Genomic DNA, 219825 nt, shown 5'->3' on the forward strand with positions numbered 1-219825 from the left:
TTTGCTGTAAATTACACATGCGGCGGGAATCCTGAGGATACCTCCCACCAGAGCAGTTGGGGAAAGACACAGCCCACCTGTTCAAATCCACCTATGACCTTTGCTGTAATGTGGAGACACATTCCTGTGTCCAATGAACAATGAGATTACAAGGTACCATTGTATTGTGAATGTATGTTGTGCTATATAAAGACCACCATTGCCTGGTCAGCCTCACTCTCTCTGAAGGCTTTCTCCCTGAATGCTGAGGACTGGATCCAGGTCGCGCCTGCGAATCATCCCCACGTATGTAGTATTCTCTGTAGCCATTTTGTTTGCCATTTTGTTATCCATTTTGTTCGCCATTTATGTTCTCATTCTGTTCGCTCTTGCAATTGTTCGCCATTGTTCACATTATTTTCTGTTATTCTGTTTAGATTTCTATGTTAGTTTGTAGTGTATAACTTGTATTGTGTTTCCCTTTTTCTCTAAACCATCCACGGCGGTGTTAGAGCTGCTGTGGTTTTTAAATCCAAACCAGGTCTTGTGTTTTCACTGTTTACTGCAAAGGGCTTTTCTTAGCATCTCAATCGCTCAAACAGCATACACATTGTTAAGGTTTTTAAGCGTTACATCATTGTAGTATCTGACTACTAAGGTTTAGAGTATTAGCATATTCTTACTGTGTTTTATTAATAAGGTTTACTGCGTATCATTCTGTGAGCATCTGCACCGCTCGTGTCTCACTCTCACGGTGCAGTGTCCGCTACGCCAATAGCGTAGCAGTACGGTACTCGGTACGCCTATAGCGTGCTTGGTACGAAGCGTGAATCCGTGAGCGTACGTGTCGCTGATGCGTCGCGCCCACGGCCTAGCGTCTGTTACGCTAAGTGCGTACCCCTACGGTACTCAGTACGCAAATAGCGTACTCAGTCTGTAATAGTGTATAGCTTTATGTTTAATGGTAATAATTGACATTATCAATTGAGGGCTCGTCCGGTCCTCCTCATATCCGCAGCCTAGCAGGACAAGGCAGACTTCTATCTATCAGCAAAGGGCGGGAAGTTAGTATCCCCTGTTAGCCGTTTGGTGGTCGGGGATACAGTAGTGCTGATTAGATAAGCGTCTGCTCCGCTTGGTTTGTAGGGATGCTGGTGGGATCCAGATCCGAAAGGTAAGAACGTTAAGCTATTGTCTTTTAAATCTGTTAAATTTCTGTTTAGTGCAAACTGCACACGTAACACACGCACACACCTGTATTTTCATTTGTGTATTTTCGCATATCTACCCTCTTGTTTGCCATTAGCATTGATCACGTGCTGAGAAATGTGTTGCTATTTAGTCAAAAGTAAAGGGTAATACTTAAGGGAGTAATTGTAAAGCACACACGCAGCCTGACCCAGTTATAAAGGTTTATACAGGAGATACTGTGCGGTGCTTGGTAAGCGATTATAGTTAAATATCGTTTACATTTTATAGAAGCGTGTTATTTGTGTTACTGCGGACGTATCCGGCCTGTGCACACGTGTCTCTGACCGCGTGCGAGACTGCGTACGCAACGCAAAGGCCTACACACGTGGCGTATATTACGCAACGTGCGTACGGATACGCCCACTAAATACAAATCACATGATAGCATTGTTTTAGTCTAGTAGATACGGAAGCCATGCGATAATAGCACAAATTTGTTCAGTTTCCAAAATTTTAGTTTAAAAGATCCTTCTCTTATTGCATCACCTCTGGGATTAGCCTGTTCCACCTGAATGAAAGTAATTTTCTGTACAGAAAAATCAAAGTGTATATGAGTGAGCAGGAGTGATTGTGAAAATAAAGGTTTTGTGAACCCATAATTCGGGATCCCGTCGGAGACCACATCAGGTGAGTGGACACTTGGTGGCGTGGGAGTGGCTTTCTCACGTTAACATTGTATAAGGTATAAAGGAGCAATTAGTATTACAGCAGACCAAAAGGTCGGCGAAGTCAGAAATCCGTTTAAGGTAACTAGCGAAGTTCTGAATACCCTGACTTGAGAAAGGTCAGAGGTAGTGAGCGCAGCCCCGGGGGTTTGCGTAGTATCCATATAGGCCCGTTTTAAAAATACGCTCCGGCTGAGGTTTTGCAGCCTAAACAATCGATTCCGTTGGTCGTTCGGCGGATAAGTAATAGTTACTTATACGCAGTGCGACTGGACCACACGCTACTGTGTACATTAGTTAGTTCACCTTGATACCCACTAAATTTGCTGCGGGATCATAGACGCTGATTATACAGGTAAACGTGATTTGTGTAGGTTTTTTTTTTATTTTAAGGGAGTTTCGCTGTTCACTCAGGAAATCTCCAACAACTGATATTTACTGGGAGGGGTAGCATACTCCCACACGCTCTCAGTAAATAGAGGTTACAAAAGATCCCGAGGTTGGGTACTACCGGCACTGGGCACAGGGCTTGGTGTATAGGCCAATAGGGGCGTGAGTGGGTGAAAGCGCTCGGAGAACTTTCACCGTCGCCTTACCACTGAGTAAGTTGGTTTTTGTAAGGGTTCGCTGAGAAGGCAATACCTGCAAAGAATGGGGGCCAGTTGCTCAAGTAGGGGACGATCAACAAGGGTTCACGTTGATATTTGTTGGCCCAAAGGGTCAGCGAGGTACATAATGTGTGAGAAATATGGATCACACGCAGAGGTCTTGTGCAATGAGTGGGAACGTATGACTGTGAACGATGGGGAACAGTTCCCTAGGGTAGGCAGTTTTAATCCTGAGGTGTTTCAAAATCTAAGGAGAAGGATATGTTTTATTAAATCTGCAAAGAGACGGATCAAACATTATGATTGTTTACAGTTATGGCAACGGGAAAGTGAGATACAAGGAGGATTAGCTTACACAGCTGACTCTCACTTTGGTAAGAAAAATATGGCAACAGGAGAGAAAGTGGTTACAGAGAATGGCACACTGGGGTATGATAAACATGCACTTAGTAACTGTATAGATGATAACAATAATTGTAGCAAATGTAACAATGATAAAAGTAAAACTGTTAAATGTACAACTGTTAACCCGTGCAAGTTGCACCCCATGTTAAACTTCCCTCAGGATTACAAGCAAGAAAGTGAGCCCAGCACGATGTCGGCACCTTTTCCAGCAGCCATCATACAAGACATCCAGGTGGACGCGACCAAATCGGTAAAGTCAGTAGTCAAACCCCCTTACGGAGGGTCAGGTGAGGTCGTGTCCACAGGTACGTACAGTGTTATATATCACGCACAAACAAATGTATCTCATATTGTAGAACCAACACAAGATGATGTTATAATTGAATGGAACATCAAAAGACACCTGGAGTCACTGGGCAGTAAGCAAATGACAATCAGTAGACAAGCCCTGACAACGAAGCCACACCAGCTTAAGCCCCAAACCCCTGTGAGAAATTCAAATGTGATAGTTTGTTATCATTGTCACAAAGAGGGACATTTTGCAAGTGATTGTAGATCAAGAAATATACAAAAGTCATATCAACCCCCCAGACAACGACATGACCATGATATCCAAGGAAACAGGGAAGCACAGGGAGGTAAGAAGCCTCAGATCCCTGTGGGTAAGTCAAAGGTGATAAGATGTTATAATTGCCAGAAGGAAGGTCATTTTGCACGAAGTTGTAGGTTTAAAGATCCACATAAAGTCAGACCCCCTAGACAAGAACACGAGCAGAGCTATGACACACGAAATTGTAATCAGGGATCATATAAAAAGAAGTTTGGGCCGCACCTGTAATATGCAGTCAGGAAAGTTGATCATTAGGCCTGGTAGTAAACCTGAGGTTACAGTTAATGATATTGGGAGGTCAGTTCCTTGTAGACACAGGAACGCCGGGTAAACTTTGTAATTTATCTGTAAATGTTTCTTTTTCCCCATCTCTGACGTTCATCGGCAGAACTCAAACATCACATAGCTACTTGGTCTTTGCAGAAGTCTACCTAACCCCAGTGTGACCTACCAACATCGGTGTGTCCTGGCCAGGCACAAAAGGGTGGAGGGTGGAAATACTGGTGGAGGAGACTGAGCAAAGATACCAATGGATGTGATGGTGTGACAGCCTGATGGTGAACGGAAGATCTGACAATGTTTTTTTGTTTGTTGTTTTATGTAACATATATATGAATTGTTCTCTCTCTCGTTTGTTTTTTCCCTCTTCTCTCTCATGTTCTCATGCTTTACAGATGGTATGTCACACATCAGTTAGACAAATGGTAATGCAAGATTTTTGCTCCTTACAGAAAGATCGCAGATTTGGAAGGAATATTGTATCACCAGAATGTTCGTTTGGAAGATTGAGAGACAGCACCTTTGAGATGACGACAGAGCAAGAGGAACAACAAGACTAGAAGACATCGTAACATTTTTCTTTCCCCTCAATTATTTTCTGTACCCCCATTACAAATTTCTCCTTTTCCTCCTGTAAGATGGACTTGTCCCAAGAGACTGTGATCCGGATTTTCCTGTTGACCATGATGTTGACCAGAGCAGACTGTTTCGGTGAGAGTACCATGGAGGTCGAGAAAGGATCTGGAATGGGTTCTGATGACCAGGATGGAGGCGTAGATTTCCAAGAGCAACATAATCACCGAGTAAAGGCGAGTATCAGAAAACGATCAGGTAGCATTGACAATAGAAGGAAGTGTGAAGGATTGTTAGCTGAAGAGAACTGCATCTGTAGGCATTGTGACAATATAGTTGAGGATGGGTGCATCAAGAAATGTCAGTCCAGTTTTAATGTCTACATGGACCGGCATCCATTGAGTGACTATCACTCCCTAGTGGGTAAAGTGTTAAACCAGACAGACTGTTGGGTATGCTCTCAAGTACCTCAAGGTCATAGCAAATCAGGACTAGTACCATTCCCTTTAACTGTAGGAGAGGTACTTGAGTTAAGTGGTGGGAGGCCGGTGGACAAGAGGTTTAATATCTCTAGTCCTCCTAGTTTGAAGCTCCACCAGTATCATGTGGATAAGTCCTTAGTATGCTTTAACATTTCCAATCCCCGAAAGCCGGGAAATTGGGAAGTGTCATGGAGTACTCAAACCATGACATTTTCATATAGAGCCAATAGAATGCCCATAGACACAGAGCTTATACGCCAGATAGCCAACAGTGGAAAATATTTCCGGTATAGGTACACTCTAGGAAGTAGGACCATGCGAGTTGGAGAAGTATCACCAGGATACTGTGCACATATCGTACAATCGGATACGTGTACTAGACAGATGGGAGAATTAGGGTTAGGAGATTTCACATGGAAAGTTTGTAACATGGTTATGTCATACTCCGTCCCATATGTTCTCCCCGATGATGCATATTTCATATGCGGGAGAAAGGCGTATAAGTGGCTTGCCCCAAACTCAGAGGGATTGTGTTACATTGGAAAAGTACTGCCTGAAGTAATGACTGTATCCCATATCAAAATGAAAGACATTCACTGCGGTGCCCAAGCTCCTTATACTCACACTCATTACGAGCACGTCGTTAAACGGCACCTGATAGAGAGGACAGAGCATCCGGCCTCTGATCTGATCCATGAATCCACCGGAATTCAATTCCTACTCGCGTTAGCTATCACTCGTACCGCCAGAGGAGTGATAAATTATAGATATATATCTGCGCTAGCAAACTTGTTAGACAATATCACCGAAATGTATGACGACACGTTCAGGTACACTGGGAGAGAGTTACAAGCCTACAAAACAGAGCTGGTTCAGCATAGGATGATTCTCAATTATCTCACAGCAGTGACAGGCGGGTATTGTGTTACCCTAGCAACTCAATACGGAGTAAAGTGCTGCACGTATATTACAAACAGCACTGAGGACCCGGCCGAGGTCATAGACCAAAAGATGGATGACATTTTACAATTAAAGTGGGAGTTTCGAAGGAAACACAACTCACACTCGCTGCTGTGGGTAATGAGCTGACCAGTTGGGCGTCATGGTTGAACCCACGAAATTGGTTCTCTGGTTTAGGAGAATGGGCCCAATGCATTATAATGGACGTAGGGAAATTTCTCTTGTGTATTCTGGGAGTCGTCATATTGGTTGGTCTGATATTTAGATGTGTTCGGACTTTAACGAAGTGTAAAGGTAGTACCAGAGTGATGAGTCTGAGGAGCGAGGACACTGTAATAACAACAACTAATTTGATTTATGACCCAACGATAGAGACAATGTTGTGATGAAAATGTGATTCCACGGTCCGTTTCTTTCACCCGTTTCTCCTTTGTTTTCCTCCAAGGTACAAAGACATCCGCTTGGAAGAAGAATTTGACAACCTCTTTTATACAGACCATTGATGAACTATGTCACAGACCCCCAATATCCCTAGTGACTTTAACTTTTTACGAATGCCCAATACTTTAGAGACTGTAATTTTATGGACACTGGAACAGCTTTTGCTCGATATTTACAGCAAAAGCACCGAGGGACATCAGACAACATGTACATCAGACAAGACATCAGACAAGACCTCAATCGGCGACTGTTTATTTAAACTCACATAGTTTACGACTGCATTTATAACGATTGTTTCTTATCTTCATCTCTACAACCTCCAGGTAGTATCTCACATAGTCGACAGGTGATTCTCACATATTAGCATTCACATGTTCCCCCCCTTCATGTATCATCAACTAAATGTGCTCCCCCATTTGTTGCAACCAAAAGCCGAAAAGAGCTCGGTAGAGTTTGACAGCCCATCCACAGACCCTTGATACGGGATAAGAAGGATTCAAATGTATACTTCGCAATACCTCGAAGCTTGATTTAGAACACGTACGGCACGATGATACATGACCCCTCAAACATGGATCTCATACACACATGCTTTTACTGTCTCACTAGGTCATACTTTTCCCACCTTCTCCTCTCCTCCCTTTACCCAATCATAAAAAGGTATTTACATGATGACATATATTTTCTGTTTGAACTGTTTAGGAAGTGGCAGTTATTGGTGACTGCCAAAGGGTGGACTGTCAAAGTCGAAAAATATAGCGACCTATGATGCCTTGTACTAACCCCATGCACTTGCCCGCTGCACGTGCACATTCTCTCCCGTGCGTGCGCATATTTGCAGTTGCGTGACGGCGCCTCCACGGTCGTGCGCTCAGGCGCATGATATGCGCATTTACGGTAGAGTTTGTGTGCGTCTGGCGGGTGACTCGATCGTTACATAGTTAATCTAAATAGTGTATTTTATAGGTTATGGTCCCCTTAATAATATCAGTAAGTTTGTTTAGTGTAACTGGTTCATGGACAGAGAGATCCCTCTTTACATGATACGAAGGGTCAGACAGGTTTTGAGCAGTGGTGTTTAGTATGCAACGGAAGAGTATATTATCAGTAACATTCCGGTGTTGGTTTGAAAGAGATTAATCGCTCCTGCTTATAGTTATGTTTATAAGAAGTTTATGGACATTTACTGTATTTGCAGTTCATTATCCATGCGGCGGGAAACCTTAGATTCCCTCCCACCTGAGCAGTTTGAAATAGTCACAGCCCACCTGTTCCAATCAACCTATGACCTTTTGTTATAATGTGAAGACAGATTCCTGTGTCCAATGAACAATGAGATTGTAGGGCCCTTTGTAGTGTACTGTATGTAGTGTATATAAGAACAGCCAGCCAGGGCCAGCTTAGTCTACTCTCCACAATGGTTTTCATCATTGACTAACTAGAGAGCTGGTTCCAGGACTGCGCTAGCGATCATTCCCCAGTGTGTAAGTTTTTCTCTGTAACCAACTTATTCTCTGTTTGTATTTGCCATACTCTCTCTCTCTCTCTGTTATTGTTTAGGATTAAGACGCTGTTGTATATTGTATATTTTCAGTTATTCTGTTTAGGTGTTTTATGTTAGTGCTGTAGTGTATAAGCTGTTAACTGTTTTCCCCTTTTTTACATAGCTAAATCTCGTTAGTAAAGGTGTTGGAACCTCAGCAAGGTGTCTGTGTTTCTCTAGATAGTATAGAGGGTTTCTGAGCGTCTCAATCGCTCAAGCAGCTTTTATGTAATAGAGGTTAATCAACGTTACATTGTGTTAACATTACAAGACCAAGGTTTACAGTATAAGCTTAGCCTTCCAGTGTGTTGCATACAAGGTTTACTGTGTGTCATCCTGTGAGCGTCTGCGCCGCTCGTGTTCCTCTCGTGGGCACAGCGTCCGCTACGCTAGTAGCGTAGCATTACGGTGCTCGGGCCGCCTATAGCGTGCTCGATACCCAGCGTGAGCCGTGAGCGAACGTGCCGCTCGTGCGTCTCGACCACGGCCTAGCGTCTGCTACGCTAAGTGCGTACCATTACGGTACCCCGTACGCCCATTGCGTACTGAGTCTCTTACCAATATATAGTGAATGTTATAAGATAAATAATTAGCTTTATCACCCTGTTGTTGACCAGAGCAGTCTGTTTCGGTGAGAGTACCAGAGAGGTCGAGAAGGGATCTGGAATGGGTTCTGATGACAAGGATGGATTCGTAGAATTCCAAGAGCAACACAATCACCGAGCAAAGGCGAGTATCAGAAAACGATCTGGTAGTCATGACACTAGGAGACATTGTGAAGGATTGTTAGCTGGAGAGAATTGTATCTGTAGGAATTGTGAAAACATAGTTGAGGACGGGTGCATCCAGAGATGTCAGTCCAGCCTTAATATCAACATGGACCGTCATCCATTGAGTGACTATCACTCATTAGTGGGTAAGGTTTTAAACCAAACAGAATGCTGGGTGTGCTCACAAGTACCTCAAGGTCATAGAAAGTCAGGACTAGTGCCATACGCTTTAACGATAGATGAGGTACTTGAATTAAGGGGTGGGAGACCGGTGGACAAGAAATGTAATATTTCTAGGCCTCCTAGTTTGAAGCTCCACCAATATCATGTGGATAGGTCCCTAATATGTTTTTACATTTCCAATCCCCGAAAGCCGGGAAATTGGGAAGTGACATGGAACAACCAAACCATGACCTTCTCACACAGAGCCGATAGAATGCCCATAGACTCAGAGCTTATACGCCAAATAGTCAACGGTGGGACATATTTTCAGTATAGGTACACTCTAGGAAGTAGGACCATGCGGGTTGGAGAAGTATCACCAGGATACTGTGCGCATATCATACAGCCTGATATGTGTACTAGACAAATGAGAGAGTTAGGGATAGGATTTTTCACCTGGAAGGTTTGTAATATGGTGATGTCATATTCTGTCCCATATGTCCTCCCCGATGATGCATATTTCATATGTGGGAGGAAGGCGTATAAGTGGCTTGCCCCAAACTCAGAGGGATTGTGTTACATTGGAAGAGTGTTGCCAGAAGTGATGACCATTACCCATGATAAAATGAAAGACGTTCACCGCAATGCTCAAGCTCCTTACACTCACACTCATTACGAACACATTGTTAAGAGACACCTTATAGATAGGACGGAGCATGCAGCCTCTGATTTGATCCACGAATCCACCGGGATTCTACTCCTACTCGCGCTAGATATCACCGGTACCGCCAGAGGAGTTATAAATTTTAGGTATATAACTGCGCTAGCGAACCTGATAGACAATATCACCGAGATGTATGATGACACCTTCAGGTATACTGGGAGAGAATTGCAAGCTTACAAAACGGAACTGATCCAGCACACGATGGTTCTCAATTACATCACAGCGGTGACAGGCGGGTATTGTGTCACCCTAGCAACTCAGTATGGTGTGAAGTGCTGTACATATATCACAAACAGCACTGATGACCCAACCGAGGTCATAGATCAAAAGATGGACGATATCTTGCAATTGAAGTGGGAGTTCCGAAGGAGGCACAACCTTACCCTTACTTCTGTGAGTAATGAACTGACCGGCTGGGTATCATGGTTGAACCCACGCAATTGGTTCTCAGGTTTAGGAGAATGGGCTCAAAATGTTATCGTTAATGTAGGGAAATTTCTCTTATGTATCCTAGGAGTTGTCATAATGATTGGTTTGATATTTAGATGTGTTCGGATTTTAATGCATTGCAAGCGCAGTACCAAATTGATGAGTTTGAGGAGTGAGGGCATTGTTACAGCAACTGGTTTAATTTATGACCCATCAATCGAGACAATGCTGTGATAAAATGTGATTCCACGGTCCGTTTCTTTCACCCGTTTCTCCTTTGTTTTTCTCCAAGGTAAAAAAGACATTCACTCGGAAGAAGATTTTGATGACCCTTTATACAGACCATTGATGAACTTTTTCACAGACATTTGATGAACTTTTAGAGACTTTAACTTTCTATGGACACTTGAAAAACTTTGCTTGCCACTTACAGCAAAGATACAGCAATCCGGACAAGACATCAACAAGACTTCAACAGACATCCAAGGACAATCACATACGTTATCATAAGAATGCATTTAAAACGCATGTTTCTTATCTTCATCTCTACGATCTTCAGGTAGTGACACACATAGTCGACAGGTAATATAGGTACATATATTAGCACTCACATATTTTCCCCCATCATGTATCATCAACTAATGTGCACCCCATTTGTTGGAACTAAAAGCCGAAAAGAGCTCGGTAGAGTTTGTTAGCCCACTTACAGACCCTTAATACGGGATAAGAAGGATTCAATGTATACTTCGCAATACCTCGAAGCTTATTTTAGAACATGTACGGCACGATGATACATGACCCCTCAGACATGAATTTCATACATACATGCTTTTACTATCCCACTAGGTCATACATTTCCCACCTTCTCCTCTCCTCCCTACACCCAATCATATATAGGTATTTCACGGTATTATATATTTTTCTGCTTAAATTGTTTAGATAGTGGCAGTTATTGTTGACTGCCAAAGGGTGGACTGTCAAAATCGAAAAATATCATGATGCACATGCCTTGTACTAACCCCTCATGCACATGCCCGCTGCGTGTGCACACGCTCTGCCGTGCATGCACATATCCGCAATTTGCGTAAAGATCGCTCCGGCGATCACGCTTGTGGTATGAGCATTTACGGTAGAGTTTGTAAGCATCTAGAGTGCAACTCGATCGTAGCATATTTAACCCATATAGTGTGTTTTGTAGTTAATGTTCCCCTAGACAGTGTCAGCGAGTATGTTTAGTTTAAACTGTTCCTGGACAGAGAGATTCCTCTTTACATGATAGGAAGGGTCAGACAAAGGTTGAAAGGTGGTGTCTAGTATCCAGCTGTAGGGTATTTTAAGGGTAACATTCCGATGCTAGTTAGGAAAGGATCGCTCGCTCCTGCGTATAGTTATGTACAAATGTAGTTTATGAACATTAACTGTATTTGCTGTAAATTACACATGCGGCGGGAATCCTGAGGATACCTCCCACCAGAGCAGTTGGGGAAAGACACAGCCCACCTGTTCAAATCCACCTATGACATTTGCTGTAATGTGGAGACACATTCCTGTGTCCAATGAACAATGAGATTACAAGGTACCATTGTATTGTGAATGTATGTTGTGCTATATAAAGACCACCATTGCCTGGCCAGCCTCACTCTCTCTGAAGGCTTTCTCCCTGAATGCTGAGGACTGGATCCAGGTCGCGCCTGCGAATTATCCCCACGTATGTAGTATTCTCTGTAGCCATTTTGTTATCCATTTTGTTCGCCATTTATGTTCTCATTCTGTTCGCTCTTGCAATTGTTCGCCATTGTTCACATTATTTTCTGTTATTCTGTTTAGATTTCTATGTTAGTTTGTAGTGTATAACCTGTATTGTGTTTCCCTTTTTCTCTAAACCATCCACGGCGGTGTTAGAGCTGCTGTGGTTTTTAAATCCAAACCAGGTCTTGTGTTTTCACTGTTTACTGCAAAGGGCTTTTCTTAGCATCTCAATCGCTCAAACAGCATACACATTGTTAAGGTTTTTAAGCGTTACATCATTGTAGTATCTGACTACTAAGGTTTAGAGTATAAGCATATTCTTACTGTGTTTTATTAATAAGGTTTACTGCGTATCATTCTGTGAGCGTCTGCGCCGCTCGTGTCTCACTCTCACGGCACAGCGTCCGCTACGCCAATAGCGTAGCAGTACGGTACTCGGTACGCTTATAGCGTGCTTGGTACGAAGCGTGAATCCGTGAGCGTACGTGTCGCTCGTGCGTCGCGCCCACGGCCTAGCGTCTGTTACGCTAAGTGCGTACCCCTACGGTACTCAGTACGCAAATAGCGTACTTAGTCTGTAATAGTGTATAGCTTTATGTTTAATGGTAATAATTGACATTATCAAGTATATATATATATATATATATATATATATATGTGTGTGTGTGTGTATATTAGTCCAGTGCAGTTTTATTGTCTGACTAAAATAATTTTCTGCATTGTCACTGTGTGTACCTGTATCTGCTGTGTGGATCTCACTTTCAGTGTATCCCACCTATATCTATTGCTGTATTTTGTACCCTAAGGGACTCTGTGCGTCAGGGTCTCATATAGTGCTTCACAGTATTTACTGATTATAGTGTATTCTACTGTGTACTCAGGGGGTAATTCCAAGTTGATCGCAGCAGGAATTCTGTTAGCAATTGGGCAAAACCATGTGCACTGCAGGGGAGGCAGATATAACATGTGCAGAGAGAGTTAGATTTGGGTGTGATGTGTTCAAACTGATATTCTAATTTGCAGTGTAAAAATAAAGCAGCCAGTATTTACCCTGCACAGAAACAAAATAACCCACCCAAATCTAACTCTCTCTGCAAATGTTATATCTGCCCCCCGTGCAGTGCACATGGTTTTGCCCAACTGCTAAAAAATTTCCTGCTGCGATCAACTTGGAATTACGCCCTCAGTCACATAATACCGGATGTATTTGCTGGTGTTGTGTACTGTGTCCTCAGTCACATATTACCGGTTTTAGTCGCTGGTGTTTGTGTACTGTGTACGTTGTCACATACTAGGGGATTTATCCGCAGGTATTAGTACTGTGTCTGGCTGTATCGTACCAAGGCGCTCTGCGGTTGCATTCACTGTTAAAATGTCTAACACAAAGGGCGGAAAATCCGAGATCGTTCCTGCAGCGCATGCGCGAAGGATTTTTCTGAGGGGGAAGTTTTGTTTGACTGTCTGTGTACTATGTGCCATGCATCTCCCAGTCAGTCCGCTGTTCCTGTTACCAATCAGGAGCCACCTCGGGCAACGTTTTCAACTATGATCAATACGCTTGTGCAACGCCTTACGCCCCCTATAGTACCCCCTGTGCCATTGCAGCCACATATTGTCCCTATGGTAAACCCGCCTTGGGCAGATAATTTTTCTACCCAGTTGCAGCAGTTAAATCAATCCTTGGTTAGAAATAAGACTGCTCCAAGTCATACTCTGGTCACGAGGTCATCGAAGCGGGCTACTTCCTCCTCCCAATCCACTAATATCTCAGAGGACTCCTCCTCTGATGATGAGGTGAATACTGCCCTGTCAGACACTGCCTCAGGTGCTTCTGACGACGAATCTGCAACTCAGGTTGATGTCCCTGACTTAGTGGTTGCTGTTAAGCAAATCCTACAAATCGATGATGTTGTGGATCCCATTACTGTGTCTAAGAAACCTGATAAACTTCAGAAAGTAACTAAAACATTCTTCCCACATTCTGACCATCTTGTGGAAAAAATACGACAAGAACCCTGGGCTTCTCCAGGGAAGAAATTCTCCCCGTCTAAAAGGATGGTAGCTCGCTATCCTCTCCCTACAGAGTTGTGTAACAAGTGGGAAAATTCACCGCCGGTGGATTCCCATGTCACTCGCCTTGTGGTGTCATCTACTCTGCCAGTCACCACTGTCACCTCACTGAAGGAACCAACAGATAAGCGTGTGGAGGGTTGCCTGAAGTCTATTTACTCCCTTACAGGAGCTGTACATAGACCCACTATAGCAGCCTCCTGTGTTACAAAAGGAATTAAAGCATGGGTTCAGGCATTAGAGGAAGAGCTGCCTCAGGATATATCTGACACTGCCAGACGATACCTGTCTCATATTACCACCGCCACCTATTACATTCAGGAGGCGTCCTCTGAGGCAGGTGTGTTGGCGGCTAAGCCATCGACTACGTCCATCCTAGCTCATTGTTTTCTGTGGTTGAGGTAATGGAAGGTGGACCTGGACTCCAAAAAGACCTTGGATGTACTCCCTTTTAAGGGGGACATCCTTTTTGGGGAAGACCTCAATAAAATTGTACTGACTTAGCGGCTGCAAGACTGCTTTTCTCCCAAATACTAATTTTCTGCCCAGAAGGCAAAAGGTACCACTTTTCGTTCCTTTCGACCTCAATGGAAAGCAAAAGGTCAGGCATACCCGAGACATTCTTGTGCTCCCAAAACCACAGCCCAAGGCAAAACTATCCTGGGCAGCCCGTCAGCCTGCTTCTAAACACGACAAGCCTGTTGCATGATGGGGGCGGGCCTCTTCCTGGGGGACCCCAGGGTGGGAGGCTGAATTCTGCAATTCACCCAGGTCTGGTTAAAGACCACTTCAGATGCATGGGTGCGAGAAGTTGTCTCTCACGGGTACGCAGTCTCTTTCAAGCCATGTCCCCATCGCCAGTTCTGCACAACGGTTCTTCCTTCGGATCCGTTGAAGGCGCAAGCTCTACAACTGGTTGTGCGTTCCCTCTTGGATACAGGAGTGATAGTGTAGGTACCACTGTCCCAGAGAGGCAGGGGATACTACTCGACCCTGTTTCTAGTCCCAAAACCCAATGGGACTTTCCGGCATATACCTCAAATCACTGAACAAGTTTGTTAGAGTGTCCAAGTTCCGTATGGAAACACTGCGCTCAATTGTACTGGCCATGGAACTCGGAGACTATATGGTATCCTTGGATATACAAGATGCTTACCTGCATATACCTATTGCAATGCCGCATCAGCAATATCTGCGGTTTGCTATTGGCAACTTTCACTATCAATTCCAGGCTCTGCCGTTTGGATTGGCCACAGCCCCTCGGATCTTCAAGGTTACGGCCGTGATGACTGCTCATCTCCGTCGCCAGGGAGTCAGGATCATGCCGTATCTGGACGACTTGCTGATTCTGGCAAACTCCTATGATGTCCTCCTCAGTCATCTACAACTGACGGTACCCTTCCTACAAGCCCACGTGTGGCTCGTCAACTGGAAGAAGTCCTAGCTGGTCCCTGCTCGGAGCATGGGGCACTGCTGGACACACACAGTCAACGGCTGTTTCTGTCTCCAGAGAAGGTCCTGAATCTTCAGGACAGGATCAGATACTTTCTCTCTCACCCCAGAGTGTCGATACACTCGGCGATGCAAGTACTATGCCTCATGGTGTCTGCTTTCGACATGGTAGAGTACGCTCAATTTAATTCCCGCCCTCCGCAGAGGTTAATCCTTTCCAAGTGGGACGGCCTGCCTCATCGGATCAGGTCTCACATGATCTCCTTGACTCCGGATGTTTGTCTGTCGCTGACCTGGTGGCTACAGGACCAGCAGTAAGGCAGGGACCGTCCCTTCTGGATCCCCAACTGGGTTCTACTGACTACGAACGCCAGTCTGAAGGGTTGGGGCACGGTGTTGGTGCAACACTCTTTCCAGGGTCGTTGGACCATGGAGGAATCACTCCTCCCGATAAACATTCTGGAATTGCAGGCAGTGTTCAATGCTTTGTCTCTCGTCCTGCCTCTGATATGGAACAGGCCTCGATATCAAGGCGACACTCGAAGCGGCATGGCAATGATGGAAGTGTCAAAAATCCTTTGTTGGGCGGAACGGCATTTGCCAGCAAATTGGCAGTGTTCATTCCAGGAGTCCTCAACTGGGAAGCGGATTTCCTCAGTCATCAGGACGTGCACGCCGAAGAGTGGAGTCTTCATCAAGAAGTCTTTCAACTCCTAGTGGACAAGTGGGGTCTACCAGATGTAGACTTGATGGCGTCTCGACACAATCACAAAGTTCTGGTCTTCGAAACAAGAACCAGGGATCCTCAAGCAGCATTCGTGGACGCACTGGCAATTCCATAGAACTTTCGGCTGCCCTACGTGTTCCCTCCAGTGTCACTCCTGCCCAGGTACTGCGAAAGTTCAAACAAGAAGGAGGAATACTACTTCTAGTCGCTCCAGCGTGGCCCAGACGGCATTGGTTCTCAGACCAACAGGGTCTATCGATAGAGCGTCCTCTTCTTCTTCCTCAACGCCCAGACCTCCTTGTTCAGGGCCCTTGTGTCAGACTGGCTTTGACGGCGTTGCTCTTGAAGCTTCACTTCTGAGGGCCAAAGGATTCTCCGAGGCGGTTATCCAAACTATGCTGAAGGCCCGCAAACCGGCTTCTGCGCGTATTTATAGGGTCTGAAATTCTTACTTCACCTGGTGTGCTGCTAAGAATTACGATGCTTTACAAATTCAGTACTTCCAGACTTCTGGCTTTTTTGCAACAAGGCCTCGACATTGGCCTTCGTCTAGCCTCCCTCAAGGTTCATATCTCTGCCTTGTTGGTTTGGTTTCAGAGAAAAATTGCATCTATTCCTGACGTTCATACTTTCACTCAGGGTGTTTTATGGATTCGGTCCCTCCTTTTGTCTCCATGGGATCTGTCTGTTCTGAATGCCCTGCAAGAGTCTCCATTTGAACCTCTTGAGTCAGTGGACTTTAAATGGCTCACGGTCAAGCTCGTTTTCCTACTGGCTTTTGCCTCTGCTAGAAGGGTGTCGGACTTAGGCGCTTTGTCCTGTCGTCCACCCTTTCTGATATTTCACCAGGACCGGGCATTTCTTCGAACTCGCCCTGGTTATTTGCCCAAGGTGGTGTCATCTTTTCACCTTAACCAAGAGATTGTGGTTCCGGCTTTCATCTCTTCTGGTTTGTCATCTAAAGAGCGGTCTTTGGATGTGGTACGGGCTCTCCGTGTTTATGTAGAGAGGACTGCCTCTATTAGGAGGTCAGATACTCTTTTTGTACTTTTTTGGTTTTCACAAACGTGGCTGGCCTATGGACGAGCAAACATTGGCCAGATGGATTAGAATGGTGTTTGCACAAGCATATGCACAGGCTGGTCTTCCAGCTCCTGCTGCTATTAAAGCCAATTCTACTCGGTCTGTTGGACATTCTTGAGCGGCCCGCTGAACAATTGTGCAAGGCGGCTACGTGGTCTTCAGTGAACACGTTCATTAGGTTCTATGCCTTTGATACTTCCGCCTCCCAGGATGCTTACTTTGGACGCCGGGTTCTCATACCCGCTATAGTGCGTCCCCTCCCATGAGGAACTGCTTTTGGACATCCCCGATGTACCCCGCTGCTGGGTTTGTATGGCATTAGCCGCTAGTCCCTTCTCCTGTCGTGAGAACATGGTTCTATGTTACTATAATCTACCTTCTCTTTTACCTGCTCCTGTATTGGACTGGTTAACGAAACTGAGCTCACAGTGCCTGGAGGCGGGGTTATAGAGGAGGCCCCACAATGCATCCTGGGACAGTCTAAAGCTTTAGCCTGTTGGTGCCTGGATCAAGATCCATCTTTACACCCCGATGTTGCCCTGTAGAACCAATGTACCTCGCAGAAAGATTTAACAATGGTAAGTCTACCATAAATCTCCTTTTTTTATTTTTTTATTTAAGTACTTTTGATTGAGATTTGAATAAAGTTAACCATAAACAAATAACGACATAATCGTCATTTATTTACTTAACATAAACCTAAGCAATCCTGCAGGACCGACTTCAAATATATAAATACACGTAGAGTAGACTTAGACAAATTAGAAAGTGTATAAAATGGAAACAAGCATTTAGAAATAACGTACGTATTGAGAACCGGTATAGAGACTCATCAACACCTCACACCTATAGCAGTGAAAATCAGTGAATTTTTGGGATCCACTTGTGCATTATCTCCCCTACCAAGTCTCGCGCAGTTTAAGATTTTCTAAAAAAAATGAATAGCCTTTAGCATGCCTTTTTCGTTAATCTGGGTTGTGTTATTGTGTGTTCCATTCCTTTTACTTGCCATACAAACCCACACAGTAAGTTTCTCTGCTGACTGTACACCTGTGTTGTATACCATTATGACACCTGTATCAGCAACTAGTTAAATGCATTCTCCTTGTATTTCTAGGGTACCATTTTTTGTTCCCTGTGACAACTGTCTGCATGTATACTGTTTCCATCCAAATTATATGGCATTGTCCTACCTTTTAGTCAGGGTAGTTTTTCCTTCATACTTGAGCGTTTTTCATAGATGTTTACAGATCCTGATTCTTATTTCCTTTTCAACCACTAGGACACCGGAGATACATTACACTCTGGTACAGATGGGTGGTCAGTGGGAGCTGGCACTTTAATAAATTTAGAAGTGGGAAGATTACTACCCCTTTATGCCTCTCGGTCTTAGGCTATGTACACACTAGTAGGATATGTGTCCCATGCGATATTGTATACAATTTCCCAACATATGATATCGGGCATACACACCATACCAGTGGCGGAACTAGCGAGCGGTGGGCCCAGGTGCAACAAAATGCTTTGGGCCCCCATCCCATCCAAGTCCACCCCCTCACCCCTGGAGAGGATCTGGTGACGGGGACCTGCTCAGGGCCAGAGAAATGGATACCTAGCAACAGTGCCATAACTAGACATTTTAGCACTGTGTGCAAGAAACGGCATCGGAGCCCCACCCCTGCATGCAAAACAGGGGCAGTGCGCGCCATAGGCGCGCACAAAAATACATAGTGGCGTGGCTTTGTGGGGAAGGGGTGTGGCCACAAAATAATACCAATTCATAAAACAGTGCACAGTAGTCTCCATTATTCAAATTACGCCGCACAGTAGCACCACTACACCAGGTAGAGACCCTTTTACACCTTACGGCGGACAGATTCCTCTTTTTACACATTACAACAGACAGTGTCTTTTTACACATTACGGCAGACAGCGTCCCCCTTTTTACACATAACGGCAGACAGCGTGCCCTTTTTACACATAGCGGCAGACAGCATGCACTTTTTACACATAACGGCAGACAGCGTTCCCTTTTTACACATAACGGCAGACAGCGTCCCCTTGTTACACATAGCGGCAGACAGCGTACACTTTTTACACATAACGGCAGACAGCGTGCCCTTGTTAAACATAGCGGCAGACAGCGTACACTTTTTACACATAACGGCAGACAGCGTGCCCTTTTTACACAACGGCAGACAGCGTCCCCTTTTTACACATTACGGCAGACAGTGTGCCCTTGTTACACATCACGGCAGACAGATTCCCCCTTTTTACACATCACGTCTGGCAGATTCCCCCTTTTTACACATTGCGGCAGGCAGATTCACCCTTTTTACACATTGCGTCAGGCAGATTCCCCCTTTTTACACATTGCGTCAGGCAGATTCCCCCTTTTTACACATTACGTCAGGCAGATTCCCCCTTTTTACACATTGCGTCAGGCAGATTCCGCCTTTTTACACATCACGGCAGACAGATTCCCCCTTTTTACACATCGCGTCAGGCAGATTCCCCCTTTTTACACATTGCGGCAAGCAGATTCCCCCTTTTTACACATTGCGGCAGGCAGATTCCCCTTTTTACACATTCCAGCAAGCAGATTCCCCTTTTTTACACAATGCGGCAAGCAGATTCCCCCTTTTTACACATTGCAGCAGGCAGTCCCCCATTTTTACACATTGCGGCAGGCAGTCCCCCTTTTTCTACATGAGAAAGAAAGAGAAAGAAAGAAAGAAAGAAAGAAAGAAAGAAAGAAAGAAAGAAAGAAAGAAAGAAAGAAAGAAAGAATTATATTTACCCTCTCCGCTGGCTCAGGCTCCTCGGTGCAGCTTCTGGTCACGATTCCCGGGCAGAAGAGAAGGAGGAGGAGGGAGGTGGAGGAGGGAGCCGCAGCAGCGCTGTGTTATTGGTGGAGGCGCTGCTGCTGCTGCCTCTGCTTCACTATAGGCTGTTCTCGGAAGACAGCCTATAGTGAAGCAGAGGGACAGCAGCGCCTCAACCAGTAGTAAAGCGCTGCTGTGGCTCCCTCCTCCACCTCCCTCCTCCTCCTTCTCCCCCGTACCGCTGCGCTCCTCTCCTCTCTGTCCGAGCGGCTGTGTGCTGCGGGCAGCGGTTGCCCGCAGCACACAGCGGCATGTAATGAGTCAGTTTGACTCATTACATGCTTTGGGCCCCTGGACAGTGGCGGGTCCCAGTGCAACGCACTGGTTGCACTGGCGGTAGTTCCGCCTCTGCACCATACGATGAAACAATAAGATAAGATGAACTGATATCTTATGGTGCTGGAGTTGGTTTTTAAGGGAGCACAAGAAGTAGAGAGGCTGTGCATCATATGATAAATCGTGTGAACACACTATGTGATATTGTATGCAATATCTTATAGTGTGTATGCAGCCTTAGAAATGTGCAGGGGGAGCCGAGCCGGGCACAACTATGCTGAGCTACAGTGTTTTTTTGTGTGTGTTTTTTTTGTGATATAAGACAGTTCTCTGCACCTCAGGAGAGTCCCTTCCCCACTTATCATAGAAGTGGGGTGTGGATCTCTGGTGACCTGACAGAGGAAGGATTGTCAATGTCAGGGCATCTTTACAAAAGCGCCGGCCACTGTCTACCGCACACCTGAGGTCCCAAGGAAGGAGGTAAGACTAACAGTGCAGCCTGGGTGCCATCCCCAAAAGCAGATGATCGTTATAATCACTCTATGCATGATCTACGCTGCCACCATCTTCCACTGGCTATGTGCGCCATTCACTGAATAGGCTGGAGCGCTGCATTCGAATCCAGGGGGCGTTTAGCTGTCTTTCATTACAATAGCAGCACTGAGGGGTTATTTATCCGGCCACACTGTCATAGCGCTGAGCGGGTCTTGGGAAGAGGGGATGGACCCTTATTGTAGCACGGATTCCTGACTGGCAATCACAGTAGGAGACCTTGCATGCTGCACGCTGCGTGTGTGATTATATTGTTCCTGTTTAATTACAGGCTTGAAGCAGATGCGGTCTTGAAACTCTCAGCACAGGACGAACAGCGATGTGCCTACAAGGCTGATTTCTACTACACCCTTACTATCCCTACTTCAGATCATGGGTGGTTGTGAGTACACTGGGGTGTTGTCTTATGTGAGTCAGGGGATTTTGACAGGGGAGCTGATATCCATCTCCCTTTAGCCAACATTGCTCTACCTGTCTCTCCTCTGTGAGTTAGGCTGTGTGGTGTCTGTCTAATCAGACCAACTGGCAGGGCAGCCACTAAGGCTTCCCAGAATTTTTTTTGATTGCACCAAGTGTACTGCTAAATTGACACAAACACCCTACTTTATGTGAGTATTGTGCAGCGTTTTGGAGGTTGTACCTTCATCCCAGGCTGTGGATCCTGCCCCCACGCCTCTGTAGGCATCTGCTTTAGTGGGGGTTATGGCGAATTTAACTGCCAAATTGGCTGCTTTCTAGGCAGAGCGGAGGATCCGTTTATGGTGCCCTTCTCTTCTTTTTCCCCAGCACCAGCCTGGGAATCAGGACTGGCCAAGTCAGTGACCGGCCTGGTTAAGATTATGGTTTCCTCTGCCAGGGCTACTGCCGAAGCCTCCCGCTGTCCTCCTACAAAGCATCCCATGTCTTAAATACTTCAGTTGGATGTAGATCTCCTATCACAGGAGAATGAGGAAAAGGTTTGAAGATCCAAGATAGGGCAGTGCCTGATACCCTGAACACTTAACTGTTCGGTAAGCGACAATGGTTTTCGGTATTTTTTCCTTTTTCACAACAGTTGGATGAACTGGCGGTGGCATGGGAGCACCCGGACAAGCGTTTCCAGGTACTGAGATGTTTTCTGTCCTATTACTACTTGTCCTCTGTGACTGAGAAATGGGAGACTCCCCCCTCCAGTGGACTCTTCTATTTCTAGTTAGTCCAAGAAAACTGTTACCCATCCCTGGAGCTACGTCTCTTTAAGGATACGACAGAACGTAAGTTAGAGACCATCTAAAATCCATATATACTGCCGTGGGCATGTTTCTCAGAGCGGCACATGTCTGTTCTTGGGTCAACAAGGTGGTAGAATATTGGGCAGAAGAGTTGGTTAAGGGGCGTGACTCGGGAGTTCCTCGGGCTGACCTAAGGATCCTGGCAGAGCACTTTGGAGAGTGCAGCTTATTTGGGGGACGCCTCCAGAGATATTTGAAAGGTAACCTGCAGATTTTCTGCATCGGCTGTTGTGGGTCACAGAGCTCTTTGGTTGCGTTCCTGGCAGGTGAATGTTGAGTCAAAACGGGCTGTGGAAGCTTTACCATTTTCGGGAGAGATTCTCTTTGGCCCCGAACTGGACAAGTGATCTGTCAGGCCACAAGAGTTAAATCCACTTTTCTACCTTCGATAACTCCTCCGCTCAAAAAGTCCTATATAAGGCCTTCTTTTCGCTCCTTTCAAGCCCCCCCTTTTTTTTCATGGTCGAACCAGAGGTATCGTCACACAAGCTAGAGGGGGTCGAGGTTGACAGCAAGCCTCTGCCCGTCGCCAGGATCACAAACCTGCGATCAAGGTGGTGGCTTTACTGACTCCCTTCCCACCTGGGGTCTCCTTTGGTGGGGGCTCATTTCCGAAATTTTCAGGATAGCTGGTTCCAAACGTCCGACGATGGTTGGGTTTGCAATCTAGTATCCAGAGGGTACAGGACTGACTTTGCAGTTTCTCCTCTGGCTTGATTTTTTTTTCCCCCTCCAACCGTCTGCCTGTGCAAGGAAAAAAGAAGCTAGTCCTTCAGAGGGCAGTTCAGTCCTTGATGGATTCAGTTGTGCTGATGCCGAAACTGGTTCATCAGAGGGGTCAGGGGTTCTACTCCAACCACTTTGTAGTGCGAAAGCTGGATGGTTTGGTCAGACCCATCTTAAACCTGAAATCATTGAATCAGTATCTGATGTTCTATCGCAGGCATTCCCAACCGCAGTCCTCAAGGCACACCAACAGTGCAGGTTTTAGTGATATCCAGGCTTCAGCACAGATGGTTAAATCAAAATAACTGAGGTACTAATTAAGTCACCTGTGTTCAAGCCTGGATATCACTAAAACCAGGACTGTTAGTGTGCCTTGAGGACCGCGGCTGGGAAACACTGTTCTATCGATTCAAGATGGAATCACTATAATCAGTTATTGCGGGCCTGAAGCCAGCAGAGTTTCTAGTTGCTCTGGATATAAAGGACACATCCCCATTTAGGAACCTCGCCAGGTTTTCCTATGGTTCGCAGTACAGCAAGACCATTTTCAGATTTAGCACTGCCGTTTGGTCTGTCTTCGGCACCCCGGGTATTCACCAAGGTCATGTCGGTCATGATCGCGCATCTCTGATCTCTGGGCATGACGATAGTTCCATATCTAGATGACCTACTAATCAAGGCCCCATCAGAAAGGATTCTTCTGAACTAGGTCTCACAAACATACAGGGTCTTGGACAGTCAACTTCTACAAATCCAACCGATTTTTTATGCAAACGTCTCCAGTTGCTGGGACTGATCCTGCATACCAGGAAACAATGAGTTTTCCTGTCAGATGACAAGATCCACAGCATACATTAGATGGTTCGGATAGTCATCTGACCGAAGACTCTGTCCTCGCTCCTGTGTATCCGCCTGTTGGGCAAGATGGTAGCAGCCTTCTAATTGCTCCAATTTGGTCGGTTTTATTCCCGCCCTTTCGAACTGGATCTCCTGGCGCAATGGTCCGCATCTCATCTGCAGCTCCATCGGATGGTACGGCTGTCTCCGAGGCCCAGGATGTCACTCCTCTGGTGGCTTCACTTACATAATCTCACAGCAGGATGGAGGTTCAGCATTTGGGATTGGGTCATTCTGACTACTGATGCAAGCCTCAGAGGTTGAGGCCTGGTGGTCCTACACCGTCAGCTCCAAAGTCGTTGGTCCACTCAGGAGACAATACTGCCCCTAAACGTCTTAGAACTCAGGGCAGTATACAACTAGCAAGACCGCTATTTTTGATCTTCAATGACTCCCTTACATCAGGCATGGTTCCCAAAGACTGGTGTATAGTGGAAGTAGTGCTGATATTCAAAAAGGGAAGTAAATCTGAATCGGGTAACTATAGACCAGTTAGTCTTACATCTATAGTGGGGAAAGTATTGGAAGGTATTTTAAGGGATAGTATAAAGAAGTTCCTTGAAGCCAATAAGGTTATTACAATAATACGAACCAACATGAATTTGTGAAGGATAGATCATGTCAAACAAACTTGCTAGGCTTTTATGAAACAGCGCAAACCTAGATCAGGGTAAGGAGGTGGATACAATCTTTTTAGACTTTGCTAAAGCTTTCGCCACAGTACCGCACATGAGACTTATCTATAAGTTACAGATGGAGCCGCACTCATCTAGTGCGGCTCCATCGCAGACGTGCACTCCTGGCGGGACTAGGCGATCCGGCGCCTAGCCCCGCTACAGGCGTGCACAGAGACGCTCCCATTCTAGTGAATCTGGCACGTGAACGTCATGGACACGTGCGCGGGCCAGACCCTGTGATGGGCGCGCCCAGGCACAGACAGAGCCACGATTATCGTGGCTCCATCTGTACAAGAAATTGGTCTAGGGAGCACAATATGCACTTGGGTTAGAAATTGGTTAGATAATAGGGAGCAGCGAGTTGTGGTAAATGAAACTTTTTCAAATTGAATTGAAATACTAAGTGGTGTGCCAGAAGGGTCTTTACTTGGACCACTATTGTTCCACATTTTCATAAATGATCTAGCAGTAGGGCTAGAGAGCATGGTGTAAATTTTTGCAGACAATACTAAACTGTAAGGTTATAAATTCGGAGGGAGATGCTGAGTCTCTTCAGAACGACTTTCACACAGAGAGACGAAAAGGTTTCTTCACAGTAAGGCCAATCTGTGTTTGGAATTCCCTGCCTGAGAGAGTAGTAATGGCGGACTCGGTCAATACTTTTAAGAATGGGCTACATAAATTCCTAATGGATAAGGATATACAGGGTTATGGTGGGTAGATCACGCACCATAGTTAAAAAAAGAGGAATAAACACAACGGCCGACATTCACAACAGATAAAATTAGTCCTAAAAATAATACAGTGTAGGAGACCGCAAATAGGTTGCACTCGATGGACAAATTGTCTTTTTTGCAACCTCAGAAACTATGTTACTATGTTACAATGCACTGCTGGAGGCCTCCCATCTGCTCCAGTCAAGGGTGGTACACATACAGACATCCAATGCGATGGCAGTGGCTTATGTCAACAGGCATGGCGGGACACAAAGTTGCATGGCCGTGCGAGAGGTTGCCCAAATTCTGAGATGGGAGAAACTCCACCAGACAATACTTTTGGCAGTGTTCATTCCGGGAGTGGACAACTGAGAGGTAGATTATCTCAGTCACTGGGACCTTAATTCGAGAGAATTAGATTACCTCCCGGACTTGTTTCAGTTACTCGTCTGATGTTGGGGGTGTCTGGAAGCAGACCTCATGACTTCCCGACAAAACCATCAGTTACCTCTGCACAGTTCCCAAACTAGAATCTGGTAGCAGAAGTGGTGGTTGCTGTTAACGGACCCCTGGCCCTACAACCTGGTATATCTTTCTGCCCATTCCTCTTCTACCACATGTCCTGAAGCGCAAAACCACTATGGCCATCTTTGTAGCTCTGGATTGGCCTGGTCGGGCTTGGTTCTCTGCTCACCGCATGCTTCTTGCTGACGATTCGTGGCTTCAGCATCTTTGACCGGACCTCCTGCAGCAAGGTCCGTTCGTCCACCACAACTTAGCATAGCTGCGTTTTACAGGATGGCTGTTGACATCACCATCCTGAGTCATAAGGAGATTCTGGAATCTGTTATTCCCACCATGATCCGGTCATGGCTGCTTACTACATCGCATTTGGCGGTCTTATGTGTGTTGGTGTGAAGGTTGGGGATTCCCTACAGCATCCTTCTGCCAAGCGCACCATTTGCCTTTTCTTCAGGCGGGGCTAGATACAGGGATGTGCTTGGGATCTCTTAAGGTACAGGTTTCTGTCCATTTTCTTCCATCGTCGGTTGGCTTTCCTTCTGGAGATTCGTACCTTCCTACAGGGAGTGCTTTGGGTCAAACCCCCTTTTGTACCACCCACTACTCCATGGGACCTGAATTTGGTCATCACCTTCCTCCAGTCTTCCTTCTTTGAACTGTTGGAGGAAGCTGATCTTACGCTTCTCATGTGGAAAGCTGTTCTCCTGTTTGCGCTAGCCTCAGCTCAATAAGTCTCAGAATTGAGTGCTCTATCATGTCTGGCATCATATTTGATTTTTCTCTTACGTCCTAGAGGATGCTGGGGTCCAATTTAGTTCCATGGGGTATAGACGGGTCCCTTGGGAGTCACTGGCACTTTAAGAGTTTAACAGTGTGGGCTGGTCCCTCCCTCTATGCCCCTCCTACCAGACCCAGTTTAGAAAATGTGCCCGGTCACAGCTAGGGGAGCTCTTAGGAGTTTTTCTAGTTTTATTATTTTCTGAGTTTGTTAGGTTACAGGAAGGCTGCTGGCAACAGCGTCCCTGCTTAGTGGGACTTAGGGGGGGGGGAGTAGGAACCAACTCTTGAAGTTAATGGTTCTCTATCTCCGCTGACAGGACACTGAGCTCCTGCGGGTGCTGATCGCAAGCCCACGAGGTGACCGCTCACTCCCGCAGCAAGGCCGCCAATCCCTAACAGAGCCAGAAGAAAGAAGAGTGGTGCGTACAGCGCTGGCGGCCCAGTTAGCAGGTCGCCGGTGGGTATGACGGCACAAGGGTGGGAGCGCAGCTCTGACAGGCTGCACTCCAAGTTGGCTCAGCAACAAGGTTTAAGCACTTGAGGGGCGTCCTGAGCCAGCGCACATGCCCTACACTGGTCACCACTGCTAACAGAGGCTTGTCCCACTGATAGCAAATAAATTCTCAGGCCAGTATAATCACACAGTGCGGGAAGCCACGCGCCATTACAGGGGGCGGGACTTCTCAGAGCGGTTCCAGCTCTCACCAGCGCCATGTTTTCCCTGCAGATCTGCTGAACAGGACTCTGACAGGGAACGCTGCCCTCCACATTTCTCCAGCTATCCTCTGCGGTACCAGGGTGTTATAGACAGGGGGAGAGTGTGTTACTGGTGTTAATTAAGGTTGATTGATTAGCGCTGGGCTTTTATCATAATAACTGCCTATACAGGCGCTGTGTGGCTGGCTCTTTATATTCTGTGACTCTCTGAAGATACTCTGGGGGGAAACTGTGTCTGACATTTTCCTGTATGTGTGTAAGTGTGCATATCCCACATTACCATGTCTAAGAACTCTGTCTCCTGGTTCAACTGCTTTAAAAGAGCCGGCTGACTGCAAGATTGAAACTACGCTTAAATCAATATACACAGCTACTGGTGTAGCTTTATGACCCACCATTGCTTGTGCGTGGATTTCTGAAGACATAGTAAAGTGGTCAGGCACATTACTTGAGGATTTAGATACCATGGATAGGTGTGACATTGACTTGTTTTTGCGTCACATACAGGATTCTGCAGGTTTCATGGTGGAGGCCATGAAGGACCTCGGCATGCTGAATGCGAGGGCTACTTCCATGGTGGTCTCGGCACGCAGAAGACTCTTGTTACGCCAATGGACTACGGATGCAGAATCCAAGAAAAGTGTGGAGAACCTACCTTTCACAGGTCAGGCTCTGTTTGGGGACGCATTGGATGCGTGGATTTCTGCGGCTACTGCGGGTAATTCAACCTTTCTTCCCTCAGCAGCACCACAGGCTAGGAAACCTTATCCTACGTCTACGCAAAGTCTAAGAAGTCCAAACCCCCTGCCACTTTCTTTAGGGGAGGTCGGGGGAAATCCAGAAAACCTGCACCAACAGGATCTCAGGAACAGAAACAGGGTTCTGCTTCCTCAAAATCTTCTGCATGACGGTGGACCTGCCAGCCTGGAAGTCAGGCAGGTGGGAGCGAGACTAAAAGATTTCAGTCACATCTGGGCGTCATCATGTCTGGACCCCTGGGTAACAGATATTGCTGTCCAGGGGTACAGACTGGAGTTTCAAGATCTCCCACCTCACAGATTCTTCAGATCAGGCTTGCCAGTTTCCCTGACAGAAGGGGTTATCCTACAGGATGCCATTCAAAAATTGGTTCAAACAAAGTCATTGTTCCAGTTCCACCTCACCTACACCACAAACTTTATTACTCAAACCTGTTTGTGGTACGGAAACTGGACGGTTCGGTAAGGCCAATATTAAATCTAAAGTTGTTGAACCCTTATTTGAGGGTCTTCAAATTCAAGATGGAGTCTCTGAGAGCGGTGATCTCAGGTCTGGAGGAGGGGGAATTCTTAGTGTCCCTAGATATCAAGGATACATACCTTCACATTCTGATCTGGCCACCTCACTAGGCTTATCTCAGATTTGTGCTGCTGGACTGTCACTAGCAGTTCCAGGCACTGCCATTTGGCCTCTCCACAGCACCGAGGGTGTTCACTAAGGTCATGGCAGAGATGATGCTACTCCTCCGCAGACAGGGAGTGAACATAATTCCATATCTGGACAATCTAATAAAAGCATCTTCCAGGGAGAATTTGTTGCAGAGTATTGCTCTATCAACTCGACTACTCCAGGATCATGGGTGGATCCTGAACCTATCAAAGTCACATTTGGAACCAACAAGGAGACTGCCCTTCCTGGGGATGATACTCAACACAGAGGTGCAGAGGGTGTTTCTACCACTGGAGAAAGCGTTCGAGATCAGATCAATGGTCCGGGATGTCTTGAAGCCAGCCCGGGTATCGGTTCATCAGTGCATTCGCCTTCTTGGAAAGATGGTGGCCTCCTACGAGGCTCTACAGTACGGAAGATTCCATGCACGGTTCTTCCAGCTGGATCTCCTGGACAATTGGTCAGGTTCACATCTTCACATGCACCAGCGGATATGCCTGTCGCCGAAATCAAGGATTTCCCTTCTATGGTGGCTGCAGACTTCTCACCTGCTCGAGGTCTGCAGGTTTGGGGTTCAGAACTGGATTCTTCTAACCACGGATGCAAGCCTCAGAGGTTGAGGAGCAGTCACCAAGGGGGAAACTTCCAAGGAAGGTGGTCAAGTCAGGAATCTGTCCTTACAATAAACGTGCTAGAACTAAGGGCCATATACAACAGCCTTCTACAAGCGGCACATCTTCTGCAAGATCGAGCCATTCAGGTTCAGTCGGACAATGTCACAGCGGTGTCCTACATAAACAGACAGGGTGGAACGAAGAGCAGAGCTGCATTGTCAGAGGTAACGAGAATCCTCCTCTGGGCATAAAGGCACGCGCTGGCGCTGTCGGCAATCTTCATTCCGGGAGTGGGCAACTGGGAAGCGGACTTCCTCAGCAGACACGATCTCCATCCAGGAGAATGGATCCTCCACCCAGAGGTATTCGCAGAGGTAACAAGCCGGTGTGGTGTACCTCACATAGACATGATGGCCTCTCGCCTCAACAAGAAGCTTCGGAGGTACTGTTCCAGGTCACCGAGACCCACAAGCAGTGGCAGTGGATGCCCTGGTAACTCTGTGGGTGTTCCAGTCAGTGTATGTGTTCCCTCCACTTCCACTCATCCCAAGGATTCTCAAGCTAATAAAAAGAACAAGAGTTCAGGCAATCCTCATTGCTCCGGACTGGCCGCGAAGGGCTTGGTACGCGGACCTTCTGGACTTGGTGCTGGAAGATCCGAGGCCTCTTCCTCTCCACGAGGAGCTTCTTTAACAGGGGCCGTTCGCCTATCAAGACTTACCGCGGCTACGTTTGACGGCATGGAGGTTGAATGCCAGATCCTAGCTCGGAAGGGTATTTCGAACAAGGTCATTCCTACCCTGATACAGGCTAGGAAGGGAGTAACGTCTAAACATTACAATCGCATTTGGAAAAAATGTGTCGGTGTGAATCCAAGAAGCTTCATACGGTGGAGTTTCAACTGGGACAGTTTCTCCTTTTTCTGCAAGCAGGTGTGGATGTGGGCCTACGCTTGGGCTCCATAAAAGTCCAGATTTTGGCCGTGTCCATTTTCTTCCAGAAACAATTGGCAGCTTTCCCTGAGGTTCAGACTTTATTGAAAGGGGTTCTACACATCCAACCACCCTTTGTGCCTCCTACAGCACCTTGGGATCTTAATGTGGTGTTGCAATTCCTGCAATCAGATTGGTTCGAGCCTTTACAGGAGGTGGATGTCAAGTTTCTTACTTGGAAGGTGGTCACACTATTGGCATTGGCATCTGCTAGATGTGTGTCTGAATTGGGGGCATTTTCATGCAAGAGCCCCTACTTGGTTTTCCATGAGGATAGAGCTGAGCTCCGTACGCGTCAGCAATTTCTTCCGAAGGTTGTGTCGGCTTTTCATATCAACCAACCTATTGTGGTGCCAGTGGCTACTGATTCCTCAATTACCTCACGGTCCTTGGATGTTGTGAGGGCCTTGAAAATATATGTGAAGAGAACTTCTCGTCACAGGAAGTCAGACACTCTGTTTGTCCTTCATGATCCCAACAAGGTTGGGTCTCCTGCTTCTAAGCAGACAATTTCTCGCCAGATCAGGTTTACTATCCAGCATGCTTATTCTACGGCAGGCCTGCCGTGTCCAAATCCACTCTACTCGTAAGGTGGGTTCTTCCTGGGCAGCTGCCCGGGGTGTCTCGGCTTTGCAACTTTGCCGAGCAGCTACTTGGTCAGTGTCAAACACGTTTGCTAAGTTCGATACTGTGGCCTCTGAGGACATAAAGTTTGGTCAATCTGTTCTGCAGGAACCTCAGCACTCTCCCTCCCGTACTGGGAGCTTTGGTACATCCCCATGGTACTAAATTGGACCCCAGCATCCTCTAGGACGTAAGAGAAAATAGGATTTTAATTACATACTGGTAAATCCTTTTCTCGTAGTCCATAGAGGATGCTGGGTGCCCGCCCAGTGCTTCGTATTCCTGCATTGTTACTTGGTTCAGTATTGTTGTTTCAGCCATTGCTGATTGTTCCAAGTTGGTTAGCTTGGCTTTCCTTTTGTTATGTGTGAGCTGGTGTGAATCTCACCACTATCTGTGTTTTCCTTCTCTCGAAGTATGTCCATCTCCTTGGGCACAGTTTCTAGACTGGGTCTGGTAGGAGGGGCCTAGAGGGAGGGGACAGCCCACACTGCTAAACTCTTAAAGTGCCAGTGGCTCCCAAGGGACCCGTCTATACCCCATGGTACTAAGTTGGACCCCGGCATCCTCTACGGACTATGAGAAAAGGATTTACCGGTAGGTAATTAAAATCCTATTTTCATGGCGATCGGGCAGAGCACAGCACACATTCGTCCTTTTGCCTAAGATGGGTGTTCTCGTTCCACATCAACCAGCCTATTGTGGTTCCTGCTCTGCGGAAGGCCTCCGACGTTCCTTTTTTCTTGAATGTGGTTCAGGCACTACGTATTCATGTGGCCCGAACGGTGTTGCTGCATAAATTGGGTGCATTGTTCGTTCTGTATTATGTGGCTTGCGGAGGTTGGTCAGCCTCCAAGCATACTATGGCTTGGTGGCTACGGTTGGTACTCCATCAGGCTTATTTGAGCTATGCTAGTGGTTGAAAGTGAAAATAGGATTTTGGTACTCGCCAATAAATCCGTTTCTCTGATTCCACAGGGGACACGGGACGCCCTCCCAGTGCTCCTTCATCTGCCTGGTTGTGGGTTTTTCCCCCCCTTGTTGTGGTTGTGTGTTTCTCACCTTTTTTGTCATCCTTTTTGTCTCCTGTCGGCTCATTTCTTGACTGAGGGGTTGATGGGGCATAGAGGGGGAGGAGTTTTCACACTTCTAAATTTATTAACATGCCAGCTCTCACTGACCACCCATCTATAACCCAGTATAATGTATCTCCAGTGTCCCCTATGGAATCAGAGAAATGGATTTATTGGTGAGTACCAAAATCCTATTTGTTTCCTCTCTAGTTTGGACTGCTACACATTAGGTGACTGAGTAAGACTTTCCGCAGATCCAGTCTGCCCTACATCACCCCCTAGGTGTCTGTTGTACTGTTACCTACCTTTGTTGCTGTTTGGTCTTTAGTGGATTCCTTCAACCCTTTCCTTATTCTAGCCATTGACAGATGCTGTAAAATTTGTCAAGGGTGACCGCATTAGGGGTGGAGCGCATGGATTAAAGCCTACATTTGTTCCTTTCTCACCTATAGTTCCCTAAATCCATGGAGTTGATATTCTTAGGAGAAGGGGCCCTGTGTATCTGCCTCTTTCAGTCCCAGGTTTTGGTTTAGTTATCTACCCTTTTGTTGTAGGTGTTCCTAGCTGGTGTAAGTACACACCTATGTCTTTGGTGGCCCTATGGTGGGTATTTATGCTTATACCTGTATGGTTCGAATAATATTACTATAGGATCTTGTGCATTGTTCTTCTTAGTCCTGTTCCCTGACCATGCTTTACTCTCCACTTCTGGTTGGTAGTTGGGTTGCCCTGACCTACTGAGAGTATGGTGTTAACACCTGTTACATAGTTTCTGTCCCTGGCTTTGAGAACCTGCCATTCCCTTCTTCCCTGTATGGTTACAATGTGTGTCTTCAGCTCTCCCCTTATTTCCTTGGCCATCTAGAAGGGGAGGGGGGAGTAAACTGGGCCTTCTGGGTTGCACTCATGGTGCAGGAAAGGTTGCTATGCTCTAAATAATGCTTTTGCCTTCAGTGACGTCTTCCAGTATGTGTCTCCCCACAACCACACACACCCCTTCCACAGTGTTGACCCATCTGTAACTGGTGACGGCATGACTCTGCCTCTTGTGGTTGGACAGTGTCCATGTTTGAGAGATCCTATAGATGTTCCCTATTGTGTCACCTTTTTGCAGAGCCGGCCCTAACCAATATGATGCCCTAGGCAAAATTTTGTCTGGTGCCCCCTAGCACCACCGCTGGTTCCGCCTCTGACCTTGCACCTCTTTCCCACCACCATCACCCCTCACCCATAGCAGTCCTTATTTTGGTGTTTGTACCCCCTATATTTTAAATAGGAACAGTTCGCACATTTGGCACACAGCCCAAAAAGGGGTGTGTTTTTGCTGGCAAGGGGCATGGCCATACAATAGTAACCCCAATTCCAATTACGCCACACAGTACTGCAACTTTATTCACATTTGATCATGCGATAGTGTCCATAATTCATATTACATCCCACAGTAGTATTACTTTACCTTATAAACAGTACTCCTCATAGTAGAGCCCCTTATTCACATTACATCACACTGAATTGCTCCTTATTCACATTACACCACACCCTATTGCTCTTTATTCATATTAGACGACACCGTAGTGCCCTGTCTATACGCAACACCACATAGGAGAGCACCTTATACACATAATGCCACACAGTAATGCATTTATACACATAATTCCACACAGTAATGCCCCTTTATTTATTAATGCTCTTTTACACATAATGTCCCTTACATATATGCTGCACATTATTAATTCCCTTATACACATAATGACACACACAGTGCCCCCTACACATTTTCTGCACATTATTAGTGCCCCTATACACATAATGACACACATACAGTAGTACCCGGTTACACATATGGCGCACATTATTAATACCCTTATACACATAATGACACACATAGTGCCCCTTACACATATGTTGCACATTATTAATGCATTTTTACATGACACACATAATGCTTCTCACACATATTCTGAACACTACTGCACAACCAACCCACTCACATGCACACAGCACTCACACTGCCACTAACACTGTGACCTCTGCCTCTGCTTGGATACAGATGTGTCCTCATAAATCTTGCCTCAATGCTAACGTCGGGCACCTTTTTTTATGAAAATGCATCTTATTTACATTGCTATGTGGCTAGGATGCACAAGCAACTTCTGCTGATTAAAATGATATGTAGCATGCCTATATACTGTGTGAGACTGTGGCTGTATCTGCATAAGAAATGCTACACACAGAATATAGGCATGCCGCATATCATTTTAATCAGCAGAAGCTGCTGATGCCCCTGGGCATATCAAATGCCCTAGGCAATTGCCTAGTTTGCCTATACCTATGGCCGGCTCTGCCTTTTTGTATATTCCATGCTCTCTCTAAAGACTTCACAAACTAAAACGTGCTGGCCTTTGGCTGAGGGCCAAGTATAGGAGAGGAGGGACCAAAGCTTCCTGGGACTTCAAAGTTTTAACTGTTTGGTTCCTGGTCCTCTCAAACCACGTACACCCCATTGTAATCCCTGTGGATCCCTATGGGCCCTAAAGAAGAAATAGGTCCCCTATTATGTTTAAACCTATATTTGTATACAACAGAATCTGGCATATTATAATGACAAAAATGGTCTGTTATCTGTGCCTACTACATGAACTACAAGAAAGGGTTATGCAGAGAAGTAGAAATGCCATATATGTAAAAGAGAAGTCAGGGTTAGGGAGGAAACTAAAGGGGGAAGGATAGAAGGCCAGTGCACAGTATTATCCTACACATCAATGCGCGAGAGTGGAGCAAGGCTGAACACTACAAATAAGAAGTTTTGCAGCAAAAGAGGACCATATATGAAGGCTGTACAAGAGAAAAGAGCAGACTACAGGTAGAATAGTATAATATAGATTGCAAATAAAAAGGGCAAGACAGGTTCAAGAGAGAACTCAGGCAAAAAAAAGCACAAAGTGTAGTAATAAAAAGTATTGTCTACACATCTGGTAGTGATAAAAGGATCGCAGAATAGGAGGGTGGCAGCAAAACAGACATTACAAGCACAATATCCAAAAATTTAGGCTATATTTAAACTAGAAATAGAAGAGGGATAAAAGATAGAGCAAGTGTATAAGACCAGAGTAATTAGTGCCCACAAGAAGAGAGAGAGATAAGTGTGCAGCAAAAGCACAAGGAAACCGAGTAGACCTTTTGAGACAGGAAAGAATACGTTCTCAGAGAAGGGAGGAGACAGCGCACAAAGGGAGCGGTAATGTGTGAGCACACAGCTCTACAGGACCAGAAGATCTGTACATAGAAGTGAAAAAGTTGCAATAAGAAAAGAAATCAACATAAGAACAACACAAAAGAGCAGGTAAGTTCTTTTATTTTAGTGTATGCGTATATGGTAATGCAATGTATCAGCAGTATAGTACAATGGCAGCACAAATTATGCGTTAGGCCCTTCATATTTTTTCATTCTTTCCATATGACAGTCCTGTATTGTTACATTAACAGTATACACAAATTATGTGCAGCCAGCTCTCATTTATTTGGAAGTATTTATATGTGTAAAACTGGAGCCGGATTTAGAATGGAGGTCAGTTTGTAGAAAGGAAGCACATGTTCATTTGTAACAGTTGCACCTGTAACATTACGCCAAGATCTATAAAACTGGCACATGTATACAGGCACAATAATATGTAGTCAAATACAAACATCCCGTCATAGACCAGATCAACATTTCTGGTGGGTTGAAATTCATCTTCCTATACTGATGTTTTCATGACATATCAGGGTCATTCATTTATCTGCTCCACTATGGCCGAAATAAAGCACTTTAAAGCTATTTTGTATGATGATGCAGTAATTGTGTACTGAAGAATCCAGCCGATTTGTACAACGGGACTAGGTAGGTATACAGAAAATTTTTCTGACTTTTTATACTTTCAAGGACACTATCACAGTAGTAGACGTTGTGAAAATATATGGAAAGAACCCCACACTTTAAATATAATTTAGAAGGTTTTTTTGATGTTTTTTAAGTAGTACCTTCATACACTTTTCATCCATTTTGGCTTGTAACAATATAACCAATTGTAGTTGTAGCATTAATGCATGTAAGTTAGTGTGTGCTGTGCCGTAACATTTTAAAACTTATGTTTGTAAGTAAAGTCAAAATTAAGCAACTGGGCAAATCCATGTTGCATTGCAAGTGGGGCAGATGTAACATGTGCAGAGAGATTTAGATTTGGGTGGGGTGTCTTCAAACTGAAATCTAAATTACAGTGTAAAAATAAAGCTGTCTAACATTTGTGGGCTACATGGAAAAGCAGCCAGTATTTACCCCGCACAGAATTTTTTTTAATGTATTTGCAGCATGGTTTGTTCCAGATACAAAGTTACTTGCTTTTTTTTCTGCTTTACTTACAAACATGAATCAGGACCTTTGGGTAAAACATCTTGTGCTCATTTGGAGGACAGAAATAAGAAATGTGGAATTACCTCCCTTCAGATAACACGTTTTTAACCATGGTTACCAGTGTTCCTGGTTGTATACAGGATGACCATTTATCTCTTCTTGGTATCTGATACTCACTCTTCATATATAGTTGCTCATGCTTCCTTTAAACTATACATCTGTAATTTGCATTTTAACCTTTTGCACTTCTCCACAAAACATGTTTACAACGAATAAGTAGCATAGTAAAACGGGTGGATTGCTGCACACTCCATGTCTCATCTGACACCTTGTACTGTATAATGTGTGTACAATGGTCACTAAAGTACATCACATACTGCAGAGAAACGGTAATGCCACACATAAAGGAGAAGTGAAGTTTGGGGAGGAAACTGAAGGAGGAAGAGCAACAGAGCAGGACTCCTCACATAGAATTTTACCTCACTGACAAAATACACGGTCCTACTTGGTGACACAGTGAGCTTCCCTTTGCGCAGGACTACCTTTATTTCCACCAGATGTGTAGGCCAGGGGGAAGTCAAACATTGACACCCCAGCTGCTGCGGAATTACATATCCCAGTATGCCTTGCCACAGTTAGGAAATACTAAAACTATAGCAGGGCATGCTGGGATGTTTAGTTCCACAAGAGCTGGAGTGCCACATGTTGCTTACTCCTAATATAAGCTTTGAAAGCAAGATGGCATTTTGGATAGACTACAAGTTTTCATCTGCATTTTTTTACTTTCTAGAGAAGTACATTTTGTGGACCATTATGTCCAATGTAAAAATAATTATTAACAGTGCAACAGGGATGCCAAATAGATGTCACTGATTTCTCATGTGACCCCTGTGTTTCTGCAGGTTACCTCATCCCCATAGCCTGCTATGGGGACTGTGGTGTCTGTGCACTTTACCAAGTGGAGGAAACCGTATCCTATCCTCGGCAATGGGGGATCTGTGGAGTTGGAAAGGGCATACATGATCTTCTGATTGTAACGAACACTGTGTAACCCACCCAAATCTATCTCTCTCTGCACATGTTATATCTGCCCCCCCCCCCCCCCCACCCCTGCAGTGCACATGGTTTTGCCCATCTGCTAACAAGTTTGCTGCTACGATCAACTCTGAATTACCCCCAATATACTGCGATACCCAGGATTCAAACCTATAATCTGTTGAATTCTAATCTAACACCCTACTCATTGAGCTATTTGATCCTGCAAAAAAACTACGCTTCGCTCGCAATGCTTCGGGCAAGGTTACCTTTCCCAATTGTAGGCCACGTGGATCGTAAAGTATGAAAAAGTAAAATAAATAAATGAATGAAAAACGCATGTCGACCTTTTGTCGTGTCGATCTAGAGTCCCCGTCGACCTACTTACTGTCGGATCCTGTTCAGCACTCCCACAATAGAGAGAGAGACCATTCTCCATACACCACTGGCGTTCGGCTTCAGGGAGCCTGGGTCGCAGGTAACACCGAAATCTCCCTTCACTCCGATCTGATGCAGAAACTTCAGTAGTGAGTGAGCAAGAGTCTAGTCACCTTAGTCTCTGAAACTTGAGAGTAAGCTTTAAAAATGTCCAGAAATCTCCCAAAAATTTCTGGTATAAATTGGGTTATACCAGTAAAAATTTTTTGGAACTGTTCAGTTTTCAAGAACAATATACTAGAGATGAGCGCCTGAAATTTTTCGGGTTTTGTGTTTTGGTTTTGGGTTCGGTTCCGCGGCCGTGTTTTGGGTTCGAACGCGTTTTGGCAAAACCTCACCGAATTTTTTTTGTCGGATTCGGGTGTGTTTTGGATTCGGGTGTTTTTTTCAAAAAACACTAAAAAACAGCTTAAATCATAGAATTTGGGGGTCATTTTGATCCCAAAGTATTATTAACCTCAAAAACCATAATTTACACTCATTTTCAGTCTATTCTGAATACCTCACACCTCACAATATTATTTTTAGTCCTAAAATTTGCACCGAGGTCGCTGTGTGAGTAAGATAAGCGACCCTAGTGGCCGACACAAACACCGGGCCCATCTAGGAGTGGCACTGCAGTGTCACGCAGGATGTCCCTTCCAAAAAACCCTCCCCAAACAGCACATGACGCAAAGAAAAAAAGAGGCGCAATGAGGTAGCTGTGTGAGTAAGATTAGCGACCCTAGTGGCCGACACAAACACCGGGCCCATCTAGGAGTGGCACTGCAGTGTCACGCAGGATGGCCCTTCCAAAAAACCCTCCCCAAACAGCACATGACGCAAAGAAAAAAAGAGGCGCAATGAGGTAGCTGTGTGAGTAAGATTAGCGACCCTAGTGGCCGACACAAACACCGGGCCCATCTAGGAGTGGCACTGCAGTGTCACGCAGGATGTCCCTTCCAAAAAACCCTCCCCAAACAGCACATGACGCAAAGAAAAAAAGAGGCTTTTTACTGATATTTGGTGTTTTGGATTTGACATGCTCTGTACTATGACATTGGGCATCGGCCTTGGCAGACGACGTTGCTGGCATTTCATCGTCTCGGCCATGACTAGTGGCAGCAGCTTCAGCACGAGGTGGAAGTGGATCTTGATCTTTCCCTAATTTTGGAACCTCAACATTTTTGTTCTCCATATTTTAATAGGCACAACTAAAAGGCACCTCAGGTAAACAATGGAGATGGATGGATTGGATACTAGTATACAATTATGGACGGGCTGCCGAGTGCCGACACAGAGGTAGCCACAGCCGTGAACTACCGCACTGTACTGTGTCTGCTGCTAATATATAGACTGGTTGATAAAGAGATAGTATACTCGTAACTAGTATGTATGTATAAAGAAAGAAAAAAAAACCACGGTTAGGTGGTATATACAATTATGGACGGGCTGCCGAGTGCCGACACAGAGGTAGCCACAGCCGTGAACTACCGCACTGTACTGTGTCTGCTGCTAATATATAGACTGGTTGATAAAGAGATAGTATACTCGTAACTAGTATGTATGTATAAAGAAAGAAAAAAAAACCACGGTTAGGTGGTATATACAATTATGGACGGGCTGCCGAGTGCCGACACAGAGGTAGCCACAGCCGTGAACTACCGCACTGTACTGTGTCTGCTGCTAATATATAGACTGGTTGATAAAGAGATAGTATACTCGTAACTAGTATGTATGTATAAAGAAAGAAAAAAAAACCACGGTTAGGTGGTATATACAATTATGGACGGGCTGCCGAGTGCCGACACAGAGGTAGCCACAGCCGTGAACTACCGCACTGTACTGTGTCTGCTGCTAATATATAGACTGGTTGATAAAGAGATAGTATACTCGTAACTAGTATGTATGTATAAAGAAAGAAAAAAAAACCACGGTTAGGTCACTGGTATATACAATTATGGACGGGCTGCCGAGTGCCGACACAGAGGTAGCCACAGCCGTGAACTACCGCACTGTACTGTGTCTGCTGCTAATATAGACTGGTTGATAAAGAGATAGTATACTACTAATATTATATACTGGTGGTCAGGTCACTAGTCACACTGGCAGTGGCACTCCTGCAGCAAAAGTGTGCACTGTTTAATTTTAATATAATATTATGTACTCCTGGCTCCTGCTATAACCTATAACTGGCACTGCAGTAGTGCTCCCCAGTCTCCCCCACAATTATAAGCTGTGTGAGCTGAGCAGTCAGACAGATATATAATATATATAGATGATGCAGCACACTGGCCTGAGCCTGAGCAGTGCACACAGATATGGTATGTGACTGAGTCACTGTGTGCTGTGTATCGCTTTTTTCAGGCAGAGAACGGATTATAAATAAAACTGGTGGTCACTGGTCACTATCAGCAAAACTCTGCACTGTACACTACTGAGTACTCCTAATGCTCCCCAAAATTAGTAAATCAAGTGTCTCTCTAATCTATTCTAATTCTAAACGGAGAGGACGCCAGCCACGTCCTCTCCCTATCAATCTCAATGCACGTGTGAATATGGCGGCGACGCGCGGCTCCTTATATAGAATCCGAGTCTCGCGATAGAATCCGAGCCTCGCGAGAATCCGACAGCGTCATGATGACGTTCGGGCGCGCTCGGGTTAACCGAGCAAGGCGGGAAGATCCGAGTCGCTCGGACCCGTGAAAAAAAACATGAAGTTCTGGCGGGTTCGGATTCAGAGAAACCGAACCCGCTCATCTCTACAATATACTCAGTCGCTCAGGATTCACTCCACTGTGGGACTGAGAGGACCTGGAACAGTTGCAAGAAGATGTACCAACAAAATTGCATACCTCCCAACATGACCCTCTCCAGGAGGGACACAATGCTCTGCTCCTGGACTTCTCTCTTAATGTATGTTTGCCATCACATGCGCTGAAACACCTTCTTATTCATTAACCTGTTAAAATCAGGTGCAGACAATCATAAATTTAGAGAGAAGTGTAGAAGCAGAGCATTGTGTCCCTCCTGGAGAGGGTCATGTTGGGAGGTATGAAATTGTCCTCACTCGGCTGATTATGGCAAGGATTAACTGCATCAAGGACACTTTGGGGTCTATTCATGCAGCAGTGAAAAGCCCTGTTTTGCGTTAAACAGGGCTTTTCTCTGCTTACCGCAATTCACAGAGCCGGTTACCATGGAGAAGTCTCTGACTTCTCCAGCGGTACCCCCGCTCTGTGCCTGAATCGCATCACCATACCTTTGTATGGTGAGTGCAATTCATGAAGGTGCGGAAAGCTCTGCTTTCCGCTTCTCCATGGAGTTCAGGTTCGCCATCTGAGGACGGCGTAACCTGAACTGTAGTGCGGAGACGTCAGGGAAGCTCAATGCTTCCCTGATCGCTGCTCGGCACCTCGTGCTGGCTCCGCCCCCCGACCTCCCAGCAACCACTGCGGCCTGCCGGGAGGTCATCAAGCTGCGCATGCGCAAAGGGACCCGCCGCTGGACTCCGCGCATCGCAGGGAGGGACCGCTGGAGAAGACCTCACCGCAGGAGCCCCAGACATCGCAGCGCATCGTCGGAAGGGTGAGTATACATGAATTGCTACTTATTACAGCTATACATCGCATCGAAGAGATGTGATGTATAGTGATAAGTAGCAATTATGTTTTCGTTTTCTACATGAATAGACCCCTTTGAGAGGTTGGAATAATATGCTGCTGCAGCACATCCACACGATAAGACATTCCTAAAAAGGCCTGTAACAGCAGTGTCTGTATACTCTTAAAGGTCTGCAGCTTGCTCAGAAGACCCAGAACTGGATCTGCGACTTAAGTCTGACCAACAGATCTGAACTGGACTTGACAAGAGAGGGTCCATTCTGAGCATACTACTCCAATAGTTTGTGGCCCGGTTATAATGTTTGGCAGGTGAATTACGAGAAGAGGATAAATGCTGGCGGCGCAGGCAGATGCAGAGTGGCACAGAAATGGTTAACCAGACTTGACTGTGGAATACTGAAGTATCTTGAGCAGAGGTTCTCAAACTCGGTCCTCGGGGGCCCACACAGTGCATGTTTTGCAGGTCTCCTCACAGAATCGCAAGTGAAATAATTAGCTCCACCTGTGGACCTTTTAAAATGTGTCAGTGAGTAATTAATACACCTGTGCACCTGCTGGGTTACCTGCAAAACATGCACTGTGTTGGCTCCCGAGGACAGAGTTTGAGAACCTCTGATCTTGAGTGAGGTATAGCAGGATGTAATGCTTTGCAGACTATGGACTCTACCTTTTAAGACTGGAATGTGCAGCACCATACTTGAACACTGATGAAAAACAGCAGATGAGTAGTTACACAACTATGAGCCAGGGCTTGAATACAGGACCAGAATTGATCACAATCACTGTTGCAAATAATAAATGTCCATAGAAGTGAGGGAATATATTAAGTACTTTATTTAAGCAGTGGTCTGATAATGTATAGCGGAGGAATCACAGTAACAATCCAAAGTACAACATGAGCCGAGTGTAAATTACTGTCCAGTATGAGATTTGCAGCAGAGTAATCAAATAGTTGAACGGGTGTGGTCAGGAGACCGCCGGTCAGCATACCGACACCGGGATCCCGGCAGCATACCGACGCCAGGATCCCAGCAGGGAAGGGCAAGTGCAGCAAGCCCCTTGCGGACTCAGTGGCGACTTGTGATCGCCACAGGTTCTATTTCCAATCTATGGGTGTCATGGACACCCACGAGTGGAAATAGTCCCTGTTGGTCGGCATGCCGACCATCGGGATAGTGAGGGGACAGGTCACATGAATACCACCCAGTTGAACAAGAATCCAGAGTTATAATCCACAGAACTCAGATTGTTGGACTTGCACAATTAATCAGAAATGCATGCAGGCATAGATGAAGTCCACAGTTATATGTAAACACAAGTAATGAATGCTTAGAGAATCCACAAAGCACAGTGAAAGTCCGTAAATACTTAGCTAAGGTAGTCCTGGAAACACAAACTGGCAAAAACAGGAGTTGCTGGATAACATGAACCAGCAGACCAGGCTTTTCGGCATGAACATGAGCTTGGATTAAAGACACCAGACAATTCAGATCGCTCTGGCAGAAAAATAATAATACTATAACCAGTGTGGGATAACTCAGCTGGCTGGTTTATAACAGCCACACTAACCAATGAAAAAAGCCAGGCTGGGAGTGTTAACGCTAATTACAAACCCTGTGCACCTGCAGAGCTGCATGTACACAGAGAGCCTAAGGAACAGAAAACACAGGAACGCCAATGGATTGTTAATGTCAGCTGACACCAGGTGCATACTGAAAAGTTAGTCAGCTGACCACAGGTGCATTCTGAACAGTGGGAATACATGCACCAAGGGAATCATAACTAGGTGTGTGTGGTGCCCCATCCGCACACACCTAGTTCCGGCCCTGGATCACATGCCCTGAGCTGCCCCACTGTCTCCCCCAGACTACTAAATCTAAAGATGAAAAGTTGATCTGGTGCCCATAGCAACCAATCAGATTCTGTGTGACAGAATGTCCATTAGTACGTTTGGTAGTCCATCCAATTAGGGGACCAATAAAGGCATTTCTTGAAATATATATATATATATATATGTGTGTGTGTGTGTGTACTGATGTATTGAGGTAAGTGAACTTACTAAGGTGAGTGCTGGGCTCTCGATACACTATATACATACACATATATATATATATATATATATATATATATATATCTCACTGGGATGCTGTCTGTGTGGCATGACGGTCACTGGGATGCTGTCTGTGCTGCATGTTTGTCATCGAGATGCTGTCTGTGTTGTTTTGCAGATATTGTAATGGGGTCTGTATTTTATGGTGGGTATTGGGATGTTGTCTGTAGCATATGGCAATCACTGGAATGTGCTGAATGTTGAGTGGCAGTCATTGGCATGCTGTCTGTATTGTATGAGGGGCACTGTGATGCTGTCTGTACTACGTGGTGGTCACCGGGACACAGTATGGCAGTAAAATGGATATGGTCTGTACTGTACAATGGTCACATGGATTTTGTGCTGCATGGAAGTCAAATGGATGCTCTATGTACTGTATGGGGGTCACATGCATGCTCTCTGTATTGTACCATGGCTAGGGTTAAAATGTTTCTATCCCTTTCTAATTTTTTTATTAACCACTTGCCTGGCATGGTCGCATCAGATGCGATCATGCCTGCAAGTGCTCTATCTGACGTGGTCGCACAAGATGCGACCAGTCAGATAGAGAGTGTTAGCAGCGGCAGGGAAGAGAAACTTCCCTCCGCTGCTGCTGTCAGAGGCTGTAGACAATGGCAGCCGCTGGGGAGTGTAAATAAACCCCCCCTGGCTGCCCCCAGACCCCCCTGCATACCTCCAGGCTGTCTCGGCTTTCAAAATGAAATCCGCGATGTTCCGATGGTCGCGACGTTCCCGATCGATGTTTCGATGTTTGAGGGAATATTTAAAAAAAAAATATATATATATTTTTTTTTATTTTTTTTTAAACTAAAATCATTTGGGATAGGGTTAAATTCATGTTTTTCACCTAATTCACTCATAAAAAAAACCCTGACAATTTTGGAGTGTTTTTTTGCTAAATAAATCGTCAGTTAAGTGGTTAAGGCCCATCTACTTTTAATTTGATCCAGCTTCCTGAGGGAACTTTAAATTAATGAAAGGGGTGGCTGTAATGTGGTAGGTGGTTGACTTTGTGTCATTTACATATTTACACTAAGCGTTTCTTACGGTTTTTCCACTTTAGTGCAAAACTAAGGTCTTGGAATTGGAAACGAAGGTCCAGAATGATCAAGGAAAAAAACCATACTAAAAACAAATGTATCACGTTTACCATACTAAAGTTACTAATACCCCTTTCAGACATATGACCCGGGAATTTCCCTTCTTCAGACCCGGGAGTTTCTCTTCAGCAAAAACCCGAGTTTTTCTACAGACCCCCTTTCACACTACACCACAGACCCAGGAAATTCCCGGGTTGGCCCCTTTCAGACATAAGCTGGTTTTTCCAGTTTTGAGGGCAGTCTCATTTTAAGGGGACGGTTTGCAGGCACACAATAATGAGGTCATTCAAAGGGGGGGACAGCCAGGCTATAAATGGACTGTCTGGGGTGCCCATAATGCATTGCTGGATACATGGCTGACAAGCATTTGTGTAGCATTGAGAGTTTGTTTGCTGTAGTGGAGTTGCTGTTTTACACAGCAAATGATGCTCACCCTGTTCTTAATTGCACAGAGTGAGCTGAAAAGGAGAAGGGAGATATTTTTGGAGGAGAGGGAGATCAACTGCTGACATTATTTATGCCGGAGGAGGGCCTTGATCATGACCAGCATCTCGTCCATATTGCGGATAACTGGAGTGTCATCTCTCACCCTGTGGGCTCAAGATCGCAGACATGGTGAGGCCTTCTGGGCAATGGCATACTTCTCTGCACAGCTCTGTGTACCTTCTGCACTCTGGCACTGGCACACTTCACAGCAAAGCTCTCTGCTTCCTCTCATGCGGCTGGGGCGTCTGTTCCTCTCCGGCTGCCGCTGATGAGGTCATCAGCAGACATCAGGTGGCAAATTTTTCCAAAACATTTTTCATGCAGTCAGAGAGCAAATTCCCAGGTCGCGCCTTTCAGATATACCAAATTCCCGGGTTGATGCGCGTTCATGTGCAAAATCCCGGGAATTTGGAGCATGTCTGAAAGGGGTATAAGAGAATGATCTACAGAACTGAACAATCTCATTTCAGGAAACAGAATTTACTTGCTTCACATATGGTTTTCCTGTGTATAGGTGTTGCCACAGCAAATCATTATGGCACATATTACTATGATATGACCTGTTTGTCTCAGCAATATTATATCCAAATATGCAATTCTAGCCTATACAAAATACAAAATGAAACAATAGCAGCGCTCATGGGATAAAATAAACCACATGTACATTAATCATATCAACGAGCCGGGAATATAGACAAAATCTTATAAAGGGCATTTAATAAGCATACATTAAAAAACACAGTTTCAACATCTATCAAAAGTCATTTGTATAGAAACCTATTGAAGAAAAAGAGCGCTCTTAATAATTGGATACAGCCAATGTTGTTATTTGGCTTATGGACACTTCGTTTATAAAGTATCAGTCCAAGTATTTATGTATCTATTAGCACAAAAGAGTCTTCATGGAGTAACCAATGTGTCAGTTGCTGGCTTAGTGTAGCAATAGCCAGAAATCACAGAAAGTCTTTCTTCCCAATTGCTTAAGGGAAACCCAAGCGTCCTTGGGTAATGAACAATATACTCACAGGATATCTCCCGGCAGTTCTTTCTGGCAGTGTAGTCGTATTTTGTCCAGTGTGAGCACCGCTCCGTGCAACGGCGGCTATGGGAAGCTGATGTCCCGGTCCCACAGGATGACTGCAGTGGCGGTATTTTTGCTGTCCGGCTGGCAATGGAGACGCTATGCAGAGCAATTGGGAAGACAGACTTTCTGCTATTTATGGCTATTGCTACAATAAGCCAGCAATTCATGGTGATGCTACAACTGCTGTCACCTATATCCTGCGTATGCATGGTCAACCGGAATTGTCGATGGTACTCGATTTCTGTGAATGCCTCTCAATTATTCGAATGTATATGCAAATTTCCGAAAGCATCAGTGGGCGTCTTACTTTTCTAAGCGGCTCTTCACCTGCTTCTGAGAAAATCGCAGTTTCTGTCTCAATAGCGATCCAAGCTGAATAAAGCCTAGTGCTCACTAGTGATCATGCCCTGTATCAAACATCCTTCCTATGTGATGAGATAAATTGGTCTAATAGGCAGTTTGTTTTTATGACATTATTTGTTTTATGCCTTTTCATCATGTTAATTGTCAGAGACCCGATAAGTAAGTATAATTAAGTATACAATTTGCTGCGAGTAGCAGCAGTGGATACAAAATCACCAAAGCAATTCAACATTGCTGCGATGCGGGCACAGCTGATCTGAAGATCAGCTGTCCCTGGCTGCCATTCCTATCACTGCTACACAGCAGTAGTGTGCATGAGTGACCTGGAGTTCGCACATGCGTAGAAGAACCCCATGTTCACTAGAAGGAGTCCAGCATGTGTGGAGGGATCTGATCCCTCTTCCAACCCCAGACCTCCTTTCTATTGGAAGAAGCAGGGGTGCTGGAACAAACTCCATCTTCCGTAGGTTGCCGCGGTCAAGCTTGGAAAATGTAGTATTTTCGGAGCTTGATGAATTTAGGTTCCTATACCTGTGTATGGGGACAGTGGGTCAGATTGGGGCTGAGAGGTAAGCATCTGTGATATCTCCTGCGTTACCTTTGCAATGAATGACCCGATACTTAATTCTTACAATAATTTTAACCTACTTTTGTAGAAATTACAAGATGATTAATAGACCCATTAGGAAGAGCAAGTTATTTGTATGTTAGTCCTTTCTGATGACTGCTGGCATGTAGTAGATCCATTAGCAATACTGCTGAAGACAAATCATTTCTAGCATCCATCCTTTATTGGAATTATTTGTGATTATGGGGTCTCTCTGTGATGTGAAGCAATGATAAACCCTTTCTTTGTTGGGTTTTTTTGTGTGTGTTTTTTTTTTCTTTAGATAAAGGAGATATCACCAGGGATACTGCAGATAAATCCCTGGTTATATTTGTATGTTTATTATGTTTAATGAACCTTTTATTGTTATAAAAATGCGGTCAGGTGAAATTGCTGTCTAAGATTATGGGGCAGGTGTACTAAACTGTGCACACTGTTGTGGTGAACAGCAGCCACGCGGCAGCCAGGGAACAGCTCATGTGATTCAGAGCCTGGCGGAAGTCCCTCCCCAATGCAGCAGGTGACGATGAGGTGGGAATCAGAGCACACAGAGTAGAGACTGCACACTGCTGACCGCTGCAGTATCTATTAGTAGCAGTGTATCTGCTACAGGGGGTCATTCGCTCACTAGCAGTTTTTAGCATCCATGCAGACGCTATGCCGCCTCCCACTGGGAGTGTATTTTAGCTTAGCAGAAGTGCTAACGAAAGGATCACAGAGCGGCTACAAAATAATTTTGTGCAACTTTTGAGTAGCTTCAGACCTACTCAGCGCTTGCGATCACTTCAGACTATTCAGTTCCTGTTTTGACATCACAAACGCGACCTGCGTTCGCCCAGTCATGCCTGCGTTTTTCCTGGCATGCCTGTGTTTTTCCGAACACTCCCTGAAAATGGTCAGTTGACACCCAGAAACGCCCCCTTCCTGTCAATCACTCTGCGGCCAGCAGTGTGACTGAAAAGCTTCGCTAGACCTTGTGTGAAACTACATCGTTTGTTGTAATAGTACGACGTGCGTGCGCATTTCTACGCATACGCATGCGCAGAAGTGCAGATTTTTTGCCTGATTGCTGCGCAGCGAACGAAAGCAGCTAGCGATCAACTCGGAATGACCCCCACTGCCAGGTCGCGGTGGAAGCGTGTGGCGACGGGGGGATCTGCCGGTTCTCCGCCCACAGTGCCTATGCACTGTATCTGCGCTGTGGTTCTAGCTCACTCGGCAAACACCTAGTTAGTTACTACCCTGTCTGCTTTATATGTATACAAAGCACCTTAATGATGGGTAAGCCATAACTAGGGGTGTGTGACCGTACCACCACCCATGGCACAGAGCCTTAGGGGTGGCACTGTTTCTGCCCCATGGCACCTGCATTTGGCTTGTAGAGTGTCTGAAACGAAAACCTGCAGTGACTAGGGGTGGGATGTACTAAACGGAAAATGCAGTAAACTCCCGTTTACCGCATTTTTCTGATGCACTATTCCCCCGCCGCAGGTCTGCAAGTGGGCGTGTACGGCGTACCCGTAAGAATTTTGCCGCGGGTACGCCGTACCCACTCCGCCAGGCCGCGCCGCTCACTGGTCTATGATGCGCTCCCCGGGTCCCGCTGCTTCCGCTGTGCGCCTCCGCATCGCCGCCTCCCCTTCTCAGCCGCTGGGAGCGTGATCATGACGTCATCACGCTCCCGCGGCTGGGGGCTGGCTGGGCGCGGCGGGACTGAGGAGGCTTGAGCAGCGGCGCCGGCGGTGAGTTAGAGACACACTCAGGTCGGGGGAGCCGTTAGGTCAGCGCAGTTTGGTGTGGAGCTGGATATATATAGTGTGTAGGTATGTATATGTATATACTGTTTTAATAGTATATATACATATATACTAGACTAGTACAGACAGTGTACTGTCTGTACTAGTCTAGTATATGTATATATACTATTAAAACAGTCAGCGGCCTGGGGCAGTGTATATAAATATATATATATGTGGGGCAGTAATGTGTGTATATCCACACCGACGGGCCGCCGCACCTCGCCACTCCCCGTCCCTCCCTCTGCTGCTCACCGCCGCACCGCCACTGATGTGAGGGGAGGAGAGCGCAGCATGCGCTTCTCCTGCCCCGTAGTATCTTCGTTTAATTCAGTGACGCCCGTGAGCAAATCGGAGCTCGCGGACCGCGAGCTTTGTTTGGCTCACGGATCGGCGCTGAATTGAACTGAGCCACCCGCACCCGCCAGACCCTGAGGGGCAGGAGAGGCGCAGGCTGTGCTCTCCTCCCCTCACACACACAAGACAGCAGCAGCTGTGAGCAGAAGGGGGGGGGGGCTTCATGTATACCTGGCACCGGGGGCATATCTGGCACTGGGGCATGTCTGGCAAAGGGGGGACATGTGTATCTGGCACTGGGGGCATATGTGGCACTGCGGGGACATGTGTATCTGTCACTGGGGGCATATGTGGCACTGCGGGAATATGTGTATGTGGCACTGGGGGGGCATGAATACCTGGCACTGGGGGCATATCTGGCACTGGGGGATATCTGGCAATGGGAGGACATGTGTATCTGGCACTGGGGGTTATCTGGCACTGGGGGGCATATCTGGCACTGTGGGGCATTTGTATCTGGCACTGGGGGCATTTCTGTATGTGGCACTGGGGGCATATCTGGCACTGTGGGTGCATTTCTGTATCTGGCACTGGGGGGCAATGTATATCTGACACAGTGGGGGCATTTGTGTATCTGGCACTGTGGGGCAATGTGTATCTGGCACTCTGGGGGCATTTTTGTATCTGGCACAGTGAAGCAATATATATCTGGCACTGTGGGGTAATGTATATCTGGCACTGTGGGACAATATATATCTGGCACTGTGGGGCAACGTGTATCTGGCACTATTGGGGTCATATGTGTATCTGCCCCTCCCCCCATATGTGTATCACACCCCCATTTTCATTGGCCATGCCCCATGTGGATTTGGCCACACCCACACAGTACCCGTAAGACATTTTTTTCTACTTGCACCACTGCCCGGCCGGCAGGTCAGAGCCACGGTGGGGTTTGCCAGCTTTAGCCTATGGGCTTCTCTCTGCAACGCTGTGTGAGGGATCCGATCGGATCCCTCCCAGCATGCCCCGCGCCCACCCCTGTCACCCTGCACATGCGCAGCTTGCCCCCTGGGGTCAAATCCCGGAAGTCAGGGTGCCGCTGCACATCGTGGAGGACAGCTCTAATCGGAAGAGCTGTCCTCCGCAATGCTGATCACATATGCAAGTACATATGCGATCAGAATCGTGGCGCTGGGCAGCGATGTGCATTAGTACATTAGAGCTCAGAGCAGTGCTTCTTCCCGGTGGCGGCGGCGGCATGGTGTCCTCAGCGTGGCATCATGATGTCACATGTTCAGGAGGTGGGTCCAGCATAGAGCAGAAAATTACCATAGTCCAGTGCTGTCATCGTATGACTAAAGGAAATATGTCTCTGAATATAGATCTACATAGCTCACCCGTTTCTGTACATCCTAAGATTCTCTAAGATCAGTGTTTCCCAACTCCCCAGGGACCTCTAACAGAGCATGTTTTACAGAACTACTCAGTATCACAAGTGATATAGGGGGTCTGTTTTTCTAACCCAGCCTGTAACATGACAGTTAGGAGCTGATTGACTGATACTTTACCTCTCTCCACTGTAAATGCTGATTTACTTACAGGACTAAAAGCAATACTTAAAAACACTTTATCACTTTAAAATCAAGTCGCTGCGGCCGCTGTATGCAATCCTTAACCTACGTAGTTATTACCCAGTTTGCGTACAAAGTCCCGTACCGTGTACGAACTTTGCGTACTAACGCCGTGACGGACGTACAAAGTATACGTGGTGCATACACACACAACGACACGCTGTGAGCACTATGCAGCTTCACATGTGTCTAAAATACACTTACAAATCTAGCAGGGAAAGGAGACACGACACCAATTGTATTTAGGAAGTTGGGATCCGACCCGCCAACATATAATTGATAACAGGGGTTTAAAACAAAGGTACAATTACAATAAGAGAAATAGGCTACAGTCAATGGTACATACGTTTGTTCGCCTGTGCTTCCCGGTCCGGTCCTCAATCATCAAGGTAGATGATCTTCAGAGATTGTGAGAGTGACTGGGCCGGCAGCTGGCTTTTTATACATTTGTCCAAAACCTAATACAATGGGAACTGTAATCTCTTTGTCCATTGGTCACAGGGATAGTCGTTTACAGTACAGGAGAGGTCATAGGTCAGTTTGAATAGGTGGGGGATGTCTGGTCCAGGTGCACTTGCAGATGTTTTCCTCTGGGTTCCCGCCGAATATCAGGAGTACAGTAAATACAGTTAATATTAATATTCTGCGCCTGCGCATAACTATTCGCATGAGCATGCGATCTTCTGCAAACCAACACTGGAATATTGCTCTTAAAATACCCTACAGCTGGATACCAAACACCACCTTATAACCTAGTTCTGTCCCCTCCTATCCTGTAAAGGTGAATCCCTTTGTTGCTGTACCATTTAAACAAATATAAATCGCTGGTGCGGTGCATGTGGGCTATGTGTACATTGTGCACTATGTGGATTAAATATGTAATGTGTTTTTATGGCTTTTCCATGCGATCACAAATACTACCGTAATTACTCATACCACGCGCTAATATGCAGGACCATGGGAGCGATCATATGCAAATTGCGAATATGTGCATGCACGGTAGAACAAGTACGCGCAAGGAGGCCATCTGTGTATAATTTGTACGTATTGTGTGTACTGAAATATTTTCGACTTCGACAGTCCACCCTTTGGCAGTCATCAATAACTGCCACACTTTACTACTAAACAGAAAATATTATCTACACAATATATACAAGTTTGGATGATCGGGGGAGAGCGGTAGGTGGGAAATGTGTAACCTAGTGTGATAGTAAAAAGCATGTATGTATGAATCAATGTCTGAGGGGCATGTATCATCGTGCCGTATATGTTCTAAATAAGCTTTGAGGTATTGTGAAGTATACATTAAATCCTTCTCATCCCGTATTAAGGGTCTGTACTTGGGCAAACAAACACTACTGAGCTTGAGTGTTAGTATATGTGGATAACACCTGTCGGCTATGTGTGCCATTAACTGGAGGTTGCAGAGATGAGGATAAGTCATATATATATATATATATATATATATATATATATATATATATAAAATCAATACATTCACATAAACATTATGGGTAGGGCTGACATCTTGTTCCGGTTGGATGTATCTGGGCAGAGGGGGAGACAGAGAAAAATGGTGAAAGAAACAGGCCATGAAATTCATTTACAATCCTTATCATAACACTGTCTCTATGGATGGATCATAAATCAAATCTGCTGCTGTAACAGCGCTCTCGCTCCTTAGACTCATCAAATTTGTGCTGTGCTTGCGCCGCGTTAGAATTTGAACACACCTAAATATCAGGCCAATAATTATGATGACTCCCAGGATACAAAGGAGAAACTTCCCCACACTCATAATAACATTCTGTGCCCACTCTCCTAACCCTGAGAACCATTTGCGTGGGTTCAACCATGAGACCCAGCCAGTCAGTTCATTACCCACAGTCGCTAAGGTAAGATTGTGCTTCCTCCTGAACTCCCACTTCAGCTGCAAGATCTCGTCTATCTTCTGATCGATGATCTCCGTGGGGTCATCAGTGCTGTTTGTAATATATGTACAGCACTTCACACCCTATTGAGTTGCAAGGGTAACACAGTACCCACCTGTCATGGCTGTGACATAATTAAGGACCATCCTGTGCTGGATCAGTTCCTTCTTGTAGGCTTGTAACTCCCTTCCCGTATACCTGAAGGTGTCATCATACATCTCGGTGATATTGTCTATCAAGTTCGCTAGCGCATGGATGTACCTATAATTTATAGTTCCTCTGGCAGTACGGGTAATATCTAATGCGAGAAGGAACTGAATCCTGGCGGATTCATGGATCAAATCAGAGGCTGCGTGCTCTGCCCTATCTATGAGGTGTCTCTTGATGATGTGTTCATAGTGGGTATGAGTATAAGGAGTCTGAGCACTGCGGTGAACGTCTTTCATTTTGTCGTGGGTTATGGTCATGACCTCTGGTAATACCCTTCCAATGTAACACAATCCCTCATAGCTCGGAGTAAGCCACTTGTACGCTTTCCTCCCACATATGAAATAGGCATCATCTGGGAGAACATAGGGGACAAAAAGTAACATCACCATATTGCAAACTTTCCATGTAAAGAAACCAATCCCTAGTTCTCTCATTTGCTCAGTACAAGTATCGGGCTGAATGATGTGGGCACAATACCCCTGCGATACCTTTCCAACCCACATGGTTTTGCTTCCACGTGTATATCGGTACCGAAAATACTTTCCACTGTTGGCTATCTTGCGTACAAGTTCAGAGTCAATAGGAATCCTATCAGCTCTGTGTGAAAAAGTCATTGTCTGGTTATTCCACGTCTCTTCCCAATTTCCTGGTTTTCGGTAATTGGAAATATTAAAACACAACAGGGACCTATCTACGTTGTACTGGTGGAGCTTCAAGCTAGGGGGCCTAGATATATTGAATTTCTTGTCCACCGGTCTCCCACCCCATAATTCGAGTACCTCATCTATTGCTGAAGGGTATGGTACTAATCCTGACTTACTCTGTCCTTGAGGTACCTGTGAGCACACCCAACATTCTGTCTGGTTTAAGACCTTACCCACTAATGAGTGGTAATCACTCAACGGATGTCGGTCCATATCGATATTAATGTTGGACTGAGATCTCCGGATGCACCCATCTTCGACTATATTCTCACAATTTCTACAAATACAATATTCGTCAGACAATAACCCCTCACATTGCTTCCGAGCTCCATGACTACCAGAGCGCTTACTGATACCAGCCTTTACTCGAGTGCTGTGCTGCTCCTGAGACCCTACAAATCCGTACTCTCCATCAGAACCCATTCCAGATCCTTGCTGACCTCTCTGGGACCCTCACCAAAACAGATTGTCCTGGTTAAAAACAGAATTACTAGCAGAACCCGAAAAGCAGTCTCTTGGGGTAGATCCATTTCGTTAAGGGGAAAGAAGGGAGATAAGAAGGAGAAAAGAAAGGAAAATGCAGTGGGGAGGTGAAAAAAGAAAAGTGGTGCGACAACCGTCCTTGATCTTGTTGCTCTCCGTGCTCAGGTGCCGCTCAACAGTCCTGCCTCTCAACTTCCCCGGAATAGACTCTCTAGTGATATGAGGTTCTCTTCACCTTGCTCTTTGTCACGAGTTTTCTCCGGGTCAGCGACCTTCTTGCTGTGGGACGAGTGGACCTAAGTCTCTCTTTCGGCGACCTTTAATGCTGTAGTGCTGGTTAACAAGACTTGGTACGGTCCTTCCCACCTGTCAATGAGGCAACCTGAGCGTAGAAAATTTCGTATCATCACATAATCCCCAGGCTCAATGTCATGACAATTACTGTTCGGGAAAGGTCAGGAATCACCAGCTTTAGATTTCTTTGTTGATTTCTCAGCTGCTGGCTCATCCTTTCCAAGTATTGCACAGTTATTTCATTATTGCATTTCATATCATCCTGGGGGTCTATCATTACATGAGGTTGTCGACCAAAAAGAATTTCAAAGGGTGATAAGTTAAGCGGTGACCTGGGAGTGGTTCTGATGCTGTACAACACTAGTGGCAAAGCTTCTGGCCACAGCAATCCAGTTTCAGCCATCACTTTGCTCAGCTTGTTCTTAATAGTGCTGTTCATTCTCTCCACCTTTGCACTCGCCTGTGGTCGTTACGGAGTATGTAGCTTGCTATTAATTCCCATCAGTCTGCACATGACCTGAAAGACTTCACCTGTAAAATGGGTTCCCCTATCACTTTCAATCATTCTAAGGATACCATATCTACATACAAATTCCTGCAAAATTTTCTTTGCAGTGAACGTAGCAGTATTTGTGGCTGCAGGAAACGCTTCTACCCAGTTGGAAAACAAATCAATACAGACTAACACATATTTCAAATTCCTACAGGGTGGTAACTGTAGGAAGTCGATTTGTATTACCTGAAAAGGTCCGTCTGTAGGAGGGATATGGGATGGCTCTGTTGGTATTGTCTTACCAATATTCTTCCTCAAGCAAGGAAAACATGTCATTGCTCTCTTACCTGCATGAGAAGAGAATCCTGGCACACACCAGTAGGCTATTACCAGCTTGCACATACCCTCTTTGCCCAGATGAGTCAGACCGTGTGCCGCCTCAGCTAGACTTGGAAGATATGCTCTGGGGGCCACTGGCTTACCGTGTCCACCTGTCCAAAGTCCTGAGGACTCCTGGCCATACCCGTTCGACTTCCAGACCTCCTTTTCCTGTAGAGAACACAAATTTTCATTGCAATTTTACTGTTGTGTGTTATCAGTTGTGTGAAGTAAACTGTCTCTGGATGAGAGAAGAGAGGGAAATAATAATAATAAAAATAAAAATGTCAGATTTGGCATTCACCAACAGGCTGTCACACCATCATGCATATCGGTGTCTGTACACAGTCTCCCTTCACCAGTATTCTCATTCTCCACCCTTTGTGCATGACCAGGCACACTGCAGTAATACTGGTGTCCTTGTGCTGGTGAGATATACTGTATTTGGGCAGAACTCTGAAGGACAGAGTAGGCATGTGGCGTTTGAACTGTAATCGGATCCATGTATTGTACCCTCCTGTCGGTGAACGTAAGAGATGAGGAGGAAACTTTGAAGAAAAATCACATAGAGGTTAGTAACAGATAAGTTTGTAGAGGCAAAGAGGATTTTATAAAATTTGACAACAGGATTGGGCACTATGAGGAATGACTTTTCTACTTGGTCTACTCCCCTAAAAAAAAAATTCTATGTGTGTGATATCTCTACTGGGACTATCCCAGCCATCAATCCAGTGTCCTGTCCATCCTAAGTTCATAGGGAACCCGGTATCTTTGAGATAATTTCCTCTACCTGTGATGGACATGAATCTAGAACAGTGAAATGTAACATTAGTCTTTGTGGGTGACTAACATACTTTGCACTTCCTGATCGGGAGCACATTTATATGTATTTCATATCTAACAAAGCTCCTGTTCAGTTAATCAGGGGCCATTTCTGCTAGAGAAAGACGCAAAAGTTTAGAGGCCCCATCTTGACCCCAGCAAGTTTTGTCAAAGGGTAATGTTGCATATGTTCCGTTTTTCCCATTAGCCGAATCTGTGTTTTCTATATGGCTTGTGATTCCTTACTATATGTCCCTTGGTCCCGTCTATGTGTTTAATAATGTGGCTTGTGTTTTCTGTCTAGGGGGTCTATATTGACTATGTGTCCTACTACTCCTACAATCTCTGGCAAAATGCCCTTCCTTCCTACAAGTGTAACATAGTCTTGATCTTTTCCAAATATCAGTGGTCTGGGGTTCAGGTAGTAGGGACTTTGCTGTAAGAGCCTGTGTATTTTCAGTCCTCAGCCTCTCCTCCTGTTGTTCCCTGCATATAGTGATATTCCTGTGATGCTCCATAACACACTCTAGAAGATTATCTACTGTGACCCCTCTCCAATTTGGCAAAGAGGTTTGCACCCTGGCCCTCAATGCCTTATTGAGCCCATCCATTAGCACAGAGACAGCCACCTCCCTGTAATTCTCATCGTTCCCTATATCCGATACCCCAGTGTATCTAGCCATTATTTGCAACGCCCTATAGAAATATTCAGATGTTATTTCATTTTCTCATTTTCTTTATGGAGAAAATTTTTCTCCACTTAACAGTAGTGGGGAAATACAATCCTAGTTGCATGTTAATTCGTTCCACATTCTCCTGATTGTGTTCGTCAGTCATAGGAATATCCGACTCTAATTTACAATCCGTTATAAATTTGTGGGTGTCAATATTAGGGGGTAGGCACGCTTTCAAAAGTATCCGCCAATCTTTGTTTGCTGGTTCATGGGCATTACCCAAAGCCTTTATATACTTCTGACATCTGACTAAATGCTTCTGGGGATCGGGGAATTCTGAAATGATTGACCGCAGCTCTGATCTGGTCCACGGGCAATACATTGCATTATTCCAGGTGAGGGTTACTCCCTGACTATCGGTTCTCCTATTAGGAGTTACTATTTCCAAGACAGGATGTAACCCAACCAGGCCCGGCGCTACCCGCTCAGCGAAGGGATGCAATGCAGGGAGGCGCTGGGACGGAGAGGCGCTCCCCATGCTCTGCATCCCTTCCCTGCTGCGCCGTCCTGGCCCCCCTGCTGCTGCTGCTGTGTCTGTCACTGTATGACTGTGACAGTCACTGGCAGCGGAGGCTGCAGCGTGAAAAGCCTCCTCCCTCCCCTCCCCTCACCTGTGTGGCAGCGGCTGTGTACGTGACGGAAGGGGGCGGAGCTAAACGGTCCAAAAAGGGGCGGAGCTACACGGACCAGGCTGCTGTATCGAGGGAGACTGGCTTAGGTAAGTAGAGGGTGAGAGAGAAGTGTGTGTTTGTATATATGGTGTGTGTGTGTATATGGTGGGTGGGTGTGTGTGTGTGTGTGTGTGTGTGTGTGTGTGTGTGTGCATACGGTGTGTGTATGTATATGGTGGGTGTGTATGTGTGTGTGAATTGTGTGTGTGTGAGGTATGTCTGTGTACGCACACTTTATGGATGGTAGTACTGGGGGGGCATTACGTATAATGACGCTATTACGGGGGGGGCATTACATGTAAGGACGCTACTACTACTGGGGGGGCATTTTGTGAAACAACGCTACTACTGGGGGGGCCATTACGTATAAGGACGATACTACTACTAGGGGGGAATTACGTATAAGGACACTTCTACTACTGGGGGTGCACTACGTATAAGGACGCTACTACTACAGGGGGGGCATTACGCGTAACGACGCTACTACTACTGGGGGAGGGGCATTACATATAAGGACGATACTAATACTAGGGGGGATTTACGTATAAGGACGCTTCTACTACTGGGGGTGCACTACGTATAAGGAAGCGTCTACTACTGGGGGCGCACTACATATAAGGATGCTACTACTACTGGGGGGGCATTATGTATAAGGATACTACTACTACTGGGGGGCATTATGTATAAGGATGCTACTACTACTGGGGTGCATTACATATGACGCTACTACTACGGGTGGGGCATTATGTATAAGAGGAATAAGATTGTGCTACATTGTGGTGTAATTTTAAATGGGGGTACTATTGTGTGGCCATGCCCCTTACTTGTGAGCCCACACCCCTTTTCCCGGCGCGAATATGGGAGGGCGCAAATTTATAGTTTGCAGGGGGGCGCCGAACACCCTAGCACCGACCCTGAACCCAACCATTCCATTCTTGATCTGCTCCCTGTGAGGTGTTAATGTCTCTGTGTAATGAACAGTCTCACACTTACCGATGTCTGTGATCTCCAAATTTTTTTTTACTTCAATACTACACAATGCACAATTCCCTATTACGCTCCTCTGCAAATCTCCTCACAATTTGCGTACTTCAATATTTATACTAACATGAGTCAGCCGCCTCACGCCGCCAAGCCTCCACTTACTTGGTGTACCAACGACAGGATTCCGAATTCACGGGGTTCAAATACACTCACTCTTACTTTCAGCTCACACAAATACAGTGTTTTTCTGTACAGAAAATTTCCACTCTTTCTGATCGTCAGCTTTACCCCAGAGGCAGTACAGTTTAAACAAAAGTCTTATACTAATCTGCTTTTGAAATCGGATAGTTATGTGCTATTGTATTTAAAGTATACTACCCCACCTTTTAATTGAACGAACTATTGTGTAATTTGTACTTAGCGTCAGGGCCGGATTAAGAGGGGGGCCCCGGGGATAAGTACCCCGGGCCCCCTTTTTCAAAAGGGCCCCCCGCCACCGCTGCCGCCGCAGATCAGATCTCTGGTCCGAACTGCGGTGCAGCGCTCCTAGCGCAGCCGCTCCACACGCAGGGCAGCGGCTGAGATACATCCCCCGGCGGCTCGCAGCTCACCAAAGCATTAAAATGCTGGAGCCGCACTCAGGGAGTGTAAACAGGAAGGACAGCTGAGCGACGGCTCAGCTGTCCAATAGTCTGTGGAGCAGCAGCCTGTGGCTCAGTCATTGGCTGGGCACACAGGCTGCCAGAATCAAAGAGGACAGTGTGTGGACTGTGGAGCCAGCCTGTGCCCAGCCAGCATCCCTATTGTAAAGTAGAGGCCACCAGCAGCAGAGGGAAAAACAAACAGTAAGGCTAGCTGTATTAGGTTCTAGGTTATCTCATATATATATATATATATATACCCATCCACAGTATGCCGGCACTCACTTTACAATGTCCCAACTGCTCAGGTGCCACTCAGAGAAGTAAATATCCAACAGAAAAGAAGGCACTCAGAGACTGTTTCAAAGCGATAAAGAAAGACATCTGTATTTAAGATGTTATGACATCTAACGTTTTCGGAGCGGTTGCCCCGTCCTCAGAATAACATCTACAGATGTAGATGTTATTCTGAGGACGGGGCAACCGCTCCGAAAACGTTAGATGTCATAACATCTTAAATACAGATGTCTTTCTTTATCGCTTTGAAACAGTCTCTGAGTGCCTTCTTTTCTGTTGGATATATATATATATATATATACATATATATACACACAGTATGTATATATATATATATATATATATATATCTATGTATATATCTATGTGTATATATGTATATATACAGTATACTGTATGTGTATATGTGTATGTATATATATATATATACATATGTGTGTGTGTGTGTGTGTGTGTATATATATATATATATATACATATATATACATACAGTGGTCGAAGTGGGGCGGTATACGGCGGTATGGTATACCGCCACTTCTTCCACTGACCAGGAAATGAGCCCAGAAAGTGCAGCAGGAGGCGAGGGAAGTGGCATCCTGCTGCACATTGTGCTCCCTGTCCCTGCGCGACGGCCGGCAGCTATGTAGAGCGCTGAATTAGCTCACAGCTGTTCACCGCAGCCAGCCACGCGCGCACGGCACTCACCAGCCGCCCCCCGCTCCCCAGCCGCCCCCGCTCACCAGCCGCCCGCTGCTCCCGCTCACCAGCCGCCCGCGGCCAGTTCACTGCTGCCAGCAACATTTAAGGTAATGTTCCCCTGCTGTCACCTCTCTCCCTGCTGTCCCTGTCCTCACTGTCCCTGTCGTCACCCTCCCTGTCGTCACTGTCTCTCCCTGTCATCACTCTCCCTGTCGTCACTTTCCCTGACGTCACTGTCGTCACTCTCCCTGTCATCACTCTCCCTGTCGTCACTCTCCCTGTCGTCACTGTCGTCACTCTCCCTGTCGTCACTCTCCCTGTCGTCACTCTCTCCCTGTCATCACTCTCTCTCTGTCGTCACTCTCTCTCTGTCGTCACTGTCTCTCCCTCTCGTCACTCTCCCTCTCGTCACTCTCCCTGTCGTCACTCTCACTGTCGTCACTCTCTCTCCCTCTGTCGTCACTGTCCCTGTCGTCACTCTCCCTGTCATCACTCTCCCTGTCGTCACTGTCGTCACTCTCCCTGTCATCACTCTCACTGTTGTCACTCTCACTGTCGTCACTCTCTCCCTGTCGTCACTCTCTCCCCCTGTCGTCACTGTCTCTCCGTCGTCACTCTCCCTATCGTCACTGTCTCTCTCTCCCTGTTGTCACTCTCTCTCTTTGTCTCTCTCCCTGTCGTCACTGTCTCTCTCCCTGTCGTTACTGTCTCTCTCCCTGTCGTCACTCTGGCTGTCCCTGCTGTCATAATTTCAGCTCATTCAGTGTGCTACCATGTGAATTTCGGCTCATACCGTGTGCTACAAGGTGAATTTCGGCTCATTCAGTGTGCTATAATGTGAATTTCGGCTCATTCAGTGTGCTATAATGTGAATTTGGGCTCATTCAGTGTGCTACAATGTGAATTTCGGCTCATTCAGTGTGCTACAATGTGAATTCCGGCTCATTCAGTGTGCTACAAGATGAATTTCGTCTCATTCAGTGTACTACAATGTGAATTCCGGCTCATTCAGTGTGCTACAATGTGAATTTCGGCTCATTCAGTGTGCTACAAGATGAATTTCGTCTCATTCAGTGTACTACAATGTGAATTCCGGCTCATACCGTGTGCTACAAGGTGAATTTCGGCTCATTCAGTGTGCTATAATGTGAATTTCGGCTCATTCAGTGTGCTATAATGTGAATTTGGGCTCATTCAGTGTGCTACAATGTGAATTTCGGCTCATTCAGTGTGCTACAATGTGAATTCCGGCTCATTCAGTGTGCTACAAGATGAATTTCGTCTCATTCAGTGTACTACAATGTGAATTCCGGCTCATTCAGTGTGCTACAATGTGAATTCCGGCTCATTCAGTGTGCTACAATGTGAATTTCGGCTCATTCAGTGTGCTACAATGTGTGCTACAATGTGAAAGGGGCACCAGTACTAGATAGTATAAGGGGTTCCACTAAACAGGACACGCCCCTTTTGGGTGACCACGCCACCTTTTGTGGAGCGCGCGCATAATTACATCCTTGACTTTTTTATACCCCCACTTCAAAATTTCCACTTTGACCACTGTATATATATATATATATATATATATATACATACATACAGTGTTCAAAGTGGGCTGGCATACGCTGGTATGGCATACTGCCACTTCGAGCACAGACCCCCGTTGCCACAGTTTTCAAATTCAGTGCAATTGAACTGTAGCCAATCTGATTAGCTGCGGTCCATGGCAGATTTGATATAACCGCGGTTGGGCAGACCAGAGCCGCGCCAAAGGCCACCGCCGCCCGCTGTCTCCTTTGCACCACCACTGCCTCCCACGTGCTGCCACCCACAGCCTCCTGCTCCGCACCGCCGCTTCCACGTGCTGCCGCCCATAGCCTCCTGCACCCACAGCCTCCTGCTCCGCACCGCCGCCTCCTCCGCATCACTGACCACAGCCTCCTCATCCACCGCCGACCACAGCCAACTCTGCATCGCTGCTGACCACAACCTCCTCATCCTCCACGCTGCCAGTCACAGCTTCCTCCACACAGCCGCTGCTGATTAGGTAATTTTACACTGCTGCCTTTCTCTCTCCCTTCTGTATGTCGTTGCTGTCCCTCTCTCTGTCACTCTCCCTGTCCCTATATCCCTCTCTCTGTCACTCTCCCTGCTGTCACTCTCCCTGTCCCTATGTCCCTGCTGTCACTCTCCCTGTCCCTGCTGTCACTCTCCCTGTCCCTATGTCCCTGCTGTCACTCTATCTGTCACTTTGTCCCTGCTGTCACTCTCCCTGTCCCTATGTCTCTGCTGTCACTCTCCCTGTCCCTATGTCCCGCTGTCACTCTCCCTGTCACTACTGTCACTCTCCCTGTCCCCATGTCCTTGCTGTCACTCTCCCTGTACCTGAATTGCGGTTCATACTGTGCGGCATAATGTGAATTTTGGCTCATTCCATGTGAATTTTGTTGCATACTATGTGTAAAAATGTGAATTTCATCTCATTCTGTGTGAATTTTGGCTCATTCCATGTGGCATAGGTGGTCATTCCAAGTTGATCGCTAGCTGCATTCGTTCACTGTGCAGCCATGAGGCAAAAAAATGGCATTTCTGCACATGCATATGCGGCGCAATGCGCACTCGCAACGTACTAATACAACGAACGATGTAGTTTCACACAAGGTCTAGCGAAGCTTTTCAGTCGCACTGCTGGCCGCAGAGTGATTGACATGAAATGGGCGTTTCTGGGTGTGAACTGACCGTTTTCAGGGAGTGTTCGAAAAAAACGCAGGAGTGCCAGGAAAAACGCAGGGCCTGTTTGTGACGTCAAAACAGGAACTTAACAGTCTGAAGTGATCGCAAGCGCTGAATAGGTTTAGAGCTACTCTAAAACTGCACAAAATAACTTTGCCGCCACTCTGCGATCTATTAGTTCGCACTTCTGCTAAGGTTAAATACACTCCCAGTGGGAGGCGGCATAGCGTTTGCACGGCTGCTAAAAATGATAGCCAGCGATCAACTCGGAATGAACACCATAATGTGAATTTTGGCTCATTCCATGTGACAGAATATGAATTTTGGCTCATTCCATGTGGCATAATGTGTAATGTGTAAGGAGCACCATTACTAGATAGTATAAGGGGTCCTACTATTGTGGAGCATAATGTGTATAAGGGGTATATGGTGTGGTACACTACACTTAAGGGCATGCCGCCTTTTGAGTGGCCACACACCCTTTTCCGGAGGGCGGCGCGCGCTTAATAACAGCCTTCACATTTCCATACCCGCACTTCAAAATTTCCACTTCGACCACTGTGTGTGTGTGTGTGTGTGTGTGTGTGTGTGTGTGTGTGTGTGTGTGTATATATATATATATATATATACATGTGTATGCTTCTTATTTGAAAGATTCTTTAAAATTTACCACCTAATTGTAATTTTCTTTGTATTCATTGAAGATGTTGTGATTTTAAATTTAGATTTTAAGGGCCCCACTGTCTTAAGTACCCCGGGCCCCCCGAAGCCTTAATCCAGCTCTGCTTAGCGTCCGCACTCTTACGTAACTTTGCGTAAACACGCGACCGTGCATGCCTTTTACGCTGCGTGCGCGGTCCTGTACTTTGTCCGAGCCATGTGTACAAAACATGCGTCCGCAATAAAACAAATCACACAACCTCTATAAATGTGAGCAATACAAACTATAATCGCTCACAAGCACAACCCACACTTGTTCTGTGTAACCCTTTATGACTGGGCCAGAACTGCGTTTTGTGTTTTTATAATTATTCCCTTAACACACTAATTCAAATTTATCTATATAGCAACAAATGTATCCGATTTCACACAGATCTAAACTGGTCTAGCAATCTATACCTTGTGACAACAATATGTGAGAGGGTATGCAAAATATCGGTGCCCTTTGTGTATGCTTTTGGTGCCAAAACAAATTACTCAGATTTTTTAAATAGCTTTTTTCCTGTTTACCTACGGGTTCTATCAGCACCTCTGCAGACCAAGCAGAGCAGACGCAAATTAAAACAGCACACAAATAGGGTTTTAAAACATCCAGCAACCAGAAAAAGGTTTAACGTAGATATCTTTCCACCCTTTGCTGATAGATTAAAGTCTGCTATGATCTGCTAGCCCTTGAGTGTGTGAAAAACCGGCTCGAGTCCCCAATTGTAAATGCTGATTTACTTTCAGGACAAAAAGCAATACTTAAAAACACACTCTAAACCAGGGGTGGGCAATTATTTCAGCTGGGGGGCCGCTTAACACTTCCAGCGAATATTCGAGGGCCACACACAAAATACTCAAAAAGAGATCCCTTTTTACACATTACGGCAGACAGCGTGCTCTTTTTACACATTACGGCAGACAGCGCCCCCCTTTTTACACATTACGGCAGACAGCGCCCCCGTTTTTACACATTACGGCAAACAGCGCCCCCGTTTTTACACATTACGGCAGACAGCGCCCCCATTTTTATAATTACGGCAGACAGCGCCCCCGTTTTTACACATTACGGCAGACAGCGCCCCCGTTTTTATAATTATGGCAGACAGCGCCCCCGTTTTTATACATTACCCGTTTTTATACACTACGGCAGACAGCGCCCCCGTTTTTACACATTACGGCAGACAGCTCCCACGGTTTTACACATTACGGCAGACAGCGCCCCCGTTTTTACACATTACGACAGACACCGCCCCCGTTTTTACACATTACGGCAGACAGCGCCCCTGTTTTTATACATTACGGCAGACAGCGCCCCTGTTTTTACACATTACGGCAGACAGCGCCCCCGTTTTTACGGCAGACAGCGTGCTCTTTTTACACATTACGGCAGACAGCAGCCCCGTTTTTACACATTACGGCAGACAGCGTCCCCGTTTTTACACGTTACGGCAGACAGCGCCCCCGTTTTTAAACATTACGGCAGACAGCGCCCCTGTTTTTACACATTACGGCAGGCAGCGCCCCTGTTTTTACACATTACGGCAGACAGCGCCCCCGTTTTTACACATTACGGCAGAAAACGCCCCGTTTTTTTATACATTACGGCAGACAGCGCCCCCGTTTTTATACATTACGGCAGACAGCGCCCTCATTTTTATACATTACGGCAGACAGCGCCCCCGTTTTTACACATTACGGTAGACAGGGCCGCCGTTTTTACACATTACGGCAGACAGTCCCTACCCCCCTTCCCCCCTCCCCTAAACCCTTATTGCAGTTTTTAACTCCCCTCCCTCCCCACCCCTAAACCTATATAGCAGCTTAAGCAGTGATCCAGGGGCTGGCTGGACAGGGGGTTTACCTGTTTGTCACAGTGGCAGACAATCCCCGCTGTCCGATGATCTGCGCTGCTGCCGGCCAGAGTCACTGCTGATGTGGCCTCTCCTGCTCCCGCTCGCTACCCGCCGCTTCCTCTCCTCACTGGCCACCGCTTCTCGGCCGCCGCTCCTGCTCACTGCAGTGCCCGCCCCCCGTGCCGCCCAGTGCATGATAACAGAGGAAATCCCGGTCAGCTGACCCTGTGACGTGACCGGGATTTCCTCAGTGGCGCCGCGTCTGAGAGCAGTGCAATGACAAGCGAATGTTGCCCACCCCTACTCTAAACACTTTAAAATCGAGCTGCTGCGGCCACTGTATGCAATCCTTAACCTACGTAGTTATTACTCAGTTTGCGTACAAAGTCCCGTACCGTGTACGCACTTTGCATACTAACGCCGTGACGGACGTACAAAGTACACGCGGTGAGCACTATGCAGTGCTCACGGTGTGTCTAAAATACACTTACAAATCTCGCGGTGAGTACACGCCATGAGCACTATGCAGCTTCACGTGTGTCTAAAATACACTTACAAATCTAGCAGGGAAAGGAGACACGACACCAATTGTAGATCCGACCCCAACATATAATTGATAAAAGGGGCTTACAACAAAGATACAATTACAATAAGAGAAATAGGCTACAGTCAATGGTACATACGTTTGTTCGCCTGCGCTTCCCGGTCCAGTCCTCAATCATCAAGGTAGATGATCTTTAGAGATTGTGAGAGTGACCGGGCCTGCAGCTGGCTTTTTATACATTTGTCCAAAACCTAATACAATGGGAACTGTAATCTCTTTGTCCATTGGTCACAGGGATGGTCGTTTACAGTACAGGAGAGGTCATAGGTCAGTTTGAATAGGTGGGCGATGTCTGGTCCAGGTGCACTTGCAGATGTTCTCCTCTGGGTTCCCGCCGAATATCAGGAGTACAGTAAATACTGTTAATATTAATATTCTGCGCCTGCGCATAACTATACACAGGAGCGTGCGATCTTCTGCAAACCAACACCAGAATATTGCTCTTAAAATACCCTACAGCTGGATACCAAACACCACATTATAACCTAGTTTTGTCACCTCCTATCCTGTAAAGGTGAATCCCTTTGTTGCTGTACCATTTAAACAAATATAAATCGCTGGTGCTGTGCATGTGGGCTATGTGTACATTGTACACTATGTGGATTAAATATGTAATGTGTTTTTCTGGCTTTTCCATGCGATCACAAATACTACCGTAATTACTCATACCACGCGCTAATACGCAGGACCGCGGGAGCGATCATACGCAAATTGCGAATATGTGCACGCACGGCAGAACAAGTACGTGCGCGGAGGCCATCTGTGTGTAGTTTGTACGTGATGTGTGTACTGAAATATTTTCGACTTCAACACCACTTTATCTCTCTCTAAGGTTTAGTACATATACTCCATAATTAGTAACACCTGTAACCTACGAATCTTTTCAAATGTGCCAGCTAGTAATGAATACACCTGTGTACCAACTAGGACATCTGCAAAACATGCACTGTTAGATGTCCCTGAGGACTGGAGTTGGGAATCAAATTTTTTTTTTATTTTTTTTTTTAGTACAGCCAGTACATTATGCGTTAAATAACTCATAACAAAGAAATGCCACTCTACAGATATGAATCCAAAATCACATCCCCATCAGTTACACTGTTCATAGAAAAATTGTACCACATCTGCAGAATAGATTTTCTTAAACTCCTACCTGCACCCTTCTCCCCGAAAATTAACCCAAAGATCTTTGAAGACGTTGAAGAGTTTTATTCATGCACCCTCCCAGGAGCTACAATAACTCAGATTCAGAGAGGCCTACAACATACCACTTTGTACGATATACATAACCAGTCTCGAGACCCCCTATCCAACTGTAATTCTGTAGATACTTGGAGGAATCTCCCATGTAAATGTCTACTTGCCTTAAATGTAGGTAACACATTATTAACCGATAAATGTCTCCTTACTTTATTGGGAACCAAACTAGAACTGAGATGTCAAATATTTAAACACAGCTATTTGATTTTCCATAAATATAATTCTATAACAATGGGCCTAATTCAGACCTGATCGTAGCAGCAAATTTGTTATCAATTGGGCAAAACCACGTGCAGTGCAGGGGAAGGGGGGGGGGGCAGATGTAACATGTGCAGAGAGAGTTAGATTTGGGTGGGGTGTGTTCAAACTGAAATCTAAATTGCAGTGTAAAAATAAAGCAGCCAGTATTTACCCTGCACAGAAACAAAAATATAACCCACCCAAATCTAACTCTCTCTGCACATGTTATATCTGCCCCACCTGCAGTGCACATGGTTTTGCCCATCTGCTAACAAATTTGCTGCTGCGATCAGGTCTGAATTAGGCCCAATATCTGTTATGTACACATCTCAATTATTACAATTAATATTAATAAATTTGTGATCTGTTATGCCATTCATCTTTTAAAGCGATCCTTGGCATAAATAGCATCTATTCCTTATATGTACAGGTGGACTGAAGATGGCTGGGATTCAGACCTCCAGTGGAGAATATATAGATTCCTCGTGGGAGCTGAGAGTCTATGTTGAGGAATTCGGGGAGGAAGCTGACCCTGTAACACTCCGAGTAACTGGGGACACTCATATTGGAGGCGTCATGTTGCAACTCGTGGAAAAAATAGGTAATGTTAGACTTTAGCTACAAGCCATCACATCATCATCATTTCAATTCTCTGTTACCAGTGTCCTCTGTATGCACCGCAGGTCCACGTTTCTGGTATCCGTTCCTTGTAATCAGTCTGTCCCAGGCCTGCCCTGTGGTTGGTGACTTCCTCCTATCCCTATCAGGGCCTGACACTTAAAGACAAAAATAACCTAAGGGGTAGAAAAAGAGGAAGATCTCTTCACTAACAAGTAGTAACAAGTTGAGTGGACTTAGTGACTCAACCAAAGTGACGATTTGCAATGCAGCCACTGGGAACCATACATAAATACAGTACTTTATAATAATTGTCTCTGGGCCTAATTCAGACCTGATCGCTGCTGTGCGTTATCGCACAGCGGGCAATCAGGTCTGAACTGCGCATGCGCCGGCACCGCAGTGCGCTGGTGCATGCCAGGGATGCGATCTGTATCTCTGCCCAGCGATCGCCTCTGATTGACAGGAAGAGACGGTCGCTGGCCGGGAGGGGACGGGCCGGCGGCATTTGTCCGCCGCTTTGGGGGCGCGGTCCGGGCAATGCAAGCGTTCCCGGACCATGCGGGGGCGGGCCGTGGGGGCTGCGTGACATCACACGCAGCTGCTGCGACCCAGGAAGCGACGATTAGCTCCCTGCCAACGCGCAGGAGCTATGCTGGTAGGGAGCTACTCCTCAGGTACAAAAGCATCGCTGCCACCTGTGCGGGGGAGGGGGCCAGAGCCAGACATGCGGGGTGGACTAGCCCTGTGCTGGGCGTGCCCCCGCATGTCTGTGAAACTGATCGTAGATGTGCTACATTTAACACATCTATGATCAGGTCTGAATTAGGCCCACTGAACGTTGGTTGCTTGAACACCACACACTATCATTGACAAAAATAGCACATGATGCATTTATATAGAGACCAGTATCATTTTATCAATGCTATAAAATACAATATTTACCTCTGATATTGAATCGAGGAGTTTACTGATCTACTGTGTCTACACAAACCTTGAGTTGCAGCTAGTTATTTTATGCTGCTATTAATTACATTTCTTATATTCCAATTGGATAGTTAAAATTATCAGCTAAATTATGCTAACTGTTGATATGTCCTATTGGTGTAGAACATCACACAGTTTCACATTCTAAGATGGCACCGGGTAACGCGGTTGCAGTAAAGGTTACAGCGGCCATCTTGGTAAAGGTGGCTGTCTGGCTTCAATATAGGAGCACTCTAGCATTGAAGCACACTCCTCTTTAACACTAATAAGACTGTCTATTACTTGACCCAAGTAATGGAAATATATCCAATTTGGTTCCTGTCACAAATAAGTAGATCGTACTCGGCAAAGTCAGTTTGGTTGGATGGCGACTGCTGTGATTTGTAGTTAATTTGGTCATTAGTACTAGGGCTCTTCTCTACTCTACTGGGTTGAGAGGTAAAAATAAATGAATAGTGTAAATAGTATATACTGGTCCCACCAAGACTGCCAGGACATGATAGCACTTGGAGAACCACAAATGCCAGAATGCCTGAGCATCATAGGTCCGCTGACACCTGTAAAAATGTGAATAAAGACAGGACACGCACACACCATAGAAAAAGTATTCTATTAAATAAACACTCCCCCACACATGCATTTGTTACCCATTTATTACTCTTTCCAATGGATAGGTCTCCTTTGGTCCATGTAGGCATCCAGGGTACTTGGCAAACAAAACACCTCATAGACAAAGCTAATGTGCCTTTCTGGACCTCACCGCTAATGAGAGGACCAATAATAATGAATAGGGCTATGCTGACTGGTCAGAGTTCCTGAGCTCTGACGAGTCAGCATGGCACCAGAATTGCGCCACTTTTGTAAACTCGTACTCTATTACATTTTCCCCCTAGTACCTTATAGGTTTATTTCTTAGCCTCTCTTTAGGTGGAAAAGTTACATGTTCAGAATTGCTCATTATCAATTATTGGTCACAATCTATCATAATAGTATATACAGAGAATATACGTAAATGTGTTCTAGCTCTTCCCAAGCATTTATTCAGCTTGCTGTGTCCAGTGTGCTTATGGCACTGCTTCTGTGGAGGTCTCCATTGTTGTTCCATCTTGCCTAACTGCCCCGGCCTCCAATCAGAAGGGAGAACATGAAGTCGCCCAATCTGTGATTCTCACTCTCAGGACATAGACTGCCAAGATATGAATCACAGTTAAGAGGCACATGGAAAAGAATGTAAGAGCTTTGCTGCTCATGGGAGAAAGAAAGAAGGGATTGAGTTACTCATCTGTTCTCGGGAACCTGTCTGGCTCGACAGTGTCTAAAAATATGCATGGTGTGAATATGGTACCACAAAAATAACCTATATGTGCTTAACAAAAGTACAACAAAATCTAATTTGCTTGTAATAAATGGCTGTGGAATAAAGTTAGAGATTTAACAAATTCAACTATAAAAAGTACAGACCTTGATTATACCTATATAACGGGTGGTACATAGAAACATAGAATTTGACGGCAGATAAGAACCACTTGGCCCATCTAGTCTGCCCCTTTTTTTTTTTTTTATAATTGTTTTTTTCTCTAACCTTGTTTGATCCTTATTTCTTTGTAAGGTTATCCTTATGTCTATCCCATACATGTTTAAATTGCTCCACTGTCGTAGCCTGTACCACCTCTAATGGAGGGCTATTCCACTTGTCCACTACCCTTTCTGTGAAGTAATTTTCCTCAAATTTCCTCTGAACCCCCCCCCCCCCCTCCAGTCTCAGTGCATGTCCTTGTGTCCTATTGCTTCTCTTCATTTGGAGAATGTTTCCCTCCTGGACTTTGTTAAAACCCTTGATATATTTGAAAGTTTCTATCATGTCTCCCCTTTCCCTTCTCCGCTCCAAACTATACATATTGAGATGTCTTAGTCTTTCTGGGTATGTTTTGCGATGTAGGCCATGCACCATTTTAGTTGCCCTTCTTTGTACAGTTTCTAATGTATTAATATCCTTTTGAAGATATGGCCTCCAGAATTGAACAGAGTATTCTAGATTAGGCCGTACCAATGACCTATACAGTGGCATTATTACTTATTTCTTTCTACTGCTGATTAATCTCCCAGTGCAGCCAATCATCTGACTAGCCTTCCTCATTGCTTTGTTACATTGCTTACCTGCCTTTAAGACACCTGAAATAGTGACTCCTAAATCCCTTTCCTCCTCAGTAGTTTCCAGTATAGTGCCATTAATACTATATTTAGCCTTTGGATTTTTGAGACCCAAATGCATGATTTTGCATTTTTTTGGCATTAAACTGTAATTGCCACACTCTTGACTATTCCTCTAGTCTACCTAGATCCTCAATCATTTGTTTTACCCCACCTGGTGTGTCTACCCTGTTGCATACCTTTGTGTCATCTGCAAAAAGGCATACTTTTCCTTTAATGCCATTTGCAATATCACCAATGTAGATATTAAAAAGCACTGGTCCAAGTACAGATCCCTGGGGTACTCCACTGGTAACATTTCCCTCCTGTGAATGCACTCCATTTACCACAACTCTCTGTTTTCTATCCTTCAACCAAGATCTTATCCATTCAATAATCCTAATATCCAATCCCAAACTTTCAAGTTTATTTAGCAGTCTGCAATGTGGAACAGTGTCAAAAGGCTTACTAAAGTCTAAATAAGATATATCCATGGCTCCACCTTTATCCGTCACTTTAGTCACACAGTCAAAAAAGTTAATAAGATTTGTTTGACTTGATCTCCCCCCCAGTGAATCCATACTGTTTGGGATCCTGTAAATTGCCAGATTTGAGATAATCTACAACTCTTTCTTTTAAGAGTGTTTCCATCAATTTCCCTACTACTGATGTAAGACTCACTGGTCTGTAGTAGTTTGCCTCTTCCTTGCTTCCAATTTTGTGCAGTGGGACTACGTTTGCTCATTTCCAGTCCTCTGGAATTACTCCTGTAGCTAATGACTGGTTGAATAATTCTGTCAATGGTGCTACCAGCACCTCTTTAAGTTCTTTTAGTATCCTTGGATGTATCCCATCTGGCCCCATAGATTTGTCCACTTTCAGCTTTGAGAGTTCTGTTAGGACCTTCTCCTCTGTAAATGTACTTATTTCATTTTCCTGAATATACTTGCAACTTAACTGTGGCCCCTTCCCCTCTCTTTCAGTAGTAAATACTGAGCAAAAAGAATTATTAAGATGATCTGCTATTACATTGTCTCCCTCAACAAAACTCCCAGTGTCTATTTTTAGTTTTATTATTCCGCCTTTTGTTTTTCTCCTTTCGCTTATATACCTAAAAAAAAGGTTTGCCTCCTTTACCCACTGACTGGGCCATTTTCTCCTCAGCTTGTGCCTTTGCACATCTGATTACGTTCTTAGTCTCCTTTTGTCTAACAAGATATATCTCTTTGTCTTCATTATTTTGTGCTTATATTTCCTAAAAGCTTTCACAATGGGGGAAATTCCAAGTTGATCGTAGCAGGAATTTTGTTAGCAATTGGGCAAAACCATGTGCACTGCAGGGGAGGCAGATTTAACATGTGCAGAGAGAGTTAGATTTGGGTGGGGTGTGTTCAATCTGCAAGCTAATTTGCAGTGTAAAAATAAAGCAGCCAGGATTTACCCTGCACAGAAACAAAATAACCCACCCAAATCTAACTCTTTGTGCACATGTTATATCTGCCTCCCCTGCAGTGCACATGGTTTTGCCCAACTGCTAACAAAATTCCTGCTGCGATCAACTTGGAATTACCCCCAATATTTGCTACTTCTTTCGCAAACCACACTGGCTTCCTTTTCTTGTGTTTTACTTTTTCCTAACACTTTTGATACAAGGTCTGTTGCCTTTAATATTGCACATTTTAATGTTTCCCACCTTTCCTGCACTGCTTCCAAATTCCTCCAGTCTGCCAAAGAATCGCTTACACATTTTCCCATCTTTACTGGTATCCCATATGCCGGCTGTTGGGATCCCAGCACTCGGTATACCAGCACCGGAATCCCGACACCCGGCATACCGGCAACTATTCTCCCTCTTGTGGGTCCACGACACCCCTGGAGGGAGAATAAATAGTGTGGCACGTGTAGCATGCCACTGTGCCCGCAGCATGGCGAGCACTGCGAGCCTACAAGGGGCTCATTTGCGCTTGGCCAGCTGTCGGTATGCCGGTGGTCGGGATCCCGGCGCCGGTATGCTGGCCGCCGGTATCCTGGCCGCCGGCATACCATACTACACCCCTATATAACAGCAAAAATACACATCTGCTAAATTATATGCACCAACAAAACAGTAGCTTTGCTTCACCTAAATCCTCATAAGTTATACATAATATAATAAAACAATTAAAATGAATAAAAAAATAATTAACATTGGTGTTCTAAAAAGTGTATGAAGACCCGTCTGCCATATACAGTCAGGTCCACAAATATTGTGACATCTACACAATTCTCATATTTTGGGCTCTATACACCACCACAATGGATTTGAAATTAAACAAACACGATGTGCTTTAACTGCAGACTTTCTGCTTTAATTTGAGGGTATTTACATCCAAATCAGGTGAACGGTGTAGGAATTACAACGGTTTCTATATGTGCCTCCCACTTTTTAAGGGACCAAAAGTAATGGGACAATCGACTCAAAAGCTATTTCATGGACAGGAGTGGGCTATTCCCTCATTATTTCCTCATCAATTAAGTAGGTAAAAGGTCTGTAGTAGATTCCAGGTGTGCATTTGCATTTGGAATATGTTGCTGTAGACTCTCAGTATGAGATCCAAGGAGCTGCCACTATCAGTGAAGAAAGCCATCATTAGGGTGAAAAATCAAAACAAACCCATCAGAGAGAAAGCAAAAACATTAGGTGTGGCCAAATCAACTGTTTGGAACATTCTTAAAAAGAAAGAACGCACCGGAGAGCTCAGCAACACCAAAAGACCCGGAAGACCACGGAAAACAACTGTGGTGGATGACAGAAGAATTATTTCCCTGGTGAAGAAAAACCCCTTCACAACAGTTGCCCAGATCAAGAACACTCTCCAGGAGGTAGGTGTATATGTGTCAAAGTCAACAATCAAGAGAAGACTTCACAAGAGTGAATATAGAGGGTACACCACAAGATGTAAACCATTGGTGAGCTACAAAAACAGGAGGACCAGATTAGAGTTTGCCAAACAACATCTAAAAAAGCCTTTACAGTTCTGGAACAACATCCTATGGACAGATGAGACAAAGATCAACTTGTACCAGAGTGATGGGAAGAGAAGAGTATGGAGAAGGAAAGGAACTGCTCATGATCCAAAACATACCACCTCATCAGTGAAGCATGGTGGTGGTAGTGTCATGGCGTGGGCATGTATGGCTGCCAATGGAACTGGTTCCCTTGTATTTATTGATAATGTGACTGCTGACAAAAGCAGCAGGATGAATTCTGAAGTGTTTTGGGCAATATTATCTGCTCATATTCAGTCAAATGCTTCAGAACTCATTGGACGGCGCTTCACAGTGCAGATGGACAATGACCCGAAGCATACTGTGAAAGCAACCAAAGAGTTTTTTAAGGCAAATAAGTGGAATGTTATGCAATGGCCAAGTCAATCACTTGACCTCAGTCCGATTGAGCATGCATTTCACTTGATAAAGACAAAACTGAAGGGAAAATGCCCCAAGAACAAGCAGGAACTGAAGACATTTGCAGTAGAGGCCTGGCAGAGCATCACCAGGGATGAAACCCAGCGTCTGGTGATGTCTATGCGTTCCAGACTTCAGGATGTAATTGACTGCAAAGGATTTGCAACAAAGTATTAAAAAGTTAAAGTCTGAAAAAAATATGTATTCAAAGCAATAAATCAAGTAAGTGGCATATTATGGCCAACGTTTCAGCACCACGCAGGGCGCTTTTTTCAAGGCAATATGCTGTGAAACTGCTGCGTGGCGCTGAAACGTTGGCCATAATATGCCACTTACTTGATTTATTGCTTTAAATACATATTTTTTTCACAAGACCCTTGGAGTGCCGCCTGTTCCTTTATTATTGGGAGTGGTTGTACCCCTCTCTATAAGGACATTGCTTTCTCTCTCTCTCTCTCTCTCTCTCTATATATATATATATATATATATATATATAAAATATTTTTATTTTTATTATTTTTATTCGGTGGCACTCAGGAAATAAATCAGCAAACACAGGTTTCTTCTCCACATCAACGTTTCCATGCCTAAGCATTTTCATCAGGACCTGATGAAAATGCTTCGGCATGGAAACGTTGATGTGGTGAAAAAACCTGTCTTTGCTGTTTTATTTACTGAGTGTCACCGAATAGAATATGTATACAGTTACTACTATGCAGTTTGCAGCGGAGGGCAACGGGGCAAGTAATTGAATTTCTGCAATACTGAGTGCTGGATATTATTGGTTTATTATATACACGATGATTCAAAAGTTGCAGCACACCCTTTTGTTTCAGAAACTGTGCAGGAAATTGGAAAACGGGATACTCCAGTAAAGTATGGGTGAGGTGAGCTATCTTTTAGGGTATGTACCGAACATGGGCGCCATATTGAATTGGCCATCTTGAATCTAAGTCAGTTTTTCAAATGGACAGGGGGTCGTGTAACATCACTGGGGTTTTTTTTGTCCCGGGAAGGAACCACGGAACCAAAGAAGAAAACCTCTTTGTGGGGGCACTCATTTAAAGATTATTGTTTAAAAGTTCATTTAATTAATTTCATTAAAAATGTTTGTACGTGAAAATTCCATATGCTACACCTCTATAAAGGTTAGCAGACAAAAGACATCTAACAAAACAATGTAACAAGTGGCACTTCCTATAGAATTAGAAAATAATTAGAAAATAATAATAATAATTTACCTTCTATTTGTTTAAGAGGACTGTATTTCTTTATGCATCTTTCAGGAAAATCCGTTTTTGTTATAGTTTGTCTTAATACAACGGTATTCCAGCATGTATAGTAATTGGATAGCAATTAGTAATCCACACTATGTTTTTTATGAGGGTGTGTAATTACTTAAAGTTCAATCAAAGAGATCTATAGGAAGTGGATACTCACAGCCCGGTGAATAAATATGTGAATTAAATCAATTGTGTGGTGTTAAGAATTTGCATGAGAGATTGTTAGGCAATAATACCACGTCGGGCATTTGTATAGAGAAATACCGCTATTCCAGTAGTGTACCTTATATAGATCTAAAATAGGTGTAGAAGGTCAGACCAGGGCCGGGGGTCCGCCGACTTCCACTGCCTTCCCATGTGTGGAACTCCACAGTGAATGGGAGGTGAGAGGGTCAGGCGGCCGGCGCTGGTGTGAAGAAAGCAGGGGGTGCTTGCTGCTGTTGATAGCCGCGGGTCACAGAGTCTCTGGTAGCCCGACGGTCATTGCAGAGAGACGAGTCCCGCAGCTTGTCAATGAGAGAGCACCGGAATACCTGTATATGGTGTTCTTGTGTGCGGTCGCCGCTGTAATAGGGCTCGTGTATCTCTTGCCGCCCGTGATCGGAGCTGTGTTCTCTGCACGGAGATTCCGAATGACGTCACCGTGACGTCTGTAAGTTGTACGTACGTTTCACCCAGGGCAGGGCTTGTTCACCAAAAAGTCCTGAGTGGGAGTTCCTTAGATTCCTTTTTATTTGTCTTTAAACCAATCAGATAATTCCATGTGGAGTAATTACTGATGTGCTCAGTTAGAGCCGTGTTTTGTTCTTAATTAAGTTATTAACAGAAATCATTAGGAGAACGGATTTTTAATAGTAGATATAAATGTCAGTTTTTAAAAATATCAGTTTTTGCTGCAGAAGAATTGCTTACGAATTACTGAGTTGATATTATACATATATATGATGTTTGTAGACGTGATTGACCATTATTCCTATAGTAGGCTGGGTTAATTCCTCCTGGGGCCGGACATTAATTAATTACTTACACTTAATGTAGTTTGACCAATATGTGTCATAGGGTTATCCAGCACACCAGTCAGATTTACTATAATAGATGAATGAGAAGAAATCGGCTTAATTAAGGGATATGATACAGGGTTGAAACCTTAAGTTTAATTTGTTAAATAAAATGTTACTGATTGTATTCAATTATTTATTTATTTCAATAGGACAAATTTTTAAAAACTTATATGGTATTTTTAACCTACTATTATATCATAAGCAAGTAGCATTATCATATGTCTGTAGTATCTGTGGTTAGTGGCAGTGAGTAATGCTAATCCATAGCACTTGTTTGTATTTTGGACATATATGGATATTGGGATAAAGTGAAGAGAGAAAGGGGAGGAGTGATAGAAAAACCGTTTTATATATATAATGGAAAAAATTCTTTTAATTAAATGAATATAAATAGAGAAAAGTTGATATAATAGAAAAAATTGAAAAAAATTATTAAATATAATAATAAAGAAGACAGAGGAAAAGTTAATTAAAATTATTGATAAGGTGTATATATATATATATATATATATATATACACACATACATATATATATATATATATATAAATGGCAGAAGAAACATTTTTTTGTGTATGTGTTATTAAACTGACAGGAACGCACCATAACATATGTTTTCGTTAAGGCCCTTGGGGGAGAGGGACCCCAGTGTGAAGATCCATTTGCTCTCCTTTTTTAGGAGTGCATTATTTAGATCCCCACCTCTGATTCCCAATTGTATTTTCTCCAACCCAAAGATTTTCAGTTCTTCAAAGGAACAATGGTGTTTGATGTAAAAGTGTTTGGCAACTGTTGTAAGTGGTTTGAACTTCTTCATGTCTGACTCTGCATTCCTGATATTACCGATATGCTCCAGGGCACGTTGTTTTAGCATCCTGGAGGTCATGCCGACATAAAAGATCTGACAGGGACAAGTTATACAGTACACAACATTTTTGGTTTTACAGTTAAAAAATCCTGGTAGGGGGTGTTCTCGCCCAAACTTGTCTGTTATTGTGTCCCTGTGCTGGATGTGTTTGCAGACTTTGCATGAACCACATGGGAAGCTACCTTTTGCATTTGTAATTCTGGGAGGTCTGGCTGTGAAGTGACTTCTTACTAGTCGATCCTTCAAGTTCGGTGATCTCCTCCAGCTCATTGCTACTTGGTCTTTAAGGAGTTCTTCCAAATCCGGGTCTGTACATAGGATCTGCCAGTGCTTTTGGATGATATGTTTGATATCGCGCCACTCCGCACAGAAATTTCCCACAAATCTCACTTGTGTGGTCTTGGGTGAGGGGTTTCTTATCTTTAAAAATGAGGCTCTCTCTCTTAATTGGTCTCACTTCATTCCTGGCCCTCTTGATGGATCTGTTGCTATATCCTCTGATACGGAGTCTTTGGGCAAGTTCTTGGCTTTTATAATGGAAAATTGTATCATCCGTGCAGTTCCTTTTCAGCCTCAGGAACTCCCCTTTCGGTATATTCCTGACCGTAGGTGGAAAGTGGGAGCTAGAGTGATGAAGCAAGGAATTGGTTGCAGTCGGTTTCCTAAACAGTTCTGTGCCAATGTTGTTGTCTACATCCCGATAAATGGAGAGGTCAAGAAATGAGATCCTCTCCCTGCTCGCTTCATATGTGAATTTAAGATTTAAATCGTTTACATGTAGATCCCGAATGAAATTATCCAATGAGCCTTTGTCTCCGTCCCAGATGAGTAGCACGTCGTCTATATAGCGCATCCATAAAAGAATCCTCTTGGTGTGGTGGTCATTCCTTTCATGGAAAACGTGTTCACGCTCCCACCACCCCAAGAACAAATTAGCATATGTGGGGGCACAGGATGCTCCCATCGCTGTGCCCCTCGTCTGTATGTAGAATTTGTTGTCGAAAGTGAAGTAATTGTTGAACAAGACAAAATGTAGAAGGTCCAATATGAAAAGATGAAAGTTAGTAATGCCTTCCATGTTCAGAAAATATCGAATAGCCTCTATACCTTTTTGATGATCTATAGAGGTATAGAGGGACTCAACATCCATGCTAACTAGCAAGTGTGTTTCCTCTAATTTGATGTCCTGAATTTTTCTAAGGACATCATTTGTATCTTGGACATATGACGGAAGGACAGTTACATTATGTCTTAGATGGACATCGACAAAAGTACTTGCTTGTTCAAGTAAACCACCTATCCCCGAGACAATTGGTCTTCCTGGGGGTTTCGTTAGACTTTTATGCGTTTTGGGCAATAAATAAAAAGTAGGAATTTTGGGATTAATGACCTGTAAAAATTTGAATTCTGGTTTGGTGATTGTACCCTCCCTCAAGGCTTTTTCAATGAGTCTCGTGTACAATGTCAGGTAGTTTTCTGTGGGATTAAACAAGGTTTTCCTATAGCAGTTGGTATCAGTTAGTTGTCTAAGGGCCTCTCTGGTGTAGAGGTCCTTAGACCACAAGACCACATTACCCCCCTTATCCGAAGGTTTCACTTCTATATCATCCCATGACTCAATTTCGCTTAGGGCTGCTCTTTCTTTACTGTTGAGGTTATGATAGAGTGCCCCTTTGTGTTTTTTGTGCAATTTGTCTAGATCTCTGGAGACCATTTGTATGAAAACCCTGACCTCCGGGCAAATGTTATCTTGGGGAAAGAAAAGAGATTTTCTTTTACATATGGTTCTAACTGTTTGTTCCATTGGTGGTTCCTCTATTTCAGCTTGTAATTCCTCCAACATATTAATTGCCATCTGATGGGAATCCCCCCCGCCATCTCACTATCCCATAAGGAACCGCAGGAACTACTAATTCAGGAAGACAGTCTCTCCATCATCAATTTGTCCAAACACACTTTGAATAGTGATCCCCTAACTGTACTCTCTAGAGGTCTCACTTTTTCACCCACAAAGAAATTTGACCGATTTCAATGGGATAAAGACTTACATCTCTTTGGCAGAAAGTTATTGTTAGCCAAATTCCATGCAAACAAAAAACATCAAGTACAATCGCTAGGACAATTAGGCCCTACACAAAGTAGTGATGGCATAAGTAATACACAGCCAGTGGGCCTTACAGATGACGATCAGATGGCAATTAATATGTTGGAGGAATTACAAGCTGAAATAGAGGAACCACCAATGGAACAAACAGTTAGAACCATATGTAAAAGAAAATCTCTTTTCTTTCCCCAAGATAACATTTGCCCGGAGGTCAGGGTTTTCATACAAATGGTCTCCAGAGATCTAGACAAATTGCACAAAAAACACAAAGGGGCACTCTATCATAACCTCAACAGTAAAGAAAGAGCAGCCCTAAGCGAAATTGAGTCATGGGATGATATAGAAGTGAAACCTTCGGATAAGGGGGGTAATGTGGTCTTGTGGTCTAAGGACCTCTACACCAGAGAGGCCCTTAGACAACTAACTGATACCAACTGCTATAGGAAAACCTTGTTTAATCCCACAGAAAACTACCTGACATTGTACACGAGACTCATTGAAAAAGCCTTGAGGGAGGGTACAATCACCAAACCAGAATTCAAATTTTTACAGGTCATTAATCCCAAAATTCCTACTTTTTATTTATTGCCCAAAACGCATAAAAGTCTAACGAAACCCCCAGGAAGACCAATTGTCTCGGGGATAGGTGGTTTACTTGAACAAGCAAGTACTTTTGTCGATGTCCATCTAAGACATAATGTAACTGTCCTTCCGTCATATGTCCAAGATACAAATGATGTCCTTAGAAAAATTCAGGACATCAAATTAGAGGAAACACACTTGCTAGTTAGCATGGATGTTGAGTCCCTCTATACCTCTATAGATCATCAAAAAGGTATAGAGGCTATTCGATATTTTCTGAACATGGAAGGCATTACTAACTTTCATCTTTTCATATTGGACCTTCTACATTTTGTCTTGTTCAACAATTACTTCACTTTCGACAACAAATTCTACATACAGACGAGGGGCACAGCGATGGGAGCATCCTGTGCCCCCACATATGCTAATTTGTTCTTGGGGTGGTGGGAGCGTGAACACGTTTTCCATGAAAGGAATGACCACCACACCAAGAGGATTCTTTTATGGATGCGCTATATAGACGACGTGCTACTCATCTGGGACGGAGACAAAGGCTCATTGGATAATTTCATTCGGGATCTACATGTAAACGATTTAAATCTTAAATTCACATATGAAGCGAGCAGGGAGAGGATCTCATTTCTTGACCTCTCCATTTATCGGGATGTAGACAACAACATTGGCACAGAACTGTTTAGGAAACCGACTGCAACCAATTCCTTGCTTCATCACTCTAGCTCCCACTTTCCACCTACGGTCAGGAATATACCGAAAGGGGAGTTCCTGAGGCTGAAAAGGAACTGCACGGATGATACAATTTTCCATTATAAAAGCCAAGAACTTGCCCAAAGACTCCGTATCAGAGGATATAGCAACAGATCCATCAAGAGGGCCAGGAATGAAGTGAGACCAATTAAGAGAGAGAGCCTCATTTTTAAAGATAAGAAACTCCTCACCCAAGACACACAAGTGAGATTTGTGGGAAATTTCTGTGCGGAGTGGCGCGATATCAAACATATCATCCAAAAGCACTGGCAGATCCTATGTACAGACCCGGATTTGGAAGAACTCCTTAAAGACCAAGTAGCAATGAGCTGGAGGAGATCACCGAACTTGAAGGATCGACTAGTAAGAAGTCACTTCACAGCCAGACCTCCCAGAATTACAAATGCAAAAGGTAGCTTCCCATGTGGTTCATGCAAAGTCTGCAAACACATCCAGCACAGGGACACAATAACAGACAAGTTTGGGCGAGAACACCCCCTACCAGGATTTTTTAACTGTAAAACCAAAAATGTTGTGTACTGTATAACTTGTCCCTGTCAGATCTTTTATGTCGGCATGACCTCCAGGATGCTAAAACAACGTGCCCTGGAGCATATCGGTAATATCAGGAATGCAGAGTCAGACATGAAGAAGTTCAAACCACTTACAACAGTTGCCAAACACTTTTACATCAAACACCATGGTTCCTTTGAAGAACTGAAAATCTTTGGGTTGGAGAAAATACAATTGGGAATCAGAGGTGGGGATCTAAATAATGCACTCCTAAAAAAGGAGAGCAAATGGATCTTCACACTGGGGTCCCTCTCCCCCAAGGGCCTTAACGAAAACATATGTTATGGTGCGTTCCTGTCAGTTTAATAACACATACACAAAAAAATGTTTCTTCTGCCATTTATATATATATATATATATATATATGTATGTGTGTGTATATATATATATATATATATATATACACCTTATCAATAATTTTAATTAACTTTTCCTCTGTCTTCTTTATTATTATATTTAATAATTTTTTTCAATTTTTTCTATTATATCAACTTTTCTCTATTTATATTCATTTAATTAAAAGATTTTTTCCATTATATATATAAAACGGTTTTTCTATCACTCCTCCCCTTTCTCTCTTCACTTTATCCCAATATCCATATATGTCCAAAATACAAACAAGTGCTATGGATTAGCATTACTCACTGCCACTAACCACAGATACTACAGACATATGATAATGCTACTTGCTTATGATATAATAGTAGGTTAAAAATACCATATAAGTTTTTAAAAATTTGTCCTATTGAAATAAATAAATAATTGAATACAATCAGTAACATTCTATTTAACAAATTAAACTTAAGGTTTCAACCCTGTATCATATCCCTTAATTAAGCCGATTTCTTCTCATTCATCTATTATAGTAAATCTGACTGGTGTGCTGGATAACCCTATGACACATATTGGTCAAACTACATTAAGTGTAAGTAATTAATTAATGTCCGGCCCCAGGAGGAATTAACCCAGCCTACTATAGGAATAATGGTCAATCACGTCTACAAACATCATATATATGTATAATATCAACTCAGTAATTCGTAAGCAATTCTTCTGCAGCAAAAACTGATATTTTTAAAAACTGACATTTATATCTACTATTAAAAATCCGTTCTCCTAATGATTTCTGTTAATAACTTAATTAAGAACAAAACACGGCTCTAACTGAGCACATCAGTAATTACTCCACATGGAATTATCTGATTGGTTTAAAGACAAATAAAAAGGAATCTAAGGAACTCCCACTCAGGACTTTTTGGTGAACAAGCCCTGCCCTGGGTGAAACGTACGTACAACTTACAGACGTCACGGTGACGTCATTCGGAATCTCCGTGCAGAGAACACGGCTCCGATCACGGGCGGCAAGAGATACACGAGCCCTATTACAGCGGCGACTGCACACAAGAACACCATATACAGGTATTCCGGTGCTCTCTCATTGACAAGCTGCGGGACTCGTCTCTCTGCAATGACCGTCGGGCTACCAGAGACTCTGTGACCCGCGGCTATCAACAGCAGCAAGCACCCCCTGCTTTCTTCACACCAGCGCCGGCCGCCTGACCCTCTCACCTCCCATTCACTGTGGAGTTCCACACATGGGAAGGCAGTAGAAGTCGGCGGACCCCCGGCCCTGGTCTGACCTTCTACACCTATTTTAGATCTATATAAGGTACACTACTGGAATAGCGGTATTTCTCTATACAAATGCCCGACGTGGTATTATTGCCTAACAATCTCTCATGCAAATTCTTAACACCACACAATTGATTTAATTCACATATTTATTCACCGGGCTGTGAGTATCCACTTCCTATAGATCTCTTTGATTGAACTTTAAGTAATTACACACCCTCATAAAAAACATAGTGTGGATTACTAATTGCTATCCAATTACTATACATGCTGGAATACCGTTGTATTAAGACAAACTATAACAAAAACGGATTTTCCTGAAAGATGCATAAAGAAATACAGTCCTCTTCAACAAATAGAAGGTAAATTATTATTATTATTTTCTAATTATTTTCTAATTCTATAGGAAGTGCCACTTGTTACATTGTTTTGTTAGATGTCTTTTGTCTGCTAACCTTTATAGAGGTGTAGCATATGGAATTTTCACGTACAAACATTTTTAATGAAATTAATTAAATGAACTTTTAAACAATAATCTTTAAATGAGTGCCCCCACAAAGAGGTTTTTTTCTTTGGTTCCGTGGTTCCTTCCCGGGACAAAAAAACCCCCAGTGATTGTATCTGTCATTTCCTCGGGGGAGCACCGCCAACACCACTAATTATTTAAGAAATCATTCCAGGTTATTTACCATATGTTGGTTACATATATACTTTATACATATTTCTCATAGCAGTGCAGGAATACCCCACTTCCATGTCTGGGTCGTGTAACATGTCAAACAACATCCAAATTTTCTGAAAGGATTACTGCTGCAAACAGATTTGAAATAGCAGTTATTGTTCAAAAGTCACAACACTTTTTTTTTTTCATGTAACTGAAGATGGCTTTGACAAAAGAGGAGAGAATTGAGGTCATTTTGATGTCTGGAAAATTAAGTTTCCGTGTCATAGCTGCAGATTTTTGGATGGTTCCATCCAGTGTGGATTCTGGTCACTCCAGTACTTGTGGTTGTGACGGTTAACTTAACCACTGACATAAAAGTTTGCCTCATCACTGAACAAGATGCCTTGTGCAAAAGAGGGATTCTGTTGATGTAGCTCTAAGGCCCACGTGCAAAACTGCATACTTCTGTCTGGGTCATCCTCTGCTAGGTACTGGAGTAGCTGGATCTTGAATGGATGCCATCGATGGCATGATGGATTTGTACAATCAAGGACTGGCTGATTCTACATTCTGCTGACAAACGTTGTGTGCTGCATTGTGGGCTCTTCACATAGGATGCCAAAACCATTGTTGAGGTTGTATCATCAGTAGCACTATGTGGATGACTACTCCGTGACTTGTCAGCCACAGTCCCAGTTTCTTGGAATTTGGATATTAGGCAACTGACAGTGTTATGTGAGGTCTTTCTGGGTGCGGGTTGTTAAAATCTGCAGCTATGACATGAAACGTCGTTCTTCAGACATCAAAATGAACTCAATTCTCTCCTCTTTTGTCAAAGCCATGTTCAGTTACCTGCAACAAAAAAGTGTTGTAACTTTTGAACCATCACTACTATTTCAAATCTGTTTACAGCAATGCACTTTTCAGCAAATTCTAATGTTGTTTAACATGTTACACGACCCCCTTTCCATTTGAAAAAACTGACTTAGATTCAAGATGGACGATTTCAAGATGGCGCTCATGTTCGGTACATACCCTAAAAGATAGCCCACCTCACCCATACTTTACTGGAGTATTCATTTTTCCCATTTCCTGCACAGTTTCTGAAACAAAAGGGTGTACTGTGACTTTTGAAACACCCTGTATATATGTGTGTGTGTGTGTGTGTGTGTGTGTGTGTGTGTGTGTGTGTGTGTGTGTGTGTGTGTGTGTATATATGTATATATTGCATAGAATTTTCATTATTAAAACTCTCAGCTCTACAGGGACTGGAGCCCGCAGGGTGCACCATCGCTTGCTGCAGTGCAGACTGTGCGGTACTAGTTGGAAACTGTCCTGTCCCCTATTACAGGTGTTAGCAGGGCTCCTAGGACAGAGCGGATTAATTCTACAGCAGCAGCGGGTGCTCCTCAGAGCTCTGTTGGAAGAGCAGCTGTCACACCTGGATCCTACTGTGAACCACGCAGTTGCTGCTGTACATACAGAAGCCCCTTCAGGGCTTGGAGCCAGCCCGGAGGCAGGCATCTCCATTGCCTCTGGGAATTCTGTCCCTGCAGAAAATGGCTGCATTTTTATTTATAATATATTGTCATATATGAATATTATGAGACTCAATCCCCATTTTACGCTTCATTATAATGTGTATAATTATAGTTTGTCCTTCCCTGTACCTTGTAGGAAAACAGGAAGGCCTGTTGGTTCTCTGCCAGTTTATCTTTCCTCTATATAGAACTCCTCATTCCTTACACATACATGTGTGATTCTCTGTCCTGTGTCAGGAAGTCTTTTGCTTACTCCTTCATCCTGCAGGAATGTCCAAGGACTGGTCTGACCATGCCTTATGGTGGAAGCAAAAACGCCAATGGCTGCTGAAGACTAACTGGACCTTGGACAAATATGGTGTCCTGGCAGATGCTCTTCTACACTTCATGCCACAACACAAACCGGTCATCTTATCTCTACCAAACCAGTGCTCCCTTAGGATCCGGGTTTGCTTCTCCAGCACCACGTTTAGTGCTTGTGCTGAGGTCTGTAAGGCTCTGGGTAAGTGTTCTAGAATCAAACATTAGAAGTACTCAAGCAGTATTAAGCTGTAGAGAGGTTATTAGGCATAATCATATTCATTTCACCCCCTCTCCTTAAGGTATCCGACACCCAGAGGAGCTTTCTTTCCTGAAGGCACCTGATGAACAAGAAAAAAAAAAGAAGAAAGAGAAAGATCCAGTGACTCAAGAAATCTTTGACTTTACTTCCTTCCAGCATTCATCTGGTCATTAATAAAATATTTTTTTATATCTGCCAAATATCCACAAACACATAGTAAAAGGCCCCATCCATACCCCATACCCCAAATGTGCCCTCCTCCTTCTGCATGAATACAATCACAGGCCTTACACCAAAGTTGCAGCAGGCAATAACACGACACAGGCGGATAGAACATCCTAAGCCTGGCTGTCATGCAGGAGGTCGGACTGCTGAGCAGACTCAGAATTCTGCTATGTTAGAATGGCTAAAAGCAGCTAATAAAGTGGGCTAAAAGCAAGTGGGATAATATCTACTTTTTCCCCTGTGCTTTTTGTCTGACGCCTTTTGGTTTCCATACAGGGGCGTACGTTCATCCCAGGAAGTTGGCGTTCGGTGCCCTCCCCCTTAAAAGAAAAAAAAAAAGAATAGGGAACACAAATATGAGGCGAGATGTAATATCGTTCGAGATTACCGGAGGTGCAGGATGCTGGCTGATTGCTGCTTTAAAAAAAACACATCCGCGTATGTATGTATGTATGTATGTATGTATGTATGTTTGTAAGTGTGAGTGTGTGTGTGTGTATATATATATATATATATATACACATACATACATACATACATACATACATATATATATATATATATATATATATATATATACACACACACACAAAAAATAGGGAAAACAAATATGAGGCGAAATGTAATAGCGTCCGAGATTACCGGAGGTGCAGGATGCCGGCTGATTGCTGCTTTAAAAACACACATCCGTGTATGTATGTATGTATGTATGTATGTATGTATGTATGTATGTTTGTGTGTGTGTATGTGTATATATATATATATATATATATGTATATATACATACACACATATATATATATATATATACACACACACACACACGACTTACACAATTATATAGATATTGCAATCAGCCTGTCTATAGGGACCGCCAGAACCTGCAGTGAATTTTCAGGGCTCCAGTTACACTATGATTACGCTATCTGCAGCATGCAGAATTAGTGTTCACCGGCGGGTCCCATTTCACAGTCCAACAGCAGCGGCAGGCTGAGTGGTAATAGACAGGAGCTATCTTGTCCCCTATTGCAGGTGTCAGCACGGCTTCTGGGACAGAGCCGATTAACTCTGCAGCAGCAGCGGGTTCGCCACAGAGCTCTGTTGGAAGAGCAGCGGTCACACTTGGATTCCACTGTGAACCACACGGGTGCTGCTGTACATGCAGGTGTCCCTTCAGGGCTTGGAGCTACATTGCCTCTGAGAGATCCACCCATGTTTTCATATATTTTGCTTCTTCTAGCAGCTCCCCAAATGTATCCTTTGCTGCCTTTATTTCCTAAGTCTTCTAATTACTCTCTTATTGCCCTCCTGGTTTTCGTGTCTGCACCCTGTTACCTGACCATGCTGGTGTCCATCTTTCCTGTCTGTACTCTTACGGTGCTGTCACCATCACCTTCTGCCTACCCATCCACATCTATTGCTTGTCAGCAGCACTGCAGGGCCGTATTCACGGCCCGATTTGTGGAGAAATGTGTGCTGAGCGAACCGCTCAGCACACATCTCTCCCCCCCGCTCAGCACAGCGCGATGTGTGCTGAGCGTGCGGGGGGAGACAGGGGGGGGACTCTCATTTCACCCAGCTAGACCTCCTAGATTGAGCCTGCATGCAGACCAATCTAGCACCGCTGTGGGGGGTACACACGGAGAGATCATGCTTAAAATCTAAGCAATCTAGTCAGATTGCTTAGATTTTAAGCAGCGATCGCTCCTTGAGTACTCCCCTTAACTTTTACCCTGCCTTATCTCTGTCTCTTTACTAATGACATTTGTTTCCCTTGTGTTCTTGGGTCTGTGTGCCAGGGGATCAGCACAAATCAGATTCTGTGCCATTGTTCTGTTTCATAAAGACCAGATCAGAGCATTCTGTGAATAGCAATGTAGATATAGAAGATTAGGAATCATGATTTCAGACAATTTAAATGCGCTCTCTCTCTCTCTCTCTCTCTCTTGCGATCACATCATTATAAGATCATTCTGACACTTTTTCTCTTTGTCACTTCCTCCCCATCTCTCTAAACTTCTTTCCCCTACTGTTCCCCATTTCTCTCTCCCCACAGCCACTACAGGGCAGGTTTTCCTAGGGGGAATCCCTTCACATTTCACTGCCAGTCCTGAGGGGCAGCAGTGTTACAGAGCTCTGTCCATCAGCCGGACTGGACTGACCCCTGAGGATATACAGAAAAGATACAAACCGACTTCCATTACTAACAAAACACCGGTGCATGGCAGGTATGGACTGTAATCTATATATATAAAAATGGATGTATGTATGTGTGTATGTATGTTCCAGCATAACTCTGGAATGCCTGGAGCAATTTACACCAAACTTGGTACACATATGACTTACAACCTGGAAAAAAAATACTGTGGGGGAAAGACACCCCTAGGGGTGCGGGTGGGAAGGGGTGACATGTAAAAATCCATAGTTTTCGGGGTCGCGGAGATGAATAGTGACACTCCCAAAGCCGTTTAAGTCCAAGTTCAGCTCCCATCAGCATGGGGGGTGAGAAGGGGTGAAAAATAAAATGTCCAAAACGACAACATTAGTGTCGAATTATGCTGGCACTATAAGCATTAAACTGACAAGTATATAGCCCAGAGGCCCATTACATAGTGACCCCTGGAGGAACAGCTCCCGCCAGTGGCGTAACTAGAAATTTTTCTCCCCCAAGCCAAAAAATTCTCCGGCGCCCCCCCCCATCCCCCATAATTGGCACTAGTAAAGGGATAAACCTGCTCGCTTCGCAAAAAAGGGCGTGACTTTGTTGAAATGGGCATGGCTTCGCATAAAGGGGCGTGGCATTGCAGGAAAAGACTACCTTATACCCCAGTTTTGCAACCTGCATGCCCAGACGTTGGCCACCACTGGTAAAAATAATAATCCTGATTCATGCCCCTTACATTATTTGTCACTTTTCCTCCTTATAGTAATGCTCATTATACATTATGCCACATACTGCAATGGCCCTTAGACATTATGCCATACACAATAATGCCCATGACACAATATGCACACACCATAATGCCCCCGACACATTATGCCACACACCGTAATGCCTGTGACACATTATGACAGGAATCTCAATGCCCGTTATACATTATGCTACACACTGCAATGCCCCTGATACATTATAGCACAGGGCTGGCCAAACCGGTCCTCGAGATCTACCAACAGTTCATGTTTTCCAGGCCTCCTGGATATCTGTAGAATTGTCAGTTAGGAATGAATGCAGCACATCTTAATTAGTAATTACTACACCTGTGCACCAGCTAGGAGGTCTGGAAAATGTGAACTGTTGGTAGATCTCGAGGACTGGTTTGGCCAGCTCTGTTATAGCACATACAATGTCTGTGACACATTATGACACACACCGCAATGACCCTGAGACATATACCACATACCACAATGCCCGTGGTATAGTATACCACACACCGTGATGCCTGACACATTATGACACACGCCGCAATGTCCGTGATACATTATGCCACACACTGCAATGACCCTGAGACATTATACCACATACCACAATGCCCGTGATATAGTATACCACACACCGTAATGCCTGTGACACATACTGCAATGCCCGTTATACCCTATGCCACACACCGCAATGCCCGTTATACATTATGCCACACTGCAATGCCCCTGAGACATTATACGACATACCACAATGCCCGTGATATAGTATGCCACACACCGTAATGCCTGTGACACATTATGACACACACCGCAATGTCCGTGATACATTATGCCACACACCGTAATGCCCATTACATATTAAGTCCTACAGTAAGGCTTCTAATTACTTTTAAATTACCTGCTCGTTGCCAGGGGTTTCATGCTCTTGGTTTCATGCACGGTGCCAGGGGTTTTCATGCTCATGGTGTCATGCTCGTTGCCAGGGGTTTCATGCACTGGGTGTCATGCTCGTTGCCAGGGGTTTCATGCACTGGGTGTCATGTTCGTTGCCAGGGGTTTCATGCTCTTGGTTCCATGCACGGTGCCAGAGGTTTTCATGCTCAGGGTGTCATGCTCGTTGCCAGGGGTTTCATGCACTGGGTGTCATGCTCGTTGCCAGGGGTTTCATGCACTGGGTGTCATGCTCGTTGCCAGGGGTTTCATGCACTTGGTGTTATGCTCGTTGCTAGGGGGTAATGCTTGTTGCTAGGGCTGTGCTCCCAGTGCCACATATGCCCCCAGTGCCAGATATTCCCACACAGTGCCAGGGACACACATGCCCCCAATGCCAAATATGCCCCCCCTCCCAAGTGCCATCTGATGTCATCACGTCTCTCCCAAATTGCACGGGGACGGGAGTGATCCGGCATCCAGGGCAGATTCCAGTCAGGCTGAGTGCCAAGACAGAGAGAGGCAGAGACCCGGGAGCTGGCGCCAGCGCTTCAGAGTCCCCTGCAGAGGCGGCGGGAGACAGGCGGTGGCGGGACTCAGAGACCTGAGATTGCGGTAGTGTAGGGGGGAATGCAGCGCCCAGAGTCCCTTCACAGGCGGCGGCTCAGGCGGGCGGCGGGAGACCTAGGGCCTTTTGGAGTAGAGTCAGCCTATCCCTGCAAACCTTACATATGTAACTTACAGCGGGCAAAGCTTGGCCTGTCATCCCAACATTTACAGCACTGAGCAGGGCAGCATGAGGCGGGACGGGGCAGAGAAGGAGGTGGATTATTCACCTCAGCGCCAGCCTTTGGACAGCATCAATCCGAGGAAGGCCCACCCGAAGGTACGGCCTGACAAAGATTGGCAACGGTGGGCGGAGCATGTCCTGTTGTAAGTCTCATTAGTTTACCAGGAAGTCCTTCAAAATTAAAAGTTATACACACGGAAATACTTGAAATTCCGCAGCGAAGCACAGGTATTCAGCTAGTACTATATAAATGTCTGTCAGACTTCCAGTTCATATTAACATGACTTTGCTTTGTTATTTCATGGTAAAATCTATGCTTTAATTGTTAGAGGAGGTAATATGGACTAGGAATTGTAATAAGCTAACTAGGTTACCATCAGCACTCTTCAGTTTTAATAAATATGTTCATTATATCTTCACCAATGTTATTTATATTTTAATTGTAAACTGAAGCTGCTGAAGTAATGGTGTTGGATGCATAGCCAATTACTGCAGTATGATTACTGTAGAAAGTCGGGCATACATACAAAAATCCATGAGTCCGGGGGGAGATCAGGCTGCTAGAGGGACACACATAATAGGAAGGACCCCTATATTTGGAAGCAAATTGGCTATAAGAGAATAACACAGAACACCAAGCATTACTGTCTGTCCTCTGCCAGAACTTACATTGATCACTTTCCCTTATGCAGGTGGCTGAACTCCTCCAAGTCTCTCATGCAGCAGGGAGTGCAGGAAGGAGACAGACTGTGGCTGCAATTTAAATATTACACTTTCCATGACTTAGATCCAAAGGTGAGATACCTGTTATAGGTATGCTGTCATGAAGAGTGAAGTAGATAGAATAGATAGAATGTTGCGATAATGAAAAGCAAAGTGACATAATCATGTGTCTCCCTCAGATGGATGCTGTACGGATTAACCTGCTCTTTGAGCAGGCGCGGTGGGCGGTGCTATTAGAAGAAACTGAATGTACAGAAGAAGAGATGATGACGTTTGGCGCTCTTCAGGTACAACATATATAGCGTTTTGCAGCAGGAAATCTTACAGCACTCCATGAGGGGTTTGTATGTCAGGTTGACAGCTACCACTTAGGCATGCATCAGGGTGACATGAGAATGTCAGCATAGTCACACTGTCAACATGCTTAGCATGTGACCATGTCACCATTCATCATGTCTACACGGATGACCTATCAACATTATAGCATATCCACATAATGTCCCTGGTGGCCCAGTAACTTACATGGTCCTGATGGCTGCAATGTCATGTGACCTTCATTTCGGGTGCAGACCTCTGAGGGAGTGGCAGTTTTAACCATATCTGTAACCCTCCACCTATTGCATAACTCTAACCTTCCCCTCCCTACGGCCTAACCCTAACCTCCCTCCTTCCCCTCCCCGCATCCTAACCCTTACTTCCCCCTTGTGCTCTCACCCTAGCCCTCCTGGTGGTGCCTCATTCTAACCATCTGCATTCGGAGAATGTCAATGTTTCACATGGACAATTTGTGAATTTGAGGATGTCAACATGACTTATATAAGTTATATTAGAGACTTCTTTGACCAAAACCATCTGACTTGTATTAGTCAAAAAGTAGTATTTACACCAAGGGTCCACAGAACCATTCATGTGTCAGTCAACTGACATGGAGATGGTAAAACTAATCAATGTGTGAATTTCCAGTTCTTATATTGAGGAGAACCATTTTGTAAGGGGGAATGTAAAAGGTTAACATTGTGCAAAACAGTTGATATTCCTGCGCATTTTCCGCTGGTTTCAAGTCGCCATATGGAACAGAATGAGATTTACAGCAAATTAGCCAGAAATGTTCCTTAACTAATTTTTTAACAAAGCAGCTTGCCCTCCAGATGTATCTAGTGTTATATATACCATAGGAAGTTCCAAATCATTTGGAAGGTGCACTCGCACAAGTAAATACTCGTAGATACTTCTTCATAAAATCACCAATGCTTTTATTGTCTACGTTTCGGTCTGGTCACAGGCCTTTATCAAGACAGGTGATATATCATGTCATCAATTCACCATTAGAGACAACATGCGTATAATCTGCAAATGAACAATAATATACAGTCACAAGCAATATGCCTCACCGGCCCCTATGGGTACCTAACGGCTACAATAATGGACCCACCACCAAAGATAAACACCTATTGAAACAGTGCCATAAGAATATTCCCATCCAAAGGAAAAATACCAATTACCTGGGATACCTGTAGGTGTCCACACCGGACATCTCTCATATCAGAATATAAGGACATATAAAGTGCTTGGAAAAGTACACTAAAAAGGCGTACTCCATTCTGCCAAAAAGATAATAAAACAATGAACAAATTTACAATCCAACCTCCATTTGTTAAACCCACATCAGGGAAATTAACTCCATACCTCATTGGAGTCGTCATAGAGTAAATGAAGCAGCGCTGCAGGTGGTTTAGCATCTAAGATAGTCCAACCTGCTAAAACCAAATGGGAGATACCCTCAATATATTCTAATATGGATCAAAGGTGCAAGTCATAATATATCCAATAATATAAAAGATCAGTACTCACTTCAGCCAAGGGACAAGACAGGTATCGCTGCATGCTGTCCCTGTGTACAAGTGAGCTATTTAAACTGAAATAACCGGAAGTGACGTCCATTCCGGGAGCCACCCCCGCAACCATACTTCACTCATGGTAGAAACCTGATGTATGCTCTATAACACCCTAGACACGCTGAAAAGCAATGCCACACTTGCTGGTCAGGCCACTCGGCCATATGAGCATCCGCGCTGGCTCCAGCCAGATGCCGTCTCCCGCAGTGTAACGCCACAGGAAACGCGTCATCATGCGTTCCAGCGGCAGCACTTCCGTGCGGTTCAGCAACAGGAAGTGTTCAGACACATATCGCAGCCCTGTTGTTAAGCAACCGCAACACAGTGCTAGGACGTCCCAGCACTGAACTAAACAATGCAGTGTCATCATGCGTTCCAGTGGCTGTACTTCCGTGCGGCTCAGCAACCGGAAGTACACGGAAAACCATCGCATCCCTATTGCTAAGCAACCAGGGCACAATGCTAGAACGTCCCAGCACTAAGCTAGATAATAATTGCAACCTGATCTGGGCGGAAACAGGCCGTTTTATGGGTGTGTGTGAAAAAACGCTACCGTTTCTGGGAAAAACGCGGGAGTGGCTGGAGAAACGGAGGAGTGTCTGGGCGAACGCTGGGTGTGTTTGTGACGTCAAACCAGGAACGACAAACACTGAACTGATCGCAGATGCCGAGTAAGTGTGGAGCTACTCAGAAACTGCTAAGAAGTGTCTATTCGCAATTTTGCTAATCTTTCGTTCGCAATTTTGATAAGCTAAGATTCACTCCCAGTAGGCGGCGGCTTAGCGTGTGCAAAGCTGCTAAAAGCAGCTTGCGAGCGAACAACTCGGAATGACCCCCATTGTTCCAACCAGCCATCTCTGACTCTGTCTCTCTCCTGACTCTGTCTCTGTGTGTCACTCTCCCTCTAAGTTTGTCTCTCTCCCTTTGACTCTACTGTATCTCTTTCCTCCTGACTCTCTCTTCCCTGACTCTGTCTCTCAGTGTCTCCCACCGTCTAATTTTGTCTTTCTAGTAGACTTTATCTCTCTCCCCTGACTATTTCTCTCACTGTCTCTCTCCATCTGACTTTCTCTCTCCCTCTAACTTTATCTCTCTCCTTGACTCTATCTCTCTCCCCTTAACTTTCTCTCTGTGTCTCTGTCCCCTGACTTTGTTGTTCTCTCCTCCTGACTATCGCTCTCCCCCTAACTCTGTCTCTGTGTCTCCCACCCTCTGATTTTCTTTCTCCTAGACTTTATCTACTTCCCCCTGACTCTGTCTCTCTCACATGACTCTGTCTCAGTGTCTCTCGCCATCTGACTGTCTCTTTCCCTCTAACTCTATCGCTCTCTCTCTCCTTTACTCTATCTCTCTCCCCTTAACTATCTCTGTGTCTCTGTCCCCTGAATTTGTCGCTATCTCCTCCTGACTCTATCGCTCTCCCCCTGACTCTGTCTCTCAGTGTCCCCCACCCTTTGATTTTTTTCTTTTAGACTTTATCTCTCTCCCCCTGACTATTTCTCTCTCACATGACTCTGTATCTCCATCAAACTTTGTCTCTCTCCCTATAACTCTATAGCTCTCTCTCCTTTACTCTGTCTCTCTCCCCTTAACTATCTCTCTATGTCTCTGTCCCCTGAATTTGTCACTCTTTCCTCCTAACTCTATCTCTCTCCCCCTGACTCTGTCTCTCAGTGTCTCCCACCCTTTGATTTTCTTTCTCCTAGACTTTATCTCTCTCCCTCGGACTCTCTCACATGACTCTGTCTCACTTTGTCTCTCCCTCAAACTTTGTCTCTCTCCCTCTAACTCTATCGCTCTCTCTCCTTGACTCTATCTCTCTCCCTTTAACTATCTCTCTGTGCCTCTGACCCCTGGATTTGTCGCTCTCTCCTCCTGACTCTATCGCTCTCCCCCTGACTCTGTCTCTCAGTGTCTACCACCCTCTAATTATCTTTCTCCTAGACTTTATCTCTCTCCCTCTGACTCTATCTCTCTCACATGACTCTGTCTCACTTTGTCTCTCCATCAAACTTTGTCTCTCTCCCTCTAACTCTATCCCTCTCTCTCCTTGACTCTATCTCTCTCCCTTTAACTATCTCTGTGTCTCTGACCGCTGAATTTGTCGCTCTCTCCTCCTGACTCTATCGCTCTCCCCCTGACTCTGTCTCTCAGTGTCTACCACCCTCTAATTTTCTTTCTCCTAGACTTAATCTCTCTCCCTCTGACTCTATCTCTCTCACATGACTCTGTCTCACATTGTCTCTCTCCCTCTAACTCTATCGCTCTCTTCTTGACTCTCTCTCCCCTAAACTATCTCTCTGTGTCTCTGTCTCATGACTTTGTCGCTCTCTCCTTCTGACTCTATTGCACTCCCCCTGACTCTGTCTATCAGTGTCTACCACCCTCTAATTTTCTTTCTCCTAGACTTTATATCTCTCACATGACTGTCTCACTTTCTCTCTCCATCTGACTTTGTCTCTCACCATCTAACTCTATCTCTCTCCCCTTAACTCTCTCTGTGTCTCTGTCCCCTGATTTTGTCGCTCTCTCCTCCTGACTCTATCGCTCTCCCCCTAACTCTGTCTCTCAGTGTTTCTCTCCCTTTTACTTTCTCTTTCCATATGACTCTAACCCTCTCCCTCTGACTATCAGTAACAGTTACAAACTTCTCCCTTCCCCCCTACTCCCTTCCTCCCTGTACAGAACCATATGCTTGGGTACTTCAAAAACATGGCTATGGGTGGGTGCTTCAAAATTTTGAAAAAATCTAGCTTCTGTCACAAAGTAAGTCTGTTGCTGACCTACAGCGATCAGTGGGTTTTTACAGCCATTACTGTACAATGACATTGAAAACGTGGTTTACTATTACAATGATAGTTTATTGTAATGTTAGCAGTCACACAGCAAAACACAAGCTAAAAAACATTCTCCATAAAGGAGCTGAACAGTAAAGAGCATATTACCCTATATTAATAAAGATCTGTTTACAGACTACAGTGAGTGGCCAATTAAACACATGAAAGTAGCAATCATGCCATAGCTTTAGAGTCCAATTCCTAATTGTGTACAGTAGGTGTGAAAATCTCAGTGTGTGAGGCCTTTGAAGTAGATTTCTTGGAAGGTATAGATAGCATATATCCTGTCTGGGGGGATGGCCTGAGATTTGAAATGAATAATTCAATTCCAATTTATTTATTTATTTATTAACAGTTTCTTATATAGCGCAGCAAATTCCGTTGCGCTTTACAATTTGAAATAACAATAACAAAATGGGTGATAACAAACAGTCATAGAGGTAGGAGAAAACCTGAAGTGTTTTCAGCTTCTAACTTTAGTCTATACAGCTACAATATCAAAAGTATTTTTTATACATTTCTTGTTCCTTGCAATAAACAAATATGGTATGTATTTAAAAATATAATTGATTCAGCTTCCTTCATAACTGGTCAAATAATGTAAAATGCTCAGGAAATACACTCTTGGCTGTGAGGGGAGCCTGTGCCATGCTTTAGAGGAGAGTAGGGAGTGGGCATCACAGCATCTACTGTATAAAAGGGCCTACACAGTACACACGGGGTGACTGTGCTGAGCGATCTGAGCGATGCTAGATCGCTCAGCAAGATCGCTCAGCACACAGCGCTTCATAGCAATGTGTCAACGATGTGTGCTGAACGATCTGTCAGGGCCAGTGAACACTGGCCCTAACAGGCGATCTGACTAGATTTATCCTGCATGCAGGATCTTAATCGCCACGCCATTGCGACAACTGAACATCTGTGTACTTGGGATATACAGTACCTTTCAGCCACATAATCACTGTTGAAGTCTGGTTCCAGTTTAAGAAATAAAGCATCATAATTATTTATTTACAGTTTCTTACATAGCGCAGCATAATTCTTTCCCATTGGTCCATTTAAAAAATATTAGTTATTTTGTGTGCACTGTGACTGTGTAAAGTAATTGCCATCACACAGAGCTGCCACTGCTGTGATCGGGGAGGGTGGGGGATGGGAATTGCTTGAGCTGTGTGCACTGTGCCTGATTGTTGTCATTCTGTTGGGGGAGGGGAGAACACACAGAGCTGCATAAAGGGGGTCATTCCAAGTTGATCGCTAGCTGCCGTTGTTCGCAGCACAGCGTTCAGGCTAAAAATCTGCATTTCTGTGCATGCATATGCCCCGCAATGTGCACGCGCGACGTACAGGTACAAAGCCCTTTGTGGTTTTGCACAGGTTCTATCGAAGTTTTCCTTCGCACTGGTGCCCGCTAGAAGATTGACAGGAAGGGGACGTTTCTGGGTGTCAACTGAACATTTTCAGGGAGTGTTTGGAAAAACGCAGGCATGTCTGAAAAAATGCAGGCGTGGCTGGGCGTTCACTGGGCGGGTGTGTGACGTCAAATCCGGACACGAATAGGCTGAAGTGATCGCAAAGAGCTGAGTAGGTCTAGAGCTACTCAGAAACTGCACAAACTGTTTTTGCAGAGCTCGGCTGCACATGCGTTCGCACTTCTGCTAAGCTATAATACACTCCCCAGTGGGCGGCGGCATAGCGTTTGCACGGCTGCTAAAACAAGCCAGCGAGCGATCAACTCGGAATGACCCCAATGCCTGGTGCTCAGACGTGCATTAAATGCTTTGCTCACTACAATACTAAAGGTTATGATTTGTAACATGGAGAAAAAAGGATGGAAAAAGTAAAAAAATATGAAAACATTCCCAAAACCTTGTGTTGACCATATGTGTGTTTTAACCATTTCCATGTCGACCATTTGCTGCTGTGAGTAGTTGTTTCCTAATTTGGGAGCAGCCGGTATATAATGAGCTGTCCAGGCTCATGGTAGTATTATGTAGTTTCAGGGGTGGTGATATCTGCGCTCACCTGATGTCTAGGTGTATGTGTCTTACATTATTTCCAGTAATTTATATAGTGCACACATATTCCGCAGCGCTTTACAGAGAATATTCAGCCATTCACATCAGTCCCTGCCCCAGTGGAGCTTACAATCTATATTCCCTACCACATGTACACACACACATTTGCACAAGGGTTAATTTTGTTAGGAACCAATTAACCTATCACTATATTTTGGGATTGTGGGAGGAAACCGGAGTACCCGGAGGAAGCCCACTCAAGTACGGGGAGAATATACAAACTCCGCACATTATAATGAGTGTACAATGGTGTATTTGTAGTGTTCTTTATTGCGACACAATGCTCAGGTCACATGCATTTTAATTAGACAGGTAAAAAGAGATGTTTTTAAAACTGCACAGGACCTGTGTTTGGTTCACACTATGATTAGTAAGAAATTCAAAAAACCAACATAAAGGCAATAAAGGGTCAAATACTCCTGGCACTTGGTTGGTGGTGCTCCCAGAAAAAATAGTTCAATAAACTTTAAGCTTAGTACATCAGGCCCAGTGCACCGCCCCAAGACAGACAACTAATTAGGTTTCCATTTGCCCTCCCCCCTGCCTTATGTTAATGCTAATTGATGTTGTATTGAGACTTTTGTACAGTCTCTTACTCACAAAGTAGCACATGCACTGTAAAGGGTTAAATACTCCTGGCACTTGGTTGGTGGTGCTCCCAGAAAAAATAGTACAATAAACTGTATAAATGGAAAATCTTTACATAGGAGGTAAAGACAAAAGGAGACTTTAAGTCTACCCTGGGGCACACTTGTCAAAAATTATTAATAAAATATAACTTGTAATATTCACAATTAAAAAAGATCATCTCACAAAGCGACATGGCGACATGTAAAAATTATAATCATAAACTTTTTGATACGGTAATCCAATGTATTATAGCGAAATATACAGTATGCGGTATTGAAATACCAAAAAATCTCTCAGAGGTGTATTACCTCGTTACAATACTTTGAGAGAATTGGCTTCGCTATACTCACACCTTAACCACCAAACAATTGCAAAAAATAACAAGTATCAATAATGCCTATTAATTAGTATCATAATTTCCATATCAAATCTCTGTGTGAAGTTTGCCCGGCTGCTGGGATGAGAGAGCCAGGTACCTGTATGGAAGTTACTGTAGTATGAGAGATGTATTGGAGATATATTAATACTACACAATTAGCTGCCGCTGCTGATATTCCCGTGTGCCTGATGGAAAAATTGACCTGCACATACGGATGTCCATGTTGCTGCCCACGGTGCTGTTGGTGGCTAGAGGTGGGAGGAGAAGCCACCGGCATCCGTGATTCTGCAGACCGCAAGTCGGACCCGGTCACATTCTCGTTGCCAGGGGTTACATGCTCGTTGCCAGGGGTTACATATGCTTGCTGTCATAGGGGTTACATGTTTAGTGCCAGGGGGTTACATGCTCAGTGCCAGGGGGTTACATGCTCATTCTGGATAGCGCTGGGTAATGGTCTAGTAATACCTCTAGCATCTGTCTCCTAGAAGGCAGCTGCCATTTTTAAAGGGCTGTCTTCCATGCTGTCTGCATGGAATCTGCAGCTTCCAGTAGTAGGTAGAGCCTAAGCGTCTATTGGACCGGTGCTGCGCCCGCCCCCCAGGACTCAGCCATCCAGGCTGCAGCCTTATGGCTGCTCAGGCCCTGGGTCTCATGTTTCTTCACCCGCTTGTATGGCAGACAGAGCACTGAGTGACTTATTATGGAGCACAGCCCCAGCACTGGACTGATTTATGGCAGACAGGTGCAGCACCCACTTGTATGGCAGACAGAGTACCCAGTGACTTATTATGGCAACACAGCCTCAGCACTTGACCGATTTGTGGCAGACAGACGCAGCACCCACTTGTATGGCAGACAGAGCACCCAGTGACTTATTAAGGCAGTACAGCCCCAGCACTGGACTGATTTGTGGCAGACAGGTGCAGCACCCACTTGTATGGCAGACAGAGCACCCAGTGACTTATTATGGCAGCACAGCCCCAGCACTGGACTGATTTGTGGCAGACAGACGCAGCACCCATGTGTATGGCACACAGAGTACCCAGTGACTTATTATGGCAACACAGCCTCAGCACTTGACCGATTTGTGGCAGACAGACGCAGCACCCACTTGTATGGCAGACAGAGTACCCAGTGACTTATTTAGGCAGTACAGCCCCAGCACTGGACTGATTTGTGGCAGACAGGTGCAGCACCCACTTGTATGGCAGACAGAGCACCCAGTGACTTATTATGGCAGCACAGCCCCAGCACTGGACTGATTTGTGGCAGACAGACGCAGCACCCATGTGTATGGCACACAGAGCACCCAGTGACTTATTATGGCAGCACAGCCCCAGCACTGGACTGATTTGTGGCAGACAGGCGCAGCACCCACTTGTATGATAGACAGAGCACCCAGTGACTTATTATGGCAGCACAGCCCCAGCACTGGACTGATTTGTGACAGCACAGGACAACAGCACCGACAGCAGAACCAGAACCCGCCCCACGCCACCCTCCCACAGACAGACAACAGACACGTCCGTCCTGCTCCCTCTCCAATGCTGGAGTGATAATTGCAGCAAGAAGTGTGGAATAGTTTATAGTCCATAACTCGCGAGAATCCGACAGCGGGATGATGACGTTTTGTCTCGTTCCGGGATCTGAGTCTGTCAGGAAAACCCGAGCTGGACTCTGATCCCGGCTCGGATTGGGAATTTTGAGTGGGCTCAGATCTTGTAGATCTGAGCCCGCTCATCCCTACCTACTATAAGTATGAACAGCATTTGATAATGAAAGAGGGAGAAAGAGCAGTTATTTTTTTCCCAATTCAGTGTGCAATCCAGAGATTATTATGGGTTCATGAACAAAGCCTAAATTGTCTCAGTTACTGTATTGCTATAACCTATTGCTTCTCTTTAATCCAATGGATATATTATACTTTTCTTTTCTGCTGTTGAATAATGGGGCCTACACACGGGGGTGACTGCAGTCAGTGATCTGAGCAATGCTAAATCGCTCAGATCGCTCAGCAAGATCGCTCAGCACACAGCGCTGCACCAGCGATGTGTGCTGAGCGATCTGTCACAGCCCATGTTCTCAATAGAGAAAACACGGGAGATGAATAGATCTTTCAAGCATACAGTATCTAGACGGGCGATAGCAACGCGCATCACTATTGCTATAGTCCACACACAGAGCGATTTGTGCTGAATTTCTAAGCGATTCAGTCAAATCACTTAGAAAAGCAGCGTAAATCGCTATGTGTGTAGGGGGCCTAAACACGTAGTGATTTAGGCTGCTTTTCTAAGTGATTTGACTGAAGTCTTGACTTAGTCAATTTTTTCAGGACAAAGCAAGCTTGTGAAAAGGTGTTAAGCCTCGGCGTTGAACGGTGAGTGCTGATGCGTACTCCCGCTTCATCGCCGGTGGCTGCCGTTCATCTGCTGGTATTACCAGCAGATGAACGTCAGGGTGGACGGCTTTCCATAGCGTCCTGCTATGGAAAGCCATTCACTCCCGCTGACATCGCTGGGCAGGGGGAAAATTGCTCGGTGTGTATGCGCTGAGTGATTTTCAGCCCAAAGATGTCAGCGATCACACGGGCCTACTGCTCTCTTAAAGTGCCCCTGCTTTCATCTATTGTTTGCCTCAGCACACAGGGGGAATGAGAAATGAATTTGGAGACAGTTGGTAAGATGTACTAAGCCTTAAAAAGTGATAAAGTGAAAGGTGATAAACCACCAACCAATCAGCTCCTAACTGTCATTTTTCAAACACAGCCTGTGACATGGCAGTAAGGAGCTAATTGGATGGTACTTTATCACTCTCCATTTTATCACTTTTTAAGCTTAGTACATCAGGCCCAGTGCACCGCCCCAAGACAGACAACTAATTAGGTTTCCATTTGCCCTCCACCCTGCCTTATGTTAATGCTAATTGATGTTGTATTGAGACTTTTGTTCAGTCTCTTACTCACAAAGTAGCACATGCACTGCAAAGGGTCAAATACTCCTGGCACCTGGTTGGTGGTGCTCCCAGAAAAAATAGTACAATAAACTGTATAAATGGAAAATCTTTACATAGGAGGTAAAGACAAAAGGAGACTATGGGGTATATTTACTAAGCTCCCGATTTTGACCGATTTGGTGTTTTTTCATCAAAGTGTCATCTCGGGAATTTATTAAACTCAATTCTCGGCAGTGATGAGGGCATTCGTATTTTTTTTAAGTTAAAGAAAAAAAATACGAATGAATACACCATCGGTCAAACACGCCTGTTATTTCATACAACTCGGTAATTTACTAAAAATTCGTATTCACAATCACTGCCGGCAATAGCCAAACACTGCCGTGAAAAAATACAAATCGTAAAAAAAAACAGTTTTCAAATAGACCTGCTTTTTTTTACTCTGTTCTGATAGGCATGCACGTATCCGTGAGATCCGTGCATGTTTATTAGTGGGAAGGGGTGTGAAAGTGTTAAAAATCAGAATTTTTTTTGCATGGGGTCCCCCCTCCTAAGCATAACCAGCCTCGGGCTCTTTGAGCCGATCCTGGTTGTAAAAATACGGGGACAAAATTGACTGGGGATCCCCCATATTTCAACAACCAGCACCGGGCTCTGTGCCTAGTCCTGGTGCAAAAAATACGGGGGACAAAAGACATAGGGGTCCCCCGTATTTTTAACACCAGCACCGGGCTCCACTAGCCAGAGAAATAATGCCACAGCCGGGGGACACTTTTATATAGATCCCTGCGGCCCTGGCATTAAATCACCAACTAGTCACCCCAGGCCGGGTACCCTGGAGGAGTCGGGACCCCATAAATCAAGGGGTCCCCCCCTCCAGCCACCCAAGGGCCAGGGGTGAAGCCCGAGGCTGTCCCCCCCATCCAAGGGCGGCGGATGGGAGGCTGATAGCCATAGTGTAAAAAAAAAAGAATATTGTTTTTTGCAGCAGTACTACAAGTCCCAGCAAGACTCCCCCGCAAGCTGGTACTTTGAGAACCACAAGTACAAGCATGCAGGGGGAAAACGGGTCCGATGGTACCTGTTGTTCTACTACAAAATAAATACCCAAATAAAAACAAAACACATACACCTTGAAAGTAAGTTTATTAAACATACATGCACACTTACATTCATACATACTTGCCTATGTTGACACGAAGCAGTCGGTCCTCTTCTCCAGTAGAATCCCGGGGTACCTGTAAATAAAAATTATACTCACAAAAAATCCTGTGTAGATCGGTCCTCTTCTTTAAATTTGTAATCCAGGGACTTGGCAAAATAAAAAAACGCATTACCCGGACCACGCACTGAAAGGGGAACCATGTTTACACATGGATCCCCTTTCCCCATCTTGCGTGACCCCCCGTGACTCCTATCAAAGAGGGCCCCTTCAGCCAATCAGGGAGCGCCACGTCATGGCACTCTCCTGATTGGCTGTGCGCTCCTGAGCTGTCAGTCAGGCTGCGCACAGTAGATACAATGTAGCGTAGAGCCGCTCCATTGTATCCAATGGTGGGAACTTTGCGGTCTGCGGTAGACCGCGAGGTTAAGTGGGGTCATTCTTGTGGTTGGCAACACTTAACCTCGCTAAAATACACTCCCCTATAGGCGGCGTCTATCTGTTCGCAGCGCTGCAAAAAATAGCTAGCGAGCGAACACATCTGAATTAGCGCTCCCTTGATAGTAATTGCTATCTTTGTGTTTATAATAATTAATTGGTGGGACAGTACCACCTGTGGGAGTTGCAGGAATCTGGTATACAGAAAATATTCAACAGTTTTTTGGTGGTTTGTAAGCGCTGTGTTTTAGTATAAATTATTGGAGATCTGAATTAGGCTCAATATTGAAATATCAAAAACTCTCTCAAAGGTGTATTACCTCGTTACAATACTGTATACTCACACCTTAACCATCAAACAATTGCAAAAAATGACAAGTAGTGCCTTTTAATAAGTATCATAATTTTCATATCAAATCTCTGTGTAGAGTTTGTATGAACTCTCCATCAGCCCATCATAAATCATAAGGAAAGAGATTTTTGCAAACATATAGGCAGCATTTTACCAGAACAAAAAAGGGTGTAGGGGACTCCTATCACACAGGCGCCTGGAAAAGCTGCCCTGAATTGTACTCCTTCCCAAAGTGTCACCACACTTTAAAACAGAGAATGGTCAAAAATTGGTTGGAAGAAGCGTCACACTGTTTGACAGGCAATGGCGACGGCAGCTTGAAGCTTCCCCCATGCGAGGGGACGCCGTACACTTTTACGGTGTCCATGACGACATATGTCGACATAGCCACCAAAAATCATGAAAAACTCATTGCGACTTTTTTGTGTCAACCTTTTCTATATTGACCTATTACTTGTGTCGACCTTTCAACACTGTCTACCTAAACCATGTTGACATTTCTGACGTGTCGACATATGGCCTGTTGACCAATATTGGTCAACCTAATGACTGTTGACCTTCTTATTGTCGACAATATGACCCATTCCAATTACATGCAGCTGGCTCAGCAAGATCGCTCAGCATACAGCGCTGCACAGCGATGTGTCAACGATGTGTGCTGAGTGAACACTGGCCCTGACAGGCGATCTGACTAGATTTATCCTGCATGCAGGATCTTAATCGCCGGGCTATAGCGACATCTGAACATCTGTGTACTTGGGCGATCACTTTAGCCTGTTTGTGTCCATAATTGGCGTCCGACACCTGCCCTGCAAACGTTTGGACACGCTTGCATTTTGCCAAACACTCCCAGAAAACTGTCAGTTGCCACCCACAAACGCCTTCTTCCTGTCAATCTCCTTGCGATCGGCTGTGCGAATCGATTCTTCATTAAATTCAACGCTCAGCAACGATCCGCTTTGTACCCGTATGACGCACATGCGCATTGCAGTGCATACGCATGCGCAGTTTAGTCCTGATCGCACCGCAGCAAAAAAACCTAGCATGCGATCAGGTCGGAATGACCCCCATGGTTTTGCCTATCTGCTAACAAAAATGCTTCGATCAGGTCTGAACTACCCCTCTAGAATCTTTCTCTCAGACTTTCTGCTTACACAGTTTCTGAAAATGCCACCTGCTGTCTGAAAAGTGGTACTGCATTATATTTCAGATGACTTACACACGGCCTGCCATGTATATATTAGGAGGAAAGTTTATCTCGTGCCATGAATGCAGGCCATGATACTTTTTTCAGAAAGGTAATCGTGGACACATCTGTATATATATATATATATATACACACATACATCACCGTGGGTAACTAGTAACTTATCCGGTCCAAATGTATACCAGAAACCCAAGAGGCCGGTGAGTCATTCACAAAAAATGGTCCTAAAGTCAACAAAAAACATAAAAACATAGAAAAATACCTAACAAATGCAAATAACTTAAATTAATACACAAGCTTATATATCAAAAAGCCTATATATCAGAATGAAGTCGCCCCTATTATATGCCGTATTGGAGCCCAACAAAAGGAAGACAGACTTGCTACTACAGAAAAGGATGTAATACATTCGCTTCGTTAAGACCCCTGGGTGCAACAGTATCGAGAGTGTATATCCAATAACACTCTCGTTGTTTAAGAGCCAAAGTTCGGTCCCCTCCTATTGAATTTGGGGGGATCCAATAAATAATTTTGCACTTGAGGCCCGCCACTTGGTGCCTAGCTTCCAAGAAATGGCGAGCTACTTGCTTATCAGTCTTCCCCGTAAGGATGGCCGTGTGTATTGAAGACCTGTGATTGGCCATCCGATCACGAAACATTCGGGTAGTAAGGCCGACATAGTACAGCCCACACGGGCACTTCAATATATATATAATAAAATCTAGGCGACAATGCAAATGATATTTCAATCGAATGGTTCTTCCAGTATGTGGGTGGCTAAATGTAGGTCCAGTGATCATCGTAAATTTTATAGGACTAGGCAGTGCGTTCAACTCCTCCACCATCGTATTGAATTCAACCTGCGTCCCTTGCCACAATAGAAAGACATCATCGATAAATCTACGGAAAAAAATGATATTGTGCCCGTATTTTGGAAAAATATATGTACTCTCGTACCATGCCATGAATACGTTTGCGTAAGCCGGTGTTGTTAGTGTTATACATAGGAATAACCAGTGGCGTCAGAAGGCGGGTGCGGGGGGTGCGGCCCGCACCCGGGTGTCCCCCTCGGATGGGGTGACACCAAAGTGCCAGCTCTTCTGTAGAGACAGGAGCCGAGTGCACTGAGGAGGGGAACTTTCTATAATCACCCTGCAAATAAACGTGGTGTCCGAGGAAGGGACAGTGCCTGCTGTGTGGTCCGTGTGCGGCGTGCACTCCGACACGGAGAGCGGCTGAATACTCACCGCTACATTGTGTTCTACCTGGAACATTGTTGCTGAAAAAGTTTCTACATTGCTAATCACTTGCCCGTGATCAGAGAGAGGAGACTACAGGCTCTTACGTGATATGCCGATTGAGATACATCTGACAAATAGCAGAGTATAAATTCACGTGATTGGTGAGTTATTATTATTCCTTACCATCTCTCACCAGCTATAAATAAGCAAAAGACTCTTACTGTACCTCGAGATATGTCCGCATATAAAGGAATAGCTACCAGCGGCCGGGAGGACTGTATATAAAATCACGATCGGGCTTCCTTCTTCAGGTGGAATAAATAATTTATCAGCATTTGGATACTAAATAAAACCCCTATAAAGGACACCCATACTGCAGATTTTTTTAAAAATGTATTTAATGTGTTTGTTTGAATAGCGGGTATATTTTATACTTTACCGGCTGATAATTTATTATATACTAGGTGCTTCATCGCGCCCTACGGGCGCTCTTCACAACGTCGCAAGGGGCTACGCCCCCTTAACCCTTGCATGCCTTTCTGGGGTTCAATATTTGTATTATATAAAGTATTACCTGCATTGCTTTGTTAGTGGTTAAATATTGCACAATGAAAGGGCATGCGATGGTGACGGAGGCGCAGCCCCTTGCGACGGCGTGAACAGCACCTGCAGGGCACGATGTACAGAATGTAGCGGGTGCGGGGGGGACTGCGGATGGTGTCTGTAGATGCTGCCGGTGGAGGGGGGGGCAGAAGTGGGGGTGGGGCCCGGATGGGGAAGAGTCGGGAGGTGCTGCGGGTGGGGGAGGGGCAGAGGAGTGGGGGATGCAGATTGGGGAGGGGTCCGGAGGCACTGCAGGTGGGGGAGGGGCAGGGGTGCCATGGGTGGGAGAGGGGCAGGTGTGGGGATGTTGTGGATGGGTGAAGGGTTCCGGAGGTGCTGTGGGATGGGAAGGGGCGGGAGTGCCGGGGGTGGGGTAGGGGTCCGCAGGCGCCATGGGTAGGGGAGGGGCAGGTACGGGTGGTGCGGCGCATAGGGAAGGAGGTCCGGAGGTGCTGCTGGTGGTGGAGGGGCAGGTGCGGTGGTGCCATTGGTGGGGGAGGGGTGGGTGAGGGGGGGACCGCGGATGGAGGAGGGTGTCTGCAGATGCTGCGGGTGGAGGGGGGCAGGTGTGGGGGGAGACATATAAAGGGGGTGGATGGTGGAGGGGGCCTGGAGGTGCTGTGGGTGGTGAAGGGGCGGAGGAGTGGGAGCCGCGGGTGGTGTAGGAGGTCTGGAGGCACAGCGTGTGGGGGAGGGGTGGAGGGGAAGGTGCGGAGGTGTGGTGCATTGGGGAGAGGTCTGGAGGCGCTGCGGGTATTGTACCTGCCAAAAAGGTAGTTGGAGGGTATGCAGTAACAGGGCCAGGACAGGGGTGACAGGGTCAGAACAGGGTTGACGGGGCCAGGACAGGGGTGACAGGGTCAGAAAAGGGGTGACGGGGCCAGGACAGGGGCGACGGGGCCAGGACAGAAATGACAGGGACAGGAAAGGGGTGACAGGCCAGGGTAGGGGTGGCAGGAACAGGACAGGGGTGACAGGGCCAGTATAGGGTTGACAGGGCAAGCACAGGGGTAACAGGGCCAGGATAGGGGTAACAGGGCCAGCATAAGGGTAACATGGCCAGCATAAGGGTGACAGGGCCAGCATAAGGGTTACAGGGCCAGCATAAGGGTGACAGGGCCAGGATAAGGGTGACAGGGCCAGGATAAGGGTGACAGGGCCAGGATAAGGGTGACAGGGCAAGGCCAGGGGTGACAGGGACATGACAGAACACAGGGCACGGGAGAGATTGGTATTAGGGACAAAACAGTGGTGACAGACAGATGTGTCTTACTGGAGTCACTGCTGCTGGCTGCTGCTGTTCCACTCCAACCTGTTGGGATCTGCTGCTGGTGGAGACTTGGCATGGCTGACTCTCTTAGGCTGGAGTCCTGCTTCCTCTGCCCGTCCGCATCCCCCCCCCCTCCTCAGTCACACACCGCAGACCTCGCGCAGCTGCTGGGCACTGTGGTAAGGGGAGACTGGGAGTGACTGGTTAGCCCCCAGGAGATGCTGCGGCTGGAGGGAGGAGGGGGTCGGAGCCTGCAAGCAGCTCGGACTTCTGCAGCGTTACCCGCCGGCTAAAGTGTGTTAAGGAGCTGGGCGCACCTCACTGTGGGTGGCAGCGCTGCAGCTAGCGGTGGGGTTGCCGGGGCTGGAGATAACAGAGGCAGTACGAAACCTGCACAGCGGCAGGTGCCCCACAAAACTGCAGCTAAGAAGCGTGGAGTGTGCCAGAAAGTGACGCTCCTCTGCCCCAGAGAGGGGGGGGGGGGTCAAGCACACAGTGAGCCGGTGCCCGTCTGTCTGTTCGGCATACCCCCTCACACACCCCCATACCTCCCAAATGTCCCGATTTTCGCGGGACAGTCCCATTTTTTTGGGTCTGTCCCGCTGTCCCACCCGCGGGTCGCAGTGTCCCGCGGTAACGGGGGGGTCAGTTGGAAAGCTCCTGTACTCGCTGTTCTGCTTAGCAGAGCAGCGGTGAATAGTGGAGACAGAGGGAGAGGGGGCATCAGGGGGTATGGATTAAGGGGGGGTTCCAGCAGCGGAGCCGGAATAAGGGGGGGGGGCAGGGGGTACGTACCGTTGGCCCCACAGTTTTAGGGGGCCCCCCGGCTCGAGTAGCTCTGTCCCAGCTCAGAAGCCCCCCCCCCCCGTCCTGCCAGCAACAACGGCAGCATTGTGCTACTGTCAGCACACGTGTGTTGGCAGGTCTGTGGTGTTGCAGGGAGGCAGCAGTCTCCCTGCTTTCTTCTGCCTGTGCGGGTGTGTAGGTGGGAACGACCACCTCCTCTGGATTTACCCCTAGCTGAGGGGCCAAAATTCCATAAAAAAAAAAACTAAAAAAAAAACCCCGGAATTTGCATAAAGGGGCGTGTCCTCGCGATCCGCGATTAGGCCACGCCCCCAACCCACAGCAGGCACAGCAATGAGATAGGGCTCCCCTGTCTCAAGTGCCCTGGCCCCCCCGGACTCATAATCAGCCCCTGGGGGCATGCCAGCAGCTCACAGAGCGCTGGGCATGCCCCCTCATTGACGAAAACGGGGCCCTCCCGTGAAGCCACGCCCCTTTTTCGCTGAGTGTGTGTCCCTCCTTCTGCCTGAAGAAAGCTCCTGAAGAAAGCTGGAAGGTATGCACCCCTGCCTGTGCCATGCCCATACTATCTGTTTCTGCTCCTAGTCTCCTGTAGATTTGGCCAGATCTGTGACTCATTTGACTAACTCCGCCCACTGTTGTGACTCCGCCCAGCGTTAGCAAATGAATCACAAAGTCACAGATCTGGGCTATTATATAGGAGATTGAGTCAATAAATATAAATTATTTATATTGATATACAGTGTATTTTAATATTGATATATGGTGTACTCTAATTATTATTATTATTTTTATTCCAATATCAGCGCCTCTACCCTCTCCACTTTGTGGGGAAAATGCTGTTTTTAGTTCCAATCTCTGTGGGAAGAGATGAGCCGGCACTGCACGCTGAGCAGTCTCCGTGGGCAGCCAGCATCTTCGGGGAAGCTGGACATGCCCCCGGAGCAAAGAAAAAAAAGATCCGAGAGGCCACGTCCCCTTTTCGGATGCCCGCAGCTCCGGCGGGAAGTGGGGGAGAGGTGATAATACAGATTGCACTCCGGGTGTCACCACACCCGGTGACGCCTCTGGTAATAACCATATGTAATAGTCAGTAGGGGAGAAGGAGATGTACTATGCTTTGAAAGTGATACAGTGGAGAGTGATAATGTACCAGCAAATCAGCTTCTAACTGCTGTTACACGCAGTGTTTGAAAAATGACAGTTAAGTCCTGATTGGCTGTCTCTCCAGTTTATCACTCTCCAAGGTTTAATACATCTGCCGCAAAGAGTTGAAAAGTTGCCAGAAATGCGTCAAGGTTCATGAAATCTGATATGTGAGGCTTATCAGGTCACATACTGTATGTGGTCTATTTCAGCACATTCAAAGCCTACAAGTCAGAAACCAGAACATGGATCACTTCACTACAAATTTCGCACTTTTGTTGTGTTTGACATTTAACATGTTTTTCGGCAAACATTTAATCTCATATACAGTTGTTTTAGCGCTCGTCCTACGTAAATTACTGGCCTTAATCTGTCTCCCCTTTTTTGTCGGTAAATGTAAAAAACTGACTAAAAAAAATTGTGCCCAAAGAAATACCTGAAGTGACATGTTTGATGGATTCATTTTATACAACAACTCTGACAGTTGTATATATGTGTGTCTATGTAGTAGGGAATATAGAGTGTAAGCTCCTCTACTAGGAGCTGTAGCTTGGATTTGGTAGAGGGTATGGCAATTCTGGTGTGTCTGTACATGAGAGGCAGTGCAGGAGAGAGGAGACCATCTCTGGGAGTGTCTCCCAAATTCCACAGCGCCATAATACTGTATATCTGACCCATCTCTGCATCATTTCTCTTGCAGGTGTTTAGCAGAGCAGACTTCCCAATCAGCAAGGCCAATAGATTGTGGGTATCAAGGGCTATTAGTGGTGTGAGCAATGTCCAATTGACATGTGAAATTCTTGAAATCAGTACTCACATAATCTATTAATAGTTTTTGAGGTACGCCATGCACCAATAGATGTCTCTCTAACTTATTGATGGCAGCTCTGCTTGTGATAATGGGTAGATAGTCCATCTCAAACCATCCAGGTTATGAAACCACCAATACATTACACCAATACAAGGTGCTCCCTCTCCGCAACAAAAGATGTCCCCTCTCACAACGGACCAGTGAAGGCCAGGAACAGCATGGAGATGAGCATAGAGAGCTTTACAGAGAGCACAAGCAGCCATGACACATTAAGTATCAGCCAACATGGAAGGCAAAAACAGGTCATCCTTGGCACTACATTTTGTAGCTTTGCACTCTGGGTGACCTTGATGCACATCATGAATATAGACACCCTGTAGAGAGTGGGGAATGACATACTGCTGTTCCCTTGTGGATGCCAATAAAGTTTATCATGCATGGTAATGAAGGAGTGCAGATTATGAGGCATTTCTGAGGAACTTGAAGACCAACCATCAAGAACAACTTGAGACGGCCGGCTGCAAAGGTCATCATGTAGCTTGGCCATACAGAGTTCATTTAAACCCAAATATAACAAGAGAGATGTAACTTGCGCCAAGTAGCCGCTATGTACTAAACTCTTTAGGACCACCACTCCTAAATACACATATAACACAAAAAATAGAGTAGTCCACAAGCGCAACTGTCTGTAAATTTGTCAAGATTTCACACGAACTGCCGCCGTGTTCAATAGATAATTTCCTTCCTAGGGTTCACACCTCTAGACTGACCTCCTCTCAGTAGGGAATACTCATATAAAGGTTTCTTTTCACACCATCCTCAATTTGTTCGTTACCAGAGGATACTCTCTCCCTCAGTGGGGGTGCTCACCGTGACACAGATCCCTATATGCCTTGAAAGGTTTCTTTTCTTTGTTCTTAATCTCCACACAGCATATTATACTATCATCATTGGGGACCACCCTCTCCCTTATTTAAGAAGCTCACCTTGGGACAGAGCCCTACAGTATGTTCCTTGAAAGGTTTCTTTCACCACCGTTTTCCTCAGCCACCTGCTACACAATTCTCCCGTTTCCTCTCATAAGGGTTAGTTTCCGTGGATGATACAGCAGATCACAAAAAGTCCGTCAAAAAAGGTATCCAACAAATTTATTCCAGAATGGATATAGAACAATCCATTAAAAAACAGACTTCTAAAAAAATACACACTACAAAAACAAATAAAATACCCTCTATGTGGCAGCCTAGGTTAGTCCTCTTATATCCCCCTAGGAAACCGGTGGGGAAAATTAATTCCTCCCAATATAAAGGGAAAAATCCAAATATCACTCCCAACTACGGTCCCTAACACAGGGTAATACAAATATGGAACTACCTTACCGCCCGGGGCTTTAAAAGAAATTGGTACCAACCCGTTTCGGATTAAAAATCCTTCCTCAATTTCTTTTAAAGCCCAGGGCGGTAAGGCAGTTCCATATTTGTATTACCCTGTATTAGGGACCGTAGTTGGGAGTGTCTCCCTCCACGTCAGCGTACTGCCTTGTCTCCTTTTATGCCACCATCCTTCCCTGTCTCCATCCACGCCAGCATACTGCCCTGTCTCCTTCTATGCCACCATCCTTCCCTTGTCTCCCTCCACGCCAGCGTACTGCCCTGTCTCCTTCTATGCCACCATCCTTCCCTGTCTCCCTCCACGCAGGCGTACTACCCTGTCTCCTTCTATGCCACCATCCTTCCTGTCTCCCTCCACGCCAGCGTACTGCCCTGTCTCCTTCTATGCCACCATCCTGCCAGGTCTCCTTCTATGCAAGAAAAAAAGGCATTTGTTTCCCCCAGCACCCTGAATGATAACCGTAACCAGATATAAATTCCACATGATAATAGAATTCAGAGATCTTCGTTACACATATTTGCGCAAATGTGTGAATAAGCCCCAAAGCCGCATCAAGGCGTCTCTGTATATTTGGGGTCCCTAGCGCTATATCTAAGTGCAGGGTGTGGCACCCCAAAACACCAGCATAAGCCAGAAAGCCCAGCGTATATAGGTCTCCTTCTACGCCACCATCCTTCCCTGTCTCCCTCCACGCTACTAAATCTAAATCAAAGTACTTGACTCCTGGTGGGTATTTGTACAGACAACACTATTAAGCAGCATAGATTATTTATTATGGATAGTTCTAACCACATTTCTATCTTGGTATTGTGAGAAATATACAGTACACTGTATGTATACAGGTTGAGTATCCCTTATCCAAAACGCTTGGGACCAGAGGTATTTTGGTTATCTGATTTTTCCGTATTTTGGAATAATTGCATACTATAATGAGTTATCAAGGTGATGGGGCCTAAGTCTAAGCACAGAATGCATTTATGTTACATATACACCTTATACACACAGCCTGAAGGTAATTTTAGCCAATATTTTTAATAACTTTGTGCATTAAACAAAGTGTGTGTACATACACACAATTCATTTATGTTTCATATACACCTTATACAAACAACCTGAAGGTCATTTAATACAATATTTTTAATAACTTTGTGTATTAAACAAAGTTTGAGTACATTGAGCCACAGAAAACAAAGATTTCACTATCTCACTCTCACTCAAAAAAGTCTGTATTTCGGAATATTCCGTATTTCGGAATATTTGGATATGGGATACTCAACCTGTATAAACAAAAACATTTTTTTTAAGGGTTTGACTAACGTTAGGGCAGCCTTTGTATGTTTTATCATGTTCTGCATGACAGCAGTGGCACACAGAGGAGATGCAAGCAACCATGCCTAAAACGCTCCCCCTTTATGGCACCCCCCTCCTCCCTTAGAAAACACAGTGGGGTAAGTACAGCTTTGCATCTAGACTCTCACTGGGAGGCGCACTGCTGTAACAGCACCACAAAAACCTCAGCCTAGCAGGATCCTACCGCATCTCACTGTTTTCACCTCCCCCTCCCGCACTGTAGCTGGTAAATGTCACAGCAAGTGAATGTCGCGGCCACCCATTCCCCACCGCAACCCTCCCAGACAGTAACTCACCAACTTGTATTCTCTTGTAATCTCTCTGGACAGCAGCGCACCTCACTTCTGGCTTTACGGCTCCTCTCACTGAGCGTGTGACGTAACGTGTCACACAGGGCCGGTGCTAGGGTGTTCGGCGCCCCCCTCCAAACTACAAATTTTGCCCTCCCATACTTTACAAAGGGACAGCGCGCGTCAAAATAGGGATGTCGTCTCACAAGGAAGGGGCATGGCCACACAATTGTACCCCCATTTATAATGCCCCAGTAGTGGCGCTGCTTACACATAACACCCCAGTTGTAGCACAGCTTACACAATGCCACAGTAATAGCGCAGCTTACACATAACGACCCCAGTAGTAGCGCAGCTTACACGTAACGCCCCAGTAATAGCGCAGCTTACATGTAACGCCCCAGTAATAGTGCAGCTTACACGTAACGAACCCAGTATTAGCGCAGCTTACACGTAACGAACCCAGTAATAGCGCAGCTTACACGTAACGCCCCAGTAATAGCGCCCCAGTAATAGCGCAGCTTACACATAACGACCCCAGTAGTAGTGCAGCTTACACGTAACGAACCCAGTATTAGCGCAGCTTACACGTAACAAACCCAGTATTAGCGCAGCTTACACGTAACGAACCCAGTAGTGGCGCAGCTTACACGTAACGCTTCAGCAGTAGCGCAGTAGTAAAGCAGCTTACCCGTAACGCCCCTGTAGTAGCGCAGCTTACCCGTAACGCCCCAGTAGCAGCGCAGCTTAAATGTAACGCCCACAGAAGTGCAGTTTATTCACATCCCCCCCTCCCCCGCATACATATACACACACACACACACACACACACACACACACACACACACACACACACATACTGTACATACAGTATACACACACACAGACTTTCTCACTTGCTCTCCCTGGCTGACAGGATCTGGAGCAGCATGTCCTCCTCTGTGGCTGCAGTCTGATGGTCCCGTGTAGCTCCACCCCCTCCATCCATGTAGCCCCGCCCCTCCATCTGTGTAGCTCCGTCCCCTCCGACGATCAGTCACTGCACTGTCAAAGGATGGGAGGGGGAGAGGAGTGGAGGCTTTCAGCGCCCCTCGGGTCGGACTAAACTTAGCAGCATCTACTGGGGGATGGGCAGGTATGTAAATGTACTGTAAACAATAATAGTTGGTGCACGCCCCCGGAATCGCCCACAGGCCAATCACATGAGACGCAATGACAGGGACGTGCCTGCATGTGCTTGCTGTCAGCACACTCCTGTGAAAGCGGCACTGCTAGAGGTGCCGCTTATAGTTTTTTTTTTTAATAGGCTATGACTGCCCTATGGTTGGCCCCGCCCACAGTTTCCAGACCTGTATCACTGACAGCAGGAGGCACCAAGAGCGGTGCCTTCAAAACATGTTTAGAACTGGGTTTTAGTAGGTAAAAAATTATTAAAATAATGCAAAGGCTAAAGTATATACTTATAACACAAAATATGTGTCATAAGTATCTTCTTTGTATTATTTTAATAATTAATGACAGGGGAGGCACTGCCTCCCCTGAATGCACGTCCCTGGTGTCCATGACACCCATAGAGTGGGAATAGAACCCGTGGCGACCGTCACTCTGCACCTGTATTTGTTCAGCCTCATGTTGAGGAAGCAGATTCTGTGCAGCACTTTGATCATGCGCCTCAATAGTGCAACATTATATCAGTATGTCATCCACGATAATTTCACAAGGGTAGCCTTCCTAGAGGTCCTCCATAAACCTTTGAAAAACTTCACTGTTAGTACTGTCCATATTCTATATGGCATCCTGTATCTGCCCACTGGTACCATAAATGTGGTCAGCATGGATGATTCCTTACTCAAGCTGATTTACAAGAATACACATTTGGCATCAACATATTAAAAATGTTTGCATTGTCAGCGATCACTTGCTTCACAGTTCTGTGAGGGTGGTGCAGTTTCATAACAACCTTGTTTAAAAGGACTGGATCAATGCAAGGATTGGGTCAATGCAAATGCGCAGAGAGCCATCATTATTCATAACACCCGTCACTGCTGACACACATTGGGTGGCTCAATGGGACAAGTGCTGAAAGTGCAGACGTGCAATTAATCTCAGTTAGAATTTTGTCTTTCACGGCAACCGGTATTTGCCTAGGAGCACAAACTGTGAAGGTATTACAATCTCGTCTATACGCATGCGGTATGCAGAGCCGGCCTTAGGCATAGGCAAACTAGGCAAATGCCTAGGGCATTTGTTATGCTTAGGGGCACCAGCAGCTTCTGCTGATTAAAATGATATGCGGCATGCCTATATTCTGTGTGTGACTGCGGCTGTATCTGCATTTGAAATACTACATTGCAGTGTATTCCTGGAAATCACTGTAATGTAGCATTTCGTATGCAGATACAGCCGCAGTCACACACAGAATATAGGCATGCTGCATATTATTTTAATCAGCAGAAGCTGCTTGTGCATCCTAGCCATATAGTAATGCAAATAAGATTCATTTTCATAAACGAAAGGCGCCAGACATGAGCAGATCTGCCAGATGACTCATGCTAGGCATCTCCTGCAGAACTAGTGGCGGTGCTAGGGGGCACCAGCCAAAATCTTGCCTAGGGCATCATATTGGTTAGGGCCGGCTCTGGCGGTATGTGCCTGGTAACTTTCCAGTCGTTCTGCAATCAAAGAGGTCAGCAAACTCTTTGATTTTTGGGACATTCAGTTGAAAGGCATGTACAGTACATCAGTTCCCAGTGTGATCAATCCCAATTTTATATGGTCCAGCAAACCGAGAAGTGGTTTGACATCACTGTCCATGATGTGGAACTGTAGTAGAGAAATTGTAAAGATAATGGTCTTCATACTTATAGTTTTGACAACCTCACTACTGTACACAATAAAGTTTACCATGTGAGCCTGGACTACCTGGATACTAGAATAGGTGATGTGGAGGAATAGATGTTATGCTTGGCAGGTGTGGTATAGGAGATCTACACTGTTTAGATAGACAGTCATTAGCTCGACCCTATATGGTCAATATGCATTAGGGGGACAGGTAAAAGGTAGACAGTGGGTAAGGTAAACAGTTACAAAGGGTCTACAGGGTCAATAGGTCAACATGACAATGGTTGACACAAAAACGGTCTACACAATTTTTTTAAAGTTGATTTGTGGTCATTTTGTATATTTAACCATATATAAGCACAGTTAGTGGAAACGGGTACCCTTGGTACTTTTCAGGAAGGTGGCTAGTGCTGCTACTGCTATGCTTGCCACAGGTTGCTATTCCCAATCATAGTCCATGTGTATAGTAAATCAAGTAAGAGTTGGAAAAACATGAGAAAAAAACAGAACAAAAAACTGTGCTGAACATGTGTGTGTCGACCATTGTCATGTCAACCTTTTGTACCTGTCGACCTTAAGTACTGTCTACCGTTTACCTGTTGATCTTTTGACCATGTCAACCTTTTGACCCTGTTACAAATTAATTTGGTGGGTGTAGAAGAACCCACACCTCACCAAAAGAAAATAAATTCCTATATTTGGAGCACTCTTTTAGATGATATGTATGAATTTGTGGAAATTTTATTAAGATTAAAACTTAGCTTTTATTATTCAATACTCGACTAAAAAGTTGAAAGGGGTATACTATAAATATCAATTGGTGAATCCCCTTGTGAACAGTGGTAAAATTTCCACAAATTCATACATATCATCTAAAAGAGTGCTCCAAATATAGGAATTTCTTTTCTTTTGGTGAGGTGTGGGTTCTTCTACACCCACCAAATTAATTTGTATCTGGTACATTATTCCTGGGAGCACCTCCAACGCAAGAATAGCTGCCCATTTGGGCCTAATTTTTCTGTGTTCAGTTGGTTTTCACTATTTAGTCAATTAATTATATTCAGTCTGGTGCAGGATAAACTGTGATTCACCAACCTTTTGACCCTGTCAACCTAATGCATGTTAACCATATGATGTTGATCTATTGACTGAAGACCTAGACACTGTCGACCTATACATTGGAACCCATACTTGGCTCCAATGGCATTGCAGGTCTCTGTCAGTTAGGCTGGTAAATACTTCTCCCTTCTTAGTCCTGAGGATTGTACTTTGAAAATGAAACTGCTGCAACTGACGTGGTATCTGGTACAGACTCTACGGCATTGACTGTGTGGTGGACTGTGTGACAGTGCTGTGCATGGCTGTATGTCCTTGTTCTTAGGCTTAGACCTGCACAAATGACATGTTTGTTAAATGCAGGACATTTATGACACTCATAGGAATGGTGACCTTCAGAATTCATAAAGAGTGGGATTGCTGGGGTTGATGCTGGGGTTGAATACATTTGCCTTGAGTTTATATTCCTGAGCATTTTTGTTGGCTTATTCATACAGCATACAAATGTGTATGGCAATGTTAACCCCATGTCACATAGGAGGTGAGTGCGTGTTGAATCATTGTAGATGCCTCATTCTATCCCTGATGAGATCCTTTGAGGGCGTGCCTTATTCACACTTGTTGGCCAGTAACTTGCAGTGTAACATTGAATATTTTCAGTGCTGTATTAAAGGTATAATCATAAAACATTTTTACCTGGATCCTTATTATCTTCCCCTTCCGAATACACAACAGTCTCCACTTTGTCCACAGCCTCAGCACCAGCCAGATTTATCAGAGGGTATGCTTGTACCGTTTTTGGACTGAGCCTCATATCTGTAAAGTTGTCACCAAAGACCTGCAGACCTATGCGGTGTAGTGTCACAACTGAGGGTTTAGGCTGACGGGAGGAAGCCTCAGTTGTAGGGGCTGGAATGAAGTTAAACTTAGATGGTTTAATCAGACCCCTGGACATGTAAGTGTGGAAGGAAACCCGAAGGTGTGACCATGACAAGCAGGTTAAAAGTCAAATGAAAGTTTATTAAACAGACTCCGTATAAACACAACAGCGTTCACAGTCAGTATTAGCAGTGGCAGATAATACAGTTCCTGGATCACTAAACCATAAAAGGTATAACAGGGCACTGGTAGGTTGCAGAACGGATGTTATAGTCCTTGGGTAGAATAACCTTACCAGGCCAGGCTGTAGTAGTGGAGACAACCGAGGAACACGCCAGTAGGTGTATGAGATGATGCTGGTAACTGGAATGCACTGTAGGAGTCACTGGACGGAACCAGCCAGATGGTGGAGACACGGAGTTAAAACTGAAAGATGCTAGGGAGCGTGGAAACAGATGAAATGAAGAGTGGTTACCGGTGGTAGTGGATACTGCTGGCAAGTAGAAATCCGCTGGGAGAACACCGGCTCTTTAAGGAAGCTGAATTCTGTTGGAAGCAGGTTGCTGGAAACAGATGGGTTAATAGCTGAAAGCTTGGAAGCTGGAAGCAAACGAAGTAATAGCTGAAAGCTGAATCAGTCACAGAGGATTGCAAAGTCAGGCTGCACCGCAGGATGGAAAGCAGGTGCGGGTCTCTTTGTGGATGCTGGAGACAGGAGCAACAAGCCACAGGAGAGAGAGACTGGAACAAGGTATGACATTCAAAGCACTGACATCTATCTGGCCTAGACACAGGATACTTATACCTGCTGCTATGCAGGCATTGGCTGGGCAATTATGCAGATTCCAGAGACGGTGGATTGGAGGAATTGGAGCATGTGATCAAATCCAACATGGCTGCGCCCATGCTGGAACCTGGAGGGAAAACCTGGTTTGGAATGAAATATGCAAACATAGTGATAATGGCGGCGCCGGCCGCGGAGGGCAGGAGACGTCATATAACAGTTACATGCTGAGACACATGAAGGACAGCGGAGACTGTGGGAGGCATGATAAATCACTCTGAGAGCACGCAGCAATAACACAGGAATGGCGGTGGAGGCCGCAGAGGACGGGAGACGCCATGTTGGATTCAAACATGGCGTCGCTGTGGTAGTGTCTCAGAATGACAGGAGGGATGTGCAGAGTGTTGACACAGATGAGATCCGGATTTGGAACGCTGGGCCAGTCTCAGAAGACACCTAAACGGCAGGTAATGGCGTCCAGATACCCGGATCGTGACAGCACCCCCCCCCCCCCCCCCTTTAGGAGTGGCCCCAGGACACTTCTTAGGCTTTAAAGGAAACTTTGAGTGGAAATTTCGGACCAAGGCAGGAGCATGGACGTCTGAGGCATTGGTCCAAGAGCGTTCTTCAGGACCATAGCCCTTCCAGTCAATGAGATACTGTAGCTGACCGTAACGGAAACGTGAGTCCAAAATCTTGGCCACCTCGTACTCGACTCCCCGTTGAGTCTGAACTTTGGGAGCTGGAGGAAGTGCGGAATGAAACCGATTTAGGATCAGCGGTTTCAACAAGGAAACATGAAATGTCCTGGGTATTTTCAAGAAGGGTGGTAACTGTAATCTGTAGGCAACAGGATTGATGACTTGTTCAATCTTGAAGGGACCGATGTAGCGAGGTGCAAATTTCATGCTGGGAACTCTCAACCTCAAATTCTTCGTGGACAACCACACACGATCACCCACCTTGAGAGCAGGAACCGCTCTACGCTTCCTATCGGCAAACTTCTTATACCTGGATGAGGCTTTAAGCAGGGCTGCGCGGACGTTCCTCCAGTTATTTGAAAACTGACGCAAGGTGACATCCACTGCTGGAACAGAAGTTGCGGGAAGCGGTTGGAATTCTGGGACTTTAGGGTGGAATCCATAATTAATGAAGAATGGTGTAGAAGAAGATGAGGAATGGTATTGATTGTTATGGCTGAACTCGGCCCAAGGAAGGAGTTGAACCCAGTCATCTTGAGAGGAAGACACATATATACGGAGGAAGGCCTCCAAGTCCTGATTCACCCTCTCGGTTTGACCATTGGTCTGAGGATGGTAAGCCGTGGAAAACTTTAACTTGACTTGGAGGGCTTGACACAAACTTCGCCAAAATTTGGCTACAAATTGTACTCCACGATCCGAGATGATCTCTTCAGGAAGACCGTGAAGTCGGAAGATCTCTTGTATAAATACTTGAGCCAACTTGGAAGCTGACGGAAGACCGGTGAGAGGGATGAAATGTGCCATCTTGGTGAACCGGTCAACTACCACCCAGATGGTATTAAACTTGTTGCAGATAGGTAGATCGGACACAAAGTCCATCGACAAATGGGTCCATGGTCGACAGGGAACAGATAATGGAACCAGTTGCCACGCAGGCGACTGGCGGGAGACTTTGTGTTGGGCACACTTTGGGCAGGAGGCAATAAATTCCATAACGTCCTTCTTCAGAGTTGGCCACCAGTAGGACCTAGAAATAAATTCAAGGGTTTTCTGAATGCCTGTATGTCCAGCAAAACGGGAAGCATGGGCCCAATGCATGAGCTTCTTCCTTAGAACTGGCTTAACAAAACTTTTCCCTGGTGGAGGCGTAGAGTCCATCCCTACCGTGGAGAATGCCAACGGATTAATAATAGGATGCTTGTCTGCAGACTCGGACTCATTTTCTTGCTCCCATGAGCGGGAAAGGGCATCGGCCTTACGATTCTGAGAACCTGGACAGAACTGGAGTTTAAAGTCAACCTAGAGAAGAAAAGTGCCCATCTGGCCTGACGAGGATTCAGACATTGTGCGCCTTTGAGATATAAAAGATTTTTGTTGTCGGTAAGTATGGTGATTGAGTGGGAAGCTCCCTCCAACAGGTATCTCCACTCCTCCAGAGCGAGCTTGATGGCCAGCAACTCCTGATCGCCAATGGCATAGTTGCGCTCAGCTGGGGAGAACTTCCGGGAGAAGAAACTGCAAGGATGTAGATGTCCATCTTTGGCCCTCTGGGATAACACTGCTCCTACTCCAACGGAGGAGGCATCTACCTCTAAGATAAAAGGAGAGTCGGTGTCGGGCTGTTTCAGAACTGGTGCAGAGATGAACCGTTGCTTCAGAAGGTGAAAGGCCTGCGTAGCTTCCTCGGACAACTTGGACAGATTAGCACCTTTCTTGGTTAATGCAGTGATAGGCGCCACAATGGTGGAAAAGTCTCGTATAAATTTTCTATAATAATTGGCGAACCCTAAGAACCTCTGGACCCCTTTGAGGGTTAAGAGTATAGGCCAATTCTGGATTGCTTGGAGTTTCTCAGGATCCATCTCTAGTCCGGAACCGGACACAATGTAACCTAGAAACGGAATGGTTTTAACTTCAAACACACACTTCTCCAATTTACAATAGAGGTGATTGACACGGAGACGGGAAAGAACCTCTTTTACCCAGAAACGATGATCTTCGAGATTATTAGCAAAGATGAGGATGTCATCTAGATAAACCACGACATGGCGGTACAAGATGTCCCTGAAGATCTCATTCACGAAGTGCTGAAAGACTGCTGGAGCGTTGCTCAATCCGAAGGGCATGACGAGGTACTCATAATGTCCGTCACGGGTGTTAAAGGCGGTCTTCCACTCGTCACCCTCACGGATTCGGATGAGATTGTAGGCACCCCTCAAGTCCAGCTTTGTGAAAATGGTTGTACCACTAACTCTATCAAAGAGCTCGGTAATCAGGGGTAAAGGGTATCGGTTCTTGACGGTAATGTCGTTCAGACCTCTGTAGTCGATGCACGGACGCAGACCACCGTCTTTCTTCTTAACGAAGAAGAAGCCTGCGCCGGCTGGAGAAGAAGATGGTCGGATGAAACCCTTCGCCAGGTTCTCTTTGATGTACTCTTCCATGGAGTGTGTCTCAGGCAGAGACAACGGATAAGTTCGGCCTCGCGGTGGAACCTTCCCTGGAATGAGGTCGATTGGGCAGTCCCATTCTCTATGAGGAGGAAGGATATCAGCAGAGGCTTTACTGAACACGTCCGTGAAGTCTTGATATGGAGGAGGCGGAACATCAGATGACCTGGGGAAGGAAGAACAAACAGGAAGAACTTTGGCTAAACAAGTCTCAGCACAGGGGGGACCCCATGCCAGTATTTGCGTAGTCATCCAGTCAATTGATGGGTTGTGGAGACGGAGCCATGGAAGGCCTAAAACCACTGGATGTGTGGCTCTTGGAATCACTAGAAAAGAAATATACTCAGAATGAAGAACTCCCACTCTCAGACGAACTGGAAGAGTCCTTAAGGAAATGACTGCGTCAAAAATCTTGCTGCCATCCACGGCAGTCAAAGAGATGGACGAGGACAGTCTCTCGGTGGGTAGGGACCACCGTTTAACATAAGCTTCGGTTATGAAATTCCCAGCTGCTCCGGAATCAAGGAGGGCAATGACGTTCCTGTAACGTTGAGCAATTTGGAGTGACACTGGGAGGTTACAATCATGAGGAGATGGAGAGGAGATCATTACTCCTAGCCGGCCCTCTCCTTGGCGAGCTAGGATCTGGAGTTTCCCGAACGTTTGGGACAGGCATTGATAGTGTGCGACGGAGCTGCACAGTAGAGACATAGAGACTCGGAGAGGCGTCTTCGGCGCTCAGCGGGAGATAGACGGGAACGACCAATTTGCATAGGCTCATCCTTGGATGGAGATGGTTGACGAGGAGGAGGAGCAGAAGATTTAGGAACGGATGATCTTCCTCGCTCGGTTGCTCTCTCTCTGAACCGTAGATCAACCTTCGTGCATAGTGAAATTAGCTCATCCAACTTAGAAGGCAAGTCTCTGGTAGCTAACTCATCTTTAATGCGTTCTGACAAGCCATGCCAGAATGCAGCATACAGGGCCTCGTCGTTCCAGGCCAGTTCAGATGCCAGGATTTTGAACTGTATAAGATACTGTCCCACAGTACGTGTTCCCTGGCGTAGACGGAGAATCTCAGATGAAGCAGAGGAAACCCGGCCCGGCTCGTCGAAGATGCGCCTGAATGATGCTACAAAGTCAGTATAGGAGGACAGCAGGGGATCAGACTTCTCCCATAACGGTGATGCCCAATCAAGGGCTGAGCCACTGAGGAGAGAAATAATATAAGCAACTTTGGTACGGTCACTGGGGAAGTTGCCAGATTGAAGCTCAAAATGGATTTCGCATTGGTTGAGAAATCCCCTGCGGAACCTTGGCGATCCGTCAAATTTTGCTGGCGTTGGAAGATGAAGACGTGGTATGGAAATGGGTAAGGTGGGTGGGGTTACAGCTGGAGTCACTGTGGTGGACGCACCAGACGTGCCAGGTCCACGGAGGGTCGTCTGAATTCCATCCAGCCGAGTAGAGAGATCCTGGAGACAGCGGATGATGTGACCTTGTGCAGCCTCCTGATGTTCGAGTCTGGCTGCCAGTTCTTGCATAGGTCTAGCCGCTTGATCCTGGTCTCCGGCTGGATTCATATGGTCAGTGCTTACTGTCACAACTGAGGGTTTAGGCTGACGGGAGGAAGCCTCAGTTGTAGGGGCTGGAATGAAGTTAAACTTAGATGGTTTAATCAGACCCCTGGACATGTAAGTGTGGAAGGAAACCCGAAGGTGTGACCATGACAAGCAGGTTAAAAGTCAAATGAAAGTTTATTAAACAGACTCCGTATAAACACAACAGCGTTCACAGTCAGTATTAGCAGTGGCAGATAATACAGTTCCTGGATCACTAAACCATAAAAGGTATAACAGGGCACTGGTAGGTTGCAGAACGGATGTTATAGTCCTTGGGTAGAATAACCTTACCAGGCCAGGCTGTAGTAGTGGAGACAACCGAGGAACACGCCAGTAGGTGTATGAGATGATGCTGGTAACTGGAATGCACTGTAGGAGTCACTGGACGGAACCAGCCAGATGGTGGAGACACGGAGTTAAAACTGAAAGATGCTAGGGAGCGTGGAAACAGATGAAATGAAGAGTGGTTACCGGTGGTAGTGGATACTGCTGGTAAGTAGAAATCCGCTGGGAGAACACCGGCTCTTTAAGGAAGCTGAATTCTGTTGGAAGCAGGTTGCTGGAAACAGATGGGTTAATAGCTGAAAGCTTGGAAGCTGGAAGCAAACGAAGTAATAGCTGAAAGCTGAATCAATCACAGAGGATTGCAAAGTCAGGCTGCACCGCAGGATGGAAAGCAGGTGCGGGTCTCTTTGTGGATGCTGGAGACAGGAGCTGGAACCTGGAGAAACAAGCCACAGGAGAGAGAGACTGGAACAAGGTATGACATTCAAAGCACTGACATCTATCTGGCCTAGACACAGGATACTTATACCTGCTGCTATGCAGGCATTGGCTGGGCAATTATGCAGATTCCAGAGACGGTGGATTGGAGGAATTGGAGCATGTGATCAAATCCAACATGGCTGCGCCCATGCTGGAACCTGGAGGGAAAACCTGGTTTGGAATGAAATATGCAAACATAGTGATAATGGCGGCGCCGGCCGCGGAGGGCAGGAGACGTCATATAACAGTTACATGCTGAGACACATGAAGGACAGCGGAGACTGTGGGAGGCATGATAAATCACTCTGAGAGCACGCAGCAATAACACAGGAATGGCGGTGGAGGCCGCAGAGGACGGGAGACGCCATGTTGGATTCAAACATGGCGTCGCTGTGGTAGTGTCTCAGAATGACAGGAGGGATGTGCAGAGTGTTGACACAGATGAGATCCGGATTTGGAACGCTGGGCCAGTCTCAGAAGACACCTAAACGGCAGGTAATGGCGTCCAGATACCCGGATCGTGACATGTAGTCCCTGAGCCATCACTGCCAACCTTCTGACACCATGTAGAGGTCACCTTAGCATTGCTGAAGCTTGTCTTTCATTGCAGAACTGCATGACCAACTTGGTGCCGGCCTGGGGGGCATCTGGGACACGGAACTGGTTGTCCAGACGTAATGTTCTCCAACCAGACGCATACTTCTACAGTAGTCATTTAATGTTTGGTGTTATTTTAAGTTGTGTTTGTTGTATATTTATATTACGTTACAGTAAGAATGGTCAATGTGCAGAGCAAGACCATCTTGGCTTTTATAGTCTGTAAATGTACTCACTGGGGTATATTTACTAAGATTCGTAATTTCCGAAAATAGGTCAAAGTTCAATCACGAATGACATCGACAGTGTAAAACTGCAACTTTTTGAATTGATTACGATGGATTTACTAAGCTGTCGTATTCGTATTTTTCTTTGCTTCCGATGTCGATGTCATTCGTTTTTTTTTACCTATTTTTACGGCAGTGATTAGCAAAACACTGCCGTTTTTTTTTACAATCAATCTCGGCCGGATCTGTGTGATCCGTGCTGGGGTTCTTATTTTTTTTTTTTTTAATTAAACAATGTAAAATCCCCCAAAAAAATGCGTGGGGTCCCCCCTCCTAAGCATAACCAGCCTCGGGCTCTTTGAGCCGATCCTGGTTGCAGAAATATGGGGGGAAAATTGACAGGGGTTCCCCCATATTTAAGCAACCAGCATCGGGCTCTGCGCCTGGTCCTGGTTCCAAAAATACGGGGGACAAAAAGAGTAGGGGTCCCCCGTATTTTTAAAACCAGCACCGGGCTCCACTAGCTGGACAGATAATGCCACAGCCGGGGGTCACTTTTATACAGTGCCCTGCGGCCGTGGCATCAAAAATCCAACTAGTCACCCCTGGCCGGGGTACCCTGGGGGAGTGGGGACCCCTTCAATCAAGGGGTCCCCCCCCCCCAGCCACCCAAGGGCCAGGGGTGAAGCCCGAGGCTGTCCCCCCCCATCCAATGGGCTGCGGATGGGGAGGCTGATAGCCATTTGTGATAATGAAAAGATATTGTTTTTAGTAGCAGTACTACAAGTCCCAGCAAGCCTCCCCCGCATGCTGGTACTTGGAGAACCACAAGTACCAGCATGCCGCGGAAAAACGGGCCCGCTGGTACCTGTAGTACTACCACTAAAAAAATACCCAAAAAAACACAAGACACACACACCGTGAAAGTATAATTTTATTACATACATACACACATACATACATACTTACCTTATGTTCTCACGCAGGTCGGTCCTCTTCTCCAGTAGAATCCAAGGGCTACCTGTTGAAGAAATTCTACTCACCAGATCCATGGGTCCAGGCTCCTCGGCAAATCCAGGGTTAATCCACGTACTTGAATAAATAAAAAAAAAACGGTGTCCCGACCACGAACTGAAAGGGGACCCATGTTTGCACATGGGTCACCTTCCCACGAATGCCAGAAACCCACTTTGACTTCTGTCTAAGTGGGTTTCTTCAGCCAATCAGGGAGTGCCACGTTGTAGCACTCTCCTGATCAGCTGTGTGCTGCTGTCCTCACTGACAGGCAGCACGCGGCAGTGTTACAATGTAGCGCCTATGCGCTACATTGTAACCAATGATGGGAACTTTCTGCCCTGCGGTTGACCTAAAGTGACGTCACCGCGGGGGAGGCTTGCTGGGACTTGTAGTACTGCTACTAAAAACAATATCTTTTATTTTACAACAAAGGCTATCAGCCCTCCCATCCGCAGCCCATTGGATGGGGGGGGACAGCCTCGGGCTTCACCCCTGGCCCTTGGGTGGCTGGGGGGGGGGACCCCTTGATTGAAGGGGTTCCCACTCCCCCAGGGTACCCCGGCCAGGGGTGACTAGTTGGATTTTTGATGCCACGGCCGCAGGGCGCTGTATAAAAGTGACCCCCGGCTGTGGCATTATCTGTCCAGCTAGTGGAGCCCGGTGCTGGTTTTAAAAATACGGGGGACCCCTACTCTTTTTGTCCCCCGTATTTTTGGGACCAGGACCGATGCTGGTTGCTTAAATATGGGGGAACCCCTGTCATTTTTCCCCCCATATTTCTGCAACCAGGATCGGCTCAAAGAGCCCGAGGCTGGTTATGCTTAGGAGGGGGGACCCCACGCAATTTTTTTGGCAAAAATAAGCACTTTCCCACCCCTTCCCACTGATATACATGCACGGATCTCATGGATCCCTGCATGCATCTCAAATCACGGAAAAAAAAAGCAGGTCTGTTTTTTTTTAGGACTTTTTTACGAGTTGTAATTTTTCACGGCAGTGTTTTGTGTTTTTTTGCTTTGCACTTCTTAGTAAATGACCGAGATTCATATCTAAACAGGCGTAATTTGACCGATGGTGTATTCATTCGTAATTTTTTACCTGAACTAGCAAAAAATTACGAATGCCCTCATCACTGCCGTGATTAGTGTTTAGTAAATGACCGAGATTAACCGAGATGACACTTTGAAGAAAAAACGGCATCTCGGTCAAAATCGGGAGCTTAGTAAATATACCCCACTGTCTTAGAAGTCCAATATGAGATGCAGATAGTATTGTTGGTATTGAGTTTCCTGCTGCTGCAGCTGGATAATATGTGTGACACGTGTGTCCGTTGTTATGTGGTCTGTTGTGGGAGATGCCTCTCCTTGAAGGTAACCATGGTAACCATTGCAAATATCAGACTAGACAATACAGAGATTAATACAGCCAAGCGCTTCAGCTTTAAACAATACTCAGGTCTGAAAATCGTTGTATATTTAATATTTTAAATTTTTTTCTTACTGTTAAGAACTATTATAAAGTTAAATGGTAAAAGAGCAATGAAAACAAACACTGAGTCACTATGTAAATCTAGGTTTTAATCCATCAGATCTCTTACAATGCACATGGAGCTTGCAAGTCTATGTAGCAGCTTTTGATGGGAGTTGGTTGGCAGATCATTATTTGGGTCAATAGTACGTCTCGTGTTATCAAGGGCTTGTCGGGATGGGACAAAGCCCACCTGGTCAGGATGGATGAGGGATAGAAGAAGGGGATTTAAACATAAGGACAATATTTTTGCGAAAAGTTTTAGGTCAGTGTTTAGAAGAGAGATAGGACGGTAGTTAGGGACCTGTTTACAGGGCCGTCTTTTCGTATGGGCTCAATAGGCTCTTGCCCAAGGGCCCCATGAGTATAAGGACTTTAGGCTGATAGCTGAGGGTCCCCTCTTTCCATGGGTACCAGATTTTTGAAAATCGGCCCTGGGGAACCGGAGATATCCGACTTGAAAGCAGTGGTCCCCATCCAAGCCTGTTAATTGCTTTTCCCAGCCAGATATCTCGGGTTCTGGCTAACTTAGTTTTTCTGAGGGTATAGTCCAAAAGCTGTGACTCTCCCGTTTCACTGGATATTAACAGCTTGGCTCTACTATGCCCAGAACCAGAGATATCAGCCTTCAAGCAGCTGGTCCCTGCTCCAGCTCCACACGCCTAATATGCAGTTTTAGATTTTTGTTGGTGAATTGCTCGGGCTCCTGAACTCTAATCCCCAAGTCCCCAGTATCTCCTGGAAGATGATACTCTCTAGTTTTTTATCCCATTCAAAGCTAAGAAATATATTTTCAGGAACTTGATATATCTGCAGTCAGGCAAGCTGCCCTCCCACTGGAAAATGATAAATATTAAGCCCACTCCACTATCCACCCCTTTTCTACGTATTAAACACCCCCTACCACCCAGGAAGTCATGTACCAGGGCTTCTTCATTCAGCCCAATGCCCCCTTCTACAGTTTAGCCCCATCTGTGCAGTAAAGGAGCAATTAGCAGAAATTACTGCTCCAGGTCCTACATGCTGAGCGGAAGATAGAACACCCCCTACCGCCCGCAGGACATCAAAGCTGCCGCTGATAGCACCCCCCACCCCTACCGCTGGAGGATGGATAGGGGGCCCAGTGCATTGCTGTGCCCAGGGGCCTACACTGCTGTTAAGACGGCCCTGCCTGTTTATGGTCTTTTCCTGGCTTGGGAATCATGGTTTTTAGTGTTTAGTAGTTTCATTGTGGAAGAAACTGCCTTTAAGGACTTTATTGAAAGCAGCGGTCATATGAGGGATTAGATGGCTCTCAAAAGTTTTGCAGTAGGAGAAAGGTAATCCGTCTGGTCTCGGGGCCTTGGAGGGCTTTTGAAGTTTAAGGGCAGCTGAAACCTTTTCAACAGTTATGAATTTACAAAGAGCACTAGAAGCAGATCATTATTTGAATGAGTGCATGTGGTAGAGAGGGCATACACTACAACATTTTTGATCAATGATTTGTGTTATCACGCAACAGAGGCCAGTCATAATCGTGCAAATCAGGCTCCACATTTATAATGTTTCTGTGTATGTTAAATACTGGCTGCTTTTGCATATTTTTTACAATGCAATTTAGATTTCAGTTTGTACATACATCACTCAAATCTAAATCTCTCTGCACATTTTACAACTGCCCCACCTACAGGGCAACCTAGTTTTGCCCAGGTACACAGTTACTTGCTTTTTTTTTTTTTTTTAACTTCCAATCAGAATCAGGCCCTAAATACCATTGTTGGGTATATTCAAATAACTTGCTGTTAAATGGGATGTGTAGGGGGATCTGAAAGTTATTTTAGTTATAATTGTTCTTAATTGGTTGTCCTCTTCATCCCCTCAGTATCATGTGAACAAACTGTCTGTAGTCTCTGATCCCATGCATATGGCCCAAGACCCCGCTCTCAAGGATCTGGATGAGGCATTATCACATCTGGAAGTAAAACTGGAGGCGTCTACTCAGAGTGAGGCCCTGGTAAGTCATACTCTCACATCCAGCCATGCCTGCTCACGGTACTTATGTATTATCTTAATATATATAAACAAAATGTCCTAACTGACTGATTCATCAACGGCCAGCCCAAACCCCTGGACCTAGAAACAGCAAATTTGGGAAGTATATTCCTTCAATGATTTAAGCACCCACTAAGCAGGGTTTTCTGTAAATTTGACCCCTAAGGGGGTAAATTTGACCCCTAAGGGGGTAAAAAGGGGTAAAATGTGTTTCCACAGGGAGCTCAAATTGATGAAGTAAAGGCATGCATCAAGGCTTCGTATCTGTGACCCCTCATATGGAATCTCTCTCTCAGGAAGAACATGGAGGTCAACTTGAGGGACAATGTTTCTGCTGGGCAATTCTCCTAAATCAGTGATATGGCTAACCTTGACACTCCAGCTGTTGTTGAACTACACATCAGTTTTAGCATGGCCAAATAACAAAACTGTAGCAGGGCATGCTGGGATATGTAGTTCAACAACAGCTGGAGTGTCAAGGTTAGCGATTACTGTCCTAAATCCTACTCAAAATAGGGGACAGTGCGTATCCTGAGTCTGAGGGAAGAGTTACCATCCCTGCAGGCCTGGGCTCAGTGGTGACAACCCTAGCTGATTTTACAGCCAGGATATACCGATATCTCTGATATCAAAAAGAAGTTCAAGACTGACTGTGCGAGAATGCCATTCTGACCCCCATAACAACAAGGCTACTGTCATTCATCACACTCTATTTCAGTAGTTTGAAGGGAAATGGAGTACAGGTCTGTGGACTCAGTGGTGCAAATGGATAACCCGGTCCACTACCCTGTGGAGTTCCTCAACTCTCCTGGCCTCCCATCCCACAAGCTTCTCCTCAAAGTGAGAGTTCAAGTGATGTTGCTGCGGAACCTCAACCTGCTCAAACTCTGCAATGACACCGGGGTATGAGTGAAGGCCCTCCACAGGAACGTCATCAAAGCCACAGTGTTCACCGGCTGTGCTTGAGGGTAGTTGTTTATACCTCGCATAGCACTCATACCATCAGAGTACCCCTTTGAGTTCAAGAGGCTGTAGTTCCCCCTAAAGGTCTGCTTTACAATGACCATCAACAAGTTCTAGGGGCAGTCGCTGAAGGTGGCAGGGATTGACTTGAGAGAGGACTGCTTCTCACATGAGCAGTTCTACATGGCTTGCTCTATTGTGAGCTCACTCAGTAGACTGGTGATCCTAGCACCTGAGGGGAGAACCACCAATGTGGTTTACAAAGAGATCCTTAAGTCAGTGGTTTCCAAACTTTTTTGAATCACGGCGCCCTAGAATATCAGATTTTTTTTTCACGGCACCCTTAGGCCAAAAATTTCTTATTGAGACATTTAGAAATAAATATTACATTAAGTAGATCGCGTTTATAGGTCATCCTTAGGGTCAGTTGTGTGGTGAGGAACAAGATTTGCTTCTGTTTGCCCACATATTTTATGACTGGCAGCCACCAGCACTGGTTTTGCCTATTATATTGACCATTAATAGTTTGAATTGGTCCTGGACCACCAACCCAGGGCACCCCTGCAAGTGTCCTGAGGCACCCCAGGGAGCCACGGCACACAGTTTGGGAACCTCTGCCTTAAGTAGAGAAAAAAAATAAGAATTTACTTACCGATAATTCTATTTCTCGTAGTCCGTAGTGGATGCTGGGAACTCCGTAAGGACCATGGGGAATAGCGGCTCCGCAGGAGACTGGGCACAAAAGTAAAGCTTTAGGACTATCTGGTGTGCACTGGCTCCTCCCCCTATGACCCTCCTCCAAGCCTCAGTTAGGATACTGTGCCCGGACGAGCGTACACAATAAGGAAGGATTTTGAATCCCGGGTAAGACTCATACCAGCCACACCAATCACACCGTACAACCTGTGATCTGAACCCAGTTAACAGCATGATAACAGAGGAGCCTCTGAAAAGATGGCTCACAACAATAATAACCCAATTTTTGTAACAATAACTATGTACAAGTATTGCAGACAATCCGCACTTGGGATGGGCGCCCAGCATCCACTACGGACTACGAGAAATAGAATTATCGGTAAGTAAATTCTTATTTTCTCTGACGTCCTAGTGGATGCTGGGAACTCCGTAAGGACCATGGGGATTATACCAAAGCTCCCAAACGGGCGGGAGAGTGCGGATGACTCTGCAGCACCGAATGAGAGAACTCCAGGTCCTCCTCAGCCAGGGTATCAAATTTGTAGAATTTAGCAAACGTGTTTGCCCATTACCAAGTAGCTGCTCGGCAAAGTTGTAAAGCCGAGACCCCTCGGGCAGCCGCCCAAGATGAGCCCACCTTCCTTGTGGAATGGGCTTTTACAGATTTTTGCTGTGGCAGGCCTGCCACAGAATGTGCAAGCTGAATTGTACTACAAATCCAACGAGCAATAGTCTGCTTAGAAGCAGGAGCACCCAGCTTGTTGGGTGCATACAGGATAAACAGCAAGTCAGATTTCCTGACTCCAGCCGTCCTGGAACATATATTTTCAGGGCCCTGACTACGTCCAGCAACTTGGAGTCCTCCAAGTCCCTAGTAGCTGCAGGTACCACAATAGGCTGGTTCAAGTGAAACGCTGAAACCACCTTAGGGAGAAATTGAGGACGAGTCCTCAATTCCGCCCTGTCCGAATGGAAAATCAGATAAGGGCTTTTACAGGATAAAGCCGTCAATTCTGACACGCGCCTGGCCGAAGCCAGGGCCAACAGCATGACCACTTTCCATGTGAGATGTTTTAAATCCACAGATTTAAGTGGTTCAAACCAATGTGATTTGAGGAACCCCAAAACTACATTGAGATCCCAAGGTGCCACTGGAGGCACAAAAGGAGGCTGTATATGCAGCACTCCCTTGACAAATGTAACTGAAGCCAGATCTTTCTGGAAGAAAATCGACAGGGCCGAAATTTGAACCTTAATGGACCCCAATTTGAGGCCCATAGACACTCCTGTTTGCAGGAAATGCAGGAATCGACCCAGTTGAAATTCCTCCGTTGGGGCCTTCCTGGCCTCGCACCACGCAACATATTTTCGCCAAATGCGGTGATAATGTTTTGCGGTCACATCCCTCCTGGCTTTGATCAGGGTAGGGATGACTTCCTCCGGAATGCCTTTTTTCTTTAGGATCCGGCGTTCAACCGCCATGCCGTCAAACGCAGCCGCGGTAAGTCTTGAAACAGACAGGGTCCTTGCTGGAGCAGGTCCCTTCTTAGAGGCAGAGGCCACGGGTCCTCTGTGAGCATCTCTTGAAGTTCCGGGTACCAAGTCCTTCTTGGCCCAACCCGGAGCCACGAGTATAGTTCTTACTCCTCTCCGTCTTATAATTCTCAGTACCTTGGGTATGAGAGGCAGAGGAGGGAACACATACACCGACTGGTACACCCACGGTGTTACCAGAGCGTCCACAGCTATTGCCTGAGGGTCCCTTGACCTGGTGCAATACCTGTCCTGTTGAGGCGGGACGCCATCATGTCCACCATTGGTTTTTCCCAACGGTTCACAATCATGTGGAAGACTTCTGGATGAAGTCCCCACTCTCCCGGGTGGAGGTCGTGTCCACTCCCGGAATGAACACTGCTGACAGTGCTATTACATGATTTTCCGCCCAGCAAAGAATCCTTGCAGCTTCTGCCATTGCCCTCCTGCTTCTTGTGCCGCCCTGTCTGTTTACGTGGGCGACTGCCGTGATGTTGTCCGACTGGAACAGCACCGGCTGACCTTGAAGCAGAGGTCTTGCTTGGCTTAGAGCATTGTAAATGGCCCTTAACTCCAGAATATTTATGTGAAGTGATGTCTCCAGGCTTGACCTCAAGCCCTTGAATTTTCTTCCCTGTGTGACTGCTCCCCAGCCTCGCAGGCTGGCATCTGTGGTCACCAGGACCCAGTCCTGAATGCCGAATCTGCGGCCCTCTAGAAGATGAGCACTCTGCAACCACCACAGGAGAGACACCCTTGTCCTTGGGGACAGGGTTATCCGCTGATGCATCTGAAGATGCGATCCGGACCATTTGTCCCGCAGATCCCACTGGAATGTTCTTGCGTGGAATCTGCCAAATGGGATTGCTTCGTAGGAAGCCACCATTTTTCCCAGGACCCTTGTGCATTGATGCACTGAGACTTGGCCTGGTGTTAGGAGGTTTCTGACTAGCTCGGATAACTCCCCGGCTTTCTCTTTCTGGACTGTGTCCAGGATCATCCCTAGGAATAGAAGACGTGTCGTCGGGATCAGCTGCGATTTTGGGATATTGAGAATCCAACCGTGCTGCCGCAGCACTACTTGCGATAGTGCTAACCCGACTACCAACTGTTCCCTGGATCTCGCCCTTATCAGGAGATCGTCCAAGTAAGGGATAATTAAAAACTCCTTTCCTTCGGAGGAGTATCAACATTTCGGCCATTACATTAGTAAAGACCCGGGGTGCCGTGGACAATCCAAACGGCAGCGTCTGAAACTGATAGTGGCAGTTCTGTACCACAAACCTGAGGTACCCTTGATGAGAAGGGTAAATTGGGACATGGAGGTAAGCATCCTTGATGTCCAGAGACACCATATAATCCCCTTCTTCCAGGTTCGCGATCACTGCTCTGAGTGACTCCATCTTGAATTTGAACCTCTGTATGTAAGTGTTCAAAGATTTTGGATTTACAATAGGTCTCACCGAGCCGTCTGGCTTCGGTATCACCAACAGCGTGGAATAATACCCCTTTCCCTGTTGCAGGGGGGGAACCTTGATTATCACCTGCTGAGAATACAGCTTGTGAATGGCTTCCAATACCGCCTCCCTGTCGGAGGGAGACGTCGGTAAAGCAGACTTTAGGAAAACGGCGAGGGGGAGACGTCTCGAATTCCAATTTGTACCCCTGAGATACCACCTGAAGGATCCCGGGGTCACTTGTGAGTGAGCCCACTGCGCTCTGAAATTCTTGAGACGGGCCCCCACCGTGCCTGAGTCCGCTTGTAAAGCCCCAGCGTCATGCTGAGGACTTGGCAGAAGCGGGAGAGGGCTTCTGTTCCTGGGAACTGGCTGTCTGCTGCAGCCTTTTTCCTCTTCCTCTGCCACGGGGCAGAAATGAGGAACCTTTTTGCCCCTTTGCCCTTATGGGGCCGAAAGGACTGCGCCTGATAATACGGCGTCTTCTTATGTTGAGAGGCTACCTGGGGTAAAAATGTGGATTTCCCAGCCGTTGCCGTGGCCACCAGGTCTGATAGACCTACCCCAAATAACTCCTCCCCTTTATAAGGCAATACTTCCATATGCCTTTTGGAATCCGCATCACCTGACCACTGCCTCGTCCATAACCCTCTTCTGGCAGAAATGGACAGCGCACTTACTCTTGATGCCAGTCGGCAAATATCCCTCTGTGCATCACGCATATATAAAAATGCATCTTTTAAATGCAATATAGTCAGTAATATACTGTCCCTATCCAGGGTATCAATATTTTCAGTCAGGGAATCCGACCAAGCCACCCCAGCACTGCACATCCAGGCTGAGGCGATTGCTGGTCGCAGTATAACACCAGTATGTGTGTATATACATTTTAGGATATTCTCCTGCTTTCTGTCAGCAGGTTCCTTAAGGGCGGCCGTATCAGGAGACGGTAGTGCCACCTGTTTTGACAAGCGTGTGAGCGCTTTATCCACCCTAGGGGGTGTTTCCCAACGTGCCCTAACCTCTGGCGGGAAAGGGTATGATGCCAATTTTTTATCGGGGGAAACCCACGCTTCATCACACACTTCATTTAATTCATCAGATTCAGGAAAAACTACGGGTAGTTTTTTCTCACCAAACATAATACCCTTTTTAGTGGTACTTGTAATATCAGAAACGTGTAAAACATCTTTCATTGCCTCAATCATGTAACGTGTGGCCCTACTGGAAGTCACATTCGTCTCTTCACCGTCGACACTGGAGTCAGTATCCGTGTCGGCATCTGTATCTGCCATCTGAGGTAACGGGCGCTTTAGAGCCCCTGATGGCCTTTGAGACGCCCCGACAGGCCCAAGCTGAGTAGCCGGCTGTCTCATGTCATCAACTGTCTTTTGTAAAGAGCTGACACTGTCTAATTCCTTCCATAAGCTCATCCACTCAGGTGTCAACCCCCTAGGGGGTGACATCACCATTACAGGCAATTGCTCCGCCTCCACATCAGTTTCCTCCTCATACATGTCGACACAAACGTACCGACACACAGCACACACACAGGGAATGCTCTGATAGAGGACAGGACCCCACTAGCCCTTTGGGGAGACAGAGGGAGAGTATGCCAGCACACACCAGAGCGCTATATATATATATACAGGAATACCACTATAAAATGTGCTTTTCCCTTATAGCTGCTGTTATTATTAGAAACTGCGCCAATTTAGTGCCCCCCTCTCTTTTTTACCCTTTTCTGTAGTGCAGGACTGCAGGGGAGAGTCAGGGAGACGTCCTTCCAGCGGAGCTGTGATGGAAAATGGCGCCCGTGTGCTGAGGAGATAGGCTCCGCCCCCTTCTCGGCGGCCTTTTCTCCCGCTTTTTGGTGAGTTCTGGCAGGGGTTAAAATACATCCATATAGCCCTGGGGGTTATATGTGGTGTATTTTTGCCAGCCAAGGTGTTTACATTGCAGCTGCAGTGCTGTGCGCTACCTTGTTGAAGACTGATGTCTTCTGCCGCCGAGTTTTCCGGACCTCTTCTTGCTTCTGGCTCTGTAAGGGGGCCGGCGGCGCGGCTCTGGGACCGAGCTCCGAGGCTGGGCCTGTGTTCGGTCCCTCTGGAGCTAATGGTGTCCAGTAGCCTAAGAAGCCCAAGCTGGCTGCAAGCAGGCAGGTTCGCTTCTTCTCCCCTTAGTCCCTCGATGCAGTGAGCCTGTTGCCAGCAGGTCTCACTGAAAAAAAAAACCTCTTCTTCTTCACTAAGAAGCTCAGGAGAGCCCCTAGTGTGCACCCTTCTCGGCCGGGCACAAAAATCTAACTGAGGCTTGGAGGAGGGTCATAGGGGGAGGAGCCAGTGCACACCAGGTAGTCCTAAAGCTTTACTTTTGTGCCCAGTCTCCTGCGGAGCCGCTATTCCCCATGGTCCTTACGGAGTTCCCAGCATCCACTAGGACGTCAGAGAAACAAGATTTACATGTGTCTTATAACCCACCTTCAATTAATTCATATTAATAAATTTAAATATCTTAGTTTATTTAATCTTAATAGTACCACACTCCTGTACTCCAGAGGCATAAAATTAACTAAGCATATACTGTAAGTTAAATTAAGATAGGATAAACTAAATGGAAACGGTAAATATCAAAGGTCTACCTAGGTGAAACCGGTCTTCCATATAGTTCTATAATTCTCTGATGTATATATCTAGTTCATTGTGAAATGCTTATTTTTTAAACCGTTGCTTGAACACTTTAGGGGTTATTCCTCAGAAAGGGGGGAAGCAGAAAGTGGCAGCAAAGTGGTTGTAAATAGTGGGAAATTATTTCCTATTCTGCACAGCTAGAAATGTGTAATTTGGGATAAAAGTGTCTGTATTATTATAGATTATAGAGGACATACACCAACACATTCTGCAGCCTCCACTAATGGGTAATATCACAATAAAAATGTGTCCTCATACATTATTGCTGCAGTCGCACCAAACTGCCCCTGTTGGCAGTGGCACTCAAGGTACACCTGGCATCTTTTGGGCATGTTTTTACCCAAAAATATGTTTTAGTCGCAATGCAATGTGACTAGTACACACAGAGACACTGCAAATTAATGTGATATATCACACCTGTATATCTGTGTGCGACTGAGTGTGAATCTGTATATGAAGTCCTATGCTGCAGTGGCTGGCTTTTTCCACACCAAGTTCCATTGTGCTATATATACTAACTCAGTATACAATTGTCAGATATCAAAGTAATCAGCACAGTCTCCTGGTGCCATACACATTTGCATATCTGTGCTAGGAGAGTCACACAGTTATTTGTGCCAGTCTTATCACGTCACATGGCATATTATTGAGGCTCTTTTATGAGGACACATCTGTATATATGTGTCGCTGTGTTACTGCTAGTGACTTTTTTTAGTTTTTTAATCATTACTTTATTCATCAGAGCATATACATGGCATATCACATAGTAGTGCCAAAATCAAAAGTATTTTAAGTACATAAATACTTTAAAGGAAGCAAAAATTCAAAAAGGAACCACAGAAACCATTTGGAAATAGTAATATGCATATACTATGAGTCAATATAAAGTATGCAGTTCCCCCACCTAGGTATGGTCAGCAGTCTCCCCCCCCCCCTCCCCCTCCTACCCTGTATCCATTCACCGAATATAGAGCATAATTTAGCTTTAAGGCGACCAGTAAATCGGAGGGTCCTCCAACAAAATACATGTCTCATACCAAGATGTGTATCGGAAGCGATTATGTATTTGATGTTTAAGTGCTAGGGTTAAGGAATCTACAGTATCAAGTATTCCCACATCTGAAAGAAGGAAGCAGTCTTGGATTCTTTATGCACAGTAGTTTCAAGGCAATCCATGTGAAAGCACAATATAAATTGTTCCTAAATAGGGAGAGAGATGGAGGTTGTATGTTGGCCCATATTTGTAGCATGTATTTGTGTGCAATCGTTGAAACTACCAGTAACAATTTTTTACGTGTGCCCTGTGCTGGGATAGTCAGAGGTATAATACCCAATATTGACCATTCTGACGATAGAGGAAGGTAACTCACTAGAGCAGTATAAGCAAATCAGTTAACCGATGTCCAAAATATTAAGGGACAATCCCACATATGATGGACAAATGTGGCATTGGATGCTCCACATTTAGGGCAGCTCTCATGTACATTATTATTAATACTGCTGTGAGGAAATGAGGTCTGTGACAATTAATATAGCTATGCCTCATTTCCTGTGTCAAATATGTACTTTTTATACCCATATCCATATACATCCAATTCATCTGTTTGTTCATTCTCCATAACATGTCCATTGTTGCTCACCCAATACTGGGGTATATTTATTTACTAAGCTCACGATTTTGTTTGATTTTGTTTTTTTTCAAAGTGTCATCTCGGGAATTTACTAAACAGAAATCTCGGCAGTGATGAGGGCATTCGTATTTGTTTTAACAGCAGAGTTCACAAATACGAATGAATACACCATCGGTCAAACACGCCTGTTAGTTTATACAACTCGGTAATTTACTAAGAATTCACAATCACTGCCGGCAATAGCCAAATACTGCCGGGAAATGTTAGAATTCGTAAAAAAAAAAGAAGCAGTTTTCAAATAGACCTGCTTTTTTTATCCGTATTCTGATAGGCATGCACGGATCAATGAGATCCGTGCATGCTTATCACTGGGAAGGGGTGTGAATGGTAAAAATTCTAAAAACAATTTGTGTGGGGTCCCCCCTCCTAAGCATAACCAGCCTCGGGCTCTTTGAGCCGGTCCTGGTTGAAAAAAATACAGGGGGAAAAATTACTGGGGTCCCCTCATATTTAAACAACCAGCAATGGGCTCTGCGTCCGGTCCTGGTTAAAAAAATACGGGGGACAAAAGATGTAGGGGTCCCCCGTATTTTTTAAACCAGCACCGGCCTCCACTAGCCAGAGAGATAATGCCACAGCCGGGGGACACTACTATACTGGTCCCTGCGGCCGGGGCATTACCCCCCCAACTAGTCACCCCTGGCCGGGGTACCCTGGAGGAGTGGGGACCCCTTAAATCAAGGGCCGCCCCTCCAGACCCCCAAGGGCCAGGGGTGAAGCCCGAAGCTGTCCCCCCCATCCGTGGGCGGTGGATGGGAGGCTGATAGCCATTGTGTAAAATTAAAGAATATTGTTTTTTTTTTTTTTGTAGAAGAACTACAAGTCCCAGCAAGCCTCCCCGCAAGCTGGTACTTGGAGAACCACAAGTACCAGCATGCGGGAAAATAACGGGACCGTTGGTACCTGTAGCACTACTGCAAAAAAAATACCCAAAAAGATACACAACACACACCGTGATAGTACAACTTTAATTGACATACATGCACTCTTACACACACACACACACACACACACACACACACACACACACATACTTACCTATGTTGACACGGAGCACCTCGGTCCCCTTGTCCACGTAGAATCCACGGGGCACCTGTAAATAAAAATTATACTTACAAACAATCTGGCGTCGTTCTGTCCTCTTCAATGGCTATCATCCTCCCATCTTAACACTTTCCACACTTCATATAATGTACACAATGAAGCCCTGCATTGATCTCAATGATCCATCTGGGATTCATTGTGTTAAGTCCGACAGTGTTTTAATAATCATTCCTGTAAAACACTGCCCGACAATACGAATCACATCGACATCGGAAAATACAAAGAATCCAAACTCCAAGCAAAAAAAAATACAAAATACAAAAGAAGACAACTCGGCAGCTTAGTAAATTACATGCAATTTATTCAAAAAGTTTAAAAAAAACATGACTGATACAATCCGAGATTAAACTCCCACCAAATCGTCACAAATACAAATCTTAATATTGTTAATATATGCAATTGTGTTATGTTATCTGTTACCCTTTAGATAATGTATTTATGTTACACATAGGCCCTCATTCCGAGTTGTTCGCTCGGTATTTTTCATCGCATCGCAGTGAAAATCCGCTTAGTACGCATGCGCAATGTTCGCACTGCGACTGCGCCAAGTAACTTTACTATGAAGAAAGTATTTTTACTCACGGCTTTTTCTTCGCTCCGGCGATCGTAATGTGATTGACAGGAAATGGGTGTTACTGGGCGGATACACGGCGTTTCAGGGGCGTGTGGCTGAAAACGCTACCGTTTCCGGAAAAAACGCAGGAGTGGCCGGGGAAACGGTGGGAGTGCCTGGGCGAACGCTGGGTGTGTTTGTGACGTCAACCAGGAACGACAAGCACTGAAATGATCGCACAGGCAGAGTAAGTCTGGAGCTACTCTGAAACTGCTAACTCGTTTGTAATCGCAATATTGCGCGTACGTCGGTCGCAATTTTAAGAAGCTAAGATTCACTCCCAGTAGGCGGCGGCTTAGCGTGTGTAACTCTGCTACATTCGCCTTGCGAGCGAACAACTCGGAATGAGGGCCATAGTTTCCTATTGTTTTCATACACCACAGTGGACACTCAAAAGTTGAGTCCTATAAGGTACCATTGTCCCTTTTTGTTTACTCCCTATTGTCCAAAAGTGAGCTGACCAGACAGGGTGGCTCTCTGGCTGATGTAATCACCTTTATTGGATGATGAGGACTTAGGGGGTCATTCCGAGTTGATCGCTAGCTGCCGTCGTTTGCAGTGCAGCGATCAGGCTAAAAATCAGCATTTTTGCGCATGCATATGCTCCGCAATGTGCACGCGCAACGTACAGGTACAAAGCCCGTTGTGGTTGTGCACAGGTTCTAGCGAAGTTTTCAGTCGCACTGGCGGCCGCAAGAAGATTGACAGGAAGGGGGCATTTCTGGGTGTATGACGTCATATCCGGACACGAATAGGCTGAAGTGATCGCAAGCGCTGAGTAGGTTCAGAGCTACTCAGAAACTGCACAAACTGTTTTTGCAGAGCTCGGCTGCACATGTGTTCGCACTTCTGCTAAGCTAATATACACTCCCCAGTGGGCGGCGGCATAGCATTTGCACGGCTGCTAAAACTAGCTAGCGAGCGATTAACTCTGAATGACCCACTTAGTGAAAGAGTGCCAAGAACTGTCTTAGAAATTGAAGGATTGTATGCACATTTTAGTACCTTGAGACGCGATGCGCGGGCACGCCGGTCGAATATCGCGTCTCAAGATATTATGTGCTGCACTTAATATTTGTCGCATCGCAGTGTGATCGCATGTGGTTTTAAACCCACATGAGATATATCGCACTGCGATGTGCGATGGGCACCCGCCGGCACTCGGCGGTGACGTGCCCATCACGTGATTACCATGCGATCTATCGCATGATCGCATGGTAATCACTCTGGCAGTTCAGGTGCGATTTTATCGCACCTGAACTGCCAGTGCGATGCCCCGCGATGTCGCGTCGCGGCGCATCGCACAAGTGTATGGCCAGCATTAGGCTAGCGGGCACTTCCAGGTGCCACTAGCCGTGAAAAGTGGTGAAGCTGCTCTAACAACGGGGGACCTGGAGAAAGTTAACCAGCCCAGCAGCATCCTCTCTCTGGTCCTGGCCAAAGGTCTCTTCAGCGAGCCCGGCCCAGGAGTAGTAGCATAGCGATGGTCGGAGCTGGGTTCACTACACCCGCCGCCACCCTAGCTCCCGCACTCTAACTGAACTGGACAGAGCGGCATCTGAGCACTGAAGAGGATCTGGCAGAGAGGTTATTTTTAATTACATTATTTGCATTATCATAATGGTGTAAGGGTTAGGGTGTCCCCAGTCACAGTGTATGGTTTGGGGACTGGACAGGAGCAGGCTGTACCTTGTTCTCAGGTTGCCAGCTGATCAGGCTGCACACAAAGCCAGCCCTGGGACAATCTCTAATGCAAAGTCCTTCAGCCCTGTAGCTGCCCAATGTCTGTCCATGATGATGGGCTTATTTATGTAATATGGTGGCTACGTATGTAATGCGGTGGCTATCCAGACTTAAAAGGCCGGTCATTAGACTCTTCAGGAAACATGGTCCTCAGTCCTTTTGACCCAGGTGGGGTTAAAGTCCCAGCTAGTTTGTACCGCCCAGGCACAGAGCTTAAAAGTGGTGGAGGAACTTCTGAACTGCCAATCACCCTCTCACCAAACCTAAGAAAAGACATACTGGATTGTCCCAACAGCCTCGCTTGGACATTGAGGACTGTATCTACAACTTGCTGGGACATTGGGTCTTAAAAGTGGGAGAGGAATGTGAGGAAATGAGGTCTGTGACAATTAATATAGCTATGCCTTATTTCCTGTGTCAATTATGTACTTTTTATACCCATATCTATATACAACCAATTTGTCTGTTTGTTCATTCTCCATAACATGTCCATTGCTGCTCACCCAATACTGTGTTTAAATCAATCTTAATATTGTTAATATATGCAATTGTGTTATTTTATCTGTTACCCTTTAGATAAAGTATTTATGTTAGACATAATTTCCTGTTGTTTTCATACACCACAGTGGACAATCAAAGGTTGAGTCCTATAAGGTACCATTGTCCCCTTTTGTTTACTCCCTATTGTCCAAAAGTGAGCTGACCAGACAGGGTGGCTCTCTGGCTGATGTAGTCACCTTGATTAGAATATGTATTGTATTCCAATGCTATAAGATCCTAAGACACAGAGGTCACACACACCCCTGCAATATGAAGCTTCTGGAGTTATAAGTAGAGCTACCCAGAGAGCTGAAGAGAGATTCTTTGACCCTAGGCTAAGAAGTAATGTTCTGTCAGGAGACTGTGATGGGAATTGTTGTGTGGAATTGGATTACAGAGGTGTGCTGAACTGTTTATAACCCATTCTGTGCAATAAACCACTGTTGGTTTTTCATCTACCACCGTGCCTGAGTGATTTGGAACCCGGTATCTTCACAACTACTTTATAAAGCTCTTATGTGCACAAATTCTCTCTAACCTCCAGGAAGGGATCGATATTGAACCAGAACTACAGGAGTATCTGCGAGTGCTCAGGTGACTATCGTCTGTCCTTAATTTCACTGGAAATTAGTTTTACTTATTGTACTTACTATTCCCTATTTGCTCTCAGACCACGAAAAATGACTCTGAAGGGCTATAAACAAAACTGGGTGATGCTGAAGGGAACCAATGTGTCCTGTTATAAAAGTAAAGAGGAGTCCAGGGGAGAGCCGCTGATCATGCTGGCTTTGAAAGGTAAGAAACCACAATAGAATCCGATAACAATGCTGGTGCCTCGCTCCTAGAAATAGAGAGCATCAATTAAAATCTATTCACGGGAGAGAAAGAGGTTGGGGGCATAGCCAGCAGCTCCTGTGAGGCCATACCAATTAGATGTCCCTGCGCATGTGTAACCAAACTGCTATCGGATCTGGGTGTTTAGTAATTGCACCAAACCACCAGATCACTACAAAGCTTTTACATCAAAAGATAATGAATAATTCTGTCACCTGAGCACTAGGAATAGAAACCATGGATAATGCTGGTACCTGAGCACTAGGAAAATAAACCATGGATAATGCTGGTACCTGAGCATTAAGAATAGAAACCATGGATAATGCTGGTACTTGAGCACTAGGATAGAAACCATGGATAATGCTGGTACCTGAGCACTAGGAATAGAAACCATGGATAATGCTGGTACCTGAGCATTAAGAATAGAAACCATGGATAATGCTGGTTCCTGAGTACTAGGAATAGAAACCATGGATAATGCTGGTACTTGAGCAGTAGGAATAGAAACCATGGTAGCTGAGCACTAGGAATAGAAACCATGGATAGTGCTGGTACGTGAGCACTAGGAATAGAAACCATGGATGATGCTGGTACCTGAGCACTAGGAATAGCACTAGGAATAGAACCATGGATGATGCTGGTACCTGAGCATTAGGATAGAAACCATGGATAATGCTGGTACCTGAGCACTAGGATAGAAACCATGGATAATGCTGGTACCTGAGCACTAGGAATAGAAACCATGGATAATGCTGGTACCTGAGCACTAGGAATAGAAAAATGATTCAGTACTGGCAAATAATCTGGTCAGACCACATATCCCATAGCTTTCATCTGACTGCATCTAACACCAGACAGCTGTGACTATCTTATAGTCACATGCATGTAATGAATCTGTACCTAAAACTGGTGATGCAGCTCTCTGCCTTATAGGATATTCCCATGTATGACAACCTTCAAACCAAGAGTTTATAAGGCCTCAATGATCCGATATTTTTCCTACAACTGCTTTCCTGATTCAAACAGGCAGCTGTGTCACTGCCCCACCTTTCCTCATCAATTTGATGTTCACTTTGGTAGGGCATTGGCTCCTGCTATACCTTAGTAGGATAGAGGATGGAACTGCTGGTCTATTACGCCTACAACAGTCCCAAATGAACAGAGATTGCCACAATGGATGACAATAACATTTGGTGGAGTAACCTTTTAACATTCTAGAAATGGAGAGCACGGATAATGTTGGTACTGAGCTAGTGGTGATGTTAGTATACTAGAGATGGAGATAAATACTTATATTAAACATAGAAATTCTAATTGTCTTATACTAATGAGTTTTACTTCTACTCCTGCTCCATTCCAGGATGTGAAGTTACTCCAGAGGTCAATGTTGCTTCTCAGAAGTTTTGCATTAAGCTCCTTGTCCCATCCCCGGAAGGGATGAATGAAGTTTACCTGCGATGTGAAAATGTAAGTGTCAAAGGTGATTTGTTTTATTGTATGTATCACATATCATATGTCTCACATGTATTAATTTGTTCTAGGAGCAGCAATATTCCCGCTGGATGGCTGGATGCCGACTGGCAGCTAAAGGACGTACTATGAGTGATTCATCTTACGAGGGAGAGGTGCAAAGTATTCTGTCCTTCCTGAATCTCCAAAAATCCAATCAGCATACTTCTGCCTCTGACGCGGACTCCATCAATATGCTGGCCTTGGTATCACCACGGTATCAGAAAAAGCTCAAACTTAAGCAGGTGAGGAGATAAGTGATCTAGAGATATTGTTATGAGCCACGGTAGTGGCTCATTCCTGTTTTGCATTTTGGTTATGTATTTTATGTTATTCTTCTAATGTTTCTGTTCCCCTTTGGCTTATATGGGGTGTCCGGAGTCCACCCTTAAGGAGAGGGTACTGTTATGAACCACAAGTAGTGGTTCATTCCTGTTTGCTTTCCGTTTATGTATTTTGTACTATAGTTCTGTTCATATGCCAGGATTTCCATTACACTGGTTTAGAAGACCCTTGTTAGCCGCCAGTGGTGAGTCTGTGTAATTGCAGCCTGTTCCTATGTGTTTAGTCTCACCTGTCAGATAGTTGATCATTATGTGGTGAGTCTCTGTACTGCAATCTGGCTCTTGTCTGTTACTCTCACCTGCAGCTATTCTGGTCATTATCTTCCAGCCATCCTGATTGGGGCGTGTTCCCTTATTACCTAGCTAGCTATGCAGTTCTGAGCTGGTGATAGATGTTCTGTTAAGATACCTGTATGTTCCTGATCAGGGTCTTGTCCAGTATTGCGTCTGTGTCCAGGCCCTGTCTGATACTGGAATCCTGTGTACTCAGCTCTGTCAGAGTCCGGAGCTTCTTGTGAGCATTCCTGTCCTGGAATCCTGGGTTACAGTCTACCCTTGATCCTGTAATCCTGAGTCCTGGTGTCCTGTGGCCTGCTGTTGGAATCCTTCCAGCTTTCCATTCCAGTGAGCCTGTGTCTGTGGCCTCGGGGTTCCCGTTCACCCGTCTGTATTAGCACCAGTGTTGTGAGTAGGCTTACGGCCTTGGCCGTATCTGTCCGTTATATTTGCTTTGGATTTTCTGCAGAGGATTCTGCGTATGCTGTCATCGCCGGTACACAGTAGTATTGTGTTGGCGTGTGGACAGCATTTCCTTTGTTGTTGTTTGTCTTGGCGGCTGAGCCGCACATACTTTTGTTTGAGTTCTGTAGTTGCCCCTAATTCGGGTTTCTGTTTAGTTAGAGGTTCCCCTTGTTCTCGCCCCGTCTCAGTTTACGCCTTGTCTCCAACTAAGACCGGGGGGCATCAGAGTTGGGCAGCCATAATCCGCCCTTCAAACGCGGCTGCCATGGGCCCAAGCAAACATAGTCTCGCAGGCGTAGACTGACCATGCGGGTGGAACAACAGAGTCTGGGTTTCTGTAGGGGTTGCTGCTGAACTCAATTCCCACTCCAGCATTACGTTCCTGTACTTGGGGCTCATCCGCCCAGTTCCAGGAGTACAAAGTACAGTGAATGTAAAAGATATCAGATGATGGGGGATTAGGTAGTGATATGCAGATCTACTTCTGTGTTATTTCCATAAAACAAATTAAGACCAACTACAATCCATAGTGTTTGCTGTTTTTGTTTTCCAGTTATCCCCTCGTATCCTGGAGGCCTATCAGAATATTGCTCAGATTTCTCTTGTAGAAGCCAAAATGCGCTTTATTTATGACTGGCAATCACTGCCAGACTTTGGAGTGTCATACTTTCTTGTAAGGTTGGTGATGTCCTTATGCTCGACTCTACTCTCTCCCATCTCCTACCCCATTTATGCTTTCTCTTCCCTTTCTCATGTCAGAGAATGTATATCCACCCTCATCCCATATCCTGTCTACTTTCATTTTCTCATCTCATAGCCTATCTAATCTTTCTCATCCCTCATCCGGTGTATTCTGTATCATCCTATGTCCTGTCTGTCCTCTCTCATCCCAAATCCGGTGTATCCTCTATCATCCCGTGTCTTGTCTATCCTTTCTCATCTGGTGTATCTATATTATCCCATGTCCTTACTATTCTCTCTTATCCTATATCCAGTGTATCATATATCATCCCATGTCCTGTCTATACACTCTCATCACACATCCAGGTCTATCATATATCATCCCATGTCCTATCTATCCTCTCTCATCCCACATCCGGTGTATCCTATATCATCCTATGTTCTGTCTATCCTCTCTCATCCCACATCCGGTGTATCCTATATCATCCCATGTCCTTTCCTATCTCATCCCGCATTCGATGTATCCTTTATCATCCTATGGCTTGTCTATCCTATATCATCCCATGATCTATCTATCCTCTGTCATCCACTGTAGCTATATCATCATCTGTTCTTTCTATCCTCTCTTATCCCACATACGGGTGTATCCTATATCATTAGAGATGTGCACTTGAAATTTTTCGGGTTTTGTGTTTTGGTTTTGGGTTTGGTTCCGCGGCCGTGTTTTGGGTTCGACCGCGTGTTGGCAAAACCTCACCGAATTTTTTTTGTCGGATTCGGGTGTGTTTTGGATTCGGGTGTTTTTTTCAAAAAACCCTAAAAAACAGCTTAAATCATAGAATTTGGGGGTCATTTTGATCCCAAAGTATTATTAACCTCAAAAACCATAATTTCCACTCATTTTCAGTCTATTCTGAACACCTCACACCTCACAATATTATTTTTAGTCCTAAAATTTGCACCGAGGTCGCTGGATGACTAAGCTAAGCGACCCAAGTGGCCGACACAAACACCTGGCCCATCTAGGAGTGGCACTGCAGTGTCACGCAGGATGGCCCTTCCAAAAAACACTCCCCAAACAGCAGCACATGACGCAAAGAAAAAAAGAGGCGCAATGAGGTAGCTGTGTGAGTAAGCTAAGCGACCCTAGTGGCCGACACAAACACCTGGCCCATCTAGGAGTGGCACTGCAGTGTCACGCAGGATGGCCCTTCCAAAAAACACTCCCCAAACAGCACATGACGCAAAGAAAAAAAGAGGCGCAATGAGGTAGCTGTGTGAGTAAGCTAAGCGACCCTAGTGGCCGACACAAACACCTGGCCCATCTAGGAGTGGCACTGCAGTGTCACGCAGGATGGCCCTTCCAAAAAACACTCCCCAAACAGCACATGACGCAAAGAAAAAAAGAGGCGCAATGAGGTAGCTGTGTGAGTAAGCTAAGCGACCCTAGTGGCCGACACAAACACCTGGCCCATCTAGGAGTGGCACTGCAGTGTCACGCAGGATGGCCCTTCCAAAAAACACTCCCCAAACAGCACGTGACGCAAAGAAAAAAAGAGGCGCAATGAGGTAGCTGTGTGAGTAAGCTAAGCGACCCTAGTGGCCGACACAAACACCTGGCCCATCTAGGAGTGGCACTGCAGTGTCACGCAGGATGGCCCTTCAAAAAAATACTCCCCAAACAGCACATGACGCAAAGAAAAATTAAAGAAAAAAGAGGTGCAAGATGGAATTGTCCTTGGGCCCTCCCACCCACCCTTATGTTGTATAAACAGGACATGCACACTTTAACCAACCCATCATTTCAGTGACAGGGTCTGCCACACGACTGTGACTGAAATGACGGGTTGGTTTGGACCCCCACCAAAAAAGAAGCAATTAATCTCTCCTTGCACAAACTGGCTCTACAGAGGCAAGATGTCCACCTCATCATCATCCTCAGATATATCACCGTGTACATCCCCCTCCTCACAGATTATCAATTCGTCCCCACTGGAATCCACCATCTCAGCTCCCTGTGTACTTTGTGGAGGCAATTGCTGCTGGTCAATGTCTCCACGGAGGAATTGATTATAATTCATTTTAATGAACATCATCTACTCCACATTTTCTGGATGTAACCTCGTACGCCGATTGCTGACAAGGTGAGCGGCGGCACTAAACACTCTTTCGGAGTACACACTTGTGGGAGGGCAACTTAGGTAGACTAAGGCCAGTTTGTGCAAGGGCCTCCAAATTGCCTCTTTTTCCTGCCAGTATAAGTACGGACTGTCTGACGTGCCTACTTGGATGCGGTCACTCATATAATCCTCCACCATTCTTTCAATGGGGAGAGAATCATATGCAGTGCCAGTAGACGACATGTCCGTAATCGTTGGCAGGTCCTTCAGTCCGGACCAGATGTCAGCATCAGCAGTCGCTCCAGACTGCCCTGCATCACCGCCAGCGGGTGGGCTCGGAATTCTGAGCCTTTTCCTCGCACCCCCAGTTGCGGGAGAATGTGAAGGAGGAGATGTTGACAGGTCGCGTTCCGCTTGACTTGACAATTTTCTCACCAGCAGGTCTTTGAACCTCTGCAGACTTGTGTCTGCCGGAAAGAGAGATCCAAGGTAGGTTTTAAATCTAGGATCGAGCACGGTGGCCAAAATGTAGTGCTCTGATTTCAACAGATTGACCACCCGTGAATCCTTGTTAAGCGAATTAAGGGCTCCATCCACAAGTCCCACATGCCTAGCGGAATCGCTCTGTGTTAGCTCCTCCTTCAATGTCTCCAGCTTCTTCTGCAAAAGCCTGATGAGGGGAATGACCTGACTCAGGCTGGCAGTGTCTGAACTGACTTCACGTATGGCAAGTTCAAAGGGCAGCAGAACCTTGCACAACGTTGAAATCATTCTCCACTGCGCTTGAGACAGGTGCATTCCACCTCCTATATCGTGCTCAATTGTATAGGCTTGAATGGCCTTTTGCTGCTCCTCCAACCTCTGAAGCATATATAGGGTTGAATTCCACCTCGTTACCACTTCTTGCTTCAGATGATGGCAGGGCAGGTTCAGGCGTTTTTGGTGGTGCTCCAGTCTTCTTTACGTGGTGCCTGTACGCCGAAAGTGTCCCGCAATTCTTCTGGCCACCGACAGCATCTCTTGCACGCCCCTCTCGTTTTTTAAATAATTCTGCACCACCAAATTCAAGGTATGTGCAAAACATGGGACGTGCTGGAATTTGCCCATATTTAATGCACACACAATATTGCTGGCGTTGTCCGATGCCACAAATCCACAGGAGAGTCCAATTGGGGTAAGCCATTCCGCGATGATCTTCCTCAGTTGCCGTAAGAGGTTTTCAGCTGTGTGCGTATTCTGGAAACCGGTGATACAAAGCGTAGCCTGCCTAGGAAAGAGTTGGCGTTTGCGAGATGCTGCTACTGGTGCCGCCGCTGCTGTTCTTGCGGCGGGAGTCCATACATCTACCCAGTGGGCTGTCACAGTCATATAGTCCTGACCCTGCCCTGCTCCACTTGTCCACATGTCCGTGGTTAAGTGGACATTGGGTACAGCTGCATTTTTTAGGACACTGGTGACTCTTTTTCTGAGGTCTGTGTACATTTTCGGTATCGCCTGCCTAGAGAAATGGAACCTAGATGGTATTTGGTACCGGGGACACAGTACCTCCAACAAGTCTCTAGTTGGCTCTGCAGTAATGATGGATACCGGAACCACGTTTATCACCACCCAGGATGCCAAGGCCTCAGTTATCCGCTTTGCAGCAGGATGACTGCTGTGATATTTCATCTTCCTTGCAAAGGACTGTTGGACAGTCAATTGCTTGGTGGAAGTAGTAAAAGTGGTCTTACGACTTCCCCTCTGGGATGACCATCGACTCCCAGCAGCAACAACAGCAGCGCCAGCAGCAGTAGGCGTTACACGCAAGGATGCATCGGAGGAATCCCAGGCAGGAGAGGACTCGTCAGAATTGCCAGTGACATGGCCTGCAGGACTATTGGCATTCCTGGGGAAGGAGGAAATTGACACTGAGGGAGTTGGTGGGGTGGTTTGCGTGAGCTTGGTTACAAGAGGAAGGGATTTACTGGTCAGTGGACTGCTTCCGCTGTCGCCCAAAGTTTTTGAACTTGTCACTGACTTATTATGAATGCGCTGCAGGTGACGTATAAGGGAGGATGTTCCGAGGTGGTTAACGTCCTTACCCCTACTTATTACAGCTTGACAAAGGCAACACACGGCTTGACAAATGTTGTCCGCATTTCTGTTGAAATACTTCCACACCGAAGAGCTGATTTTTTTGGTATTTTCACCAGGCATGTCAATGGCCCTATTCCTCCCACGGACAACAGGTGTCTCCCCGGGTGCCTGACTTAAACAAACCACCTCACCATCAGAATCCTCCTTGTCAATTTCCTCCCCAGCGCCAGCAACACCCATATCCTCCTCATCCTGGTGTACTTCAACACTGACATCTTCAATCTGACTATCAGGAACTGGACTGCGGGTGCTCCTTCCAGCACTTGCAGGGGGCGTGCAAATGGTGGAAGGCACATGCTCTTCACGTCCAGTGTTGGGAAGGTCAGGCATCGCAACCGACACAATTGGACTCTCCTTGTGGATTTGGGATTTCGAAGAACGCACAGTTCTTTGCTGTGCTTTTGCCAGCTTGAGTCTTTTCTTTTTTTCTAGCGAGAGGCTGAGTGCTTCCATCCTCATGTGAAGCTGAACCACTAGCCATGAACATAGGCCAGGGCCTCAGCCGTTCCTTGCCACTCCGTGTGGTAAATGGCATATTGGCAAGTTTACGCTTCTCCTCCGACAATTTTATTTTAGATTTTTGAGTCCTTTTTTTACTGATATTTGGTGTTTTGGATTTTACATGCTCTGTACTATGACATTGGGCATCGGCCTTGGCAGACGACGTTGCTGGCATTTCATCGTCTCGGCCATGACTAGTGGCAGCAGCTTCAGCACGAGGTGGAAGTCGATCTTGATCTTTCCCTAATTTTGGAACCTCAACATTTTTGTTCTCCATATTTTAATAGGCACAACTAAAAGGCACCTCAGGTAAACAATGGAGATGGATGGATACTAGTATACTTATGGATGGACGAGCGACTGCCGACACAGAGGTAGCTACAGCCGTGGACTACCGTACTGTGTCTGCTGCTAATATAGACTGGATGATAATGAGATAAAATTAAAATATATATATATATCACACTAGTAGTGCAGCCGGACAGGTATATATATATTATGTAATGACGGACCTGCTGGACACTGTCTGTCAGCACTGCAGACTCCTAAAGTAAGCTACTAGTATCAAGAAGATAGAAAAAAAAACCACGGGTAGGTGGTATACAATTATGGATGGACCAGCGACTGCCGACACAGAGGTAGCTACAGCCGTGGACTACCGTACTGTGTCTGCTGCTAATATAGACTGGATGATAATGAGATAAAATTAAAATATATATATATATATCACACTAGTACTGCAGCCGGACAGGTATATATATTATGTAATGACGGACCTGCTGGACACTGTCTGCAGAATGCGTTTATAAAAACACCACACGACGAGTGTTTAACTTTTTCAGGCAGACAATCACAATATACTGGTGGTCAGCAGACAATCACAATATACTGGAGGTCAGTGGTCAGTCACACTGGCAGTGGCACTCTGGCAGCAAAAGTGTGCACTGTACTTAAAATATGTACTCCTGCTATAACTACTCCCCAGTCTCCCCCACAATTAAGCTGTGTGAGCAGTGAGCACTCAGCACAGTCAGATAATGATATACAGTATTACATATGATGCAGCACACTGGGCTGAGCACAGATATGGTATGTGACTGTGTTACACTGTGTATCGGTTTTTTTCAGGCAGAGAACGGATTAATTAAACTGGTGGTGGTCACTGGTCACTGGTCACACTATCAGCAAGTAGTACTCCGTCCTAAGCAGACAATCACAATATACTGGTGGTCAGTGTGGTCACTGGTCAGTCACACTGGCAGTGTGGCACTCTGGCAGCAAAAGTGTGCACTGTACTTAAAATATTATTTATTTATGTACTCCTGCTCTAACTGCTCCCCAGTCTCCCCCACAATTAAGCTGTGTGAGCAGTGAGCACTCAGCACAGTCAGATATACAGTATTACATATGATGATGCAGCACACTGAGGCTGAGCACAGATATGGTATGTGACTGTGTCACACTGTGTATCGTTTTTTTTCAGGCAGAGAACGGATTAATTAAACTGGTGGTCAATGGTCACACTATCAGCAAGTAGTAGTACTCCAGTCCTAATATGCTCCCCAAAATTAGTAAATACCAAATAGTGTCTCTAACTCTCTACTCTCTTCTCTATAAACGGAGAGGACGCCAGCCACGTCCTCTCCCTATCAATCTCAATGCACGTGTGAAAATGGCGGGGACGCGCGGCTCCTTATATAGAATCCGAGTCTCGCGATAGAATCCGAGCCTCGCGAGAATCCGACAGCGGGATGATGACGTTCGGGCGCGCTCGGGTTAGCCGAGCAAGGCGGGAAGGTTCGAACCTGCCTCGGACCCGTGTAAAAAGGCTGAAGTTCGGGGGGGTTCGGTTTCCGAGAAACCGAACCCGCTCATCACTATATATCATCCCATGTCTTTTCCTCTCTCATCCCACATTCGATGTATCCTATATCAGCTTATGATCTATCTATCCTCTCTCGTCCGGTGTAGCTTATTATCCCGTCCTTTCTATCCTCTATTATCCCACATTCGGGTGTATCCTATATCATCCTAAAATAAGAATTTACTTACCGATAATTCTATTTCTCATAGTCCGTAGTGGATGCTGGGGACTCCGTAAGGACCATGGGGAATAGCGGCTCCGCAGGAGACTGGGCACATCTAAAGAAAGCTTTAGGACTATCTGGTGTGCACTGGCTCCTCCCCCTATGACCCTCCTCCAAGCCTCAGTTAGGATACTGTGCCCGGACGAGCGTACACAATAAGGAAGGATTTTGAATCCCGGGTAAGACTCATACCAGCCACACCAATCACACCGTACAACTTGTGATCTGAACCCAGTTAACAGCATGATAACAGAGGAGCCTCTAGAAAAGATGGCTCACTACAGCAATAACCCGATTTTTTGGTAACAATAACTATGTACCAGTATTGCAGACAATCCGCACTTGGGATGGGCGCCCAGCATCCACTACGGACTATGAGAAATAGAATTATCGGTAAGTAAATTCTTATTTTCTCTAACGTCCTAAGTGGATGCTGGGGACTCCGTAAGGACCATGGGGATTATACCAAAGCTCCCAAACGGGCGGGAGAGTGCGGATGACTCTGCAGCACCAAATGAGAGAACTCCAGGTCCTCCTCAGCCAGGATATCAATTTTGTAGAATTTTACAAACGTATTTGCTCCTGACCAAGTAGCTGCTCGGCAAAGTTGTAAAGCCGAGACCCCTCGGGCAGCCGCCCAAGATGAGCCCACCTTCCTTGTGGAGTGGGCATTTACAGATTTTTGGCTGTAGCAGGCCTGCCACAGAATGTGCAAGCTGAATTGTACTACAAATCCAACGAGCAATAGTCTGCTTAGAAGCAGGAGCACCCAGCTTGTTGGGTGCATACAGGATAAACAGCGAGTCAGATTTCCTGACTCCAGCCGTCCTGGAAACATATATTTTCAGGGCCCTGACAACGTCTAGCAACTTGGAGTCCTCCAAGTCCCTAGTAGCCGCAGGCACCACAAATAGGTTGGTTCAGGTGAAACGCTGAAACCACCTTAGGGAGAAACTGAGGACGAGTCCTCAATTCCGCCCTGTCCGAATGGAAAATCAGATAAGGGCTTTTTCAGGATAAAGCCGCCAATTCTGACACGCGCCTGGCCCAGGCCAGGGCCAACAGCATGACCACTTTCCATGTGAGATATTTTAACTCCACAGATTTAAGTGGTTCAAACCAATGTGACTTTTGGAACCCAAAACTACAGTGAGATCCCAAAGTGCCACTGGAGGCACAAAAGGAGGCTGTATATGCAGTACCCCTTTTACAAACGTCTGAACTTCAGGGACTGAAGCTAGTTCTTTTTGGAAGAAAATTGACAGGGCCGAAATTTGAACCTTAATGGACCCCAATTTCAGGCCCATAGACACTCCTGTTTGCAGGAAATGTAGGAATCGACCCAGTTGAATTTCCTCCGTCGGGCCTTACTGGCCTCGCACCACGCAACATATTTTCGCCAATTGCGGTGATAATGTTTTTGCGGTTACATCCTTCCTGGCTTTGATCAGGATAGGGATGACTTCATCCGGAATGCCTTTTTTCCTTCAGGATCCGGCGTTCAACCGCCATGCCGTCAAACGCAGCCTCGGTAAGTCTTGGAACAGACAGGGTCCTTGCTGGAGCAGGTCCCTTCTTAGAGGTAGAGGCCACGGATCCTCCGTGAGCATCTCTTGAAGTTCCGGTTACCAAGTCCTTCTTGGCCAATCCGGAGCCACGAATATAGTGCTTACTCCTCTCCATCTTATCAATCTCAGTACCTTGGGTATGAGAGGCAGAGGAGGGAACACATACCCTGACTGGTACACCCACGGTGTTACCAGAGCGTCTACAGCTATTGCCTGAGGGTCCCTGGACCTGGCGTAATACCTGTCGAGTTTTTCCCAACGGTTTATAATCATGTGGAAGACTTCTGGGTGAAGTCCCCACTCTCCCGGGTGGAGGTCGTGCTGAGGAAGTCTGCTTCCCAGTTGTCCACTCCCGGAATGAATACTGCCGACAGTGCTATCACATGATTTTCCGCCCAGCGAAGAATCCTTGCAGCTTCTGCCATTGCCCTCCTGCTTCTTGTGCCACCCTGTCTGTTTACGTGGGTGACTGCCGTGATGTTGTCCGACTGGATCAACACCGGCTGACCTTGAAGCAGAGGTCTTGCTAAGCTTAGAGCATTGTAAATGTCCCTTAGCTTCAGGATATTTTTGTGAAGTGATGTCTCCAGGCTTAATCTAAAAAAGGGGAGGTAGAGGACTGCTGCGCCTCAGAGAGCTGCAGTAGGGATACCAACAGATGATCACTCAATCACCCTGGAACACAATGCACAAGAAAATAAGGGATCCCTTCTGCGCTCATCCAACAACAATAAACAGTAATGCAATAAATGATAGGTTCCCAATGGATAAGTCTATGACTAAATTATAGTCTCTTTTAGTTCTTATACAAAAGCGGAAGTGCTGGATGTAGGGAGACTCAATGCATACCGTACTCACAAGGAGTCGTGGTATGTCCCGCATGTAGAGGTGTCTTAAGTCGCTTGGTTCTTCTTTACCTTCTCCGAGGTGGAAAGTTCTTATCCTCGTAGTTGGATGACCTTAAATGCAGAGATCTGACCCATCTGTGTCTGTCCTGTGCCGCTGTATGTACATCGGGTGACAGCAGCCCATGTGCCGGGGGGAGAGCATGAAAGGGCACGCTGACAGTAGGGAGAGAGCCGGGGCTGGCGGGCGACCTGCTGTCTGTCACCTGACGCCCTGTGTGTGCGGTAGCAGCGCCGGCACTGGAGGGAGCGCTGTGACACTGGCAGGAGAATGGGGAATTCCCACACCGGGAGCGGGGCCCGGGCCGACTGGGGAAATTTCCCCAGTCGGCCCGGGCCCCGCTCCCGGTGTGGGAATTCCCCATTCTCCTGCCAGTGTCACAGCGCTCCCTCCAGTGCCGGCGCTGCTACCGCACACACAGGGCGTCAGGTGACAGACAGCAGGTCGCCCGCCAGCCCCGGCTCTCTCCCTACTGTCAGCGTGCCCTTTCATGCTCTCCCCCCGGCACATGGGCTGCTGTCACCCGATGTACATACAGCGGCACAGGACAGACACAGATGGGTCAGATCTCTGCATTTAAGGTCATCCAACTACGAGGATAAGAACTTTCCACCTCGGAGAAGGTAAAGAAGAACCAAGCGACTTAAGACACCTCTACATGCGGGACATACCACGACTCCTTGTGAGTACGGTATGCATTGAGTCTCCCTACATCCAGCACTTCCGCTTTTGTATAAGAACTAAAAGAGACTATAATTTAGTCATAGACTTATCCATTGGGAACCTATCATTTATTGCATTACTGTTTATTGTTGTTGGATGAGCGCAGAAGGGATCCCTTATTTTCTTGTGCATTATGTCTCCAGGCTTGACCATAAGCCCTGGATATTCCTTCCCTGTGTGACTGCTCCCCAGCCTCGCAGGCTGGCATCCGTGGTCACCAGGACCCAGTCCTGAATGCCGAATCTGCGGCCCTCTAGAAGATGAGCACTCTGCAACCACCACAGGAGGGACACCCTTGTCCTTGGTGACAGGGTTATCCGCTGATGCATCTGAAGATGCGACCTGGACCATTTGTCCAGCAGGTCCCACTGGAAAGTTCTTGCGTGGAATCTGCCGAAAGGGATTGCTTCGTAGGAAGCCACCATTTTACCCAGAACCCTTGTGCATTGATGCACTGAGACTTGGCTCGGTTTTAGGAGGTTCCTGACTAGCTCGGATAACTCCCTGGCTTTCTCCTCCGGGTCCAGAGTACAGAAGACAAGTCGTCGGAACCAGCTGCGATTTTGGAATATTGAGAATCCAATCGTGCTGCCGCAACACTACCTGAGATAGTGCTACACCGACCTCCAACTGTTCCCTGGATCTTACCCTTATCAGGGAATTGTCCAAGTAAGGGATAACTAAAATTCCCTTCCTTCGAAGGAATATCATCATTTCGGCCATTACCTTGGTAAAGACCCGGGGTGCCGTGGACCATCCATACGGCAGCGTCTGAACTGATAGTGACAGTTCTGTACCATAAACCTGAGGTACCCTTGGTGAGAAGGGTAAATTTTGACATGAAGGTAAGCATCCCTGATGTCCCGAGACATCATGTAGTCCCCTTCTTCCAGGTTCGCAATCACTGCTCTGAGTGACTCAATCTTGAATTTGAACCTCTGTATGTAAGTGTTCAAAGATTTTAGATTTAGAATCGGTCTCACCGAGCCGTCCGGCTTCGGTACCACAACAGTGTGGAATAATACCCCGTTCCCTGTTGCAGGAGGGGTATCTTGATTATCACCTGCTGGGAATACAGCTTGTGAATGGCTTCCAAAACTGTCTCCCTGTCAGAAGGAGACATCGGTAAAGCCGACTTTAGGAAACGGCGAGGGGGAGACGTCTCGAATTCTAATTTGTACCCCTGAGATATCACCTGAAGGATCCAGGGGTCTACTTGCGAGTGAGCCCACTGCGCGCTGAAATTCATTGAGACGGGCCCCCCACCGTGCCTGATTCTGCTTGTAAAGCCCCAGCGTATACTGAGGGCTTGGCAGAGGCGGGAGAGGGTTTCTGTTCCTGGGAACTGGCTGATTTCTGCAGCCTTTTTCCTCTCCCTCTGTCACGGGGCAGAAATGAGGAACCTTTTGCCCGCTTGTCCACGAAAAGACTGCGCCTGATAATACGGCGTCTTCTCATGTTGAGAGGCAACCTGGGGTACAAACGTGGATTTCCCAGCTGTTGCCGTGGCCACCAGGTCTGAAAGACCGACCCCAAATAACTCCTCCCCTTAATAAGGCAATACTTCCAAATGCCGTTTGGAATACGCATCACCTGACCACTGACGTGTCCATAACCCTCTACTGGTAGAAATGGACAACGCACTTAGACTTGATGCCAGTCGGCAAATATTCCGCTGTGCATCACGCATATATAGAAATGCATCTTTTAAATGCTCTATAGGCAAAAATATACTGTCCCTATCTAGGGTATCAATATTTTCAGTCAGGGAATCCGACCACGCCAACCCAGCACTGCACATCCAGGCTGAGGCGATTGCTGGTCGCAGTATAACACCAGTATGTGTGTAAATACATTTTAGGATACCCTCCTGCTTTCTATCAGCAGGATCCTTAAGGGCGGCCATCTCAGGAGAGGGTAGAGCCCTTACAAGCGTGTGAGCGCTTTATCCACCCTAGGGGGTGTTTCCCAACGCACCCTAACCTCTGGCGGGAAAGGATATAATGCCAATAACATTTTAGAAATTATCAGTTGTTATCGGGGGAAACCCACGCATCATCACACACCTCATTTAATTTCTCAGATTCAGGAAAACTACAGGTAGTTTTTCCTCACCGAACATAATACCCCTTTTTGGTGGTACTCGTATTATCAGAAATGTGTAAAACATTTTTCATTGCCTCAATCATGTAACGTGTGGCCCTACTGGAAGTCACATTTGTCTCTTCACCGTCGACACTGGAGTCAGTATCTGTGTCGGCGTCTATATCTGCCATCTGAGGTAACGGGTGCTTTAGAGCCCCTGACGGCCTATGAGACGTCTGGACAGGCACAAGCTGAGTAGCCGGCTGTCTCATGTCAACCACTGTCTTTTATACAGAGCTGACACTGTCACGTAATTTCCAACAGTTCATCCACTCAGGTGTCGACCCCCTAGGGGGTGACATCACTATTACAGGCAATCTGCTCCGTCTCCACATCATTTTACTCCTCATACATGTCGACACAAAAGTACCGACATACAGCACACACACAGGGAATGCTCTGATAGAGGACAGGACCCCACTAGCCCTTTGGGGAGACAGAGGGAGAGTTTGCCAGCACACACCAGAGCGCTATATATATACAGGAAAAACCTTATATAAGTGTTTTTCCCCTTATAGCTGCTGTATAGTTAATACTGCGCCTAATTAGTGCCCCCCTCTCTTTTTTAACCCTTTCTGTAGTGTAGTGACTGCAGGGGAGAGCCAGGGAGCTTCCCTCCAACGGAGCTGTGAGGGAAAATGGCGCCAGTGTGCTGAGGAGATAGGCTCCGCCCCCTTATCGGCGGCCTTATCTCCCGTTTTTCTATGTATTCTGGCAGGGGTTAAATGCATCCATATAGCCCAGGAGCTATATGTGATGCATTTTTTTTTGCCATCCAAGGTGTTTTTATTGCGTCTCAGGGCGCCCCCCCCCAGCTCCCTGCACCCTCAGTGACCGGAGTGTGAAGTGTGCTGAGAGCAATGGCGCACAGCTGCAGTGCTGTGCGCTACCTTGTTGAAGACAGGACGTCTTCTGCCGCCGATTTTCCGGACCTCTTCTGCCTTCTGGCTCTGTAAGGGGGCCGGCGGCGCGGCTCTGGGAACCATCCAAGCTGGGCCTGTGATCGTCCCTCTGGAGCTAATGTCCAGTAGCCTAAGAAGCCCAATCCACTCTGCACGCAGGTGAGTTCGCTTCTTCTCCCCTTAGTCCCTCGATGCAGTGAGCCTGTTGCCAGCAGGTCTCACTGAAAATAAAAAACCTAAACTAAAACTTTCACTAAGAAGCTCAGGAGAGCCCCTAGTGTGCACCCTTCTCGTTCGGGCACAGAGATCTAACTGAGGCTTGGAGGAGGGTCATAGGGGGAGGAGCCAGTGCACACCAGATAGTCCTAAAGCTTTCGTTAGATGTGCCCAGTCTCCTGCGGAGCCGCTATTCCCCATGGTCCTTACGGAGTCCCCAGCATCCACTTAGGACGTTAGAGAAATTAAGTTTATTCTCTCTCACCTCATAGCCTATATATTCCCTCTAATGCCACATCCGGGTTATCCTGTATCATCCCCGATCCTGTCTATTATCTCTCATCCCATTTCTGGTGTATCCTATATCATCCCATGTGTATCTAAACTTCTTCATGTTCTCATGCTATGGCCTGTATGTCCTGTCTCATTACATAACCTGTCTATGCTCTAGGGTACAAGCTAAAATGAGAGAAGTTAAGTCCTGTTCCAAGTGTGTTGCTCCCATGGGACTAATAATTTAATTGGTCTCTGCACTTTAGCCACAGAAATGTAATGTGGCAAATTACACATGATATCATTTATGACCTATTCAGCTACTAGTCCTGCTGAAGTATTATGTTCACCCAGGAGGATTCTTTGTTCTTGCTTCTTGTTCAAATGACATAAAAAGTCTCTGGAAGTACGTGTCCCTTACATTAGCATCATTTATTAATTTCAGCACAAAGGCCGGGTACACATTAGGACAGTGATGGCTAACCTTGACACTCCAGCTGTTGTTGAACTACATATCCCAGAATGCCCTGCTACAGTTTTGTTATTTGGCCATGCTAAAACTGATGCAGGGCATGCTGAGATGTGTAGTTCAACAACAGCTGGAGTGTCAAGGTTAGCCATCACTGCATTAGGACGATGGGCAATTGGGCCAATGGTCAGGGCAATTTCCCTTCGTCCTGAACTGTGCAAGACTGCCCATACACACTGTCCGATGTAACGAACGACGGGACGATCTTTCATTGTGTCCTTCATTACACTGCACCGGGTCACATACTATATATTCTTGATAGCCGTGCAGCACAGCAACCCAGAAGATGTCGTATGTGACCCACAGAAGCACACAATCGGGCATACACACTAGATGATATGCATGATTTGTCGTCAAAGCATGACAAATCGTGCCGATATCGTCCTAGTGTGTAACCAGTCGAAGTGATTCTCATCTCATTCTGAACAAGCATTCTGGTGCTGTATACACAGAAATGGGTATAGTTTGGCGCTCAGTCCTGTTTCAACAACATGATGCCCAAATATATGACCTTTGAATAAGTGTAGTCCTTAGGGACGATACAATGCTTGTTAGCTCCTGTTTGATTCAGTAGACAACTTCTCCAATGAGAAAATAAACATACTCACATAGCACAAATTGGTTTCAATCACGTAGCGGTTTCTTTATCCGTCCTCTTTAATGTATCCTCATTTGGATGGGAGTGGGCTATCTATCTCCACATCCAGGTATAGCATACAAAAGGCAGAGGAAAAAACTTGCTTTAGGAAGTTGTGAATTGATAATAAAAATGTATTTAAAATGACTAAACAGTCATAAAAAGTAAAAAAACAAAAACACAAAAAGACCACAGCAGTCACAAATAACGGATTAGGACACAAGATGGTGAATATATATACCCGAGAGGCAAAACTCAGCCGTTTGGATGCCGCACAGGAAATAACCCATAGGTCCTCCTCCGCAAAAATGCAAACTGATTATTCATAGTAGCTCTCTTGGACCAACATGTTTCAACTTTTTACAAGTCTTTTTCAATGCTAGAGAGCCCCCTGACTGGAATTGCCTTTATCACCTTGTAACCAAGTGCCATTTCCTGTCGCGGCGCACACGCGGCTGGTACTTCCGGTATTTTGCTATTGGCTTCCGCCATCCAGCCAACCATAACCGGTTGTCACGAATGGGGCTTTGTTAACCGGGTGATATAAAGTGTATCAATGCAGCTGCCCCATCTTTCCTATAATTAGCTATTTATTACCAGATTGTTGATACATGTGGCCATAGAATAAACTTCATGAATGGATCGCGGTACGTCACTTTTGCCTATTATTCTGCTTCCGCCAACCGTTGCCAACCATTCTTCCCGTTATGGGTAAATCTCAAATTATGAACTTTTATTTATAACACCAAAAGATGGTGAAATTATGTTTGTTGGAGGCATAAAGATATAGGGATACGGTGGCATCACTACCCTAACATACATAATTTCACCATCTTTTAGTGTTATAAATAAAAGCTCTCAATTCATGACTTCCTAAAGCGAGTGTTTACCTCTGCCTTTTGTTTGCTATACCTGGATGTGGAAATGGATAGCCCACTCCCATCCAAATGTGACAGATAAAGAAACCGCTACGTGATTGAAAACAATTTGTGCTTTCTGTGTATATTGTATTTTGCAGGGATTTTGGTGGCCCCTTTGTGAATAGGGCTGCAGAGGTCTTGGTTGCGCCTTGAGACTGTTCATATATTTCATTTACAAGCATCCTAATGCTAGTCACAATATACTGTATGTTCCACAAACTACCTGCTGTGAATAAAGTCATGCTAACCCTATATTGATTTGCGGATATATAAAAGAAAAAGGTAGCAAGCAGTGTAACATGAAGAAATAGTTTAATAAAATTCTAATTAATTAATCAATTATGTTTCAGTTTGGTCACATTAAAGGCAAAACTGTCTCTCCTTGGTTTCCTTAGTCTTTCTGTGTCATCAGTCTCTATGTCATAGCTGTAAGTGCTCTGCCTGTATTGATCCATATCCATTCTATTATTTGGGCTGGTCATGTGATACGTACTGTATTTTCAGAATACTGTGTTCCCTCTACATAAGGGAGAGAGGGTGGCCTGCTGCGTCCCTGCTAAACCAACCCCAATATCTCCTCTACTGAAATCATACTCGGAGACAAGATCTGGGATTTAATCATTGGCCACAGTTTTATTAAACATTACCTTATTTACATTTTGCAGGGTAGGGACAGAGAACGGTGGGCAAGGCAGAAACCCTATCAATGCCTATCATTGATTTATGACGGGGCGTGCCACATACCTACGCCGTAGGCCCTCAGCAACGCCCCTGCTATGGAGCCATGCTCCTCCTTGATTTATGACGGGGCGTGCCACATACCTACGCCGTAGGCCCTCAGCAACGCCCCCGCTATGGAGCCAGCCCCCACAGATCACTCTGGCCTGGTGCGCAGCCGACGGCCCGCCGCCGACAGCTGGAGCCTGGCGTGCGGCACCTCGCTGACGGTGAATCTGCAACCTCAGCTGGCTCCCCTGCTCCACCTGCCTTGCGCACCGCTTCTTCCCGCCACTGAGGTTCTCGGGCCTGCCCGGGTACCAAAAAACCCCCCACCCTGCAATCCGCCCTTCCCTAGACTTCCCCTGCCTTTTGCAATGCGTCGTTGAACAAGTCACTGCTAACCTCCGACAGATGCCTCCGTCTGCCCCGAACATGCCCTTGACCTTCTGACTGATGACCTTTCCTCCCAGTGCCCTCACGAACTTACTGCCACATTGACCATCTTCCTGATCCTCCCTATGGCAGCCCCCTTTCGCACACCGCGTCAGGTCAGCCTGGAGATGATGCTAGACCACACGATACTGGTGCGTGCCAATGCTAGGTCAGTGCCAATCCCAATCCTTCTTAACATATCAAGGGACTTTGTGTCCCCCACATCGTTACCTCCCTAATGAATGACTGTTGTGTTGGGCCGCTACTCTTGCACAGTGCCCCCCTCTGACCAGGTACCACCCACTTTGCCGGCTGGCACCTTTCACCTCTATTCCATCAGCGATCAAGAAGCTGCTGGTCCTCCTGGCATGCAGCCTAGCGCTTCCCACTACTTGGCACCGCCGCGCTCTCTCCTGCGGGAGTCCCGTTTCCTTACCAAGGAAGGAGGGGGGGGGGGAACACCCCGACTGCCCCGGCCCCAAACCTGCCAGTTCAAGTATTTGCTTTGCACTGAACTTGATGCTGCTGCGCAGGCGCCCTGCCGCCAGCCCCCTCCTCGCTTGCTGGCACGTGGCTCCCTTGTTTCTCTGTATGGCTTGGACATACAAGCTGGCCAGCCTGTGGGCCCTTATGCCCCTAGCCCGCCTGTTGGCGGCCACCATCATGCCACCTTTCTCCTGGCCAGCTTCTTGGCCAGACAAACTGCTTTGGCCCCTGCTGGGCACTCCCTGATTCCTGCATCTCTGCCAGCTGCCTGTGCTTCACCTGTCACAAAACTGCAAAACCTGACCAGGTGCCCTGGCTGTTTCTGAACGTGCCTTGCACTGTTCCTGACTAAGAAACCGCAGTGATAAATTTCATGCTGCCGCAGCTTATCTCCCTACCCCCGCCCGGGCCTAACTCACGAGAAATAGCTAGAAGAGGCAAACCGTTCTATCCTCCTAACATCGGATGCAAACATCAATGGTTGCCCCCTATTGGATCCTGCTGCATTTCCATTAACTTCTGCTAACAAAACCAGTAGCACGCTAAATGCAAACCTCAATGGTTACAAACCCTCGGGAACCAGCTGCCTCTCTGCGTCTCCGCTGCCGGCAGCCCGTGGGCCAACGCTTCAAAGCAGTTAGTTAGGAAAAACCTTCCTAACCTCCTATTGTATGCCAACATCGATGCTTTGAAACCCTCGGATGCTAAAGCTGTCTTGGGCCCTCAGTTTCTCTGGTGCGATAGGCACGCTGAATACCTCTAGCATGACCTGTAGTTCGCGCAGCAATTGGCTGTGCTGCAGCTTGTGGCCCTGCCTCCAGGAAATCATCTAGGTGGTGTGCTATGGATCTTGACCCTGTGCGCACCTGCCGGCACCACTACAGGGTAGAGTTGAATGCTCCGCAGACAGCACCCGAAATGGCGCAGCCCATCAGCAATACATTTTCCCCTGAAAAATTATCCACAGCAGCTTCGTCCCATGAGACTGAAGCTCTCCTGATGCAAGGGAAGCAGCCTAAAGGCTGACTCTACGTCCAGCTTTGCCCTTAGGGCTCCCAATGTCAGGATCCATAACGTGATCGGATCCTGAAATATGATATTGTGTATATACTGTCTGACATGTAGTATCATGTTATTCCCTATATTGTAAATTACATTTCTTAAACTGCATGCCAGGCTGTAATTAACGGGTGGTCTTCTGTATGCCGAATGTCGGGATCTCGGCGCACAGTATACCGGCGCCGGAATCCCGACACCCAGCATACCGACAACTATTCTCCCTCGTGGGGGTCCACGACCCCCCTGGAGGGAGAATAAAATAGTATGGCGCGCGTAGCGCGCCACCGTGCCCGCAGCGAGCCCGCAAGGGGCTCCTTTGCGCTCGCCACGCTGTCGGTATGCCGGCGGTCGGGCTCCCAGCGCCGGTATGCTGGGCGCCGAGAGCCCGACCGCCGGCATACCGTACGACACCCGTAATTAACATAGAGGACAGTTGTAATTCCCCTTTGCTGGATTGTAAAAGAACAGGATGTTTATTTTTTCACCACAGGGGGGGAGCTGTAATGTGGGACAGCTCAAAAGCCTGTTACTTGGCTTCCAGACTCTGCCTCTTTCAAGGGGTTATCACACCTCAGGAGAGGAGTATCTGATAAGGCTGCTTCCTGAATGACAGCCATAAAATTGCTGTAGGATGGACAGGAAACCCAATCTCTGAGCTTCAAACACAAATGCTTTTGAGTGTGTATAACTGGACAATCAGGCTCAACACACAGTGTCTTCAATTCCTCCTGCCTTTGAAAAAGGGTTAAAACCCCCACCAGTAAGGGGGGGTTTCTTTCGAGTGGCTAACAGGACATAAGACTGACCTGCTCACCCTCCCTTGTGTTCGGACCGTCCTAATGGCCACATCAACTGGCTGGTACTGCCCCGAGCATAGTTCCTTGCCTAATGTGTTGGTCACCAACGCCCCTTCGGGGTAGGACAGGTGCTGGATGTGCCTGACCGCCCTCCCCAAAGGTGAAAATACCCATCCTGGCAATGGCAGGGTTGCGAATGGCCCCACCGTCCTACCTAACGCTAGTTCCTCAGCGATTTTCTCGCGTACCACCCCCAGCTGCCTCCTTACGGACCTTATGTCCCTGGAGCTACCGTTGGGCGTGCCTCTCTGGTTATAGGTACCCTAAAACCATCCTTGAAGCCCCCGCAGAGAATTGGTTTCCTTAATCCTGGGATACCTGGGCAGCCCTGCCAGGCCCCTGCCCAACTCCACAGGACTATTCGCTTTTCCTAGGCCCAGCTGGTGTGGGCCCCTTTTGCGGGTGACTACCCCTCTCTCTGTTGCACTCCTTGACGGAGTGGTTCACGCTGCAGAACGTGCATGCGTGCTTGTAGTTGCACTGGGTGCGGATGCACGCATAATGCAAAAAACCCAGCGTCTAATTTCTTGCTTTGCATGCCCTGCACTGGATTTTTTGTGGTTCTGTGCCCCATTTAGCTATGGCCGCCGCCTGCGCTTTGAGCCAGATGTCTAAGTCTCTAGTGCCAAAGTCAATGGGCTTTATGCCCCACGGCCTTTGCGCTGACAACCTCGTCATATTTTCACCACACCTTTCTCCTGTGTTCCTTGTACACAGGATACATGAAATTGGTGTATTTTAACATGCTCATGGCTGCCTCTGGGTAAAAAACAGTGTCCCTCAGAGGAAAACCAGGCAAACACAGGTAGAACATACAAACTCCACACAGATATAGCTCTGGTCAGGAATTGAACTCACAACTCCAGCAGTGCTGAGAGGAAGCAATGGCACCCTTTATGCCGCTCAGCCAATGCTCAATTGTTTATAGTTGTACTGACTGTGTTCCACCCTTTTGTTTGGCCTTCTCCTTTCCCTCAAACCTGCCTCTATTAATGAACCTATATCTTTGAAAACCCCTTTTTCTATCCCTTTTCTGGTTAGTATAGGCAAATGGCCTGCTACTGACACGGAAGCGCCTCCCACAGGGTGCACGCTTGCACAAAGCCTACGCCTCGTCCTCATTTGACTCCGCAGGGCCCTGCTCTAGTTCTAAGCCCAGCTGCACCTTCTAGCTATTACAAAGCACCCCCGCAAATTTAACCACAGTATTGCTAACATTCTGTACATTCCGCACATTTCCTGGAGTAACAATTACATTATGCAAATTTACTATTATTGTCGATGTTCTCACCATTCCTGCGCGTCATCTCCTCCTCGATTGAGCCGCCCCCAGCGATGATTCTTTCGGTTGATGCAGTCCTGGCGCTGAGCAAAGCGCACAGCGGTGTCCCTAGCGTCTGGATGTGCTTTGCGCAGTCCGTGAGAAGCGTTGGAGCATCGCTGACCCTAGCGTAGCCCATGTCTTCTTGTCCTTGCCTTGGCTCCGCGCATCTTGGCTGATTCTCGTGGTGACACCTCCACAGCGTGTTGTAGCGTGGATCATGATTTGCGCTGCTCCCCTGCGGTGTCCTGTTCGGCATGACGAAAGCTGCCGACACGTGCTGACGTTTCCGCTGTGCTGTTGGTCCAACACCCCTGTGGACTACGATGCTGCCTCCACGATACTCGGGCCGCTGCTCCCGCTCCTGATGCCGATACTGCTGCTCCTGCCTCTCCGCGGCTTGTTGTAGCGTGGATCGTGATTTGCGCTGCTCCCCTGCAGTGTCCTGTGATGAAAACTGCCAATGCGTGCTGCCGCTCCCGTTGCGCTGTGCTGTTGGTCCAACACCTCTTTGGACTACGATGCTGTCCGCTGCCTCCACGATGCTCGGACCGCTGCTCCTGATGCTGGTACCACTGCTCCTGCCTCTCCACATGCCTGAAACAGCTGCACCATCGATACCCGGCATTGCCTGCTGTAAGCCCTTGTCGGTGAAAAGTGACGTCCGCTGCTTGCCGCTGGCGATGCTCTCCCATGGGACTGTGACCGATGCCGTTTGCACTGAGAGAAGGGCCTGCATGGTTACGCTGCTCCCGATGTACCTGGCTCCTCTATCCCAGCTTCTGGACCATCTGATTCTGTGGCCGCGGGCATGCCTTCGTATATGGCCGCTAAATCGACCACACCGTGCTGCTGCTCCGTGCTGTTGGGTGCCTCTGCCTCCTTGCCGCTGTAGATTTCCCCTTCCTCTTCTTTGTTCCAGCCGGACACCTTGCCGGGGTCTGGCCACCAGGGTCAACTCCCTCTGCCTGACCACTCTGCTCCTGCAGTTGCAGCCTCTTCTCCCAGTGGAAATCTTTGTTCGGCATGACTTCCTCCCCCACTTCCTCCTGGACACTCTGTGGAATAATTTTCTTTCTGCTGGATCTCCCTGGCTCTTTGCTCCCGTGAGACTGGGCTACTGTCGCTGGGAGGGAATGCTGCATCTTTCCTCTGGATCTCCCTGCTGGCTTTCCGTGCTTGTGTGCTCCTGCTGCTGCAGCTGGGACCCCTTGCCCAACTTGTAGTAAGAGATCTGCTCTGCCTGCTGAGACTACAGGCTACACGTGGCTCTGGGCCTGCTCTTTGTTCTCCAGAGACTGGGCTGCTGGATGCTGCATGGTGCTGCTGATCTGTTTGCAGCTCTGGCCTGGAATGCAGCCTCCCCCCTCTGCCTCAGCCTTTTAACCTTCCCCTCCCCCTGCTAGCCTACTGGCAGCCCTGCTCTCCTAGGTGTGAAAGGGAGGACGGTTATACCAGCCCCCATCCCTCCCTTTCCCCATTTGGCCCGCGGCCGCGTGTGCCCCCCCTCTCCCCTATATCGCTGCAGCGCCATTTTGGCGCCTGTGCTCCCTTTGTTGGTGGACATCTTCTGATAGGCCATGATTTCTGCTCTTCAGTACATGGCAGTTCTGCCAGTTTCTGGTGACAATGCTAAATTCCTTTGTCGTATAAACAACCCTTTATGAAGCTAAGAACACTGTACGCTGTTTACTTAAGAAGTACCGTAATGGTACGCTATCTGCGTAGCGATCGCTCAGCCGTAGGCGAGACGCTCAAGCGTCACGTTCGCTCACGGCCCAGTGATCACAGGACACGTTATTGGTTATGTCTAGGGGAATGATTCGCTGTAGCGTAGCATACGCTCGAGACCACGAGGAGGTCACCAGCGATGCAGACGCTTACAACACTATACCTTTATGTTAAAACCTTATACCAATGAAATACACTGAATACCTTAATGTGAGTACAGGGTGTAAGTGCAACCTTGTGTAACCTGACTATCTACAAAGCTGCTTGAGCGTCACCGACGCTCAAGTGAACACTTATCACTATAGAAAATACACAGATACTGGTTTAGGTTCCAAGGCCTATTAACTGTATTATGTCTAATATACTTGTAAAAGGGGATAACAGTACATATGATACACTACAATATAACAGAGACTTCCTAACCACAGATCTAAACAATAAATACAAAAAGACAATACTACACTGACCTAAATGCAATACAATACAATACTATCTTATACAATACAATACTAGCCTAGTCTAGGGGAGATATGAGAGAACAGAACAGAGAGAGAGAGAGAGAGATGAGATGAGATGAGAGAAATTGGCTCACAGAAAGACAATGATTACGGAGAGAAACTTACGCACAAAGGGTATGATCGCCTGCGCCTCGATATCCAGCTCCCGGCTATCAGCAGATAACCGTTGATGAGAGAGTGAGAGCTGGATGTGGTCGGCCTGCCTATTTATGCCCCACACACAATGCAATCTCCTGGTCCTACAATCCCATTGTCCATTGGCCGAAGGAATTCGGCCCTGTATCATAACAAAAGGTCATAGGGTGATTCATACAGGTGGGCTGTGACGATTTCCAACAGCTCAGGTGGGTGGGAAACTGGGTTTCCCGCCGCATACCTGAGTATGTGTAAATAATAGAAATGGACATAAACTTCTTATGTCCATAACTATTCGCACGAGCGATTAATACGCTCCAAACCAACACCGGAATATTGCTAATTAAATACTCTTCCGATGGGTACCAAACACTGCTGTATGATTCCTGTTAGACCCTTTGTACGATATAAAGAGGGATTCCTCAGCTCTGGGACATTGTATTTTAACCAAACTTTCAGAATCTATCAAAGGGACCATGATCTATAAACTACATTAATTGTGAACATTTGTAACGAATGAGTCGCACGCTACGACTTCATAAACTCTACCGTAAATACGCATACCGCGCCTGCGAGTGCACGTTATTGCGGGTATGCGCATCCACGGGAGAGCGCATGCACGCGCAGCGCGGACCAGTGTGCGGTGCAAATATGGCAACGTGCATTGAGACATTTTTCTGACTTTGACAGTCCACCCTTTGGCAGTCAATAATAACTGCCACAAAACATTTAAGGAGAAAAATGTAAGTCAGGGGTTAATTGATTTCCATGGTTGGGTAGGGGAGGAGAGAGGAGAAGGTGTGAAGAGGGTATGACCTAGTGAGAAAGCAGAAGCATGTGTGTATGAATCCATGTTTGGGGGGTCATGTATCATCGTGCCGTACGTGTTGTAAATCAAGCTTCGAGGTATTGCGAAGTATACATTTGAATTCCTTCTTATCCTGTGGTACAGGTCTGTGGATGGGCTGTCAAACTCTACCGAGCTCATTTCGGCTGTGGTTGTAACAAAATGGGGATGCACATTTTAGTTGATGATACATGAATGGGGGAGGTATGTGGTTGCTGATATCTGTGCCTGTATTCCCTATCGTCTATGTGTGTCGTTACCTGAGGGTTGTAGAGATGAAGATAAAGAACACTTACGAAAAATGCAATGATATTCTATGTCAGGGAAATGTACATCTGTCGTCGAAGTTGTTTTCGGTATCTGTTGAGAGTCGTCTTCTTTGCGCTGTTTTGCTCCTTAGGCATGAGCAACAAGCTTTGTCAGTGCCATCAGATTTACAAAAATGTTGGGCTAGCGTGAGTTTAAAAATACTAGGGAAACTGGGGATCCATGGCAAAGTTCATCAAGTGTCCATATTTAAAGTTGTCAAATCTTCTTCTTTGGCCAATCCGTTGTCTGTATACATCTTGTCTCGTCAGCTTCCTCGTCCAAGGGGGTCTTTGTATCTTGGAGAAAAGCAGAAAAACAGGTGAAAGAAACGGACCGTATAATCGCATTTTCATCACATCCTGGTTTCTATCATTGGGTCATAAATCAAATCCAGGTTAATTACGGTTTCCTCACTCCTCAAGCTCATCACTTTTGTACTTTGTTTGCACCTCATTAAAGCCTGCCCGCATCTAAATATCAATCCAATCGATATAACGACACCCAAGATACATAGTAGAAACTTTCCAACATCCATTATGACTCCTTGAGCCCAATCTCCTAAACCGGAGAACCAATTTCGCGGGTTCAACCATGACACCCAACCAGTCAGCTCATTACCTACAGCAGCAAGGGTGAGATTGTGTTTTCGACGAAATTCCCACTTTAGTTGGAGAATATCGTCCATCTTTTGGTCTATGACCTCTACCGGATCCTCGGTGCTATTTGTGATATACGTGCAACACTTTATGCCGTACTGTGTTGCCAATGTAACACAATATCCGCCTGTTACTGCTGTAAGATAATTAAGAACCATCCTATGCTGAACTAGTTCTGTTTTATAAGCTTGAAGTTCTCTTCCAGTGTATCTAAACGTGTCATCATACATTTCAGTGATATTATCTAACAAATTGGCGAGTGCGGAAATGTATCTATAATTCATCACTCCTCGAGCGGTACGAGTGAAATCTAACGCTACCAGAACCTGAATCCCGGTGGATTCATGGATAAGATCAGAGGCCGGATGCTCTAACCTTTCTGACAGTTGTCTTTTAACTCGGTGTTCGTAATGAGTGTGAGTATAAGGAGCTTGGGCACCACGGTGTATGTCCTTCATTTTGTCATGTGTAACAGTCATCACTTCAGGCAATACTTTTCCAATATAACACAATCCTTCAGAGTTTGGGGCAAGCCATTTGTACGCCTTTCTCCCGCATATGAAATATGCATCATCGGGGAGAACATAAGGGACGGAGAAGGACATGACCATGTTACAAACCTTCCAGGTGAAATCTCCTGACCCTAATTCTTCCATCTGCTTAATGCACGTATCGGTTTGTACGATATGTGCACAGTATCCTGGTGATACCTCTCCAACTCTAGTAATCCTATTTCCTAAGGTATATCGATACCGGAAAGATTTTCCTCTACTGGCTATATGGCGTACGAGCTCTGTATCTGTAGGCATTCTATCTGCTCTGTGTGAAAAGGTCATGGTAAGGTTGCTCCACGACACTTCCCAATTTCCCGGTTTTCTGGGATTGGAGATGTTAAAACATAAGAGGGACCTATCCACATGGTATTGGTGGAGCTTCAAACTAGGAGGGCTGGAGATATTAAACCTCCGGTCCACCGGTCTCCCACCACTTAGCTCAAGTACCTCCCCTAACGTTAAAGGAAATGGTACTAGCCCTGATTTGCTGTGACCCTGAGGTACTTGGGAGCATACCCAACAATCGGTCTTATTTAACACATTACCCACTAAGGAGTGATAGTCACTCAATGGATGCCGGTCCATATGGATATTAAAACTGGATTGGCATTTCTTTGTTACAGAGCCTACAGATACAACTTTCTTTTTGAACTAACATTCCTTCACAGTTGTTTACAAATAACATGGTTGTTAGATCGTGCCCGGTACTCGCCTTTGCTTGGTGATTGGGTTGCTATTGGAAATTTACACCTCCGTCTCAGTCATCAGGACCTTTCTGGATCCTTTCTCGACCTCACTGGTACTCTCACCGAAACAGACTGCTCTGGTCAACATCATGGTTAACGGGAAAAATCCATATCACAGTCTCTTGGGGCAAGTCCATCTTACAGGAGGAGAAAAGAAGAAATTTGTAAAGGGGGTATAAGAAAACAGTTTGAGGGGGAGAGAACTTGTTACGATAATAAGTTCTCTCGTCTTGTTGTTCTTCTTGTTCTGCTGTCCTCTCAAAGGTGTTGTCTCTCAGTCTTCAAACGAACATTCTGGTGATGCAATATTCCTTCCTAACCGGCGATCTTTCTGTAAGGAGCAAAAATCTGGCATTACCATTGGTCCAACTGAGGGGTGACATACCATCTTTAAACCATGAAAACATGAGTGAGAAGAGAGAGACAACAAAAAAACAAAAGAGATAGAGAACAATTCATATGCATATATATATTACATAACTCGACATTAACCATCAATAGGAAAAGAGAAACAAAGCATTTTTAAACATTGTCAACATTAAGAAAACATTGTCAGACTATTTGGCTGTCGTATCTACGTGTCTAATGGTTTCCTTGAGCAGTCCCTCCCCACCAGCACTTGCATTATTCCACTGTCTGTATCTGGCCAGAATACATTGTGGTGGATAGGTCATGCTGGGGTTTGGTAGACTTCTGCAAGGACCAAGCGAATATGCAATGTTTGAATTCTTACCAATAATCGTCAGAGATGGGGATAGAGAGAGAAAGAAAAAACATTTTTCACAAATACATTTACAACGTTTAACCTGGTCATTCCTGTGTCTTCAGTGAATGACCTCCCAATTTACTAACCGTTACCTCAGGCTTGCCTCCATTCCTAATAATCACCTTTCCTGCCTATGTGATCCTTGATTATAATGGTGTGTATTGTAATTTTGCTCATTTCTTGGTCTAGGGGGTCTAACTTCATGTGTGTTATTACAGTTGCTGGCATAATGCCCTTCTCTCCTACAATGGTAACAAATCCTGGGCTCCCTCCACGTGTCAATGACCTGAGGTTTTGGTTGATTTGATGCCTCCTCAAACGCTCGGATGCTCATCATCATCAATCGTTTCCCCTGTACTTCCCTGGTTCCTTGGATACCATGATTATGTCGTTGTCTTTCTCTTGATCTACAATCTCTTGCAATGTGTCCCTTTTTATGACAATGGTAACAGACTACCATATCTGGGTTTCTCGCAGGGGTGTGGGGCTTTTGTTGGGGTGGTCTTGTGGTTTGGGCCTGTATATTTGCTGCCATTAACTTATCTCTTTGTGACTCTCTGTACCTGGTGATATTCTGGTCATGATTAATGACGGCCTCTCTTAGTGCGGCCACCGAGATATCTCTCCAGTTTGGGTTGGTGGTCTGTACCCTTGTTTTTAATTTATCCTTTAAACCATTCATTAATACCTTAACCGCTATTCCTTTATGTTGTGCATTTGTCTTGATGTCTGCGATCCCAGTGTTCCTAGCCATTATTTGCAGTGCTCGATTGAAATAATTAGAAACATTTTCCTTTTCGTTTTGCCTTATGGAGAAAATTTCACTCCACTTGACAGTGGTTGGGAAATATATTCCTAACTGTCGGTTAATCTGCCTAATACATTCCTGATTGTGTTCCTCCATACAAGGTACCTCCGTGTTTAATTTACAATCAGCAATGAATTTTTCAGGGTCAACCCTGGAGGGCAAACATGCCCTCAGCACTGTCCGCCACTCTTTGTTGGTGGGTTCTGTGGCGTTTCCTAGTTCTTTAATAAACCTTTGGCATTTGGCTAGATTTTTCCCAGGATCAGGAAATTCGGACATAATTGATCTCAATTCGGTCCGGGACAAGAGACAGCGCATTGCACTGTCCTTGACGGGAATGATTCCCTGATCGTCAGTCTTCCCATTGGGGACTGAGATCACCCTGGCCAGATCGAGCTCAGTTACATCATCTTGTGTTGGTCTTACAATATGGGGTACATCTGTTTGTGCGTGATATGAAACATTGTACGTACCTGTGGACACGACCTCACCTGACCCTCTGTTAGGGGGTTCGATTATTGCCTTTACCAATTTGGTCGTGTCCACCTGGATGTCTTGTAGGATGGCTTCTGGAAGAGGTGCCGACATCGTTCTGGGCTCACTTTCTTGTTTGTATTCCTGAGGGAGGTTTGACATGGGGTGCAGCTTGCACAGGTTAATAGTTGTACATTCAACAGTATTACAATAATCATGGTTACATTTATTACACTTATCCTTATAATCTATATTACAGTTGCTAAGAGCGTTTTTATTGTTCCACCTTTGTGCTTTTCTCTCCGCAATCAACTCCTCTCCTGCTGCCATCTCTCTCCTCTCAAGATAAGAGTCAGAAAAGTCAATAGACTCTTTTTGTAATTCACTTTCCTGTTGCCATAACTGTAAATATTCATAATGTTTATTTTGTCTCTTCGTTGGTTCAACGAGACTTATCCTCCTCCTTAAATTTTGTAACACTACTGGACTGAAGCTACCTATTCTTGGGAATTTGTCCCTGTCTTGTACAGTCATTCTCTCCCATTCATCACATAAAACTTCAGCGTGATTTCCATATTTCTTACACATCACATATCGTGCCGACCCGATGGATCGGTTCTCTGAATCAACCCGAACCGAGGTTGATCGCCCCCTACCTGAACAAATGGCCCCCATAATCTGCAGGCGTTGCCTATTCCTCCTTGAATATCAAGGCTTTCAGCGAACCCTTACAAACAAACCAAGATGTCCTTGGGCAGGCCGGCGGTGGTGGTTTATCAAGTACCCCACTTACTTCTCGCCCACGTTGGCCTGTGCTGCAATCACTGTAGCCAGAGCTGCTGTACCCAACTTAGGGCCCCTGTGAACCTTTATTTACTGGGGCATGCTGGACCTACCAGTCCCCAGTAAGTATCGGTTGTTGGATAGTTCCCGAGTGACCAGCGAACTTCCCTTCCAAAAATAAAAAATTACACAAATCACGTCAGAATGTACAGATAGCGTTTGTGACCACTTTACTCTAATGGTATTAGGTCAGATTACTAACTACTGCACACAATAACGTGCGGTCCAATCGTTCAGTATACGAGCACTACTTGTCATGTACTGAAAGATCAATGGAATCTATGTTTCCGGCTGCGATTCCTTCAGCCAGAGCTTGTATGGCCTATATGGGTTCTGCACCAACACCCCAGGCGTTGTGCCACTGGACTTTTATAGCGGACCTTTTACCTTACGACCTCCTGGTCTTGTTACCTTATGACCTCCTGGTCTTGTTACCTTATGACCTCCTGGTCTTGTTACCTTATGACCTCCTGGTCTTGTTACCTTATGGTCCGCTATACTCTAATGCTCAAATATTATTTAACCAGGGATGCCTCCCTAGCCACCGTATATGTCACTTACACGTATGTCCCTTGACGAGTACCCGGCTTTCCTTTTGGTTCCACCTTAAAGTTATATAAACTTTTGTATACAAAACACACTCACTCAACACATGTACACTTTTGTTTCTATATCTATTTCTGCGCAGAAATTTGTCTTTAGCCCAACAGTGTTACCAATTAGGAGCAGGATCTGTTAAACTAAATTTCAGATTTTCTAAAAATAGATTTGCGTTATTTACCGCTTCGCGTTATCTACCGCTGTGCGTTAATTATCGCCTTTGCGTTACTTATCGCCTTGCGCCAATTATCGCTTTGCGCTAATTCAACTTTTTTCGTGACTTGAGCTACGTGAGCGTAACCGGACGCTACGTTGCGTAATGTACGCTGCGTGCGTCTGCCTTTTGGATTGCGTACGCTAGTCTTTGTTAGCGACACGTGTACGCAATGCAAAGGATCCACCGTAACACAATATATTTTTATCAATGTAAATGATCCCTGATCATCTACCGCAATCCACACTGACTGCCTTGTATCTCAGACAAACCGTGTGTTTGTTCTATATTTTAACTATTACCTCTACTATGAAATAACAGCAAATCTCTTTTTAGCACTTTCTATCAACTATAAAATTGGCAAACAGGAATAGTGATATACGAAAAATGAAATACACAAGTGAAAAGAAATGCAGGTATGTATGCGTACGCAAGACAAAAGAAAAATAAACAGTTTTAAAAAGACACAAGCGTTTTGTTCTTACTTCCGGTTCCCGGATTCCTTCAGCACTCTTTATCTAAGCGAAGCAGACGCTTATCCCGTCAGCACTTGTGAGACAACCTCCCACCCTTTGCTGGAGGGATAATGTCTGCTGATCTACCTAGTGCAGATGTGAGAAGTATAGGACGAGCCCGCAATTGACAATGCTAAATTCCTTTGTCGTATAAACAACCCTTTATGAAGCTAAGAACACTGTACGCTGTTTACTTAAGAAGTACCGTAATGGTACGCTATCTGCGTAGCGATCGCTCAGCCGTAGGCGAGACGCTCAAGCGTCACGTTCGCTCACGGCCCAGTGATCACAGGACACGTTATTGGTTATGTCTAGGGGAATGATTCGCTGTAGCGTAGCATACGCTCGAGACCACGAGGAGGTCACCAGCGATGCAGACGCTTACAACACTATACCTTTATGTTAAAACCTTATACCAATGAAATACACTGAATACCTTAATGTGAGTACAGGGTGTAAGTGCAACCTTGTGTAACCTGACTATCTACAAAGCTGCTTGAGCGTCACCGACGCTCAAGTGAACACTTATCACTATAGAAAATACACAGATACTGGTTTAGGTTCCAAGGCCTATTAACTGTATTATGTCTAATATACTTGTAAAAGGGGATAACAGTACATATGATACACTACAATATAACAGAGACTTCCTAACCACAGATCTAAACAATAAATACAAAAAGACAATACTACACTGACCTAAATGCAATACAATACAATACTATCTTATACAATACAATACTAGCCTAGTCTAGGGGAGATATGAGAGAACAGAACAGAGAGAGAGAGAGAGAGAGAGATGAGATGAGATGAGAGAAATTGGCTCACAGAAAGACAATGATTACGGAGAGAAACTTACGCACAAAGGGTATGATCGCCTGCGCCTCGATATCCAGCTCCCGGCTATCAGCAGATAACCGTTGATGAGAGAGTGAGAGCTGGATGTGGTCGGCCTGCCTATTTATGCCCCACACACAATGCAATCTCCTGGTCCTACAATCCCATTGTCCATTGGCCGAAGGAATTCGGCCCTGTATCATAACAAAAGGTCATAGGGTGATTCATACAGGTGGGCTGTGACGATTTCCAACAGCTCAGGTGGGTGGGAAACTGGGTTTCCCGCCGCATACCTGAGTATGTGTAAATAATAGAAATGGACATAAACTTCTTATGTCCATAACTATTCGCACGAGCGATTAATACGCTCCAAACCAACACCGGAATATTGCTAATTAAATACTCTTCCGATGGGTACCAAACACTGCTGTATGATTCCTGTTAGACCCTTTGTACGATATAAAGAGGGATTCCTCAGCTCTGGGACATTGTATTTTAACCAAACTTTCAGAATCTATCAAAGGGACCATGATCTATAAACTACATTAATTGTGAACATTTGTAACGAATGAGTCGCACGCTACGACTTCATAAACTCTACCGTAAATACGCATACCGCGCCTGCGAGTGCACGTTATTGCGGGTATGCGCATCCACGGGAGAGCGCATGCACGCGCAGCGCGGACCAGTGTGCGGTGCAAATATGGCAACGTGCATTGAGACATTTTTCTGACTTTGACAGATTAGCAGATGTGGTGGAGGCTGGGTAAGGGTTTTTTTAAATTACCCTCTACTCTGACAATTACAGGAAAAGCTATCGGATTGCAGAGTGAAGTGTTCCTCCTTTTCCGTTGCTAAACACCTTACACATCACAGATGTATTGGGGCAATTTCCCAATCCCCCAACGGCCAGATCAGGAAATCGAGAATATTAAACATGGTTAAAAATCTTGATTCCCAAAAACAGTCGGGATCGGCAAATTGAGCATTTTAAACTTAATTTTGCAGATTCTCCAACGGATTGTGGTTCGGTGGTGCCGGCGGGTCTGGAAATCAGGGTTGCTGATGTATGAGGGCCAAAAGTCTCTAAGTTATCATTGTTTTGCTAGGTCTAGTACTCGAACAGTAAATATGAATGGAAAAAATGCAGGGGTAAGTGGTAGAGGAGACTATGGGTCTAATTCAGACCTGATCGCATGCAGGCTATTTTTTGCACTGCTGTGACCAGGTAATCACCGCTTACAGGGGAGGGGGTAATGCCTTTGCAGTGGTGCGTTCATCTGTGCAGAGAGCTGCACCAACAAAAGTTTGTGCAGTCTCTGCACAGCTCAAGACTTACACAGCTGATGCGATGACCCTTGCTGGAGCTGACGTCAGGATCCCTCCCTGAAAACGGCCAGACACGCCTGCGTTTTCCTGGCCACACCCAGAAAACGGTGAGTTGACACCCCCGTATGGCCTCTTCCTGTTAATCTTCTTGCATTCGCCTCTGCGTTCGCCAGTGCAGCCTTATTGTTGTAATAATTTCTGCATTGCCTGTGACTGTGTGTGTCTGTATCTGCTGTGTGGTTTCACTTTCAGTTTTTCCCAGATATATCCGTCACTATATTCTGTACCCTGAGGGACTAGGTGTGTCTGATTCATATATACACTGCTCAAAAAAATAAAAGGAACACTTAAACAACACAATGTAACTCCAAATCAATCACACTTCTGTGAAATCAAACTGTCCACTTAGGAAGCAACACTGATTGACAATCAATTTCACATGCTGTTGTGCAAATGGAATAGACAACAGGTGGAAATTATAGGCAATTAGCAAGACACCCCCAATAAAGGAGTTGTTCTGCAGGTGGTGACCACAGACCACTTCTCAGCTTTCTATGCTTTCTGGCTGATGTTTTGGTCACTTTTGAAAGCTGGCTCACTCTAGTGGTAGCATGAGACGGAGTCTACAACCCACACAAGTGGCTCAGGTAGTGCAGCTCATCCAGGATGGCACATCAATGCGAGCTGTGGCAAGAAGGTTTGCTGTGTCTGTCAGCGTAGTGTCCAGAGCATGGAGGCGCTACCAGGAGACAGGCCAGTACATCAGGAGACATGGAAGAGGCCGTAGGAGGGAAACAACCCAGCAGCAGGACCGCTACCTCCGCCTTTGTGCAAGGAGGAACAGGAGGAGCACTGCCAGAGCCCTGCAAAATGACCTCCAGCAAGCCACAAATGTGCATGTGTCTACTCAAACGATCAGAAACAGACTCCGTGAGGGTGGTATGAGGGCCCGACGTCCACAGATGGGGGTTGTGCTTACAACCCAACACCGTGCAGGACGTTTGGCATTTGCCAGAGAACACCGAGATTGGCAAATTCGCCACTGGTGCCCTGTGCTCTTCACAGATGAAAGCAGGTTCTCACTGAGCACATGTGACAGATGTGACAGAGTCTGGAGATGCCAAGGAGAACGTTCTGCTGCCTGCAACATCCTCCAGCATGACAGGTTTGGCAGTGGGTCAGTAATGGTGTGGGGTGGCATTTCTTTGGGGGGCCGCACAGCCCTCCATGTGCTCGGCAGAGGTAGCCTGACTGCCATTAGGTACCAAGATGAGATCCTCAGACCCCTTGTGAGACCATATGCTGGTGCGGTTGGCCCTGGGTTCCTCCTAATGCAAGACAATGCTAGACCTCATGTAGCTGGAGTGTGTCAGCAGTTCCAGCAAGACGAAGGCATTGATGCTATGGACTGGCCCGCCCGTTCCCCAGACCTGAATCCAATTGAGCACATCTGGGACATCATGTCTCGCTCCATCCACCAACGCCATGTTGCACCACAGACTGTCCAGGAGTTGGCGGATGCTTTAGTCCAGGTCTGGGAGGAGATCCCTCAAGAGACCATCCGCCACCTCATCAGGAGCATGCCCAGGCGTTGTAGGGAGGTCATACAGGCTCGTGGAGGCCACACACACTACTGAGCCTCATTTTGACTTGTTTTACGGACATTACATCAAAGTTGGATCAGCCTGTAGTGTGTTTTTCCACTTTAATTTTGAGTGTGACTCCAAATCCAGACCTTCCATTGATATTTTTTGTGTGATTTTGTTGTCAGCACATTCAACTATGTAAAGAATAAAGTATTTAATAAGAATATTTCATTCATTCAGATCTAGGATGTGTTGTTTAAGTGTTTCCTTTATTTTTTTTGAGCAATATATATATACAGATGTGTCCACATACATCTTTGCTATATCCCGCCATGTATGGCACAGTTTTGCATGCCATAGACTCAGAGATTAAGCCATGCTTTGTGATTTTTCTGAATTTGCCTCTTTAATATGTTACTTTATACATATTCTATTATGGCAAACAAAAATTTTAAAATTCATCCACTCGCTACTCGTGAAAAACAGCTGAGCCGTGTTTTGCATGTTGTGCCAAATTTGTAAAAAAGCAAAGATGTAAGTGGACACATCTGTATATATATATATATATATATATATATATATAGATAGATATAGATATAGATAGATAGATAGATAGATATAGATATATATATAAAATGCAACACAGTATTTATACATATATTAGACTGTGTACTCAGTCCCATAATACCGTATTTATTTGCAGGTATTGTACTTTGTCTGGATTTATCGTACCAAATCGCTCTGTTGGTGCATTCATATCATGTCTTACAAAAAGGACAGTAAATTAGTGGAAGCTCCTGCATCATGCAGAGCATGCTCCAAGAATTTACCAGATGGGGAAGTTGTGTATAATGGTCTGGTCCACATTCCTCCTCACAGTCCACATACTTCTACTTCCTCCTCACAGTCAACATACCTCAATATGCTCCCCCTCCTGAAGAGGAGGGGGAGCATATGGTCCTGTCGGACACTGAATCTGGTGTTACTGATGAAAATTCTCCCTTGCAGATTGATGTCCCTGCCTTAGTGGTTGCCATTAAACAAAAATCTCTGATGATGAGGATTCCACTACTGTGGCAAAGAAAACTGATAAGTTTAAATGACAGAAAGTGGTTAAAACTCTGTTACCCCATTCTGACCATTTAGTGGACATCAGAAAGGAACCCTGGTCTACTCCAGGGAAGAAATTCCCTCTGCATAAACAGGCCTTGGCTCGCTATCCTCTCCCTGCAGATTTATGTAGCAAGTGGGAAAATTCACCGCTGTCACCTCACTGAAGGAACCGACAGATAAGCTTGTGGAGGGATGCTTGAAATCTATTTACTCCCTTACAGGAGCTGTGCATAGACCCACTATTGCTGCCTCCTGGGCTGCAAAAGCTATTGAAGTGTGGGTTCAGGCATTAGAGGAAGAGCTGCCCGAGGATATATCTGACAGTGCCAGACAATACCTGTCCCCCATTTCCACCGCCGCCTATTACATTCAGGAGGCGTTCTCTGAGGCAGGTGTGCTGGCTGCCAAGGCGTCGACTACATTTGCCCTGGCTCGTCGTATTCTGCGTTTGAGGTCATGGAAGGTGGACCTAGACTCCAAAAAGACCTTGGAGGTACTCCCCTTCACTGGGGGCATTTTGTTTGGTGAAGAGTCAGACCTGAATAAAATTGTGTCTGGGAGTAAAGCATTCTTAGCAGCTGCTAACTCAAATACTAATCCTTCTGCACAGAAGGCAAAAGGTACCACCTTTCGTTCCTCTCGGCCTTAAGAGAAAGCAAAAGGTCAGGCACACCCAAGACAATCTTGTGCTCCCAAAACCACAAAGCCCAAGGCCAAACAATCCTGGGCAGCCCGTCATCCTGCTTCTAGACTAGACAAGCCTGCTGCATGACGGGGCGGGCCTCCCCCTGGGGAACTCCAGGGTGGGAGGCCAACTTCGGATGTTCACCCAGGTCTGGTTAAAGAACACTTCAGATTCATGGGTGCTGGAAGTTGTCTTACGGGTACATTGTCTTTCACGAGACGTCACCCTCGCCAGTTTTGCACCACGGTTCTACCTTCAGATCCGTTAAAGATGCAAGCTTTGTAATGCTCTTATCCTATTGCTCATACCTTATCCTATCTGTCCTCTCTCATCCTGTAGCCTAACTGATCTATCCTGTGTCCAATCTATCCTCATCTTCTACATTTATTTTCCTACAGTATATCATCCCAATGCCTTTAGTTTGCCTCATTATTTTTATTTATCTGAGCTTTTCCTTACTTGATTGGCTATTTAAGTCTGGTACTTCCTTATATTCAATGTACTTTATTACCCTGAACTTTTATACCATACACTTTTATCATTGTGTGACTTCCATAGGTTTAAAGGTGCCCGACGGGATGAAATACTGGGTATTGCCAGCAATCGTTTAATCCGGATTGACCTGAATGTTGGTGATGTGGTGAAAACCTGGATGTATAGCAACATGAAGCAGTGGAACGTTAACTGGGACATCAGACAGGTAGGAGACATAGAGGATGAAACCAGATAGGAAGGGTGAAGCATGTTACACTAGATGTATTGACCTGAGGCTTTCTATGCAGCTTACCTACAATCTTTAAAATGAGGCTGGAAAAATATTTGAACTTTTACCCTCCTTAATCTACATTGCAGGTTTCCATTGAGTTCACAGAGAATATAAATGTCGCTTTCACCTGCGTTTCTGCTCCTTGCAAAGTGGTCCATGAATACATAGGAGGCTACATCTTCATGTCTACGCGGGCTAAGGATGGTGGAAGCAAAGGCCTCAATGAAGAGTTGTTTCATAAACTTACTGGTGGACATGAAGCCCTCTAACCTTTTATGCTCACCTGTTTCCATGTTACTTCAGCAGACTTTATACTTTATATAATTAGTCACATGCAGAATTCTACAACTCATGTTTTCCTACGCTTCGCTGTTTTCTCATGCTTCCTTGAAACTGAAAATCCTGGTTTTCTTCAGTGATTATAACCCATCCAATGGATGAGATATACTGGGCTCTGGGGAGACAGCAGTACAATACATTACTGAGAACAGCAAACTACTGGGAAAGCTAAACACAGTATAATAGAGCCAGTGTTGCAGGGCAGAGAGGGGACACGCAGCCTGCACAAGCTCTGGGGGTAATTCCAAGTTGATCGCAGCAGGAACTTTGTTAGCAGTTTTGATTTGGGTGTGGTGTGTTCAATCTGCAATCTAATTTGCAGTGTAAAAATAAAGCAGCCAGTATTTACCCTGCACAGAAATAAAATAACCCACCCAAATCTAACTCTCTCTGCACATGTTATATCTGCCTCCCCTGCAGTGCACTATGGCCCTCATTCCGAGTTGTTCGCTCGCAAGCTGCTTTTAGCAGCTTTACACACGCTAAGCCGCCGCCTACTGGGAGTGAATCTTAGCTTCTTAAAATTGCGAACGAAAGATTCTCAAAATTGCGACCACACACCTCTTAGCAGTTTCTGAGTAGCTCCAGACTTACTCGGCATCTGCGATCAGTTCAGTGCTTGTCGTTCCTGGTTTGATGTCACAAACACACCCAGCGTTCGCCCAGACACTCCTCCGTTTCTTCAGCCACTCCCGCATTTTTCCCAGAAACGGTAGCGTTTTTTTCGCACACACCCATAAAACGGCCTGTTTCCGCCCAGAAACACCCACTTCCTGTCAATCACCAGAACGAAGAAAAAACCGTGAGTAAAATTCCTAACTGCATAGTAAATTTACTTGGCGCAGTCGCAGTGCGGACATTGCGCATGCGCACTAAGCGGAAAATCGCTGCGATGCGAAAAAATTTACAGAGCGAACAACTCGGAATGACCCCCATGGTTTGCCCAACTGCTAAAAAAATTCCTGCAGTGATCAGCTTGGAATTACCCCCTCTGACTGATGTGCTCCCTGCACAGTGTTTCTGTTTTACATTGTGCTTCCCATATCCATCAGCATTACTGGCCACTGCTTAGGCCAGGCCTTTACATGACAGGTAATGGCTGCCATGCAGAACATATGTGAGATCAGACTGCTGTTACCCAAGCTGCTTACAATACTGATACTGTACACACATTCCACATAGCATAATGTATACCCTACTGAGCAGTGAGGGATGTGTATGTAATCTGGTGCACAGGTAAGATGTGGTGTTTCCCATAGCAGACGATGTTGTAAGATACAATAGAAAAATAACAGTCTCCGGATTTCATACATGTCACCTGTTAGCAGGACATTAGACCATGTGACTGTATATATGCGCAAACCAGTCTCAGTATGATATGATTTCTATTACAAGGAAAAAGTGTGATTGTCACAACTATGCAATTCTAACTAATAATATATGTATAAACACAGCACAAGAGGTTATCGCTATATGAATGTAACTCATGTACTATAAACACGTACGTCACGCTTCTTCTTTCACCTCATCATTATTTCGCTTTTTCCTCCTGGCCAGTGCTGTACAATTATTAGGATGTGCAATTCTCATTCGTGACTAAAGGTTGATAAATAAGCATCATGTTCTGGTAGCAACAAGAACACAGTGTGTGTAATCTACATGTACGTGTTCTACCTGTTTGGTCTCCAAGCATGTAATGTCTATGTGCAATGTTACATCTCTCTCTCCTTGTCACATGATGCCTCCCAGTAAGCCTGGGCCACCTAGGGCTTGAATACCAACACAACTTTAGTTGCATGGATGCCCTCTAAATGAAGGGACAAGCATGGTGACCCCTTACTTCATAGATCTGTGAGCCCTGCATACGTAATACTCATGGTGGATATGCCACAGAGACAATGCACTCACTGTAGTTGAAATGGATACCAAAAGTGACTGTGGAGTTGCGTGACCCCATAAATGCATGAGGATGTAAGCTAAAATAAGAATTTACTCACCGGTAATTCTATTTCTCGTAGTCCGTAGTGGATGCTGGGAACTCCGTAAGGACCATGGGGAATAGACGGGCTCCGCAGGAGACTGGGCACTCTAAAAGAAAGATTAGGTACTATCTGGTGTGCACTGGCTCCTCCCTCTATGCCCCTCCTCCAGACCTCAGTTAGGGAAACTGTGCCCAGAAGAGCTGACACAACAAGGAAAGGATTTGGAATCCAGGGTAAGACTCATACCAGCCACACCAATCACACTGTACAACTTGTGATAACTATACCCAGTTAACAGTATGAACAACAACTGAGCCTCCTTTTACGGATGGCTCATAACAATAACCCTTTAGTGAAGCAATAACTATATACATGTATTGCAGAGAGTCCGCACTTGGGACGGGCGCCCAGCATCCACTACGGACTACGAGAAATAGAATTACCGGTGAGTAAATTCTTATTTTCTCTGACGTCCTAGTGGATGCTGGGAACTCCGTAAGGACCATGGGGATTATACCAAAGCTCCCAAACGGGCGGGAGAGTGCGGATGACTCTGCAGCACCGAATGAGCAAACTCAAGGTCCTCCTCAGCCAGGGTATCAAACTTGTAGAATTTAGCAAATGTGTTTGAACCCGACCAAGTAGCAGCTCGGCAAAGCTGTAAAGCCGAGACCCCTCGGGCAGCCGCCCAAGAAGAGCCCACCTTCCTTGTGGAATGGGCTTTTACTGATTTAGGATGCGGCAGTCCAGCCGCAGAATGTGCCAGCTGAATCGTGCAACAGATCCAGCGAGCAATAGTTTGCTTTGAAGCAGGAGCACCCAGCTTGTTGGGTGCATGCAGGATAAATAGCGAGTCAGTTTTCCTGACTCCAGCCGTCCTGGAAACATAAATTTTCAAAGCCCGGACTACGTCCAGCAACTTGGAATCCTCCAAGTCCCGAGTAGCCGCAGGCACCACAATAGGTTGGTTCAAATGAAACGCTGATACCACCTTTGGGAGAAATTGGGGACGAGTCCTCAATTCTGCCCTGTCCATATGGAAGATCAGATATGGGCTTTTACATGACAAAGCCGCCAATTCTGACACACGCCTAGCCGAAGCTAAGGCCAACAGCATGACCACCTTCCACGTGAGATACTTTAGCTCCACGGTCTTAAGTGGCTCAAACCAGTGTGATTTCAGGAAATCCAACACAACGTTAAGATCCCAAGGTGCCACTGGAGGCACAAAAGGGGGCTGAATATGCAGCACTCCCTTAACAAACGTCTGAACTTCAGGCAGTGAAGCCAGTTCTTTTTGAAAGAAAATAGATAGGGACGAAATCTGGACCTTTATGGACCCCAATTTTAGGCCCATAGACACCCCTGACTGTAGGAAGTGCAGAAATCGACCCAGCTGGAATTCCTCTGTTGGGGCCTTCCTGGCCTCACACCAAGCGACATATTTCCGCCATATGCGGTGATAATGCTTTACGGTCACATCCTTCCTAGCTTTTATCAGCGTAGGAATCACTTCATCTGGAATGCCCTTTTCCGTTAGGATCCGGCGTTCAACCGCCATGCCGTCAAACACAGCCGCGGTAAGTCTTGGAACAGACAGGGCCCCTGCTGTAACAGGTCCTGTCTGAGAGGCAGAGGCCATGGCTCCTCTGAGATCATTTCTTGTAGTTCTGGGTACCAAGTTCTTCTTGGCCAATCCGGAACGATGAGTATAGTTTTTACTCCTCTCTTTCTTACTATCCTCAGTACCTTGGGTATGAGAGGAAGAGGAGGGAACACATAAACCGACTGGTACACCCACGGTGTCACTAGTGCGTCCACAGCTATCGCCTGAGGGTCCCTTGACCTGGCGCAATATTTTTTTTTAGCTTTTTGTTGAGGCGGGACGCCATCATGTCCACCTGTGGCAGTTCCCAGCGATTTACAATCTGTGTGAAGACTTCTTGATGAGGTCCCCACTCTCCCGGGTGGAGGTCGTGCCTGCTGAGGAAGTCTGCTTCCCAGTTGTCCACTCCCGGAATGAACACTGCTGACAGTGCTAGCACGTGATTCTCCGCCCATCGAAGAATCCTTGTGGCTTCTGCCATTGCCATCCTGCTTCTCGTGCCGCCCTGGCGGTTTACATGGGCGACCGCCGTGATGTTGTCTGACTGAATCAGTACTGGGTGGTTTTGAAGCAGGGGCTCTGCTTGACTCAGGGCGTTGTAAATGGCCCTTAGTTCCAGTATATTTATGTGTAGTGAAGTCTCCAGACTTGACCACTGTCCTTGGAAGTTTCTTCCCTGAGTGACTGCCCCCCATCCTCGGAGGCTTGCATCCATGGTCACCAGGACCCAGTCCTGTATGCCGAACCTGCGGCCCTCGAGAAGATGAGCACTCTGCAGCCACCACAGCAGAGACACCCTGGTCCTTGGAGACAGGGTGATCAACCGATGCATCTGAAGATGCGATATGGACCATTTGTCCAACAGATCCCACTGAAAGATCCTTGCATGGAACCTGCCGAAGGGAATTGCTTCGTAAGAAGCCACCATCTTTCCCAGGATTCGCGTGCAGTGATGCACCGACACCTGTTTTGGTTTCAGGAGGTCCCTGACCAGAGATGACAATTCCTGGGCCTTCTCCACCGGGAGAAACACCATCTTCTGTTCTGTGTCCAGAATCATGCCCAGGAAAAGCAGACGCGTCGCAGGAATCAGCTGCGACTTTGGGATATTCAGAATCCAGCCGTGCTGTTGCAACACTTCCTGAGAGAGTGCTACGCTGACCAACAACTGCTCTCTGGACCTCGCCTTTATGAGGAGATCGTCCAAGTACGGGATAATTATAACTCCCTTCTTCCGAAGGAGTATCATCATTTCGGCCATTACCTTGGTAAATATTCTCGGTGCCGTGGAGAGACCAAACGGCAACGTCTGGAATTGGTAATGACAGTCCTGTACCACAAACCTGATGTATTCCTGGTGAGGTGGGTAAATGGGGACATGCAAGTAAGCATCCTTCATGTCCAGCGACACCATAAAATCCCCCTCTTCCAGGCTTGCAATAACCGCCCTGAGCGATTCCATTTTGAACTTGAACTTCTTTATATAAGTGTTCAAGGATTTTAAATTCAGAATGGGTCTCACCGAACCGTCCGGTTTCGGTACCACAAACATTGTGGAATAGTAACCCCTTCCCTGTTGAAGGAGGGGGACCTTGATTATCACCTGCTGGAGGTACAGCTTGTGAATTGCCGCCAGTACTACCTCCCTTTCCCTGGGAGCAGCTGGCAAGGCTGATTTGAGGTAACGGCGAGGGGGAGTCGCCTCGAACTCCAGTTTGTATTCCTGAGATACAATTTGTACAGCCCAGAGATCCACCTGTGAGCGAACCCACTGGTTGCTGAAGTTTCGGAGACGCGCCCCCACCGCACCTGGCTCCGCCTGTGGAGCCCCAACGTCATGCGGTGGACTTAGTGGAAGCAGGGGAGGATTTTTGTTCCTGGGAACTGGCTGCCTGGTGCAGCTTCTTTCCTCTACCCTTGCCTCTGGCCAGAAAGGATGCTCCTCTGACCCGCTTGCCTTTCTGAGGCCGAAAGGACTGCATTTGATAATACGGTGCTTTCTTAGGCTGTGAGGGAACCTGAGGTAAAAAAGTCGACTTCCCAGCAGTTGCTGTGGATACGAGGTCCGAGAGACCGTCCCCAAACAATTCCTCACCCTTATAAGGCAAAACCTCCATGTGTTTTTTAGAATCAGCATCACCTGTCCACTGCCGAGTCCATAATACTCTCCTGGCAGAAATGGACATTGCATTAATTCTAGATGCCAGCAGGCAAATGTCCCTCTGGGCATCCCGCATATATAAGACGACGTCTTTTATATGTTCGAGGGTTAGCAAAACAGTATCCCTGTCGAGGGAATCAATGTCGTCTGACAGGGAATCAGTCCATGCTGCTGCAGCACTACACATCCAGGCTGAAGCAATAGCAGGTCTCAGTAGAGTACCAGAGTGTGTATACACAGACTTCAGGATAGCTTCCTGCTTTCTATCCGCAGGCTCCTTTAGGGCGGCCGTATCCTGAGACGGCAGTGCCACCCTTTTAGATAAGCGTGTTAGCGCCATGTCCACCCTAGGGGATGTTTCCCAACGTAACCTATCCGTTGGCGGGAAAGGGTACGCCATCAGTAACCTCTTAGAAATCACTAGTTTCTTATCAGGGGAACTCCACGCTTCTTCACACAATTCATTTAATTCATCAGATGGGGGAAAAGTCACTGGCTGCTTTTTCTCCCCAAACATAATACCCCTTTTGGTGGTAACCGGGTTAATGTCAGAAATGTGCAATACATCTTTCATTGCAGTAATCATGCATCGGATGGCTTTTGTAGACTGTACATTTGTCTCATCCTCATCTACACTGGAGTCAGACTCTGTCGACATCTGTGTCTACACCTGAGCTAGCGGGCGTTTATGAGCCCCTGACGGCTTCTGAGTCGCCTGGGCAGGCGCGGGCTGAGACCCCGGCTGTCCCAAGGCTGCTGCGTCATCGAACCTTTTATGTAAGGAGTTGACACTGTCGGTTAAGACCTTCCACATATCCATCCAATCAGGTGTCGGCCCCATCGGGGGCGACACCACACTTATCTGCCCCTGCTCCGCCTCCACGTAACCCTCCTCATCAAACATGTCGACACAGCCGTACCGACACACCGCACACACACAGGGAATGCTCAGACTGAGGACAGGACCCCACAAAGTCCTTTGGGGAGACAGAGAGAGAGTATGCCAGCACACACCACAGCGCTATATAACACAGGGATTTACACTATAAAAAGTGATTTACCCAATAGCTGCTAAAATATCTTATTTGCGCCTAAATTTATGTGCCCCCCCTCTCTTTTTTACCCTTCTTGTATCAGGATACTGCAGGGGAGAGCCTGGGGAGCTGCTTCCAGCGGAGCTGTGAAGGGAAAATGGCGCTGGTGTGCTGAGGAAGAAGGCCCCGACCCCTCAGCGGCGGGCTTCTGTCCCGCATTTTATGTAACTTAATGGCGAGGTTTTTTACACATATACAGTTTTCAGACTGTATTATGTGTATTTAAGTGCCAAAAGGTATTATAATTGCTGCCCAGGGCGCCCCCCCCCCCCCCCCCCAGCGCCCTGCACCCTACAGTGACCGGAGTGTGTGGTGTGCTGTGGGAGCAATGGCGCACAGCTGCGGTGCTGTGCGCTACCTTAATGAAGACAGGAGTCTTCTGCCGCCGATTTCATCGCTTCTCTTCTGTCTTCTGGCTCTGCAAGGGGGACGGCGGCGCGGCTCCGGGAACGAACGATCGAGGTCAGGCCCTGTGTTCGAACCCTCTGGAGCTAATGGTGTCCAGTAGCCTAAGAAGCACAAGCTAGCTGCAAGCAGATAGGTTTGCTTCTCTCCCCTCAGTCCCACGTAGCAGTGAGTCTGTTGCCAGCAGATCTCACTGAAAATAAAAAACCTAACAAATACTTTCTTTTCTAGTAAGCTCAGGAGAGCCCACTAGGAGCACCCAGCTCTGTCCGGGCACAGATTCTAACTGAGGTCTGGAGGAGGGGCATAGAGGGAGGAGCCAGTGCACACCAGATAGTACCTAATCTTTCTTTTAGAGTGCCCAGTCTCCTGCGGAGCCCGTCTATTCCCCATGGTCCTTACGGAGTTCCCAGCATCCACTAGGACGTCAGAGAAATGCTTTTATACAGGACACAGATGGATGACTTGTTACACACAATGGGGGTCATTCCGAGTTGATCGCTCGCTGCCGTTTTTCGCAGCATAGCGATCAGGCTAAAATCCAGCTTTTCTGCGCATGCGTACAGGCCGCAGGGCGCACGCGCTAAGTACTTTCACACAAAACTATGCAATTTTACATAGGGCCGAGCGACGCTTTTCTGTCGCTCTGCTGATCGGTGAGTGATTGACAGGAAGTGGGTGTTTCTGGGTGGTAACGGAGCGTTTTCCGGGCGTGTGCTAAAAAACGCAGGCGTGTCAGCCAAAAAAACGCAGGAGTGGCTGGGGAAACGGGGGAGTGGCTGGCCAAACACAGGGCGTGTTTGTGACGTCAAAGCAGAAACTAAACGGACTGAGGTGATCGCAATCTAGGAGTAGGTCTGGAGCTACTCAGAAACTGCAGGAAAAGATTTTCGAGCAGTTCTGCTAATCTTTCGGTCGCACTTCTGCTAAGCTAAGATACACTCCCAGAGGGCGGCGGCCTAGCGTGTGCACTGCTGCTAAAAGCAGCTAGCTAGCGATCAACTCGGAATGAGGGCCAATGTACAATAGGGGGCGCATTGCTCCATAAGATTTCCTTGTAAGCACTGAAGTAATGAAAACGGAACTCACCAGTTATAAAATGACATCAGAAACCACAGACATATATTAGTATCACTTGTGTATAATGCCATCATTTACATTATAATCCAGAGGAATATTCACAATGGACCGAATTCAGATATGGTTGAAAGTGCTATCGCTGCTGCCTACTCGGAAGCAGCAGTGACAGCACTAGAATGGCTATGCAGCAGGAAGCGTCTGATATATGTAGACGTCTCCTGCTTGCATTAATGATCCATGCTGTGTCATCGGATCACCTGCGACTCCATCGGCCGTCTATATGTCCCATGGGGTTATGCAAAACGGCAGCAACAGTTCTTACAAAGAGGCCAGGAAATCTCCATCTTCTGACGGAGATCCTGGTCTTGGCACTTACCCCAAAAGCTCAGTGGCAAACGCAGGATTTGCATGGGGGGGGTTTCCAGAACTGGGCGGAGCCAATCACGGGGGTGGGGACTGAGGTGACCCAGTATATGCTGGGTCCGTAAAACTAGTGTGTCTGTGTGTGTGTATATATATATATCTATATCTAAAACATATATATATATATATATATATATATATATTTGGAAAGGGGGGGATAGGGGTATCTGCGACTAGCAGTGTCTAATATATTAATAAAAAATGAAGAATATTATCATACGGTTTATATAAAAATGACACAATATTTATTTATACAATTTAAGACATGATGTTGGATAAAAAGTATATGGAGAGTAAAAGCCTAAAAAATTTTTTTTATAAAAATTACAAGGTACAAAAAAGAAAAAAATGACTGAAATGACTGAATGGCTATGTGCAATTTAGCTAGAACCCAGGATAAAAAAAAATTCATTAATCTAAAACCTATAATATAAAACTGATATATATATTTTAGAGATAAGAGAGTAGTGCTTATCTTTAGAGATGGAGAGTCAGTAGAGGTACACCCAACGCGTTTCGTCCTTAAGACTTCATCAAGGGGTGATGAAGTCTTAAGGACGAAACGCGTTGGGTGTACCTCTACTGACTCTCCATCTCTAAAGATAAGCACTACTCTCTTATCTCTAAAATATATAGATCAGTTTTATATTATAGGTTTTAGATTAATGAATTTTTTTTTTTATCCTGGGTTCTAGCTAAATTGCACATAGCCATTCAGTCCTTTCAGTAATTTTTTTCTTTTTTGTACCTTGTAATTTTTATTAAAAAATTTTTTTAGGCTTTTACTCTCCATATACTTTTTATCCAACATCATGTCTTAAATTGTATAAATAAATATTGTGTCATTTTTATATAAACCGTATCATAATATTCTTCATTTTTTATTAATATATTAGACACTGCTAGTCGCAGATACCCCTATCCCCCCCTTTCCAAATTTTAAACTCCAAAGGCAGCTTATCCCTGCCTAATATTTAGGGGCTAGCTGACACCTTATATCTATAAAGGAGTGTCTTTTATTAAAGTATTTCACTATATTATTCTATCTGCTCACATCCACCTGTGGCGCCGTACCCCCACTGCTCAAAATATATATATATATATATATATATACATATATCTACACACACACATATACATATATATATATATATATATACATACACACACACATACATATACACGGGTGGTCTTCAGTATGCCGGCGGTCGGGCTCCCGGCGACCAGCATACCGGCGCCGGGAGCCTGACCGCCGGCATACCGACACTTATTCTCCCTCGTGGGGGTCCACGACCCCCCTGGAGGGAGAATAGAATAGTGTGGCGCGCGTAGCGTGGCGAGCGCAGCGAGCCCACAAGGGGCTCATTTGCGCTCGCCACACTGTTGGTAAGCTGGCGGCCGGCCTCCCGGCGCCGGTATGCTGGTCGCCGAGAGGCCGGCCGCCGGGAGATCGTAGTGAACTCATATACACATATACATAGCATATTAAACATGCATACATATATATATATATATATATATATATATATACACACACATACAGTACACATATATATACACATGTATATATATATATATCTATCATATGTGTGTGTGTGTGTTTATATGTATGTATGTATGTATGTATATACATGTGTATATATGTAGGCACATGGATATATATGTACTATAATTAAAATAAAGTAAACTTTTATTGCACTTGCAAGTGCCACCAGGAAGACAGCAGGCTGCAGAGGACGCTAGACAGTCATTAATAATACTCATGCAGCTAAAAAAAAAAAAAAAAAAATATATATTTTTTTTTTTTTAGTGGAGGGGGGTTTCTGGGTACTCGGAAACCCCCCCTGGGTGCGCCACTGAAGCTGCCCCCTCCATGCCCCCAAACGGCTGCAAACTGTCAATCTGCTGACTGTTGCAGCTGTAGTGCATCTGGCTACACAGGATCCACAATGCACATGCGTAGTATGGGTTCGGCGCATGCGCAAAGTACCGAACATTAGTACTTTGCACTATGTACCTTAGATAAGATAGCAGGCAGTTGCAATAAGATGCGTTGGCAGTGTATGAATAATAATAATAATAATAATAATTTTATTTAAATAGCGCTCTTTCTCCAATAGGACTCAAGGCGCTTAACAGATACATAGCATAATATAGTACAGAAAATAATGAAGTACATTTTCATAAAATACAGAAGCATGAAGATACTAAATGGGACATTATGGAAATGCTTGAGTAAACAGGAAAGTCTTGAGTCTACTTTTGAAGGATTCTATAGTTGGGGCCTCTCGAACTGTGCGGGTAAGTGAGTTCCATAGAGTCGGAGCCGCATGACCTTCATCTACAGATCGCAGCAATCGAGTGGGGCAGTATGGGGTCAGAAGCTGCTTCAGGTACCTTGGGCCTTGGTCATGTAATGCTTTGAAACTCAGTAAGCCAATCTTGAAGATGATTCGCCATCGTACAGGCAGCCAGTGAAGGGAGTAGAGGATGGGTGTTATGTGGCTAGAACTGGGCTGGTTGGTTAACAGCCTGGCAGTTGTGTTTTGCACCAGCTGTAAGTGTTGCAATTCTTTTGCTGGAAGACCAAGGTAGAGGGCATTACAGTAGTCTAATTGAGATGATACAAATGCATGTATGACTTTTGGCAGATCATCTGAGGGAATTATGTGCTTGATTCTGGCTATGTTCCTCAGGTGAAAGAATGAGGATTTGATTGTGGCTGGTATCTGATGTTTAAGTGTCAAGCCACCATCCATGACAACGCCAAGATTCCGCACACGATCAGTGGTCTGTAATTCTGAATCCCCAAGTGTAAGTCCAGTTGGTTGGCTATGCTGCAGTCTTGTCCTTTGATGTTGCGTCGTATCATAAGGACCTCTGTTTTATCCGGGTTCAGTCGCAGCCAACTGGCGCTCATCCACTCCTGGAGCTCAGCTAGACAGCCATTTAGGGTTGCTATTGGGTTATCAGTGCCCGGAGCAAAGGACAAGTACAGTTGCGTATCATCTGCATAGCAGTGTATCATCATCAGCAGCGCTGACCATTCTGACACCTGCAGCTGTCGATTTCGACAGCTGCAGGTGATGGTGCCCTATCTCCACAGCAGGGACAGAGCTGTCTTTGGCTGTGGCAGGAGACGCTCCTAACTGCGCAGGGGATCTCTTGTGAGTAGCGAGATCCCACACATGTGCAGTGGAGCCGGCCGGGCAGGGAGACACAGCATATCAGTACTGAGCTGATGCGGTGTGTGCTCATGGGGGCATCGCCAGAGGGGGTGAGTTTTCACTCCCTCGCTTCGGCAGACAAGATGTTAATACATCTTGTCGATGTCCCTTCCTGCTTTGCCGCAATAATGAGGTGAAGTAGGAAGTGTTATAGAGGCACAATCCGTGTCGCTATAATACAATGGATCCTCCGTTATCTTTGCTTGCTGAGGCGTTAGTCGCGATCAGGCATACGCAGCGTGCCTGGGCGCAAGGAGGCTTGTCTAGTCGTAGGAAGGCGCACAGAGCGTTTGGCGTTACCATTGAGTGTAATACCTGCGATCATCCACCAGATGTCGCTTTTTAAAATCACCATTGCGCATGCATGTGGTCTCCATTAAAATACAATACTGAACTACAGCGTAAGAACTACTTTACTAGAGCATCTCATTAGGCTACAGTATGCTACAGTATGTCAAATACAGTATATAGTACTGTATTTAGTACAGTATATACAGACGCAAATAGTACAGATGCAAACGAACGTGATAAAGCCACAGTATAGTCCATTGACTTTAGGGATATGTGAGCATCCAAGTCCTGCAGACAAATCAACAACTAAAAATAGTAGTGTATACACATGAAAACGAACGTGTTACCGGTATGGTCTTTTGATGTTAGGGATATGTGAGCTTCCAAATCCCGTAGCCATTACGGCATAATCAAAACCAATGGGCTTATGTATCTGTCATGCGGCGACGTGTCTGAGTGGTGAAGTGTGCCGCTTCCCATGCTTAGAGTCCCGGGTTCGGTTCCCAAAGTGCGAATGCATGTTAATTTTTTCCTGACACTTTATTAAGTTTTTATTTTTGTATCTATTGTAATATACCCTCACATTCAATAGAAGGGTGCACACAGGTTTTACGTAAAGCAGGGCAAGGCAGCAGGAGTGTATCTAAAATACACAGCAGCTGTGGGGATAAGTGAGCACCGTACGGTACACATACAATACTGTAGCAGGCCAGACTCGACTGACATGGCTGCCGCCCATGACCCTGCGCCTCTTTGAAGCACTCAGCTATGGAGTGAGTGACGAGATCAGTTTTGCAAGAATAAAGGCAATGCTGAAGGAGCGTCTCAATACCCTAGTTATATTACACAGGAGCAATAGGGATAAGCGAGCTCTATGCACATTACGATACACCAGACTCAATTGCATAGCAAGTTGACAAAATGGCTGCCGCCCGTGACCCTGCGCCTCTTGGAAGCCCTCAGCTATGGAGCGAGCGGTGACATCAGTTTTGCAAGAATCAGGGCAATGCTGAAGGAGCGTCTCAATACCCTAGCTAAAATACACAGCGGCAATAAGGTCCCGTACAATGAGCAATTAATAACTATAGTGTATACAGATGCAAAACAACGTCTTTTAGCTACAGTATGGTCCACTGAAGTTAGGGATACAGTACAGTATGTGAGCGGCTAAGTCTCGTAGCCATCAGGGCATTATCAAAAACCAATGACAAGGGATCACTGCTTACATTTACTATACACATGAGCTTATGTATCTGTCATGAGGCGTCGTGTCCGAGTGGTGAAGGGTACCGCTTCCCATGCTTAGAGTTCCAGGTTTGATTCCCAAAGTGCGAATGCATGTTTATTTTTTTCTGACACTTTATTATTATTTTTTTTAATCTATTGTAATATACCTTCACAGTTAATAGAAGTGTGCACACAGGTTTTACATAAATCAGGGTAAATCTGCAGGAGAGTTACATTACGCTATCTAAAATACAAAGCGGCTATTGGGATAAGCAAGCTCAATGCACCGTATGGTACACAGACAGTACTGTAGCAGGCCAGACTCGATTGACATGGCTGCCGCCCGTGACCCTGCGCTTTATTGAAGCCCTCAGCTATGGAGCCAGCGATGGTATCGGTTTTGCAAGAATCAGGGCAATGCTGAAGGAGCGTCTCTATCCCCTAGTTAAATTACACAGCAGCAATGAGGTCCCGTAGAATGAGTAATTAATAAAAATAGTGTATACAGACGCAAAACAACATGTTTAAGCTAGTTTGGTCCATTGAAGTTAGGGATACAGTACAGTACTGTATGTGAGCAGCCAAGTCCCGTAGCCATTAGGGCATAATCTAAAACCAATGACAAGGGATCACTGCTTACATTTAGACATGAGTGTGTATCTGTCATGAGGCATGCGCATGCCCTTTTCTCTTACGTCCTAGAGGATGCGGGTCTGGGACTCCAGGTCGACAACAAAAAGGTCGACACACCTTAGGTCGATGCCAATTGGTCGACACACCTTGGGTCGACATGGACAAAAGGTCGACAGGAACAAGGTCGACGTGGAAAAAGGTCGACATGAGTTTTTTATGTTTTTTTGGTGTCGTTTTCTTCGTAGAGTGACCGGGAACCCCAAATAGTGCACCGCTTTGCTCGCCAAGCTTCGGGCATGGTGCATTCGCTCCGCTTCGCTCGGCACAGATTACCGTTCCAATCGTAGTCCACGTGGATCGTTAAGTATGAAAAGGTTCCAAAAAAGAAAAAAATTGTGAAAAACTCATGTCGACCTTTTTCCATGTCGACCTTGTTCCTGTCGACCTTTTGTCCATGTCGACCTAAGGTGTGTCGACCAATTGGCGTCGACCTAAGGTGTGTCAACCTTTTTGTTGTCGACCTTGAGTCCGGATACCGAGGATGCTGGGGACTCCGTAAGGACCATGGGGTATAGACGGGCTCCACAGGAGACATGGGCACTCGAAAGACTTTAGATGGATGTGCACTGGCTCCTCCCTCTATGCCCCTCCTCCAGACCTCAGTTAGATCCTGTGCCCAGAGGAGACTGGGTGCACTGCAGGGGAGCGCTACTGAGTTTCTCTGAAAAAAGACTTTTTGTTAGGTTTTTTATTTTCAGGGAGCACTGCTGGCAACAGGCTCCCTGCATCGTGGGAGTGAGGAGAGAGAAGCAGACCTACTTAAATGATAGGCTCTGCTTCTTAGGCTACTGGACACCATTAGCTCCAGAGGGTCGGAACGCAGGTCTCACCCTCGCCGTTCGTCCCGGAGCCGCCGTCCTCACAGAGCCGGAAGATAGAAGTCGGGTGAGTATGAGAAGATAGAAGACTTCAAAGGCGGCAGAAGACTTCAGATCTTCTATGAGGTAACGCGCAGCGGTAACACTGCGCGCCATTGCTCCCAACACACACACACACACTGGCGGCACTGTATGGGTGCAGGGCGCAGGGGGGGCGCCCTGGGCAGCATTTATTAAACCTCTAGGGACACTGGCATAGATATACACTGCGGAGGCAGTATATTGCAAAAACCCCCGCCAGTATAAAGATTTGAGCGGGATCGAAGCCCGCCGGTGAGGGGGCGGAGCTTGGTTCCTCAGCACTAACCAGCGCCATTTTCTCCACAGCACGCTGCAGAGAAGCTGGTTCCCCGGACTCTCACCTGCTGAACAAAGTACAGAGGGCAAAAAAAAGAGGGGGGGGCACATTTATTTGGCGCAGTGAGTATATTTGTAAAAGCGCTGTACTGACTGGGATTTATTCCAATGTCCGGTGGCGCTGGGTGTGTGCTGGCATACTCTCTCTCTGTCTCTCCAAAGGGCCTTATTGGGGGACTGTCTCCATATATATATATATATATATATATATATATCTATCCCTGAGTGTGTGGGGGTGTCGGTACGTGTGTGTCGGCATGTCTGAGGCAGAAGGCTCATCTAAGGAGGAGGTAGAGCAGATGATTGTGGTGTCTCCATCGGCGACGCCGACACCTGATTGGCTGGATATGTGGAATGTTTTAAATGCAAATGTGTCTTTATTACAAGAGAATGGACAAAGCAGAATCCAGAGAAAAAACAGGGAGTCAATCCATGGCTTTGGCTGTAACACAGGGCCCTCCAGGGTCTCAGAAACGTCCCCTTTCCCAAGTAGCAGACACTGATACCGACACGGATTCTGACTCCAGTGTCGACTACGATGATGCGAGGTTACACCCAAGGGTGGCCAAAAGTATTCATTATATGATTATTGCAATAAAAGATGTTTTGCATATCACAGAAGACCCCTCTGTCCCGGACACGAGGGTATGCATGTTTAAGGAAAAGAAACCTGAGGTAACCTTTCCCCCATCTCATGAGCTGAACGCGAAATTTGAAAAGGCTTGGGAGACTCCAGACAAGAAACTGCAGATTCCCAAGAGAATTCTTATGGCGTATCCTTTCCCTGCACAGGACAGGTTACGGTGGGAATCCTCGCCCAGGGTGGACAAGGCTTTAACGCGCTTGTCCAAAAAGGTGGCGCTACCGTCTCCAGACACGGCAGCCCTCAGGGATCCTGCTGATCGCAGACAGGAAACTACCTTAAAATCAATTTATACACATACGGGTGCCTTGCTCAGACCGCCAATAGCGTCGGCTTGGGTTTGTAGCGCTGTAGCAGCTTGGGCAGATACCTTGTCAGCTGACATTGATACCCTAGATAGGGATACCATTTTATTGACCTTAGGTCACATTAAAGACGCAGTCTTATATATGAGAGACGCTTCGAGAGACGTTGGGCTGCTAGGTTCGAGAGCCAACGCCATGGCGATTTCTGCTAGGCGAGCCCTGTGGACCCGCCAATGGACGGGTGATGCCGACTCAAAGAGGCATATGGAAGTTTTGCCTTACAAGGGTGAGGTTTTATTTGGGGAAGGTCTCACGGACCTGGTTTCCACAGCTACCGCGGTTAAATCTACTTTTTTACCTTATGTTCCCCCACAGCAAAAGAAAACACCACAATATCAGATGCAGTCCTTTCGGTCGCATAAGTCCAGAAGAGGTCGGGGCTCTTCCTTCCTCGCCAGAGGTAAGGGTAGAGGGAAAAGAATGCCTGCTACGGCTAGTTCCCAGGAGCAGAAGTCCTCCCCGGCTTCTACTAAATCCACCGCATGACGCTGGGGCTCCACTGAGGGAGTCCGCGCCGGTGGGGGCACGTCTTCGACTCTTCAGCCACGTCTGGGTTCAGTCAGACGTGGATCCTTGGGCAATGGAAATTGTATCCCAAGGCTACAAGCTGGAACTCGAAGACGTGCCTCCTCGCCGATTTTTCAAATTGGCTTTACCAGCTTCTTCCCCAGAAAGGGAGATAGTTTTAGCTGCAATTCAAAAACTGTGTCAACAACAAGTGGTGGTCGAGGTTCCCCTAGTTCAACAGGGGAAGGGATACTATTCAACCCTGTTTGTGGTCCTGAAACCGGATGGCTCGGTCAGACCCATTCTAAATTTAAAACCCCTAAACCTGTACTTGACAAAGTTCAAATTCAAGATGGAGTCGCTCCGGGCAGTTATCTCCAGCCTGGAAGGGGGGGATTTTATGGTGTCACTAGACATAAAGGATGCATACCTTCATGTCCCCATATATCCCCTTCATCAGGCGTACCTGAGATTCGCTGTACAGGACTGTCATTACCAGTTTCAGACGTTGCCGTTTGGGCTTTCCACGGCCCGAGGATTTTCACCAAGGTAATGGCGGAAATGATGGTGCTCCTGCCCAGGCAGGGAGTCACAATTATCCCGTACTTGGACGATCTCCTGATAAAAGCGAGATCGAGAGATCAACTGCAGAAAAGCGTGTCGCTCTCCCTGAGAGTGCTGCAGCAGCATGGCTGGATTCTAAATCTATCACAGTTGATTCCAACGACTCGGCTATCTTTCTTAGGCATGATTCTGGACACGGAACTAAAGAGGATTTTTCTCCCGATGGAAAAAGCCCAGGAACTCCAGAACATGGTCAGAGACCTGTTAAAACCGAAAAAAGTGTCAGTCCATCAATGTACTCGAGTACTGGGAAAAATGGTGGCGACCTACGAGGCCATCCCCTTCGGCAGGTTCCATGCGAGGACGTTTCAGTGGGACCTTCTGGACAAGTGGTCGGGGTCCCATCTACACATTCATCAGAAAATAAGCCTGTCCCCCAGGGCCAGGGTGTCTCTCCTGTGGTGGCTGCAGAGTGCTCACCTTCTCGAAGGTCACAGGTTCGGCATTCAAGACTGGGTTCTAGTGACCACGGACGCGAGCCTCCGAGGATGGGGACCAGTCACACAAGGAAGAAATTTTCAGGGACTATGGTCAAGCCAGGAGGCTTGTCTACACATCAACGTACTGGAATTGAGGGCCTTATACAACGGCCTGCGACAAGCGGAGAATCTTCTTCGCGACCTACCGGTTCTGATTCAATCAGACAACGTCACAGCTGTGGCTCATGTAAACCGGCAAGGCGGAACAAGGAGCAGAGTGGCAATGGCGGAAGCCGCCAGGATTCTTCGCTGGGTGGAAAATCACGCAAGCGCTCTGTCAGCAGTCTTCATTCCGGGAGTGGACAACTGGGAAGCAGACTTCCTCAGCAGACACGATCTCCATCCAGGAGAGTGGGGACTTCATCAAGAAGTTTTTGCAGAAATAACAAGTCAGTGGGGACTTCCACAAATAGACATGATGGCACCACGCCTCAACAAGAAGCTTCGGAGGTATTGTGCCAGGTCAAGGGACCCTCAGGCAGTAGCGGTGGACGCCCCTGGTGACACCATGGGTGTTTCAGTCGGTCTATGTGTTCCCTCCTCTTCCGCTCATCTCAAAAATACTGAGAATCATAAGACGAAAAAGAGTGCAGACAATACTCATTGTTCCGGATTGGCCTCGAAGGGCCTGGCATTCAGATCTTCAGGAAATGCTCACAGAAGATCCGTGGCCTCTTCCTCTCAGGGAAGACCTGTTGCAGCAGGGGCGCTGCGTGTTCCACTTACCGCGGTTACGTTTGACGGCATCGCGGTTGAACACAAAATCCTAGCGGGAAAAGGTATTCCGGAAGAAGTCATACCTACTCTGATAAAGGCTAGGAAGGAGGTGACATCGAAACATTATCACCGTATCTGGAGGAAGTATGTATCTTAGTGTGAAGCCAAGAATGCTCCTACGGAAGATTTCCATCTGGACCATTTTATCCACTTTCTACAGACAGGAGTGGATATGGGCCTAAAGTTAGGCTCCATTAAGGTACAGATTTCGGCCCTATCAATTTTCTTTCAGAAGGAATTGGCTTCTCTTCCATAAGTCCAGACTTTTGTAAAGGGAGTGCTGCATATCCAGCCTCCTTTTGTGCCCCCAGTGGCACCATGGGACCTTAACGTGGTGTTACAGTTCCTAAAATCTCACTGGTTTGAGCCTCTTCAAACAGTTGAATTAAAATTTCTCACTTGGAAGGTGGTCATGTTGTTGGCCTTGGAATCTGCAAGGCGGGTGTCCGAATTGGCGGCTTTGTCTCACAAGAGCCCCTATCTAACTTTCCATGTGGATCGAGCAGAATTGAGGACTCGTCCTCAATTTCTGCCTAAAGTGGTTTCGTCGTTTCATATGAACCAACCTATTGTGGTGCCTGTGGCTACGGGTGACTTGGAGGATTCCAAGTCCCTTGATGTAGTCAGGGCCTTAAAAATTTATGTAGCCAGGACGGCTCGGGTTAGGAAAACAGAGGCACTGTTTGTCCTGTATGCAGCCAACAAGGTTGGCGCTCCTGCTTCTAAGCAGACTGTTGCTCGCTGGATCTGTAACACAATTCAGCAGGCTCATTCTACAGCTGGATTGCCGTTACCAAATTCGGTAAAGGCCCATTCCACTAGGAAGGTGGGTTCTTCTTGGACGGCTGCCCGAGGCGTCTCGGCATTACAGCTTTGCCGAGCGGCGACTTGGTCGGGTTCAAACACTTTTGCTAAATTCTACAAGTTTGATACCTTGGCTGAGGAGGACCTCATGTTTGCTCAATCGGTGCTGCAGAGTCATCCGCACTCTCCCGCCCGGTCTGGAGCTTTGGTATAATCCCCATGGTCCTTACGGAGTCCCCAGCATCCTCTAGGACGTAAGAGAAAATAAGATTTTAAACCTACCGGTAAATCTTTTTCTCCTAGTCCGTAGAGGATGCTGGGCGCCCGTCCCAGTGCGGACTAAATTCTGCAAGACTTGTATATAGTTATTGCTTACATAAGGGTTATGTTACAGTTTTGATCAGTCGTTGGCTGATGCTGTTTTGTTTCATACTGTTAACTGGTTCGTATGTTCCAAGTTATACGGTGTGTATGGTGTGGGCTGGTATGTATCTTGCCCTTAGATTAACAAAAATCCTTTCCTCGTACTGTCCGTCTCCTCTGGGCACAGTTCTCTAACTGAGGTCTGGAGGAGGGGCATAGAGGGAGGAGCCAGTGCACACCCATCTAAAGTCTTTGAAGTGCCCATGTCTCCTGCGGAGCCCGTCTATACCCCATGGTCCTTACGGAGGCCCCAGCATCCTCTACGGACTAGGAGAAAAAGATTTACCGGTAGGTTTAAAATTTTATTTTTTTCCTGACATGCATTTGCGTCTGGGATGCATTTGTGTGTTTATAATAAAAAAAAAATCATTACTGTACACCGTATACCACTAATATACATTGTATATACCTGTGGAAAATAATGTAAAAATGACATGTACAGGTACAGTACCTGTACATGGAGCATTTTCTTTACTGATCTATTTTTTTTTTTTTACTTCACAATGTACAGCAGGGATGGGGATCCTTTGGTCCTCCAGCTGTTGTTGAACTACACATACCAGCATGCCTTGCTACAGTTTTGCTATTTGGCCATGCTAAAACTGTTGCAGGGCATGCTGGGATGTGTAGTTCAACAACAGCTGGAGGACCAAGGGTTTCCCATCCCTGATGTACAGTATTTAAGTGTTTCTTTGGAAACTGACTTACTGTACAGTATATTTACAGACCAGCCTACTGTACACAGCAGTATCCTGACCTAAAATTGTCTGTGATTCAGTCCTGGGATTGGCCAGCAACCTCGTATTTTATATGTCGGCCAGTGTTGAGCGTCCTCAGGAGGCTGAGACGCTGCCTGGCTCCCCCTGCTCACCTCCCCCTGGCTCCGGCTGGGCACACTGCGCAGCGTTATGTGCAGTCATAGGTGACGCTGCACAGCCAGCCACCCGCCAGACCTCACCGCCGTCCTGCACCTCCCGGACGCAAGATCTCACAGGAAGTGTCCCACCCTCCCTCCCGTGCAGATTGTGGTGAGTTATCTGGGCTGTTCAGGGCAGAGGGAGTGGGACACATTGAAAATACTGTATAAATCACAATTGTACAGTACTGTACTTGACAATACTTTCAAGCTCGGTGACTGCTCCTTTCCCGCCTTGTACGGCGATGTTCTTCCAGCCCTGTAAAAAAATATATACAGTATACAGTAATGGCAGCATACTGTACAGCACATTGACAGCATCTTTATGACATCACAATCAATGGAATTGTTCATTCTAGTACCCTGCACCTAATCACTCAGGAGGGCATAGTGTACTGTACTGTCTTAAAAACTTAAGGGGCAAATTTTTAAATGTGACATACCTGTACAGTACACTTACAGTATATCTACAGTACAGTAGTACACTGATTACATTAGGTCCAGGGTATTAGACAGAACACTACCTTTACAGACATTGTGACACATTAGCATTGCCCTTATAAACATTATGACACACATCAACATGCAGCCCTCCCACCCATAACCATCTCAGTACTGTACATTACAGTATACAGTAAATTGATTTCATGACAGATGATGCAGCACTCACCTGAATCCATCTTACAGTATTCACGTCACAGTAGTGCAGTTTATTCACGTCACTTTACTGCCCTTGACTCACATTGTGTCACACAGTAGAGCACCTTATTCATATTACTGTACACCACAGTAGTAGAGTATATTCACATTACGTCACAAAGTAGAGACCTGCCACAGTCATGGACCTTATAAGACATTATGCAAGAGTAATGCACCTTATAACACATTAAGCCAAAGTAATGTCCCTTAGAATAAATTCTGCCACAGTAACGTCCCTTAGAATACATTTTGCCACAGTAAGGTCCCTTAAAATAAATTCTGCCACAGTGACGTCCCTTAGAAAACAATCTGCCACAGTAACACCCTAAGGGCTAAAACACACTACCCGGCTTTTGCCGGCCGGGAAAAATCGGACGGCTTTTTCCCGTGCCGGCATTGTAGTTAACAGTGTGAGGGCTAGGGTCCCTTCACACTGCACGGCCCCGGCCCGGCTGCCGGGTTGCAGCCGGGTCTCACCACTGGAAGGTCCGGCGGCCGGGCGGCCGCCGGGCCGTCTTTGCAGCCAGTGAACCGTGTGTGTGAAGGGGAGCTTTCACACACAACGTTTTTTTCTGAAGCCGTGTCTGATGCTGCGCATGCGCACAGCATTACACACGGCTCAAAGCCGTCCTGTGTGCGAGACTCTGCCGGTTCCTCCCGGATGGCAAAAAGCCGGACAAAGTTTGTCCGGCTTTTTGCCATCCGGGAGAAACCAGCCAGTGTGTTACAGCCCTTAGAATACAATCTGCCACAGTAATGCACTTACTGTACAATACTATCTGAAACACGTATCTCCCTTAGAATACAATCTGCCACAGTAATGCCCTTTGAATAATATCTGAAACACAAATGTCCCTTAGAACACAATCTGCAACATGAATGCCCCTTAGAACACAGTGACCTCACCATACTGCACCTGACTGTCATTAACAGTACATTAAGGCAAACAGTAATGCTGCTACGGCTGTAATACAGAAGATACTGTAGACATTAAAGATCATTTGGGAGGGGCGTGGTTTGGCTGCCAGTGAGGACGGACGTGCTGCTTTGGGGCTCCTGCCGAATCCACCTGTAAACCTACTTTCTCTCCTCTCAGCCAAGCTCCAAACCCTTCCACCCGACTCCCCCTCCTCTCTGCCAGTTTGAGAGCAGTGTCTGCGGAGCCGGGAGAGGCTCTAGGCCTCTCTGCGGGTTGCGGCCTGCTCCCCCCTCACGGACCAGAACCTAGAGTTTCCGGTGGGCGGCCCTTGGACCACGCCGGCTATCCCTTCCCCCCTTCGTGATCCGGCGGCACCTGGACCGACGACTGCAGTGCTTACTATCAAGGCAGCTGCTCTCACCCCCCACTCTGGCCGCTCACTATCAAGGAAGGCTGCTCTCTCCCTCCCGCTCTTGCGGCTACCGCAGCCCTTCTCGATCACCGGGCTGGACTGACTTCCGCCATCTTGGGATTGGCGGCTTCCTACACTGTGCAGTCTCCTGGCGCCGCACTCGGAGCCGTGCTGGCGGGGGGCAGCGGCTGTGCCTCCGGGAAGATACAAAGGGTCCCCGCTGCCTTCTGACTGCGGTGCCCCGGCGCGGGGTCCAGCGGAGCTCAAGGCCTGGATCAGGAGCCCTAGTGCTGGGAGGTAAGCGTCTCGGGAGCGCAGTGGGGGATTGCTGACACTCCTAGTGCCCCCCAGGCTTTGGTATTCGGCCCGCAGCATCCAGCGTAGCGGACATCTGACAGAAGCACTGCTGAGGGTCTCCCGGGCGCCACGTCTGAGTACAGCTTATACAACTCTCTCACCCTTACGGGCGATCCCCAAAAGAAGGGAACTTGGGGCAGGCCAGCGACGCCAGGGTCCCTCTACCTACACTGCCCACCACCTTGTAGCAAACGACGGACCTATACCAGGCTCCCATCACAAGTTAGTCCCCCAGCCCTGATCCTCATCCCCTGAGCCCTCACCTCAGCTCTCCACGTGTCTCCCCACCTCCGTTGCTGACTCCGGGTGGCCCCCACTTCGCCCACGCCCAGCCTCCCACAACAGGCAGAGGCTCGCGGGGCTCATAACCCCCATCAGCTTTCTGGCAGGGTGTGGTTTTACACGTGGCACTGCCAAGGAACCCCTCCTTCATCCACGCCATCTAAAAGTCCTCATGCCCCACTGATCACATCATAACTCAGCCCTCCAGTGGTTCTTTTTCTGGCTGTTTGGTTGCCCTGCCTATATCATCTGCCCCAGTGCTTTGTTTAACCCTTCTTCACTTCAACCCAGTTGCCGAGGTGCAACCATGTCTAAGTCCAACCCGAATACAAGAAAGCGTGCGGGAACGGACATCTCCCAATATTTCACTAAAAATGACAAGAGCGACAAATCCTCCTTGCCCTCAGGCCCTCCTTCTCCAAGCCTATCCTCATCAGACAGGGAAGATCCGTCACCATCACCTATTCTATCGACCAAAGAGGATATTTTGTCCTTGAAATCGCTCATAATGGACTTCAAAGAATCGCTGGAATCCAAATTGGCCAGAGCGGTCACCTCAATCAGATCGGACATCTCATCTCTGTCTTCCAGAACCTCTAAATTGGAATCCAGACAAGACATTCTTCAAAAGGACCACATAGAAACTGTCAGGGACATCGATCACCTTATCCAGGATATATCGGAGCTGCGAGCCAAAAACGAGGATTTGGAAAATCGCGAAAGGAGAAATAACCTCCGAAGTCACAATATCCCAGAGTCTATTCTCCCCGTGGCTCTTGAAGCATATCTACAAAGGCTATTCTCCACCCTAGTCCCAAGTGTGGACCCTCGAGAGCTACCCCTGGAAAGGGCTCATAGAGCTCTTCGACCTAGACCTCGCAATGGCGATTCCCCCAGGGACGTTTTCATGCGCTTCCTCAGTTTCAAGGATAAAGAACTGGTTCTCCTCCCGACTCGGGGCAAACCGCACATAATGTTCGAGGACTCCAAGTTACAGTTTTATTAGGATTTAGCCCCCTCTACTATACTTAAAAGGAGAGAACTCAGGGACTTAACCTCCACACTCCGCATACGCGGGATTCGATGCCGCTAGTTGTTCCCCTTCAAACTTCTGGTCGACTACAATAGCAAAACGATCGTCATCAAAGACCCGAGAGAAGGGGGAGACTTCCTGTCACACCTGGAGGACTCTGACCCCCCTCCTGGGCCGACCCCCACCTCTCGACCAGCCTAAACACTTTGGTGCCTGTGGTTATATGAACATTCTTCTCGTTATACTGCCTTAGTTACTACGTTGATCTGTTTCAGTTTATCATCCTGGTTGTTACTGAATGTTTACTGTTTATCGCTTACCCTTTTTTCTCTCAGCCTGCTCTTCTAGCCCTGCTATTCGGAGTTCCGCGGCTATATCTGTCTTTATTAGCACTGCTCACATGGTACCCACTGCCGCATAATTGTTGCTAATGCGGAACTTGTTCCCGCATATAGATGCAAGGATATATAGTTAAGATTTCTAGTAATTCTATCGTTTATATTACTGTAACATTGCCTTACTGCGACCAATGTTGGACTCTGCACTCTACTTCTCTACCACATGTCTATCATACACTGGTTCTTACGCCTTATGGCCTCTACTGCAAATTTCACATAGACCACCACTGGAGGGACGTGTTCCCCCACTGTCTTCACTTCCCACACTGGTTCACACTGTAGCTTTCTAGCCTCTGAACCCGCCTCTCCACCCTTTCCCCTCTGCGGAGAGAGTACGGTCGTTACCCGACACTCCTCCATTCCGGATCCTTGGATCCTACTCTCTGTGCCTGTTCCTTTTCGCTGATCGTAAGGAAACCCCACACAGACTCCTCCCCTCACTTACAACTTCTCTCTGTACCTATTTTCCCCTTCTCTTTCCTCTCCTCCTCTCTCTTTCCCCCGTTGAGTCGGGGCCTCCCCCCCCCCCTTTTTTTCTTTTTTTCCTTCTCTCCCGCATCTCTCCCCCCCCCCTTTTTTTTAGGTGATTTTCGAGATGCCCTTGATCGTGGCGTCTTTAAACACCAAGGGTCTCAATACCCTTCAGAAACGTTCGTCCCTGTTCCACTCTCTCCAGACCCTTAAAGCGGGAATAGTGTTTATCCACTTTAAATCCCGGTTGCATCCATCCCTGTCCACCAAACGCTACCTGACGGTTTTTTATTCCTCAAGCCAATCGAAACACAACGGAGTGGCCATCTTGATTCACTCCAAAGTCCCCTTTACACTACATTCGACTCACATGGACACTGACGGTCGCTATATCATTCTGACGGGCACATTGGGGCAATTGGAATGCAAGATCGCTACTGTCTACGGCCTCAACTCCGGGCAATCCTTCTTTTTCAATTCTTTCTTTACAGACCTGACTAAAATCCGAAAAGGTTATTTGATACTAGAGGGAGACTTCAATACCGTCCCAGATGCCGACTTAGATAAATCCTCCAGCCAGTCCCGCTCACAGCGCGATTCCTCCTCGCATTCCTTAAACAAACACGTCCACGAATCTGGCCTTTTTGACGTCTGGCGGGCTCTCAATCCAACTGCTAGGGTCTACACCTTCTTCTCGATACCACACCAATCATATTCCCGACTCAATCTTTTTTTCTGTGGCACTCTGGTCTCTAAACATGTAACAGATTCGTCAATCATTACTAACCCTTGGTCAAACCATTCCATCATCACGGCCACCTTTGACATTCTCGACTCTCCGACAACCCGCCCGAATTGGGGACTGAACCAGACACTTTTGAAATTCCCTAAGTTCCAAGAAAAAATCAATTTAGCTATTGCCGACTACTTTTCCTTAAATATTACTGACTCCTCTTGCACCCCATTAATCTGGGAAGCTCACAAAGCTGTCATCAGAGGTCACATTATTAGCTATGCATCGCACAGGAACAGGGAACATAAGCAAAAAATATCATCCCTCACGGTAGAGGTTCACAACCTGGAATCCCTACACAAACAGCGGCCCTCGCGCTCTCTCTACACACAACTCACTTCTGCCAGGGCAGCACTGAACGCTTTACTGGCCGAAAAAACTGAGCACTCTCTCTGCTGGTTGAAACAAAAATTCTAAGAAAAGAGCAACAAAGCCGACACGCTATTGGCCAGCAGACTGAGAGCCCGTAAGGCGCACACTGCTATCTCGGCTATTAAAGACGACTATGGCTCCCTCCAATACAACCCAGCATCTATTAACTCCCTTTTCCAGACTTACTACGAGCGGCTTTACAATCTTCCTGACGCCTCATCTTTTTTTAATTCGACCCACCCCACGACTTCTGACTACTTAACGTCCTCCGACCTGCCCTGTATTGACTCAGATACTTCTTCGAACCTCGATAACCCTATCACCCCTGAAGAAATAGACCTCGCTATCAAATGCCAGAAGCCATCCAAAGCCCCAGGCCCAGACGGCTTTCCGATGTCCTATTACAAAACCTTTCAACCCGCCCTACTTCCCCACCTCACAACAGTATTTAATCTTATCCTGAACGGATCTCCCTTCCATTTCCAAACTACTATGGCTATTATTACCGTACTTCCAAAACCTGATAAAGACCCCCAGCTTCTTTCCAACTATCACTTCTGAACTCTGATTTGAAAATCTTCGCCAAAGTACTAGCTAATAGACTTAACCCTATTCTCCCTTCGCTCATACACCCTGACCAGGTGGGCTTCGTCCCGTCCAGATAGGCACCCGACAACACTAGATGCATCGTTGATTTCATTCATCATTAATCTCCACAAGATCCCAGCCTTGGCACTGGCCCTGGAGAAAGCCTTCGACAGGGTCTCCTGGCCTTTCATGCAGCAGACTCTGCAATGTTTTGGCTTTCAGGGTAAATTTCTCCAGGACATACAGGCCTTATATCATAAGCCCTCGGCCTCGGTACATTCTAACGGCATATTATCAAACCCCTTCAAAATTTCAAATGGTATCCGACAGGGGTGTCCGCTATCTCCCCTTATATTCGCACTTGTTATTGAACCCCTCGCAAATCGCATCCGGGCCAATCCTGATATATCAGGGGTCTATATTAATCACGCTCAATACACTATCTCTCTTTTCGCCGACGACATCCTTTTAACTTTGACAAATCCGACTATTTCCCTTCCGAATCTCTTCCGAGAACTATCCATATATGACAACCTTTCAGGATATAAGATTAAAATCTGAAGCCCTCTCCTTACATATCCCCAAACTAGTAAAAGAGGAAGGTTTGTGGACGGCCGCACAGGAAAAAACTGTAAATTATATTGTAACCTCAGAAAGAACTGACACTCTCGGGATATTCTTTCCCTTAATTAGTCAATCGTATACCTACACCAATTGGTATGTTGGTAACTCGAATTTTGACGGTCAGTGGTGCTCCCAAGGCTATAGAAACATGTATCGGAACAAGGGGAGGCTTACAGAGAAGACAAAAGATGACCCTGGTAGGGAGCACTCTTCTCTGAGGTAACACAAAAATTAATTTAAATAGAACAATCATAAAATATTTTTGATTGTTCTATTTAAATTAATTTTTGTGTTACCTCAGAGAAGAGTGCTCCCTACCAGGGTCATCTTTTGTCTTCTCTGTAAGCCTCCCCTTGTTCCGATATCCCCAAACTAACCAAGTCTCAACTACAAAAGAATTTTGACTTCTGGCGCAGACACTCACTTAAATATTTAGGGGTCTCCATCACTAAATCTTATAGTTCTCTTTACAGAGCTAACTACCCACCGCTCATCGCATCTATCCTTAAAGATATCCATCAATGGGAATCTTACTTTCTCTCCTGGATAGGAAGAATTAATGCAATAAAAATGAATGTCCTTCCCAAACTCCTGTACTTGTTTCAGACGCTCCCAATCTCGATCCCACATCAGACACTTAATACCCTCCAATCTTCTTTGTGTAAATTCATTTGGAACCACAAAAAGCCTAGAATCTGGCGGGATATCTTAGCTAAACATTCTCGGAACGGTGGTTTAGGCCTTCCTATCCTCCGGTGTTATTACGACGCGACTAGGTTGAGCCAAATGGTTGCCTGGCATGCCCCAAAGCATACTAAACGGTGGGTCGACCTGGAGAGTGATTTATTGGGAGTCCCATCGGTTTCATACCTACCTTGGCTTTCTGGAAAACAATGCTCTCAACTTCACTGCCCCTCACCCACTATAGAATTGACTCTTAAGCATTGGCAGAACCTGATCAAAAAGTTGAAATTGTCTACCCTTCCCTCCCCTCTCCTCTGACCCCCATTTGGAACAACCCAGCATTTCCCCCGGGGTTCTCTCAGGGAATGGCCCGCCCTTGGATAACTGCTGGTGTTACTAGAATTCACCACTTCACGGGGACACACGCCATTAAATCATTCTCCGATTTGCAAAACACATACGGCCTGCACAACTCCCTGTTTTATCAATATCTACAAATTCGTCACTTTCTCTCTTCTTTACACTTACCATTTCCATTACCGGTTCCCTCACCTCTCGAGAGACTCTGCATTTACAACCCTACTGATAGGGGCACCATCTCTCTCCTCTATAAATGCGTCCTCAACCCTGCATCGCCCCCCTCGAACCGCACGAGCTAGCATGGGAAGCAGATCTCGGATGTCACCTTGGGGAGGAGGGCTGGAGCACAATTCGCGACGCGATCTCGCAATGCTCCATTAGCGTGGCTGTCCGCGAAACTCGTACAAAATATACACGAGATGGTATTTGGTGCCGGATCGACTGCATAGGATCTATCTTGAGGTCTCCAACCTATGCTGGAGGAACTGCGGTCAAATAGGCACGTTTTATCACATCTGGTGGGCCTGCCCGGTGATTGCTCAGTTTTGGAAGATGGTCCGAACACTCCTCTCTCAGCTAACTCTTTCACCCGCTAACCTCCTCCTTTGCACCCAACCCGATTACATCTCTAAAGACTCAAAAAAACCTGATTCTCTTTATCTTCTGCGCGGCCAAATACCAAATAGCGCGCGATTTGAAGAACCCTGAAGCTCCCATCCATCAAGCACTAACAAATAGAATTTGGTTAGTCGCAAGTACAATACGGTACAAAAATTTCACTCTACTTGGCTTCCCTGGTACAGACATCATGACCACCCCCTCCCGGGATTACACTAATTCTGGATCCCACTCTCCCCCCCCCCCCCTTTTTTTTTCTCCTCCTCCCCCCCCCTCATTCCCCTTCTACTTTCTGGGCCCTCGACTCTTCGGAGAACTTCTCCTTTTTCTTTTTCCTTCTTACTTCTTCTACGTCTCTCAACACCTCTTTTCTATTCCTCCCTTCCTACCTGCTTTACCCATCTGTCTCGTTAAATATTCACTGTCTCCATTATAGCTTAGATCTCTACGAGCTTGCCTCTTTTTCCGATCATATACTTTTCTGTCTCTCACAAGCGTCTTGCTACTTAAATTTCTGGTCTCTAAATATGACGTTAACATGTTCTACGTTTTTTCATTTATTACCTCTTAGGAGAAAATTTTATTTACTTATATTTCTACAAGTCTCTCAGCTGCATATTTGCTGTTTGTATCTCTGTCCTACTGCACTATATTGACTTGTATATTTATCCTTCAAAATAAAAATTACATGATTGGAAAAAAAAAAAAAGATAGTCAGTTGGTTGACAGTAAAAGGTCGACAGTCAAAAGGGCGACAAAGGGTCGACAGGGTCAAAAGGTTGACAGTCAATGTTCTAAAAAAAATGTAATCCCAATTTGTTGAAAAGCGTCCCCTCGCGGGCTTGCTTCGTTCGCTACACTTCAGGCTCTGTGGGTCGCTTCACACGCCAAAACTTTACGGTGATACAGTACTGTATAGTAGTTTGGGACATGGATCGTCAATTTGATGAAATGTGTTCACTCGCCATGCTTTGGGCTCGGTTACTAATGGTAATAGTACAGTAACAAGGTTACTAATGGTAATAGTCTTTGACATGGACAGTAAATGCAGCAAAAGTTGGAAAAATATATATTTTTTAAAAGTTCACCTTTTGGCACTGCAGACATTTTGATCCTGTCGACCTTTTGACCCTGTTTACCTTTACACACTGTTTACCATTTGACTGTTGACCTAATGAATATCGACATATTTACTGTAGACATTTTTACAGTAGTGTAGATCTACAGGTACTGTATAGACCGGATACCTGCTTCTACAGCAGACCCTGTTTTATACAGCACCTATAATTACAGTAATTTAAAGTACAGTACTCCACCTCCTCTGGAGTGACCTCACCATCCTGCGCCTGTTGTATTCCTGCAGGATTGCCCTGCTGGCCCTCCTGTATGCCCTCAGCTTCTCCTCGTTGCTGGCGGTCCCGTCAGCGAGTCGAAACTCTCCCATGCTGTAGGGCCTATCACAATGTGCTGCCATTATCCCCACAGCATGGAGCATACAGTGTCAGAGACGTGCGTCAGAGATGTGCATCCCATGTTGTTCCGAACTGGTATATACTGTACAGTATTGTGTGCAATGGCAGACAGTTACAGTAGTTATGGAAACTGTTGTTTTCCTGTGCGCATCATATTCAAACTTCCCGTTAGTTTTGATTATGCCGTAACGGCTATGGGATTTGGACGCTCATACTCTACAATACAGTAGTGTATCCCTAACGTCAATGGACCATAGTTTGTAACACGTTCTATACTGTAGCTGTGGCTGTAACATGATTTGCGTCTTTATACACTATTTAAATTAATCGCTCATTCTACGGGAATTACATACAAATTCACAGAACCCTTACGGGATATGAACCTTTGTAAACGCTGATTTACATACAGGACTAAAAGCAACACTTTAAAAAGACATTTCATACACTTTAAAAAGAAGCCGCTGCGGCCGCTATACTTAATCCACAATCTACGTACTTATTACACCATTAGCGTACAGAGTCCCGTACCGTGTACGGACTTTGCGTACAAACGCCACGCTGGCTGTACAAAGTGCACACAGCGCGTACACACCCAAAGTTACACAGTGAACCCTTAACAGATATGCATGCGATAGTAATACACTTTAAACCTTAGCAGGGAAAGGAAAACACAACACCAGATTTGTATTTAAACTGCTGGGTTCCGAAACCACAGCATATTATTACTGAAAGGGGGTCACAATCACAAAGCAATACAATACAATAGAATAATGGCTACAGTCAATGGTACAGTCTCTGCACATGTTATATCTGCCTCCCCTGCAGTGCACATGGTTTTGCCCAATTGCCAACAAAAATCCTGCTGCGATCAATTTGGAATTACCCCCATTGTGCACTCTTTGGATTAAATATGTAATGTGTTTTGATAGCTTTTCCATGCGTCCACAAACCCTACCGTAAATACTCATACCACGCGCTAATGCGCAGGACCGCGGGAGCGACCATACGCAATTTGCGAATATGCGCACGCACGGCAGAACAAGTACACGCACGGGGGCCATCTGTGTGTAGTTTGTACGTGATGTGTGTACTGCAATATTTTTCGACTTCGACACCTTTGTTTTACATGATTGCTTGCGTCTGTATGCACTATTTAAATTGACTGATTTATTGGTTACTTTTTTTGAGTGACAACAGAGAATGAATAATACAGTACTCCCTGTCTGTGAAATGGGCAGGCTCCCAGGCGAGGGGGAAGGGGGTTCAAAGACACTGCAGATACTGTATTGTCTTTAGACACAGTATTTAGCAACAACCTCCCCTGACCCCTTTCCCCTGGGAGCCTGCTCATTTCACAGACAGACAGGGAGGTCAGGTTACAATAAATTGACAACATAGTACTATACAGTATGTAAATGAAGAGCTGATAAGAAGTGCAGTCGCTTTGATACAGAGAGACACAAGCTCTTGTGTAAATGTTAGCAGTGATCCCTTCTAATACAGTACAGCACAGATTCTCTAACGTCAATGAACTACAGTGTTGCTTGAACAGTTAGTTGCGTCTGTATACACTACAGTATTTATATTTACTGATAGATCTACGGGACCCCATTGCCACCGTTTTAGATAGCAGAATGAGACGCTCCTGCTGATTTACCCTGATTTATGTAAATCCTGTGTGCACACTTCTATTGAATTTGAAGGTATATTACAATAAATGTAAAAAAAAATTAATGAACTGTCAGGAAAAAATAAACATGCATTCGCACTTTGGGAATCGAACCCAGGGAATCATGGAAAGCGGCATACTTCACCACTCGGACACGACACCTCATGATAGATACACAAGCTCATGTGTAAATGTACTGTAAGCAGTGATCCCTTCCCATTGGTTTTGGTGTATGCCATTACGGGACATGGACGCTCATACTGTACAATACATATACCTATAACATCAATGAACTACAGTATTGCTTTAACACATTAGTTGTGACTGTATACTCTATTTTTATTTATTGATTTGTCAACATCAACGGACTACAGTATTGCTTTAACACATTAGTTGCGCCTGTATACACGGTTTATTTTATATTTTGCCTACAGGACTTGGACGCTCACATACAGTAACACAGCAATGGACAAGTGTTTTAATACGTTCGTTTGCATCTGTATAAACTATTTTTTAAAATATTTTTATTGACTCTCTCTGTCTGACCATTGGTCTGTGTGTACAGTATACAGTAACATTACAGTCGTCACTGAGCATTTGCTAGAGCTTGTAGATCAATCCGCCACTATTCGCTCTAAAGTACTGGTTTAGTGGAGCCTTAGCCACCCAGTGGTGGAGATGTGTATTGCATGCTGAGTATGTAGTCGTGCCTCAACGCGCCTGTCTGTGCATAAACTCCGCAACCTAAGCTATTGCCTAGGTGCGACTAAACTTACGTTTAGGCGGAGAAACAGCAAAGATGAGGGAGGCTCCATCTGTACATTTACCCCTAGGGAAGCTATGGGCCTAATTTAGACCTAATCGCTGTTGTGCGAAATTGCACAGCGGACGATTATCGAATGACTGCACATGCGCACGGATCATAATGCGCAGGCACGAGGCCAAACTGCAAAGTAATCCTGCGTTATTTTTTATCACTAGGCAAACGCAGGCTGATTGACAGGAAATGGACATTTGTGGGTGGTAACTGTCCGTTTTCTGGGAGTGTCAGGAAAAACACAGGCGTTCCCAAGCATTTTCAGGGAGGGTGTGTGACGTCATCTCCGGACCGGATCAGCCTGTTTGTATTGCACTGCAGGAGTAAGTCCTGGGCTACGCACAGACTGTAAAAATCATTCGGATTTGCAGATGTCCGCTGTCTGGCGAAGTTTTCGCATGGCCTACGCATGCATTCGCACACTTGCATGGGGCGGGTTTTCACTCTCTATTGGCAGTGGCTATCTGATCGCAGCCCTCTGCAAAATCGCAGAGGAGCGATCAGGTCTGAATTAACCCCTATAACCCAATCACTCCAATTTCGGCTACTGCACTTCCCCACCTGCTCTTACGGATACTCACTAAAGAGATCTGCTACCTAGAGCAATATTACCCTCATTTTATACAATAACACAGATATTTCCGCACCAGGAAGTTCAATAACATTAATTATGAGATCTTATTCTCATATATAAATCTCTCCAAGTGAAACTATATGTCCCTATTATATTATCCAATGAGGTGCTACCCAATACATCACTGAGACCTTAAACACAAATACAAGACAAAAGGTAAGTACTTGCACTAAGGACCTAATTGCTAAAATCTTTTTATTGATTTATTGAGAAGCTGTGAGATATTAAAACGTAAATATGAATAAAGAAAAGAAAAAGTGTATCTTAATATGCTCACACCAATGGCTGCTGCCAATTGCTCCTACTACTCAATGGTACAATAAAAGTTTAATAGCCCCCCGTTATTATTTAAGATACACTTTTACGTTTCTTTATTCAATCTTTATATTTGAATATTTCACAGCTTTTCAATAAATGAACAACGATT

General features: G+C 46.0%; 1 protein-coding gene across 1 annotated transcript; it reads left to right on the plus strand.

The window, feature by feature from the left end:
- The first annotated feature begins 34489 nt into the window (after positions 1 to 34489).
- On the plus strand, positions 34490 to 186748 carry FERMT3 (FERM domain containing kindlin 3). The gene is made up of 15 exons (XM_063944942.1): positions 34490 to 35055; positions 67814 to 67984; positions 85966 to 86199; positions 86300 to 86425; positions 88541 to 88712; positions 91816 to 91918; positions 92026 to 92133; positions 131017 to 131148; positions 144761 to 144810; positions 144887 to 145011; positions 146411 to 146517; positions 146592 to 146804; positions 148198 to 148322; positions 184688 to 184829; positions 184982 to 186748. The coding sequence occupies exons 2-15, from the start codon at positions 67825 to 67827 to the stop codon at positions 185162 to 185164; spliced, it is 1980 nt and encodes a 659-aa protein (XP_063801012.1). The 5' UTR covers positions 34490 to 35055; positions 67814 to 67824; the 3' UTR covers positions 185165 to 186748.
- The last annotated feature ends 33077 nt before the right edge of the window (positions 186749 to 219825 follow it).

This window comes from Pseudophryne corroboree, chromosome 11, assembly GCF_028390025.1.
Source record: "Pseudophryne corroboree isolate aPseCor3 chromosome 11, aPseCor3.hap2, whole genome shotgun sequence".
Taxonomy (NCBI): domain Eukaryota; kingdom Metazoa; phylum Chordata; class Amphibia; order Anura; family Myobatrachidae; genus Pseudophryne; species Pseudophryne corroboree.

What these genes read in the sequence shown, in the direction of transcription:
- FERMT3 (XM_063944942.1), top strand. Translation starts at nt 67,825, where the DNA reads ATGGCTGGGATTCAGACCTCCAGTGGAGAATATATAGATTCCTCGTGG. An exon ending in GAGTATCTGCGAGTGCTCAG is followed by an intron (nt 144,811 to 144,886) that starts GTGACTATCGTC and finishes ATTTGCTCTCAG; the next exon opens with ACCACGAAAAATGACTCTGA. An exon ending in AAAAGCTCAAACTTAAGCAG is followed by an intron (nt 146,805 to 148,197) that starts GTGAGGAGATAA and finishes TTTGTTTTCCAG; the next exon opens with TTATCCCCTCGTATCCTGGA.